The 288,358-nt window shown below is 36.5% G+C and overlaps 1 protein-coding gene across 6 annotated transcripts; it reads right to left on the minus strand.

The window, feature by feature from the left end:
• Window positions 1-22,961: 22,961 nt before the first annotated feature.
• On the minus strand, window positions 22,962-222,591 carry DIAPH2 (diaphanous related formin 2). 6 transcript variants are annotated; one of them, XM_051788455.1, is made up of 28 exons: window positions 222,408-222,590; window positions 204,651-204,683; window positions 202,052-202,228; window positions 200,498-200,602; window positions 196,352-196,372; window positions 192,902-193,041; window positions 192,426-192,500; window positions 192,275-192,344; window positions 191,131-191,267; window positions 189,900-190,011; window positions 187,377-187,487; window positions 185,472-185,599; window positions 184,456-184,563; window positions 183,782-183,900; window positions 183,411-183,475; window positions 181,899-182,003; window positions 179,638-180,294; window positions 177,541-177,655; window positions 155,461-155,562; window positions 153,816-153,910; window positions 149,947-150,048; window positions 144,207-144,446; window positions 137,071-137,200; window positions 123,399-123,524; window positions 104,538-104,701; window positions 92,058-92,193; window positions 81,336-81,431; window positions 22,962-27,526 (listed from the first exon to the last, which is right to left on the minus strand). In XM_051788455.1, the coding sequence occupies exons 1-28, from the start codon at window positions 222,531-222,533 to the stop codon at window positions 27,462-27,464; spliced, it is 3,660 nt and encodes a 1,219-aa protein (XP_051644415.1). In that variant the 5' UTR covers window positions 222,534-222,590; the 3' UTR covers window positions 22,962-27,461. The 6 variants fall into 6 exon arrangements, with proteins under 6 accessions (XP_051644415.1, XP_051644407.1, XP_051644432.1 ...); XM_051788447.1 differs by having other exon boundaries at window positions 184,456-184,572; window positions 185,481-185,599; window positions 222,408-222,589; XM_051788484.1 differs by lacking the exon at window positions 22,962-27,526 and adding an exon at window positions 72,999-80,229 and having other exon boundaries at window positions 184,456-184,572; window positions 185,481-185,599; window positions 222,408-222,591.
• Between the last annotated feature and the right edge of the window lie 65,767 nt (window positions 222,592-288,358).

A 288,358-nucleotide genomic window follows, 5' to 3' on the forward strand; every position in this document is an offset into this window, starting at 1 on the left:
TTGTATTGACAAGATGTCAGAATCTAAAGAAATTTTGGGTTTGTATTTGGTACTTACTGAACCAAATTTGTGGCAATCAGCTGAGATCACATATAAATCATTTTTTTTCAGTGATGATTAGAATTTTACAACTCGAATTTATATGTAAGAAGCCTCCAAGAAACCAAAGTCTCAATGTACTTGCACAAAAAAAAGTCCCCAACATTCCTGAACACAGAGAGTTTACTGCATACACAAAATTAAATTCTGAATGTGCTAATGAGGTTGTGTCACATATTAAGTTCCATGGCAAAATGAAAAAAATTCCAGTTAATATTTACTTTAGGTTAGAATGGAATTGAATATCAGTTTTGTATTTTTTAAAAATAGGTGGAAATCTGAGAGAAATCTCAATAATAATATTAATAATATTGAGCTATTAAAAGGTTCACATATTAATAATTATATTCAAATACATCACAGAACAAAAAAAAAAGATCAAAAGTCAAAGCAAACAGAAAGCTAGATGAACCAAAACACCTTCTAAAAAGTAAACATTTAAACATCAACATTCAAATAAAAATAAATATCTACAATTGATTTAGCTTAATTTAGTTATCAAAATGAACATTCCTGTTTTTAGTGAATCACTTTTTTTTACAGGAATTTGTTCTTCTAGAAAAAGTTCTTAACAGTTGTACGCATAAGATTGGTAGTTGTGTCTATACATTTGTAATGACAACTGTGATATATGTATATAAAATTGTGAATTATATAATCTTTGAGTCAACAAATTAATCTTATTGAAGGAACCTAAATTAATAAAAACCTAACTCCATCCCAAGGTGCCAATCTTTGGATAGCATTCCTATAGTTTCTGTGTAATATTATTTGTTTTGATGTGTCATAACTGGGTTATAAGTATGGCCTCCAAACACACTTCACTGTTAAAGCTTCACCAATGAAAAGAAACCTAGACCATATCAATTGATGAATGCTGAAAAGAAAGCTTGTTCTTTGTGATCTTTAAAACAAAAGATAAAATTCAAATGGCATATTCCAGCAACACATGTCCATTCCAGACTTTGGAAATCTTACTAGAAAACATGGATCATATCCTCATGCCCATTAAAAATAACATCCTATTTCTACAGGTTTCAGAAGCAGCAAAGTAATTTATTACAAGGGAAGCTAAATATAAAACTTGTGTTAAAATATATTCATTAAAAATTATATTCTGGAAGTAAAGCCTTCCAAACCTGGAACTGTGCTTGGGAAACAGCAAAGATTGAGAAGTACAAACCTTTCAGAAATATCACTGCTCTGGATGTCTGAAGGTATCAGAGTGAGCATTCAAGAAGACATTTGTTCCTTTGCGTCACGACACAATGATGAGCATTTCTTTTAGCACCTTCCTACATGGATATTTGAGAATCCAGGCATTTTAAAACAGATGGGAAGGGGGAGAGGCAAAAGTCTTAATGTGACCAAAATAGTAATTTTTCTTAAGAGCTTCAAGAGTTCTGAACAATCACTCTCCAGGTCTGACCTGATATGGGCTTGAAATGATACCCAGCACTAAGCTGGGAAATAAACATATTTTGGACTACATATTGTAATACACAGAGAGTAGCTGGGATGCTCTAAGAAGAAAAATTACTGCCAGAATGAGTTTGCATGTTAGGTTTTATTTATTTTAAATGTAACCTTTATGTATTACAAACCCTTCTGTAGGTGGTAAGCAGCTTGCTTAAGATTTATCTTTCACTTGAAAGAAAAAAATGTTAAACCAAATACCACCAAAGCGAATTCTTTGATTTACTGGTAATAATGTTCTAGCAGCAAAGAATGGGTGTAAAGAATGCACTGATTTTCACATCTCATAATATTTCACAATTTTTAAATATTGTTTAACAACAAGCAAATAAAAAAAACATTTAATATGAAAACATCATTTGGAACCCCAGACTCGCTGATGCTGCAGAATTGCAGAAGAAAGACATTGGAAAGAATCAGGCAAGGACAGTGTCCAGCTTTATACCCCAGTTCTGTCAGAGAGTGAGACCAGGATAAAATCAGAAGGCTGTTCCTTAGATTAAAGCCTTCTCTCCTGTGCACAAGCAGCATCTGCCTGGCTGGTTGACCACAGGGTCAGGGTACAAACAGCACAGTAACTGTCCACTATTCTCAAACACAGTCAGAAGCAGAAACTGCAACAGGCTCACTGTTGTCAAGCCTCATTATAGCAATAGTTGTTATGTGTCAGAGATAGAGCTGCTATCCAATGGCTTTGCAAACTTCCCTTCTAAATCTTAGGAACTGCACACATTAAACTGTCTTTCTCCAGTTCTTCTGAAAACATTGCCATAGAGCAATGCCCTTCTTCCCTGTCTTCACTGATCATTACAAGGAGGGAGAAATGAGCATGGGCTGCACAGTAAAACTATCACAACTACACACCAAACTACACACCCTTTCTGGCACTTTTTTTATTTTCACTTGGAATCCAGCAGAAGCATTGTATTAACCAGATCTTTGTATTTACCTCTGATTTTACTGATTGCCAAAGTGGAAATGGTAAAAGTTTGACACATCCCCCCAAACTGCTTAAACAGTCCCCTCAGCAATGTCTGAACACAGTTTCAGTGTCACTTACGCAGCTTTTGCAAAAAAAGAACCATGACAACGGAGTGTGTCTCACTCTTTCCTCCCAACTGTAATGACAGTCTATTAAGAAAATTACATCAGCATCCACCCTTAAAGTATCAGTCCCTGGCTTGATCTTTAATTTGATTAGTTTTAAATCCCAAAGGTTTAAACTGAATCCTGTACTTTTGCAAAAACAAAGTGATGCCTGACTGCTGTATTAAACACAGATGTTGCTGACTTGCACAAAGATCCTGAAATCATGGTTTTTCTTCCTTCTTCGAAAATTAGTGTGATCTTTTAACAGCTGCTTTGTTGAGTCCACAGATAGCTGCACTTTCTTTTGAGAGAAAAAATTCCTATTATAGCATTCATATATTTCTTTTCCTTCAAAGGCTTAGTGGAAATTAGGTAAACAAACAAATTAAACTGCAAAGGCCAGCCTCTGCTTCTGTAGAGATGCTAGAAAGGCTTCTATGAAGACCGTGTCAAGTCCAATAGTAGCATGAAGGTGGTAACTGGGGTCAAAAAGTCTCTCTATTTACTGCTGACCTTCAGTATTAAAATCAATAGTGTTTGCCTGTGTTTAATGCCTGGCACCTGAGCAAGCACTCTGCAATACTGGGGCCTTCATGTAGGAGTTCAGATTTCCAATGTGTTCTCAGATGAGCAGTGAAAAAGTAGTAATGGATTGAAATAAGATTTTTACCTCATTCACATCTGCATTACAAAAATAACAATAGCTCCCAGAGTGTGAACAACAACCATTTGAAGAAATGGGGTCAGGAATCTTATCATTCTGAGTTAGAGATTACCTCCTCTATTTTTCTCCAGTACATTGCCACACATACTGCGAGATAGTATTTATTTCATTCTTAGACAAGTACAAAAGAGGCTTCTATCAATTCCCTGCAGTTCAAGTTTTAGCTCCTACAGTATTTGATTTCATTTCTTGTATTACTTTTTTACAATTTTTCCTTGATTTGATTCTTATATTTGTGCCTTCTCAGAGTACCATAAAAAAATCTCTTTGGTTTATGATGTGGGCAAAAAAGAACTTTGATGTGCCTGATGTTCAATCCCAGCTTAATTTGTAAGTGATAAGTTAGAAGGTTTAATCTCAGTGCCCATATGTCACATCTCAGAACCAGATCACACTTTGGCATGAATGGCAGGCTCAGCTTAGCAAAGCCCTAGATTGACATATTGGAATGGGAGATGCTCCTGGGGAAAGCTTATTCATCTTTTATCACTGGTGAGAATATTCATGCTTCAGATAGCTCATATGGGAAAACAGCATTTTCAAATCAAAGGATTCTTATGGACAACGATGAAATCAGATTTTTCTTAGAGTCACTGATCTATGTGTAAGGATCCTTTTTACCTGAGCCAGTGCTCCACATAATAGGGACAGCATCCATCTAGGATTTTTGAGCCCCATAGGCATGAGAACAGAATACAGACGAGCAGGTAGAAACCTCCTTGTAATTATTCGTATAATAAAAACTATTCAATTAAATATATTCCTGTCTATACATGAGCCTTTTGTGAGGCTAAACACAGCATACAGCTACTTGAAGACCACATTTGAACCTCTCTATTCAGTAGTCAAAAAATTAGTAGTAAAAATTATCTCAAAAATTTAGAGGGAGAGGAATGTAACCCCTAAACCACAATGTAAGAGTAATAGAAAGACCAGTGTGTTTTAGGGGATGCATGTTACTATGGAATAAAATTAACCCATGCCCATATAGGCTATTTTAATTTCTGTGTATCGTGGTGCATCCTAAATCCCAAGGTTTCCACCCCAGTGTTCTGCAGCTTCGAAAGCTGAGCATGGCCAGCTATCTGTCACATCTTCAGCTCACCCCCAGCCAACTCTTACTAAAACAGCCATTGCTAAGGCTGGTGTCACAACAGGCAGTTCATCTGCTCCTCTCTCAACACCATCGTATGCCAGAGTGGAAACACCTTGTGCCCAGAAATGCCATCTTAAATAAAGTTTTGTGAGGACTCTCAACTCACTACTTGCAATCCCATTATAAAGAAATGCATTCCAAATGGTAGAAGTGGAAAGAGAGCACCTTTAATTCAGGGTTGTTTCCCCCAGCTAGGTGTGTCCTAACAACTTTACAAGGAATGGAAGAGTCACCGTGAGTAAAATACTGTGAAATATTATGGCCACAACATTAGTAATCTGATACATCATCACCATTAGAACATTGCACTGCAGATAAACTTGTCAGTGGTCTTTGTTGCCTTCATTAGGACGTTAAAAGAACAGAAGTTCTTTAATTCCAGCTTTTCTGACAAGAGGGTTTAAAGACAGGACAGCTGGAAAGGGAGACATTACAAGATCTGATTTGATGGATCAAGGTAAACTAGAACGTGACAACATGAAATACTTCTAAATTTAAAAGAAATTTATTTTAATAGAAACTTTTTCTCTGTCTTTTCTACAAATAACAAAGCGATGTAACAGAAAAGTTATGAAAATTCAAACCAGAACCCACGTGTCATATCTTACATGATTACTGGGTCAGATTCTGTTACTCAATGGTTGGGGGTTCCCGGGTCATGCAGCACTCCTGTGCACTGTGTGACCCTGCCAGGCAGAACTAATCACAGAGAACAAGAGGTATTCATACTCCATGGTGTATGACTGCCACCACTTCCATTACAGCACCTTTGCTTTGCTCTCATATGCACTGGGATTGAAACTGGGGCTAAGATTTGTACAATATTGCACATTCCAATTTTAACCTTTGCTCTAGTCCTGTGACATGTTCATCATTTCACAATGCTTTGCAGAGATTGAATTTTATCATTTTATTTGCTTTTTCTTATACCCTTTCCTTCTACTTCCTATTGAGTGAAATCTGATGTTGCCTTCTTGTTTCCTTAAACCTTATAAGGAACTGTGTCTAACTAATGCAGTGCTTTCAGAGATTCTGTTCCACTACAAAAACACTCACAGATGTAATTTTTCACTGCTTCTCACATGAGCTCAGCTGTATGGAAGGAGATGGGTAAAAGCTATTCCCATGGAACATGAAGCAGTGACTGGCCAGAAGCTGCCTATGTGGATAATGATCATCTCTGATATTTCTTTATCATTCCTGGAGAGCACAGCTATCAATCCGTGCCTAATCTAGACAATACATTTCTAACATAAAGTCCCCATATAGCGGGAAAATGACAACTGCGAAAGCTGATTTATCCAAGCTGCTCTGCTGGTTCCTATTCTATGGCAGAACAGCTCATATGCTGGCAGACAGACAGCTTAAGACTGAGCTCTTACTTGATCTCATTATTTGCCAGCTGATGGAAGTTAGCAACCAAAGTAGTACATTGTCGTGCAGCAAACAAAACTTTTGCAACAGCCAGCAGAAATAGTTTCAAGCTAAAGTAAATTAACTTTCATTCTTCTGTATTTTTGAAAAGTAGCATAGATGTTGACCTGTGATACTATAGCTGCTCTTGGAATAATTTAAATAAAAGCTGCTCTATCAGAGAAATATTTGGAAGAACAGCACTTTAATAGTTTTCATGTACACTTAAATTGAAAGTTATTAGTGATTGATTAGACCCAATTACAGGTAGGTCAAGATGGTAAATACAGATGTAGCCATTTGTCTGAAAAGTGCTTAGAGTGACATTTCTTATTGTTTCTTGTGCTGAAAACAAACAGGGTCTGACTTCATTCCCTTCTAGACAAAGCAAAGCAGAACTAGATTTTTGTGGGGAAGCATCAGCAGTAATACTGTAGCCTGTCAAAGTCTGGGAGATGATTTCACAGAGGCAGTGCTGTCTGACTTCATCCATAAAATAGTCAGTTCTATCTGCAACATGTAATCTGACAGAAGCAGAAAAGTAGAAGAGGTCTCTATTTGAATAATATGGGGGGTTGCCTAATTTTTAAGCTTTCTCAACATGATACAATTTTCCATAAAAATGTTTGGGTTTAGACTGAGCCTATTCTGCAGGACTGAATTAACAATAGCAAATAAAAAAATACGAAACCAAATTACTGTTAATCCCGGAGAACAAAAAAAAAAATATTTACCATTTTATTTTTCCTTGTACATTTCATTGACTTTGAAAGTCAATCCTTTTTACTGGCTTCATTTTGACACTTCCTTAACTGGTGGGTCATCACCTTTTGCTCCACTGAGTAGTGCTTATTTTTCATGCCAACACAGATAGAGGATTCAGACCTGATTTGTGTTGCAGGTAATAAATGGTAATTATCTGCACCTTTTTTTTTTTTATGGGATTTGCTGTCTCTATATTGGAGGAACTAAATCTTTGTAACTTTGATGACAGCGGATTAGAATGTAACCAGTCCTTCTCTGGTGTACTTACTGGGGCAAACACTTAGAGGTCATGCATTCAATTTTGTGTAATTACTGTCAGTGTAATGATGAAGATGAAAGAAGATAGTGTATACTTAATCAATCAGATAAGCATATGAAGCTTTTGCATGAAAGATTTAATGGAACAATAGACCCAGAATTGGAAATTGGACAGTGGGCAAACCCTGTCCCTTCTGTGACTGCTCTCCCTCACTTAGAACAGTCAGGAAAAACAGTAAATACTTCTTTTTCCTCCATCCTTTTTCTAGAGGTACTATAATGAAAATCAGGGAAATAGGAGGCCAAGTACAACTTCAGGAAATGTAGTTAAATTTCATATTTTTCCCTGTAGATGACAACTGTGAAAGGTGCCAGTGTAGACCAAAGTCTGAAATTCATAGAATGATAGGATGGTTTGGCTTGGAAAGGACCTTAAAGATCACCTAGTCCTGACTCCCCTTGCATGGACATGGACACCTTTCACTAGACCAGGCTGCTCAAAGCCCCATCCAACTTTGAACTCTTCCAAATTACCTATGGAACAGACACAGCATTGACACAATGGCATTAGTTTTGTTTTCTCTGACTGTAATAATATCATAAGCTGAAATAAAATCTGCCATAATTCACATTCATTCATATTTAAATTCACTACTTTTATTCTATTTATCTTCATAACACTGGTGGATCACTGGGGTGTCCACAGTGTGTAAAATCCTACATTTCCTTATAGTTGCAAGGAGCACACACTTAAGACTGCCTCTTTCTGGGCTGAGAGGCAGGCATCACATCCAAACCCAGACAGGCTGTCTGTCCCTTCTATGCAACACTTCCCAGTGGGCTTTTCCTGGCCATACTTTACATGCATTATCATGCTCTGCGGGAAGCTCAGCAAGCACAGCATCTCACCAGAGTAAAAGCAGTTAGTTAGGGCTTCTTGTAGTACAGCAGTTCAACAGCTGAAAGGATTGTCTCTACATTTTGCAGGAAGCAAAAAAAAAAACGGTGTTGAATAAACATATTCCATGGAGTAGGAAAAATGAGCATGAGCCTAGAGTACTCCAGAGGAATGCTAACACAAAGCTGGGATAACACTACCTCCTGCTTCTGGGAAGATTATTTCCCCAACCCAAAAAAAATGATAGGACCACAAAATTATAGGAAAGGAGATAGCAGGAAGCAGAAATACAACTTTCTTTAGATGTGTATTAAGAGAAAATAGTGATGACTATTGAGATATATGACATAGTTATTTAACTCCGACTAGGATTCTGATCTATGATATACAACTTCAAACCAGGATTAGACTCGTAAACTCACAAGGAATTTAAGTTTTAATATACATCCTTCTCTTCATGATTTCCTATTGACTAACGTGCATGATATCCCTTCTTTGTGCTGACTATTGTAAATTCCACTTCCTAAATCCTCTCACTGCACAGGAGGGTAGTTTCTTACCTCAGAGCTGTTGATCTCACACCACCGGGTTACAACACACCAAGACAGGCTGTCTATTCAGCTGTAAGGTCACAGCACTGCAGCAATCTGAGCCCAGGTCTCTTGAATCTCAGGCTCTGTCTGCTTAATGGCTTATTTATCCATCAGAAAGCAGCGCTGGCAAAGAGCAATGAGTCCAAATCTAGCTGGATCCTGAAGATTATTACATTTTCTAGTTTGTACAGACTAGACCACTAAAAGGGTGATGGCAATTCTCAACTGTATTTGAATATATGAAGTGGAAATGTAAAATTCTATCATTCATTTTACAAGCTCATGAAATTTTCCAGGGAATACAATTCTAATTACCTCTCATATCCAATTTGCCAAGATAAGTAATAATTTCTACCCTTCTATTAAATGCAGATGTAAGGAGCATGTCAAACAGCTCAAGAGTACAGTGCTCCCCAGATGTTACACCTGTTCCTCATATATCACTTTCCTCTGTTTCATCATTTGTGTTTACCAGAAGGTTATGAATAGCTCAGATCTGCCACCAGGGAAGGTCATCACTGAAAGATCCTTATTACTACGATTTAGTTACATTTTATTGATGGTCCACAGGCTCTACTCAGGGTGTAGCTTGGCTAAACTTTATGGAAACATATGGTGAACATCCTATACAGAGAAATCAATAACTGACTGGAAAATGCTATACTGGAATAATCACAAAAACTGGTTGGCATATTAGTTCCATTCTCTCTACCTATCTTTACTTCTAGACATTTGTCCACAAAACAAACTTCAGGTTTTACTTCTGCTGACATTCAGTCTAAAATGATGTTTGAAAAAAAAAAGAAAACTAGGATGATAGAAGAAAAGTTTGGTGAACAAGTGACATCAAGAGATAAACTACTTTAGACTTTTTGCATCCCTTGGGAAGAAGCTCCTACCATGGTTTTTGATGAAGTTACAAAAACTGTGTTGACATATTTATTTATACAGAAACAATGAGTCTCTTGTCTTATTACTAGAAACAAGTAAACTATAGTTTTTCTAAACCTCAAATAATTGTAAGATGGGCCTTAGTAAAATATCTTACTGTGTCACTTGTATTTCTGAATGCAATTCTTCACCTCCTGCCACGATGGCTCTGTTTACCAGCGCAGCAAAAATGGTTAAAAGTCTCCTGTCTGCAACATCTGTTTAGAACTGGAGGGGTTTCAGACTGTGAACTGTAAAACTCTGATAACAAGACAGTAAACTTGGCCCAGTGACCCAAAACAAAGGAAGCAATGGATGTAAAAGGGTAATGCTGGGAGAAAGAAGGAAAGTTCTGAATTAACCTGGAATGATTATGTGTTCTGACAGAATGAAGTAACTCCTACTCGCTATACGAAAGCTACATGGCAGCAGAATGGAACAAAAACAGATGTAGTCTTTGCATGCAGTAGATAATAGAGTCTCTTCTCTCATACATGAGTAAATAGAGCTGCTGGAATAAATTCTGTCAACAGCCACTAAAAATACGAGTAATTAGACACATATTTAATATGGTAGATTTAATACAAATTCCTATGAAAAGTCCATAAAGTTATAGCATAAAATCACAGAGGAGCATGCATGCTTTCTATAACATGTTTTGTTATGTTTATCTACGGGATATATTATCCCTATTACAGCAGCTCCTGGTACAGGTTTGCACCATCCACATATCATTTCCATTAAAAGCGGTGGAACAGCTGCATGAAGAAGGGTTTTGTTTGTTTTAATCTCCCAGGGTCTCTGTTGGCTCTTTCAGTTCACATCCCTTGTAGTCAGAGGAACCAATAGAAGCCATAACCCTCATATTACTGGGTTCCACTGAAGAGGGATCTCTTCCTTCTCCCAGAAAGATGATTACTTGTCTACCTCAGATTTCTCACTTTTCACTGGAGTCTCCTGGCACAGCTAAACAATTTTATGCTGCCTATGTAGCAGTAGCAGCAACACTATACTGTGCAAAGAGCACCCAGCTGTGCTCCCCAGCTCATGCACTCCCCTGGCCTCTGACCAACCTCTCCACGGTGAAATGGAGTGCAAACAAAAACCTCTGCAAGCAACATAAACACATCTCTAGCAATTGAGCACAGAACCCTTGCTGTTCTGACAGCAGGCATTCCTGTGCCACTGCTATGCAGAGAACAGCCTTGCCTGAAAGCAAGGCTTAGACATGATGTGGTTTAATGTCTGCAGGTTGATAGCCTTTTCTATACATTTAAAAGTGTATTACAGTCTTGGCTGGCCTGTCTATTGCTCGGCTAAACACTCTCAGCAAAGAAAAGGTCAGTAGGATTCAAAGAAACAGGTGTTTTCACTGGTCACTTAGGGAGTTCAAGAGCTTTGAGACAGATCTGGTCAAGACATATTGGCAGCAGTTTTCAGTGAAGATCAGTGAAGTGCCCTAAGGACAGTCAGTCAATAGTGCTGTGTCCTCAAGGAAACTTTTACTATTCACACCATTTTGTGATGACACCCAGTAAGGCTGATAGAACACTGTGCTTAGTGAGAGCTTCCACTCAGGGTAAGTCTCAGGTCAGGACATTACGGCCCATTTCTCAGCCTCAGAGTTAGCAGCAAATGCTAAAGGCACTCAGGGAAGGCTCATGCCAGGAAACCTAAAGCCATGCAGTGAAATACCAGACTCCTCCAGATATGCCTTTCTCTTTGTAAAGCCAAATACAGCCACTATGTTTGTACACAGCCTATGTGAACACACACACCTTCATGTCCTTAGACTTGGCTTCCTGGCTAATGGCTCCCTGCTGGCTTTGAGGATTAAACTTCACTGAAAGGCCTATGGAAACCCTCAGGAACTAACAGTTTTGTGTTATCCAGTGTTTGAGGACAGACAAAAAGAGCAGTGATACATTTCAAAGGTAACCTTCATTTGGGAAATAAGGAAAGCCTGATATAGTTACTGTTTTTAAACAAAAGTGTGTGAGCCTGCGGAAAAAATAAAAACAAAAACAGCCAGAGGAAACTAATCTTTTCAAGTGTGTACTGTCCTCCCAGATGACAATATTCTGTTCCCCCTTTCACTTTTTTTGTTAGTTTTGTTAGCCCCAGATAAACATGGTAGTAATAACTGTTCTTTTTCACAGGGAGAAAAAAAACTCTACACCTTGTAAGATTCTTTCTGTTCTATTCTGGAATTCATAAAAATTAATTTTGAACTATGAAAACCTTTTCTGGGTTCTAATTTGAGGCAAGCCTCTTTAAGGACAAGTCTCTTGTGCTTACTAGAGCTCCATAGTTTGGTTTGCACATTTGAGGAAAGGAAAGTGATGCTTGACTTGATATAACTGTCCTTTGTCTATATTCCAAGATAATGATGGTTGAAATTCTGGTCATCACTGGATCTCAGAGAAATGATGTCTGAAAATGTCATATCGACTGAAAATGTGGAGTGTAGCATCACATTTTGAAAGACACAGCAAGTGAAAGTAAAAATAGTAATTCCCCAAATGCCAGTGCAATAAATAATATTAGAGGAAACATTTGAAGATATTTGAATCTATCCTCTGAAAATTTCCTCTCATGACTTTCACTTCAAGACACAGAAATGGCCTTTTCTGGAATTATTTTTATAAATACTTCTACATAAATGTTCTCAACATATAATACCTTTCTTTTCTCACATCCCTTGAGTCAAACTATTTGCTATCACTCTGCTCCAGAACATTTTCTGTTACCAAGGAATTCCTGAAGCTTGCTGACTCTCTATAATGGAAATAACAACCAGGTTTGTGCCTGAAAGGATCCCAAGAAAGCTGTCATGCAGAGGAGAATTTATCAGTTGTCCCATTATCACTGTAATTACACTGATGTGTTAATGTGGGAAGAAAAACTGTGTTTACTTGTGTGAGGAGTTGCTTTGGTTCAGTAACTGTCCTCTCCCACTATTACTGCATTCCACCAATATCATATGGAAGAGCTGAGCCTTATTTTTCAATCCAAGTGCACTGTAGCAAGGTAAAGTGTTAAGTTAGGCATACATAAATGTTTCTTATGTGAATCTAGGGAAGGATGTTTGACTGACAGGCAGGCAGAGTAAAGTCTATTTATATAAAAACAAGCAATGTTGATGGAGGTTTCCTCCTCTTCTGCCATTTCTTTTTCAGTGCCTTGCCAGCAAATCTTATGTTCAATTTGCATGGCCTACAATGGCAGACAAAAAGTAGTTCAGTTTCAAGTCCATTCAGCCTTTAAGATCTCTTTCAAAATTGCAAATAAGTTTGCAGATGTCTCTGCAAACCATTGAGATTCTCGAATTCTTCACTGAATATTTTCCCCTGAGGCAGCCATGGTATATTTGACTGTTATGATTTGATCCCCTATCAGACAGTCAGATAGAGACCCTGTGTGCCAGTTAGGAGAAGGTAAAGATCAAGCCAAACGTCATCTGTCCAGCATTCAAGATTCTCTTCCTGCACCTTTATCCTTGAATAAAAGCAGTCACTTGCAAATGCCTCAGCCTAAGGATTGACATTATTGTACAAATGTTTTCCTTCCAGTGTTTGGACAATGCTTTCGGCACATGGTGGGATTCCTTTTGGGAGCCTTTCAACTCAGTTTATTCTATGATTCTATGATGGTTCTCCAGTTCACAGGACAAATTCAACACATAAGCCAATGAATCCATATACAGTGAAGGAGAACTACTCCTTCACTGACAGATCTTGGGATTCCAAAGCCTTATAAGACCAATTCAGAAGCCAGTTAAGAACAGAGGGAGTAACACTAAGAGTCTTACTTTAAATTTTATCCTCCCAGTTTCCTAAGCAAAGAAAGCGTAATAAGAAATGAGTTATGTGTTAAAAATGGATGTCCTTATGTGGAAAAGTTGTAAGAATAATATTACTGCCCAGTAAACCAGGAAATTATGAATCTAAATGACGTGGATTAAATCTCTGTATTCTCCTAAAATTAAAATATCTCTCAATATTATTATAACAAATATAGCTGAAACACTGCAAAAATTAGAAAGCTGGTTTCTTCTATTTTACAATTCTTAGAGGTCCTTTCTGCCATTAGCCTTAATGTCTGTTGTGATTATGTGGTGTTTCTGTATGTTGTACAAAATGTCTGGCTTGAAGCACAAATATTGCAGTATGTCAAATAAAACAAATTTAATACTGATCAGTTGCACTAATTGGAATGACAGTGACATTCTGCACTACACATAAGAGTGGAAATACCTTACAGACAAGATGCCCAACATTTGACTGAGATTCCCTATTCAGGCTAATGACATTGTTTAGAAATGAAGCCCCTAAAATCACAAGCACAGAATTCAAAATGTATTGACACAGTTATACTATTTCAAAATTTCTTAAACCTTTGACACAAGAAATTCTGCTTAGAGAAGGATATCAGCATAGTTCTCCCCTTATTCTGTGAAAGAAGGATCTCCTTTTAATTTAACAATGTCAGTGAAAAAAAAAGAAAAAAACCCACACTACTGACTTAAAAATTAACATGGTTCTTTTGATTCTGTGTTGAAATTCACTTTTATTGTATAATGACGGTTTAAAAAAATGATTTTTTTTCCTTCTTTTTTTTTCTTTTTTTGAGAACAAGCAAGAAATTCTTCATGTCAGCCAGTAAAGAAAACTGGTAATTATCTACCTGCATGGGGAGTTCTTGCCAGTTTACACACACCTATAACCTCCTCATCTCAGGGAGATGAGTTTGAGAATAGGTATAAAAACACTGTTTAGTTTGCATGGTACAGTCAGTCTTCCAGTAAGACTAAATGTGTGGAACTTTGATAATGTACTTTGATAATGTAGACACTTGTTCACTAAAAAAAAAAAAAATCAATCAGCACTAGCAAGGAGAATTGCATAAGAAAGAAATTATAAATTCAAAAGAATTAGCAGGTGATAATAACTATTAACTGGATTAAAAGCTGCTTTGGGATGAAGGTCACTCCCTTTTCCAGGTAGTATCCATCTCAGGAGAAGGATTTATGGGGACTCACAAATACTAGAAAACAGAACTCATTCTGGATAAAAGAATGTCAGGATAAAAGAAGTCAGAAATCTGGGATCAAAATACTGGAATTCTCAGTCAACTCTAGACAGCTACCACAGACCACATTTCCAAAGAAACCCCTAGAACAGACACATTAACAGTGGCACAACAGGCTTAGATTAACAACTGCAACACCTTTGGCTTTCAAGAGGGATCTTGTGTGCTGAATTTTCCCCAAGGTAATTCCCTAAGCATCTAAAACTGAGAACAAAAATCAACACACCTAAAATGAGGATGTTTAAAATTCAGATCTCAATCTTTCTGCACTTTTCCCAGCAATTAAATAGGATAAACGTTTAATTAAGAAATGTTAAAAAAAAAGCACACTCCACAGACAAGGACAAGAAAAACTTACAGTGATAAAGAAGCTCTGAGTACTTCTGTTGTATTAGTTCACTGATGATTAAATTTGTTTAAATATTAGCTATAGTTAGAGCTGTGCAAAATAGACTTTGTTTTTCAGAAATTACACAGAACTTTTCAATTTCATAGAATTCTGCACTGCCTCAGTTATGGGCTTCATTTGCAGTGCCGATTAAGTAGAGTTTTGCATCAAAAATGCAAATATATACACATTTTTGATGCAAAACACTCTTTGCTTGAACACTGTTACGTCTGCTGTGATACTGGCCTGTTTGTGCTCAACAAATTTTTCTGTTCCTGGAACTTCACAGTACATTATGGGCTCGAAACAGACCCACTTGGGGATAAAGAAAACATCCTTAAAGTTATGCAAAACATCCATAACAAAATGCAAATAGTGTTTACAGTTTTCAGCATCTCAGTATAGCAACTCATATTCTAAATTGCAACTAGCTACAAGCTATATGGAAAACTTTTTAATCAGTCTCTGTGCTGGATACTTGTATCATTGTCTTTTGCAAAAAATGCTGCAAAAAGGTTGGGCCCAGCTTTAGGAATAAAAGCACTAGTTTTGGATAAAGATGGTGGGTTTAGACACATTTAACACCGAAACATAGAGAATGAGATTCATTTTTACTGTGAAGATTTTCTGAGAAGGACATTTAGCCAAGACAGGGGGCTGTTTCCTCTGGGGGAGTGAAAACCGATAGTCAACAGATTGGATTTCAATTCCACCCATGTTAAAATGCACCAAAAATGAACTGGGGCCAAAATAATTATTCACATCACACACTGCTGGGCAGTTATAGATTGATGTATTTACATTTTGTCAGGACAAGCAATGCCTTCTGAGAAATACAAACCTCTGCTTCTTTTACCCTTGCCTCATTGATGGATGCAATACTTGTCATTGCTCACTGACAGAGCGAATACACATCCTCTCATCCCTCCATACATATTTACCTTGCTGTCTTCCTTGCACTAAGTAAAAAGTCCTCCACATTTAGGAGTCAATATTCCGTTTCCTAGCATGCTGCATCAATAAACTAATGACAGTTCTGTCAGTCTTTCTTGTGGTCAATGCTGCCTCCTCCAGAGATGTCCATAAAACAGACTGTTTCTCCCCACTGTACCGAACTCAAACTCTCTGGTTCACAAAATGATTCTAGAGAGTAAGAAAGAGAAAACAGTCATACTGCAAAAGACTTTCAGCTTGTAGAGAAAGAAATACAGGGAGCTACGTGGATGAGGACTACACCACAGTAAGAACCTTGTTCAGTCTTACCTCAGGGAACAGCCATTTTTCAGAGCAGAGATAAGTGAAGTGTGTTTTCAAAGTACATCCTGGCAAGCAGGGCTTCATTGGAGTGAAGTCTCCCTGCATGAATGAAGATGGCTGCTGCCATGAAAACTGTGAGGAACTCATCTCACTGCTGAATTTTGTTTCTTTAGGAAATTCTCCCACACATTCTGTTGGGCATTCCTTGCTTTTCTAGTCAGAAAATGCGTAGTGCAGATGTTTGCTGACAACTTCAATTTTCTGCTCTTCAAAGGGCAGCCACCACAGTGACAACTGAAATTACGTGGACACAACCTAATTGAAAGAATACTGGAGAAAACACACAGTGAAAGTAAAATTTGCTTTGCAGGTGAAAAGAATCTGAAATTAAACAGGAACTTTTTCGTTTAAATTAGATGATCTTTCACACCTGCTCCTTTCTAGACTCAGGCACTGCAAATGATCCTCCATTAAAGAAATCTGATTAAAATCAAAATGAAAGGAAATTATGACTGTGTTGGTACTGGGTTGTAATAAAATTGCAGGCTATGTGTTCATTAGGAGCCATGGTTATATTTATGTAAGGAAAATATCTTCATGATCAAAGATCTATGTTTTATATAATTTGCTTCCTTTATTATACAATGCACTAGAGTAAAAATATAGTTTTTCTGACAGAGCAGAATTTAATTTAAAGGCTTTTTCTGCTTATCTACATCAGTTCCTTCCTACCTTGATCAAGGACATGCACCTCTCCACACGTGCAATAATGTTCATCAGTCTGGCTCAAACTGAAAACCAATAACGGGGAAACTTGTGAGCAACAACAAAAACCTGGTTAGGTGAATAATGCTGGCAGTTTGCAACATCTAAGACTAAATCTGGCATAACTTTTATACCAGGTATTTTAGTAAAATGCATAAATAGGTTTTATTCAAAGCCCAAAATTTTCTAACAGTCCAACCAGAACAAGACTTCAGAGATAGTGTTCAGCAGACACATTTTTAGTACCCTACAAGTTCTCTTTACTTTACATTGATTGTTTCAAAATTTCCTTCATGGGAAGCTGTTTTTGACACTCAGATTGGAGTCTGTGTGGCTCACAGATAAGTAGCTGGAAGTCTGAGTCACTTGTTGGACCACACAAGGGAACAGATCAAGAGACCTTTTATCTGCTATGTCAGTTCTTTGCCAAATGCAGGAATCATGAACATTCAGATTTTACAGGGCAAAACACATTGTCAGCTCAAGGCAAAAACAGTAACTAAGTGAATGGCAAGAAAACACGTCCCTGATAGAGTTCACTGAAACCCATAAAAATGAAGTTTATCCTTTTTAAATTGTTCCTTTGTGTAAAAGGGATTATACCGCCTATGATTTAGCACTTCTTTAAATGGCTGCTGCTGTAAAAGTGAGATTACTGAAATGAAATGATTTAGGAAGCAAATACAAGGGCAAAAACCCTCAAAAGCACCTGAAATAGTTTCCGTTGAATTATTTAGCATAGTTATACTCTTGTCCCCTTTTGTAACTTTTGTCTACTCCAGTTTATGATTGTCATACTCTGGAAGAATTCCAGTTGAAAGAAGCACTAAGCCACCTCACTTCAGCATGCCCATGAGTCCTGCGGTACAGAAGTATTGCCATGGCAAAGCTACTTCTTCTGTTTCCACATTTCAGAAAGTTAGATATCTAATTCCATCTAACAGTAAAGAAACAGCCTTTAAACTAACTTTAGGTTTATAAATTATAAAGTCAAACATTGCATTAGAGAAACTTTGTTTTCTAAGCCATGGCTGTTTGCTTATGGCAGTTTTTAAGTGATCTCTTAAGAAACCACTCCTCTTTACAGAGACGGGGATTGAATTTTGTTAGTGAAGTGTTGTGGCAGTAATGCCTAAAGATGACCACCAAATCTCAGCAGGCAAGGAAAGAATGGTTACTATTTGAAAAATGCAATTTAGGCATTTGGAACCCAGTTCTGTCTGAGTGAGTGAATTAACCCCCACCCTTTGCCCTCCCCCACTGGCACCTCTCCCAGGCTGTGAAGCAGGACCAACCTTATGGACAAACATGCTGGTGCTTCCTCCTGCAAACTGAAGGATGAGAGCTGAGCAACACCTTGTGTTAGATGATAAAACTAACCATATGCTTTGAGCTTGCTCCTTTTCTTCCTTAATATAGCAGACTTTGCCTCTCTGTGCTACCAGTGCCCATGTTTTCTCTTTGAGGCATTTATGTATTTTAATTACTTTGTGAAACACCAGCTTTCATAAATCACTTTATGGCACTGTTTTATATGTATTTTGTTCTTCCTCATTATTTCTTTCTGTCCTTTATGGCATTATGTGCTATACCAAATGTTGCTTTCCCGTGTAAATCATGAAGTTGCTTGAGATATTTTTACCAGCATGATTGAGAACTCAGACTGACAGCTGATTATCACTGTTCTGCTTCCTCCTTTTGTCAATCCTTCGCTATTAAAAAGTTTGATGCTTGTCTCCTACTCACCTCAACTGGAGAGAGCTCTTTTCTACCAGTGTGTTCTTTAAATATCCATTTGGGTAGGAATGTTATAATAAAGTAATTATTAAGTTATGTTGTTGTGAATGACTGCAGATTACTCATTTTTGTTATGTGACCGTACCGTGCAAACATAATGATTCAGATAGCCCTTCTACTATGTTTAGTTGAATTCACAGGAACTAGATACTTGGAAATCTTTTCTCCCAAACAGAATCCATGCTCAGTTTTGGGATAAAGAATTTATAAAATAATTTTTAACCTGATACCACAATTAAGCTTACTTTTAAGTTTCAGATCATGAGTGTTTAAATGCAGGGAATCAGCTACTTTTAGGAATTAATAAGATGAAAAAAATTATGCCATAAACCAATAAATACTCTAATGGTATGTAAAGGGTATTAAAGAAGCAAATAAATTTTTAATATACCCATACAATTGATATTATCGATTTTTTAAAAGAAACATTTAATAATGCTTCCAGAATCAAAGCTTATATACAGTTAAACATTACTGTGGGGCCTTGCAGATGGTTTGGGGGAATTTTTTATATGAAAAGCCTTTGCTTTTGATGGAGAACTTATCTCATTAAAATTATAGGTATGGATAACTGTAATTCCATATACAGATGAGGGTTGATTCTCAAGTCCACAGAAAAGCTGCCATTTACTTCATTCACTTTCAGAGTATCAGCCCGCAATCAGCAAAGCCAGGTTTAATGTTCATAACCTGCACAGCAACATCCAGATGACTGACTACAGTACACATAAACATGATGATAATAAGTCAGGTAACTGCTTTAATAACACTAAACTGAAGTGCATTTTGGATGTCTGGCTTGGCATATTAACAAGACCTAAAGATCAAATATGAACTAATTAAGGCTCTATAAATTATACAAGCTACATTTTGTATATTATCATTAGTTAACAGAAATTGATATGCTTTTGTGTTTACTAGCTCTTGAAGTAGGGTTTTGTTTCTCCTAACACCTTATTTTAACTTCTGGTACCAGTAGGTCGTAAAAGGCTATAAATTACCCTCATTGCCTTAATAATCACAGGATTGCTGAATAAGCTCCATTCCATCATAACATAATCACATTCCAGCATCTGCACCAGGCTTCAAGACTCCCTGCTGCTTATGAGGAATAGTGGTCTGAGTCAATCAATACAGAAAGCATTAACATGGTGCAACATATTGTGTGTGTGACAGACACTTGCATATCATTACAGCACCAATAACTCAACAATAAACTTACGAATCTGAAGTGGATCATTTACAAATTTTAAAGTTAAATAACACGTGAAGATCATAACAACAAAACGTGTTCTCTGTATTTCATCAGTCCATTACTATTTACAGTATTTTTTTTCTTGCCACTGTAATTCACTGCTCAGAATTCTACAGGTGTTAGTGCTGAGGGAAATGGGTTTGCAGACTAACCACAGCAATCTGCTCATGTCTTACCCAGGAGAGGGAAGACAAAATTAATTTGGACCAATTTATCTAGTCAATGCAAAGAACAATTAAAAGATTAAAACTATAGCTTATTGGAAGAGATTTCAATTACTTTCAGGTAAAAATCTGTATTACATTTACACACACATTGCCTATGGTTAAATTAGATCTTTCGTGGCTTAACAGAATTTTGAAATATTTCTGGAAGCACAGTTTTCACTTGGTCATTCTATGTTACCACAGCTTTTAAAGTCCCACAACCTTCATTAAAGTATAACAGCTCAATTTCACAATCTATTCTGCACAGTGCCAAAGGCACGTAGGTAAATTTGCCTCTCTTGTTTTCCGTTTGGTTTTAGTACTCATTACGTAATGAGTAATGGAATGCAAAGGACTTTTTGCAGATTTGCCACTACTTTATGCCTTTGTAAGTAATCTCATTTCTCTTCCTGCCAGGAAATTCAGTCATTGAATTCTCATTAGGTTTTGTTTTTTTGTGTTTTTTTGTTTGTTTGTTTGTTTTGGTTTGGTTTGTTTGGGTTTTTTTTGTTTAGTCTGTTTTTAATCTGCAAATAACTGATGTCCTCTAAGTTGGCCTATCCCATACCACTTAAGTAAAAGAACTTCACTGAATAGGTATGCAATAAAGCTCTGGGGCAGTTAAAATGCCATTTCTTTAAACGTACAACTTTATTAATAGTTTATATTATATATACCTTTTGCTAGGTCTTGTTTTTATCTCTTCACAGTAGTAATAATTTTCCCTTTTTACTTCTCTAGAAGATAAATAATGTTTGGGAAACTGGGATCACTAACAATTTTTTCCACAAATGGAACAGTCTTCTGAGCCACTTCAGGGCACCTGCATCACCAAAGTGCTAAAACAGCAACAGCCTGAGATTAATCTCCAATGCCACTGAACTGCTGGTCTGGTAATTACTCAAGTCATCCTTGTACTCTCAAAGACTGTTAAAACACACACATTTGTGAATGTGGCAGGAGTAACTTCTCCAGGTCAGAGGCCTGGGCATGGAGGTTGGTATAATGGCAGTGGAGTATTAAAATTAGTTTATACCAGGCCTTATTTATTTTTTCTTCAGAACTTGTGCACTTTTAAAAGCAGATAAGCTCTCACAGATGTGTGAGAGTGCCTTGCAGATAATTTGCCCCTGGAGACTCACAGATCAATTATTTCACTGGAATAAAGTTGGGCACATTGTCCTCATAAAAGCTGTCCTGCAGACCTGGCTCCAGTGTGAGCTCACCTACAGCAGCATTCCCAGGCTGACAGAACCTGCTCAGCAAGAGCCAGGTAAAATCCAAGAGCTGTGTGATTTTGTTAGCATGGGGCCTGAGATAATATCCTTTGCCTCTCAGGTGGGTTTCTGAGGTTGGCCTCATTATTACAGTAACACAAATAAACACCTTTCAGCACCTTGTGAATTTAACTGGACTAAAATAGTGTTTGCTCACAGACTACAGGCAAAAAAACCCCAATCCTTTATTTGGATTTTATTTCTTAATCTTAGCTTCATATCTAATGAACAGGATTAATTAAGGTCATTAAGTATTCATCAAATAATTCAGAGAATTGAATGTTTTAATAATTTTACTACAGCCAGTAATACTGACTTCTCTACAAAAATGCAGAAAGGCTGATTTTGAGATGATGACTGGAGGAACTAAGAGAGGGGAGGAGTGCAGCTCAAATTTACAGAGAATATCCTAATGTAAATGGCAGAGCACCACAACCTGCCATCAATCTGAAGTTCACATACAGGATTTCTCAAGCATGTGTGGAAGCAACAGAAACAATTTCCATTGAGAGGGGTATTAAGTACCTGCTACTTTTTTCAGGACTAATTCTGCCTGCAAATCACCCAAAGGCAAAAATCTTTCAGAGGATGATGGGAATCCCTGGCTCCCACACTAGAAAGCCAAGAATATTTACCTAAAAATAAGGAACAAGAATATGGTATATGTAGGACACCATTACCACATTTTTTTAATCAGGACAATCAAAGCATTTACTTTTATAGCTGGCACTTAAAAGTTTTCACTTTTTTTCATGTTAATCCCACAAGAAAATAAACCCCTACTGCTTCATCATATATCAAATAGTGCATTCTAAGTGTAATTCAGTTAATTAAAAATAAAATGGTTCCTTTGACCATCCCTTGACACATCTTTTCCACATACAAAAAGTTACTTGAGAAAAGTTGTATCAATATGGCTGATCATATTAATTAGAATTATATTTATATAGAATTTTAAGTAAAATTCAATGCTTTCTACATATACTGTTATGTATTTCAGGTGCAATACATAGTTTTGAACATAAAGGTCTGTCAAGTTTCTATTCTGTTAATTCACCATTTTGTGACTGACTGAATCAAATAATTTGGAAAACATCCACATTAAGCTGTCTGACTTATTATGTGTATGTCTTAAAAGGTCTATACTGGAATCCAGTCATTTAAAATAAATATGGACCCATGGAATTTGTTTAGTGATTCCCTTTTATTGTTATTTTTGTAAAAATAAAATGGTATCACCATGATTTCATGTTGGGGATTTTAATTATATACTTGGGTTTTTTTATTATTTGTTTTTGAAAGTCCTCTTTCATTGGAAAAGGCACCTTTGTCCCCAAATTCAAGTCAAATATACTTGACACTTCAGAGAAAAAAACCCACCAGAAATCCATAAAATGTCAATAAGCTAAAATGAAATGTAATTTCAGTGTGACAATTTTATATAATAAAACCAGGCTTGAGGTGATGGTACTCAATAGGTAATAATAATGATAAACAAGTAAAACATTGGTGCACCTAGAAAAATCATGTTATGTATATCTTTATTACAGTTTTCAGAATACATGGATTAACAATGGCCAGGCTGTGATTTCATCAAATTCCTATTTTAAACATTACATACAAACACAGAGCTGTTTAAAAAATAGAAATGCATGAGTTTTGTCACCTTTTTTTTTAATCCTTTTTTGTTTTTGGCATCAGGAGTCCTGTGACTTCCAAAAGGGAAATCAAATGGTGCATGATAGCAGACTGCCTGAGCTGTAATAGGTTATTGTTCACATTCTGTGGCATATGTATCACCTCAAACAGTGCTAAAAGAAGCACTACAAGAACAAATCTTTCTCCTTTGCCATTCTCCTAATGACATCAGTGGGTGCCGAGTGACAGCTTGCAGGACTGCAGAATTCACAGGCTTACACAACTCCCTTCCTTGAGCACAAAAAGCAGCAATGTGTGATCTGAAACGGAGACACCTGAAGCTGAGGGATTTGGCTTTGTCTGCTTTGATTTTTGCTTTTTTTTATTATTTACACTTTGTGTGCATGCGTGGGCATGTGTGGAGACACCGCAGAAGAAGAGCTGTAGAGGTTTTCCTACAATACTTAATTAAAAATGAGTAACTTGCAAATACAGTATGGCACATCAGAGGTGGGCTTTACATTGCTGTATCACTTAGCACTTGTTATGCCTGACCTCGCAGCAATTTGAAGGCAAACAGTAAAGTATAACTCAGCCAAGCCTTTGTTTAATGGAAAAGAAGCAATTTACATACATAGGTAAGTTTGCTCCCACATAACTATTACCAGCTTTAAACATTTACTAGCTAGATCATTCTCAGTATAGGAAGTACTAAATTCACCCATCAAAGCAGGATTTGCCTGAGGGATGCAAAAGCTGAACGTTGCAAAGTTTCTTAAACGAAAGCTATAGGAGGATTTCCAGCCAAACCTAAAACTCAGCCAGATTCTCAGGGTTTTGCAAACCATTTGTATATTGTGGGATGAATTTAAAGTAGGTTACTAATGAATTGTGGCTTGGATAGAAACCATGAAAATATTACGTTTTTTACAGCATTTGTCTGAGGTAGTACATATACCACACACAAAAATGCAAAAATATACAGATATTCGTGACTATTTGCATATTACACAAGGGAACTATGGGAATGTTTGCATTTGTATCTGAATTTTCAAGAAGAACGGATAATTTTAGATAACGTTTTTCATATTGACCATGGTCAGCTAAAACCAGAACAAACGATGTAACAGTATTTCTGGGAATACTTCCTGGAGCTGTTTGTCAGTGCCCTCTGAGGCACCAATTTTGTTTTGGCTTTAGCATCAGCTCATAATATGATTAACACTCAAACCAAACATCACTTGTGTGCTGGGAAAGGATATTTGTTGAATCACAAACAAACATACATGACAAACCGTGTTGCACTTTTTTTCTCAGTAAACTGCATGAAACTTGAGCAAAAAAAGTCTATAGTGTCTTTACATTTCTGATCTGTACAGCCAGTAGTTAAGCAACAGAGATGTATATTTGTATATGATTTAAACATTTCATTCCCATGACATTTGCAAATTTAGTTCAATTCATTGCAAAGGTAAAATTATCTTCCTCTTAAATAAACTAAGAAATGTAAACAGTGTAACATCATTAAAAAAAACTCTCTTCAGTACTTGTAACTGGTAAAATGTGAATGCAAACAGATGTGCTGGTATATTGTTAACGTAATGTCTCAGAGGACATATAGTGAAACATAATTAGCAAGAAATTTATGTATGAACCCTCCAGCGATTTTCTTTCTGGGATTACTTTGAATACAAATATAATTTAACTGATATATTTCATTTTTTTTAAAATTAGAAAATAAGGCAAGTGCATTTCTGAAAAAGGTGCTACTCTTCTACACTTCTAGATAAACATGTGACACCTCTGAAAATTAGATCAATAATAAAAACATTAAAAATATCTGCAATTTAATATAGACTGAAAAACTATCAAAAGACAAAGTGACCAGCATCAATTTCAGAAAATATTTTAGACTTCATAAATACGAGCACCCTATATTTACATAAATTATCTTCTAAACTAGTTTTCCTTGGAAAGACACTTTTGCCCTAACAGATATGTCCATTAAATTATATAAATGTTTCAAATATGAAAAAAATAGTAGTAAAATAGAAGCATCAGATGATGTTATTTTGGATTTGCCTTTTTTTTTTTCATAAGATTTGGTTCTTGAAAATCTGTAGCCAGCTTTCACAGAGCTTTAAAAAAAAAAAAAACAAACCATGGATATGAAAAACTTGTGCTCTAATAATTACTGCTACCATATAAAGATTCTGTTCAGAGCTTTTGAGTTTTCATGTATAAAGATTACACCACTACTTGTAAATCCCAGTAAAATGTTACTTTCAAAATTTGAATTCTAATACACTATTGATTTATATAGACATTATGACCCTAATCCTTTAAACTGGCTTTGTACATTAAGCACATTTTTTTTTAACTGTGAATTTAATAGTTCCATTTAGAAAAAAGTTATGCTTCAATACAAGGCTGATGTTGACCTTGCACAAAACAGGATATAATTCTTTGTATCTCTTACTGATAGACAGGGAGACAGAATCCTGTTGCATGCTTTTTTATTTTTTCCTGAAGTACCATAAAACTCTTTAGTTTGTCACTAAAAACCCTGAACAGTTCAGGGAGAAAATTAGTTGACAGTACACATTTCACTAGGCTTCAGTTGTATTCCTATGTTCAGAGCTACGGGCAAACCCCTTGTATTCTTTGAAGAAAAGTTTTGAAAAAAAAAATAAAAAAAAAATAATCAATACTAGATTGAAAAGGAGCTGTATCTTTTCTTACAATAATTGGATATGTAGTTTGAAACTGTGAGAATTTATCCCAAACTAGTCAGATAGTCTTAAAGGGTATCTCACGAGAGAAGCAAAAAGAACCTACTGTACAAAGACGCTTGGCTCAAGCAGTAGTGCAAAGGTACTGCCCCAGGAGCGAATGTTCCTCTAGAGCTACCAGTTTGTGCACAGAAAATCATGTGACACCTCACCTTCCAAACACTCTATATAACATCAGAAAAAAGTTCCCCGTAACACCAGGCAATAAAAGTATTCATAATAATTTCTTCAATCAGTGAAAAGCATTAATAATTTGAGAACAAGTGCCATCTACGACATCCTGATTTTTAAAAAATATCATAGCTGAGAAGCATGTGAAGTAGTTCCACTGGAACTCCCACTTCAAGTCCTCCTTCTCATCAGATAAGCAACGAACCTTCAGTAAAAAGGATGGTGAAGGCTGACCCGAACACCAAACAGTCTGTACATTCAGCTGGAGTCTGGGGAGCAAAGGGAACTGTGGTTTCCCAGTGAGTGGCAGAACATACAGTGTCAGCTACTGAACTGACTGCTCACCTGAGGTACTGCAGTGCAAGGGGCCTGTATACAAAGTAGAATGGGAGGAGCCTCCCAAAAAATCAAACTGCTGCAATCATTGATCACTGCTAGAGAGTGCTCCAGGTAGGAAATTTGTTCTTAGCTGCTAAACTCTCAGCACTGAAATCCACCAGTAGAGATCCCGCTACATATTTTACCTGAGAAACAGAGGAAAAACTCAGAGGCAGTTTTGAATAACTTCGTAATGTAGCTTGTCTCTAAAAACCTACACAAAGGTATTTTTAGCATAATTAAAATAGGACAATCATATTTTCCCCCAAATATCTTTATAAAGAATATAGAAGTGCATAATTAGAAAAATTCTTCCTTAGATACAGTTAAAAACATATCCTGCCCTTGACATCATTTAATTTTGGTAAAATCCTATGCTCTGTTTTATTTTCTTTTTTTTTTTTTTTAGCAGTGATAAGTAACTATACATCATCATATCACCAAAAGTGTAGATATGTGGTATATCCTACTTGCAGCTAAAACAGCTGAATCCACCAAGCTTTACATTGAGATAAGGTTTTCAGCAACCTGATTGGGGCTATGTGTTGCTTTTTTTATGGTTACAAAAAAGATTCTGATAATGTAGACCAGCTCATCTCTGAATTTATTAACATACAATTTTATTATTTTTTCCTTTCATGTTCAAATCAGAACTGCAAATGGAATCCACAGCTGTACCCTTTCAACAGAACTGTATTTTCTTACCCATATAAAACAAAACCTAGAAATCCCCAACTCCTTTCATGTGAGTTGTCAGCTTAAAAAAAAAGGGGTGTAAAAACAAAAATAAAAGAAAGAACATAAGAAAATAAGATATATATCCTACTGTTTAACACTGTTTACAGATCTTGGTAGTTGGGGTAATAAGATACAGTATGTGGATTATTTAGCAACAGCTTTAAAATTACATATTTTTACACCATCTCATTTAATCAATACCAGTATTCCTTTATGATCGTTGCCAATTCATATGATAAACTCTTTCCAAAGTGTATCCATTTAATTGTAAATAAAACAATTCATTAATTCTTTGGCATCAGAAGAATCATACAGCTGCAATTGTTCCATTGTGGCGAGAACGAGACCTTTCCAAAGTTACTCGTTTGTTATCTGTAACACAAAGAGAGGAAAAAACAAATCACCATAAGATTTGCAACACGGATAATGCAATGTCAAGAGGTTTTCAAACAGCCCTGAAAATCATTTCGAATGATATGTAAATAAGTAACTAGGAGACTGGATCAGAGAAGTTTCATACTGCAGCTGCCAGACTGAGTTCAAGAGTTCTGCAATCAGCAATAAATTACTTTCTTGATCAGAGAAGCTGGGTGATAAAAGCATTAGGAGAATCCTGAAACACAGTCCCCTTGGAAACAGCACACGATAACTAAAATTGCTAGGTAAAAATCTGTAAAATTTTATAAACAATTTATGCACAGAAGCTCTGGAAAAATACATTTCAAGTTTCATGAGAATGCAGTGACCAGTGTGGTGGTGAGAAGCCACACAAGATGCTACAAGTACAAAAGCCTGAACACCATTCACTGTAATTTGGTGCAGAGTTAAAAATAGAACAGTTAAATCAGCCACTTCCTAAGCATTTCCTGATTGTGCAACGAGAACAACTTTTAGTATAAAATATTACACAGTAATTATTGCAATGAATAATAAATATGTCTCTATCACAGGAAAACAATCACCAAGTACCAGACACACTCCTAAATGCCTTTAAAATAAAATTTTAAAGCAATGAATATACACATGCACAGACACAACAAGGGGCAGAAGATTAACCCCCACTTAGTTTTCTGGAGGTTTGGATCTTTTTTTTTTAAATGTGGTCCTTCCATGTGAATTTTTTTTTTTTTTTTGGAGGGAGGGACTGTTTCTTTTGACATTGACTTTTCTATTCTCTTATGTCACATTCAGGTTGCTGCTTTGCATCAGTACAGTGTCTAGATTGCTACAGCATTAGGATGTCCCAATATATGGCTGGAACTTCTATGCAGGACTGGAGTATAACAAAACAAAAACTTCAGAAGCAAAAAGTCTGATACACACACTGCAGGCAAGCAGTTTTTCTCAGCTTTTTTCCAAAGGAGCTGATTTACTCTCTCTGCTTGCCCAGACTAGAACAGCCTGTGCCACTTGTGCTGTTGGAGGAGGCTGAGCTTGGGTCAAGCTGAGGGTTCAGCACAAAGCACAAAATCACAGCAATCTGGGATCCCAGCAGTGAATGTAAACACCTGCAGGGAGGGTGCCAAGAGGCTGGAGCCAGGCCCTTCCCAGTGCTGCCCAGCTGGAGGACCAAAGGCAATGGGCACAAACTGAAACGCAGGAGGTTCCTCTGAACTAGAAGAAACACTTTCTTATTGTGAAGGTGAGTAGGCACTGGAACAGATTGTCCCAGAAGGTTGTGGAGTCTCCATCCTTTAATTTTCAATCCTTGTCTAGACACGGTCCTGGACAATTGGCTGTAACCCTGCCTGAGTAGTGGGTGGCCAAGAAGACCTCCAGAGGTCCTTTCCAACCTCAACCATCCCATGATTCTGTTGCAAACTAACAAAGGCAGAGATGGCCCAAGTACATTAATAAGGATCTGGAGAAGAAAAAGAAAGTCATCTCTGTGATCTGTTTCTGGACAAAAAACAGAGGCTGCCCGTGGAGACTGAAAGGGCTCTGCAAAATCAGCCTTCCCTCTCCCTGTTCAGTGAAAGTGTCTCCAATGCTGTAGGGAATTAACGGCTCCTTTAGCAAGATTATTAGTTCTTTTTATAGTTCTGCCTTGCCTCCTTTTCCTAATGAATCTATCCATGCATAAACTATTCAAATTACCCTAAGTCAATCTGTTTTGCACGGGAATAAATCTCTACACTGGTTGCAGTGTCACTAGGCACTGGAAATTAAAGCACAAAAATGCTAAAACCCAAGAAGGAAAGTTATCAACTGAAATGTGCTGCTGCTCCTCCAAGACAGTGATTCATAAAGAGTCTAGTGATACTTGCTCTCAGTGGGGAGAAGTGCCTTCACCACTAGACTATTTCTTGATATAATTTCAACACTTTCAACTGTACAGGTAAAAAACAGATTAAGAGATTCTAAGAACTGTTGATTTGTTTTACTGTTTTTTTTAAGATTTTGTCTTTTCAGGTTTTTTTTTCATCATGGTAGAGACAAACATTTTCTGCAAGTGACAGTTCAAATTCTCCTGTAACTGCAAACCTTCCCCTAGATCAGGTTGCTCCAAGCACTGTCAAAACTGGCCTTCAATACTTCAAGGGATGGGGTATCCACAGCTTTTCTGGGCAACCTGTGCCAGTGCCTCATCACCCTCACAACAAAGAATTTCTTCCTAATATCTAATCAAAACCTGCTCTCTTCCAATTTAAATCCATTCCTGTAAGCATAAGAAATCACAACCAATAAAAACCACAGTAGTAGGGGAGAGGGAAATACTTTAGCAAAAACTATACTTTGAAAAATGTATTTTTCCTCTCCTTAATGCTCCATCCTTACTTCTGTTATTAAAAGAGAAGTCTCAATAGCTGCAATAGATTTATTAACTCAGTAGCTTGTTATCAACATAGAGCTCAGTTATATTAGGAGGAAAATAAATGGTACTTTGCAGAACTGCAATACTAAGATTAAGTGACTTTTTCATTTCATTTTCTCCTTATCCACTCTTCCAGGTAGTAACTTTATGCTCTCCTAATTATAAACCTTATTTTTTATGAGCAATCAATGCTAGTAATAATATAGATGTTGTGCAGTCAAATGGATTGGTCATGACACTGAGATATCTGATAATGGAAAAAGACAGAGTCTATAAAACCATACCTCAAAGGTACTTGATTGGAATTTGCATTATCTTGTAACAAAAAAGTTCTCTCATTGACAGCCCTTATAGTTAAATTATAATAAATTATAAACTGGTATCTTAGGCTTGGCACCTTAGTTGACTAAATCTCCTTTTTTCCCTTTCTGAATAACCTCCCCAAGGTGAAAGAACTGACCTTCCCACAGCTGACAATAATAAAAACTCAGAGAAAGAAGGTACCAGTTTGAGTTGCCTTGAAAATGATCATATGAAGAAGTTAGAACTTTTAGCAATGAATAAAATATTTAAAATTTCATCTTTTTGGAATGGTTTTGACTGTGCAAAAGATGCAGAAATGCATTCTGTAAGGGAATTTGTATGGCCTGTGCCTTTGGGAATCAATGAAAGCCTTTACATCAAACATTTATTTCTTCATTCATGTAAAATTTTGTTCACTAGGAAATCCTACTGAAACACATCTTGTTTTCATGAGCAACCAAAGGAAAAATACTCATGCAGTCCCAAGCACTTCACAAAGTACCACAAACATAACATGGAAAACAGTCAGAAAAGCAAGATAATTTCCTATAGGTACGGAATGATTACACAAAAAATGAGTAACCTGGTCACTTCAGTATGTTTTAAAAGGATAAACTGTCACAGCAAATGACAATTCCAAGGAGCAAACACTGCATCTGTGATAATGAGGACACTGACATTTATTCTTCAGAAAAAGGTGAAAATTTGATTGTCACTTTACAAGTAACATTTTTTTCTGATTGAAATAACTAAATATTTTCTACAGAGTGTCATTGATTAAAATTGTGACAAGTTAGGTTAAACTCAAATCACTTCAGCCTGGGCAGCCTCTGGTTTCCTCCTTGAGCCATCTAAGCACAGGGAAAACTGAAGCCAACTTACAATATCGTTTGATGTAACAGCCTATCATCAACTGCTTTAAGGAACAACCTATGACAAGAATTAACTTTATTATTTTCCTTCATGGACTGCGTGCACCTTCATCAGCTTTAGCTTAACAACGAAAGGTTCCATTTGGAAAATGGAATTTACAGAATGTAAGGCAGAAGCAGAACTGACACAGTGTAAAACAGCAGGGAAGTCCTTCCAGCTCAGCACCTCTTTAGCAGCCACAGCTGAGCACTGTTCCCTGCACTGCCTGGCCTGTCCCTCTGCCATTATTAGAGACACCAACTGAGAAATAAGCCAGGCAAGGAAATTAAGAGCTTCAAAACTGTCGTTGCTGTCCAGAGCAAAACCCTTTTGAGAAACAACGCCTTGTGAGAAAATGGCTCTCCTAACCTCAATTCTGTTGAGATTCAACCCATCTCCGTGAGATTTGATTTCAAATTGATCTTTCAAAATGTATGGCCTATATATAAAAAAATACAGCAATAAGGTAAAAATCAGTTATGGGAGAAATACAGCCAAAATAACACCTCAGAAAGGACTCTGAAATAGCACTTTTCAAAAGATCTTTATTGCAAAGAGATGAAACAAGCAAATAAAATAGTTTTCTGACAGTTCAGGGAAACGATACTGTTAATATGGTTTCTTTTAATCTTTTAGCATTTAAAACACTCTTATTTCAACCTCAACAGGCACCCTACACATGCCTTGCAAATTCTGAACTAGACCCTTTATAACAATCACATTGGGTTACCTTACATTCATTTTGATTTTATATTTTTGAAACCAAAAATGAGAACAGATCAAGTGATATCACATCCCTGTTCTCAGTTTTGTTTTTCCTAAACAGAATCTTGAATTCATGACAATCAAACTTAAATGACAGCTAAAAAGGTTATTTTAGCATCAATTTCAAAGAAAACATTGAGTTTTCAAGCAAACCTTGTAGCTGTGAGGTCAAATTCTATAAATCCTGTTTTATTTTGGTTTAGGTCCAACCCAAGACTTTCATGTCAAAGATGAGTGATAACCTGAGCTTATAAATGTTATGATGGAGAAAAAGAAACTTAACCTTAGGCCAAAAAATAAGCAGTTTTTTGGTATGTGTTTTTTATGTGTTTTTTTTTTAAGCTCCAAAATCAAGATAGTGCAGCTAAAACATTAATTATAAAGGCATCATGTGTTGATATAAGATGATGATGATGATGATGATGATGATAATAATAATATCCCTGATCTGGTTAGTGGGATGTTTACCAGTATATTGATCTGTAAGGTGTTGAAGGGTAAGAAAAGGTTTTAGAAGAAACAAGGAGGAAGAAAAAGCTTTAAGGAGAACTGTAAAACCTAGAAGGATCTCTCTAAAGACTGGATGGTTCCTCCTCAGAAAAAAGCAGAAACATGCATCTCCTGAGTTATTTCCACAAGTCTGGAGCGTGGTGTTCTGTTCAAAAATATTTGCTTCAAAGTTGTTTGTCATTTAGGTAACACAAAGCACCTTTATTTTAAGAAAGTTTCCGTACTATTCTTTGTGAACAGTTCCTCTTTGAAAGGATATGTGGCTGTGTGGATTCTCTTTAACTTGCCAAATAAATTTGTTAATATCCAGAAGCACTGCAGTACAGAGCCAGGTCTAAAATATGGAGAGTTAAAGAAGTTAAGCCCTGACACAAAGGAGTTTTACTCAGATTAAAAGGGAACAAAGACATGTCTAATCTTTCTGCTGCCACTCAGACCCAGCTTGCTGGGCACTGTTAATTGTAGCCTTTGAGACGTAGGAAAATGCAGAACATCAGTAGAAAACCCATTTATTTACGTTCTATGTGCTAGACATAAAAATGCTTTAAAAAGGAATAATGTGAGAAGTTATAATGCTAAATGGCATGTGTGATGACATTTACCAGCTCAGAGCAATCCAGCTGTGACCACAGTCTATACAGTGTGGGGACACAATAAAAGGAACACTTTTGCAATCAAAATTGAGGGTATTGGCCTTCTGTATCATAATTCCAAAAAATAAATAAATGCTTACCCTCTTTAGAGCTGAAGTTTGGTATTTATAGGATAAAAATGGATTTATAAACCCCATTTTCAAGTAATCAGTTTAAAATAAATTTTACTACTGCTTATTTCAGGCCTTAAAGATTTAAAAAAAAAAATTGGCCCAATAAGATAAGATTCCTTAAACCTTTAAGTGATCTATTTAATATTTTAATTTGACTTTGCTTTCTTTGTTAATAGTACCACTTGGGATATGCAGTGAAAGCTCTTCCACAAGAGTTGCAGCAGAAAAGCCTTAGCTGGAGACAACACATGCCTGCCTCAGGGGTTACAAGACAAATCAATCTATTTTTCTCCTTTGCTCCAAGGGTAATTGGCCTTTAAAATTACAGAGAAAAATAGGCCCTCATGTCAGTACAATGCAGGCACATATACAACCATTTTCCATTTCTTTTTCAGTTTGAATTCTCAGCTGAGAACTAAACTTATAAAGGTGGGAAAATAAAAAGAAGATGAAGAGGAACGATTGCATCAGTTCAAATCCCCTCCAATAACAAGCAGCACTGTGACCAGCATTTGAGTCTGGAATTTACTGAAACCTGCTATGAAAAGCTGCCAGTATATTTTTACTCTTGATTGTGATAAAATTTACTTGAATTTTTGTGACAGGCTGTACCACCGGCATTCATGGAGATTTGTCACAGAATTTAGTTATGCGAAGTTCTAATTATTGCTTCATTTCCCATAAAAATCTCGCAAAGTAATACTGATTTTTACCTCATTCTTATGAAATTGCCTTTTTCAAGGAGCAATCATGGCTATGAATATCGCTACAATCCTTCTAGTGTGCTACACACATAATCACGTATAAATACAGTTTCAGACTCTGAATACTGTTAAATTGTATAAAGTAAATTTTAACTTGCCTAATAAATTGTTTTATAGCAGTGAAACTCAGATGATAACCTTCATAGTTTTCTGACTGCCATGAAATCTGATTTGCAACACATTACTAATTTAATACTTTTAATAAGTAATTGTCATGTGAAAGTATTTCCCAGTGCATAAAGACGAGCAATCAGCTAAACTATAATTGATATATAAAAACAACAACAAAGTTGAAAATAGTCAAAACAACTTAGTATTTTAAAAACAGTACTAATATTCTCTTGAAACAGAGTCTTGAAACCACTAAACCTTTAATGTGAACTTGCTCACTGGGAGCATGTATACAGGTGTAAAGCAATTATTAGATTTGATATCTGAATGAACTCAGGTTCCCATTAGAGCCTGAATGCTTCAATGACCCTATTATTTTCCTTCCAATGCTCCCAGACCTGATCAACTTAATTATTCTGACTAGTGAAACATTTAGGACATGAACGTATGATTTGCTTTAAACCAAATGAGACAAATGAAAGTACTTTATAAAATAGCATAAAAAAGGAACAAGACACGTGATGTGATGTGTCAAATCCTAGAAGAAGGTCAGGACCAAGTAACAGTAACAAAGAAACAGACAAAAAGATCCACTGCAATAAAACCACATTTATTCACATATTTCCCCCTTGAAATTCTAATTTGTAACCTTTACTGTATCGCCTGTACAGTAAAAATCAGAGAGGTGAAACAGATTTCAGAGAGTAAATAACCTATGTCTGCTTCAGTACTTGAAAGTACTGAAAACACAGAGATTGTGTCTCTCCTTTCATGACTACATATACACTTTTAGCAGTTGTCCAAAAGTAAAATTAGAGCCTCTACTAAAAAACACTTCATGTCAGAGAGGATAGATTTGCTGACGTAAAAGAGGTTGTTTCCCTATTTTTATTGTACCTACTACTTCAGTGCTAAGGAAAAGTATGTGACATTGCAAAAAATATGTATTCACATTTTAAACAGACTTGGCCTGATGCTAATCCATGATGTTCTTCATAAATAATGGAATTTAAAATGGCTTCCAAAATGTCCTATTCCCAGCTCCCCTATTAACACTATCGCTCTCACAATTTGTATTTGCCTTGAAAGTAAGTTGACTGTAAGGTTACAAACAGGACAAAGAAATAAAGACAGTAATAGGTTCTGAACTCCAAGCACACAAGCAGCCATGAAGTTTACATCTTCTCATCCCACTGCATTTGTCCTTAAAAAGAATCAAACTGACATCCAAGTGGTCCCCTTGCCCCTCGCCTCCTCTCACTAATGATATGTAATGGCTGCTGAGCCTGCAATAAACGTGTTTATGTCCAGCCACATTGCCATCATTTTACAATCTAATCTGATACTTTTAGGAAAGAAGGAAGTCGCGAGAGACCAGCACCAGCTTGTGCTGAAGGCACTTCTTGACATCAGCCTTCACTTCGCACTTCAAATGGAAGGATTCGATTTGACAAAACGTACAGAAAGTCAAGAGAGAAGGCTCTTCACCTCTTCTCCGAAACTGCCTGATAGAAGTCAATACCAATCCCTTTACAAAGTTACAATCAAAAGCTGACAGATGAAAGTCAAAGGGGAAGCTTTCTAGCTATTCCTTACAATATTTTATTAAAGAGCGGCATAAGGACGTGTTTGCCTCGCCAGGATCACCCCACCTCCACTTCCCGTTTTTATCAGTTAGCAGTTCAAATACTGCAGTTACATCTCCCATGTACAGCTGCTTTATTCTCTGCATAGGACATGAAAGTAATGAACTCAAAGACAGTGGAAAATGAGAAAGCTCTCTTTTCTCCAAAGGAAATTCTTTCAAAACAGGAGTTGGGTAACACTCCTGAAAAGCCAAGTATTTCCTGGTGTTCCATGTAAACTGGCTACCATAGTTTTTCTCCATATCCAGATAACGTAGCCTGCAAAAGTCAGTCTCCTATATTTTTTATGCATTAGAAAAAAAATTCTCTTTATATATACATATATAAAAAAACCCCACTCTGCGATAACTTGTAGTCTACATGTAAAATGAAATATTTTAAATAATACACTAAAGGCAGAATATCCATAATTATTTTTTTGATTAAATAAAATATCAGCATTTTTTATTCATGGCTGAGTTAACATTTACAATTCAGCATTTTGCAATATTTAAATGGCATTGAATATGCTACGAGAAAACTTAAAACTACATCACTCCTGTATGACCGACTGGCACAGGCTATAGCCTTCTGTGCCCATCTGCACCTTCACTGCAGAAATTAAAGAAAAGCTCCTGTTTGAGCCTGGCAAGATGATCTCATCACTACCTGTTACTTCTTTACACACTCCAACTGACAATAACTAGATCCTGCATGTGACTTTTACTATAAATTATTTGCACCAAAGGCATGTGAATGTGAAACTGTTGCTTATTAAAATAATTCATACAAGGAAGTAATTGAGACTATATATGGCAGGCTCTGAAGTAAAATATAATAACTTTTAGGGACTTGGGAGTCTAATTTCTTTCTTGGCTGAGCACAGACAACTTCATTATGATTCAATGTGAGACCCTGGTGCTCACATAAAGCCGAATTTGACCCTTTATATTCATATAAAGAATAAAATTACAGAAGCAGTTAATGCTGGGAGAGGGCAACAAGTTTTCACTAAATAGCTCAAGATAGTTTCTATTTGTTAGTACTTGTATTTGAAGAATGCCTTTTTCTAAGGCTTCCTGTGCTATTTCAGCAACAAGTCTCTCAGATTAGTGGATCACAAAAATTAATACCAGATCACTCCAAAATCCTAATCTCTATTGCTTGAAAAACATCTTTCACTGTATCCCTTCCCCATCAAACAGCTCCTTCTGCCACACCAGCAAGGAGCTCAGAAGAGGAAGGGCGGGTGCCTCCAGATTTCACAAATGCAGCTGTTACTCAGACACTTCCTAAGAACCCACAAGTATTTTAGGGCTGCCTTAAGAGCCCTTTTGTAAAGACTAAGGGACGATGATGTTCAGGTGTACTATTGCTGTCTGCTTTTTAAAACTAGTTTAAAAACTCCAGGGCTTTTTATAAGCATACATCAAAATATTTCTTGCAAACGAGTGACTACATAAATGAATTCCTACTTAGAAAAAAAAATACAGTTATATAAATATGGACAAAACTTTTCAGAAGCAAAATACCTATATACACTGTAACTTCTTTCTGAGGTCAAACTTTTCTGCAGATGCATAACTACAAACCTTTCCTTTACTCAACAATGAGCTGTGACAGTGCTGATAGCCTGTATTATAAATAAACCCTAAAAAGTATTATCTGTATTAAAAGCAAGGCAAGGTCTAGTTTGATAGACATGAAAGAACACGGCCTGTTAGTGACAAAAAAAGTAGCAAGTTCTCAGTGTGAGTTCCAAAAGTTTTAAATAACAATTTCACTTTAATATAGAGCTAAAAAGACATTAAGCTTTTCTAACTGCCCAAAATTTCATCATCCCACTATTTGTACCAAAAATGCTCTTGAGGTCACCAATTAACTGATGATACATTATTACAACTCAAAAGTGTTGCACTCTGGACAAATGTCAAAACTAGAAAACTAATTGGACCATTTCAGCTGCTCAACACCAGAGTTATAAACTTTTATGAAATTGTCATTTGCAAAAGGAGCTCCAGGGTGAGCAAAGACAAGGTTGATTATCCCTGGTTTTGTCAGGTATGAGACAATCTTAATATTGCTTACACATTTGAAAAAATATTTTGTTAAAATACTTGCATGTTGACTTTTAAGCACTTTTGATTGAAATTAACTTAGACCACAACTCAAAGGTAGGTAACAGATGAATGAGTAGAAGTATTTTACATGAGTTTTTAATTATAATTAATTCAATAAGAATTCTATCCAAATGCTAATGCTGGTATTGTTAATAAGAATAAACATATTTTTACAAAGATGAATGCTAAGAAAGCAAAATGTGTTGGTTACACCAGAAAATTAGTTCTTCCTTCAGAACTTCAGGTATCACCTCCTCTTAAATAACATGCTCATCCAAAAAGTTTCTGGCAATATCCTATAGTCTTTTCTCCTGGAAATCTTAAATAAACAGATTCCTCTCTTCCCGTTTTGGTGTTAAACAAGTTTATCTAGCTACCTAATCTTAATAAAGATAACATAGGATGCTGCTTATGGACACTCACCTGTTTGCTGACTGTTGCCAGGGCAGTCTGGCTTCCCTGCAGCTTCACTGACCCTCTTGCTTGCTGAAGAACAACAGCTACACTGTGTTGGAAAAATATACTCCTACAGCTCTGCTGAGCAGTGAGAATGGCTCTTCCATGCTTTTAAGTCTCCCTTGGTCACTGCATTGTTTCTGAAAGTTAAACTACTGCATAATAATTGCCCACAACCCTCCTGTGTTTTCTGACCTCTTTGTCAGTTATTAATTTCCTTAGTACATTATCTATCAGTTATTCTTCCCAGACACACTAAACTTACACTACGCTAAAATTCTCTTTAAGATGACACTGATACCACATTCCAGCTTCCTCACTGATAATTGAAAATGAGCTGCATAAATAACTGTGAACAGGGGAACTGAGAATTATTGAGCAGATCCTACTCTGAGCAGGAATACAAAATCATCTGTATTTTCCCAACTCTTGTGCAAGCCAGATAACAAAAATTCTAAGTAAGAAAGACAGCCATAGGGAATCCTGTATTTCACCCTTTAGTTTAGCTAATAAACAGTCACTAGATGCTTTTGTCACTTATTTATGCTCCTGTCAGCAAGAACTTGAAGGACAACATACAGCAGAGGACTGGTTAAATACCTGATGAAGACAGAAAGGAAAAAAAAAAACCAACAAAAAAACCCCAAATGCTTTCCTTTAGTTCCTTAGTGGGAATAACAAGGTCAACTTCATTGCTCTTACTGTTTGTTTAAACCTCCTCTCCAGTTCTCAGTCTTTTTCGTTACAGAACATGAAACATAACTACTACACAGACCCTTCAAATATTTTTTGAGTCCTCCAACAACTTTTTCTCCACACTGAACCCAGTCTACTTATACACCTCGTTTTGCTTTGCTATGCAGGTGAATCAGCCTCATTTTTACCTGCTCTTCCCTCTCAGCATTTTCAGAAGATGGCTATAGAGCCTTTCTTCCAAAAGTTTGGTTGGGTATCCACAGCACTAGGTCAGCATCCCAACCTGCCCCGTGTGCTCCAAATCCTGGACAACAATGAGACAATCACTCTGTCTTTCTCTTTCCTGATGCACTGGGACTAAACCAGCCCACTTCAAGAAATATATTCACCTTCACTTGGGCTGGATAGGAAGCAGTAACAACACCTTACACAAAGAAGCTCAGGAAGATTTTGGAATTTAAATTCAGCTCTTCACCCTCCTTCAGACTGAAGCGACAGGGGGGAAGGATAAGGCAAGGGGAGCTTGGCTGTGTATGAGGGAGCAGAACAGGCTCAGAAAAGATCAATGCTGAGAGTGCAGAAAAATGAGCAAGTCATTTGAGGACAAATCTTGGCCTTAAGCATCTCCCAGACATGGAGGTCCTGATTTGCTAATAAGGATGAGGGTTGCTGGGTGATCTTTTTCACTGTTACATGGAAGAGACTTTAGAATCCCAAGTCACCTCTTAGATGTCTTTGGCCTTAAAAACAATGTTTTGTATTGCAAAATAAACATTATTTTTCTTTCTATTTTTTTTCCCTTTAGAAATCTAGTTTACAGTACCATTCCAAAACTAGATTTGCCATACAAACAAAGAAATTATGAATTTGGGTGAAAGAAAACAAAGTCAGGAGTTTCTCTCTGGGGTGGGAGAGAACTAGGAACTTACACAGATTTTGCTGCCAGATAAAATGATTAGGAAAATACATCCTTAGTGCCACTAAAATAACATTAATCCATCAGATATTTTTTGCCTAAAGCTGGCAATGTCCTTTAGAATTATGTTTTGCTGTGTGTAAACTGTTTCAACTACAAGCTCCTTCTATTTCATCTGAGGGAATATTTTTTCATGCTCGAACTAGTTCCATCTTCAGAAATAACTAAGTCAGTGTGTTAACAGTTTACACCCATTTGTGATTCACTGGGCACTGTGACCTTTTAACTATCACCCACCTTTTCCCTGTACTGTCTTATAACTCCCAAAGCCAAGGAATTCTGTTTGTTTTAAAGCCAAACAAAAGAAAATCATGACCAGTTTGTCCACTGTGCACCAGGAGCAGAGTGACTCAGATTTCAGAGCTCACAATGTTTTGTTGAATTAAACACTTGATCAAAGGATATTTATCCTTTTTGTTTGTATTCTCTTTAATTAGATTTTCTAGACAGAGTTTTCAATGAAACAGAACTGAGACTTTGCTGCACAGTGATGTTAATTCCTCCTGATGTCCAAGTACTTCCCTTGCCTTAGATACTCAAGAAAACGATGTAAACTTAGAGGAAAAAAACCAGACATTTTTGAGGCTATTTCATCAGCTGTTTGTCATGAATGTAAAAAACTCCCCCCCAAAACGCTATTAGCAATTTTCTCCAATATTCCAACCAAATAGTTCAATAGAAAATAGCAAAAAACCCCAACAAGTAAATAAAAGAGAGACTCTATTACAGCCTAACAACTTGACGTGCAAGTTTGCTGGGCTTTGGATACACAAAAACCTCTCTAGAGACTTTTTTTTTTGTGAGGATGGGGACTTTTTAAAGTAAATTTTTTTTAGAAGTATGAAATTCACATCTGTGATTTTGGAATTTCCTATTCAGCAGTAACAGAAAAGCAAACTGTAGATGAAAAATTTTCCAAAGCTTTACTACAAAGTTTGTTAAAGAGATCTTTTTTCATAAAGTATGCAAATCTTGCTACTTATATTCCAAGAGTTCTACTGACTCAGTTTAAGGCAAATAACTATTTCATAAAACAGCTTCTTGCAAAGGGCTGAAAATGATATCTACAGTACAGAAGGGAAAAAACCCAAGGAAGAGAAATACTCTGAAGTATGCAAAGTATTTTCATATGCCTTTTTAATTTTTTTTTTTTTTACAAGAATACAGTGAAATACTTTTGGAATGACAGATGCATGAGCAGTAAAAAAAGAGTCAAAGTGCTAACTGCCATTTGATTTATTGTATTTGTTTTGATTTATAGTTCAAAACCAAGCCTTATGTTCTTCAAGCCCAGCACAGCATGAGACAGCCATAATGTCTGCAAAGTCCAGTGGGAAGGATTAGCAAATGTCACGATACCTTTAGGGCACAGTAGATCCTTAAAATAGGTAATGATTCAAGAGTTTAAACAGGAAAAGTACAGCGGGGTGCCTTGCAAAAAAAAAATCTGCATCAGGCTGAAAGGTCTATAAACTTAAGCTTAATGATGAGCAAACTAAAAGGTCACTGTGCACTGGTGGGTGTTCAGTGGTAGTGGTTTGATGTGACTGATAAAATCATTTCTCTGTCCAGAAAAAGAACTATTAAAACAGTTTGAGTCACATGGCGCCTCTTTAAAAAGATCATCCCTTTTCTTCTACCTTATCACACACGTATGAACAAATCTGCTCATGGAAGGGACCTTCCAAAAATTAAATAAAAATGCCTTATAGGCTTAAAAATAAGTTTTCACGGTTATATATGTGTACATAAATGTATATTTTAGAGAAACAATCACTTATGCCTTTTAACATGCAAAGTTTCACTGGAAAAAAAAATGACACAGTAGTTTTTCTCAATAGCTGATATCCATGACTTCTGATTTTTATTTAACACAGGTAATGACTACCTGTATAATGTCTGGAAATTCATAAGCTTTGTAATAATCCAGTCAAAATGGTTACCATCTATCACGTGTGGTCCTTTGAACACTGATTAGAAACACAGAATCATAGAATCAACTGGGTTGGAAAAGACCTCCGAGATCATCAAGTCCAACCCTTGACCCAACGCTGCTGTGGTTACCAGACCATGGCACTGATGCCACATCTCAAACACCTCCAGGGACAGTGAATCCACCACTTCCCTGGGCAGCCCATTCCAATCTCTGACCACTCTCTCTGTAAAAAATTTCTTCCTAATATCCAACCTAAACCTCCCCTGGCAGAGCTTAAGACTGTGCCCTACTCGTCCTACTACTGGTTGCATCTGAAAACAATTATAATTTTGCAGTTTAAAGACATTACTAAACCTAAAGACATTACTAAATCTAGTAAATATTTAGGCTTCAAAGACAGTCTCAGAGCATTTAAAAAATCTTTGCCACCTGAAATCTGAATAAAAAGATAAAGGTCTAAAAATGTTCTCAAAAAGTCATAAAATTAATAATAAATGAAATTCTGATAAACTAAGTGAAGAAACAGAACCTTTCCCTTAAAAAATCCCACTGAAATGGAATATTGAACAATTTTCAACACTTTTCCCAAAATGTTTTTGAAACCTGCTTAGGGCACCTATAGATTTTTTGTAAGCAATACGGTTTCAGCAAATTCTAATTTGTCTTTAAATACATTACTACACAAAATAAAAATTCTTACTCCTTAAAAAGATTCTTAAGACCTAATATAATTTTCATTTTTTTCTTGGATGCTCCCCATTCAGGGGCATCCCTGTCAGCTTTGCAGATGAGGCAGGTGATAGCAGGAGAGTATTTTGTGCAACAGCTGCTGAGAACATGAGTTTCATTCTCATTTGCCTTCACTAGATCTCTCAACTTTAATGAAGGGGTTAACAGCATACTGCAATATTTTATTAGGAAATATCTATGTGCATTTGCATTAACTTTGTACACTCCTGTGTTATTTCTGAGTCTCTCCACAGAAGAGAGAGATTTTGCTTGCAAACAAAGTATTTTTTCAAATACTTTTACTTCTATTATTTTCTTTCTGCTTCATAAGACAAGGTACAGAAGGTTAAATCCGCTGCTAAACGTCCATCTCTCCACAGAATAATAAGGAGATGGGACAGTTTCAGAGTCTTTGCTGAAACCAAAACAAAGCAACAGTAACCTTGAGGGTTTCATGATTTTTGTGGGTAAATGAGGATACTTAAAAGGTAGATTTTAACTGCATTTTGCCAAGGGCTAATGCAGAGATAAGACTGTTTTGCATATTAAATTCTGTCACCAACAACCCCCCAGGTTTCTAAAAAAAAACAAAGAAAAGAGGGAGGATCTTCACACCAATTTATCACAGAGAAAGAAATTACACCCCACCGAATATTTCCTCCCAATATTACATTTTGAAGCCTCTAATGAATGCATAACATTCACACTTTTGAAAATGACACATTACTTAACTTGTAGAGCTGTAAAATACACATTTACAATATAATTTTACCAAAGCTGTTTAACAAGACAATCCAGCCACTCCGGAAAAGAAAGGTGATTTTATGGAAGAGTGATGAATGGGAGAAATAAATTGAGTTCTGTGCTATATGTAAGGCTGGTAGGAGTATAAAATAACAGCAGTGGGAAAATATTTGGGTCTATACTGCTGACAGTCTGAGTAAACAGAGTTGTGGCTGCAACAGGAGGAGGGGGCAGTCACAGAACAGAGCAGCAACAGAACAGCCTTCACCTCCCCCAGGTACATTGGGGAAATATCACGTTGGACTGTTACACAGACATCAATCTTGTCAACATTACTGGGGACCATCCCATGGAGCAGCCCAAAAGTGGAAAGACAACCTTTAGGCTGATCCACAACAGCTTTTAGAGGATCTATTTTACAGTCCACCACGTAACCACTTGGAACCATGACTTAACATCTCTGCAGGAGCAAAACCACATCAAATATTGACTGGTTCTGTTCGACTTGAAAAAAGAGGCCTATATTAAAACAAACAAAAAACTCACCTCCAAACAAAATAAAATAATAATAAAAAAGTTGTCTAAAAAGTTAAGGAATAGATTATTTACCTTTTACAGACGGTATGAGGAATGCTACAACACACCCTTATTTAGAAACACACAGCAAAGACATACCAAATAACAGTGATAGGTTTAAGAGGCAGGAAAAAAACCCCAAATGTGATTATGCAGTGGGATAGAGAAGGCTGTTCTAAACAAGCAGGCACCCTTCTAAAGGCTCAGATTGGATCTAAATTAATGAAACAAAGCAGCATGATCTTTGAATCCTGACTCTAGTATTAGGTCTTACTCGTGCAATAGGACAACAGCAAAAAATTTGTAAAGACAAACCAAATCCTGATAAGAAACAGTAGTGTTATTTCCATTACTATTCCCCCTATAGCATATGAGTATGGATAAGAGCATAAAGGTTTTTCACCACCACCTCCCCTCGCCCCCAACGATTGATGTTTAGTAGAATTATTTCCTATACATCTCAGTGGTGTTGAAAATCTCACTAAGTATCTTTAAAAAATCCAAGGTCAAATACAGAGTCAGCATTTAAGCAAACCACTTAGCCCTGGATATCCTGGGTCTAATCCTAGTAGTTTAGCCAGCAGTTAAGCTGCCTTTCCCTCTTTCTCTCTGAAAATGGCTTAATCATCCAGTCTGGCTTTATGTAATTAAAAAGCTCCCTGCCTGTAATTGACAACTGATGTAACTAAACATTAATTCTTATCCTACAGAATTTATATTTAATCTATAATACTAATATTGCCCATATTCAGATAATACACTAAACTCATTGATCCTGATGTCTCCAATCCCCTGCCTTTGCAAAATCTACTTGCTGCACCAAAAGCCCAAATTAATTCCTATCATACAGTTTTTATATTTCTGCTGTAAGAGAGGAAGAAAATTCAGTTTCTTAATATGTTTTGTTTTGCTTTTTCTTTCAGATGACCTATGAGATGACTGTTTCTGTGAACTACAAAGAGGTCAAAGGACTTGGGTTTGGCTCTTGTGAAGAGAAGGGCTGAGAAAGGATCTAGCAGCAACCTTCAGCTGCCTGGAGGTGAATCACAAAACCTTGAGTCAAGTGCTTCTTGGTCACAGCCAGAAGGTAAAACAAGCAATCCAAAACTGCAGCTTAAATGTTAGGAAAAGAAATGTTCTGCAGAAGGAATGCAGAAGAATGGGTTACCCAGGAGGCTGTGCAGGTTTTCAGGAGCTGGTTTGACAAATCCCAGCTGACTCCATCTAGTGTGGTGATAATCCCGCTTCAAGCAGGAGGTTGTACTAGATGAATTCCAAGAGCCCTTCCAAACATTTCTCACACCCTATCAATTCACCGATTCTTGGCAAGCACATGTCAGGGATTCAGAAATAATAAGTATTAACACTAGTTATTTTTGGCTTGTCATTAGTATTTACATCCATACTCTCAGCAGTTTTAAATGCCAAGGCTTCAGTTTCAGTGATATTTTTCAAATAGGAAAGGGGAGGAGGGGTTTGCCAATTTATCATTTCTAATCTGTTCAAAGCTTAAGCCAGAACTCTTCAGTGAGACTTCTTCATAAATAACTGTACAAAATTAAAATAAATTAACCATCTATTATTTAGCTTCATTCTTAAAATAGTTAACATATGCCCACAGGATAAGGCATATATTGAAAAAATAAACCAAAGTTAAAGATAACAGATCTTCACCCCTTTCTGGGGACTCAGAAGATATGGTAGAACTAGGATTGATAAATTCCTGATTGCCCAAAATTACCAGTAACAGTCCAGAATTTAACAGGTGTAAAATATTATTACTAATATATTCACAACTACAACAGCCACAGGTATGATAGAACCCATAACACAGGAATTTAAGAAGTGCTTCTATGGATATGGTGCAGGAGTTCTGTGGCTTTGGCTCTTTATATTCCAGTATGTTATAATCCTACACATGCTGACCATATCCTAGTTGTGGAGCAGGTGCATTCCTCAGTGAGGCACCCTACTCACTTTATTGGAGGTACCCAGTAGAATAAGCCAGGTCACTTGTGGTCTGTGTATCTGGATTTCCTTCCAAATTGCCCCGAGGAGCAATCAGGAATGCATCAGGATGCAGATGCAGTGAACACATGGGCCAAGACTCCTGAATACGCCATCAAACATCTGCCCATGCCACAGACACAGCCAAGGGGACTTTAGTAAGGACTGTGATGGGGAATGGCTTCCCTGGATCGTGCAGAAGCAAATAAATAATCACCTCTCAGGATCCTCTCCCATCATCTTCAGCAAAACTCCCAGAGAGGAAGTTGTGCAAGGATAATGAAGGAGCAGGGGGGAAAGTGGAAAACTGAGAAAACTTAGTTATCCTTCCTTAATTTGATTATGACTAGGTTGGTGATGGATCTCACCAAAGAACACAACGCTGACAGAATCTGCTCTCTAACAGCAAATAAGAACATTCCAAGAAAAGCAGCAAGTTTTGACAAATTCTTGAGATGTCACTGTGATTTGGGAATGTTGTGTACCGGAGGAAAACGACATGTAACTGAGAAAAAGTCAGCATGGAAAACAGAAGGAAATTAAGAAGCTAAAAGAAACTAAAGGGAAAAAAAAACAAACCACAGCACAGACTGTTTTGTGATGTGGTGGCTTTTTTTCTGTGTGTTACTTTTTGTGGCCTTATTATAGCAAAGATTCTGTCTGCAAGGACAGGAGTGATTGACAGATGTCTCTCCAGTGTGCACGGTCTGACAACGTGAAGCACAAGCAACTTCAGCTTCGCTTTTTATGACATTTGCTAAACTTGAAAAAATATAAATTACAGGCAACTTCAAGGAAATAGCAAATTAGTTGGTCTAAAACTGCCCTAATAATCTTTTTGCTTCTGCTTTGAGTTGTGGTATAACTTCCAGCCATCACTGAAAACTGCATCTGCCAAGAAAACCCTTGTTCAAGGTAGAATTACAGTCCAAACAGGACCTGAACAAAGAATTATGAAAAGGTACAAAAGAATAATACGTTGTCATTTTATATGACCACAAAAATTTTGAATACACATGGGTGCTGAAGTCAAAACTCTCCCGAGTCCTGTCTGGAATGCAAACAAACCCATTTCAGGTGAAAGTGCATCAAATTCTCCTGCTCCCACATATATAAATGTCTGCCTAGTGAGACTTTGTGCTCTTTGTCTTAAAGATATAATGGGGAAAAAGTCTCCAAACTACCAAAAATAGCTTTTATTCTAGAAAGTATAAACATTAATTTTTATAGAAAGACTAGGTATAATCAACAGGAAAGCAGAGTAAGATAAACTAACTTTCACAATAGCAAAACAGACCAATTTCAACCTTCTGACTAAATACTTTCCTGTAGCTTCTAGTAAACCTGCTTGTTATCCCAAAAAAGGTTAATAGCCACTGTCATTAGATCCAGAATTTAAAATACTTATTCAGATTCAATTCTGAACACACCTTTGCTTACAGTTCATGGCTTTTTGAAGCTGAACTACAGAAACTAAAACATGATTTAGATTTGGAAAACTCAGGATCACTGAGAGCTGAATATTGTATCCTCAAGCTCAGGCTAAACACAGAAGGAACAACAAAATACAGGCAAGTAATTTCATTTATTTTAAAAGGACAGACGGGATGACATATGGGTTCAAAATACTGTAAAGACTCCAAGCCTAAAGCTATGAACACACACATAATATGTAGCATATACATACATTTATGATGTATGCACTTTATGTACATATGTATACAAATATATATGGGATAAATATATGGGATTCAGAAAAGCTGTCACACTAGAAAAACTAGGTAGAGAAGCTATTTAATTGGAAATAATATAGCTCAGGAAAACATTTCCATAGAGCTTCAGAGAAGACATTAAATATTGTGCAGCAGCACGCACAAGTTAAATAAAGAAACAGAATAAAGAAAGCAGAGAATAAAACTATCGCCCATATCTTGTAAATATAAAGCCAATTATGTGGTGGATGAACATACTGTGTCCAGAAGAGCAGTCTGTCATGGGAGAATTTAGGGTGTGGGGACAATATGGCTCTACATTCACTGATGCCTCAGGCGTAAAAATACAGAAAGCAAGAAACAGACTACAAAAATCTTTTAGATGTTTACAGCTTAATTGATTTCTCTTTCAGAGGTCCTTGTGATTGAGGAGTGAAACTATAACTAATTAATAAAACCACAGCCATTTAAAGTAATACAAAATAGATATTAACCACAAAAACAGGCTCTCAAGTGGCAGTTTCTCCTAAGGTAGTAACATAATGTGAAAGTCTTGCCTTTAAATTAGGCTTTCCTTTGTCTTAAACTTGACCAATTCAACCAGAAACCAATTCTTATTTTATTCTACACAGTTTACTTTTAACTTTTAAGATGGCATTATACATGATCCATGCACATGGCAAAACAAGTTCTTTTGTAGAACTTGTATGAAGAGATGCTGTAAACACAGGACACCCAAGCAGCAACTCCCACCCAAAATCATGTACACTTCTAACCCAGCTGAGGGGGAAAAAAAGAAAACATTAGAATGCAAAGAAGGATTTATGAATTGAATTTATTTTTTATCTACCAGTAAGCCTAAGTTGGAACATGAATAACTGATTTAACACTGAAATGGTATTCAAATATTTGACTCCAATCCCCTATTGCTTCTAAATTCACTCAGAAGTCAAGATTATTAATTCTTCCTGACAGAAAATCAAGATTTAATGATCATCTGATAACCCTTAGGAATTACAAAGTAAACTTAGATGATAATTCAGAAAAAATAAAAAGATTTTATATATATAAGAAAAACATCATGCAGAATATCCATTTAGGCATTTCCTATGGGGCAGTGACTAATTTTTAAGAAAACATAGAGCAAAAAAGTATGTCTTGATATGTAAAAAGCTTAGAAGCAAAAAGTGGACCTTCAATAATATTTGCAGACCTTTAACCATGTTACCCTCTGGTTGGATAAAACAGACAAACTGAACCCCTCAAGCACACTTTCAAAAGAGCCTGGAATAGAGAAATGTATGGATGAATTTTAACTCAATGACCTTGTGGCAATAATGCTGCTCACTTTAAGACAACATTGCTCTCAAGATCAAGCTGTCTATTCACCAAGGCACATCAGGTCAAAATGGTTAAAATAATGTGCTTTGCACAATTTTATAGAGAAACTGATTTCAGCTTAGTAAAAATGATTTTGTAAATGATTTTTAGGTAAATTTTTAGCTTTCAGGTCATGTCTGCAGGGAAGCAACATTAGAACTAACAGTGGTGTGAAAAATGGGGATGCAGAAACTGTACAGTCTGTGCATTGATTTTTTTTTCCTTTTTTTGCCCCAGAGCTCTCTCTGCCAGCAGGAACACTGTAAAAGCAAGTACAAGCCAATGACAATCTATTTATATATAGAATCATACAATATTTCAAGTTGGAAGGGACCCACAAGCATCATTGAATCTGACTCCCTGCTCCTTGCAGGACTACTTAACACTAAACCATAGGACTGAGAGCATTGTCCAGATGCTCCTTGAGCTCTGTCAGGCTTGGGGCTGTGACCACTTCCCTGTGGAGCCTGTTCCACCCTCTGGATGAACAACCTTGCCTAATGTGCAATCTGACTGCTCATCTTTTATTTTGTATATTATTTAATTATATTTATATGTCAAAACAATTAAAATTGTCTCTCTCCCATGTATGTACATTGATAGGATGAACATACATAGGATGCAAAGTTACTATTTACACAAGGACACACACAACAAAAAAAAATCAACATTCTGTCTAGCACTGAGTAAAAGATCACACAAAAAAATTTAAAAGCCAAAGTAAGCTCCAAATGCAGTTCCAGGGCATTCTGGCTATAAAGGAAAATCCTGGCAGATGCTTCTCTGACATCCTGTAATTGTACAAACTTGAAACAGGATTTAGAGGTTCCTACTAATCTGACCTCCGAAAAAAATTCCTGTTGCCAAATGTATTTGTTTCACCACGACTATTTCAGCAATGCTCGTCCAAGGGAAGAAATAGGGGTGGGGACACGCCCTGCTCTGGAACACCTAGTTCTGTTTCAGGGAAGGAGACCAAAACGGCTGAGAAACCTCCCCTGATCTCAGGTACCAGCACATAAGGGGATAAGAAATGTTAATTGCTTGACCAAAAGCCACAGCAAAATCCCAAATTTTTGCCTTCCGTAAAGTCTCAAGACCTATCATTGTGGAATACAAAAAGAAACTTTTATAAAGCACAGTTTGACTTTTTTTTTTGTCTGCACAGCAATTGACAAAAGATCTGCAGACCTTTTTTAGATCTGCAGAAATGATGGTGAAGATGAAAGAAAAGAACAGCATTTCCTTTCTTACTGCAATTCTAACTCCTTCAGCATTTTTGCCCTGTCATCATGTATTTCACCTAAAAGTAGTTTTATTTTTAACAGTACACATCTGCCATTGGTGAAGGGGTTCCATATATTTCTATGAAATTCTCCACACATTTACATTATGCATTTAATCCATGTAATTTTTGGGTCTGTATGCAGTTCTTGAATTGTTTACATCACTACTATTATGTGGATTGGAGAATACACACTGAGTTAAGGGTGAAAACTTCTTTGATTTGCCAACTTTATATGACTTCTGGGTTTCCTAATGATGCCATTCTTAGCAAAGAAATAGATTTTATAGATATTTTCAACATAGAAGGTGCAGTGAAAAGTGCTGAATATCTTCAGTGCTATACAAGGAACTTGGGACTTGCAGGAAGTAATTAACTCTCTTTTGCCTTTAAACCCCTTCCTTACTCCATCTTCCCATTCTGCTTCATCAGTTTGAAAAAGTATTTTGAGATACCATCTTGCTATTAAAGAGAGTGGAAGAGGGAAGCTTTAAAAGCAGCCATAGTAATGATAAACCACACACAGTCACCCAGAACCTGCCCCAGAAGACAATGGCCAAAATAATTTATTGTTGAATGTGTCAGTGCCTTTTTTCTTCACTTAGTGGCTTGCAATAAAAGCAAGAAAAGCAACATAAAAGCTGTTTTTAAAACCCAATTGTTATTTTTCTTTTATTTAGGCTTTTTGGTAGGTTCCTCAATGAGTATGAATCTTAAGGATTCCGTGCACTTGATCTAATCCTAAAGGTTTCCCCTGAATCTTCCTCTTCCAGCCTCCATCCCCAAACGTTCAGACCTGGATGTCAATCCACTGAGCAGTGGATTGAAACACAAACAGAATTTGGGTAAGAAATTCTTATGAAAGCTCATATAACGAAATGTCAATCAGCACACTCCCAGCAGAAAATGTGTTAGACTGATAATCTGAACAAATTTGCATACTAATGAAGTACCCCTTCAACAATTACTACCAAAAAAGCATAGATTCACATATATTTATAATAAAGTTCCCTATTACTGTGTCTACTGTGTTAACAATGATTAAGGAGACAAATCCCATGAGACATGTTTTAGATAGAAAGGTGAACTTTTGAAAGGAGTGCAATTTTGCTCCAAAATAATACAAAAATAAGTTTCAGTGCCTGTGTCATAGGACAGCTTCCAGCAAAAACAATCACTTTGCATATCTGCATTTAGCTATGAATTTGCTCTGTCATTTCAGCAGTGAAGTTCTTGATATTTTTCTCTATTATTCCTCAGTCTCTCCAAAGTATTTTATTTGTTCAATAGATCAACAAAACGCAAGGTAATTATTTTACCTGAAAAACTTCCATCTAGGATACCTGAATTGAAATCCATATTCTATTAACCACTGTCTAGTCCAGATCTGAGACGCCCGTTGCACTAAATATGTGAAGTAGAAATAACAAGGAAGTACCTGGGAAGTTTAGGGAGGAATATAAAACCACAGGGAAGCTCAAACATGCAGTGAACTCAGCCTATAAAATCAACCAAATTTATAACCCTCTGCAGAGAGAAAACTTGATTTCAGCAATGCAACTGAATGGCAACCTGAGTTCCCAGGAAAACAACATCAGTTGTAAGATTTAAGATCTTTCTGACATTTTTCATACAGCTTCTTATGCCATCCCTGTGAGTGAGGGAAGACAAGTAAAAATATAAAGATGGGAAGTGGCAATGCATACAAAAAAAATCTGAAAATATAGGTCAGAGTGAATATGGAGAAAACAAATGAAATAAGCACAAGGATTTCTTTAAGAGAATGCAGTAACCCCTGCTACTTAACAGCAACACAGGCATCATTTTGTTATCAATGTGCTCCAAATAACTTGCTCAGGTGACATTTTCCCCTCAAAAAGGGTAAATAACTAACAGTTATAGAAGCAATTGGAGAAATTTAACCAAATATAGAAACTTAACAATTTAATATTTACTGAAAAGGAAAAGCAGACATTTTCTTCAAGTGTTTTCAAAAAATGCCATTTCCCCCCTAAACTGCTTCTATATGCAAATATCAATCTATATCAATTATGAAAAATATTTTTAGCTGGCGACACATGGTCATCTTCTATATTTTGAACTTTGAATAAGGCTCAAGTTTAGGCCAACCTTAAGTACTGAATGACGTTGTTTTGCCTGCAAGTTGTTTTCAGGTATTTATTTACTTTTTTTCTTAAATGTAGAAATATACAGAGTTCACATGTTGAAAACTTTATGTATTAAATCTAAGCTTTTATGCAGAAATTGTTCAGCATAGATTCATGAAACCTCTTACTCTGGTAAGTGTTTGGATCAGAAACATCAGATAAAAGATGCTCTAAAATTCTTTGCTACCACCTTTCCTGTTTCAGCATATAAATCTTTATGTGCTTTAACTTGAAATTGCTACCAGTTCATGTCAAGAGTACTAGAAAATGAGCAGGAAATAAGTTTTGATATTTATTGTGCAATTTGGCAGCTGCTCAGGAGAGCAGTGCTTAATCCACCCCTGTGCATCTCATGGGGTGATGACAGAACAATCTTTTTCCTGCATAAAGCACTAAGAGGACAAGCATTGCCACTTTTCTGGAGAAACAGCCTCCCTTAGAGCTCTTCCCAGGACAACCACAGTGCTGCTCCTCAGGAGCTTCACACTTTGCAGGCCCAGCACTTACTCCCCTCCCTCCCTCTGAAAAAGATGTTGTCTGGAAATTTAAATGGCAAAGTTGTAACATAAAAAATTACAGATGCTGGCATTTGTGGAATTGATGTAATTGCTGTCTTCCATGCAGTAAATAGAAGTGATAATGATAAATGATGCTAACAATTTGCTGTTATGGTTTTAAATGAACAACTTGCACAAAATTTCCCTTTAAATTAACACTCCCTAGAACTTTTTATATTTGACTGGTCAGAAAAATCCTAAGATCTTGCATATTTTAATTAAAATGCTTACTCTCCTATTTTAACTTCCTAGGAAAGGCACCTACTCCAAGGGCAAAGGCTGAGATCAACGTTTTCAAAACATATTTTTCCACATGATGAGAAAAAAATTTAACGTCTTTTCAAACCTCAGTAGAGTAGATAAAATTCTTTGTTTTGAAGACTGTCAATGAAAACTTTTCATTTTGAAGATTGTCAATTAAAACTAACTCATACGAAGTGTTACCTACAGTACTGTCCCTTAATATATTCCCTAGAATGTCTTCATTAAATTTAAATTCCTACCCACAGCTTCCCTTCTGTTCCTCTTGCCTTTCCCCTCACTTGTGCTGTGGTGGCTGTTTTGTGTGCTCACAGTTTATTCAGACCCTCACATCACTCTTTACTAAATACATCCACTCACACTCATAACATCACCCCAGATGTCAACGACCACCAGAGCAGGAATTGTACATTTTAAAAGCCATTAATATTTTATGAGAAGTACTAAATCTATTATTTCTAGAAGATCTATGACCAAACTGCAGATTCCTATACAGCCTTGTCTGCATGTGTACAAACACAAATCCATATGTGCAAAAGTAGGGTTGTGTGTATATATAAACTTCTTTTGTTCTGTCAGACATAATCCAATTGGTAAAAAGCTGATTTTAAATACACTCCACTATTGTATGTGATGCTGAAGTGGTTTTTTTCTCCTTCAGAATACAGGTATACCCTTTATGTTTCTAACAGTAAATTATATTTGACATTTAAAAACCAAGTTAGCCTAATCTAGAGCTCTGCTACAACAACACTGATAAAGCAATGAATCTTTCCATAGAACAAACCCAATTTTTTTTAAAATTCAAGATAATTTTAGTCACAAGTAATTGAAAATGCAATTCAGAACTCATTACTTTCTGTGGTTAATTACAGCAGAACAGTTCCAAAAGATAATGATGATCCAATAAAGTAATAATTCTTTTCTGAAACCAGAGTAAATAAAATAATAAAATGCAAATTAATATGAATATTTGAATTAGGTTGAAAACATTAAGTGCATACCAATGTGTAACCCAGTTTTGATGCTTAGGCATTACACCTACAATGATGTCTTAACAATTTATAAAACCAAACCACCCAGACAAGTCTACAAAACTTCCAACAGGCGGTTCTTAGATCCTTAATTCATCGTAAGATTTTATTCAATTATGACTGTGCAATTAGTCCACAACTCTTCTGAAGTTGAGGAGAACGTATTTATTTCCTGACCTCATCACCCACAGGCCACAATGAAGCCAAGGCTTTATCTCCATTCTACACAAACTCTGCACTTCTTTCTTCAAAAGGAAAATAGAGGTCATGTGTTTAACCAAAATACCTCATTTAAAAAGGTAAAGAAAATTCTTTTGCAGTGACTGTCTCCAATCCACCTGCAGCTATTTAGCAGCAGAAGAATCTGTGACCTCATTCCTTTTTCATAAAGGGCACTTAAGCTAAATGAACTGCTTGCCCATATTCCTGAAAACCAGAAGTCTTGATTTGACCTAAAAATTTCTGCAGCAGTCCCCAAAGTCTGTATCTTTTCTCTGTGTAGTTTCTGCAGATTGGAAGGTCAGGAGTAGGTACATGCCATTACAGCCTTCTGAACATTTTTGTATGAAGACCTTGAGAATAATTTAAGTGGTTTTACTATCAATGAGTAGAAAAGAATTGTCTGTTCTTTCATGAACCATATAAGAAATTTGCTGTGCTGAGGTCCGTGGCTAATTTTAAATTACTGGCATTGCACCTGAAGGTAAATTGTTTATTTTGGTAATGCAAGATGTCTTACTCTGGCCTAAAATATGGATTTTCCTAATAATTTTAATTCTCTAGGGAACAGATAATTTTAAACTCAGAATATCATCTTCCCAAGGATGTCTGTCCCTGTGGAAGATCTGTCTCTGTGTACACTCTAAAGGATTGGGCCATGATAGATTACACCTGACAGTACTTAGCAAGAATGTCACGTATCACAAATATTGGCCAATAATGCTCAGTGCCAAGGCTGCAAATGTCAGCATAATATCAGAGGTATCACAACACTCAGGCACAGTATCAGAAACATTTGTGGACACTGTCACCACAGCAGGACTAGCGCACAGCAGCGCTTTCAAGATCGGTTTATTAGGACGTCTTTAAATACTTCGCTTTATAAAACATAAATATCATGTTCCTGTCTATTTTCATTTGTACATAACCCAGTGAGGAGATGGGAAAGTCAGGCTGCCCATGGGTTTTGCTCTCATAAGTCACCTTGACTCTACCACCACATTTCTGCTGGAAGCAGGAGCAGGCACTGAGCAACACAACAGCCATATCGCCAGGGCTGTGTCTCTTCACAGTCAAATTGCTCCTTTTCACCTCTCTCTCTCTCTCTCTCTCTCTCTCTCCCAGAAGCCTTAAATACTTTTATTTCAGAGCTTCAATATGCCTTTCATTATGGTCATACAATACTTTGCTTTAAAATAACTATTTAAAGAATTAGACTATATTTGAAGCTGCATGAAAAATGTCAACTTAATGCATTTCAATTAACTATTTTAGAGGTTATGCCCTTGTTGCCCTTAACAAAATAGGAATTCTCTTAGAATAAAACGGCACATATCACAAGACCACTATAGCTTTATCTGCATGGAAGTCCCTTCCATACTGAACTTCCTCTAAAAGTGCCTAAAATCTAGACTAATTTGCTCTATATTTGGATTATGAATTATGCAACCAGCTGGGAAACTGGACACCACTTTATCAACATACCCTGCAGACCCAAGAAAAATGTAATTTCACATACTTTTCTTTGAAAACAACAAAAACTCTTAAGATGTGAGTATTTTTCTTTGGTTGCTATAATAAACTCCACTTTACTACTGCAAAGTATTATGTAAGGTATTTCTTCTTTACAGATTTACAGTCCAATGGAAATACAGTGTTCCAAAACACATTATCCAATACCACTGCACACACACTATTTCAGAACAAAACATATGAAAGGATGAAGCAGTATAATGTTATTTTGGCTATTTCTAAACTTTGAAGAAAGATGGAAAGTGACAAAGGTATCAGAAGAGTGAAGTCACTTAAAATGATCCTTTGTTATTTATAAAATCCCTGTCTTAGCTATGTTTGTAGGAGATAATAACAATTTAGGGATTAGAGATATGAGCAACTATTATTAATTATTCTCGACAAAAAAGCTTCTGACTTAAAGGGATAAAAATGTTTTTCAGGTACAAAAAGGTGACTGTAAACACCAGATAGTTAACAGCAAGTAAAAAATCTGCAAAAACTAACAAACAATACAAAGGGCCAACAGTTCTCTCCTGCCAACCTTGATAGTTGTACAGGAATTCAAGTAGCAGAATTAAAAGGAGCAGAGCTATGCTTGATAGATGTGGAAAAGTGTCTGGAACTGCAAAAATTGAAAGTTGTAAGGTTTATTTGCACCTGAGAAAAACTCATCCTTGGAATATACAGGGTTATGACAAGAAAAGTTTCTTTGAGCTATATCAGCACTAGAAACAAACACAAAATACAAAAGTGATTTTCTAACCATCTGTACTAAAAATTATCATTAGTTTCAAGTTGTCTAATTTGATTCCTTTTCATTAATTTACTTCTTCTTAGCATTTAATATGTGTATTATTCAGCAAAAAAATTTGACAACAAAGTATCAGAGGATATTAAAAAGTGAAAGCATTACAGACTGCAACTTCTGACCCTGAAAATAGGGAAAAGGAGGGCTTACTGCTGAGGAAACCCTATTCCACACATAAATACCGATTGTGTTTTGTGAACTCTCATATCCTTTACCTCATCAACAAAAAAACTGAAAATAAATTGAAATTTAGAATGCTCTGCCATCCTTAAACAAGTAGGCGTAACAAATTATTCAAGAAAGTTCAGTAATTAAAGCTGTGTGAAATAGAACCAAGCAATTTTCATGATAAAAGAATTTTGTTACTTCAGTGGTATTTGTTTTTCCCCATGCTGTAAAAATAAATAACCTCGTTACTTTCATATTCAACTGTTGTTTACCTGATCACACTCCTCTCAGCACAATCTCACCTATTTTAAAGCAGTTTGTCACCTGGAAGCTCATCATAGGAAAACTAAACCTAATCAATGAAAGGGTTGCTATCATTGCCAAAAGCCTTTCTTTAAAAACTTGCTTTAGAATTTGGAGCATGGAGTTTGATTGAGTAGCCCCAATAAAGATATGAATGGGTAATACAGCAAGTTTGGAAAAGAAGAAATAAATCTGGGAGGCAATCTGGCTAAACTAGTCACCTTATGTTTAAAAATTCTTTAGAAAAATAATGATAAACTTAGTGCAAAGTGGGAAAACAGCTCGCCAGTAATCACAGATTATTTGTGGCAATGGATTCTATAAATTACATAGAAACAAGTTATATTTTTACTTCAGTACTGGCTACTGTTACAGGAAAAAACTGATGTCATAAGGAATGAAAATGGTACAGTTAATGTACAGAACCTTAACAAGGACAAAGTGTATATATATACAACATTTCTGCTTAATAAATTTTACAGGAAAGAAAAAAAAGAAGTAGCAGCAAGACCCTTTTGTATAGAAAATGAGGGATAAAGGCAAATTGAACTAATAAAGACATAATGACAATTATTTTGTAATTTAAACATTTTCTTCAAAGCATGATGAGAATCAGAGATAAATGGTGAAGGGACACTAAACCTAAAGGCACCAAGAATTATCATAAGTCTTTAAGAGTAACTTTATAAATTGAAACTACATATCAGCTTTCTCACACAAATTATTTGACATTTTGGGTTATTTCTGCATGCATAGTCAGTTTTGAAGCACTGTCTGCTTCGAGCCAATATAAAATTTTATAGCTTCATGAAATATTTGTGCCAGCACAGATTCTTTTACACATGTATGTGTGTGTCTATGTAGAATCAAACATAGATTTACATATGTGCAACATGCAATAGTTTCACCCTTAAGACCTGCACATTCCCCTCATACAGCATCAAGAACTGAATGACAAAAAAGAGATGGTAGTTTTTGAATGATAAAATGTTTTTACTTTTACTTTACAAGTGTTTTATCTCTCACATCTGTAATTTGCACCACAGACAGGTTGTCTTAAATATATCAGTCCTGCTCATGGAGCATTTTACTCAGAGATTTGTCTGCTATGTTCAAACACTGTCTGAGCTACTCCTATGTGTAACATGACATGAAGCATTTCTTTAAAATTCCTGCTGAAAATTGTTAGAATCAGGGCAAGGGCACAGTGACAAACATCACAAGGATCATAGTCACTCTCTATGATTCTGAGGCAGATGTTACAAAAGAAAAGGCATCCAAAAAATCCTAAATAATGAAACTAAACTATAATACAGAAGTAACATGACATGCTCCACTAGCTTTCTTTTGGATTAACATAAACCTCACAACACTGAACAAATGAATAAATTATTTTAGGCTTGACACTATTTCTTTAATATACTGCAACCACAAACCATGAAGGTCTTCATTACATTCCAAGCATCATTTTAATTGATAAATCTATCTGCACAGTTATGGGGTTAAACTGGGCTGGCACTGTAGTTCTCATGGTGAACAAATTCTCACCCTTGAACTGTGGTGTTTGAGCAGAGATGAGATCACAGTTGTAACATGCCTTTTCAACAGCAACATTTAATACATGTTTGTGAAAATTACTCCAGTATAAGACCAATGGTTAATGCAAGAATTAAATTTTATAACGTTTTATAATGAACTTCAGGGTTGGGTTTTCTTGTTATTTGTTTCTGGATAATTCTGTTTATAAATTTCTACAGTGTCTAGAACAATGCATTTATAAAGAGTAAGATAAGTAAGTACTGATTTAGGAAGCAATCACTGTAACACTTCTAAATAATTCACCAATGGTGAGAGGTAAAACTTGATATGTCCACTTACACCTCATCCTCCTTTTCAGTGCTGACATGTGGGCTGGATTTCCTGATTCTGCACCAAGGGATTTAGAAGTCTCTTGAATTTTTTTGTAACTTGAAGTCTGGGAAGCTAAATGCTTCCCAAACGCTAAAATATGCTACTAAAATGTACTTAAATAATGACTTATAAAGAATGCCTTGTGAATGACAGAGTCCTACAAAATGTTATAACTTTCAAACATCTTGAACACATACATCCAGTGTGAAATCTTCAGTGTTCATTTGTGCCATTTGGCAATGTCTAAAACTATAAGATACTATCACTGTTCAGCCGAACCCAGGGATTGACAATCACCAAGTTTGTACAAAGAAACTCATAACCCTTTCTCACACACATAGCTATAGCTCATAAAAAGTCCATGTTTTGAGAGTACAGTGGGAAGAACAGTTTCTCAGAATGACTCCAAACTATGGTAATCCATTAGCAAACTATAGGCAATCTATTGGGTTTTGCCTTTTTTTGTTTGGTGGTTTTTTTGTTTGTTTGTTTTGTTTTGTTTTAAATAAAAGGTAGTAGGTGCTTGTTTTGTTTTGTTTTAAATAAAAGGTAGTAGGTGCTCCCCTCCCTCCCTGGAAGTGTTCATAACCAGGTTCAAAGAGGCTTTGAGCAAACTGGTCTACTGGAAGGTGGGGCAGGGAGATTGGAACTAGACAATATTTAAGGTTCCTTACAACCCAAACCATTCTATGATTCTCTGGCTGTACCTTGAAATACGCAGGTTGCTGTGTTCAATATATGGAATATATCACAGTATCCAGCTCAGGAAGAAACTCAGTTTATGACTCAAGAGCTACTGACTTTAGTATTTGCAATAGTGAATGCGCACAAAATCCTTGAAAAATATTATTTCCAGTTAAATTACCACTGTACTGTTAGCAGGCTAATAAATCTTTATGAAGATCAGACATTGAGGAGGATGGATGATTATATTTCTGATGGAAGGAAATGGCATGGTTAGGGAAGATGATTCTGTCTGCATCTTGAGAATGTGTAAAAAGAAAGTTTCTGCCTTAATTTATGCTGTTTGAAAGCCCTGAACTAGTTTTCAAAACTTTATCCTTCAAAGGCATTCTTAATATTCAAAAAGACCTTGCTAATTAACTCCTAAAACTACCTCAAGTCCAACCTGCTTTTCCTGCTCCTTAGAAAAGTTTTAATTACATAGATTAAGCAGTGGAATTCCAGCTGACACCTTCCAATAGCTTTCTTCCTTTTTAAATAAGATGCTTTTGTGCTGATCTCTCCTTCGCTTTGAGAAGAGCTTTGGACAGGTTGTTTTTATGATTTAGCAACTCCATATAACTATTAAAAATTATGTGACAGTATGGAAAGCACATCTAACCAGTTCTAGTTCTTTTCTGAAATGTTATGACATCTGGCAATCAGCTCAAGCTTTGCCCAACACTGATAAAGAATTATCTGAACACCTAAAGGGTGGTTACAGCACTATCACAAGGCTGCACAGGGGCAGCACAAGAGGCAAGAGTTCCTTCAGGGTCAATTCCTTCTTCATGAAAGGAAAAACAACCCAACTCTATGGTGCCAACAATTAAGTGTAACAGGCTTCCCAGAGAAGTACTGGGAACTTTTTTAAGAGCAATACTCAAGCCAGCTTGACAGAGGAACACACCCTAACTTGTGCGCCTTCTGTCAGCAGGTTGGATCAAATACTTTGATCTTTGGACTTCCTTCCAGACTAGACTTTTCCAAGATCCTGGGAACACAGGCATCTGGCTACATAAACTACCACCATTTGGAGGAATATGGCCAGAAGGAGAGTATTTAAAAAGACGATGGGAATTTTACCTACGTAATTCCAGCTACCCTGACTGCATGAATAAAGTTAGGGAGTAGCTCCATGGAAATGTACTGCTTTGTGAAAAGATCACTTATGCCAGTGTGCAGGGTTCCTCATTCCAAGGCTGGCATAAGCACATATGACACGAGTTAAGTAATGCAAGAGCTCCTACAATCTTTCATTTTCAGACAGTGTTCTCCAGCTGGAACACTGAGCATGGGCCATTTCATGGATTTCCTCTGGCCTTAGGCCTCGTGCAGGTCATGGGTTGACTAGATATGCCTGAGGTAGGCACATGCAATTAGTGAAGGGTTGTGATACTGAGCAATTTAAAAATAGAATAAAAATCCTTAGAAATGCCTACAAACCCTGGCCTAGAAATCATTACTAGTACAACAGCTCACACGGAATTTGCAGTAAAAAACTAAATTACTCAAATTATATTTCAATCAAGGTCTGCTAATATTTATTAGTGTGCTCAGCAGGAAGAACCTTCCTAGTTTCAGCTATAATAAACTGATCAAGATGTGTGTGCTTAGAAAATACAGTAATTCGCCACAAACATCTCCAAAAACCACTGAAAGTAAATACACACATTCCAACAAAAGTAAATACACACATTCCAACAAACAAGAAGGAGAATTTCCACATTTCAGAGTAACGCAAAATTCATCTGGGGGTCAGATCCAGACTAATTGAGCAGTGAGATACAAATCATCCAGAGTCAGGTTAATCCAGGCAATTCTCCTCACCACCATCCTTCCTGCCGTCACCTTCTGTATGAATTTTTCATCACTAAACCAAAACTCCTCAATTCCCACTCGTCCCACCTTTCTTGCTACATCACATGAACTCCCTGTGGACAAGACAAGCATCCCACCACCACTGAACTTCAGCATTACCTTCAAACTAAGATTTCTCAGAGAACTTTTCTTTTGATAATACACAAACAGCATTTCCTTTAAACATAAGCAAGCAGATGCCACATGTGATGTCTCTTATCCATAAATGTAACGGAGTGTTTTGATACTTAAAAAGAAATTTTACAGATAAGTACACAGAAAGCCAGAAGAATTCAGAGGAATAATGACATATGGGTTATCCCACTTTCAGATGTTTAATGGCTTATGAAACTTTGAGCTTCTGCTTCCAATATATAAAAGAGAAACTTAAAAAGTCATAACGAATAAACAAGAAAATTCGATATATTCTCCTAAAAAATTAGTATGTCTTTAACAGACTTTCTTTTATAAGTGTAGAATACATTGAATGCTTACACCAACTATTATCTCATTAAAGCAGGAAAGGTACTTCCAAAGCCTGAAAATTAGACATAGTAATATTCATGTATGACCTGGAAGAGCACACTTACAACCTCCTGCTACTTCATCAGGCTCCTCTTTTTTAATCTTTACTGGTAAATTTCAGTTGCTTCTGCTTTGCCACATACAAAAGATTTAAGACTATGAATACAAAGAGTTCAGCAAAGTTGAAGGACCACACTGGTTTTGCAAGTAAATAAGCATCACCCAAAAGACAAACCAGTCCTGATTACAGTTTTGTGTTTCAATAGTTCCCATCTTATCTGGTTTTGTTCGGGTCTTTAAATCGATGAAAAGCTGCTGGCAGTTGTGATTAAGAGGTCAAGCACTGAATTCAAAAGTTTTTTAATCTACTTTTTTCCTCGACTAGCACGTCAGTGTCCCAAGTAATTCATATCAGCAGGAGGCTAAGGGGGAACACTGCCCCGTGGTCAGAAACAGAGACCAAGCCTCATTATCACCTATTGTTTGAAGTAAATAAACTCGATAGGAGTTCACATAATCCAAGCACATAAATTGCCTTTCAAATTCAATAATTGCTTTCTTTTCCTTCTTCCAAACTATCAATTCCTCTTTGGAAAGCTTAAAAAAATTAAAACATTGTTTTTTGGGTGTTTTTTTTTTTTTTCTGTTTTTAGGAAAGGGAGCCTCTTTTGTTGTTACACAAAAAAAAGCAGCAAAAAAGGTACTCCCTTGGACAGAGTCCGTTAAAAATCAGATTATTTCCACAGCATTCTCCTATTATTCACCTGCCAGTAAAATATGTACACTCATTGTCTCTGTTTGAATGCCTATTTTTATCTGACTAAGGCTATATGGTCATTTTTGTACTTATTACTGAGTTACTAAGTTTTTTTCTTCCTTCTTCTAAAGCATGTTTTTCTGTTCTCAAAAACTGGGCCACATGCCTCTGAGGAGAAAGTAGTGCATTATTTCATTCCCACCTTTTCTTCTTTTTTGGCATCTCTGAGGCCTGCTATGCCCAGAAGTGCTTCCACTCAAGCTGGACCATCAAATCAATTATCACAGCAGTCTGCTTTCTAAATATGAATGGCAATGAATGACAACAGGCAAGGCGAACTTTCAGCTTTGATTTGTCGTTGGTAATGTAAATTTTTTTTGTTTTCTTTTATAGATGTTTGTTATAGTGGCAATTTGACCAAACTCTTCCCCCTGCTGTCTGCAGTTGCATTCTGTGGGTCCTGAGATTAAAAGCTTCACCTTTGCTAAGTCAAAGACACAACAGAAAATTAGCTATAGGGAACTATTGTGACTATAAAAGTTATTTTTTCTGCTAATCTTTTCCTACAATCGTTTCTGCCAATGAAACAAATGCACAAACTACCTGTTTCCATCAGTGGGTGTTTCACAATGTCAAGGTGCAATTATTTTTACTGCTCTTGCATCATTTCACAACAGATCCCCATTTACAGCAACGTGTCAGGTTTTTGCAGTTAGAGTGAGCACAGCCTTATGACAGCAGTAAAAGATTAATTACTTTATAAAAGGATTCGTGTATAAGAGCTACAATATAGGACAATGCAAGCAAATACAGTAATTTAGAAAAAAAGAGGGCTTATCCCTTACTCACAATCATAGTTTGAAATTAATGGTTTCTCTAATGAAGAACCATTTATTATTTTGCTAAGAAGAGAATTAAGCTATATAAATATAAAAAGTGATTTTGAAAACTGTATTTCTAGTGTTCTCCTTCACTGATACTACTGGTTCAAAAACATACAAAGCCTGCAATTTATATTAAAAGCCTGACTTACTCTTTGGAGAGCTGATGATTACATATTATGAAAGAGGATTTTAGACAGTTACTGGGACACATATCCCAGAACTTCTTAGTGAGAACACCCAAAATTTTGCATTATTGCCAGTATATATAATAACAGTGGTACTATAGAAAAGATTGCATTGCCTATTTTAGTCAAAACAATTTCAGCCAAGGAGGCAGCAATTTATTTCTTCACTGACAGACACACAAAAAATAATAACAAAAAAATTCTTTACTTAGATCCTTTTAAAACACTCTTCCGTTGTGAGTCAGTTTTAATATTCTCAAGAAGGGAGGTTTAATGGTACCACCTAGTGGTATCCATGGACACATGGAGACCAAGTGGGCATCATATGGACAAGAACTGGGAAAGTTTCCTGGGCCCTCCTGCCAAGGCCCAGAGCAGTTAATGACAAAACTGGAGTCCTGACCACAGAGGCCTTTGCTGCTTAGTACTTGGAAAGATTTTACCCAAGGATGGCAATCACGCCTTTTTCCTACAGAGTATTAAAATCTTACTAGGTAAAACAGACTTGAACAGGCTTGCAACAGGCAAATTCTATTTAGAAAGATTTATTTTTAATACACATGCCATTAGCTTGGCATTTTGAAGGCTGTGCTGTTAAAAGGCACGAGGCTACAGCAATATGAAACTTTACACTATTTCATTCACCTTGAAAGAACTTCACGGAAGACTAAGACCCTTCCAGGAGGACTCCCAGCAGGGGAGGCAAAAGCTGTATCAAGTGATTGCTATGACACCCCCCTGCCCCCAGGCATATTATTACTAAGCAGTTTGAGCTTTTCTATGTATAAAGACTGCACACCTGCAGGCACACCCAGAACTGTACAATGCCCCATCATAGTCAAACTAAACTGAACCAGAAGATTAGTTCTGGAAATAGGATTAGATTTTATCTCCTATATCAAAACACACTTAAAAAAAGAACACTTTATACTCTAATTAAGAGAACAGATAACTAAGAAGTAACTTCATCTGTACATGAATACCTGCAGTATCAGTCTCTCAGACTCAGTAAAACTACAAATATGGATAGTAGTTTAAAATATAGTTTAATACTTTTGTGACAAAAAATGGGATTATACAAGAATGGTCCACACTACCACTCACTTGTATACTCTACAGTTGTAAGAAAACTACTGGTTTGGAGACTTTTGAAAAGTGAGGTTAATTTTTTTTTTTTTTTTGTGTGCGTGATACCTTTCCTTTTATGTTTCTGGTATAAAACAGTGTTTTATTGTGACTGAGGTTTACATAAAAAGGTTTCCATTGCTCCTGCTTAGCCCATAGAAATGTAAACCCAAGGAGAATGCAATTGCAATTGAAAGCTTTTGTGTAGCTGGCAAAAAGACTGGTCATGAGTGGAACAGGAGACAGACAAATTCATGGTACATGCACTGGGAAAAGATGGGACTTCTTCAAGTGCACAGTAAATACAAACATGGATTAAAACATTTGCAGACAACAAAGAGGTATGTTCAATTTTGAAGCTCTCCATTATAGTGTTCATGTGGCTCCAGATCCATCAAATATTTAGGATATAAGCTTTGAATCAGTAGATTTTATTCAGCTTGGTTATTCACTTGCTTAACATTAATTTTCACTGTAAGCCAGAATTCAGACAGGGTCATTTTCTTCTTAAACCATAAAGGTCCTCCTCTTGTGTCACTTCCAATGTATTTCTTTGCTAAAATGTTAGAATTTCTACAATGAATTGTCAGAAAATTTTGTGTACAAGATAATATTTGTGGGTACCTCTGTCGGTTTCTTTTAAACACTTAGTTCTTGTCTACCGCCAAGGAGCAAGTTCTTTCTGGATCAAACTGCTTGAGCAGCTGAGTGAAAAAAGGGTTTGCTGCTGGGGGCTTTGATACTCTCTCAAGAAAGCTGCTTTTATCAAGTGACCATTCTGCACCCATCAGCACATGGATTTGAAGACCATGTACCATGGTTTTGCTGACTTACCTACCCACTGACAGGGACACAGTCTTTAGTAAATCACTGATTTAAACTCATCCTTCTGTACACCTGCAGCACCAACAGATATTTAAAAACAACTCATCATTTTCCTTCCAAAGAAAAAAAATCTACCTTAGATTACCAGCTGAATTAAATAATAAAAAAAAATTATTTAGCTAAAAAGTGCGAAGACATTTCTGAAATTTTCTTTTGGAATTATAAAATATCCTGAAAAGGCAAAATGTTAAAAAATGCTTGTAATAAAAATTTCTTGCAGAATATTTTTTATAACAGAGCATTCCTAAATATCCATATTTCAGGATACACAGGCCCAAGAGACAGTTTACAATAATGAAAAGATGCCATGCTTGGGTGGGTTTTGCCAGGGAAATGAAAAACCCAAAACACAGAAACGCGAGTTACAGCCACATCTACAAACCAATTCATGCTGCATGAGAGAAGGAAAGGAGGGTTTGAAACATTTCCTTTGGCCCTCCCCACTTCCCATATGCCAGTTGTGAATTATGCTTCATAAGATAAATAACTAGTCAAGAGTGAAGAGATGAGCTGCTCCCGAGCACATCCTCGGGCCTGATGGGCTGACTACCTGTCAGATAATGTTGGAAGTAGGATTATGTCTGAAAAGGTTGACAGACTACAGATTTATCTCTCTAAATCAAACACTGCATGTTTAGCTAAACTCAGTGAACTTTAACTAATTAGCCCATCATTACAGTAAATTCGTATTGAATAGTTTTCAAAAGACTAAATCCAGAGCCTTTAGTACTTACACTTAACTTGAAATACTGATAGTAAAAAGCTATTATGTGAGATTTCTTCTTAAAAAAATCCCTGAAAAATTAGAAAATGCAACCTCTTAATGCTCATTGTTCCAGATAAAACCTCTTCTAACAAACTCATTTTAAAAAATTAACCAAAAAATATACCTATGTACAAAAAAAAAGTGCTTACTCTGCTGGAGTTGGAAGTGGAAATTAAAAGGCTACACAGTCTTATGCACATCTTATTTTCCAGTACTTTTGTATTTTATATCACATTTTAAATTAATGAAAAATTACAGGGGAACAGGAATTTCACTAGAAGATAAGTACATTATAAAGATATTTATATCTGTAAGATAAATCTGGTTAAAAAATCCCAAAACATCTAAAATCGGAATCACAGAAAGACTATTGGAAAACAAAAAATAATTTTAAAGAAACAAAAACATGTTTATCTTTCAGTTTGCAGTGGTGTGGAAGTTTCTTGTTGGAATAGACTATACACAATAAATGCAAGGATGTTAAAGAAGAAGGAGAAATCTTCAGTGCTTGGAAAGTTGTGGATACAACTCTGCCTTGGACTTCTTGGAATGTTCTCCTTTCTTTGCACTGACTTAGGAAATGAGCTCTGAGAAAAGAACAGGAAATAAAATGCAGCAGAGGTGGAGCTGCTTTTTGCCAAACAGCTTCAAAAAGGTACTTGAAACAAAATATATGATGGGAGAGGATTTGTCCAGTTTTAGAGCTTTGTATCTGCCCCTTATTGATCAATATTTGTTTCTTCTGAAAGCTCACAGGAGGAGAAAGAATATACATCCTCCACTTCCCCCTGTACTTCAGAGAAAAACAAAACCAACCTATGGAGAATATTTCTCCTATTACCCACAACAACTCTAAATGTGAATTGTGGTTGGGAGTGTGAGGGTCAGGAGCACAAAGGATCATGATTTGCACACACATACCCATCCTCAACAGATAATGAGGCACTTGCTTGACAACACTCACTTGTCTCTCAAGTACCCAGTTCTAATCTCTAGTTCTGTTTCTATCGCTGAGTTCACATAACTTCACCACCTACATCAATACAACCACATTCCTGAGCCAATTTTTAGCAAGATGAACCAGAGCACTCTCTGCATTTCTATTTCTGATACAATCCAAACAGAACACCAGCTGTTAATTTGATTTGTAGATAAAAGATTAGTTTTTTTTTTGAAACAGAACTTCTGTTCAGATTCAGCCCCTATTTGTCACTTTTGTAATGAAATAATTGAGTTCAATCCTAAACATTCCTGCATGTGGTTCTTGTTTCTGTATTAAATGTAACTTATTAATAGCTGGAGCTGCAATTTCTTTCTTTCTTGTATTCAGATGGCTTCTATTCCTGTTTTACAAAGGAATACATCTTCATATTTTATAACTAGAATAATGGAACATTAAAAACATCCCTGAAGTAGAAGCAGACCTTTTTCCCAGTTTGCATCTGGATTCATGGCATTCCTTGGAATATCAGTGAAGCTATACACAAGAACCTGGTAGCATGTTGCGGCCTAAATTTTAAAAAAAACCTGTCTAAAAATGTTGTATAGTTGTGACTTCTGAAGAAGTCTAATTAGAAGTTTCTAATTCTGCTTTTTGATATTCATTCTACTGTATTCCTCCTTAATCCATGTTAAAAACAAACAAACAATCAAACAAAACCAACAAGACCTCCCCCACATTTTAAGGAAAGCTCATACTTTCAATTAAAACAAGCCATGTCATATTCCAAATCCAAAACCCTACAAAAGTCTTTTATGCTAGAAAGCACAAACTGTTCCAACAGTATTTTCCAAATGTACTCTACCTAATATCCTTGATAGGTTCATTTATAAGTAACTTTTTTAAAAGTCCTCAGCAATCTAAAGTTATGGTCAACTTATTTAAAGATGCCAATTTGCCATTAAAATCCACGGATACTTTTACAGAGATACACTTCTATGTATGTAATTCTCAGCATAACACTGCCTTATTATCACTGTTTTGCAGAAAATTTTCTCTTGGACTGACATTTTTAGTGATTCTTTTCAGAATCCTCTTGCACCTTGACGATGTCACTACTGACATGGAGGGCAGAACACACTCCAAAATCAGGCACCAGTTGGACTACAAGAAAGAGAAGAATTGTCTGGAAGTCAATACAAAAAATGTGGTGCTCTAAGAGGTTTCAAACAGAACAAGAGCAATTGCTTAGTAAGAAACACAAGGTGCTTTATGTTCTGTTAGTCATTTCCCCTGCCCTGTAATAACTGGTTTAATGTTAAGTCTTACTTTTATTTATGACAGCTTATTGTATTCATCCTGAAAGAAAATAATACTGCAGGTATGCAGCCAAAGCAAGTCTGAAACAACCACAGGAAATTACTGACTGTTATTGCTGAAGTTCCACAGGAGAACAAAACCTACAAAGGATGGCAAGTAATGACCTGTATCCAGAAAACCATCAGTGATAATTCAAAAACAATCTTGATATTACGTGAAGCTTCAGTGCGAAGGAGTTGTACAGACAATTTCAGAAAGCTGTCTGATCATTAAATGTTCCTGTGATATGCCAGCAAAGCAAAAACCCACATCATTTATGCTATTCTGGAAGACAAACAGAAAACCCAATAGACCACAGCGGATTGAAGCTGTTCAGGATATTTTCACCAGCAAATCTGAGTCTGTGCATGAGGCAGCTCTGCATTCCCATCAGTCCCTCCCTCCAGGCTCACCCAGACCTGCCCCGGGTTGGGCACCGTGGCTTCAATACCTGCCAAGTGATACTCAGTAAAGGACAAAAGGTATTTATGCTTTTCTCTCTCACAGTATGATTTTATCCTCCATTTTACTCTGTGTAGTTGGAATTACAGAAGTTTTTGCAGACCTTGGACTGCATCTCCATACACTGAAAAACAATTTCTCTTCAGGTTTTATGTTCCATTGCTTTGTCTTTGAATGTTTCATCCTTTCAACTACTTTTCTAACAATGAGAGATTTAGCATAAATGCAATTCCAGAAAACTGCTAAACCAGCTTTTTAAAAGCTCATACATACTCCTAAATTTTCTCCCCTCAGTGCTACAAAACTTTCCAATTCTTTAACGACAAATTTTAAAAGATTTTCCTAAGAAGTTTAAGCACAACTCAGAAATAGATTCAAACTCTGTTCACTTAGGTAATAAGCTGCTACTGCTTTAAAACAAAATCATTATTGCCTTCAGTGAAGAGATATCTTTTTTTGAGATGTATATTCCTTAGCAATAGTCTTCATATTATTTCAACAGTAAATAAATATTCAAAAGACTCCATAAACATAATTCTAGCTTCCTTCAGAGTGGTTATTCATTAGGAGGAAAGATGAAACTTCTGGTAAATCTCCCTTTAAGGTTTTCAGTCTAATAAAGAAGACTTAAAAATATGTTTTTGTCAAATTCATTTTGTAATGAACAGATTTTACAAGTAAAAAAATTGTAAAGCATATTTGGAATGCCTGACAAGTGATAAAATATTTTTCAGGAGTGAATCATCAGATCTAGGTTTGTTTTGGTTTGGTTTTTTGTAAGGAAATAATTCATTAATTTCCAAATTGTTGATCCAACATCTTGCTGGATTTTAATCACCCCCCAGTAATGATGAAATTTGGTTTCATTCTCAAACACAAATTATGCTCTAAGAAGTCATAAAGCCCTTTAAAATCCTCCAACCAATTCTATTTTGCCCATAATTCTTACAGAACTTAAAGCTACACAAGCTGACAATATAATTTGATCATGTAACAAAAAAATTCTGTATCCCCTCAATTATTTCTCCCTCTCTCTTTTACCAAGGAAACAAACAAGGCCAATCCATTCTCTTGGCAGCTCAGTGTGACTGACAGCTCCCACCACTGACCCAGGCAACTGCCAGCCCAGGAGCCTTCACATGTCCCCGGTAAGTGGGGAGCTGAAGTTTTACCTTGGGCATTGTCTTGTAAGCCAATGATCTCCCTGTAGTTCCAAGGCCTCCAAAAAAACCTCCCTGTAAACACCTGAGGGAGATTTAACTCCTGCAGGAATGCTGCCAATAACATACAGGGTTTTTTTCTATTACGTTATTTTAGAAATCTGTTCCCTTTAAAATGAAAAAAAAAACAACCAAAACATCCTCACAATAATTGAACATTTTCCCTATTTCAGTGTAATATGTCCATTTCAATTTGCAACTTAAATTTGTAGCAAAAAATGCAGGAAGGTTGACATCCCGCTCAAGTAATATATCCATGGAAATACAAGCACATAGACACTGTTGTACAACTTTATATACCCAACTTAAAATTACTTAAGTAGAACCCTCTTCAACAAGAGAAGAAATACCTAATGTAACAAAATATGGAAGAAAAAACACAGAAATCGCAGAGAAAATGAAAAGTGAATATAGTGTAGATCTAATGAAGAACCCCAGTATCTGTTATATTTAGACATCCATCTGGAAAACACTGTACAGCATGTATATGGGTTTTAAATAACAATATTATGATGTTATATACTTCCATGAGAGGGTAAAAGAGGATGAGCTAATGCACACACTGATAGATATATTAGTTATAATGTTGTCACAAAGTCTTACAGACTATGTTGCTTTTTCCTCAAAAAAAGAAATCAGGTGTGCAAAGTGCAGAGATCCACTGAGACAAACACAACAAATCCTATCACAGGTTAGCTTCTGCAGCATGTTTTGAAGACAACTAAATAAAACTAACTCTTTCAAGGTCCTTGTCTTGTTTTTACAGAATAAAGGTAATTCTAGGATTTGAAATTAGTTAATCAAAATTGATGACTATTAGAATTATTATTAACGTAGATGATAAATATCTCACATCTGCTTTTAGTCATCATGAAAAATAACTTCACCCTAATTGTAGCACTCTTTAAAATATAATAGCATTCAAACTGAAGCAATCTAGTAATACCAATGTCCTATAATTAACCAGCATGGGTAGTTTTTAGGATGTGAGAGCAATTTTGGAACTACATACATTACAAATGTAACAGCTCAGCTACATTACATTGAGGCAATAAGGTGCAATAATTAGATGAACCACCTGTGCTGCAATTTCAGGAATGTAATGGAGATACCAACATGAAATTGTGTTTAAAATGATGATTGACCAGGTCTCACTATGGTTCCTGAAATTGAAAATTGCCTGCAGCACGACAGTGGGAAATGTAACCTGACAAAGTGCATTGCCATGCAAAGTCAGACCTGCAGTCTTTTAAGGCCAATATATTATGAATAAGTGACCAGAGATCCTTCGCAGAAAGATGCAAAAAAACATAGTGTAAAACCAGCCAACAACCTGCCAATACACAAAATACCTTCCTAAAATTATCTCCTCCAAGATTCCTACAAGCATAAAAGTAATCGAACACAGGACGAGCTGATATTACAAAATCTATACCACAAAATTGGTAAAATTTTCCACTTGTAATAGGCTCTGAAGATCAAACTATGGTTTTGGGTAGCATGCCTCTAATGAACATCATAATAACAGCAGAAGTTTAAGCATAGAAAAAATAACACAGATCATATAAAATCTTATCTATAACTCTAATTAAGGCTAGTTTCCTTCCTCAGCTAAACTATTCTACTTTTCACAGGGAATTTTTATGTTTCATAATATTTTCTGTTGCTCATCATTGACTTCCATTCTTTGATCTTGTATTTGCAATCATTCACCACAGTATACTAAAAATACATTAGAAATTGCTCTTTTGCATGAAAATCTTAATAGGAATATTGAAATTTGACCAGTGTAAAACTTACAGTGTATTTCCATCAGAAATTACTCATGTTTGTCTAGAAACGTTCTTCTGTAAAAAATAAGCTAAATGAGAATTACAGGAGTTAGTGAATGGAATAAAATATTGACAGACAAGTGTTTATAACCCTGAATCCACCCTCTTTTAGTTTCAAACCATTACCCCTTGTCCTAGTTAAAAAAATCTGTCCCTCAACACGAGTCATAGTTTGAATGTTACCCTGGAGAGCTGAGAACAACACACTTCTATCTGGTTTGACTATTTCAACTTTTCTCTTTCCAGGTATTTCTGTATACAAAATGCATTAAACTAGGAATACTGCAGAGACATTTTTCTAGTCCCACTGTAATTACAATGCATCATTTCACACTAAGCTCTGAGAAGACTTATGAGCAAACTTCAGGATTCCTAGAAGAGAAATTAAAAAGGACACCACTGAATGCCCTTTTTTTTTTTTACTCCTTCAGAAAGGAAAATGAAATAAATTTCTATTGGGTCTTCTGCAGACAGATGGACTTGCTTTTGCTACACTGCAGGTCACTCAGAAGCCAACACAGTTAGTGGAGTGTTTCAGAGTCTCCAAAGATCCCCAGTGGGTTGGGATCAGCTGTGCCTCAGCCAGATCTGAAGAGTGTTCAGCAAACTCACTGGTCACTGCCTGGCCTCAGCCTGGCTGGCTGCTCACACACTCCTGCCTGCACTTACGCTGTCTGGACTTAGGTACAGCTTGGGGCATGAAGGACAGACCCTCTGGAGTCAAATAAAGGTTTGGGCCAGCCACAAAGCAAAACTGAATCACTGAATTTATTACAGTTGTAAAATAAAAAGAACTGCCAGGGCAAGATTGCCTTTTCAGCATCATTGTTGGTTCTGAAAGAGGGCAGAACTGTGGCACTGGTTTTCTCAGCTGTTAACGGGTGGAAGGGGGAGCAGTGCCCACTTCTGTACAGAGCTTTCAGATTTGCAGAAAGACAACACAATAAATACAGACTAATACCATCAATTTTCCCCCTTGTTCGACTGCAAAATAAAACATGGAGGGGTGGGGCAGGAATCCATTAGGCTGCTGTTAACAAACTCGCCCCCAGGCAAGAAATTTAAAACATTGAGATCCGACTGCAGTAGAAAAATAAGACTGATTTCAGGGCAAAAGCACTTCATATAAAGAACTGTAAAAGCACACAAACAAGTTGCTGCAGAAAGTGTTTAAGACAAAGATGGTAAAGCACCTGCAAGTCACCTTGACTTTTTAAGTTTTGTTTTTTTTTAGAATCATGAACTTAAAATGCAAAAGTAAATAGAAAGAAGAGTATTAAAAATAAAAATATAAAAAGTAATGTTAGCAGGTTACACTGTGCAGTGTCTTCTTAATTAATTTCTCATTGCAGAGCTTTTCTTTTACTTTTAGAAATTTTTTTAGCCACTTTCTCCAACAGGGAGTGCTGGCCTCTACCTGTCTTAGGTCTTTAATTTATCCTGTCACAGATTATTAAACTAAAAACATCAGGAAAGTAAAATGAGTTAATGCAACATACACCAACCAAGATTCTGGCTTCTCACAAACACATGAAATTACAGGCACATAACTGCCTTACCATTAATATGTATCTACTGCTAAGATGATATCAGTACTTTGTAACTAAACACTATTACTTTGGGTGTGTTGAACAGAGAATCTTATTTTCTCCTGCTAATGCAATAGGAAAATTAGAATTTTCATGATTTGCTCTGTTACATCATAACCCAGAGGGTAAATATTGTCTTTGCAGGAAGGAAACTAATTAAGTTCTTACAGTTCAGATGACAACCCTTCACAAGAACCCTGGGATGGTCTCTCCGTGCTGAGGTCAGAGGACTGTCAATTCTACACTGTGTGCCCAGAACACGATGGAAGAGAAAGCCTCCCTATCTACAAAATAACCATTTGGACCTAATGTCAGCTAAATTAATCCTCTGCCAAGTCATACACTGCAACAGTGATTTTCATCTCTTTCCTTTCCATTCATTATGTATATATATTAAAATATTAAAGCCAATGTGCTTTACCTCAGTAAACAGTACTGTGGGAGAAAATTTTTCCAATAGAAGTGTTTCTCAATAATTGCATGATAACAGTGTCAGCACTGACAAAGAAAATTCAAATGGCCAAATGCAAATTAAGTTAGCCTTGCATATCGTTCATTACTACTCATGTAGTTGGTAAATTAATGCATGAATATCCTTTCTCTGCGTGCAAAAGAAGTTTCTCTAACTTCAGCTACTGCATAAAGATGCAGCCCAAACTCAGCTATCAATCTCTGGAAAGGTAGGCCTTACCATCTAGCAGGACATACCTCATTAAAATAGAACAGTTTTCAGATTCAGTGTGAATTAAAAAATAAATAAATTCAGAATGGTGGGTGACTTCCAACTCATACAAAATTCTACCAGGTGTCCTTGGCAGCCTCCTCCTGGATTAGTCTTTTCCAGAGACTGATGAAGAATTCCCTGATTCTCAGAAAACCTTGGTTTTATTTCCAAAACTCCATTTCACAGCATAGGATATTCAAAAAGGTTTTTGGAATTCTAAGGCATTTTAGTAGGTTCAAAAGAAACTGTGCCAAGTCAACTCTTCTCAGAAAAAGAAACTCCATAATAGATAATCTGTATGACCTCTACAGCTGCCCTGGGTACCTGCAGGGTCCTGTGATGAAACAAAACCAACTCTAAATAAATAAATACAACACTCAGTTTCAAGGTCTGAAGCACCTGGCACATGGTCAGATGTTACACGATGTACCTTCCAAATGCCATGAGGCTGCAGAACAATCCTCAGTACTTCCATGTAATTCTTATCATCATTAATGGACAATGTACACAAAATGTGCACAAAATTTAGAACTTTCTATTTTTGGACATTAGGACAATTTGATGACCAAAGTAACACCAGGGTTGATTTTTTAAAATGCTAAAACTTGAAAAATGTTTTGATAATTTCAGTGTACAATTCTACATAACACTGTTCTGGAAGAACTTACAAGGAAAACTTTTCATACTACACTGAAATGCTAAAATGCATTTTGAAGCACTTGAGCTAATAAAAGCAAGGGGTACATAACTCTCTTTAGCTTATGTAAGTTATTAAAAGCTTTAGATGAATGACAAACTCAGAGGTAGATAGTCACATTTACCTAGCACCAACTTATTTTTTTTTCCAGAATGTGCATATGGTTTTGTCATTTAATGGCATATTTTCATTTAGTCAAGTAAAATTCTTGGAAAGTCTTGGAAAAAAAAATTAAATTGCAAATAAAAACTTAGAATTTGTCAGACAAAGCAGCAGCAATATATATAAAGTCCAGAGTTCTCAATCTCACTTATCTGTCTTGTTTACTAAACATTCATAAACACTTTACATGCTCTGTGTCAACATGTGAACAATCTCCAGCATACCAAGTTCAGAAAATCAATTTTAAAGACAACTAGTCAATCTTCAGCACTTGCTTCAGAGAAGGGCAACAAACCAATAGAGGTGAAAGCAATTATGCAAATGCATGGAATTCTTGAATTTCTGTCTTTATGTTCATCCTGTTATTGGCTCATGAGGTGTTTCCAGAGCCTCTTCATTCCTTGCATGCTCAGAGGTGTTGTCCATTGAAAAACCTGGAGAATCCAGTCTAAGCAGGTTGGAGGCTAAAGTTTATTTTAGTTCTTTTTTTACCACTTCTCCTTCATCCTGCCTGTAAGTGGAATTCCTCTGGAATGTCACAGAATCATAGAATGGTTTGGGTTGAAAGAGACCTTAAAAATCATCTAGTTCCAATCCCCCCTGTCATGGGGAGAGACACCTTCCAGTGTCAAGCAAAACCTCCACATTCTACAGCTGTTTCTTTCATGCTGAGCTACCAAAAATATATTATCTAACACTACTCCTTTAATTACAAAAACCATAAGCCAAAATGCATACACAGTAAAAATAGATTATACCACAAATACCTATTTTTAAATAGCTTTGGGACTGTTTATGGAGCTCTCTGGACCAAGGTAATTTGCTGAAACTTGATTTGAATGGTACCCATATTTATATTTAGAAATAAAAGCAAACTTAAATCTCACAATAATGCTGTGATGGCAAAATGAGTAAGTTTATTATTGGTGATCCTTGTTTAGCTCTTGCTATTAGAGATGTGGTAATTTTGAAGCACTTGGGATCACATGTGTAAGTCTCATTAGTCCACAATACTTGACTGTAAGCAAAACCCCTTCACTGCACAACTGAAGTAGCCAACATGCTTTTAAATACTCAGCTTCTCAAAGCAAAAATATCTGAAAAGATGAAGAAATACTTTAACATACATACTGATTTTTAAACTTGAGTCTAACATTTTTATAGTCCATTATGGATATTTCTAACTTCATAACAGATACTTAATGCTAAAGGTGATGACACTGTTAATCTGAAAGACAGCAAACAAGGTCACTCACACCATTTTAACTGAGCACAAATCAAGTGCACCTACCACATTTTTGCATTTTAACACTGATAATATTCTCATCAATTCAGAGGTAGTGTGAAAAATCAACTTATTTACACAACTGTCACAAAATGACTCACAATGCTTTCAGTAAAGCAGAAACTCTTTGAACATTTATATGTGAATGTGGTTTAGAAAACAAGGATTGTGCACTTAGAAACCTAACTAACTCTAAAGATTTTATTTAATATAACCAAGGCAAAGGTAAAATTAGTTTAGCAAGGTAGATGAGAAAGCCTTCATTTTAAGAATAGCCCTGTCTATAAAAATATAACCTTTTTATTAGAATTCTGATGAACTTCACTGTAATATGTATCTACTTTTTAAAAGCATTCTCAGTAATGAAAACCTGCAGAAATCATTGTACATGGTATCACTGTGGTTGTGATAGTTTGGATATATGGGAGAGGGCACTAGTTATTAACATTGCTTAAAGAAATTAAATTCCATGGCAAAAAACTTAGAAGCTTAACAGAAAGAACCCTAACAGAATAGTTAGCTCCATGCAGAAATTTGTTTAAACTAATTTAGAGAGAAAATATTCCTGAATTGGTCTTCTTTTAATAATTCCATATCCCAAGGCCAGAGAAAAGGGCAGGGATAATTGTGCAACAGTAATGCTGGATGCACATTTTAAAGAGATACCCTGTGATAAATGCCACCTAATACTGTTCTTTATTATGCCAATATTGGCAAACTTGCAAAACCCAAGTATATTTTTGGAAGAAAAGGAAACACTTCTAGAAATTTATTTCTAATTATTATTGTAGAGCCTCTATAAGCAAAGCAATCTACTGAAAGGACAATCTCTCTAGTAGCTAGAAATAATAAAGATACAGGAATAAGTTTAGGAGAGAGAAACCACACAAACTTTGAGCACATTGAAAAATCTACATGAGAAAGAATGCACAGGAGTACAATGAAATGAAAAACTGGGGGAGGGGGACAGGAATATTTTTATTTTTACTTCCACGACCTGATAACAAAACAACTTTTACTGGAAAAGTCCATGGTTGTAATGCAACTCAATAAAGTGTAGTTTTTCATTTACAGGCTTCGCAAACAAACATAATGCAGCTGAACATATTTCAGAGGAGATTTATTTTTCCAAATTAACCATTTCTTTTTTTTTTTACCCAGCAGGAAAACTGTAACATTGAGTAGTCCCCCCTGTGCAGTGTGGCCAGTCCACATGAACAGAGCACCACTCCCTGTCTCCACCTCTCACCCAGTCAGTCTCTGAATATTAAAACATTTTAAAGACATGGCACAAATATATTCTATAAGGTCCAGCACTGACCTCTGTAAAACAGGCTAATTGAGCAGGTGTCTGGTAGAATGACATTCTTCTGGACTAGTTGTCAATCTATAGTACTTGGAGCTCTGTTATTCAAATTAATTAATCCCTCCTAGGTCCAACCCACTCACCTAAAGCTAGCAGGGAAAATATGCCATTGCACAAGGAGTTTTTCTGGAAGGTCATGGTTTTTGACCTAAACTGATAAAAAATGCCATTAGGAGTGGTACTACAGTTTGCTCCTTGAAATCTACTTAGTGACAACACTGGAAGAAAACACAACAAAAGCCAAATTTTAATTTTTGGGGGTAGTTTTCTTGTTTGTGGGGTGTTTTTAGGGTTTTGGGGTTTGTTTGATTGGGATTTTTTGTCTTTCTGTGGGGGCCACCTGTTACCAAGTAATGAACAAAACTTCCAAATTAAGCAAGCAGAAGTTGTTTTTGATCATATCTAAACTACTAGCCATAGCTGACACAGAAAAATTAGATCAGTGTCCAAACAGGCAGAAAACAAGAATTTTTCTTCTCAGACTATGATGGCTAAACCAAGACAAGTTAAAGCTCAAAATATTACTGGACAAGTGTAACTTTGGAAACAGCAGCACCTTTCTTTTCTCTTATTTTCGCCCCCATGTGTGCTCTGAATTCAGGCTGACCACAGAGGGAGTGTTGAAAGCTCTCAATAACTTACAGAAAACTCCTACCTTGTGCACTACTTATAGTCAGTACCATACCATTTGCAACCATGTGACCCAGCAAGCCCAGAAATCCCCCATCCTCTTCTTTCCATAGCTTTTATTTGCTTTTTCTTTCTTCTATTGAACCCAAGGAGGTTTGGAGTGAGCTGTTTACTAAAATCTCACTGGATGAAACTCTGTTGAATATTCAGACTCTACTGATGGCACAATGAGGAAACTGTCATTGATCCTTCCATTTTGGAAGGAGAGATGTGGAAATTTGTAAAAATGGTCCCTGCTGTTTAATGCTATAGTTCGCTGCTTAGAAATCTGAAGAAAAGCCACATTTTCAAACATCTTCTGGTATGTAAACAAGTTACTGATTAGAAGTCATGTATGTGCCTAAAGCACATGAGAAGATTTATATAAAAATTTAAATCAGATACTTGACTAGGACACACATTTATTGCCTCTTTGCTAAATTTTAGGCTACTCTTGAAAATTTTACATAATGGTCTTCTTCACTTATAGGAGACTTACGGGTGGCCAGAGCTGGGAAATGGATGACCTCATCCTTCTCTCACAGTAAATTCCCCAAAGTCAATCAGCTCCTTAAAATTGAAAGTCAGACCCCACTGGAATATCAACTGAATATCAATGAAATTTCAAACACAGAAGTCAAAGTAACTACATAAACCAGAAGGGTAATGAAAGGGATTTTTAATTAGCTCTGTCCCCTATCCTTGCAGGAGTCAATAGTTTTGGACTCAGGTTCAATCATCTTCTTGGTTTTCTCAGCTGCAGCAGATTTTGTGCAATCTCCTCTGGTCCCTGGGAAGCTTTTCTCTTTCACCACTTGGTGACAAATCTCTCCTCACGTCCCAGCACAGACAAACCATCTCTCACAATGATATTTCTCAAGATATGGAAAAAACCATATTTTGATCGAGGAGTTGTTTCACGTCTGATCTGAGAGCAGAAACAAGCTCTGAATTAAGAATTATATTGGAACTGTAGCAGAATTCACTTCTTAGTATGAACAAATTAAGTAGCTTTTTTTTCCTTTTTTTTTTTTTCATAAGATCATGCATATGGCAAATTAAAAATAATTATGCACTATCTTGGCTACCTAAAGAGGGTAGGAGATTTTGCCTTTACTCTTCTGTTCCTCTAAAAAAAAAAAAAATCATCAGCCAACAGGAATCTAACCCCAGCTCACTCAGGATTAGATGGATAAACACAGCTTATTTATAAGATAACTCCCTTTTGCCAAACATTTGGAAACACATATACAACACAAGCTTTTGATTTTATGCCAAATAACTTCAAGTGTAGATTTTTAAGACTGTATTTTTTTACTGTAAGACATATTTTAAAAGAAAAATTGCAAAAGACTGTATACTACCATGAGCTTTGGTGAAAAGTAAGTGTAGACAAAATGCATTTCACAAACTGTGTGCCACTGGCATATCATAAGCAGAGAAGTGAACAGAGGAAATTCTGCAATTGCTTAACTTCCTCTCAAATTTTCTCAAAATCAACTTTGCAGGAAGAAGCAATTGCTCAGTAAACCAAACTAAATTCAGTACAATACAATTGTCTTCCACAGGAAAGTAAAGCTATCTTAATGTAATTTTACTTTTAAGACTAAAAATACTGTAACTTCCTACCAAACCAGAACATATCTAAGACCAGGGCTTGAAAATGATGATCAGCTAAACACCCGATTTTTTTAAGAATTCGTTAAGAAGCTGATATTTTTCATGGCACCACCAACAACAAATTAATTATACTTACAGTTTGAAAAATTAAGACAAACATACTTTGTGCAGTAGTATTTAATTACCATTTCAATCACAACAGGAGTGCTTGTCATACCTTAGAGCACACAGTTGCCTGAAGACAGAGCTACAAGTTAACAATCCACGATCACAAAGGGCACGCTGAGTTTTCACAGTAGCTCAATGCCCAACAGCAGCCCCATGGGTTTCAGTGAAAACTGTAGGTAAAACTTTGCAAAGCAACTTTAGCCCACTTGGTTTATAACTAAAAGTTTACAGAAAGCATCCTCTTACCTTGTGGTCTTGGCGTTCGTTTCCTGCGATCTCTGAACGCTGCTCCTGACTGCAAGGCCTCCAGCAGACTGTCCATCACTCCTGTCTCATCACCCTCTGAGAAGAGTAGAAAAATCATATTAATCTCAGTGCAACTGAAATCAGACACTTGAGAAAGAAAAAAAAAAGTAGAAATGTTGTCAAGTTTACATAACGCTTCCGAGTAAGAGACATACACATTTTAAGGTAATGGATGCTGTCAGTGCTTCAGGTATCACTGTCTAGTTGGTGTATGATGCTCTATTAAGCAAAATTGATGCCAATCCTACTGTTCTTTCAACTTGGAGATGTTATCTTCTGCATTATTGATGACATCTTCAGCTTGTAGATAGACAGCTGCTGGTGAATGACTGCTGCTTCACTGCTAAAATATTTTAAGACTTTTCTGAAGTGGAAACAGGTCATCTCTTTTTGATTTAATCAATGCACATGGAAAATCTGATGACACTGAATGGCAGGAAGTTCAATATCGTAGCACGGTGAATATTTTATATGCTGCCTCCCAACCTCATGATTCACTAAATCCTTGGAAAAAAAATTACCTATACAATGTATGCCATATACTACACATCTAACCTCAAACCATGGATGATGTTCAAGTAATATTCAAGAACAAAGAGGGAAGAATCATGCAGTGTAAAATTTCTTAAAAGCTGAATTTCACTTCTGCTAAATTTTTTCTTCTACTTTTTTTCATAGCCAAGCCAACCTGCAGCCTTTAAATTGCTGGACTTTATGGTGCATTACAGAAATCTGAGTAGAAAAATTACTTCTTTTTATATATTTCAGCCTTAAAATTCCTTTGCATTTCAATCTGCTAATAACAGTTGATAGCAGCATTCAGCAGCATGAGAAATAGAGGTCAAAGAACTGCAATGTTACAAAACTATTGATGAATGTCTCTTTCTGTTCTCGTATCTATGTTATAACCCAGAACTAAAATATAGGCTAGACTCAGCAGGTAGGTGGACATTTTATTCACATCTCTCAGACTTCAAGTTAATATAAATTTCCCCATCACAGAGTGGGAAGATCATTACTTTATGCAAAAAAATTACATTATGGTAGAAAACTTCTGACTCACACAAAGTGTAGGAGGTTAAATGCACATTCAAGCTCTCAAATGTTCAAGTTTAAAAGCAGCTTATTAATGAATAAGCTATTTTGTCCTGGTTCTCTATTACATTTAGGTTTATTAGACTAAATCCAGAGCTGATAAAAGAGCATGCCAATCCTAAAACAGCACTTGGTTCAAATTTCTACATGGTGATCATCAGTATAAGTACATGATGAACTTAAATTATACATCAATGTAACTTAAACCATTATATATACTATAGAACACATACATAAAATTCTCCCCAGAGTAAGATGAAAGGGAGCAGTGCAAGTGCAGTAACCAGCAAAAGACTCTGAAATACCAGTTTTAATTACATTCCATCTAAAAGTCTTGAACAACTATGCTCCTGCAAAATAAATAAGTAAATTAGCTTCTCTCGATTCACACTCACATACAAAGCCAAAATTTTGTTTAAACTGTACAATATAATTATTTTGCTTTGTGCTTCTTATCCTACACATGCTTATTCATTGATTTGCTGTTGTCCTTGTATTAAATTTATTTTCAAAATCAAAGGTCTGTGAATACACTTTGTCCAAACTAATACACATCAAGTTGGTCTGAAACATTTAATGAATGTGACTGCAAAGCACAGAACTAGTTAATATGTTCGAATATTTTATGTGTAGAAAAACAATATTGTTCGATCCTCATTAAAAGTTAAGAGTTGGCAGTTTATTAAAAAAGACAAAAATCCTTCAATACTTCATGAATGTTTATGCAGTCTTCCACTTCTTTTTTGCTGAGTCTGCTGCTCTACCTGCTAATTACTGCAACTGCCAAAACCCACCCTATTTTTGGGATACCAAAATACACATTATAAAGGCACATGTATTAAGGAAGCTGTAGAACACAGTGATGGGATTTTTAACTTCTCAAAGTAAAATTCACATTAGGTCTGATCACAGCACTGCGTCTTAATCAAAGTTGTCAGATGATTAAATGGGAACTGGACAAAGAACTGCATTTTCAGTGAGCCTTCATTAAAATTCATAAATAAAATTCAACAGAAATTTCAGTATTTCCCCCACAGTTCTTTCTGCTGTACTTTGCATATTACCATCTCCTATTTGCCTATTTTTATACTACCTGCTATACTACTTGTAGACACAAACCAGAAACAAAGATAAAAACTGCCAGAAGTTTCAAAATGAAAAAAAACTTATTTCCAACATTCCTGTCAGCAGAAATAAAATACATAATCATTATTCCTCTTTTAGATATCTTTCATTGTACACGAGGACAGGAGTTTCACCTGGAACAAGTAATTTTCTTCCTCCTTGTGTCTTTTCAAGTAAGCCCCAAGCAATTAAGAGAGAGCATATGTGTGCACACAAGCAAAAAAATTGGCAATTTGCTTTGATTAGCCTTAGCCAAGAGCCAGATTCACTATAGGTATTAAACAGGGTTGAAAAGGCAAAAGAATTCTTAATCATTAATTGACATGTTAACTACAAGCCCCATTTGTTTTAATTTGGATTTTACACTAATATTCTACTGCAGATTTGGTTTAGTCTGTTTTGAAAATGGGTGAGTTTTTGGGAGATTACAGAAATACTTGTCCTCTTGCAGGTCCCATAATTTAGACCAGTGTTAGTCAACAGGTTTTGGTCACTTTTAATGATAAAGACAAAAATATTTTTTCTTCTTCCAAAGAACATTATTATTGCTTCTTACACTGCTGGAGAGCCCCAAGCAAGCTGAGGCACAGACAAAAAAAAAATATGATGCAATGAACAAATAAAGGCTTATTTGAGATGAGCAGGGAACCTTAATATCAAGATACCTCAGCTTTTCATAATTTTTGACCAGTTGTAGGAAACAGAACAGAAGAAGGGAACAAGAAATAGGACTTAGTGTGCATTAAGGTGAAAGTGTATATGGAAAAAATTGGCATAAAGTCCATCTGCTTATAAATGCTGAGGAACAGTCATATAGTCAGTCTATAAACAAATTTGCTGTGCATAAGGGCAATACTCTGGATTTTACACTTGACTTTTATAAATAACAACAGACTTTAGATGAATTGGTCTTATTAAGTGTTTAGTATTTGTGGTCAGAGTTTTGTGTTAAATATGACTCTAAACATTAGTGCTCTAGAACTGGACTGCCAATTTTAAAAAAGAGACCCCTGATAAACCATAGGAAAATAAATCAGAAACTGAAGATCTGGATATGTAAAAGGGTGGGGAGTGATTACAAACAGAACAGTGACTACTGCTAGAGATGGATACTGGCTGAACTTTTCACTTCAACATTAATGCACGTCAGCAGCACAACCCCTTGGAACAAAGACAAGATAGATACATGACCACAGATGAGTAATGACAAATCAGCTTATATAAAGTCCTCTCAGCTGATGTGGAAGCAAATGGCAAATCTCTATTTTTAATTATAGAGATTAACAGGCCATTGAAATGACCAAATACCTACTGCTACTATTTGAGAACAGCAAATGTAGAATTTGTTTGTAAGAAAAATACCAAAACCTCAGCTGGAGAACAAATCAGTAAGATAGTCTTTGGCCAGTAGCATAAAAGACGCTTCAAACAAGTTTTGAATACAGCAGAACACAAGACTATGACACTATAGTTCTGCCACAGATACTAGACTAAATTTACAGTTTATAATTTCTGTTAACACAATATCCTGCACTTCATTTGGCAGAAAATTTCTAGAAAATTTCTCTCTCATTTATCTGGTGTTCAGTATTTGATATAATGGCTGCTTAATTTATTAGTGGAAGGTGAGAAGATGGTCATTAGCAAAATATCTGGCTAAGTAACAACAAAGGGCTGTTTATAGATACAAAGCTTGAACAACTGAGAGCTTATCAGATCTTTTTTCTGAAAACCTAATCAGTGCCTTGGCCATCACAACATAAAAATAGGAAATACTAACATTTTGGAGGATAAGATCAGAACATGCATAAGATTTGGAAGAACAAAATCAATTGAAATAATACAACAAATATGTGTAACTTAGGGGCAAGCCAGGAGCTCTTCAACAGGGAATGACCAAGAGCTCCAATATAAAGAGGTGACCAAAGAAACAAGGCTGAATTACCATCTGACTGGTGTGATCACTTGTATCCACTGTAGGAGAATTCACATAAAACCAACTCAGGCAGTTACCACAGTCCAGAGATAAAGCACATCAAGTCTTTTACCCAACACAAATAAGTATATAGAGTATATATTTAACCTGCCTCTGGAACACAGCAGAGGGATTGAAGTATCTCCATTTTTAAAAAATAATTATTTCAACAGCCTGCCCCTGGACTGCATCATGACTATACCTGACATAGATGTAGAACTAAGATTCTGCAGCAAAGGTAGGCAATTTATTTTAGCACAATCTGTACATTGCTAAATTAACCATGAGGACAGTGTTGTTAAAGGGAGAAAACAAACACCAGCAAATGATGAAGAATGTTTACTTTATCTTATTTTTCACAGAGCAAACACAATCTTTCACCTGCTTCTGTAGCCATTTTCTGTTTCAAGAGTTTCCCTGAAACAGAGGAACCATTTCAACATGGAGATGAAGATAAAATATTTCCCTTGGTTGTCACTGCTGGCTCCTTATGAAATATGACCCTTAAGTTAGATTTAGAATCCTTTTTTGTCAGTATTACATTCCTTTATCACTTTCTGACAAATCTCATCTAAACCTCAAAAAGAGGCCCCAACATTCCCACCTCCTGATATTAAATGCAAAATAATGTTCTGATCTATTTATAATCCATATGATTAAAATGAAAATTGAAGTTGACAAAAAATGCACAGGTAAAGGATCATTCTTTTGTTAACCTCAGGAGCAACAAAAGCTACAGCTGAGTCAAGACAAGTCTTAATTTTTTAAAAATAACTATTACAAAAAGTTCATGTTGAAAATGGAAATACATTCAGTCACTTGTAGTCTGTGAGGCTTTAAGAACCATTCCTGCAGTTAAAGGAGCAGCACTGACAGTTCACCCCAGAAAACATGTGCTGATGCTCTGATTAGGGACTAACCTGAACCATGGATGATAAATATTCATAGAATCAGAGCTCTCCCATAGACTTTACATAAAGATGGGAATACTGAACTTCTGGTTTAATTCAGTAAGAATTCTTGAACTTGCTTCTGTGGGAGTGGTCAACTGATGATTTCAATATCACAGGAGTTTCTCTCCTCTAAACAACTACATCAAATTGTCCTAAAAATAGGCCCTTAACCTTCTTCAACAGCACTCTAGAGAAGGGATTCAGAACCACAACTTTCTGATATAGATTGAAATTATAGAATTAGAAACTTGGAGAGATCAATTCCAGTTTTTTTGTGACCTCCATAGCACAAAGCTTTACCTCAGCCTTTAGCATATTATCTTCTCTAAAAACATAGGAAAAAAGGTCTTCTAGCAGACTTTCTCAGGACTGCTTTTTCAGTTTGCACTAGAAAGGAGATTAGAGGAAACTAGAACATTAAAAATTCCCAATAAATACTGTTCTTAAATGAAATATAAGGACTGGGGTAGCACTATTGATGGCAAAAGGAAATACTAAAAGAGCTTGGGTTTTTTAAGTTACTTGAATGACTTAGAAGTACAGAAATGGCACTTCACTTGAAGCCACAGAGCTCAGCCCATGCATCCAAAACATCATCCATCTCCTAGATATTTGGTTTCCTCAGTGCAGATTCCCAGCTATGTCAGGCCCTGGCAACATGCTCTTGTTTCTGGAGTGCTTTGCTGCCCTCCCTTTTTATTGTCTGCACTGATTACTATAGGAATACCCACATATTTTGCTGGTGCACTTTTATTTTCTAGTATTTTCCATATGCACTTGCAAAACATCATCTACTCATTATTACAGATATACTAATTGCAAACTAATCTAAGTTAATAGACAGTGTCAGTATTGCACAGCTATTTCATCAAAAGTTTACAGGAACTTTACAGGATATTTTTCATAAACTTGTGCCCTTACTGAAAGAGTCCAGTCAAACACCATTTTAAGTAACACGCACTGTCTGCCTGTTTCTCCAAAGGGTTTCAAATCTATTCACACCTTGCACTACCCTGTTTTGCTTTAAACTTTTAAGCACTTTTCAAAGTCCAATGTGTGTCCTGTAGAAACTTTTAAACAAGACTTTTTATTCATAACCAGCACCAGAATTTTTAATTGCAATATATTCACTTAAAAAGGTCAGCTTTCAGTGCCTTTCCAGAAAGCGTGTTTTTGTGTTCGCCTCATCTATTTGCATTTTATTCATTTGTTAAATTCATTTTGCATGCATAATAAATATCTCCAGGAAGCAGTCTTCCTCAGCAGTTTGCACTAGAGTGGTGTCTCATGACTCTTATTTACTTCTTAATTAAAGAAGAAGAAGTTAGGACAGGATGACTGATAAGTGAACCTCTATCTCACATTAGTTTGCAAAAACAAGGCAAATCCTTGCTTATGGACCAATTAAGCATATTGTTTATGATAACCTGATCTCAGGCTTACATAAAGTTAATAAAAGGAAAAAAACCTGCTTTGTTGCACTGGCAGGTTATTGAAAACAATTTTTGAAATGCATACACCTTTTCATTTTCAGAAAATATCAGGGTGGTCAAGGTCTGCTTTGGCAGGAACGGGCTTAATTGAAACTCCTCCGCATCGTCCCTGGCGCCTCATCCTGCCCAGGCTGCTGCCCCTCACAAGGATGACTTGTACTACACTTAAAAGAGGCTGCAACATGGATTACTGAGGAACAAATGGGAAGAGATTGCCTCTATGTGGGAAGGGAAAGATCGTGCAGCTCAAAAAAAAAAAAAAAAAAAAAAAAAAGAGAAAGAAAAATGGCCATATGATACCTAAGGACAAGGTACAATACCTGTAATCAAGTTCCACCCAAGGTCTTCTGTCAGCATTAGCTTTCAGGAAGTGTGCAGTGAATTCAAACAGACCATTGACATCAATATGAAAAACAATGACTTCCCAAAGGAATTGTAACACTTGCCTCATTGACATCCAGCACCATAAACTAATAATCTTTAAAAGGTACATAAGCCCCAGGTTGTACCACACCAGGTACCCCATGCAATCACCAGCCAATATGTAAATCCAAATGATCAAGGCTGAGACACTTGCAAAATGTTATGTAACTCATAATAAACTTAGTATGGATTTCTGTTTGTGCTAAAGGACTTGGAAGGAAAACAAACCAACCAGAAAAGCACAGAATCATTAGGAAAGTGTAGCAAAAGTAATCTCTGGAATTATATCCTGCACCAGTCAGTTCAAGTGGAACAACACTTGAAGGAAACCCAGCAGAATTACTGCTCATACTAGAACATACCAGTCTGAATAAATAGCATATGAATTCTTATATAAGGGCACTTGAAAAGGGAAAGTAGGAATATCCATCAACCACTAGCACAGAACTTCACTTCCATTATCTTCATCTCATTAGGAAAGAATGTTAATATGTCTTCAAAACAATTAATTCAATACTAATTGGGACTGAGGAAGCTCATTCTATCTTTTATCCTAATACTGGTAGTTAAAAGGTGATTTTAATTGGCATAGTAATCAGATATAATGAAGAGCAAAACTGTTTCTGATTAAATAACATTTGCATCAGAATTGCTGTTTGACACTTTTCAGCTCCCAGAAAGCTCTCCCCCGTTCTTCTTTTCTCTCTGTGGTTCAGATATGCACAGGGAAGCAATGCTGCAAGGATTTTGCAGATGTTTAATCAGGCAGAAGTCATAAAGGACTTTTCCTCAGAATTCATCTCCCACAATGAGAAAGAATAGTTCATGATTTGAACTGTGAAACTTAAGGAGTGTGGGTAAGGAACTTAAATCTTTCTATGCCTCCAATACTTCACCAGGAACCCTGGCACACAGAAATACTTTACCAGTCTGGGAAATATAACAAAGATGTGTCAATAAAAGCAGACTGAAAAGAACACCAAATGTTATATATATATAAATAAATAATTTAAAATTTAACAATTTACTTCTCGGCGAAACTCACCTAATGTTGACAATTTTGATAACTTTTCTGAACTGTGTTTTTTACAGAGTTTTTCAAGATTTTTACATTAATCTTTACATAATTTGGAATACTTATCAGTTTACATGTAGTATTCATGCGGCATCTCAGTTATACAAAACACAAAACCACCAAATTAAGTAAACCAGTCTTCAAAATGGTGGCAGCTCTGAGATTACTTCATCACTGGCTATTATTCAGGGCAATTCTTGATTCTGGCCACACTGAATTTCTTGCAGTTACATCAAGAAACTGGTATTAATTCTAACATTTAATTATAACTAATCTAACCGAATCTGGATTATCCAGTGGCCTCAAAATAAGTTGTCACTGAATGGCCAGGTAACAAAAAAACCACAAAAACTTATTACAGAACTACACACTAAAAGGCTGGAAAATGTAGGAACCCTAATGCTCTGACCTCAAAGGTTGTAGCAATATGTTAAAATGTTATTCTTGAAGACACAGCTAGAGAAATAGCCGAAAGAGGGTTAGGTTAAAACACCCCTTTGGGTGAAAATCACCTTGTCAAAATGACAGCTTGAGAGGACATCTGCCTCCTTCCTCTAAGTCTTCTGTGTCACATTCACTTACACAAATTTACAAACTATTTATATAAGGAGGAATGAGCACACAGAAGAAGATGCATTAAGAAAAAAATTAGTTACTTGGCAAAAAAGTCAGTTGAATATCAATGTCATAGAATCCAGTGGGGATGGACATATCTCCCTCCTACTACCATGGCACTAGAGTTGTAAGACGTGAAATGGATAATTCAATATATTTAGAAAGTGTAAAAAAAATTTAGAAGTATTAAACTAATTTACTAATTTGGTGTCCCAGGTTTAGAAACCACTCATTTAAATGGCAGTTTTGGTGCACTGGGCCTTGTACAGTTATTCACATATTTGCATTTTCAGTGAAAGAGGCTACAATGCGAAACTAAACTTTAGTTTTATCTGTTGATAAGAAAAGTCTTTCATGATGAAAAAAATGCTATCAAGTGTACTGAGGTATCTGTGCCACTGTCAGCTGTGGTCTGCTCCTCACCTGCTTAAAAAGTTAAGGGATGGAGACACGTATGTTCTAATCTACTGGGCTAAGGCAATTAAACAAGCTGTAATTTCAAAGGGAGAGCTACAGCCCTTAAACACAGACCAGTTCACTGACAACAGAATCTAAGTGAGCTTTTCACACTTTGTAACAGCTAATAAAACATATTGGCTCTCATTGTCTTAAGTGGTAGTTTAAATAGCCTCTCTCACTGTATCTTGAAGCACACTGGCAGAGGGAAGGGTGATGAGGGGACATTTAGGTGGTTCTTTCCCACTCACAGAAAAGGGTCTGTCCATATTACTATGGACTTTTTTTCCGGTGGGTGAGGTGAGAGATATTAAAGATTAGTCAAATGCCCGTAGAGTGCATTAGAAAAGTCTCATTAGAAATCTCCACAGACTTGACTTCACAAAAAAAAAAAAGACCATGTGTTTAAAAAAAGACAATGAGCATTTAAATTTTATATTTTCTTTATAGTTAAACTGAAATTGGACTAATCTTTATATGCTCTGATATTAAAGTTTGTCACCTATACAAAGCAACAGAGTAATTCACTAAAACTTATCCTGAAGTATATTCCATGCAGTGCCACTGTCAGTTCAAGCAAGGCCAAAAATAACAGGATTTGTGGTGCCATTGCAGAAACCCTCCAAAAACCAAACAGCATTTTTCCATGAGTATGGGCACGTTAAGCGAATAATAAAGATAAGTGTTTTACAGCTGGGTCAGATTAGCAAACTCACAGAAACTGAACAAAAAACTGCAAGGAATCTCTTGCACAAATGCAAGTTTTGCCACCTCTACTTGCCTTCTAGAGTCAGACAGGTAAAAAACAAAGCCTGTGTTCTACAACCTTCTGGAAATATGCACAACATCAATATCAAGCCCATTTCATTCCTTCTTTTTCACTTTCTCCTCTCTTAGGGTGGCCCCATGCGAAATACAATATTCTCACAGCTGACAAGTTTAAACACATTGCTTTTTATCATGCTGAAATGTCACTCTGAACTTAGACTCTAAGCTCAACCAGATTTTCCAGCTCCTAATAGGACTATTGGGAGAACATTCATTATAACACAGAGCCCCCAAGCCCAAAAAGAGAGACATTAGTTGCCACAATACCTTGATTACAGACTTGTTTACAGAATGAAATGAAAAACAAAGCAGTAAGATCCTCCTTCTTGGAAGTAAACCCATATGAAAAAAAAGTCAATTAACTGCTACAAATGAAAAAAAGCCAATAACTCACAACAAAACACCTTGAAAGGAACGTGACACATAATAAGTGACAGATATGGAATTACAGGATCAGGTAGGCTGAAACAAAACAGAATTTTCAATTTTGAAAAAATTAACCTTTTTTCAGCTTTCCAAACTTTCAGCAAGCATTTCTCACATTGATCAGAAAGCGCCTTCGGTTTGTTACTGCTGACTTTGTTTTTCTTTTAACAAACCTCTCTGTTAAAAAGGATGCCTCACCTTTGTTCATATCAATCAACTGCTGCTTCTTCTTCTGTCTCTCCAGCCTCTCTCGCTCAGCCTTCTCCTTTGCCAGTTTGGCTCTCTTTGTTTTCTCCTCCAATTCTCTTCTTTTGTTGTTCTCTTTTAATGCCTCCTGCATTAGGATAAAATGAACATGAGCATATATATACCGAGGAAAATAAAAATAACCTTGTTAGCACAGATTTACTGTGCTATTTATTGGATGTATTTACATCCAATGAGGGGAAAAAACCAGGGACTGGCAACCCAATACCTCAAGCATCTTCAGAAATCTTTGAGGTACCATATTATCTGTACACTTTAGCATTATTAATCAGAAAAAAAGAAAATTCAAATAGCTTTGCATTATGGTGAATGAAGAAATTTCAAGTTTTTCAGCACCAGCATGTCTGTACTTTTTTCCTATGAAGGCTGGAAGTCTAGCTTAAACCTGTATCCTGATGCTAGGAAAGATGAGTAGGGATTAAGCCAAGTTTCCACTGTATTGTACTTCAATTACAAGTAACTGAGACTCACTTGCTAGAATTTAAGTTACAATTCATCAAAAACTTTTGTTTAAATAGCCAGTCTGGATCACTTAAACATATAAAACACACCCAAAGAAATGGAAAACAGTTGAATTTGTAGATTACAACTCTAAAGTCTCTGAGTCAAAAGGTTATACAAACTAGAAAATTATAAACTACAATGTATAATGTTGCTAGATTGAAAAAAAAAAAAAAACCACCAAAACCAAAAACCAGAAAGCAACCAACTACTTCCCATGATCTTGCCTGCATCTGGTCTGGAAAATATCCTCCTTTTCCAAAGGAGGTCAACGTTTGCTTTGTTTCCTACACAATGTGATCATGCTCTAAAAACCATAAAAAACATATATGATCCCAAACACAAACAATGAAGATGATTTCCTTGGGGATGTTTTTGTAAATATCCAAGACAATATATAATTTATTATTTCACAAATAAAGTTTCCTTAAGTTTGGGGCAGGCATTAATTACATAGTTCTACTCAGTCTTCAGAAATGACATTTCAAGTATTTATAAATGAAACAGAATCATTTAGGTTTGAAAAGACCTCTAAGATCATTAGTCCAACTCTAAAATCAGCACTGTCCCACTCACCACTAAATCATGTCCTCAAGTGCCACATCTGCATGTTTTCTGAACACTTCCAGGGATGGTGATTCCACCACTTACCTGGACAACCTGTTCCAATGCCTGACCACCCTTTCAGTGAAGAAATTTTTCCTAATATCCAACCTAAACTTTCACCTTACTGTGCACACGCCAGGAAGAAATGATGGACAGCGACATCAATCATCAGTCCTACCTAAAGCACCTTTACATGTTATGACATACAAATTATATCAGCACTTGGTAATCCAAGACTCCCAAATGCTTCCAAATAAAGAATATTCATTCAAGCAAGGGACACCATGTTTTAGTGTGCATATGCCATTTCTAGAGTTTACTGAGGTAAAATCCTACATTTCACCCCTTCTTTCACAGCTGATACTGTTCTAAAGATGCTGGTACTACAGTTAGCAGTGATGGTACTCGTGGCCCAGCTTTAAAACTGGACTAAGAACTGCATTCACTGCACTATGAGAGAACCAACTGCATTGAGAAACACCTTTTCTTTCAGAAAAGAGAAAAGAGAATTAAAGGGTAAAATCAATGTTTTACCCCTTTTGATTTTGGACATTCTGTCTCTGGACATTCAATCACACTTGACAGAGATTTCATTTTACTGCAACTGCACAGGCTGTAATAGAAGTAAATGCCCACAATCTTATGAGAGAAAGCAAATATGAAATGTCATGGCTGCACTAGTAGCCCACTAGCCATTGACAGACTATGATTAGATCATAGATTCTGTCACATTTTTTAACAGGAAGACTACAGCAGGCTGAACTCAACAAGCTCTAAAGTTATTGTATCTGGAAATTCACTCTGAGCCAGGCTGTACAAGTTCCAGCTGAAGGGAGATTTTGAGGAAATTCAGACTGCAGTTCATAAAATACAATGGATACCAAGGATGATTAAAAAAAAAAAGTTATTCAAAATAAAGGTTCAATCTTGAAGAATAGTAAGATAACAACATACTGATAACTCTGTGTGAGAGTGCTTATCTTTATCTACATACACCCATCTACCACCTGGAATGTACTTGTTTGTTATTACTCTCCACCAAGCAGTTGGACTCTTGACCATTGCTTATTTCTTACATCATTTACTACTGTACAGAAAGTTGGAAAAAAATAATTGGCAAAAACATACTCCCACTGGTTTTCAAGTTATGTGCTGAAAGCAAAATAAAATCTATATTCATCTATATTTATAAACATACTTTATATCTGAATTAATATTGCTAACAGATTTGATCATAACTTCTCAAAGCTGATTGAAGATGACTGTAAATAAATGTGAAGAGAATTTTGACTCATATGTAGAGTGGTTTCTACAGCATTTGCTCTGCCTGGATTATACCACCAATCCTTTAAGTTTGATTTTCTACAGTTTCACTGCAAAGGGTTATTTTTCTCTCTCATGTGGCTTTGAATACTTTATTATTAAGTATTTCCTCTTTCTTTAGACCTCAGGACTGTGGATAAGTCAAACAATATTTAATACAAATGGGACATCATCCTGCAACTGCCTCACAACAGTGTTATTTGGGCCCCACCAATCTGAAGTTAAGCATTAAGTAAAGTCAAAAGAGATCTGGACATCATCTCATGCTTTCACCTGTTTTTCTTTTGGCATGGTTTTTTACTCCTCTATACCTTTTCTCTTCCAAACTCCTGAGTTTCAGTGGATTTCTTTTAATATAGAACATTGCCATTATCAGATTATTTTTTCAGTATCAAATGTCAGTGATACCCTTTTTGTGTAGGTTTGTAGGCTAAATTACCTCAAAAGATAGAGATCAGTTTGAATACCGAAAAAAATAGCTCTGTAACCCACATTGCTTTTAAAAGACTGGAAAAAAATCAGCAGTTTTGTTACTGCAATGTAGCTCAACAGTGACAAAGTACTTACTAGTGTTCATAGGTATTTACTACACAACTAGATTTATTCCCTAATTAAAGGATAAAACGAAACCAATCTAACAGTTACAAATCAGACAAATGTCACAGAGCAAGAGGCCATCCATGGGTAGAGAATAAAAGCCTTCCCAACAGCTTTGGAAAACATTTGAAAAGCATTCATCCAGATACTGTCTTTTCAAAACATGTAAGTGTATGCAAAAAATAATTTTCAAGTGAATCTCAACAGAGAGAAATATTTAAATGTATACAACTCCTTTTTTTTGATGTGCTGTTCACAACCCTCTGTTTTCTTAGCTGGTGCAGAAGGCCATGCAGTTTTGCTAATTCAATAGCAAATTAAAAGTTAAAGAAAGTTTGATTGTGGATTTGTTTTGTTATAATAAAAACAAAACCAAATTATTGTCTCTCCTAGCAGAAAAATAGATTCAGCAAGGAATATTATCTCTTTTTAAATGAGTTAGTTGAAGAGGCACATAGTTTGATGTTCCCCCTTGTGTTTATTAGGATTCACTGAAGTACAGCTCTTGCACTCAGGACTGCCAGTTTACAGCTTGGCTTCCTTAAGAAGCAAATAAAAAATTAATGCAACTCTTGCATTCTGTACATATCTTAAGTTTTGACAGACAAACATATTCACACATCGACATGGTTGTAAATAGACTCTCAAAGGTAAATTATTAAAAACAAGAAGAAAGAAAACAAACTGCAGTGCACAAATCTCCCCGGATATTAAAGATGCAGTTGGCTACAAAGCGGTCATGCACCAATAATGAAGGCTGCCTGTGATCCCTCAGGCCTTCCCTAAATTTGCCTTGCAACTGCAAAATATGTCAGCTGAAGTTCCAGGAAAATAATCTTTTTCAGCCGTAAGTCGTTAGAAACAACAAACTCAGATTAACTGGAAGTTAATCTACAGAAATAGAGAGAGTTAAAATACAGCAGATTGTGCAATCAGTTTACATGTAAAAGAAAGATCTTTTGGTATTCCTTGGAGGATAACACATCTAAATACATTGCTATCCTTATGAAAATAATGGAAAAGAGATGTAATGAGCTGGTATTAAAGAAGAGCAGACAAATTGAATTTCCTGATGGGTGGCCATGAAATGGTAAGTAGGAAAGATTACGTTTGGGACACTGCCCTGTGCTTTGTGCATCAGGGCCATCACATATGACAGGGAATGTCTTTGACATGCCAACACAGATTAAGGGCTTGGCAAGTGTAGCTCTGCTGTCTGCTCAGGTAGGGAGAAGGGGTTTGCTGCTGGCTCATCAGCTGGGTTGCAAAAGCACTTCAAACTGTCTAGTGATGTAAGGTAGAAGAGGTTTGCAGTGTTTACTGGTCCAAGTTTAAGACTTCCAAGGAAAAGCTGTATTGTATGACTTAATTACTCAACTGCATGTGTTTGAATGATTACTAAACAGCCCACAAGTGGACAGATTTGGGACTGTTTTACCAGCTCCTTTCAATCAATATTTGGATAGCAGAATAAACAGGAGTGCCTAATTCTGGTTATTCCTGAAAGAGACACAGAGCTGAAAAACAAACATTAACAAAACTGTATAACTGTCTTCATAAAAAAAAAAACAAAACAAACAACAACTTAAAATCACCAATGTTGGCTGTTTGGGTGCAATCTGAAAAGAGAAACCAAGGTCCAGAGCAGAGGAATTACCATTATGTTCCAAAGCAATCTTTCTGGATCAAGGAGGAGACAAATCAATATTTTGGTACATGAAGCCTTGCATCATCATGTGAGCACAGTCATTTAGACTGTTTAACAAAAACTCACTCTAAGGTAAATCTGCAAGAACTGTTCATACAAAAGCCTAAATCCAGTAGAAAAAGTCAATTATTCTTTTAAATAGCAGGACCTTGAATATGTGTGTAAGGTTTCCAAGTTGCTGGCTAGAAATTCTTGACAGATTTTAATAGAGGCTGTGAGAATTACATGCAATGTAGTGTATAAAGACAAAGTATTTAAACAAGAAAATAAAGCTGCCTGTGTTAGAAAGATATTGCAGGCTTCCTTACAGTCCTGGCTGGTGGACTACTGGAAGGAAGCATTGTAGTGGTTGTGTGGCATTACACTCCAAAGAAATAACAAATGTGAGAAAACCCAGCACTGAAGGGATGCACTTATACAGCTGCAATTTCTTTCTTGAGGTTTCTTACACCTTCCACTTTGTGCTTCACATTGTGCTTCGACAGGATTATCCAATTCTATTAGCTTGCTTTGGATTTCCCTAAACGTGATAAGCAAGCAAATATGAACTTAAGGAAGTGAATGAGCTATAATTTACCACAACATCAGCAAGCTAATTGAAGCTGCAATAATGCAGTGATCTATCTGAAATCACAATTAAGACAAAGATGGATTCCAATTATCAAATTATCTTAATAAAATACATGAACAAACAGAATGATAAGGTTAAGACTATATATGTGAAATGAAACTGTGGAGATTTTAGAGAGAAGTCAGACTCCTTCTAACACATGACAGCTTTTCAGAAATATGTGAGGTGCAGAGATATTGACATCTGTAGCCTGTAAATGTCTTCTATGGAAGGGTCTCTTCTGGACTTAAAGCCATGTCAAAGGGAGTCAGAGCAAATAAAAAAGTCACTGGTTTACAAGAGCTTTTCAACAGCTTAAGTATTACAACAGTCAAAATCCCAAACTATGCCTTGTTTTCAGAGTGAAATGAGGATTCAAAATCCTCATTTAAATACTATAAACTTCCAAGATAATGTCTGGAAATACTGATGTTACTCAGTTGAACTCACTGCTATCAGCTGAATATCAAACAAAAAATTCTGAAGGAAGGCTTTTAATCCTGTTCCTTTTCAAGATCAGGAAATTTAACTTCATGATTTTCTCTAGACTATGTTTTCCCATATAACTTTTGAAAATATTACTTAATCAGTGGCATCACTACCATGAAATATGACATCTAGTGGTTTTACCCGATCCTGAAAGGCACCCATATCACCAAATAAACAAATTAGACAGGCCAGAACAAAATCCCAAGCCCATCTATGCTGCCTGTTATTTCTACACGTGCCAATCTTAAAGTGCTTGCCAACTTGGTGTACTTTGATTCAGTTTAATTTCTTTTATTATTATTTATTTTTACATCTTTTAGAGAGCTTCCAAGAGAAATGTCATCCTTGTGTTTTATATCATGAACAGAGTAAGTGCTTATGCAGCAGCACTAACCTTTTGTAAATAAAGTTGAGTTACTGCTCCTACGTGAATCCTTTTGCTTCCCATTCCACTCCTTGTAAACTTTCATAGCCTACACCTAATTCCTGTTTTTTTTCAGTATAATGATTAAAAATAATTCTTCTCAGCACTAGCTGGATGTATACATTCAGATGAGAATTTAGAGAGCTTACAAAAAGGTTTGTGTTTCATTTTTTGGGACAGATGGGAGGAAGGGCTTGCTATATACTGCCTATTAATAAGGACAATGTTTCACTTTTGATACTACCTCTTGGGAAATTTCGCTGAAGAAAATACTTCTTGCTCATTATTCTTTATTTTTCCATAGCTTCCTGCTAGCTGGAAACTGTTATCTTTCAGACTGCATTAAAGAACTGTTACTTTTTAGGCAGAAGGGACAAACTGTATTCCCAGACAAATAACCAGGGAGAACAATGAATAAATAGAGCCTTTCTTTTAAACCACTCCTGAATTACAAACTCAGTTTACAAGTTTGAAAGCTGGGAATTTAGCCTGACTATGCATCGTATTTCATAGTAGATCAGATGTTTATTATGTATTTATTTATGTATTGTATATTCATTGATTTATATTACTGTAGCCAATGACCTGCTGTATTCAAGGGACATTTCAAACAAGCCACAGGAAAAAGACAAAAAACCATTCCTGAGTCATGCAGCTTGAAACTTACTTTGAAGTAACTTACAAGCAAACAAATATTAGAAAGAAGAAAAGGTCTTACAGGTACATTTATACTCAAGATGCTGAATCCTCTGTGGCGAAAGTTGTTTCTTATGAAGGCAACATAACAGATGTTTTGTTTCCTGGTTGGTACAGGGCATCAATCTTATAAAATCTTGAAAGACCAGAGTAGTGTTCACCAATAAAAATTGTTCAGTTTACTGATCATTTAATATATCTTATCATTTTGGGGAGATTTCCACTTTCTGGCTCCTGTGTTACAGGGTTACTGTAACAGATCCTGGCCACACAGTGCCCATCAATCAACAGTCAGTGTTGATACAAAAGGGCAGTTCATTTCACTGGTCTTTTACCAAAAACCCATCTCTCATGCTGCCACCTGATGAGTTACTCACATCTGCCTAAATATTTACTTATACTAGAATACAACCCTTTTGTTCCTAGTACATTTATAACGTAATTTAAAGATTTAATTCCTTATTCAAAGAGTTGAATTTACACAAATGTGAGGGAAGCAGCCACCACTGATAAAACTATCTACTAGATATAAGAAAAAAAAAAATCACTTCACTGAACAAAAATGCCTCTTACTGCTTCAAAAACAGCTTTAATTTTTAGACTCAAAATTCACCTTTAAAAACTGTATAACAAAAAAGAACTTTTCCTATCTAGTGCTAAAGTACGTATTTCATACAACTTCCATGAAGCACACAATCTGATTAAAAGAATGTTTATGTCCATTTGCAAATGTAGGCATGACAGATTTGGTGGATGTTTTTCAATATTCTACCACCAACAGAATCAAACATTCAGAAAGTGAGAGCTTAAAAATATTACAGGTCACTTGATATAAACTGTGAGACAGCAAGTTAAAGTAAAGAACCCAAACAGAAAAGAACAAACTGGCATCTTGCTTCAGGCAACTGATTAATCATTATTTGATAAGAGCCTGAAACGATATCAAGCCAAAATGTATCAGGTTGCAATTGTCCTCAAGGACAATCGAAATTTGTGTTTACTTTCAATGGCATAAAGGATTAAATCAGTAAAAATCTGAAAAATATTTCTTCTTTAGAAAGTCCTAAATATAAAAGAGATGATATTATCCAGTGGACTTACTATTTTAACTGCATGTTTTTTTCTTTTCCTCCTTCTGGGTTGAATTTTGACTCATGTTCCATTGGCAGAGGAAAGTCCTGCTGAAGTGCTTTACTTACAACCTGAGATTCACCTCCCTAATTATGGTGAGGTTATCAGGACATACTTCAGCACAAAATCAGAGAAGTAAATGAAGAGAGAGGTGACACAAGCACCAGGACAAATCTGTTTAAATGCTCACTTCAAAGTTTTAAATATTCTACCTAATCTTAAAACAAAATAAAAAAAAAGGGATTGAGCAAGGATCAGCACAGCCATGAGTGGCCTGTGAGGGACACGATGTCTGACTGGAAGAGGGGGAACGTGATGCACACTTTATTTCCTTGTCTCACTGCACCCCTGGCTCTAATTACATTTCCTGCAAAAATGGTTAGAGAAGCCTGGGGATAAAATGGGAGCAGATATAGAATAATAAATAAATAAACTCTGTTTCTTCTCTCTGCATCTCTAGGCCAATTCCCTGTATTGCAGCTCAGTGAACTGAACAGGCTCACAAGGAGTGTTTGGTCAGAGGTTTGGTCAGGGGGGCTCTAAGTTTATTTGGGAATTTGCAATTGTACAAAGGGCAGTTTCCATGGTGTCACTTAGACTGTCAACTCCCTACACAACACTTTCTTCCTGCTCCTGACATATCAGAACAGCCCAAAAAATTCTTATTCTCTCTCACACAAAGGTAGACAGATGTTGATAAAACCTAAGTACAAAAGACTGTACTTAATTTTGGTACTTGTTTCGAGACTTGGTACAGTTTTTAGAACAAAAAAAAGAACAACAAAATGCCCACAAAAGAATCAATCTTTTGGGGTAATTGTCTGTTGCTGGGAAAGCATAGGAAGTGTTCCAACCCTAATCGATATGTCTCATGAAGAAATTGAGAAAGGTCAGTTCCTGTAAGAGCCTACACTGCCTACTTAGAATTGCTTTTCCTCCCGTTGTTTAGGGATAACAGAACAACAAATTATTTGTGTGAAAAATTTTGTTGGAAAATAACTTGAGGAGAACCTACAGGGTCCAAAGGAATATCACTATATTGCTGTTACGTTTTGATCAGAAGAAGGAAGGATGAAAAACAACACTGACTTCCAGAAAATGTTTTTCTTGTAAACTCTACATCTTTTCGTTCAGCCCAACAACTGCTGAATGCTTAGACCTTGTGGAGGTGCATTTGCTAAATACTGGTTTTGTCCAACTTGCAAAAGGCAAGCAATCAGAAAAGATGATGCATGCATCTACTTTTACATTTCAAGTAATAAAATAAGCATTATTTTCCATTAAATATGGCATTTCCTTCAACAATTGTCAAAAGTCTCTAACATGAATTTTCAAAAGGGCAGCTGCTTTCTTACCATTAAAATAGCTTGATGTGAGTGTTATAAGACGAACATATATATATATACTTTTATATGTATCTGTACATACAAAACCACAGAGATAATTTTCTCTGTGACCTGGGAATGTATCATTCAGAATATATTTCTAATTTAATTTTTAGATTCATCTTTAGAAACATTTATATACATATTCCACCTTTCTAAATACACTACGTAAGTTGCATGATGCTATAACACATTTTTTAGTTGTAAATGAAACAAAGAAAAATTGACATTCCAATCAACCTATTTAGTCAGTATTCTTGCTTTTCCATAGCAAAATCATAGGTTAAGCAAAGGGAAACATCTGTTGTACAAATGTAACAGAAGCCAAGTGAAGCTTTTCTGAAGGGCTATGTTGAATTTAAGCGCTCACAAAGGCCAATTATCTCCAACTATATACACTGTGGTTTCAATTAAAATGCAATGTATATGTAAAGTGTTCATTATTCCCAACTAACCTTCAAGGAAAACATTCTTAAAGCACAAGCAACACCTGTCCTGCCATGTGGGAAGCTGAGCAGGTGGGACAGGGGCCATCTTGGCTGAACAAGGCATTCCTGATGGAGCTCTGACACGAGTCAGAAATATGGAGAAGTGGAAGACCAGTTATACTATCCAGGAGGAATACTGCCCAGGGAGGGAAGCAATTAAGCCAAAGCTCAGATGGAGATAAACTGTCAATGAGAAAAGCAACAAGAAAGGTTTTTATAGCTACGAGGACACTCAAAGGAGGATGAAGAAAAACAAAGGCCAGCAGTTGAATGGAGGATGGAACCCCACATCAAAGAAGAGGCTGAAATACTTGTGCCACCTCCATCTCAACCTTTGCCACCTGGCAGGCCAGGCAGCTGCCTGGTGTCATTGCAAGGCCTCTATTTCATCAAAGTTGTGGGACTCAAGGAATGCCATTAAAATGGCTAGTGGCAGAAGAAACAAGCTTTTATCAATAGTCAGCCACTAGCAAAAATATAGGAGAATGATAAACAGGAAGAAACCAGTCATCAATATTTCAAAAATATTTGAAATTATACTTAAGTCATTTACCAAAATACTAAAAGTTAATGGGACCACTTAGAGAAAGAATGCAGGCATTACATCAGTCTGAACTGGACAAATTTAATAACAATTCATGCTCTAGGGAACGTTTGGAGATGCTGTATACCCTCAGTCTTATCTGATTGCTCCTGAATTCTTATCAGTAGCTATTACTTTCTTACAGTAAATCCTACAGATTAAAGCAGTTTCTGTATCTTTTTCCTTTCTTTCAGGAAACCTTCTTGCAAACATCAAAATATTGCAGAAAATCTTAATTCTTTTCAGTAATTTTTTTCTTTATAGAAAAAAAAATAAATTGCTGTACTGTGAACTTCTAATGTTTGCCCTAGGCCTTGCTCAAGCGTCTGGAAAAAATTAAATCCCTAAACAACAATCTTTATGCCACTAAAGTCTACAAAGTTCTGCTCTAGTGGATAAAATAAGTCAAGAAATTCTCAAAAGACCTAATTACAATTACTACTACTACTGTATGTATCTGAACAAGTGAATTGACTGAAGCAGAAGTGATGCTGTGGAAAAGAAAGTGTCTCCTCGAGCTACATAGGCCTTGGATTTCACTATTTTATATTGGAACATTCCTATTTAAATTAGTATGCATCATACATATGGTCCAAGTTCATTTCATTAGTGAATAACTTTGTTAAAAATAGGCTTTGAAGATAAAAGGACAGATAAAATGTTAAAGACCATAGAATCAGATGGATATAATTAACTATTTAGACCAACATGAGCATTAGAATAGTATCCTAGAAAATTATTTTGTCCACTTTCTAAAATTATAAAACAATGCAAGAAATTAGCCCTACTTTTCAGGAAACTCAGAAAGACTATTTGGGGTATGTCTCTTCTATCTAGAAAAACCTTTGCCTACCAAAAGAGATCTTACACTTGATTTGTCCATTGCTAGTACATGTATCCAAATTTTAAAAAGAAAGACCATTAAAATTGATTCAGTATGCAACTGAAATACAAGAGTTGGGTTACTTTTGAAAAAAAAGCTGAAAATGTACAAAAGGTACTTGCTTCAAATCAAAGCTAGCAGAAGAAAAGGATTCAACTATAGAGGGTGGTTTAACTGCACCAAACCTTTCACAACAGCCTCTTCCACTAATGATGTTTAAAAGCAGTTATTCCTCCATCACACTGAAACTCTTATGACTGCATGATAAATTCATTGCAACAGGCAGAGCAGTGAGCCCCAGCTGTATGGCAAACAGTGGTATTTCCAAGTGATGTTTGTATTCTCCAGAGACACAATGTGACATTCCAGGCATCTGTTTTCCCTGTACACTTCCTATGGTGCAGCTAATTATGGTTTCCAGAAAGCCACTAGGAAAGATGACATTAAACCCATTAAAATCTTAACTGTTAAAAATTAAATTCTTGAATTTCTTAAAAAAAAAAAAAAAAAAAAAAGACATACCCTGATCACTGTGGATGACTGGAAATGGTGATACAAACACCTGAGTGAACTTGTGTCAGCAACACAGAGCTCATCTCCAAGGTTTCAGTATCACCAAGGCACCAGCCAGATTCTAACACAATATGAATGTAGGCACTTCCATTCAGGTCTGGATTTTAACATGCTTTTCAGATCATGTCTATTTCTTGTGTGTCAGCCAACAGGCAATTTTAGTTAAAAGAGGAAAAATATTTTCTAACTAACTATCCATATGTCTCAACCTTATTCACAGTTGAGTTGTCAACTGGAGGACAAGAGCTATCTGTGATCAAAACCTAAATAATTCTGGAAATATTCACCCAATTTCCTGCCACAGGATAAAACATAAAGCTAACTATGATAGCAAAAATAGAGAAATGAGGAAAGAATTAAAGTTGGGAAAAAAAGATAGCAGAAGATATGTAACATTTTGAAGACATTACTCACCAAAAATAGAGTTCTGAAGTTGCTCAGATCGCCAAAGAATTCTTCTATGCTTATTGCTTTGGGATCAAAGGTAAAGTATTCTCCCAAATTTTCATACAATTTAGTCATGTTGTTGTGCATGTTGGACAATTTTTCATATTGCTCTCGGGCACTCTCAGCAAAGCTGTAAGGTTTTGTTAAGGAAAACGATTCAAATGCAGTGCAATCTAACAGTAAATAAAGTAAACAAAGTAACAAAGTAAAGACAAGTGAGTACAAAGGTTAAAACTGGAAAACGTGCAAGTGCTGTTCTGCTTTCAAATATGACACTTTTACGTATTAACATGTCTGCAAGTTCATACTAACATTTCCATTAGATGACCCCTTTCCAATGGTGAAGATTTGACACTAACAGAACATACAACTTTATAAAATCTATAAATAACTTGGACGTTTCTCTTTGAAGTAATGACTAATTTTATAAAATATGTTCTATGAAATGACAGTAAAAATTAGTTGGCTGTGAGACTCTATGATCTCTCACTGTGTTCTGGTGATGTCATGTTCTTCCCCACATTATGGACATACATTTTATATGCTAAACATGCATAACTATCAATGGCAAAATTATATAGTACAACATCTAACTTCTTTGCCTTTTATTACAAAAGTCTTCTCTGTGGATTCTTTCCTGCCCAGCCACACGGCTCATGCCCCAGGCTTCCTGTCCCAGGTACACTTTTTTGAGCTGCTCTCAACTGTGTAATTTCACAGAACTTAAAAATGAAATATCCACCCACCCACCCCAGTAAACTGACAAACAGCTTTGAAAAATTATTAGTGAGAAAAACACCATGGAACAACACAAGCCTATTTTCTTTTCCTTAGGAAGTATGGAAGTCTAGAAATGAGACTGAGATTGACTTTCATCTCAGCAGTCATCATTAAAAGTTCTAATAATAATGCTTTTAAATGGAAAAATGTGGCTTTTTTCCCCCTATATTAAGAAAAATATTTTTGAACAATTATTTTGCAAATACAAGAAGGGTGCAATGCAACCTATTAAGAGAAATATTAGTTTGCCTCAAAGCAAGTACGTTTCACTCTGCTGTTTTGTTCTGTGTGGTTGTTTATATCCACAAAGTCACAAATCACTGGGAAAAACCACAGCTGGTACAGGATTAAACTAGTTCTGCTGATACCCAATTGTAGCTGATGAAAGTGTTGTGCTGCACATATCAAACCCCAAGAACAAAAGACAAGTTATTCCCTGAACTACAGAAATCATTCAGCCTGGCTCCCTGTGGCTTTTCCTTGTAACGACTCTCTTCCATGCGGATTCTGATCGTTAATAGAGCAGAGCTCATGCTTCAGCCTTTCCCCAGACCTGAGACTCTAATTTGAGAGGCTGCCTAGTATCACATTTCTAATTACACAACATTTTTGAGATCCCAGTCTCTGAAAAACAACAAAGAAACTGGAAACTAAACAGGGGACAGAGATATACAGAGAAATCATAAAAAAAATTTTCTTTTTGAGATTAGACTAAACCCAAAAGTGATCCTTCAGAAAATAGTCAACAAATTGTATAACAAGGAATGGAAATTCAGGTGGATATTCTATTAATAACATTTCTGTAGCATTTGGATACTGCTGAGTACCTAAAAAGGCTGTCACTGCACAAGCATGAAAGAAAGCTGAAAATACCTTCCACTGGAAAGAGGCCTAATATTCCATCCGGATTTTCCTGCCCTAACAAATGGGAGAGTAGGTAAACAGTAATTTAAAAATTGGTTCTTAAAAGTATGATCGAAAACTTTATCTAATATAAATTTCCCCCAGCAATTCTCTCCTCTCAATTAAAACCTCAGTAGCACAAGAGAAAAGCTGTTTACTTATAATGTTCATTTTGAAAGCGAAACCAACAATGTGATGGATATTAATATATAAATATCAAGATTTTGAAACTAACATCTGCCTATAAAGTCCACACCAGTGCAAGCACAGCAGCAATACTTGTATTCTCAGTGTATTGAAAAGAAGTTTAACCTCCTTGGTTAGAATTTCAAGCTTGGACTGTTGAATTGCTCATCTTAACACAAGACAAACCTGGTACAGTTCAGTCTTCAATGACATTTAACTGTACAAAAGCAAATGAAAGTTTAATGGCAAGAATACATTAAATAGGTAATAATGGCACATTACTGAATTATTGAGCACAGTCTAAAAATTGTAGAAAAACATGTATTGCCTTAGAGTCAGCAGACTGCTGCCATGAACAACTCACCAAAAATACTAGGAAAAAGAAATACAAAGGTATATAAATGTACAAATTGTATCTGTGGATCCTTTAAATACAATCTTATATAATAAAAAACTGAATTAGAAGAATACTTTGGCTATTCCAGATTTGCAATTAATTCTTGGAGACAAAGCTACCAGAGTCAAATTCTCCATTCCAGTTGCACATTCACATGAGAAATAACATAGTAAGCACTAAAAAACCCCCAATACTCTTACTGAAATTATGAGATGTTTTAAAGTAACCCTGCAGAAACATACACTGTAATCTCAACATTATTATTTTTTATCTATGAAGTACCAAACTGCAAATAAAAAATATCATTAACAGAGGGCTTGCAAGACAAAACAATATCAGTAAGAAAAATGAATAGGATAAGCAAAGAGAGAATAGTGTTTTAACTATGCTAAATTTTGAAGAAGACAAGTCAGAGCTGTGGAGACGATAGTTTCCAGTCATACACCATGTAATATTAAAAAAGTTACTGTCATACTCTATATGTTTCATATAATCTTCCCACTTATAAAATATTAGTAACTTAAAACATCACCTTGAAATGTAGTGACTTAGCCAGTGCAGTAATTCCAGGGAAGCAGAGCCATATGTGCCTACAGTATTTCAGGAAAACACATTAGTCAGTAATCTAAACTGTATAAAATTTGTGTAATAGGAATATTTAATTCCAACGGTTTTCCTTAATACAGATTGAAGCTTTAATGAGTGTTTACTTAAAAACTGTAAACAAGGTTTCATTCTCAATATTCTGAACCCAAGCAAAAATCAGAGATTTTTCCACTATTAAGTCTAAAGGGTGCTTGTTCCACTAAGAGAAATTACTTTATTCACAAGCTTGTTTTTTCCACATAACCACATCTTTTAGCTTTGAGGACCACTACCATTACGCTTCCATGATTTCTACTGGTATCTTCCACGCAAAGAGATGAAAAATATGATCAGAGAAATCAAGGTTGAAGATCTCAAATGAGCTGGAAGACAAGGCATTACTTCTACCATAACATCTGCTATGGATTTCAGACCAATATATCAATAACTCGAATAAAAGCTAATAAAGTACCAGAACACACCAAACACTCACTTGCCCCAAGGCAACACCTATTGCTGCCGGCACAGACAAAGCAAACCAAAGGCAGCACTTGGCATCAACAATATATGTGCCACAGCAGAAAGAACATCAGTCATTTCACATGATTATAAAGAATGCACCACTGTTCCAGCAGCTAAGGAGGCCCCTCTCCAGGGCCATAGTCACTATAAAAAAGGAGTTTAAGGGATGTTCACCACAGAATCTGCAACAGCAGACAAAAAACCAGGCCACTCAGTTGATGCCTTTGATACTTCCTGAAGATGAAAGATTGCAGAGCAAACACAAAGGAGAGACCTGCCAGAAGCTTCCTAACACTTTCCACAAGCCCTTCAAAGACTGACTACAAGTTCTTTTTGACATGTCCTTCCAGCTACTGGTTACAGGAAGCTGAAAACAGGAGAGAGCTACATTCCACTGGGAGAGTTTTTCATGTAATGCTTGATTCTCAAAAGTTTATGTTGACACAAAAAAGACCATTTAAGAAAGAGGCAGCTGGCATTGTGCTATGGATGGATTACCTCCTAATATAGAGCAAAAACACAAGGGCAAAAGAAAACAAAGGTCCACTGAGACTAGAGGTGTAAGATGTTCTCATTAATAAACCCAGTCAACCTAAAGAGAAGGAATCAAGGTATTTAGCATATTCTATAAATTGGCACTATAACAAAGGGGTAAAAAATAATCAGCCTAGGAGTCTGGAAAGCAAAACCACCTAAACTCCATTTATTTCAACATCTGATCTATTTAGTTTTCAGTTAACTTCAGTTTTACTGAATATATCAAGGTTTCTTATTCTACTATACACACTGGTGTTAATACTTGTTACAGACAGAAACAGTGTAAAAATACATAGATCTAGTAGATAAAGTACAGTTATCCTCAACCAGTATTAAAGCAATACACCTCAATGAGAACTCGAATACTTGCTGAATGATTTTTAATGACAACTACCAGTAAGTGTGAAAATTTACTACAAATATTTTGAGCATATCAGTTGCATCCTGTCATTTCAGAACTCTTACATACCATTTCAGAGCAGGATTCTGGATTGAGGTACCACCAAACTAGGCTTAAGATATTTTTTGTTTAGCTAGAAGGGAAAGTTTGATTCAATAGTGTCATCTTTAATGAAGGATGTACCAGTGCTCTTAGTTTCTAATCTCTAAGCTCATTCATAATAAAGCATTCTTTGAATTGAACTGGAGAAACACAAACAGAACTTATTAGCCGAAGACAGAAATTCAGCTTTAATAACAGTAAGTCATTTACACTGATAGCTTTATTTTCACCTGCTATCAGTATGTAAACAGATGGTAACAATTTTATCATTCACACTACATACATAATGGATCTCTGTGACTACACGGAAGACAAGACTTCTGGAGCGTACACAGATAATTATGAATCACAATTATATCCCTAAATCTTTTCTTCCTGTTGAAAGCCTTTGCAAAAAAGAAAAATTTGCAGAAATCTTCATTACAAGACACTTCGCTCTGCCCAAATTAGAACTCGAAGAAACCGAGACCCAGAGCAGGAGCCCCACTTTATCAGTGTATACAAAATCGTGTACTTCTGTAGAGCTTAAAGATTCCTTAATAAAATATCCATAAACAGTTCAGTGTGAGAATTTCTTTCTCATTACAAAGCAAATTACCTCATCATTCAGCATTTAACGGAATTGCTCAGGAAAAACAACCAAACCAAAACAAAACACAGAAGAACAGTTGCTTCTCAGCTATCTTAGAGCAAAGATGTCTGTTCCTCTCCCTTCATTCCATTAGTACCTGAAGTTATCCTTAACTATCAGAACTATTTAACACAACTGCGTTCACTGTGCACAGACAAGATTTCAGGTCTGTGTTCATGGAAATGAAGCACTAAAAGATCATATCCATCCAGGAACAACGCTGGTTGTGACCTGCCCCTTCTCCCAAAACTGCAGAATCATATTTAAGTTTGTGTTAATTAAGATGAGGCTTCTGACTTGTCCCTAAATGGCATAAAACTTTCATCTTGGTAAACACTAGAAAAATATGTCAATGTTTACTTAATCCCAGCTCTAAGCAATCGTAGCAATTCCCAACTTTTCTGCATTCAAACTCCTCAAAAATGAAAAGACAATTTCCATTGATTCTACCACGTCACTGTGCACAAGAGCAAGCTTATGTCAACATCATTTCAATACTGCTTTTTTATTTATACTTCTGTTAATGAGAACACAAAGATCAGTGCTCATTGCTTGAAAAGTCTCATAGAAACTCTCTAGGTAAAAACTGATAAACAAGGGTCTATTTTATACGATACTCGAACCAAGGAACAAAGCTCCAAAGGCTGTTTCCTGAACTGGTTTATACTGGAAAAGTCTGCTCAAAGACTTAGGATGCCAAATTGAGAATTTCCAGTGTTAGCACAAAGAAAAAAACTTTAAAAGTAAATAAGAGCACTTGACTCTTCAAAAAGAATACAAAAGGTGACATTTCTGTAGCCATAGGGTAGAGAGAAGGCAAGATCATGTCTATCTTAAATAAAAATACTTAAAGAAAAAATCTAAAAACTCCAAAAATACAGCTAGATATTAACCTAAATTAACCTAAAACACTTTTGGGGTTTCATTATTCAAAAAAAAAGAAAGTTGATGACCTCACAAGTTAAGATTTTTTTTCCCGTAATTGTAACAGGGGAATAATCCCCAAAGTCCATTTCCCCATTTTTAACAGAAGACAGAAAGATCAAAACAGTTTTTAAAAGCTCTAGTACCCCTGAAAGCAAACCAAACCTTTCATCCTGGTAAAAACAAAGCTTTATTTCCACTGATTAAGTCACCAGAATTTTGAAAGTCCTTTTGTAAAAACACGCTGAGAGGAACTGAGTTGCCTGACAGTTGAAAAACATCCTTTTAGGAGAACATCAAAATTCCGTTCAGGATAAAAAGAGGTCGATAATTTAGATTCATTTGTTCTGAATGGAAGCTGTGAGAGCTGTTAAAAATGAGGAATAAGAAGATTACACCAGAAGAAGAATGAAATAGATACAGGTGTAGAGATAACTTCACACCCAGCCTGTATTGGTTACGTATTTCACTATCTCACCCTCCCAATCCTAGACCTGCAGCAGGTACTTCAACATCCCCATGACCTGCAGAGCAGGTAACCTATGGAAGTACTACAACAATGGATGTGAGATGACAGGACAGAAGAAAGGCAAAGAATCTTTAAAATTACAAAAGAATATCAATAGTTCTCCAGTTTATTGTTCCAGCCTGTGAACGCTTTACAGGTCATCTTCCTATACTTGTACAAAACTCATAGATCTTTGCTCAGATCCTTCAAAGTCATGGATCACATTTCTGGCTGGAATCCCAGACTAAGAAGACTGCAAAGGAGTCACTCCCTGAGTACTTCTCGTAGGTGCTTTTCCAGCAGCTTTTACAACAGAAATCATCTAGTGCTTAACTCAATTCTCATTTATAATATTTTGATTTTCAAATAATTTGAAACAGTATGAAGAGTGGTACTGTAGCTTTTTGAAAAACAAATCTCTCATTTTTTGTGGTGACAAACAATCCCTATTTGTGTATTAATTAGAAAGCAACAACAAACACATGATAGTCAAGCACATATCAAACAGAAAACATTGCAAGAATAATGGATTTAGAGCATCTCTTCCCTGGAGAACAACTAGATAAAAATCTCTTTAGATGAATAAAAACAAGAAAGAAAACAACAAAAAAGCAGCAATTACAAACAAAATGATGCTGTAAAATTTGTTTTGCATATCATATTCAAATTAATTGTGACTGTTTCAAATAACACAAAACATTGACAAACATGTTCTAACAACAATTAAAAAAAAGTAGTTGTTGATACGTATTTCAGCAAAAGCCTGGTAAGGGAGCCACGCCCAGAAATATTATATTAGCTTTGTATCACACAATCAGATACCTGAAACAAGAATTACAGCTTTTGGTGCCCTAAATCTTTCATAGAAACTGCAACCACATTGCCTTTCTCTTTGATCATGCAGTTTCCCCTCACTTTATGTGGATTTAATTAAGCGAGGGATGTTTGAGCTGTCAGGTGCCTCCAGTTTTAACAAGCTTCAATCAGGAGATTGATGGGTACCTCATCTAGATAAAGTTTTGTTGGTGAAGTATGGGGAAGGAAAAGAGAAACGCCTCCCCATATTTCTTTAATGCTGCAATGTCAGAATCCTCAATTTCTTGTTTTGAGAAATCTGAAAAACTTCTGATTGTGTAATGTTTCAAGAGCCCGAATCAAGGAGGAAAGGGAATTATTCTGTGTCGCCTGAGACAAAAGCACAGAATAAATTTATTCAAATTGAGATTTGTTAAGCACAAACACAGCAAACACAAATTCAAGTAGAGGAGAAAATGAAAGACTACACTAAAAATGAGAGACTACTTTGCACCTAAGCAGTATTTTGAATACCAGTTGCCTATGTAAAACCCCACATCATAAATGATTTGAGTAAAATGGTGCATGTCTTTTCCCTTCTCTTTTCTGTTCAGAAATGGTTCCATATTTTTGGTATTAGTAAGTTATTGGGAAATTATTTGCTAGAAGCTCACCACTGCTTGCACACAATTAGAATTTTGAGGGATTACTTCACTTTCCTGACTTTTCTGTGTTTTACTCCCAGTTGTTTGGGGCAAAGCTATCTCGGACAGGAGACACTCTTTCTTAAACAACTGTTCTGGTCAGAGAGAAAAGCAAAGAGAATGATCACAAGGCAGCCAGGATCTGAAATCAAAGTTTCCTTTATTCACAGGCACCACTTATTTCTCGGTGACATTTTTCCCCTCCAAAAAACTTAGGTTTTTAAAAAATAATTTTTTTGGAGGAGTGGAGAAGTGTGGAGGGCAAAAAGCAGTTCCATGAACAGCAACAACATTTTTGCTAAAGCAGCATCTCACGACAGTTTGATTTTGATATCTAAAGCTGCAGCTCCAGGGATTTACAGAATGCACTCTCCCTTCAATTCCTGATTTTAAAATAAGCACACAACAATTAGAGAATGGATCTCTAATGGATTATCACCCTAATAGCGCACAATTCTTTACAAAAATATCTTTCAGTGATCTAGACAAGTTGGTTTAATATAAATTCAAGGATGAAGGTACAGTTTCCCTCAGGCAATTATTCACAATCAGGGAGCTGTTAGATTTCCATTAGATGTATAGAAGTAGAATTCTGTCCATGGAATTTTATTCTTTAGAATCTTGTAAATGAGCAGGCTTTTTTCTCCTAAATAATTTTTCTTGTGCCTGTGTAGATAACTGTCAAAAAGTTCCCTCTCATTAGCTAGCCAACGTAGACTCTTTTTATACTCTCTTCCTTTCTTGTATATGATCCTTTCTCAATCTTACTCAGTATCAGCTTTGAAGCCCAATTTTAGGTGCAGTCTTCCAGGTGCAAAACAGAATGGAGCTCCCTCATGTGGCAAATCCACATAATCTTAGGGATTAAACGAAAAATCCAACACCAATTTCTAATCAAACTTTTGCAGTTAAATGTACAAAAGTTCATACTACATAACTTACAGAATATATGTTTTCAATAAATAAAAATTAGAAGCTATTTGAAGTTCTTGATTGCCACTCAGTTATTGCTGCATATCACTGTCTCCCCATTTGTGACATTTACCAATTTCTTGCTTTATTTCTACTACAGTGGAATGTACAGATTATCTGTACACTCCTGTTCACAGGACTCATAGTATGACCCAATACAAAAGAAATCAGTATAATCTTCTGCCCCCTCACATCAGGCCTTTCCTTCTTAAAAGGAATGCAAATCTGAAGGCAGAAATAAACTGTCAAAGAAAATTGATAATCTGCTTTGTATAACACATTTTTCATTTATAATGCTCCATAGTTCTTGTATTTTAAACTATTCACTTCAGGAAAACTGCGCCTTAGTCCAGACCAGTAAAAATTCAAAGGATCATTTTCCAAAGGCATTTGTAATTTTTTTTTTTACTGACATCAGATAGTTCCAAGAGAAATGAACACTATGCACTAAAACATGACACATTATTAGGTGCTTTTCAAATTCAATCCAAGTAAAGATTATACCTATATAATCCTATAGTTGTCACCTGGAACACAGCAAGCATTTTCAGTTTGCTTTAAAAAAGATAAATCAAACAGGAAAAAAATAAAGAAAAGAAATAATGTATGATAATAAAGGAAGCGGAAAGCTCTTTAAAAAGCACCGTGTGTTGAATTTGGCAAGAAGACACATTTACAATTCTTTCTGTATACATCTGAATTGAGGGGAAAATAAGAAGGGAAGAAAAGAACCCTTTAAAAAGCAACATTAAAGTAACAAATAATGAGTGCCAGCTGACCCTGAAAATCCAGATGAACTGGGTAAGATCACCATCTGGGAAAGTTCTTTTAAAAAACTTCTATTAGACATAACTGAGAGTATATAAGTACAGAGTTTTAATTTAGTTCACAGATTCAATATTTCTATGAAAAATCATACAATTTTTCATGAAGATGAGTTACTGGCACTTTTCTTTCATATTTCTTTGTCTTTATGTACTTCTGCTCTAACTTTTCCTCCCCGCCAGGCCCAGTCACATGTATTTCTGTGAGAGCCCCCCTCAACCTGCCAGTCCTACTTTCAATTCTGTGTAAAACAATTTGCAAACTTACCTGATTTCTTTGGTATGGTATCTGTACAAACATAACAAAACCCCTGAAATCAAGACACTCACAAAGCCATCTCTACACAACAAAATAAAGAAGACACCCTTAGCAAAATTCAAATTAATTAATTTTCCTTTATGAGGAACATATTGTCTATACTGCACTTCCAACTGTGTTTGCTTCTCGGGTTTTTACCTCATAAAAAAGAGGAGATAGTGCACAATTTATCTTGCCAACAAACTATATCATCACAAAATGCACATGTCCATTACAGTTGTTCTCCATTATAGCATCCCACACCTCTCCAAAGTTATTCTCACACTATTAGGTCCTGATTCCTGATCCGAGACCCTTCAGTGCTTCCCTCCCTTGTAACTGCAGTATTTACTGACTTTTTTTTATCTGATAATTTAACTGATACACTGTTTGCCTTTTGTTACAGACTCTCTCTGAAGCAAGTATACAAAAATGGACTTTCCAGCAGTCCCTGAAGAACCTCAGCAATTCCTTATTCTACTAAACATATTGTTATTTCTCATCATCCTGTGTTTTTATGCACTTAAAGCCTGTAGTCTGAGGCTGATCTTGTCTCAAAGCAAATCAACAATTTTCACATAACTGGTCAAGCACTGAAACAATGATTTACTAATATCTCTCTGTTGTCTTATAACATGTTTTGCTCATAAAAGAATGGAATATCTCCTGACCAATTATGCAGGTCTTCGTAGAATTCCTTTCCCAACAATGAATATAAAGATATTAAAACAGAATAATATAAAAAAGGAATAAAGCCAGGTACTAAGCAAAAGCACAGCAAAGTACTGTAAAAAACTGATATTAGGATAAAAATAAACATCTGGAACCTTGCCAGATTAGACCTGACCAATTTTAAGTTTTCCAAATTCCATTTCACTGAGCAACACACAGACTGCATCAAATTAAACAATTAACATGAAATACCTGAACAGCATCTCTGTTACTTGATGGTTCGTAATAAAAACAGACTAACAATTCTTTTGATGCATAGTGTACCACAGAGGAAAATATAGAATTTCAGTACACCTTGAGGAAAATTCCATACTTTGGGTGATTAAAAAAACCACACACACAGAAAATCACCCACATTTATTCCAGAAATCTTCAGTATGCCTCATTAAAGCTGAGAACGAGAGGCAGTAAAACAGAAGAGATGGTTTGAGATTTGCAAATGATAGTGTGTTCTCTGGTTCAAGATAAACCTGCTACTCCACACACCCTACAAAAGCCCTTGTAATTCCACACTGGCTTTTAAAATTTACAGATTTAACGTGGAAGACAGACTGACAGTCTCCTCTATCTCTATTTCTCGCATATTTCTTAGTATTTACTCAGAAGGAACAAAGTAGAGGGGATAAAAATTAAGGCTAAAACTATGCTCAAGCTTTCATTCCTCAATCCTCTTCTGTCAAAGAGGCAGCTTAAGGAAAATGTATTTCATTTTATACTGTGTCTCAGTAGAAAAACTGGACTTGACCAAGCAGGAAGATATCAAAGTTGTTTTTCCACAAGGTTAAACTCATCTTAATTGGGAAATATCTAACTCTACAAGGGTTGCAGCTTAGTAACCATGGATGCTCAAAGCACAGGAGTGAATAAAGGAAAATAGTCTCCCTTTAAATGACCAGTGTAAAAACCTGCAAAGCAATTCTGAAATTAGGTTTGTAACAGGATCATGACAAACTGATTGATTTTTTCCTCACTAACTTAGAAAGAAGACATTTAGAAATTTAGAAAGAACATTGCCATTTACTGTATTAAATAACAAACCATAGGCAACTGTTTTCAGTCATGACTAGAAAAGGAGATTCATTCTATTAAGACAGTAAAAAATTTGCCTTTTTTCAGCAATAGAATTTTATAAGTTAACTTTGTCCTAAGATACACAGCATTCACCTGCTGCACATCACAGAAAACACAACTGGATAATGCACTGCAGGTCTAGAATATTTACAGGCAGCAGAAATGGTACCTTTAATCTTACATTAATTCAATTATGTCCATTAACCCTCATGACAAATATCCAGTCACAAAAAATGTGACATCAGTCATGCAAACATTTCAAAGCAACTTTAGTGGGAGGATTTTTTTTATTATTATTCCAGGGTGAAAAATTAGGTAAGCAAAACGATTAGTAAATGCCACAAGGCCATTGTGACATTTTTTACTGGAAATCAAATTGAATAGCAAGTTATATCATGGCTGTCAGTAAACAACAGGATCTCCTAAAAATAAATAAATAAACAAACAGATTACAGTTTCTGGGGCTGTGTGTGAGTGCTGCTGTGCTGCTCAGCACAAACATCTTCAGAACATGTTTCTGATGTTGTGCCTTCTATTTGCAATAGATCCTGGCCATATTTCTGATCTGTTGATTATCTTATTTTTAAACTGGTACCTACAAAATGGTAACTCTGCCCAAGCAGATCATTTCATATGCTGGGAAGACATACTCTCTAAAGACTACGTAAACAACTTTAGTACATTTGAGCTCAACAACATCAAATAGTGGAGGTTTTTTTTCCCCATAGCTTAATAATGCCAATTGAATATACAAAACTAAATATAGCCCAAATTGCTTGTAATCTGATTTTGAACTTGGCACGGTCAGTTGTTCAATAGGATTCAAAATGCTGAGATGCCATGAGCTTAAACAATTAGCAATGCAAAAATGGAAGAAGAAAAAAACACTTTATTCACCAATGCCCTGAATTTTCTAAAAAAGCCTCTAGTTTGGGAAAGTAAAGCAGATTATATGTACAAACTAATTCTTCCTATCTTCTATCACAGTGCTTTCAGAAGTGGGATTTTCTGCCAATGCTGATGAAACACGTCAGCCCCTCAGATGTACTTCTGAGAATTACAAGCACGATCAGTTTAATCAAGTGTGTCTTGGTTGCTTTAGCAAACCCATTTAAATATGAGGCGAGTGTTCAGAGATAAAAGGTTTTTAAATGTAACCTCTCAGAAAATGATACACTGTCAATTTCCTTTTCAAAAGTGCATTTTAGTGATTCTTTTCTCGCATTTGGGGCAACACAAAATAATGGAAATCTGGGGCATGCAGACATGCTGGCTGTCAAACAGCCAAGCAAATCGTTGAAATCTCAAATCTAATACTCAAATCACAAATTTAGCTGTCTTAGAGACACAAAAACTTAGAACAGAGAGTCCTAGATGCAAAATTAAATGTACACCAACCGCATGATATTTTTTCTTTACTCATGTTGATCAATTTGCATAAAAAAACCCTCTAGAACAGATAGTACAAGTTGGAAGTTCTTAGGAGCATTTTATTGTCTCATTACCAATAAGTTCAAATTGACACAAGTCTGTAGTGGGGGAAAAATGGTATTCCAGATATTTAAATACATGTTCTACTTCAGGAAATTCCTTGAAACATGAACAATTTATATACTAAAATTAACAGTAAAGCAGAAAATGTACAGCATTATAGGACTTGTAATTACTGCTTAAAGTATTTTCCATTTAAACATAAAATTCCTTAAACTAAAGATTCAACAGTAAATAAACGGTTACTTCTTTGTGCTGAACCTTCAGTAGGCAGAGCAAAGTCTTTTTCTTCTACTTACTATTTTACTTGAGCAAAAAATAGGATTTTTCTTGTATGCTGCTATTAAAAAGTTAAATTTATCACAAGTTTATTTTTGAAGAAATAATTTCTCATACTTAAATACAAACTACAAAATCTTAAATAATCCATAAAAGTCTCCTCCTACTGCTGGATGCTCATTGTAATTTACTGATATTTGCAAATCCTAAAGTTTCAACAAGTTCATCATTATTTCATGGATGGTAACAAAATAAACCATATGATGACCTCAGTTGATCTTCTTAAGAATTGAGTAAATTAAAGTTCAAAAGAGTTGAGTGAAGCTTAAAGTAGTCTATTTTTCCTCACTGGAATTAAAAAAAGGGTTTAAAGTTTCATTGTTTCTGACCTTTCTTCATTTACAAAGAGTACGAATAATACGAATTTAGTGGGTTTTGTTCTGTTTTCTCTACATTAGCAAGAAAAACTAACAATTAATGGTTGAAAAGAACAAAAAAAATTCCTTGGCTAAGCATTTAATGAAGTTTTAATTTTATTTCCTTTCCCTGTATACACTCAGTGATCTAAACCAAGCCTAGGTACACACCTAGGCTTTCTGCTCACTGCTCCTTAGAGTTTGTTTTGAACTGTAAGCAGAAAGATTAACTTGAAAGAAATGCTCAACACTAAGGCTAATGATTTGTATAATGTAACGGCAACTTAAAATATAAAAAATAAAAGCCATGCTCCATCTAGAAGCAGTAAGGTAGATTTCTATTACTACACACTATTTAGGAAAAGTATTTTATCTGGATAAATAATCATAATTTCTCCCAAATACCTACTTTAGTCAAGAGCTGCACTTGCAAATGAAAGTGTTTTCAAATGTCATATTTGTGGATAGCAAGAACATAAAACTTTATATAAATATTGTAAGAAAAGGCACATGTATAAAATTGTTTCAAAGATTATACATGACCTAGAATTTGAAAAACCATTGAATGGTTCTCCTTCCAGTTCCCAAAGTACTGAGAAATGCCTCTATATTTAAAAACACATTCAAATACATTCAGACAAAAGACAGTTCTTCAGATGTAGGGACACATACAAAAGCTCCTGGAAGTTTCTCCCTTCTGGGGTTATCTGTGAGAAGTCCCTATTTATGAACAAATTCAGATATTAATGTACATTTTCACGTAGAAATTAAGACACCAGTACATGTCAAGCTGTCTGAAAAACAAAAACAGGCTTTCCTAAAAATGACATCTCGAAACACTTTAAGTGAATTATTTTTCCATAACAAGCCAGGAGGAAATCCCAAGTGTTAGGAGATGACAAGAGTGTTAATGCCATTAACATCCTTTCAGCACTGCATGTCAGTGTGTAATTGATGTCCTGCTGCTCAGTCACTCAGAAAGGGGGAAAAAGGTTCCCAGCCATTTCCAGATGCTGAGATCCTGGTCTGGAGCACATTTGTTCCTTCCCCAGTGGCCTGCTCTAAGAGATGCTGCAGTGCAGCTCCTACAAGAGAATCATCAGTTGATGTTCAATGCACATTAAATATCTAAGATTCTCCCTGCATAAAAGTCCCCCCCACACAAAGCAGACTTCTCTCCAGATCATTTCTGTACAATTGAAGTACATCAAGTAAAGAAATAAACCCCCTCACATTCAGTTGTGAAGCAGTAATCATTATTAGATGGAACTGTGAGCATAAATACATATCAAGTGAGAATACATGCCTTTCAGGAAGGCAGCTTTTTTATTTCATAAAAAGGATTCTGTTTTAATGAATGGTGTTCCTTACAGAAAATTAAAATTAGTTCACAAATTGCTGCTGTTCCATTTAATGATAAGATGAATGCACAGTGCTTTGAATTTTTTTATCTGCATCAATTTTTGCTCTTTCATTCATCATTCCTCTAATTTTGAAATTCTTTAAAAATAAGCTTTTAATTCTTCACATGTATGCAATCAGTTAGAAGAAATGTTAGTTAGAAATGGCAGCATTTATTGCTCTGGTAGGCAAAAAGATTTTAATAAGATTAGGCATGTGAGTATCTCCTAATAGGGTAAATGATACAGTTGAAAACCAGAAAAGCCACATAAACTCTTCCTTTAAAGATAAACTAGTAGATCTAGGACACATTATATAAATAAATTAATGTAAGATTGTTTATAAAATATATAATGATCCAAAAGCAATACAGCCAAAATCATGCTCTCCAGGCAGTAGGATGACAAAAAGCATGACCTTAATGACCAAACACATGCCTTCCTGACTGCTGGATCTGCCTCTTTTCCCTTCTCCTTGGAACAATATTCAGAACTCCTGTCTATTTTCTAGAGGAATAAACTTTTGTCACTGAGTGTGTGTACATTGGAAGGAAGAAAGAAGTGGTATTTATTATTTATGTATTTATAGTTCTATGTCAAGATTAATTAAAAAGTTAACTCTGTACAACTTCCCATTTATTCCCTCTGAAATTGCTTTTCATTCTGTTGTCTTTAATCTTTGTTAATAACATTTACATTTAAACTCCATTAATCTGAATATCTTTCTCAATCTCCAACTAGAAACTTACATCACTAAAAAGAAAACAGTGTATACACCTACAGCAAGTAAAGCTAAAATTCAGAGCTCTGCAGTTTAAAAAAAAAAAACATCTTCAATTAGAGGCACAAACACTGAATTGAAATAAGAAGGGAAAGCCAGACCTGGCTTAGTCTGTAATTACTTTTCTAAACTGTTGAATCAGACTCCCCAGTGCTGCATGAGCAGGGCTAATTATAAAAGAAACCTCTCACAGTTAAAGTTGAATTATTTACAAACTGTTCTTCAAGTAAAGTACAGTTCCAGCCACGGATCATAAAAAAGTTGTCTCAGGAATCACACATAAGTTATTCAATATAGCAAGAAATTCACAGAGTATTTTAATCTCCCTTTTTTTTTTTTTTTGCTTAACCATACTACTTTCTACTTTGTGTTACAGTAGAGCTGTAACCCTGAAACACTCAAGCACCAGGAGAGATGCTCAGCCTGAAAGTCTTTAACCTTCTAATCTCAGTATGTGCCACCACCAACAAATCTTTAACCATCTGATGAAACAAAACAAAGACATACTGAAGACCAGGGTGTATTTTTTCACCCTTAAGAACTATTCTTCAACCTAATAAAAAACACAGGAGTGTAGAAAACTTTGAAATACTCGATGATAAGCAGAAACAAATTTGAACATTCGATATAAAGAGAGATGACTTTCTAAAAAAGAAACCCACCACTTATCAGGTCATCTATTAATTATGCAAACATAAATCCTCAGGTAGAATCAGTTCATTTCTTACAGGCTTATCTCTTTTGTCAAGCCACCAAATTCACTAGTTTGATAAAAGCTGTCAGGCACTCACAGTTCCAGGTGCCTATTTTAATTACCTAGTGTTGGTAATCTACCTGTGACATCAAGGTACATGCAGTGAAGTTAAGTTGCCCAGGAGACTTGCAACAATAATTTTTAGAAATTTCATAGGACCCTCCTATTTTTGCCAATACAAAGAAGCATTAGTACATTAGTTTTTTTTAAACTCTTTTGCTTTGTCAGACAATCTTCCTTCTATAAGAAATTCAGGTGATAAACTGCAAAAAGAAAAAAGTTAAATATTACCTCTTTGACTCTTTTTCTTCATTAAACTATTAGAGTGATGCCCATTGTTTTTATAAATAAATATACAGGTAGCAAAACAACAAATGGCAAAACATTTAATCAGCACAACTGAAAAATCATTTCTATAGCCTGTAAACCAGAGCCATCAAGCTTAACAAGAAAATACAACTGTGAAGGTGCATTTCAGAATGTTGATTTAATTTCTGAACAGAAGTGGGGCTGAGGTGACAGAGTGCAGCCCACACACGGGGTGACAAGGCAAAGGACAATTACGAGGCAACAATATAAGTTGTTCTGATGTGAATGTATCTCAGGGAAATGAGTTTTTTTTTCTAATAGCAGAGCTGATAACTGTGATTACTAGTAGCAAGTCTCTTAACCTTGCAAGTAAGACAAGGTGGAAGAGAATATGCAAGGAATAAGAAACAATTTCCCACTTAGTCAGGAGTTGTCTCCCCTAAGCTACTTTGCTGCAGTCTTGTCAGAAACTTAAAATAAATCCATACAGAGAAGATATTAAATAACTTCTAGTGAAATTCTGTCACAGAATCCATTCAGATGGTAAATCCTGCTAAAACTGACTTTTCAAATGCATGGGAGTTGGGAGAAGCTCTTCGATACATCCACCTGCTAAATGTGATGAGCAGCTGCAAATGGCTCCTTTTTTTTAACCTCCTTTGAAAAACCCACAAAACCAAGATTCTGTCTGGTTGCAGTAAGAAAGAAGAGATGTCAAAAGAACTATCTGAGCTTTTATAAATGCCCAAAATGCCTTGGACTTCACCACATTCCAAATGCTTCCATACACGTACACAGAAAGGTGCTTTGTGCAAAAAAAAAATAGCTATGAATTTTTCTTCTAAGAAAAAAAGGGCTTCTGTCTAGTCTTTGTTGCAGTTTGGTGAGCTTCTTGTAGCCATAGTACACTTTACTTGTTACTTTATACTTTGGAGCAAAACTAAAGCTGGTTATAGGAAAATTTTGGAGAGAAAGCAAGTTAGACCAACATCATATCGTATTCTCCCACAGACTTTAAAAAGGACAAAACACTTTTGAGTGCAAAAAATGTAAATATTTCTCTAAAATTATCTGTTAAAAATGACATTAGAACCATTAACAAAATTATATACATACTCTGCCCTTCAAAAAAACACATGTGAAGCTAAAATAATAAAAATATCAACTTTACTGCTGATATTTTTCTAAAAGTGTATAAATAAATATTATTAAAATGATTCCTTAAGGCAAAAAAAAAAAAAACAACCCATATTACTATCTCTGTGACTGGTCACTATAACCACTTTCTTCCAGAAAGTTCTCTGGTTTCCCCCTTGGAAGTGTGATTATAGATGCTTTAAGTTCTACTCAGTTCTTTCACTTTCCTTCTCACTTTTCTTACTTTCAGCACGTTCTCTGATGCTTTTTTTCTCTGCTCTAGAATAAAGGTTTGAAAGAAGACACTTAAAACATGTTTTCAAGTGCTGTAAATACTCAACCAGATGATCAGAATGTTCAGTTCACCAATGAGGACGTGCAAAAAGGATATGCTCATCTTCTCTACGAACTTATCGTGTTCATCTTGCGTCTTAGGGAAATTCTGAATATCATTTTCTAGCCGCTGGATCTGCTGGTTCATGGAATCAAGGTTGCTCTTCAGAGTCTGGGCTGAAACTAAGAAAAAAAAAAGAACAATGAGTAAAAAGTTTCCAGATTCCAGAAAGGGTATCAGAAGGGGAAAAAAACAATGTCAGTATAAATAGTCTTAAAGAGAATTATTCCATTAAGTAGACCCATATTTTCCTGAATTATTGCTCATAAAAATCCTACCCTTCATAAAAATTAAGTGAAAATATCTACTGTAATATACCAGATCATCATATTTAACGTTAAAATGTCACCATTTAATTCTACCATTAGTTCTAATTATTCAATTTCTATTTGAGTGTATGGTAAAAATTCTAATATTTCATTCTTTTAAATCTAATTCAAAGATTAAAAACTAACTAGAGTTCAAAGAGATTTTACCTTATTAATGCATGTACTTGGTTAAATTATTATTAATATGTATTTCTGTTACAGGAATGATTTAAGGAATAGACACGGACAAAAAATTATTATTTTTCTTACATTGAAATTAAACTGATTTCTAGAACCCAGAGCTGTGAAACCCTGTGTTAATAAGCAAAGGTATGTCTGAATAATAAAAGCTCCTGATAATCAAACAGAAGGACTCAGAGTGCAGCACACAAAAAAAAAAAAAAAAACCAAAGAGGTTACTCTAAAGAAACCCTGCTTACTATGTGACTAGCTGTTCTAATGTAAGCCATTAGTTCTGTGATTTGTAATAAACAACCACTAATTGAGACAGCATCTGAGAAATCACGGCAACACAATGTTGAAGGTAAAGCAATACCACGCACAAAGAAATTCCAGAACAGAAGCAAAAGTGACAGTCTCTGCAGAGAAGCTCCTGGTGTAATTTAGTTACAATTAAATTGTAATACTAAAATTAATTGAATGCCTAATATTGAGTTTTGTGCCATAATCCATGAGGTTCACTTATTCTCAGTTTTATCATAAAGAGCAATTTGACAAATGCTTCCTCTTAATTAAAAGACACGTTTCAAAACCAAAGTCTGTCTTCCCTTGTTTCCTCCTGCACAGTTTACAAATCCATGCTTTCCAGCACAAGCAGACAATCCCAACAGCCCTTTCCCCAAGAGCACTGTAACACTTGCACCATTTCACCTCCTTCCTCTAAATCGAATGCTTTCAAGTATCCTTTGCTTCAGAGAGAATTTATACTCCACAAACTACTCAATCTTTAGTGACAGCTCATATAATCAGGTCAATTCTTGCAAAGACAGTGTCACAAACAACTTTTGATGTGTGGCACCAGAGGTGAGAACATCCAGCACGTTCCCTGCTCCTCAGTAATGGCCCAGTCAATGCTTCGATCGACTGCAGGCACCTGCCCTCCAGAGCCAAAGCTGAAGGGCTGCATCCAGCTAACCCAGGCATTCTTAGTGCAGCCAAGATCAGCACATAACTTCATTTTTTAAGGGCTTTCTGCTTTTTACTATCTTTTTATGGCAAGTGATTTGTCCAGAAGTTCCACCAAGTGTTTTCTAAAGAACTGTTGATTTTTCTGCTTTCTTGTAGTTTAAAAAAAAAAAAAAAAAATTGTGCTGTGACTATGTGAGATTAAGCAGGAGGAGGAATTTGAGTCAAGATGGCTTGAAAAACAGTATGTAGGAAATAAAAATCTGGCAAATAAGGAAGCTGTTCCCAGAACAAAATCAATTCTCTATTCTTTGCAAGTAACGACTCGCATCAGCCATAACATCGATTTCATGAGCACATTCAAATCCATAAGGCACCAATACAGCTGCCTTTATCACAGCCATTATCTCAATTTTATTTTCAATTTTATCGGTTTTATACTGGGTACCAAAGGGACTATTAATCTTGTAATCCTGAAATTATAGTGAAACAGTTTTTAAGCTTAATTCAACCAGGGAGGGAGGGGTGCAACCTATACTGACCCCAGTATCCTTACAGTTATTAACTTCACATTCAAGAGTCAAACTGGAAATCAACCACTAAAACAGTCTGAATAATAATAATAAACATTAGCAAATATTTTAGGTTATGGTTGCATTAGTTTAATCATTTGATATTATGGTCAGAAAGGAGAACACATTTTTGCTTGAAATTAAGAACTTGAATTACTGTAATATTTCTATGAAGTTGGATGGGGACACAAACAACACTGAAGGAAATGCTAGAAGTGCAAAGTAAACGAGGAGAATGCAAATGGTCATTTTGTTCGTAAAAAGAAAAAAATGGTAAGAAAATAGGCAACATAACATGAAGTTTAACTGCTTTCAGCTATTTGAAAATAAAGTAGAAGTTATGTTTTGTCTGAAATTTAAAAGTGCAGTGAAATTCAGCACACAATGACAAATGAGAAGTCTTAACCTCTGTGATTAACATGGGTGGGAAAAGTTTTCAGTAACTCTGTTCTATAAAATTAAGTTCAGAAAACATTAGATTAGGTGCACACTGACTAGGAAAGTAGAAGGGAATTCTACCCAAGCAAGAGGGTTGCATCCTATAGCTGTGCTTCCCATAAGTAACTTCTATATTCACAATCAATTGCCAAAAAAGATGTAGAATATGCAATTTTGTTCACTTTTTTTTTTGCCTAGCCCAGGCAAATGTACAAGTTTCTGTTCAAACAATTTATGAAGTTGTTGTTCTGCAAGACAAACTTAACAAGATGACAGAACAGGAAACATATATATAGACTATAATAAAATATCTGCATTTCCTCCCATAAACCCTTTTATTAGAGATTTACTACTTCAGTAATGTGTAGAAGAGGCAACATGAATTCCTTTTACTTTCAGAGAAAATCATGTAAATTTCTTAAAACTCTTGCAAGGTTTTAATTTATGAAAGCATAAATTCTACTTGCAGCAAAAGCCATTCCTTTAAAATAATTTCAAAAAGTACATACTAAACAGCCTGTCCCACTGTAAGCTGGGTCTCACAAGAAAAAGGTTTGTTCAACTTCAATTTGCCCATCATTCCACATGAAAATTAGGTATCTTAGTAGAACTAGTCTAAAAAATCTACATGAAAGGTAGCATTTGGTCTTCAGTGGCACGCAAATACTGTGCAAGGACTATTACTGGGAAAGCCTCTCTCTAGCAGCCAATCCAATATTATTTCATTTAATGCTGCACCAGAAGAGAGCAACTAACTAAATCCAATACACAAATATCTGATTTCAAGGTAGGAACAATGAGGTGAACACAGAAGATGAGGAAAAAGAAGGAAAAAACCCAACCCAGCAGCAACAACCAGAAAAAAACCTGTCCATAACCCCCAGATACTCTGGGATAAGTACACCCAAAGAAAAGAAAGCAGCCTAGAGGATGCCTGGACGTTTATTTCCTTGTTTTAGAAGAAGAGATAAAATATTAGACACATTTTAAAAGTAAAAGAAACAAATAGCTGTGAACAACCCACCTCATCACCCTCACAATTTTGCAGGTAAATGAACACCCCCATCCACAGCGAAAAGGTCAGCATTTAAGAAATGGGAAAGTTTGAGAAGTCAAAAGACAGTCAAATTAGCTGACACAGGGAAGAGTGGAGAATGATGGTATAAGTGAGTTCAGAAAACGATTATTTGGATTCCTACACAACAGGTTCATAAACATATCCAAAGAAACAGGCAAGGATGTAACACTTAATATGTCTCTGAGAACATGTGCAGGAGGTAGGGGAAACAGTCTGGAGGAAATGCAGTGTTCTCCCCACACCACATGTCTAAAAAAAAAAACCTACATAAACCCCAAATCTATATATGGTCCATCTTCAGAGCCAAAGGGAGTTAAAAAAGGCAGCAAGATTTCTCAGTCTGTACCAAACTCTGCCAAACTGGCCCCTAGTTGAGCCCTGTGTAAAAGCTGACTTGCAGAGAGCACCTGCAGCTCTAAGGTGGAAAGAAATACAGCATCTTTAATGTGTGTACCTCAAACCACTGTGAAAAAAAGGATTTATGAGACAGAGAAAGAAATCCAATACCAGAAGTTACACATGTGTGTTTCAGCTTCACTCCTTGTCACACAGAATCACTATAACATACAGAACTAATAGGAATAAGGTGAAGATCAAGTGATGCGTATTAATATATTGTCCAGATTATTTTTCATGTCAGTGGAAGACTAATATAGGCACATAGATCTATCAATATTCTTTCTGCACAAGTACTGGATGAAACTCCGTTAATCATGCATCATTAAATCTGTGACTGATTAAAAGATTATTTTGTATATTATTATTTATTTATAACAGAAATCCACAGTCACTGAAGAGATGGCTCAATGTTATTTTGACAAGAAAGGTGATAATAATTTCCTTCACTTTATTATTTTCCCCATATTAATTCCTCCTCTACAAAAAAAACCAATCCTATCCACTTATTTTGGAGAAAGCAGTTGCACAGTCTGCACGCTAAGGAAGGCTTAGAGAGCGTCTGCTTTAGTCCTAGAAAAATGCTCCAAGCAGTTAATCTCCTGTTGATGTTGAACACTAGCTGGTCCCTGTAGTCAAGTTAAGCATTTTGTATTTACAATAATACAGCAACAGTACCAGAGGACAGACTAATCCTTTCTAAAATAAGATTGCATCAGACTAAGAGTCCTCCCCAAAAAAAAGAGCTGAAATGATACGTTTTGATTAGGTGCAGTATTTCTCGCATAAGAAATTTAGAGGGTCTCTGATCATGATGCAGAACTGGGATGGCCATGTCCATGGTTAGCAAAAACTCTAAAGTGAGAGCCAACAATATAAATTACTTCAGTAAGCAAAAGCAAGTCAGTACGAAGCAAATGAACTCGTGGATTTTTAAGTCTAGACAGTGTTTGTACCATAACTGCATTCTGAGCATACTAATGACTATTTATTTCTTACTGCCTGAGGGCAGATGGAAGTAGTCTTTCACAAAAGACTGAGAAGCAGTTTGAGGGGAAATGGGTGAGCAAGTACATAATCTTCAGGAATTACAATCATTGATTACTCAATTCATACTAAGTAAGTTTCTATTTATTAAGACAATAAATGTTCTGTTGGAGTTGGGTGAGCAGTGCTGCTGCAGCCTAATTGAGGACTGGAAGCAGCTCAGTGTATGTGCACCTCAGAGCATGCCTCTATATTATATGTGTGTGCAGATATATGTACATGTACTGGAATAAATACATCTCACAGGTATACATTTATATACATACTTTTGAGTGATACAGGTGGCCCGTGGTAACTCTGACATCTATGTGTAAGCACATACATTTATGTGTGTACACACACACACACACACACATCTGTGACAGATACTGTGATATACCTGTATCATGCAAAACAACTCATATTTGAAGCTTCATGGTTGAACAGCTTCCGGATTCAAAAGCAGTACAGCTTAGCATGTTATTTCTCAAGTAATTAGAATGGAAAAAAATAAATTGGAGATAGCACAAGCATTATTTCCTATATCAGAAAAAAAGTTTTTGCTACATGCTAGTGTGACAGACTTAAACAAATTTCAACAGTATTGAATTCTATATTGAAATGCTTTCACCAGGAAAGACACTGAACTTAATAATTAGAACTTCTAAAGAAGAAACTAGAGGAACAGTCAAGACAGGTGAGATCAAACCAAACTTATTACTAATAACAAGCAAACACTCCTATTTTGAGCTAAACATCTGTTTGTAAACAAAACTTAGGGCAGAAGTAAAGAAGTATTGAAAAGCACATAATTAGGCCAACAGTGTCTAAATTTCAAAGCAGAAAACCAACTATGGTAAAAGAAATTATTGTTAAGTTCATAAGCTGAAATGTTACAAATGGTTTTGGGGTGGAGGTTTAAACACCTCAGGGTCAAAGGGAAAAAACAAAGAGTAGCTTAACTAGCCTGGGCACCTGGCCATCCTTCTCTTTCAAAAAATGGGAAAGCTTTCTGACACCAGGTACCTCTGATTAACAATCAAAACATCATGCATAATAGGCTATTTTACCTTGTGCATCTTAAACAGAATTTTCCCTGCACCTTTTAAAGTTTAGGAATAAGAGCAGATCTGCCCAAATGACAATGTTTTGTTTATATATTATGACCATGTCCTGTAATGTAACTTGAAGAAGCTTCAAAATAGGATTTTTAACAGATAGATTTCCCACATAGATGTGCACCTGCACTTCATTTGCATGCTAAGATTTCCTTCCCCCGCAGTCTCTCTGCATTTTAGTTGCCTTCTCACAGCACTGCTATGGAGCAGTAAAGGAAGGCAAGACACCACCATGCTTCACTTTTTTAGACTGCAACAGTAACTTCATTACCTTAGTTAAACAAAGATAAAGCAATAGTACACTGATTTCATTGTCCTGTCCATTTGCAAGTAGAGGTGAACCACAATTTTAATGTAAAAGCACTTTGTAACAAGTCCAGCCCCAAGTAACTCTTGGTTTAAAGTTTAATGAGAGATTCAGTCTAGGGCATTAATTATCTCTCAGTCCAAGATAATGTTTAACGAGCCATGTATGTGCAGCAGCTCTACATTGCAATATTCTTCTCCATCTTTATAGAGGAGAGAAAGATACGTATCAATCCCTACCTAAAACAAAATCTCAACTGCAATCAAAACCTAAAATCATCACAGTTTGTAATGATCACAAACACACATTACAAATGTTTACAAAAGACATACAAATGACATTTTTGTATGTCTTATCACAGAAAAAAATACATATATCTGATACAATTCAAGAAAAGGATGGCACAGAGATTTTAAACACACATCTGGTGAAGAACTGCACCACACAAGCTAAAATGTTAAAACCCACATTTTGGGTATAAATGATCGACAGATTTTCAGCTTCCCAGAACAACGATACCAGCCATCTAAAGTGAGGAAATTTAATTTAAATATTACACACACTGAAGTGCAAATGCCACTAACAAGTTCGCCTTGGCAAGTGAGACAGTGGGATGATATACAAAAAAAAAAACCCAAACCCAAACCAACAACCAAAACCATTGCTTGTTAGGTCAAAAACCAGAAATGTCATAAGCAACATGTCTTCTCTCCTCTGCATCTGGGAAATCACAAACAGTGTTCATGATCCCAAAACACTCAATATATCCATAGAGCAAAAAGAAATTTCTGTGGGAAACTTATTTTAATATCAATGTAGGCACAGAACTGGGCTCTGGTTTAGAGAATCAATCGGCTTGTCTCAGCTCCAGCAATTGTGTGCCCGTGTATATTTTTTAAGAACAAAAAAGGAATTTTGATGAACTACTAGGGCTAAGAATCACCTATAAATGACAGGCAGCACACTAGGAGTGTCCAATGCATTGCCAGCATCATTATCAAAATAAGGCAGTTGTAAAACTTCCTTTCCAAAGCACAGCACAGAACAAAGCCATTGACCTACTGAGTGATCCATTAGAATATCAAATCCCCCTCTTGCTTTGGATAGGTCATATTACCCAATTCATTATTGACTCAAAATTGTTTTATTTAAAGTCAAATTTATTGTCATCAAAAGATCAGTTTTCTAAAAAGAAAAATATCTGAACCTGTAAGATTCCTTCTGTTTGAATCCTGACAACTGTTATACTCATTTTTGTGTCCTGCATAAATACTGTGTGTGCCAACCCCCTGCTTTCCCTTGTGAACAGCAGCCTTTCCCCCAACTTCCCACTTTTACCTCACTGAGTAAATTGTAAAAAATAGCATGTTGTAGAATATAAGTTTTTCAGTTGAACTGACTTTTCATATTACACATAAAAATCTTTTAGAAAACAGATGTCCCAATTCTAGAAAAAGAATCAGAAGCATTAGATCAGTTGGGTGAGAATAGCACTGCATTCAGCAGCATTCTCCTCACAATGTGGATATTACCTTCAGAGCATCAAGAAACTCTCTGTACTTTGATGTGAATTTAATTACAAATGTCTTTCAAGATCTTAAAAGTTAATTTTGAAAACAGAGCTTATAATCAGTATTTATTAATTGAGCATAAACTCCTGGCAATGGTATAAAGGAAATTGCAAGTGAGGCAAAGGGAACAAGTAAACAGAAAGCAAGGAATACAAAAAGGGGCAAAGCTGTTGTCACACAACCTGCTGTTGTTACTAAAATCTCAAAGAAGGAGTTGAGCAACTTCATCCAACAGATTTCCCTTTACATTCTCAATTTGTGTCAGGAGCTTGGCCTTTCACATTACCTGAACTGAACCACTTGCAGAGGTGCAACAGCTTTCCCCACAGCAATGGAAGTGCAAACTGAACAACAGATAAGGGGGAAAAGAAAGAAGAAAGTGGTATTTTATAGCTTTCACCTCTCTCTAGTGGCTTGTATTAAGACATTCTCAATGGACTGTAGAACTTAAGAAGACATTTAAAGCTATCTTCAATTTTGAATTGGTTTAACTACAGCCAGAAATTCTTAAATGCTTTCATTTCTTTAATAAGCAACAGCCCACGAGAGTCATTTGGACTATTCTTTCATTTTGCCCTTGATATTTACACTTCAGGGAGAGAAGCAGAGCCTTAAAATGCAAGCTATACAAAAAGTTGCTTAATGAAGAATCCAACTTGTAGCTTCAAAATGTAGCTTCAGAATTCAGAACTACCAGGACTCTGCACACCATTTATTACACTTCAGATGACAGCAACTAAAAAAATCCTCAAAACCTTCACAGACTGGGAAAACTCACTAAGCAATTCTGCAGCGTGTAAGCCAATCCAGAATCCCACTGAGTCTCCAACAAGTTATCTTTCCAAAATTGCTCCTTGGAACTACAACACGAGAACTCTCAGTGAAGTTTCTGCTTCCCTGTCTCTCTTCCCCAATGCCTGTCAGTGAAGGAGAACACGTCTGTCGGGTAAGTTTTAATGAGCTGATGCACAACTACCACCAATATGGTGATGCTCTATGCAAACACAGGAGTGTAACAAGAGGAAAGAGTCTTCAAGTATTTGATCCACCTGACTGCGTGGTTACTACAGTCAGAAAAACAGAGAGTTCCTGACAGTCCAATGTTGCAGTTTATGTGAATGAAAAGAGTGACAGAAGTCTCTGTACAGTGCAGGACTGACTTATGATTATGCTGTAAAATGCCAACTTCAGATTATTAGGGGGAGAAAAATCACAGATGCAGCATTAACTTTCTCATGCCAGAAGGCATTGTCTGTTTTATACCCACTAATGTGCCAGATTGGGCAAAATCTGTTTCAGCAATTTAAACTGTGCAAGGTGGAAAATGCTGCAGACCTCTTTGTTAAAACACTGTTTCTTCTACTGCAACAAGCTATAAAACTTTTGTCAGACAAAAAAAAAATAGCTACTACTTGTATGTTTTAAATTGCTACACCTCAAACTGACAATGGCACAGAAAGTGTTAAAATACTGCCCTCATTCTATTCTAAACTTGTGCCATTAAATCACAGTGAACTACCTGTATAAAATTTTAAAATTAATATTTTATTACATTATTTGTAATAATATATTCAGTACATACATATTTGCATTCCACAGTGCTTCTGATTGCTAATGTCCTTTCTAGAGAGATGCTTCAACCATCAGAACCATATGCTTGCAAATTAAAGAAATAAATTTCAGTGTCAACATGAGTGAGAAATCTGTGCTCCTGTTATCAGTACTTTTTAGTCCACTACACAGACCTAATTCATCCCCCCAAGGCATCTTTCACATGATTTTACTCAGAATGGCCTCTGTTGCTGCTAACAGCACTTAAAAAGAATTAAGAAGTGGAACGCTTACAGAATTTGGTATGTTAAGTGCTGAAAAAAAGACCTCATTATTTCTGAGAGAGACTATTATGTATTATATTATATATGTTATATATTATTATTAATAATATATTATATATCACATATTATATATATACCACATTCACAATTAAGCCCAACTTGACATTACTCTACACAGCCCAGTAATTCCCATTCTTGGCAACAAAGGTAAAAAGGACTTCAAGAACTATTAAATTTTGGAGGAGCTGGATATGATGTTCAATCAATGAAGACATAGTTACGTTTTATTTTTATGTTTTATTATTTACAGGCACCATGTTTAAACCATGAACTGTGATTTAAAACTGTAGCTCTTAAAATCTGAATTTGTTATTATAAAATACATGGCTAATTTATTTTAATCACCTTAAAACCCTTTGGAGTGTCAAGCCCCTCAGAAACCATAAAAATGAAATAGGTAACACACAAAATTAAGTCAAAATGTTTCTTTTCTAAGGAATTCCAAACTATACTTTTAACAACATGACTTTGTCTAGAAATCCCAGACATGTTATCTGACTTGTAAGGTACCTCCTAGTTTTGTTTGGAAATTTTGTTTTACTGAATCCCAAAAAGGGATGGGAATTTGTCAGGTATTTAATAAAAATCACAGATTATAAACTGGTAAGAGCAAAGACCATGAAAAGCAGCAACTGGAATAACAAGTGAAGAAGGTAGAGACATGAAAAAAAGGCTTTGCATAGTCTCAAAGGGAACAAGAAGAAAGCACTGAAGACTGGGGGAAGAGCACTGCCATCAAAGACTGCAGTTCCTCACAATGTTGTGATTTTTTATTGGTTTTCCTTTCACAGTCAGCTACAAGTAAGATAAAATGCTTTTCCAATGATCTCGATAGTTAATCAGTTTGACCTTTGCTTATACCTTCCACAATAAAACTGTTTCCTAATTTATTTTTCCTTTTCATAAACCTCTAGGCTGATCTTCCATCTTTAAAAAGATAAAATATTTTATCATACCTAATATCAGATTATTGAAGATTTTAGTACATGCATGGGCAGTTCATCTAATCCCATTGACCTTTTCATATTAAAAGCCAGTTTTATGCTTTATCTGCTCTTTGTTAAAAAAAAAAAATAAATCAGCTGTTGCTCAGATGCTGGTTCTTTATTCTTACATGAAATGAAAGCCAAAGAGGACTTACTTTTTATTTAAGTGGAACTGAGAATACGCATCCAAGATTTAAAAGAAGTTGAATGCGTTAAGTTTTGTATTTGGAATGTTAGGTACTGTTCAAACCACGAGGTTGCTTACTGACTAAAAAGTAAAAGCATACCTCTCAAGTTATCAGACTGCCACCTGCTTAGCTCATATTTCTTTATTTAAAATTCATGCAGAGCTAATATTTGCTGGTAGATTTCCTTCTATTTTACATATAACTAACTGATGCCAGTGCCCTCACATCCAGCCAGTTTATTCCAAAAGAGGCTTCCCACAGGAAAAATAAACCTAACTGTCCATCCCCGAAACCACTGGTTTATAAAACACCAAACAATAAATAGGAAGTGAAAATCTCTTCCACGCAAAGCACGTGAACTTCCAACACAGAAAAAACACCACATGTGAGAGAGCAGATGAACATTACAATTAACAAACCCCAAGAAGTACCATGGGGAACAGTTGAAGTGAGTTGCACAAATCACATTTATTCTGCCAAAAATCTGCTTTGCTACAGAAAGCAAAGAAGGGCTGAAAGGGAAGTTTTGGTCATTAAAATTGAACAGTAATTTATGCTCTGCTAGAAGTCAGTGCTGTTTATAGGAAATGTAATGAGCTTTTATCTTAGGGAATGAAACAAATCTAACTGCAATAAAATCTTTTTCATATGTATTCTAAGCATCAGGATTATTAGCAAATTTGCTCCCATTAATATGCTTTCTCTGTTTAGGATGCTACAGCTTAACCTAACTTTACTGACTCTTCTGGTTTAATTCCTGAAGTCAACTTACAGAACATCAGAGGCTTTGAATCAAACTATAAAAATCTCAAAGCTGCAAGGTCAAGTGTCAGCCGCAGAAGAAAATTCATGAAAGATCATCAAAAGTGGCTGGTAAACCATAAGACTTTATAAAGAAAGGGAGAAAAAGATTAAACTTTAAAAAGTCACCTCCAGAGAAGAACTATCAAGTACTAGAAAATATTTTTGGAATTTAGATAAGATGCCTAACTGCTACTTGCATAAATACAATTAATGAATATGTAACTCCACGATAGAACAATAGATTATTCTGAGTTGGAAGTGACCCACAAGGATTATTGAGTCCAACTCCTATTTCTGCACAGAACAACCCCAAGAACCACACCATGTGTCTGAGAGTGTTCTCCAAATGCTTCTTGGACAATGTCAGGCTTGGTGCTGTGACCACTGCCCTGGGGAGGGAGCCTGTTCAGTGCCCAACCACCCTCTGGGGGAAGAACTTTTGCCTAATATCCAACCAAAACCCCCCTGACAGCTTCATGCCTTCAAGGCCAGGTCCAACACTGTCCCCACAACAGTGCTCAGGCAGAAGCAGCCAGCTGGGTGCTGTTTAAACATGCACCTTTACTCATATACATGATACATTCAGGGCTGTGATGTACAAGTTCTCTGTTCAGTCTCTATCCTGCATTAAAACACAAAACCATCCTCAACCCTGTACAGGAAGATCAGTTCCATTTTGTCCATGCCAATGAAGAATTCAGCAGCAAAGAAAAAAGCGAGGCATGGAGACAATTAATCAATAGGAATAAAATTCGGTTTATATGCAGGAAAAAAAACAACCTGGAAAAGGACACAAAAAGTCTGAGAAACAGTAAAAAAATGGTATGATAAAGACACTCACTCAAAACTGTGAAGAAGCCTGAGATGAAACAACAGCAAAGTTTGGTTGATTGATGAACTATTCCCCAAGTCCTTGGGGAAACAAGAGTTCTGCTCTCAGTAAGCAGAAGTTTGAGGTAGAAGAACACAAACTGAAAGCAAATGATGGGCTAATTAGAAGAGTGTCTATCTAACAGCTAATCACTGCACTGAAGAGACACTGACTGATAACACTGAAAAAAAGAGACAAAAATTTGCAAACCTGGATAGAGCTAGTGGAAATGTGTATCCAACTTCTCCCTTTTCCTTCATATTCTTGTGCTCCCCCAAGTATTTATCTTCTGATGAATCATTAATGCCCAGTCAAAATAGAAGTTTGTGTTACCTTAATCAAGCACTATTGCCTACCTTCACCTTTGACAACTCAGCAACAAGTGTGCAAGGCAACACAGTCTATTCCACATGAAAAATCGCCAAAAAATGAATTGAGCTTTCTATCACATTCACCAGCCTATGCTGCTGACTGACCAAAAATAGTCAGTATTAAATACTGACTGTGTAGTACAATTAAACTACATGAATTTCATATAAAGCCTGGGATTCTGACAAAGCATATTTGTTATTCTCTATCAAGTGTTAAAACAAGAACCATGCTCTGTGTGAATGCACATGCACACACATGGTGTTCATTCTCAAGCAACGAGACTTCAAAGGCTTAAGAGTAAACTAAACATCATGATTATACTGCTGACAAAACTTCTGACGTGATTTTTCTAAGTACCCCACTGAAATGCACTCTATTATTTTCACAACCTACTTCAGAAGAAGAGTTGTTTTATTACTGGTTTTTTCCCTCTTCACTACTTCTCAGGTCAATAAAAAGCAGAAAGGCACAATGCACATGGATTATCGATGCTTACAGGTTACATAATCCAACAATCTCAAATGAAATGTTGGAAGCATTTAATGTCAAAGCAAACAGCTATTACCTTTAGGTGCTTTATCTATTTGCTTACCTTTACTTGCACTCTCAACATGCTGCAATTCATCCGGAAATTTTAAGATGTCCCTGTAATTCTCCTCACAGATTTCTGCCAGAAAATGCAACAGGGTTGTTTTCTGATCTGATGATTTAGTATCTCGAATCTAAGAAGTAAACACAGGAGAAAGGAAAGAGAAAAAAATATAGATTTTTTTTTAATAAAATGTTTAAATAAAGTGAATACTGAAGATGTAACTTATTAGCAAAACTAATGAGTTACCTACACTGGTCGCCTGTAAATTAAACAAATTATTTCAAAAAGAAATTTCTTGAAATCTTCATAATTTAAGGCTATAAAAGGAATCTACCCTATGGAGTACTTTTTAAAAGAATAATTAATTTTGATGAGAACAAAACCTGAAGATAGTCCATAAAGTTCAGAGATTTTAGCATTGCCAGTTCAGAATGCTCCCTTTGATAAAAAATAGCTGTGAACAAAGATTAAAGAGAACAGAATTTAGTTCATTCCTTCAGTGCCACAACTGCCAAATCTCTAAAGGAATCCTTCTGAAATGCTGCATAGCTGGACATCATGCTAATAGTCAGAATTTGCACTTTGACCAGTCAAGTTAAAGTAATTCCTTGTTGTAAATCCACAATTCCTTCTTGAAGCAAAATCTAAAACATGCTGCTTTAGCCTAAAGATTTTGAGACAAATTCTATACAGACACATGAATTAAAAGCACCTCGCCTTACTGAAATATAGAATGACAATAAAAAAGCAAAGATAATCCCAACTGCAGGTAAAAGGAACTTAATACATCCAGGTTTATTTATGAAAAGCTGCAGGAAAACTGTGCACAAGGCGAAGTAACAGGTAACTGCATATTTTCACTGTCCCCTCAACTGCAGAGACACTTCTTAGTGGTCTAAAATAAAACATTATTCTTGCAAGTGATAGGCTAATGGAGAACAGAGAGTCTTGAGAGTATTAACTGCTGGAATCAGTTTCTTATCCATAAAAAAATATGTCTTAAACAATTGTTAAAATATAGGGCCAGTGGCAAGTTTCCAAGTAAACATATGGCTAAATCCCATGGCAGAGCGCAGGTGTCTACACAGTGGAACATCATGAACTTCAGAGAATGAGAAAACAAATTTAAAATCAAATTTCTTAGTTTGCCCATTTTTATGCAGATATAAAGAATGAATATATGAGTTAATTGAAGATTTAGTGGAAGTCGAGACTTCCTCTTATTCACAACGGCAATGGAGTAGGTGTATGTAAGAGTTTGAGATGAGTTTATTTCACTTGACATAAAGAATTAAGTAATACAAGTGTATCTGTAAAGAGTTGTTTTAACTGCATTTCACTAACTCATCTAGTGCAGTTCTCATACAGAAGTAAGCTACAACATACACAACGAATGAAATAAAGGATTTATTTAAGAAGAATACACAAATGCGTGTGTAAAATCTCCTATTTGTTTTCTCATTCTCTAAATCACTTGAAGTTCTAATTCTATAATCCTCATGACAGGCTTGCCATCGATGTTCAATTTAATAGAGGCCTTTCAGCTTTAAGGATTACCCTGTTAAGAATAAATGAGTGCAGTGGAAAAACAGGCTTTTAAAAATATAAGGTATTTAGGCAATTAAGAAAGCAATTTAATTCATACCAATTCAGCGATTAGAGAGTAAACAATGCTCAGTAATGGTATGCAGTTAAAGGGCTTTAATGTGTTACATACACAGAAGTTCTTCTGACTTGGAAAAAAAAAAATCATAGATTTAGTGGCTAAACATCTGCATGGAAAAAAAAAATTGCATTTCAATTTGTCTGTGAACAACAGTAGTGGGATTTGCAGCCTTTGATCTCTCTGACATCATCAAGTGGATAAAGCACTTTTTTTTCTAAATGGACAAAATTATTTTGCTTTCAAATTGCAACAGAAACATGTTTTGTCACCAACAGCAACATGGTATCAACAAGAGTCAGTATTAGCACCCGCTGTGTTGTTAAAACCTGGAGTAAACATTCACTCAGATCTTAAACACCTCTGTCAAATTCACTTCTTTGGCCTAATCATAAACACATCTCTGCTAGTTCATCCTTATTTTCACCACAATGGATACAGATAGCTCTGTTTGATCTTGAGAATCAAATATATAATTTAAAAAGCAAGTTCTAAGCCCACCAGTATAATGACAAAGGAAGAAAGGTGGGGCTTAAGTGTAGTTTAGCATATACTATTTAAATATTAAAAATAGAAATTAAAGGTAGGAACCGGTATGTTAACAACAGCAAGGTTGTGTCTTTACAGTCTCTGTATTCACGCACTATACTTGTATTCAGTATATATATATACTTGTATTCAATAACACACTATTTTATTTCTTTTCATATAAATGCAATAGTTTTTATATTCAACTTATTTACTTACAGCAATTTTGCTTAATAAACATAATATTTCTTGACTTGTAAGCACTTAATGATTAAGCCTAATTTCTGCTGTTCTAGACATCATCCAAGTGGACAAAAGAAAAAAAAAAAAGAGCCTATTAAGTTCTGCTTACAAGACCAGGAGGTGGACTTTGATGATACTCATGGGTCCCTTCCAACTTAGGATACTCTATAATGTTATAATTCAGGGTAAATTTTTAACACTGTCGTGTTAAAATTTAAAAATAGAGGTTTTGAATCTATGGCCTTTCTTTACCTGAGAGACAGAATTTGGGAATAACACATTTCATTTAAAAATAAAATAAATTGTTATATCAGTGGCAACTACAGAAAGCAGCTCCAGCTGAATGTTGAAGCATCACTTGGAGGGTCAATACTCACAGATTCATTGTTTGGGAAAGGATTAAAGACTAATGTACACAGAGGGTAATACTCGGTGCTCCCGTTCAAACCAAGTAATGCACAGAGCACGATGTCCTGTAACCCAGAAAAAAACATCAGCCTAACAAAAACCTCCCTTGACATATAGTCCCTAAGTAAAGCATTCAAACCATGCCAATCATACCATAACCCACTTTCAGAATGGGTTTGGTCTTTTTACAGATGCTTCTGGATGCAGCTTTCAGGTGTGAGGGTTGAACGTGACAGCCAATGTGAGGAAAAATTTATGTATGAGCCATCACTAGAGTGACACTTTATTATAGCTATAAAAAAGCTTTCCATTGATTTTTTATGAGATTATATACCTTTTCATAACCCAGAAATCTTTCCCACCTTAAGAGAACAAGGGCTGGTACACAATAAATGTACACTCATCAGTAATACTCAGACCAGATAAACAGTTTGTCTTGTACTATTTGCACTATGAACAAAAAGTAACATGATATTACTTATCACATAAAATAGACACTGATGCACCTAGAATGCTACAAGAGCTTTATTAAAACTGAAGGAGGTTTGCTGTTAGTCTTCACATTAAGTCACCACCACAGGAACAGAAGGTGTACCTGCACATGCCTAAAGCAAACCTCTTTTCTTCCTGTTCCATTTCCATGAGGGTTCTCCTGCTGCAGCTGGGGTTCAGGAGAGCAGCTGGTTCCTTCTTACAAATTAAACAAACACAGCAACAGGTTGAAAGATATGCCTTGAGTGAATTACTACAGCAGCCTCCTTCAACTTCAGCACTTTTTCTGCCGTATTTGTATTTTTAGAGGGCACTTCATACTTAGGCAATCAAGATGCTCTGGTGCATACATGGGAATAGCTGCTCTCGCTTGCCAGTCTGGATGCAGCACCTGAATTCTGATGCTGATATCTTATTTGAACAAAATTAAGTTCTCTGCTTTCTGCCAAAGGTTGTTTACAAATCATTTCTACCTTCAATAACATAATACACTGTAATATAACATCCAGAAAGATAATCTGTTTTTAAGGATTTGCAATTACTATACAGGTATTAGTTTTTTAGCTCAGACCAGATAGGTTGGAATTTGTGCTTTCTTTTATTTTCTTTATCATGTTTTAATAAAAGTTGCTGCACAAGAACGTATTTCTGTGTATGAAATAACCAGCTCTGTTGTAAAAACATTTATTTTCCAAAACCAAACATTGGTCCCAGATCAATACTTGCCTTTTTTCCTTTTTTTTTTTTTCAGATAATATAATGTAAGTACCACATCTACTAAATGGACAAGTAATTTAAGATTGTTCGAGAAACAAAAACAAAAACAACAACAACAAAAAAAAATCAATAAAAAAATCAGATTTTATTGAAAAGTGAATTCATCACTTTAGGATTCTGCATCCTAAGTGTGTGTATTCTGCACATAGAAATGTGTACACAGACATATCCTACCTTGCTGACAGCTAGCTCAAAAAAAATAAAAATTAAAAAGTTCCCTTATCATGGGCAGAAAGTCCACTGAATAATAGTATAAACCACTAGCCTAAAAAAAAGGAGGTATTATAACAAAATACAGAATAAAGACTCCCAAATTCCTCTGGATAAGCTTGAATGATGAAATTCCCCAGGAGCAGAAATGAAGACACCTTGAAATTACTCAAGGAAAACCTCTAACATAGTAGCAGTGCCTTCTCAAATTGAGACCACACATAACAAAAAAAAATAATTAAAAAATGAGGAAAAACCTTCCCATGTTCACACAGCCTTCAAAATTCAGTAGCACCCAGATGCCCCAGGAAGCACACACATTTAAGGCACAGGACACTGCCAAACAGCCCTTGCTCCTGCTGATAGGTGTCACTTATTTCTATTACTGTCTTCTTCAGCCAAGAAATATAAATTAGAAATTTAATTTCACAGCAAGATTTCACTAAACAGGATGACACACCCCCCCTGCCATACTCACACATACACAAGTTTTCATTTCCTCAGTGAAGACCAATTATTGACCAACAATAAAACTTTGAGACTGTTTGAATAATGTAATAAAGCTGGTAGGTGGCTGTAGGCAGATACTAAAGCTGGTGCCTGTAAAAGATATGCCCAGTTGATATATTTTATACTGTTCACAACAGTTAAAACCTGTAGTCTTAGTTCATAAACAAAGCCAATAAAGTCATCTTACTATTTTGGGTGGAAAATGGGAGGGTGGAATTTGAAAGCTACTAAACAAAGGAACCAATTGCAATTATCATTTGAAAATATTCAATGCACAAACAAAGTCATTACCCAAATAAAAATCTGGATACTTAAAAATAATTAAGAAAAAAAATCTGTTGAAAATACTATGTAAACAACTCTTATTTCTAATATTAAACACCAATGAAGTGGAAGGCTACCTCTCTCAAAATGATATTAAAGCATGAGAACAGGAGCAAAACCATTTGAGGAAAAAATTAGTCTTGCAAAAGCACATTACTGTACAAATCTAATTCAAATTAGAATGGCAAATATATAAACCAATGAAAATGGGAGCTTTAAAAAGCAAAAAACTATCTATTAACATAAGTAATAAACAATAAATTTCAATTGCAGACAATGCATATGTCACACTGTCCAGGAACACTGATCTACATTTCCATTAACTTCAGTGACTTGTTCTGAGTTTGGAACTTGTGAGTGATAATTCATAATGTTCAATCAATACGTAGAGATATTAATGATATAATTTCACGTTTGGATCTTGGCAAGATCTTCTTCTATATTTCAACCACCATCACTGTCTGTGATTATTTTTAGCCATGACCTTATCACAAAATATACCTGGTACCTAAACACAACAGCACAGTCAACATTTTATTATATTACACAGAATATTTAAGTATTTTCTCTAAATCTCGGGGGGGGGGGAAGAACAGAAAAGAACACTTCCCTCAAAAATATCTACTTTGAAAACAAATTTTAAAAGGTTAGCAAATGGATTTTGTTTCTGAGGGCAATACTGAATTAAGTGAATTAAATAGTCATAGATTTCTGTCTCCGTTATTTTCAGAAGAATTTAGTTGTAAGCACAGGTAGCTGTGCTTCAGCAATTATTCAGTTCAGCAGAGAACAATTTGCAGGATTAGTCAATCTACATTAGCTGTGTCAACACATGAGATTTGCATTGACAGCAATTCATAAATCTATCACCTGGAGTGCAAGAACTTCTCAGACCTCCACTCTGCTGCAGTACCATTCCTGCAAAGTCATTTCCCTGCCTCCTTGGTAACAACTATTTTTCCACTTAAGACATTAATTTCCCTTTAGATTCCACTACAACCAGAAAGAAAATGCAGCATGAGATCTCAAGAAGATCCTTTACCTTGGCTTCTCTTTTAATAGTTATTAAAGAATAGAAATAAGCTTCTCCTCAGATGATGATTTTTATTTTATCAGAAGTTGGCAACATCTTTGCATTAAACCACAGCAAGCAGAGTCTTTCCCTGTTGAAATATGTCAGATGACACTTGCTGGGTACATGAAGTATGATTTTGTCCCAGGGTTAAACCTCCTTGAGATATATGTCAGGTCTCCTCATAATGCCCAAAAAAGGGACCTGAAATCTGGATCCTCTGATTAGACAAAAAAAAAAAATCTGCAAGTTTTGCACTAATTTTTTTTAATCTGCTTAAAAACCTGCATGTCTTTAAAATAAAGATACTTTCAAAGGTACTTTTCAAACTGAGTCAAGTTTGGATCAATGCCTTACACACATTTTACCACATAAACAAGCAAGCGGTGCACATGAAATTCCAACTACTTTAGATCCTGGAGTTCTTGATGCATCCCATATTTTGTCACCACAACTGAAGTTAAACTTTGGTTAAAGGTTAACAACGTCCATCTTAAATCCAAATACTTATTTCTATGACAGTGCTTGAGGGACAGCTGGGTAGAAGATGTGAAGATGATTAACCAGAGCTACTCTTAACACACTCAGAGCTCTGTGTATATTCTATTGATAAAACAAGTAAACAAATTCAGATTGAAAAAAATTTGTTCCACTTGTGTACTGCAGAAAACTCAGAACAGACTTACAATTAAAGTGCCTTAAATCCTCATTGCACCAAGCCAGCTATAGCAGGGACCATCCTGGAAATGCTTACTCTGTATTTCCTCTGTATTTTCTTAATCCATTATGAACCACAGAGGTGCAGTTGGTAAATTACATTGACAGAATGTTTTTCCCTGCTTAGGATACCTTCTCATGTGTCCTGAGTTTCATGAATTTGCACTTCAAAGTTTTACAGCTTCAGCCTACCTTGCAAAGAAAACTGATGTTGAAGCCGAGGGACTGTGCGTTTCTGGAGCCAGAGTTCATGTAGTTTCCAAGGAACAGCACCAACTCCAACAGCTTACTGAAGCTTTCACTCTTCTTCAGCTCCTCACAAGCCATTGTCACTGCCATGATGTCAGGTTTGATGTTGTTCACGTGCTCCTCAAACATGAGCCGGAACAGGATCCCGTTGAGACGTGGCCGCAGCATCTTCACTGAGCTCATCTGCAAAAGACAAAACATTGCAGCAGAACATAAAAAAGCAGAAGCTTATTTAAGCAAAATAGTTTGCACTAAAAAAAAAAAAAACCATCATGCAGCCAGGAAGTCTGTGTGTTTTCATTGCCTATCTGGCATTTCCAGGAATCTGTAAACTGCTCACAGGTATCTTTCCCCAAACCATACACTTTGCCTGAAAAAAATCAGTAAAAACAAGAAAGTGCTTTGTGATTCCAAACCATTTAACTTGTCAATTCCAAGCTCACTGGTAATAAATGCCCACTGCCAAACCCCTTGTTCCCAGCAAAGACAATGTAAGGCAGTTCTACCAGTTCACAAGAACCAAAGATCAGCCTGAAAGTACAGGCTGCAAATATTCTGGAGGTGGATAAAGAGCTTTGGGCTGAAATTCATAACAACTTTTATATAAAAAACAGTATACCTAGAGATACTAAAGTAAGGACATACTAATGGCATACTCTCAGTTCTGATCCCATGGCATCAGACTTCACAGGTAACATACAGCCTGCTTTACTACCTTTTAAGTAAATTTTGTAAAACTACTGCCCAGGACCCAACCACCTTTGTGTTTCAGACATTTGGCAAAAGGTAATACAGGACTAATTCCTTCCTGATCTGATAAAAAGGTGGGAGGTCATAAATCATGGTGTGGTAGCCATGTAATGACAGTGATACTGAAAAGTATCTACAATATTCATTAGTTTAAATCCCCAATACCAAATTCACTAGCCTAGCTACCAAAATATGGTGGTCTGTCATATTTTGCACAAGTGATCAGTTATTTCCTCCTACTTAGAACACTATAATTCACAAGGCATATTTAAATTAAGAGAAAAATATGTATTGAGCTCATTTAAGCCACTTAAAAACTTTCATTTAATTGCAAGAATGATTATCTTCCAAATCTAACTCCTCATTTTACTTAGCAGAATACAGGAAGATTTCTCCCCCTGTGCATTCACTATCAGTGGTGTTCCTGAAGCACTTAGAAAGAAAAGCTTTGTTATGTGACAAATCACAGATCCTGACCATGAAAACAAAGATTTTGGTGTGCCTCTGTCTCTGCTGTCCAAAGTTTTACTCTGGTTCTTGGAGGAACCAGGATTTTTCCACTGGTATTATCTACCAGACACAGCAGCAATAACTTGCACAGGAAAGACTTGAGTGGCCTGAATAAAAATTAATTCATTCTAAAATAAGCATAAATATGAAGGCGCTCCAGATGGTTTCCAACAATTCCTATGATCAGACTGGAACAAGGAAAAGGAAAGGATCAAAAAAGAAGCATTTCAGCATAACCAGAGATCTTTTTTTATAAGTCTCCATTGTCACAAATTTCTCTGTGAGCCTCTATAAGCCCAAATCATTGAAAGTCTTGCAACATTATTCTTCTAATCATTCTGTATTTCAGAAATATCATACTGAAAACATCTGCCTTAAAAGGATCTACTTACACTAATCTGCAGTAGATAGAAATTAAAATTAATCACATAATTTGCTTTAAGTTTTGTAGAACAATCTCCAATTACTGTTTTTACTCAAAATGACACAGAAAAAAAGTTGTCAAAAGCTTTAGATCCTGAAAACAAAATGCAGCAAAACATGTATAAGCCAATAGAACAGTGTGACAAAGATTTGTGAAGAATAATCCTTGACAATACTTCAGCCAACTGTACTTTCTTCTTTTAATATTGTGTTTGAAGTGCCATGGAACACTGAGCATATATTTGCCTTGCAAGGTAGTTTGACCACCAAACCAGCAGTAAGTTTTAATTTCATTTGCTGACTTGCATTATCTTTTAAAAGTATCTTCACAATTTCCCAAGAGCTGTTTCAGGTGGGTTGTTTCCTTAAAATTCAGAAGGTTTTTATACACATATATATCAGATGATGACCACAAATGCCATTTTAGTTCCTCCCTCCCCACACTTCCCTTGTTTCCCTTTCATATTCCTGTTTCTAAATCCAGGTGTTCAGTGCCTGACAAACATACTGAACTTGGAGGGATCTGCTGGAATAGGTAAGGTGTAAAGACTACATTCACTTAGAAAAAAGTCTAATTCTTTATGGTTTCACAAAATTAGTGTCCAAGGCATATAAGAAATAAGACATGGAACAGCAAACATTGGCTTCCACCACAAATAGTTAAAGAAGCAAGAAAATGGGTATTTCTTTTCCAGCTCACTGTCAGTGCTGGGCTGCATGTCATTATTTCCCCTTCTGGGCTTTCATAAAGGTCTTGACTGAACTCTCTACCTAATCAAGTTCTTTATTCAGTTCTTTATGCTTTATTATCATCATTCAATTCTCAAGTCCTGTATTAAAACTAGGATCAAAGGCTATTGGAGAAAGGCAAAAAGCACAATTAAATTTGCCTCACTTACTAAGAAAAAGCTGACATTCCTCTAATACAAATTTGTCAACTTACTAAGACAACTTACCCTCTTACCTATATTATATTAAAGTTGTCTTTTTTTTTTCTCTAGCCATGTCCTAGGAAGATTAATTCTTCAGCAGCTCCAGAAATTACAATGAGGCCAAACAAGTGGCAAATAAATTCAATTAAAAAAAAAAAAAGAAAGACTCAACCAATGCAGATACAATAAACTTGTATAGTTCTCCCCACTTAGTCCACCTTGCAGTCAGGACTGTTCAGGACAGCTAATCCTGGTCAAACAGGAAAAAAGGCCACAAAATACGCAATCACTATACAACTACGTTGTGAAACTTTTGCTTTTAAAATAATAAAAATGTTCAACTGGCACTGAAATGGAATTGCATTTCCTCACTAAGCTGCAGCAGTTCTCATATCATAAAAAACTTAACTCTTGAACAGAAGTTTTACATTTAAAAATCAGATAACATTCTGCCTAGCTTATTTCATGTTACACAACTGATTCAGTTAATCTATTTTTCTTGCTCTACTTCAACATCAATGCAAACTTTCTTTTATATGAAGTTGTGTTGCCTTTTTTGATCCCAGTATATAACTTCAAAAAGTTCCAATAACTAATTAGAATACATAATTGATTTTAACATTTAATCTAAATGAAAATGCAGTTCTAATTTTCATTTACATATCAGCTGAATATTAAGTTAATCGGTCTCTTCTAATAAGTTAATAATTTACTAAGTATGGGTTTTCTACACAAATTTTAAGCAACTTATTCCAATCTTTATTAAATTTGATGGGCAAAGTGATTATTCAATTAACATATCTTAATAATTAACATGCCTAAATTTACATACAAATAAGGGTACACATTTTAAATATTATTTAAGATAGGAATAAAAGAAGACAGACAGACTAACGTCAAGGTTACAATTATTATTAATGCAAAACTCCAAACTTAATTGGACACATAGGAAAAAAGAAGTTCAGTCAGGTAAAGAGTTTACGTTCAGTTGTATTTCTTCCACTTCAATGGATAGTTCAATTAAACCAAAATCAGAAACAAAATCAGCATTTTAGTACTAGTAATACAGTTAGAGGCCTCTGAAAATAAGACAGAAGCACTACCCATAAAGAAAATACTGGTTTTTATTAAACCAGATGGTAAAGCTGAATAAGCAAACAAGCTTCAGGAAACTTAGTTCCTTCATAAGGCAAACATCACCATTTGGAGATGTTTGACTAAGCAGCTTTTGTTAATTAATGTTGCATTAAATGGTTGAAAACTCTCTCAACTTTCCATAGGCAGTCATTCCTCAAAAATATAAATCAATGAAACAGTGATCTTGACTATATATTGGTGCTGTTGGGAAATAAGGATACTTTCATGGCTATTTCAATACAATCAAGTGAAAAAACAAGGACCACCTAGTTTCAATCCAGCAGTAATCCTAACTCAGATAAAGGCGAGATCTCCAGGTATATAAGTAGTATCCTAATCCAGAAATATCTCTATATAAAAGCTATAGAGAGCAATGCAGTAGAGACAGGCTGAAGTAGAACAGACAAGACAGTGATGATGTTTATAAAACGGAATGTGTGGCAGAAGGAGGGGTTTTAAATTGCTACTGATCAATTAATAGATCATAATGTTTTACTCTGGCTCTTGCCATAAGACTAACTAATGTATCAGACTTCTACCAAAATTCCTCATCTTTGTTTTGAAATAAAAGATTTTTGGAACTTTATGCCATTTATTGGGAAAAAAAAAAAAAATCAGTAGGCTAAAGTTTTTCAAAAGAAGTCATTGATATCCTTCATTTTCTAAATCCTCTACAAAAATCTCATTAGATCATATTCCGTTACTTCCCCAACCAAAAAATAATGTAAAAAAAGAAGAAAAAAAAAAAATCACTCAAAAGGCACTTCTGAAGCCAAATTATGCTCAAATCGGAGCTTTTTAGTAAAAAGCTGATTTTACTCTTCCCTTTTAGGAGGTCTCTATTCCTGTTTTAATGCATTTTAATGCACATAATGCCTTAAAAATCCAGCAAGAGCAAACCTGGCTCCTGTGGAGCTGGGGATAAATCCTGAGCACATTACAGAGGCATCATCAGCATCCTAATCTTTTGGACTGGTAAAGTGAAGTGAAAACAGGAACTAATTTGCCTAAGGCCTTATCAAGTCCTTGGAAGACCTAAAGTGATTTCCAAGTCCTGGGTAGTCCTCGGTATCACACCATCACCCCCAGCCTGGATTAAAGCAATTTATGCAAATTCCATAATTTCCTTCAGAGACAGGTTCCAGCCATTACAACACTCAATATCCCTACTTTTGCATTACAAGTATGTATTAAATGCTAGTAAAAGAAACAGAACACAATCTAAAATTTCAGTCTCGATATGAATCCATATGAATCCACCTCTTCTAGAACCGTTTTGCAAGTCTGTGTGTTTGTACATATGCACAAATATTTTACATGTATATGCACACTTACATATATATGTATATATACACATAATAAATATATGTACACAAACACAAGACACTTATGGGTATATTAACTCTTCCAGCTGTTTACAGTTTTTGATACAAAACAAAAAATTTATTGGAGTTGTCAATGCCATGGAGTAAATGGGTCTTTTATGGACTCTTGGAAATTTAAATACTTGAAGCTCCAGTGTTCTTCATAACTGTTTAATAAACATTCAGGACAAAACAGACAAAAGACTTGGTCTAGCACAGGAGTGCTTGTTGCTTTTAATGGCATACTATAATTCCTTCCAGGAAAACACCTAGAATCATGGAATCATAGAACACCTTGGGTTGGAAGGGACCTTACAGATCATCTGGTTTCACCCCTCCTGCCATGGGCAAGGATACCACCCACTAGATCAGGTTGTTCAGGGCCCCACCCAAACTGGCCTGATATGTATTCAGAGATGTTTTGATTGTTACTCAATAGGAAATAGATAGTAACTTTTTCCTGCTGCAGGTCTTGCAAAAACACTAACCAAAATATTTTATCCCTAAAATTTTTCTTTTTATGTGACAAAATGGAATTCTGCAGTTGATCATTGCATCAATACATACCACAACTCCAAACTGTTCTGGCTCAGCAAGATCATTATATTCATCCTTTAATTCAGCTAAGGCATTGAGTTCCTTCTGCTCAGGAAGATTCTTCACTAGGTTCTAAAACAAACAAGGTATTATATCAAATTTGTTATATTAAACTATATTAAAAATAACATGCTTAAAATACCACAACATGGAAATGCATGAGGAAATTATGGGAAGCTTATTTTATTTACGCAGCTTTAACACTGTATAAACATCAAATCAAATCAGTAATTATTTAATACAGACATCAACTCCTCTGTTACAGTCTCTGATTTGAAGAATACCTTCTCAGTATTAAAAGGTTAGAGTATAATTTTTCAGGGCCTGACAGGATCAAGGAGTTTCGTCTATCTACATTCTTTTTTGCCCTAGTGATTTCATCTTGCTCATTAAATATTAATCAAGAAATAACTGGTCTGTGTAAAACAAGACATAACTAGAAAAAAAAAATTACAATTTTTAGACATTCAAAGTAGCTGTGCACAAAATACACTTCAAAATACCTTACACAAAAAAAGGTCACCATCTCAAAATTGTACAGATCTTTTGGATGGCAAAAATACTGGAACTCAGTAAAAAGCTGAAGTTGTTTGCAATCCTATCCATGTCCCCAAAGAAATTTGTATTAGTTAGTATATGATCTTAAGATCTCAATACTGATATGCTAAATGTATTAAGTATTTATATTAAGACTGAAGAACACTTTGTTTTAAGAGATACTCAGCAGAAGTTTAGTTTGTATTTAAACTTTCATATATAGACCAATTGAAATCAAAACAATGTAATTCTTTAATTAAAAGAAAACCATTTCAATTCAAGCAAGCATCAATAGGAAAAGAATTATGAGACTGTTAAAAAAGCAACCAACACTGCAGAAGCATATTTTTTTCAGATATAAAAATCCTAATTGGAGAAAATCTGCACTATTAGAGGTACAGATGTCTTATTTTTAGAACAGACCAATCTTGCCATCACTCTTGCAATATCCTTATTCATGTTGAGAATTTGATTACTGATCACTCTGCCAGGCTTGAAGGAGAAATCAAGGTACAACTTGGAGAAGCATCAGTCTAATTTGTCAAATTTGCAAGTGATAGCAAATGTAATTCTCCAAGCTGAAAGAGTCAAACATTCATCCACCTCCATAAAGAAAACTAAAGATGACAAGCAGTCTCATACAAAACATCCCTGTTACAGAGACATTTTTATACTCACACTAAGAAGCTGCTGAATGTCTCAGGAAGCAGAGTTCAATATACATGGCAGAGAGATTCACCTCCATGTCACACAATTGAGCTGTAGCTTTGTGCTTAAACCTAAGTATGTTTCCTTTCCTATTAACCCAAACTCATGTCCCACTCTACTACCACTGCATCTCCTTTTTTAGATACATATATAGATACACACACACACACATATATATATATACTTTCATTAAATGTGTTGAATAACTGAAAAAAAAGATAAAGCCTTCAGTGACCACATATTCAAATCCTTGTCAGCACTTCAGGAAACAATTTCATAACGTATTCATGATGATATGGGTTTACATAAAAATAAGGTAAATAACAATGGTTAACATAAACATGAAAAGGAATCTAAGGCTGACATTAAAAGGCTGAAACTATCAGTCACTACTTACTGTCCCAATGCCCTGAATTGCACTAAACATGGTGTTTGACAACTGTATGGTTACAAAAACTTACTCCCTCAAAGACAATTCCTCAAAGCAATTGAAAACATTTTTCCGTAGAGCATTGTCCTCAAGGAAGAGGTACAACAGTATAGAGTCTACCAGCTACTTAAACTCATGAATCCAATTTATTTTACTAAGTATTACACCGTAACTTAGAAAAGTGGCAAGAAACAAGGGCTTGAGAAGCAAAATTGAAAAAACACTTTGCTATTTGCTCAATTACGCCATACCCATTTAACTTCCACCACTTTGATACTTAAAACAAAGCAGTTTCTACACATGCATTTTTAGCACGTGGGAGTTTTGCTAAGCATGGGAGAAAGCGAGGTTTGCTTTGTACAGTTTTTCCAATCAGTACTATTGAAAACTGTTAAACTGGTAAATTAGTTAATAGCTCAGTTGAAGATTAAAATACAAATAAACCAGAATAGACAGAACATGAAATAGATGATACAGCCCATTTACCCCAATATATTTCTAAGAATATCCCTTGAAACACAGAGGAATCTCTTCCAGGTTATCAGTTGCATCTCCCTGCTATTGAAAGTGGCTCTGCCACACCATTCCCCTCAGAAAGGGACCAATCTCCAAAGCCTTCATTTTCTGAAGATTATGGGCTGCTGAGTTTCTAGACAGTTGCATTCATGATGAACTCACATACATTTATTCTGGTGATAACATTACCTTTTACTTATGCAACTTCATTTTTCTCCCCAGTGCTTACATACATCACTCCTCTCCCCATACAGTTATAACATAGTCACATCCCTCACAGCTATTTATATTGCTGATCTAATCAAGCCAATCTTTCCTGCTTCCTTCTGCAGACTGTTTCTCTATCCCTCAATCATCTTAAGTAGTTTTTAAGTTCAGCTTCTCTATTTTAAATTCATTTTTGAGAAATGTACCAAGTATTTTAGATAAGGTCTCAGAAGTACCCTATTCAAAAGCATAAAAATTATCCTCTCGACTGGAAATCCTTGACCTGATACACCTTGCAATCACATTTGCCATTTTTATAGTGTATGAGGTTGGGCTGGGACCAAGTTAATTTACTTCATAGCAGCCCATATGGTGTCACTGTGACTTGTGACCAAAACAGCACTGACTTACCACTGGTTTAGCTACTTTATTGAGTTGCATTTGCCATAGAGATAACCAAGCTGAATCGCCTCTCTACTTCAGCTATCCAAGGTGGGGTTGTTTTCTCACCCTTGATTTTTGATTTTCCTAAACCTGTAGGCTTCTTAATCACATAACCTGACATTCCTGATTAATAAAAGAGTCCTAAATAAAATTAGGACTCTGTACTGAGACAACTCAGTTTAGACTCGTGTCCCTGGAATAACAAATTTACACATTCAAGAAAGAAAGAAAAAAATTAATGGAAAAAAAACCTCGGGGGCAATGGGACAAAGGTGCAAAAAGGAGATAGGGAAGGATGAAAGGATAAACTGAAGCTCAGTATGTTAGCTAGAATCTGAATCTGTGTATGATATTAAATAAAACAATTCAACACCAGTATTACTGGTGTGCTAAATCTTTACAACTTCTAAGCTTTACGTGCTTCTCTGTTGTACTGTTGTTCCCCAGAGATCATGAAGGGCTGTGACCCTCCTACAGTGAGCAAATCAGAGAGTGATGTAAAGAAGCTGTATTCCACACTTGCTTGTCTCCAGCTGAGAGACTTAAGAGCTCACAATGATACCAAACAAGCTTGAGAGAAGGTTTCATTTGCAGATGGTTTTTGAGTTGCAGCAGTATCCTGAAACATTCAGGTAATTTCATCTCTCACTAGAGACAAGCAGAGTTGTTGCAGAGCTGTTTCCACAAGAAGCCTAAATCTTCTTCAGCTTGTCTTCAAAGATGAAAAAACAGAATTCTCAGAGATTTCCTTCTGAAAGGGAAGCTTCATCAAGTGGGAGATTGCAAGGTGCTTCTGTTAATGGTATTTTAAAGACAGTTTTACAGCTACATGTGACCATATTCAACAGTAGAAGTGAAATAAATGAAGCAGTAATCACAACTGATACACCTGTAGCTGATAACCTTCTACATTACTCTTACTCTTGAATTCCTATACCTTCACACATTTTTATGTAAAAAACAAGCTATGAACAAAACCAGACATATTTTCACATACCTGAATCAAGGATTCACTCAGCTTCTCTTCATCAACCTCTAAAATGATATTTTTTATTTCTTCATAAGGCAAACGGAAAGAACCCAAAAATATTGCTGAAATTCAGTAATACATAATTAGAATCAAAAAGGTCAAAAAGATTGATATAAAACAGCAAACTTAATTTCTAGCAATTCAAAAATCATATCTTCATCTAAATTAGGTTTCACAATTAAGAAGTGTCCTATATCAAACAAATGCTAGATGAAGCACACTGCACACTGCAATTTGACTTATAATGAATTTCTTCTCTAAGAAATGAGAGTATGACAACACTTGTAACTTTTTAATCAGCCTCAATAGCTCACTAGCAGTCTTACTTAGCAATAAAGTCTGATCTTTATTAATGACATTACTACTGAAACACACCTATTCAGCCACTAGAGGACTTGATTTATTATTATTTTTGCTTTCATAACCATGTATGAATAGCTGTACTATATTTACAATTGGATAAATGATATTTATGATATTCTACAAAAAATGCCACATCAAAAGGCTGATGAAGAGCTGGACAAAGAAAGAAAAAATGCCCTAACTCTACCACTTTTTAGGATAGCTCAACTTATACAAGAGACAACATAGAATCATAGAATCAGCAGGGTTGGAAGGGACCTCTGAGATCAAGTCCACCCCTTGATCCACTACCACTGTGGTTACTAGACCATGGCACTAAGTGCCACATCCAGTCTCATATAGTGCAAAGCCTTCAGAAGGGGAGTTCTCAAAGCAATTTGAACTCAGAATGTTATGAAATCTCAAAAGAGCCCCATTCAAAGAACTACAAAGTATTAAACACAGATAGATTAGCTTAACACTTTAATAAAGTGCTCTACATTCAGCCTAACTGCTATGGCTAATTATCCTGCATCCATGTTTTGAAAACTTGAAGTTTTATATCAGTTGTGTCATAGTTGATTTTCTGTTCAAGAAAATGTGCTCATGGGTTTGGTAATAAAAAAATGCACAGATTTGGTTTTACACACTTATTTGCCACGGGCATAGTTGGACTAGTGACATGTTACGGTATTTCTAATTCCAACAAAAAGAATCTACTACTCTAAAATGATTGATTTCCTTCCATAATTAAAGAGAGAAGAAGTAAGTTAAATGAAAGAGGTGGGGCTCTTTTCCTTACAATTTATAGTAGTAGTATTTGCACCTAAGTTAGCCTATTTGGTAATATTTTTCTCTTTAAAATTCTAACCTCCACCAAGCTCTATTTCTCCATTACTCTAACCAGAAAGGACATAGGAATGGCCTCTCCACCCCAACCAAAAAAACCTATCAACACTGTGCCTTTCCCAAACTAGTGATCATCATTTAATTACACTTTTAGTCCAAAACAATTAACGAAAAAATCAATTTATAAAAACAATACAGTTCATTACCATTTAAGTCTAAATCATTTTTCCATTTTACTTTTTTTAATTTTTCCCCAAGTTGTACAGTGAATTCAAAACAGATGTGTTTAAACATTTCTGAATTTAAGACTCACTTTAAATCAGTAGTTTTTAGAAAAAAACAATGGCACAAGAAAAATTAGGAACAATCATGTGTGTATGTGCTAATTAGATATTGACCTAATGCATTTCGCATCACTTACATAAATTTTGTGCGGATTTTCCATCCAAAACTCTTAATTCTTTGATCTTTTTCTTTGACTGAGCTGCTTTCTTTTCTTCCGATTCTTCTACTGGCTTTTTGGCTGGAAAAAAAGTATTTATTAAATTCTGATTCATTATTACAACTGTTCAATCTTAGCTAATAGAAACTCCATTAGAAAGCCATAATAAAGCATCTTTTAGAATCAGTTCAAGGCAAACTGACTGTACTCCCTCAACCTACTGTAAAACACCAAAAGACACAAAGCAAATTTCCAAAAGTAGAAGGAGCATGAAATAAAAATATGACAATGACCAATTTTCTCAAGCACTATCAAATAATATATAAATACTTTAACCCACAAAATTTCACTTCAGCTCCAATTTATTCCAAGCACTTTTAAAAATGCAGGGACTTGGTGTCACTTCAAAGCACACGAGTGCCCTCTGTTGATATATTAATAATATTAATAAGTTCTCCATCCCAAACCAACAACATTAATAATTTGATATTTATCACACCAAACAAAGGTATGTTTTGACTAATTATTTATACTGTCAGTGGTAAAGAGCAAAACCAACTAAGACAATAGCATACCTTTCAATTGATTTCTTTTAAATTAGCAATGATCACTAGCCTTATATTCAGCACTTAAAATTACATAGAAATGTGGAACTGAAGTACCTGAAATATAAGCTGATTTTTTGCATAATTTAAATTAGTCAATTTTCACAGAATTTTCTTAAGCATTAATTAAGTAAACCCATTTACAAGGATTTATATCCTTTTCAATATCACGTAACATATTTGGCACTGAAGGAATAGAATCTAAATGCGCTTAACAGTAATTGAACTTAATGAATATTTTAAGTCATTCAAAAGTAACTAAAAATTGGAAAGTCAAATTAAAATGAAGTTTCAAGCAGACTAAACACAGTTTTCTTCTCTGAGTACTGTTTTCTGTTGTACTGTAATGAGTTATCATGTGTTTCATTACAGGGATCTCCTAAGAAAAGATGTTCATTTTTAGAGTGAAGAATAACATAAAACCTGTTTCATCCTCTTTAATAATAAAAAAAAAAGTAGAACTTCGAAAACAGATATTTGTCTCCTTACACACGTTACTACTTGTAAAGCATCTGGCACAAAGCAATTCTATTGGGTTTATACCACTGAACAATTTACCTTGGGCATTTTCATACCAGAGATAACTAGGCCAGTACCAGATAGTTCCCTCATTCCCAGCTACCACTGAAGAGTTTAAAGCAGGGAAAGCTAAACAGAAAAGATGATTCAACAAGAAAACAACACTTGCTCTCCTCTTGCCCTGCCATTTCTCTGCAATCCTAACATGACCAGCTGGTTTGGTATTTGTAAAAGCAGAGCTACAAATCACCAGATAATCCTTGAAATTCCCACCTGCACTGACCCTTTAACTATAATGAGCTGCCATTTAAAATCCTAAAGTGACACTACATCAAGTAATCAGACCCTTATCACTAATTGTTCTCAATTAAACAAGGAAATAAGACCAGGTACTCAACAACACAAACAAAAAACCACCCGAGAGTGAAAAATTAGTTGTCCCATGAGAAGGCAACAAACATTATGAGCTGTGTTATATCAACAGGAGGTACTGCAAAGCCTGGATTTGTGTCTGCTGAGACAGGTGAGAGAAATGATACAAGATCAATGACCTATTCCAAACTCGATCCATTTAAGAATTAAACCCTCCAGATCTCCATATATGACTGAGTCTTTAAAGTGCTGAGCAACGCACACCCCCACAGCCCACTCAAAAAGCACTGGACTTGTCACAGTAGTTGGGAACCTCAAAGACAAACCTGCTGTGTAAACCAGCTATGACAATAAACACACACATTTCAGTGTGTAATCACCTCAGTCTTGTGGCTTGCAAAACTGCAGAGGTAAAAAAATTAACAAGAGAACAAGAGGAACAAATGTTTTCGTTACCAAATGTCAACCTCACACAAAGGAAACCTTCTTCCTACTGTGGTAAATCATGTAACCTGATTAGAAACAGCGAGAGAAACACCTCTGTGAGCAAGAGTTCAAGGGCAAAGGTGTTACACGAGCCCAACCTAAAACAGGCTTTAAATTATTCAGTTACTACAGTATCAAAAGAGGAAAAGTGGTTTGGGGTTTAAGCACATGATATTTCATACACACACAGAGGACGGGCTGAGTCACAATTCACAACAGGAACTCTGCCTGTACACGGCAAAGAACCAGTTGTCCTTATTACCTCTCCTCACCTGTATCCAAGTGCACTCCCCTAGCGGATGTAAAACTAGGAATCACACTCAGAACACAGACCATCCTGTCCAGAAGTTTTATAATAAACTACAGCTACTCTTACCTACTTAAGCCTGAAGGGCTATAACATCATCAGTTATAAATAATTCATTTTCTAAATATTAAATGTCTGGATTAAAATTTTTTTATATTTGAAAAAGCTCAGAGAAGATGTTCCTTCCAAAGGTTCCTATCTTTCCATGCATGAGATTTCAAAGTTAACTTCATGCCTATTCACAAAAAGCATAGAAACACTAGAACCAGGTGCTTATGTGACTGCATTAAGTCACAATATAGCATGAACACCAATCTTACCAACCCAAAACCCATAGACAGAAAGAGACATTATTAAAATTTCTAGATTAGACAACTACTAGAATTTCCCCACCACTGACCCACACTTGAGCTGACATGAAGCATCAGAGCTATACAAAGCCACGCTCCTCCCTCTACTATCAGAGGCTCTCTCCCTCTGATCACACAGTTCATTTCAGCAGTGACTCAACTGTGACAGAGCTATGGATTACAGAATTATGGAAAATAATTAAATCAATTAAAAAGATACTTGATACTTTTCAGAATCAATAGACTATTGCTGACCAACATCCTGACCCTTGTCAGGTTCTCCATTCACAATCTCCTGCTTAAAGATGAGACACATTTTGGTTTGATAGCACAGAACCAGAGGGAGAGATGAAAGAAGGATTTTACAGCAAACAACACAAGGTAGCTTGGGAAAGCAAGTTGAAAAATCAATCTGGAAGCTCAAGCAGTTCTATTACTTCATACAGACCTTGAGTTTAGTGCTGTCATTATTCATCACAGCACTTTGATAATGGTACTGGTTTAGATCTTCATTCTAAATCAGCTTTTTTTTTTTTAAACCAAGTTTTTACAGGCAGCACCTAGACCTGGTGACTATCATACCCAAGTTTCCATAACAAAAATGGTCATATTTATAAACAAAGGTGTAGCAGAGGAGAAACTTCCTTACTTTCTGACCCTAAGTGACTAAGCAATAAAACACTGAAAGAAAGAATTTAGCTCTCCAGCTCTGAAGCCTTATTCCACAGAGTCCAGTTCCTCCCCAACTCCCTGCTGAGCCATTCACATCCAACTGCCCTGATGAAGTTTGCTTTTCTTCTTTCAGAACATGACAAGCTTTTTCCCCACCTTGGGTAAGGCTTGATCCAAATTCAGCCTTCCATAGTCAACTGTTTAACCTCCCAGAACATACTAATCAAGTCTCTATCAGTCCTCCCATGTATTAACAGACCTGGAAGGATGGCAGAATCCTGCAAGAAGGGGCCAGGTTCTCTAGCAAGTCATGCTTTGCAACAGTGACAAATATCTCCTTCCAAATTCTCAGTAGAGAATTCCAGAAGTCCAAGTGTTTCATCCCCACAGGAAAGCAGCATGTGTATCAGAAGAGTTCAGACTCCAAAGAGCTTCTCAGGTTGTCCTCAGATCACCATGTCTGGGATAACAGACAGAGCTCATGCACATCTGCTGTGTTTATGCAAAGCATTTTTAAATCCCCTACCCTACATTTCTGTGTTTCTCCAGGATGGCTAATCCCATTTCATACAAAGTTATGTAGATGAATATTTGGACTCACATATGTATTTGGAATACATATGTACACACACACAAACAGGTACACATACATGTGTGGATTTTTTGTTTCCGAGACATGGAGGAAATTCTTCTCTTGGTTGTTTAAAGTGATTTTCCTGTTCAGTTGGGATGAAATAAGAATCAGGAGAGCATTAAAAAAAATCCCAAACAACAATTAGCAGTCATCGAAATGGCAAAATAGCCAGTAACATGTAATTATCTCACACCAGTTAGGCCTGTAGAAGGTTTTGGCTGGGTTTACTTTTCTTTATAATTTACCTCAAGCAGACAAAAGAGGGAAAAGGCAGGAGAGCCAGCATGATAAAGCCAAAGGAGAGCATGTGCCAGCTTTAGCATACACAGAAGTCTTCCTAAAGACCAGAAAAGACAGATCTAAACGCCTACATTACATAACTTTTTTTCTAACTTAGAGTTCTATTTTGTTAGTAATAACATATTTGTTTATCGGTGTTGGAGGAAATAGCTGATGCAATGTGCTGCAAGGGATTGTTTGCTGTTCATCTGACATTATCCAGCACATGTGTAGCTTGAGGGTGTCCCTTCAGTGAGAACCTTCAGCTGGGAACTCATTTAATCCCAGTGAACGTGCTCACCTTGAAACCCTCAGAACCCATTTAGGGTTCAAAACAAAACATTATAGAAGTTTAAAACACATTAAGCAAGACTAATGATAATCATGGCATAGAACATAGGAAAACATGTTGAAATACTTTAGAGACTTAATTAAGAAAAATATTCTACCATCAGTACTTTTGTACTTCTGCAGCAAAAAGAGTAAGGATACATGGTTCTTGAAAATTATCATTTCCCACCTGTTCATTAATTCAGCTCCTGAATGGCATTAAAAGTGGTCATGACAAATTTTTAGAAATATACATTATTTTATTTAATGGTATTGAAGCTGTTAAAGCATTTTACTATGAGCTGAAATGTCCGGTTCACATAAAATACCTTTTTTTTTTTAATAATTTTAATAAGAATTAATAGCAAAAACTGTCAGTCATGAATCCGACAAGAATGAAAATTAAAGGGAGATAAAAAGGAGAACACCGAATTACAGTGTGAAGAAAGGAGAGATTTAGGTGAACTTGAGCTTTAACCTGCCTTCACCTTAGCCTTAATCCCCAATTTCTGTCAACCCTCTACACACAGTGAACAAAAACATCCTTATATTGTCATGGGAAATGAATGAATAATTTCATCTTATTTCCATCTGGCAAAGGGTTTCCAAATTGCATTTACTAGTATTTGGTAGCAAAAGTAAATATACAAAGGAAATTAATTGCTTAGTTATTCCCTTTACCTGAGAAAAGAACTATAGCCAGTACAGAAGTACAGGATAAAAAAATTAAGTGTACATATGGTTGCAAGGGATGTAAACTACACCCATAAGAGTGGAGCTGAACAGCTGAAAGTAATAATTACACTGAATTTACTCAAAAAAACCCTATGTGATAGAACTTAGTAGAAAAATGGAATAATGGTCTACGAATGCCATTGAAGGTTTAGAAAGTAATTTGTAGCACAAAAATTCAGTAAATTCTGTTGCAACATAATCAAACTTCTTGAAGCCTGGCTAAATGGATGATGTTGGGATGCTACTGATCGTTTTTTATTTCCGTGTTATTTCTAGAGGCACTCAAAAATGGAAATTAAATTCAAACAAAGGGGGAAGAGGGAGAAAAGTAAAACAAAGTAGTGTCTAATCTGCACTTGTTCTCTTTCCTCCCCAATACACCATCACTGAGTGTTTCCCTCTCCCTGACACATCATTTCCACTCACATGGAGAGCTGTAGCAGTGCCCAAGGTCTGGGCAGGGAGCACAGCTCTCAGGTTTAGCCTGGGAGCTTCCACTAAGCACTTGTTTCCATGAAGAAGATGAAACACGTCCAAGCTCTTGTTCCAGGCAGCAGAACGAACTCTGACAAAGTTCTGTGTGCTCAAGCCAAACTATGCAAATGACCTGTTGATTGTCAAAAAGTGCAGAAGTGCTCATACAATCACAGAATTTTTAAAAACCCTCTAAGATCATCAAATCCAATCATCAATCCAGCACCACCACCATGTTCACCACTAAACCACGTGCTCAAGTGCTATATCCACATGTTTTTTTGAACACTTCCAGGGATGGTGATTCCACTACTTTCTGGAGCAGCTTGTTCCAATCCTTGACTACCCTTTTTGTGAAGTAAATTTTCCTAATGTCTAATCCAACCCTCCCCGGTGCATCCTGAGGCCATTTCCTCTAGTCCTGTCACTTGTTACCTGGAAGAAACATCCTGAACAAGCAGAAACCTGACACCAGCAGCAAGTCAGAAGACAGCAGTGCAGGTTAAACAGAGTAGGGACCAAGCAGGTGTTCTCTATGAAGTCCTGTATCCAATGAAACCAGAAAATATCCAATGCACCCCGGAGGGGGGGCTCTGGGAGGTGCCACAGTTCACACAGCTGAAGCCACTCTCTCCTCAATCACATCACCTTTCCTGCAGTACACATGGGTCATGCAATTGATGAACTGCATAAACTGAGATTAAAGTGGTTTAGTATCCAAATTCATTTATAGCCTCCACACTGTCATTTGGTGTCTAACTTTGACAATGAGCAAAGCATTTCCCCAAATATGCCGAGATAAATGCAAGAGCATTAACAGATGCCAGACACGCCTCTTGTCAATTGAGGCAGCAGCTGTGGGATCTCATGTTTATTCCCAGTGCCACCTGGCATTTTTCAGTTCACCTAAAATCACTCAGTTACCAATTCCTGAAGTAAAATTAATTAAGCACTCCTGCTGTCACTCTGTCCTTTCTGCAATCAGAAGAGCTAAATATCTGGTACAGCATTAAAAAAAAATTATTACAAAGCAAGCAAGGAATTGATCTGAATCTTAGTTTGAGCTCTTAAGATAAAAAAAATAAAACTAACAGGGAGGAAAAAACATGGAACCTCTTGCAATCTTGTATGTTTTTTGCCTAATTAATGTAATCAAGCTGAAGGAAGTGGCATCAACCCAACAGATTATGCTCTGTGGAAGAAGAAAAAAGATCATAACTTAGTTTTACAAATTAGGGATTTTTTTTAAAATAGTAGAGGATCTACACTCCTATTATTTATTCTTATAATTGATTGCTATTATATTTGACCACCACAATTAATGACTTCTATGAATTTAACATGAAATATTTCTGTTCTATTAAAATTGCCCTAAAATTGTTGTAACTAGTGTAATTTTCAAGCACACTCTGAAGATCTACAGCAAGAACTCGTGCAGCAGTTGTAAAGTTAAAGTGGACTTAATTAACTGTATTGTGGTGGCTTTCAGTTTTCTATCAACAGCTTGAAACTAAGTCATGTCTGGGCCACAAATGCTTTATTTAAAAAAAAAAACAAACAAGAGTCCAAACACACAAACAAACTAAAAAGGCACAAAAAAAATCCAAAAGACAACCACAACTACCCTTCTACTTATTGCTAAAGACCAATCCAAAAGATGTTGCTTTTGCTGTAAGACAGTGCAAATATTAACAATTCATCACATGCAAACGGCCACAGAAACACAGATGAACATGAGAAATCAAACAACAGCAGGCAAACAAGGATTAAACTGAAAATATCCTCCATGGGCCTAATTTACTGTGTTGTAGATGTGCTGTAAGAAGCTGGAGTAAAAGCCAGTAGCCTTTTCCATGAGCTCTTCTCTCCCATTTTCTCCATGAATACTGATATGGAAGAAAGCCTCAGGATTGTGCAATCCCATTCCTCCCTTGGCCATTGCCACCGCTTCAACACATGTGACCCTCCACATGAAGGGGCTGGGATCAGCTCCCAAGAGATGCTGGTTGGTGGGTTTGGTGGGCATTGAGACATCACAGGTCATTCCAGCCCATATATTAGTGCTTGACTAATGAGACCGGTCAATGCATTTTAGAACGAATACACTAAGTTTTTATGTGGGTCAGAGAAGACATTTGCCTATGAAAATAAAATGCTGCCTGTAATAGCACTTCTAATTTAAACAGCCACATGTCCCAGTTACATTTTTTCCTCTGACATCAGGCCACCATCACCATGGAACTGTGAGACAGGACAGCTGTCATGATTTCCCAGATTCTAACTGATACACCTTTTATCCATACAACTTCCAAAGGTAAAAAAAAAAAAACCTCAGAAAAAAAAATAACAAATCAAACTACAAGTCATTAAACTGCTATCATATTTTATCAAGATTCCCACAAACTCATTTTCTGCTGTTACTATGAAAAGTCTAACAAATAAATATCTTTTAAATGAAGAGTTCGCCTATTTGCCTTAATTAGGCCTGTAAAAGGCTCATCTTCCCCAATAAAGACATCTATGGGAATCACATTTTCCAAAGGAACTTTGCAAATAATGAAACTAAAAAAAGATCAAAAAATCCCTTTACACAGTCAAGTTAAATAGATATCAGTGTTTAATGGAGCAGACTAAAATGTTACTAAAAATGACATGATAAATTGATTTTGTCTATCACTGTGATATTTGACATTTAAAACTCCTGACAAAATATTTAAACTTAAACACACATCTCCAAATGCATATTTCAGTATCCTCTTCCTTCTTAAAGCATTTCTCTATCATCAAGGTTTTAAATATACATACATGAAAAATTCTTTCACTTGGACATATCTAATTCCCAAACTCCTCATTTACCATCATCAAGATCTACTGTAGTTTTTCGAGTGTTATGTGGCACATCCTACCCATACACTCTGACCTACAGTAAAATACACAATGTTAAATTTCCGTTGACTTAGTACGTAGAAATTTGATTTACTGTTTAGTAAAAAGAATTCTATACTCCTACTGATTTAGAGTATGAAAAAAAATATTGGTAATTAGCTTGTATTTATTGTTTTATTAAGCCAGGAGGATTGAAAAGGATGCCTTCCTAGGCATCAGGTCCAAAGCAGAACTTCACAGGGTAAAAGGATCTTATTAAAAATAATTGGGAAATTATGTGTCCTAATAGATTTCCATTAATTTCTACAACCGGTATGCAGTGCCCTGTGAAGCTGATGGTAATGACCGTTTTGATAGTAGATAAATATAAATAAGGATGAAAGTTCCTATTTGTAAAACATTGAGAAATAAGTCTTCCACAAACAAATGTTCAAAACTGTGGCCTTGTGGTAGATGGTATCAAATCTAATTAGTTGCATGTAATCTATACTAAGCAGCCTTTTCAACCTAACCGTACACCAACACAAGTGTTTTAATTCTATGTTGGTGACAAGGCTACTGCAGCCTTTAGAGCAGAATTACTTGGTTTTAACCAGACCCATCAGAGGGCAGTGGTTTGTTTGGAACAGCACAGCCCACGCTGTCACAGGGAAGACTCATTGCCCATTGTCACCATCGTTCTGACTAATGATCACTCTATCTAAGGTCATCCCAATAGTTTCAATAGTCTGTGACAGTGAAACCTTTCTGGAATACTAATGTAACTCTCTGAAAAACAAACAGTAATGGGGACATTTGGTGACAACCAAAACTCTGAGGTTTCACTCAGTAACTGGTGTAGATCCACTGACACTTATTGGATAATGGCCAGCATTGATGTCTTACTGTGTGTCTTCTGTGTATCATGTACAGTTTTGGTCTGCCCCTCTGTGGTCTCTGAAGATACAGAGAAAGTATATATAAATTAATGAGACTTGTAAGGACAGAAAAAGGAAACAACAAACCAGGAAGATGAGAAGCAGTAGGGTTAAAACACTGGAAACCAACACAATTGTTTGAAATACAAGGGAAGAGCAACGGCACAGGTTATGAATGCTGAGAGATCATGAGTTCACTGAAGACAAAATACAACGAAGACTTGACTACGTGTAAAGATGTGACCTCTGCATAAAAAGCAAAACGTCAGCTGCTGGAAGCTTGGAAATATCACTGTTTAATTGATTTTACGTACATCAAGAGACAGACTTTTAACACGTGTAAACATGTAAACACCCTTTTTACTAAGTATCTGTTCTCAGTCACCTGCTGAAGATAAAACACAGGGCTCAGCCAGCCTCAAGACAGCCCTACATAGCTGTGTATGTTACTATCACCTTTAAGAGATTTACCTTGAAAAAGCTTACTTGGGGTCCAAGTATCCTAAAGTGTTTTGCAAACACCCAGGTGCCCATGGAACACATGGGCAATGATTATCTGCCTTTAAGACATACAAGATAAATTACTTCCACATTACAGGATTAGTCTTAGGGGACCTACCAGAGTACTACTAAATTAAGCCTCTTGCATTGCAGCAACTAAAAATAGTGCAGAAACAGCGACCAGTCTCTCACCTTCACCAACACTGTCAGGTTCCACTGTTCACCTCAGCACATTCTGAGAATATACGGAGACAGAATCCACACTGTATTCTAAAGTTAGCAGGTGTAACCTGCTTACCTTTATGTTACCAACATAAGCAAAATTTGGCTAAAATGATTGACCAAAAAGGCAGCATCTCTGTGCTAATGATCCAAGTGTCTTAAATGCAACAATGAAAATACCAAAAGGAAAACCTCAAAACTTATTCTTTTACTACCACTCAGAATATCCAACTTAATGATAATTCCACACTGACTTTGATCATGGGGATTTTTTACTTTTAGAAAGCCTTTAAGCCATAAATTTCTTGTCACCTGCCTTTTCACTGTGGGAAATTATTCTGCAGTACTAATCTAAAATAATTATATTCCCACATTGGAGAACAAAAAAAGGTATCTGAAAGAATAAAGTTTCAGAGAAGTTTCAGTTTCTCACAATTGCACAAGACACGTAACAGTCACACAATATTGAGAGATGAAATTACAACTTTACATCCTTTAAAGTTATTAACAAGTAATTCAATAACTCAACAAAATTATCAGCTTTTATCTGTGCTAATGCCTGTGTACCTATTATTTGTAATTTCTCAATGAATTCAGTAACTTAATAGCATGATTGTTAACTTTTAATCCTTTAGATAGCTTTAAAATGTCTCTTTCTTCAAAGAACCTTTATCCATTTAGGTAACAAAATTATCCTTACTCTATGTACATATGGCAGAAATTATTGCAGTGGCAGAGTATTCTGTTCAAAGCATTATAAGAGCACTATAGTTGAAACAATTATCATCTCACATAAAGGTTCCATGTAAAAAGTAGATGACATTTTTTAGTTTTTTTTGGTCAGCAACAAGGAAAGAAAAAACAGTTTTGCACATAAAACATAAAACCCATGGAGGGGGACCATTTTTTGTAAATACAGAATCATTGCAAGTCAGCACAGTGTACAACTGGAACTAGACCACAACTCCGACACATTTTGTCAGTTTTACAAGAGGAAAAAATTCCACATTCTAGTTCATTTGATAGAAAGTAAATTTAGGAAGAAGTGTAGTATGTGCTAACTATGGTTCTGTTGCAAGATGCAGAGAACATGCCTTTAATACAGACTTAGAAGAACTATTTAACAAGTAAGATCATAAATTTTGCTTATAACTACATCTTTCTTTATGGTGGTGTTTTATTTATTTAAACAAATACACTGTTATTCCTAGAACTCTGCTGGAAGCTCTCAGGATAGTGAAATACAGGTGCATAGTCTATTTAATAACGAGTACAAACTCTCCTGGCAAGGAACTGATCTGTTCTCCATCCTTTCCTCTAGCCTTTTTTATTTTTCCCCTTCTTCACTTGGGTCACAAATTCATGGCCAACTTCAGCTGAAGAACCTGCACTACCACACTCAGCTTTCCAGTAGTAACCACATATGGAATTTCCTTTACCAATATTGAGCAAGTTTCCAGAAAACATATTTACAGCTACAAACAACACAGGAAAAGGTAAAAGACATTGTTTTAAAACCATCTTGCACAGAACTATAGAACACAGGCCTAGAAGTGACAAGTGATTCGCCTCCAACTCATCATCAGTGTACTTTATGTACATATAAAGATATAAATTCTTCCATGTGAAACAGAAGCCACAGTTTAGGAAAACTGCCAAAATTTAACAGTTCAGATAACAAAAATTACTGTAAAAACCATGGAATGGAACCATAGAATGGTTTGGGTTGGAAAGGACACTAAATATCCCCTGGCTCCAACCTGCTGCCATGGGCAGGGACACCTTTTACTGGACCAGGCTGGTCCAAGCCCTATTCAACCTGGTTTGGAACATTTCATGTTGTGATCTTGAAATTAAATATATTTTTATAGTATCTAACTGAAATTAATATTGAAAAATGCAGTTGCAAAAAGAAAAAAAAATACTTGAAGTAGAGTACCTTTTATGGGTTATTTTTTTCTGACAATAGAGAAAGCATTCTTCTCAGTCTAATATTTTTATTTATTCATACAGAAGGGATTTTATTCCAGGAATATAGATCTTTATTTGTTTAAAAACAAACAAAACCCGCTTCTTTTTTCAGTTCAACTTCTGAATTTCTTTTTTATCCAATTCGTAGAAAAAATACACTCTGTAAGAGCATTATAGATCAAGACTCCTTCATGAATGTATTCATATTTCATGCTAATTAGTCTTTGTACACAATCCCTTTCCCTGGTATGCCGAGTACATGTGTCTCTGTCCTCAGCTCCTCGTTAAATGTTCTGTAGTTTATTTGAGCACTGCATCACTGAGACTCAAAGAGACATTTCGGAATACGAAACTGCCTTTCTTCCTCTGCTGTATTTTATCAAGCTGATACCAACAAAAGCTCCATCTCTCTTAGAGAAACAAGGCAAGCAGCAGGTACAGAATTTACTAAGTACTAACAGAGTTATCACACTGAATTCCAAACTTCTGGAGTGTGTGTATGTGGGTGACACACATTTGTGTGTGTATGACATGCAGTGATTCTTACTCTTCTTTAATGGGAATCTGTGAGACACCAAATGTAGGAAAAAAAACCCAAAACAATGCACCAATTTCCTTTGTAGGAAAGACTGGAAAAACCCAGTGCCTTTGAGAGTTCACCTCCCCATGACTTTTCTTTATAGCCACAACTAACTCTTCCACCTTTCCTCCTCAAGATTTTCCTTTTCAAGTTCTGAGAAGTCAGTTATAACAAATTAATACATGAATTCTGTAAGTTACCACCTAAAATATAAGACATTATAACTAAGGTAGCTCAATCACAACATTGTGACTCTTAAAAGAGCCCTTTTAAGCCTTTACGTGGCTGTTCTCACTCCAAATCTACTTAAATTCTCTTTAAATTCTACTGCTGAAGCTTTTTGACAAAATGACTTATTTAAACTTGCAGAAAAGTTGATCAGCAGGGGTTTCATTATTAATATTTTTCAGAAACACTTTTGGTTCCAGAGATGTCTTAAACAAACAATGGTTTTGCAGCAGCAAACACACACAAACTTGGAAGAGCCTTTACAAACTCAGCACTGAAAGTGGCACTAAAGGCAGGTGGATAATCAGTGTGTCTCTGCAGAACCACTACAGTCACTAAGTAACCCACAGGATTTATTTCATATCCTTGCTCCTCCAGTGGGGAAGACTAACTTGTCCTAGTGAAGTTCCAAAAGGGTTAAGCACTGCCAATTAAACTAAAACTGAAGCAATCACCTCCACACTAGAGCATTTGACCTGGATGCAGAACAGACAAAACGCTGATTCTGAAAATGAACTCCATTTCTACAGGAATTGTGTGCAATACATTATGCTATTCCTCAAAGCAATCAATGAATAAAGACAGCAGCTTTCAAATATCTCAGACCTCAAACTATTTCCCATCTGTCTCTTAATCTGAATATAATTTAATTTCCATACAGACTGTTTGTATTTGATTTTCTGACGCTGCAACTATTGCAGTTCTCTACGTAATGCTGACTAAGACAATATCCAAATTTCTCAATCCAAACCCTCTGGTAGAACAACAACGCCCTGAAAAAATACTAACTCTGCTGCACACATAGAGAGAGCAAACTCCAGGAATAACAAATTGGAGATCTAGGAGAATTGTCCCTCATTTTTTTTCCCACTTATAAATATACCACAAAGCTTTGAAAAGCAAAGTCCTAAGAAACATAATGAAAGTGTAATGTGGACTGAGATCTCCAGTGATATTCCTGTATCTGTCCAACCCTATGGCACAATCACTCTGAAAGCATATAAGATTTGAGAGTATAACAAGACAGTAAAAAGTCAAAACTTGCACAACTGAGACTAAGCCTAACTTCTGAGAAAGTCTAAATAGATTTAATTTGTTTTAATGTGGGATATTCTTTATTCTCTGTCACATGATGAAAACAACTCTATAGTCTCAAACCAGCAAGTGTCAAACTTGAAAAAAGAAGTTTCATCCTTCTGGTATGTTTCAAAAGGCAAATCTTCACAAAGTATCACTGTTCCCTCACATCAGACCTCCAGAAACAAAACTTGTGGTCTAAATATCAGCATCATCAGAATAATTTATGAAAAGAAAGTCTTCATTTGTTCTCAGTAATATTTACAACAATGCCATCTGCCCATTTCATCATACAACACCGTGCTTTATCACACAGAATTAGTGTCAAATGCAATCAACACAGAACTCTCAGACACTCCCAAGCAAAGCAAGTAAAAGACTTTGTTGTTACAGTGGTTTTTAAACACAAATTTGGGGGTGAATAATTAGCTTCTGATGTCCTTGTAGCAAATAAGTAGTATGATCACTAGTAGGTCATACCAACAGGACATCTATTGTACACAGTATGTTTTTTCAAAATAAAATACATATTCTTTGTAACTCAGTGTTACAAACTGCCTTTGATATAGAAAAGGAATTGAGTTAGTGAAAAGTGAGTGTGCCAAAATGTTATTTGAAATAAAATATTAAGAACTAAAATTTACAAATTTTGCCTCCCAATTGGAAATCTTCCTTTGTTTTGTCCCCTTTGGAATGCCATTTCATTCCTATTGTGATGTGGTGAATGAAATGGGCACTGATGATCCTCAGATAAAAGACACACACTCCCTTCAACAGGAGCAGGTGCCGTGAACAACCACCAGTTGCACAGAGGCTTCCTCATATGAAAAAAAATGACACAGGAACATACATGCAACGAATTCTTGGGAGGCCTCATTTGCCATTCTCCTGAACAATAGCCCAGCTGCAGCCGAACAACATGAATCCTTCCCGGGATCAGTTTGGGAACTCTGCTGCTCTGCATCACTACTGAAAGTTTATTTATAAAGTTTAACTCTTAAAGAGTCAACTGGTGTAGTTAAACATCACTACCTGATGCAAAACCGAACACAAAGAACACGTGGCCTTTCTTCCCCCTCCTCTTTTTTTTTTCTTCTTCACACTTTCAACATATCAAGGCTGGGTATCATTATCAGGTCCAAATTGCCCCTGACACTTCTGGGCAGAAAAGCTTTTCTTTAGTTGGTAATAATATACAAATTTTTTTTTCATTAATCAAGAAATATATTCTTACTTAAATTCTTTGTTTAAATAACTCTAAGATCATTTAAAAAATGCATACGAAATATATCAAAATACAGAGACACATATATAAATCTATACTGGATGGTAATAATTGTGGGCATCAGTTCATTTAAACCATGCAAAGTTTTTTCCATCCCCGAGTTTGACAATTTACATATTGGATAAACACAAAGAACAAGGAAAGGAAAGAGTGAAAAATGGCAAACTAACAACTCACTCTTTCTTCTTTATGATACTTGAATTTATTCCATTGTTGAAAAACAACAATTTCAAAAACACTGAAAGATGAAAACAAACCAATCTGCTGCACGCCTGTGTCAAACAGATCTGAAGACTGATGACCTAAGTGTGTGAGTGAAATTCCTGTAAGACACACAAAAACTTCGAGAGCCTAAACTGCAAAGCTGTATCTTCATCTGCTTTGGATTCCCACATGTTTGCAAAGGAGAGGGAGAGGAGGGAAAGCAAACAAACACACACTGCCTGAATTAATCAGAAGACCAAGGGAGCCACCTGCAGTTTGCAATCCAGAAGCAAATACATAATGAGCTCATAGGTTTTTCTGTCTTTTTTTTGTTGGCAAAGCAGTGTAGGTAGTTGAAGTAGTGCAATATATCTGTGCTTAACAGTAGAGATTTCTGTAATTAAACTGAATCTTGGTGCCTTACACCTACAAATAGAGCTGTGGTAAAGGAAATTTGGCCAATTCTGAGACCTTTAAAAGCCTGCTAACATTTAAGTTCTCTGATGAATTTGATCTGGGCTTCTCAGCATACCAAATTAGAGCCATTTTTTAAAAGTACTAATTGCTGATCTTTTTGTTAAAAAGTAACAAATGGAAGTGAATGCAAAGAGTTTTCCTTCAAGTTTAATGGTGCACTGACCTCATTCTTTGGCTGCTACTTATGTGATTACTTTGAAATACCTGAAAAGTAAGTGAAACAGAACTTCTCTCCATGCTAAAAATGTTATTATGCCAAGCTAGAAAGAAGGGTTGATGAAGAATGATGCATCTTTTGTAATGTCATTTGTCAGTCAGGAATAACAGTGAATATAAGCTTTGTAATATCCACAGAGAAACGCTGCACAGACGTAGAATCAATCTTGAAATATTGCATCACTGCAATGGTAGAATAAAAACTTGAAAGCTGCACTTAATGCATGCAAACTTAATTATTTCAATAAGATGTTTGAAGATAAAACCTTCATTCTGATCACAGGAAGAGGATTATCTGCTTCAGCAGATTAACCGGTCACAGAGGGGGTTAAAAATAAAATTCATGCCAGAAAGACATACCTGTTAATTAGGAAGGGCAAGGGAAGGAACAGAAAGAAACTGCATCACCACTTTAAAACCAGCCTGTCTAACTCTGTGCACTCCTCATTATCTGGTAGAGGCATAGATTAAAATAGTATAAGTGTTAAACCACAACACATTACTCTAGAAATTTAAAAAAAACCCAACACTAAACTAACCACAAAATAAAACACTATCCTTTAAGAATGGGTGTTTTCACGGAGGAACAAATTTATACACTATTTTCTTCAGGAGTTCAAAAAATCATCCTGCTTTATATCAAACATAGGACACAAGACACTGCTGTAAAATGCCCTTCCTAGCCAGGTTCTACATTCCCTTCTTATATAAAGGTCCCTTGCACAATTAAAATAAGAAGGCACAATAAGGTTCAAAGACAAACTGCAGTGAACATTTAGTGGCTCAATGAGGAACAGCAACAGGGCCTCAAAGAAAACACGCTGAAGGTGAGTATTCCACATGTGAATGTAACACTAACATCTGCATGATGCTAATGAGTAAGATTACACTATCAACTTGCACATGGATATTACAGAATTAACATGTTATTAGTATCAACGAAGTGTGTTCAAACCAGAAGGGTTGTTTTAATTAAACCCTAACAAAAATACACGGATTTGTTCAACACATGTGAAGAAACTAAAATATACACAATTATGCCTTTCATTTTGCTGTACTATAGAAGGTTTTGGGGAAGAAGAATAATTTCAAATACTGAACAGGTAAGTTGTTCAAACTTTCTGGCATGTTTTCTTAACAATGGAAAATATAAGGTATAATAAGGTGTTCCTGTGGATGCTGCAAGCAAGGGCAAATAAAAGCTGGAAGTGGGTGGGAATAGCAGCCCACCTACACACCAGCCTTTAATTCACTGCTCCAAGAAAGCTGGCATTTAGACCTCAAATGCCATGTACCCACAGAAAGTAGGTGGCAATCAAAAGACTACTGCAGCTTGAGTCTTAATGATTCACTTTAATTAGAATGTAGACATCCAAGCATTTTGAGGCAGGAAAGGAAAACATGTAGAAATTTCACCAGAACCGAAGGAAGTCTTGATAAGATACCCCAATCAACAGATGCAAACAGAAGTTTCTAGTCAATGATCTACTAGCAGAAATAAACTGTCAAAACCTTTTAAAAAATATTTTGTTCATGTTTAGTTCAATTATAGCTTACATAAAAGTTTGTATTTTTCTATTATCCTTTCTCACTCAGACTCCCATAATGTGAAAAACACAACTCAGCTATTAAGACCTTACTTCAATTTGGAAAACATATCAAAATTATTGTTGAATTGTATTTTAAAAGTCTAATCATAAAGAGGCAAGAGAATCCTGATCGAGAAGTTTTCCCTTGAGGCAAGTTGGATGGATAATGAATTCTGTACTGGAACAATCCCAGTAGTTACAGACTATTATGTACTAATTACTACCTTTACAGATCTACTGTACACATAATTAATTTCTTCAGAGCACTACTATCATTCTTGACTGGCAAAATACACAACCTAAATTACAAGAGCCAGAAATTAACATGATCCTTTAGGGAGAAGGCATTAACTTGCTTTGCAGTGTTCTGCAATTAGACTATCAATCAAACAGTGAGAAGTGATTTTGATTGCAGCAGGCCCCATACATTAAGTATTGTCACATCTCTGCGAAGTTATCTCAGGCCCCAAGCATATGATGTGTCACAAGTTGTCTACAGAGTCATAACATTTCAGTCCTTTAGTTTTACCTATTACCAAACACTTCACCACACAACTCTACTTGTATTTAATATTCCAAAAATTAAACAGCAACATAGGGAGCTTTTTGACACCTTATTCCACAAAGCATCGCAGACACGACACTGCTGCTGCTGTTCTTATCCCTCACAGTGGTGACCAGAGATAAAATTTTAAGTCAATTAAGGGACAAAAGGAAAGTCTGATAAAAGGATGCTTCAGCTGCACAACATAACATGACCTGCTTAAATTATTTTAAAGACTTGCTTTAAATAGGTTCTTGCCAAGAACAATGATGTTTTCAACAGTTAATTTTAGTTGATGGGGTTTTTAAGTTATTCTACAGAACTGCAAGCATACACACCCCAACTCCACCAGAAAGCAGTAGCCCAAGCTTCCTGAGATGTATAACCACATAGGATTAAGATACTAAGTATAAATTCTTGTTCAACTTCGTTAGAATATTTCTCTCCAAAAGTACCATTTCCCTACAGCTCTGGCTGCATTCCTTGAACACAGGCAGCACTCAAACAGCAAGACAGTTCACAGTGTAGAGATAACCAACATTAAGTTATTTCTGGAGTATCTTAAAACAGTACTATTTACATGAGAAAAAACCACAAAGTTTTGTTCTCATTGTGCCAAAGAATCATTAATAGAAGCCAGAGTTTTAATCAAATTTCAGTGCTGCAATGTACCTGAAATTACCAATTTTTAATAAGTGTGTCTGCTATTCCTTTTAGTTCAGTGACTATTCCCACTGGTATTCCAAAATGCCATGAAATACAAGAGAGTAAACACTAAGTCATCACAATTGCTTTTGGCAATTGTCAGTTTTCTTCCACTCATTCATTTATTTGTTTTACATGCTGACTGTGCTCTTGAGAATATAAAATGCATTTCTAGTTGTCTTTCTATCCTTCTCCTGTAATGTATTAGGAGAGCACACCAAAAAATAGGATTAAGCAGAAGAGAAATTTGATCCTGGATCATGCTTGAAATAGGTATCTGGGGGATTACTGAGCTGCCTGTGACTCTTAAGGCAAAAGGTGAAGAAGAATGGTGAACAGTATCCCATATTTCCCTTTGCAGACAGCAGTTGCAGGAAAAAAGTTGCTTCTGGAATGCAATTTTTTGGGCCTGCACTGCAACTGAACACTCTCGAGATTCTTTTTGACTTCTAGCAGGTTTTCAAGTTTCAAGAAAAACTTGAACTCAAAGACAGACAACACTGTCTGTCTCTATGAGTCAGCCCAGTAAGATTTTCATATCGTGGGTAACATGCAGTAACATTTTTAATTTGCAGGTTTTTTTATGTAATCTTATTTCCTACAACCATTAACTGCGAACAACACAAGGAAGAACAGGAAAAATATCTGCAAGGCTATCACTACAGCAAGCTATTTAGAGAATTTCTGTTGTTCCTGGTTTCAGAACTGTGTAACTATGTCAACAAGAATTTCTTCTCACAAGAAAATGACAACTATGTCAAAATTTCAAGAAGGTTTTTTCAGTATTTTTAACAAAGAAGCTTTTCAGGAATTCAGAAACATTGCTTCCAATTTCTGATGAAGAAATTCAGCTCAAGGCAGAAGTTTGTAATTTTCCTTAAGCAGGGGCTCATGCCGTTGTGAGTGACATCTGCTGCCAGGCATTGTTTCTCTTAAAGGTCTTCCTGACATACTAAAACCAGTGACCAACTCCACATCATTTTAACTGCAGCACTATAAGTCAAGAATTGATCAAACTCTGATACGGAAGAAAGTGTTAAATTACTGCAGATGATGCTTTTGTATTACTGCATGAAATATCTGAACATTTACACCAGAAAGTGGCCTAAAGTGCATTGTAAAAGCAGAATGCTAATGGCTCAAATTCAGTGACTACTGAAAAGCATGTGAGCCACGAGTGGAGGGACTGTGTATCTGTGTTATGAAAAACACAGCTATGATCAACTCTTCGGAGGGATTTTAACAGAACATGGAATAAGACATAGTCAGAAATAACTCAAGGAATCTACTCAAAAAAAAAAAAAACAACCAAACAAACTAACAACAGCAGTAACACCCCCCCAGACAAAGCAGCATATTCAAAACTGTGTGTTTGCTTATTTGGCCCATGACCACTTGATACATCTGATTCCATCCACCTTTAAGAATTACACAACCCCGAAGTATCGTAACTGTTTTATGAATGGACAAGAGATTTGTTGCTAAATCAGGAATTCATTCTTTCACTATTCACCACTTCTTGGACTCTAATTTGTTGGGCTTCCCCATGAGCTCCTGAGTAAGTTATTACTGAATTATATATACATATATTTTATCTACATATATAGATAAAATACATACTGAATTACTTCAGCAGTGTTTTCTTGTTTTCTTTGCCTGAAGCAAATGACTTGTAAATGGCCACATATGAAATACTGATCAATTGACCATCAACCACAGATAGTAATGAAAAGACTTTTTGAAAAAACTATGTGCAGTCTCAGACATCTGAAAGACCATTTGAGGAGCTGAGAATGGTATTAAAGTATCAAAATCATAACCAATATTCAGTTGTTAGTAAATGCACTCCCAACTCAAAACACAAATATTAGCATTGTATTTCCTATTGAAGGAATCAAGTGCTTGAGAAATTAATTTGGTTTTTATATGAAACCAGTAGCAGAAGTGGTATTTGCATGACATTCTAATCAGCCTCAGTTACACCTGACAAAGCTCCAGCATAGTTTTTATTCTCATTGTGGTGTTCTCTGCAGTATTCAAACAGACCTGTTTCACACTGTTCCAACAAAAAATCCATAGATTATCTGATGCTTTTCCACGGTATTATGCAAACACTTTAAAAGGTGTGCACTCACATGTTCAACCCTTTGAAAACTAACTTACATCATTCACTAATGACAGCAGCAATGCAGTTTGACTACAGAGAACTTGGGGTTGGGGGAAATGCTTCCTAGACTACACAATAGAAATTTAAACACTAACTAACAGAGTATATTTAAAAACTTTTTCCTTAAAAGACAGCTACATATAATATTTAAAAAAAAGTGAAAGCAAATACTAAGGACATAAACACAATAAGTTTGAAAAGCATGATAGTTTCAACCACATATTCCAGAATCATGACAAGAAGGCACAGCATAGTTGTGATTTTGTGATTCAACTGCATGTTGTAATTGCTACATCTCAAGGCTTACTTGTACTTGTAGAGGATTCTGATTTAGCAGAGTCATACAAGCAAGTAAATTTCTGTTACACAACAAACCCTCCCCATCTGGAATATCTGCAAGAACCTGGCAACTTACAGTTCCTGCAGCTAGGAATATTAATGCAAATAAAGCATGATTTTAGGATCAGAATTAGCATCTGTCTGCAATAAACCCCACACTTTTCAGAAATATTATTGCAAAAAGATTCCTTTCCTCATGTTGCAATGTGAGGGAGGAGCAATTCTTGTAACAGACTCTTATGCTTAATAAAAACAAAGGTTTTACATCATCTCCCTGCTATAAAACCATCGTAAGAATTCCATGGTATTGCACAAAGTATAAAAGAGATTGTCATTGCACGGTTTTAAACATAATAGAAGCATAATAAAAAGTAAAATAAGACTGTACCTTTCATTTGGGTTCCAAAGGTAAGCGCCAATTTCGCAAACAGCTCCGGGTTTTCGAATTTGTCTTCTTCAGCTTTTACCCAAAAGCTGTTTTCTCCTATCTCTTGAGGCTCAATCTGAAAGGAAATGGCATCTCCAAAGTCAATAACTAGTTTTTTCAACACCAAGTTAAAACAAATGCCACTGAACTTTTGTGATTATTGGACTGAATGAAGTTTATCCACATTTCGAGTATGTTCTCATAATGATGCTTCCTGCACAAACACAATGGCATGAACCACCCTCTAACCACAAATGGGTTTTATTGTGTTTCTCCCATTTGACAAGTTCTCCAAGCAGGCCTGATAACATATTAGCATCTGGGTTTGCAAGTCTTCCAGCTTTCTCTGGATTACTTCATAGAGAGTTCCCAAATTCTTCACCATTGCTATGCACCCCTGCCACTTGAGAACTGTAGGAGGAGCTCTTTCTTACACTGTCAGAGTATGGAATAGTTTATCTGTAAATGGACTGTCAATGTGGACCCTTCAGTGACTCAGTATTTAGTCTGTACTGGCTATATTAAAAAAAGAAAGTGCTCTGAAATATAGAAGCTGAAAGACAACTATACTCTTCATGTATGACTCAGAACTGCTATTTTGCTTTCAAAATATGTTCCTCTAACAGCTTTTAACGTATTATCAATTCTTGTTTACAAGTTTGTTTAAATGCCAAGTAATTTTCAAGGGCTATTTAATTTCAAGATGACATGCAGGAAATTCAGCAATACTGTATTTGTCAGTCTCACTTCATTTTCACTGCAACACACTGGTCCTCCACCTTTTACCGCTGCTTTACCACCAGCTCCAGGTAAGATATTTTTAAAAAAACTACCTTAATCCAACACTAATGGGGAAGACAGTTACAGCAAAAGAGACTGAATTAAAGACTAAGAATTTTATTCCTCAAATGGTGGCTCCTTAAAAGTGATGAACAAATAGACTTTCCACTTTCTCAGCAGGCAGGAGATCTTTGGCGCTGTTCCCAGAGCTCTTAAGCAAAGCGTCCATCTGCAGTTACTTCCCATTGTCATATCCAGTGTTCAGATGTACACTTTGTCAATTATTTCTATAAACTCACAAATCTAAATGACTACAATGAAATTGGCTGCAATTACCAATATGTCTTATAAACTAAAGAGCTTATTTTTCTGTGTGTTTACTGGACAGCACTCTGAGTGTGCTTCACAGTTACAAAGCTCCTGCAATTATCTCTCAAAATCAGATATTACTTAGCAAGAACAACTGAGTTTAGTAAACATAAGTTATTTATGTCTGGCAGAAATTCTTTCCTGCTTAAGTGAGATGCCTAAATAAATGTATCTAATCTAAACCAACCCTCTTTTAGCTGAAACTCCTTAGCCCATGTACCCATAGCAACAGGCCCTGCTAAACAATTTGTCCCTAGTTTTCTTACAGGCTCCTTCAAATATTGAAAGGCTACAATAAGGTCTCTCCAGATAATGCAATGAGGCTACCCAAAACAGGCCATTTTTTCTTCTAAAAAAATGTGATTAAGTTTAACCACATTATGATACTGGAAGCTCATGGTGCCCAAACCTTTCCCTTGAGCAGTCCCATGGCTCCTCCCTGTGGTCACAGCCCTACTCCAGCATATCACTGATTGAGAACAGCCAATAAGCATCTCAGACAAATAACCTAAAAGTACCATTACAGGCCTGACACCAGCATTCCCTGACCTTACAACTACACTAAACATCATGAACTTAGAACGTTTCTGCTCGAAATAGCATGCTGCTAGGTATGTGTGAGAACTGGTTTAAAACATTTTGGAGATAGACAGATAGATAGATGGATAGATAGAGAGAGAGAAAGAGAGAGAGAAAGAGAGAGAGTGATACACAACAATGCAAAACTGCAATTCATGTTCACTGCACCTGATATAACATATTGGAACTGCACTGGCTTCCTGGGATACTTGGTCAAACACCAAGTTTGTCAATATGAATCTCACTGAAAAATTCCTCGTAATATACAGTCTTAACTATATCTGTAAAGTAAGGAGGGGAGGAATATAACCTTCACAGTTCTTGTCGTACCTTTGACCAGTTGATTCTCTTCATGGAAACTTCCAGCTGATACTTCTTCTTCTCCTTCATCCCATGTGGTAACGCTGGTGCGACCGAAAAAGGAGCAAAGGGAACACCTCCAAGAGGTGGGGGCATCGGAGGCCCACCAAAAGGCGGTGGAGGAGGAGGAGGGACTCCTCCACCAGGGAGCGGAGGTGGCGGAGGTGGTCCTGCTCCACCAGGCAGAGGAGGAGGTGGTGGTACTGCTCCACCAGGTAGAGGAGGAGGTGGAGGTACTGCTCCACCAGGCAGAGGAGGAGGTGGTGGTATTGCTCCACCGGGCAAAGGAGGAGGTGGAGGAATTACTGTTCCACCAGGTAGAGGAGGAGGAGGAGGAATTGCTGCTCCCCCAGGAAGTGGAGGAGGAGGAGGAATTGCTGCTCCCCCAGGCAGTGGAGGAGGAGGAGGAATTGCTGCTCCCCCAGGCAGAGGAGGAGGAGGAGGAATTACTACTCCCCCAGGAAGTGGAGGAGGAGGAGGAGGAATTACTGCTCCCCCAGGCAGCGGAGGAGGAGGTGGGATTGCTCCACCAGGTAGTGGAGGCGCTGGAGGTGGTGCTGCATTCTCACTTGGCAGGGTGGGAGGTAATGTTGGTCCTTCTGTCAGTTGACCTGTCAGGACTGGACCCTGGAATACAAAAGAGGAATTCTTTTCATGGGGGACAGGAGGTGCTTTCATATGAAGCTGAACCAGCTAGGGTGCCTTTTAGTCACCCGCACCTCAAGAGAGTGAGAAATGCAACTGTTCTCCTATTTAAATGAGAAATAATAACAATACATTGTACCATGTACCATAAAACTGCCAAGTAAACTGAATAACCCAGCATTTTTATAAAAACAAATTGTTTCAATTTTAAAGAAAATTTAATAGTAGCAGTAACATTTAAGTGAACAGAACAACATTTTATTTCTTAGCAATGCACAAAACATTTATCCCACTTAGAATACCCTGGCAAGCTGGGGTATCAGAGATGAGAACAACCATGCTGAATTTTAACAGCACTAATGTGGTGGTGGAGAATTTTCCACAGCAATCACTGGAGCAGCTATTGCAGTGCAAGAGGTTACAAGGACATAGTTGTTCATAACTATCCTGACATCCTGTAGGACTGGAGGACGTGCAACAACCCATCCTGATTGCTTTTAAATCTGCCTGCAGATGTTTCTTTGGTAATAGAAAGAAAGAGCAATTGCAATATCAATTCTAATAAGTTGCAAAAGCAACAAGGAAGAGAAACAGCAGCATGTTAAACCATCTAAAACAAGTACCATCGCATATTGTATGGGAAGCATAACACTAGAGAAGAGAAAGGCATAGATACTAGAAATGTTAATTATACCATTACTGTGAGTGAGCTGTAACATCTAGATAATCTGAATTGTGTTAGAATCAATAAAACAGGATTAATAATTAATTAGACTAAAAAAAAAATTTTGACTTTGTGTGAAGCATGTATTTCTTTGGCCCAAAACTAATATGCAAGCTATAGTGCAGCAATTGGTGGAGAACTCATTAAAACAGACTGTCCAATTTTAGTGTAACATTATCTTGTAGAAATTTCTAACAAACATGAGATTTGGTAAGAATGAAGTGGCAACAGGAGTTGCCACTCCACCTTACAATCCAAATAGGAAGTGAGTTCATAAGCATTAAAAAGACAACAGCCAGACCTTATCTAGCATTGAAGGAACAGCAAAAAAGCCAAGCTGAGGCAAAAGCACCAAACTATAACATCATTTAGTTCCTAAAGGGTATAAACAACAAATCAAAAACCCAAAGGTGGTGTAAAAAAATAAAAGGAAAAAAAGTTTTATATAAAAATATGAGTAAAAGATAAATATAACAATAAAAGGCTTTAAAAATAAAGCCTTCCAAAAGAAAAACTTTCTGCAAAACATACATAAGTAGCAGTGTTAAAGCACAGAAAAAATACTTGGAGGGAAAAAAAAAATCAGGCTGAATTCAAAATTTTTATAGCCTAAGGAAAATTTTTTCTTCAATAAAGCAAGTACCTGTGACATGTGTTGAATATACTGGTATTTGAGAAATGTTACCTCCATTAACCATCCTTAGTAACTTATGCTGGCTGAAAACCAAATCACTACAAGAACATTCTAAACTCCACAGAGACAAGATACTCCAGGGCAATTTCTTCTCAATTCCTTAAAGAAAAACAAAAAAAAACCCAAACCAACTCAGCTGTGAAACTTAATGTGATATAGTTTTATTACCTGGGTTCGTAGCTGTTTGATTTCTGTTTCAAGTTCTTTGATTTTCTCTTCTCGTTTCTGAAGCTCCACTTGTGCCTCTTGTCGAGCTGTGAACTCTTCATCAAACTGTAACGATTAACCAGAAGTGTTTGTCCATTTATGTCCACACTAAATACTATATTTTCAGGAATTCTTTGAGCAATATCACAACTAGAGCAATAGATGCACTTCTAACCTCTGTTAGAAGCATTTTTCTAGTATGTCCTCCTTTAGTACATCATTTCTTCCATCAGTAATAAGTCAGTGACACAGAAACATTCAGATCCAGCTGCTTAGTACAGGTTTTCCAGCCCTACCAGAACATTGCAGACTTCTCAAACTAAACTTGAGTTTACATCTCATGCAGTTACCTTAAATTCATTAGAAATGAAATCTGCAGTTACCGTGTTCAAGAACATGTACTGCCTCTTGGCTGGCAAAAGTCTTCTAAGACCAGACCAACAAAAATCAAAACTTTGAATGCTTTTAATACATGACACCAAAGTACATGAACTTCAGTATTATTGCTGCTAATATAGTACATTCAGCACTTCATATGCTTAGACAGGATGTGATGAGAGGAGACTAACAAATACATCAACACAATCTAGGAAATAAGAATTTAAGTAGCTTGAGAAAACGTGTTGTATCAAAATATTCTCAGCACAAACACCGATAGTGATAAAGCAGAAGGTCCTGTCAATTTATTTAAAAATATATAAAAAAAATGTTTATTACAAGAAATATACTGAGCTGCAATTCCTCCTACAGAAATAATTTTAAATGTCTCTCCTGCATCTAGTAATAAATCTAAACTGCCCAATACTGAAATGAGATTTAGTTATCAAGTTCCTAATAAAATAGAACTGGACCAGAAGATTAAAATTGTTAGAAAAAACAACTTCCTAGAGGAACTATAAGATTGCTAAATATGGCTAATAGGGGAATAAATTACTGTCCCTCATAAGATAATAATTTACCATGAGCATTTTAAGGAAATAATGCAGTATTTCAAAGTTAGCATCTCTGTGCTGAAGGGGTCAATGCTTTTTCAAACAGTGAATGACACCACTTTTCAGTAAGTTTCTTCAGGTTCTAAAACAAAGCTAGATAAACAGTTATGAACATTTTCCCCTCAATGTGTTTTTTAAAAACATGTACCTACACTTTAGGTATTTAATTGTGACTAAATATTTAAGGACAAGAGAGCAACAAGTGGAATTTTTCCATCAGTTATGTACAGCAGAGGAATACAACTGAAGATATGTACAGATAATACTATTCAGCTGCTTTTGAATTCAGACTCAACTGAATCTAAGCCTAGTACATACACACACACATACAGAAAACCCAAAAACCCATTGAGCTTTAAATATGAAAGCATATCGTGCCTGTGAGATACCCTATTTCCCAGTTCTCACTGTGAAATAAGCCTACTGTGTTCCTGTCAGCCTTCTGTTCCATACTTTAAACAGAGCAATGAGTGGGACTTACCTTTCTGGAAAATTCTGCTGCTTTCTTTTCACTCTCTTCTACTTTAGCTTTGTCCACACATGCATCTAGAATTTAAATAAAATACCACACAGAAGTCACATAAAACCTATCACAGCTCTGAGCTGCCTCCCAACCATAATGACCCTCTGAGCCCATGACACAAAAGCAACAGACAAGTTTTCTTTTCACACTCTCATTTCATTAAAGGCTGCAGTATTTGATCTGGCCTTCTCCACAAGTGCACCAGTAGCTTACAGGAATATTTCCAGAAAACTGAAAAAATTCACAGTCAATGAAAGTCTAGACAGAAGGACACAAAGAAACACATGCACTTGGGTAGAACAAGGGAAAATTGCTTAAAGGGTACAAACCAACAAGATGTGTAAAATTCACATCCAACCGTCCTCGATATTTAAAATCTGGGTCCATGCCACTGCAGTGCAACACTATCTGTGACACACATTCTTCTATGATCTTGTAATACTGAGGTCTAAAACAGGAAACATTGTACAAGACAATGAGAACATGAACAAGCATTTATTGAAGGGGGGTCAACTGTAACTCCTAATATATGAATTATACAATTATCAGTTAAAGTATCAGGTTAAAAGTCTTTTTTGTACTCTTATTTGCAAAGATTTTGCATGTGATGCCTTGGACCTGCAAAGACACTTAGATGCACATAAGAGGAGTTCACATTAAAAAGAAAAGATACAAGGAGCTGTGGAAGTATTTTCAATTATTGGTTATACAACTAAATGTCAAGTTCCTTGAAGTCATGAAGCTAACAAAGAAAGAAGAAGTGCTCAATAAGTTAAGAGATTCTTCGGATGAGGGTGTTAGACTAAGGTTAAAGTCTTTGAAATCAACATTGTTATATTTAATAAGATCTTTTCAATACTAACATTGAGCAGAAAGACAAAAAACACATCAGTCTCAGAGTGAATTTTCAGGCACAATTATGAGCTACTCAGTTTACCAGGGTCTTAATTTCTATTCTTGTCCCTATTCCCTCCAAAAATCCAACCTGAGACCTGACACTTACCTGATAAAGTAATCATTCCTGATGAGAAGGAAGTGTTGGAGGATTGACAAGAAGTAATTTTCAGAAGAAGTATCTTTCACCAAGTTATACAGCAGATGAAATACTTCGCTCACATCGGTGCAAACATTGTTAAGAAAATAAAACAACCAAACAAAATACAGAAGAAAACCACTACACAACAAAACACCCACCCTACTCAAATACAGCTCCCTGGACATTTTCCATATTGTTCAAGTAAAACCTTTCCACACTCTGAGCTACTATCCTTATCAGTCAATATTATTTTTCCATTAAGATTATCCCCAGAAACTTTGTCCCCTGTTTAACAACTAGGACACTTCCATTATTAGTGAAATTCTAGGACACATACTAAGTGTCCTAGAACCCCACAGAAATATTTCAAAGTTTTATCTCCATCCTGAAGTGAGCCAGGCTATTGGCAAACATACCCTAGTCAATCATTTTGATTTCTTAAATATGACCAATCACTGTAATTACCTGTTGTGCAAAGCAACAGCATTACATGGGATTTTATAATCCTCACATTGACTCTATCTACCACCTTCTGCTTCCTCCTAGAAACTGCAAGCAGTCATTCTGAACTTAGTTAACTTTAAAATTACTGCTCCTTCACAGCTGGAGAAGGCACATATCTGAAGTGTTTCAGAACCTACTAGAAATTTTGTTCCAGTCTAGTTCTCAAAACTCATTTTTCTTCAAAGTTATGCTCTTCCACAGGTGTAATTTTATATCTTGATATATTATGAGACAGAGTTTAGCTTAATAAATGTTATTTATGAAAAATTAATTCAGTTCCAAATAACTTACATTTCACATGCAAATTGAAGCCCTAATTTTCTAAATATTTACTAAATACTTATTTAACAAAAAAGGCAATTGGAAAGAAGTCCCTGCGACAGATAAACAACTGCAACAAATAAACCACATGTAGAGCACTATAACTTACATTTAATATAGTTCTTAAATGGTGCAACAAGTTCTAACACCATTTCCACAAAGGATATTCCATTTCAGCTTTGATATCACTGAGACGGTGTGACAGTTCAAAGTGGTCTTCATCTTTGTTCTCATCAAACACTCTCAGCTGAATGTCAAGCTCATCATTTTCCTTATCTTTCAAGGCCTGTTTTTCAAGGCAAAGTATATCTTAATTTTTCCTTTTTTAAACCAAGAACTCCCCCCTCTTGAAGGGCTCTATCATGGCAAAATACAAGACATTAACCTTTGGAACAGGAGTGAGCTGTAACTCAATGCCTTTTATTAGAATGATACAGCTGAGAAAAACTAAAGGCAAAATATCAGCAAATAGAGCAGGTCTGGGCTGCAGAACAAACAAGAAGGCTTCTAACTGAATCAAGTTCTCCTAATGGGACAGAGTCAGCAGTTTCTGCTTGTAAATGTCAGAGTTCATAAAAAAAAACAGTTTAAGGATATTTCAAAACATCAATTAAAGCGAACTTAAGAAGTCTAAAGTAGTGTAAAGAAGATATGTTTACAATTTCTTTTTTTAAAATTAATCTAAATCATAGCCTTAAAACATACATAGTACATTGAGAAACACAGAGAAGCAAAAAACCAAAACAAAACAGCATTTGGAGCAGGGGAAAATGTGTTTTTCTTTGAAGAAATACAAGCAATTGTTCTAACATACATAAGAATAAAGTTAGCTTCCTACCAGGGAAATCACAAAGAGAAATTACTTCCCAAGCCATGCTTTAAATGGAAATTGGTCTGGATTTGTCATAACTGGATGCAACCATGTGTATTCTCCAATAAAGCAGAAATTCATGCCAATTCTAATGTTTATAAGCAGAGAAGGCTACTCTGAATCTGGACAGACTAAGAGAGAGAAATATGGATCCTCCTCCTGACTCTTTTTAAACAGATTACCTGTTCATGATTTTTAGAAAAGATTATCACCAAATATTAATTGCTTTTACACTCATATCTGTATGTCAGAACACTCTACAAAGTTTTCTATCATGATTTATTACAACTCAGTTTATTTTCTATCTAATCCACCTCTAGTTCTTCAAGTTTTTAAGCATTTATTGATTCTCTAACTTTGAAGAGATTGAAAAAAACAAACAACCTAAGGACTTCTTCGGGATTTCACATGTTCTATAGCAAATAAAGCCACATCAATGATCACATTAATGTATCTGTATGATATAAAACCTAAATACATACCCTAAGGAAAAAAAAAAATAATCACAATTTCAAGGCTGAATGTGCTAAAAAGTGAAGGTTTTTGTTCCTGAAAAATGTTCTTGACAAAACTTCATATCTTAAAAGTCACAGCAGCATAAATTCCATTTCGGATAAATATAAGCAGGTACTCTTTCATTCCTCTAATCTGATGAATATCTTAATTGAACATATTTTTGATGTAAGCATTAGAAAGATTCCTTGGTCAAGAGCTACAAATCTACCAAGTCACAAATATTCATACGTCTGTGCATATGACTGCAAGAAGACATGCAGTCTCAAAGAAAACAAAGGTGTAAATTTGATTTTTCCTTATAAACTCCCAATGCATTTTCAGCAGCAGATTAAAGAAAACCAGATTTCACAGAAAACAACAGGAACTGAACATACAAAGAAAGTTAATCCAAGATTGGTTCCACAGTCAGATTCATATTTATTGCATGTGCTTTGGGCACATTATGCTAGATTTGACTATCCAAATTTAATTTTTAATACATTGACTTGTTTCAAGCTACTATTCTGGTTCACACAGCTAAATTTGTAACTATGCAGACAAAAAGCAGATTTGGATTGATAGTCTGACCTTCCCCACCCCCAGTCCTTCACCTCATCTGCTGTCCTGAGTAAAACAGTTTGGTTATCTTGAACATTCCCAGTGGATTGCGATCAATTCCTATATATAAATAACTTACAGGTAATATTTTCTTCAGGCCACAACGTAAAAACTCATTTCTCAAGTGTATCCTGAAATCCAGATCGTCTGGAGATGTAACAAGGGCATTGATGAGCTGCATACAAGCTATCTGTTATGAGAAATAAAGGCAGAAAGCTTTAGTAAGTATGGAATGAAAATCAATACTGCATTTCACTATTTAAGTTTAATTATAAAAGTAAATACCAAGAGATGGATACTATTTATCATGTGGTACACATGCAGCACTTGGGTTCATTTTAGCAACATCAAATTTTGCTCTGTTTCCATATTGTGATGCTTCTGCTATGTCAAAATCAGATCACATAAAGGATCATCACAGAATTACATCAGAGAATAGCTTGTGTTGGAAGGGACCTTAAAGATCATCTCATTCCAACCCCCTGTCACGGCCAGGGACACCTTCCACTAGACCAGGTTGCTCCAAGCCCCATCCAGTCTGGCCTTGAGCATCTCCAGGGATGGGGCAGCCACACTTTCTCCGTGGAACCTCTGCCAGTGCCTCACCACCCTCAGAGGGAAGACTTTCTTCCTAATATCTAATCTAAATCGTACTAGTTATTCCCAAACTACAGTGGCACATCCCAGCTCCTTCTCTGTCTCCTCAGTATTCACCAGTTTGAAAACAGTTTCTACAGGAATTAAAAACTTTGAAAGAAAACAAGAGAACCACCCAAAAAACACCCATACCCAAAATAAGTCACATCACCAGGTGTGTGTGGTCTGTTCTTGCACCAGACTTTTGCAAAATGCCTGAAGTCTCAGGATAGTGGCTAAAGCTTTAATTGAACAGCTGTGCACTTAAATTGATTTACTTGAACACAGGTAGACAATAGCATAATGCTAAAAGTGCTGATTCACATGAAAAGAGTAAAATGGGACTCCAGGGGAATACCAAGTTTGGTAAAAGATGTTAACTGCAAATAGAAGTAGCATTAGGGTAGGACAGAAAAAAAAAAATCAATAACTGCAGTGGAAAAAAAGTCAGATAAAAAGCACCCTTCCTGTTATAATTACATTCACTATTTAGGTTTAATGGAACACCTTATGGAGTGTCAAATTTCTATTAAAACACCCTTTCAAAGGCAATCCCTTTATATAGCTGCATCTTCAGATAATGCAGTATCATCAGGCTTGCTTGAATGATTCTTGTTATTTTACTACTATGACATGACTTAACAAGCCAAAGTACATGTCCAATCTGAAATTAATAGAGAGAAGAGGTGCCATCTGCTATGATTGCTTCTGCCAGGAGAGACTCTGGCTTAATGGCTTGTGCTAATACATTACAAGTAAAGAACGATTTTGTCAGAAACAAGTTAATGAGTCTTGCAATTGTACCTTTACTGAGGTATCAGTGAGGTTTTGGGAGGGGGAAGTTGGCAGGAATGGTGTCTAGTTGCTTTTGTTCAGTTTAAATCAACAAGGTCATAAAGTAGGAGACAACTTCAGAATGAATTCTTTGGTGATAGGCTATTAAGATTAGAATGTCATTTACAGAAACTTATTGAACATCATTAACTCATCAGCTCTGAAAAAAGAACTACTGATAGTAAACATAGCATTAAGACAACTAAAGTTGACACATATTTGATCCAATACTGCAAAAAGGCATCCCTTCCAGGTAGGGTACCTGCCCTGCCTGCATTGTACTTTTCCCTGTCTTTCAGCCATGGTAGCTGAAATACAGATTTTAGCAATGCAAAATGTGTATTAATACTGTATTATGAGAAGGACATAAGTCAAAGCCATCCTTTAATAAGGTATTCAGCCATGTGGTCTCTATGCTTGTATTTTAAGAGTAACCAAAATTTGGGCTATTCAGGTGCTCACAGAGAATAAAAACTATCCACTGACACATAAGCAGCAACATATGTGATGTAGGACATGACTTAGCAAAGACCACTGGTATAGAATGTTTATTTCATTGTTTTATAAAAATAAATTAAACTCGCTAGATTACCCTTAGAGATGCACTAATGGCTGATGGAAGGCACATGTTGAACACGCACTAAGGAATGCAGAGTTCTTGTTGACAAAAGCACCACTGATATCCTGCTGCACAGTACTCATCTCAAAAGGTACCCTGCCAAAAATGGGCACACCCAATTCCACATCTGTCATAATTAGCATGTATCTGAATATGTAAAAGGCACACATATACTGCTGCCAAAAGTCCCAGCACTACTAACAGGTTTATTACCTGAACATTACATCTGGCATCCAAGAAAAGGAATATCATTAATTACTGTCTTTTTCTAAGATCAAGACTTTAGGGACAAGGGACAAGGAAGTGAGTTCCTTGGTTTCACACCATTAGCAATTAGAAAATCTAATACCAGCAGGCATTTGCATGTATTTCTCCTCTTTTATTGCACACTGGAGTAATAGCACTAATAGATTTTGCTTGTAACTAATTTAAAAATCATGAAGTAATACACAGAGTTCTAGTATTTTAGATGATTTTTCAAGTGTTGCTAAGTACTCAGAAAAGTAAACTCACCTGCAGCTGTATGAATTCATGGTTCTCCAGTCCTTCAACAATCTGAGAAAAACGTTCTTCCCTATTGTTCCTTTCAGCAGCAGTTGTTATAGCAGTTAAAAGCTTGTCCAGACTAAAAGAAAGATAAACTGTCAAAAAGCACAGCACAGCCAGCTTTCTCATTTTGAACATACTCAGCTCACTATTTCTACAACTCAAGTGCACTGACAGAGTTTGAACACATTTATCTACATAAAGTTGAAAACAAACCAAGAACCAAGTGTTAAAACTATCTAAAAAAATTAATGTTGAATTAAGGAAAAAAAGGTGAATAAATCTCTAAATTATTGTGACATTCAGCTAAGAAACAACCAATGAGGGGGGAAAAATTACTACCTTTGCAAGACCATGCACTAGATACCGGCTGACATGTTTAACATCCCAAAATTCCAATAAATTGTCTTTTCAGAAATCAAAATGTTTTAATCTATTTATTGAATAGAAGTTTGGAGTTTGTCCATTTTAACCTTCAGTAAATAAATACACTGATGAATTTAAAAGAAATGTTTGCCAACTGATTATATTTATTTTAAAAATCTCTTGGGCAAGTGCTAAAATACTCCATAACTTGAACTGTTTCCAACTCCAGCTATAAATGTAAACTTCTTGTCCCTGTGATAAAGAGGTGATATTTTAATAAAAAAAACCAAAATATATTTATTTCCATATTATTCTTCTAAACTAAATAAAAATCTTAAGGTGTGGTGCCATTTTTCGACACAGGCAGTTCCTCTCCCCTCCTCAGGGGAGATGTCCCAGTCTCAATTACAATCCTCCCTACACTAATAAGCTCAGTAGTGCCCCATGCACATTGTTCTAAAGAGTCTTTATGTCTGGCAGCTTTTCTTGTGATGATTAAAGTTCACAATTGCTGATTACTCTCAGAGAAATATGAAATAACTTATATTTATGAATAGTTATGGCTCATTAAGTCTTCTCTTTAGTAAGCAACCTTCATCCTTTCAGACCTTCGCTTCAGCCACGGTTTGTGGATCTCTGCTCATTTGCTTTTGTTTGATTTCATCTTGGATTAAAGCACCAGAACAGGTGCAAGTCTCTTTTCATTTGAACTACATTAATAACGACTTAATAGGTTACATTTGTTTCACTGACAAGTTTTCTCACCTGTGTCCAAACTGACAACTCATGAGCATTTAAAAAGAAAAAAAAATTGCTTCAATATCTTACTCACATGCTTTCCTCTCCAACAATGCAGATGGCAGAGAGTATTTTCACCGTTTCAGTCATCATGTGTGGCTGCTTTGGATCAATTGCTCTTGATAGCAGTAAGAGACCTCTTTGATCTCCTATAATCCTTTGCAAACCGTACTTAAGGAAACAGAAAGCTTACAGTGAAAAGATTTTATTTGCCTGGGATACTCATCACCATCTTTGGGCTTCAGATCCTTAGGAACTCTCTCAAACCCTCCCTCCCTTATGAAGTTTGGCAACATTCTACTAAAACCTCCTGCTTATCACTGCTTGGGGAAAAAAGTCAGTCTCCCCAGTCTTAAATTTGAGGCTTTCTCCTGAGAGAGAGAGAGAGAGAGTGTCAGTTCCTCAGGAAGACACTTATCTTATAAAATCAGATATCCACCAAAGAAAAATTAGGGGGTTTTTCTATCTATATCTGAAACACCTCAACAGTATGAAAATTTTATTCATTTTTCCCACTTCGTTAAACAGACTATCCTGTAACATTTTTCTAAACTGAGTAAATGTAGTTAAAAGTAATTTTTATGAAGTTTTATTTGCTGGGGAAAATAAATACAAGACTTCAGATTTTGCTATGCATAAATCAGAATTACAAGTCTAACATACCTAGAAACAGTTTTCATAGTTTGTGAACATGAGTAACACATGTTAGAAACAATTTAGATACAATTTAACCTAATCCTTTACACACTGCCTACCAACTTAAAACTGCATCTAAAAAGATATTAAATCATACTCAATTTAAAAATCAGGCAAAAAGTACACTATACTATCAAAGACAATCATATACTCAAGTCTGAATTTGGAAATATATATTTTTCTTTCAATTTCCTAGCAATGAATTTCCAAATTCAATTACCTTAAATTTATATTACCATCCTCTGTCAAATATTTTACTTCCAATAATCAATAGTACTTAACAAAACTAAGAAAAATGCATATTCAGTACAGTTCACGGAAAAGATTCTCAACAGAAGTTGCACTAAGTTTTTAGACCTGCATTTCCAAAGAGTTAACTAACCCTGGATATACAAACTTTCCTTCCTTCTCCAAGATTCAACATGCTACACAGATCTTGAACTCAGCAAAAGTCAGTCACTTGAATTTAAAATAATCCTTACTTTATTGTTCATAAATGCTCTGAGGCACTGGATAAGTTTATGTTGATTCTTCTTATCAATGCTTTCTTGCCTTGAAAGGAATGAGGAAAATAACATAAGTAAAATCTTCACAACCTCCCCACACTTCCCTTCAAATAGTCCAAGTCCTTACTGTTTCTTGTCCAGAAGCTTTTCCAATGCATCCAACAGAAGCCCAAGACCTTCATGTCCAAAATTGTTAACCCAGCTGGAAAAAAAAAAGGAAAAGAAATGCTCTTAAATATTTCTTAATCTAATGTAAACCTTGCAAAGGTGTGTCTCCCTTACTGCCTGTACATCCCTTCATAGGCTCCGCTTCAAACCATATCACTCACTTCCCAGAAGACCCGACCAACCACCAAGACAAACACTCAGTTCCAACAACTACAAGTTGTTGAGAAGCGCTGTGAGAGGTGAGGGGATATTGCAGACAGTTGCAAACATTTCACTCATCCTTTTCCAGTGTGCTGAGAAAACTGCTCTCATGTCAACAAGTATTTGCATAATTTCTCTGGCTCCAAAAAAAAAAACCAAAAACACAAACCCCACAACTCTTTCTTGCTTAGCAAAAACAGCATGATGAAAACTAGTGCAGGAATTGCTACTCACCTGACTGGATTGCTGGTTAGAGACACTCTCAAAGACTCCAGGCAATTAAGAAGTTTTTCATCTGAAATTCCAGACCGCAGTTCATGGATATATTCTTGTGAGGACAGTGTGCATTCATGCTTGCTGTTTTTCAGTCCACCCTATCACAGGAGGTAGAATGCTGCTTATTGTTCTATCCGTCACAGTAGTGTTTAGACGATAAAACACAAGACTAATATTTCCACATGAATTTTTAAATCACACTACAAGTATTAAAGACACCTGACTTGACTTGGATTTGTCATCAATGTTTAATACTTTCAGATTTGCATCATAAGGGTAAATATTTTTTCTGGAATCTTTTTCACTTCTTTGAGTAAAAGTGCATGCACTACAAATTGAATATAAAAATTTAATTCCATCATTCAATTGCATTAACATGTTAAATGAGTGTGCAGCAGTCAAACATCTATTTCACAAAACTGCATTAGAAACAATTATAAACAGAGACACACAAAAAAGCCCACAGTTCATGCAACTGCATGACTCAATTTCTTGCTGTGCCACAATTCCGTGTTTGGCCCCTAATAGAGATCTCCAGAGGATCTTGTTTGCTACAAAAAAAATCATATGGGAGATTTGACAAAGAGCTCATCTCCCTGCTGAACTGCCACTACAGAAGAATAACTACTTACAAAGTATTTCAGTATTAAAATAACTGATTATCAGTTTTTAGAGCTGTCACATTCAAAACCATGACCAATACACAATATTTCACCAAAGGGTGCAACTAATCTTTTGTACAGCTCTGACAAGTTGCAGTGGGCTTATCTCAGAAGAGTGGTTGTGATTCATACGCAGTTCTTAAAGCTCCTTAGCTCAGAAGGGTCTGTTGAAGAGAACCTGATAAGGATGTCATGGGTGTAAAGGCAACATGAGACAAGTCTGGCCTAGAAGAGGATTTATATGTATGTGGTTTCAATTGTATCAGGAACTCCCACTACTAATATTCTATTTGTCTCTCTTTCACAAAGCTCCACTTCTTATGAAGTTTCCGGTTTGCTCTAATAAAATTCTTATCATCCATTTTCCAAAAGTGACACTAAGTATGGCTGATGACAAAAAGACTTGTCTAAATTTAAGTTAATGACTTTGACCTATATATTCCTGTTATGTGCATTGAATGTAAGTTCACAACATATTTTCAAATTCAGAATAAAATCATGACAGACTGTGAATGTATTGAGACAGAAGCACCCTCTGGACTGTGTCAACTCTGAAGATATTTCTTGCTGACATGCACAGCACCTTTAGCTGGACGTGTCAGCTATACATCAAAGGACCAAGACAGACAAAGATGAGTAAGTAGGATATAAAGGAGGTACAATCAGTCACCATCAGCCTCCTAAACCGAGACATGGTCTTCTGCCAAAAGACAAAGAAATAAACAGGTGGGGATTATCTTTACAAGAGGAGGGACTGACTGTAAATCAGGTAAATATATCAAAAATCATCATAGTTCAGAAAAACCATCATTCTGAGAGATCAGAATGTAAAGAACTAGAAAAGACCAGAATGTAAAGAACAGGAAGAGCTTTATGCTGCTCATTGAATGGATGGAAGCCAGAAGAGAGATTTTATGTATAACTAAAGTACAGCATCTACACAATGTGGATCTACACTGGACAGAATTTTTGTCATTTTGGCCATTTTCCAAACTATAAAAGAACTACTGCTGTAAGCCACAAAATGTATAGAGAGAAGAGATAATGGCAACTTCAATCAAGCTAGACCCTAAAAAGCACTCTAGAATGCAAGAATCCAATACATAATTGATTTTTCAAAGAGATTATTTCTTGTCATTACTGCCCTTCCACTGCAGTGCTTGGGATCCCATGGAAAACTCAAATAAGTCAAAGCTCCAAAGTTCCCATGAACAGGCAAACCTCTTCTCTGCAATTGTCGCTACAACCCAATAGCATCAACCTCCCAAAATTCTTTTCCACAACCACAGTAAATCTGTAAATCTTCAGGAAAATAGCTACATATGCTGGCAGATCAAAGAACTCCTGAAGGATGACTCCTGTGAAAACATACCCTGTGAAGCAGCACACCAAGTGCAAGCATTCTTGAAGCAATCATATGTAAAAGCCATACCCAGCACTTCTTATTTTACTGTTTAGCAAGTTATTCGTACAAAACATTTTAATGCACTTTTAATGCAGAACTATTCTCAATCTCCATCAGGCCCTGAATTAAAAGGCATGGGGACATAAACAGATATTAGAGTTCCTCCCCTACCCATTCTGCAAATATCAGCTTCCCTTATAAAATAATCTCTTCATAAAACAGCTGTTCAGGCTAATTCATATCATAAGGAAACTACATGGCAGCAGGGATTATTTGAAACTGGTTTTAACACAGTGAGCTGGAAAATTAATAATTTGTCCCCTCGAAAATCAAATACCTTTACATACACAAGCACAAGGAAGGTATTTTCCTCTATCGGGGAAGAACCAGTACTCTGTACAAAACTGAAAAGTACTGGTGAACCCAAACAAAGAGTGTACTTAAAGACCACTCTGAATAAAACAAAGCCAACAGGAAGTTCTTTGTCCTATACACTATATTTTATATATAACTAAATCTGAGGTGATGATTAGACAGTTTTAATTCATAAGCTATTCTCTATTATTTTTACTACAGAAAATAATTACTGAATATGACCTTAGTAGAAAGCCTTGCAATACCTGAAAAAGCCTGTTTTGGCTGAAATAAAAAATAATGTCCATCTGTAACTAAAAAGAACATCTTTGCTTTCAGCCCCTATTTTAAATGTATTTGTAATTATTTCCCCAAAATTCCTTTTTTCCAGGAAACAAATTAATTCCCAAATATTTGTTTATATTATTTTCATTCAATCATGACAACATAAAATGTAGATGAGTCCTTAATAAGAGGACTAATACGCTGTCAGTGATTTCATCTTATGCTTATTAACTGACCTTTTGAATCCTCTAAATTAATCTTTTTCTCACACTGATATGCAGTAGTTGGCATTTCCAAGACCAACTATGAATAATAACAATTAGGACATAGAAAAACTCCATATCTAAACAGAAGGAAGTAAGCCAAATACCATCAATTTAAAGCTTCGAGTGCCTGCCTTCAATAAAAAGCAAGAAAAGCCTGAATTATAATTGTTGCTCACAATGAAGGGATGAGTTCAGTGAGTTCGAAGTATTTGGAAATAAACTCCTGAAAATTTAAAAGCAAATCCCTCAAAAGTGCAAGCAATGATCTTATGGTGGTAAGATAAACATGACTGAGGTGGTTGATAATTAAAATAAGGATTCAGTTATGCCCATTGAACTTTTAAATCCCAGAAAAAAGTCCAAAATATTCCAGCCTAATCTTCAAAAATGGAAGTTGATTCATAAGGAAAAACAAAACCATTACGTTCGTACTCACCGGAACTTTACTTCCGACTATCTGCATGCAGTGGTCAGCCAAGAGAGGTTATTGTGTGAAAAAGATAATAATAATACATAAATAAACACAGCAAAGTACTTAGTAGGATGCAGTATCACACACATTTTTCAGTGCTTAATCATTAGTAGTAGTTGCATTCTTTGATTACTTTATCAAACTGTCTAAGAGTTAGAGCTTCTCAATAGGAAAACAGTAGTTCTACTGCAGGAGAAACAATTTCAAATTCTTATGTTCCACTGCTGAATCATCAGTATTTGACACATTTACCAACAGATAACTAAATACCTGGCTTGACAGCTACATCTTGAAAGATTAAGTATGCCATTTGGTTAAAATTATCAGGTCAGAAATTTTATATATGACACTGAGAAACTACAGAACACACTAATGGCATACTCACTTCCTTGGATGTATAACAACTTTACATATTATGGAGCTTTTGATCTATTTAGATGATGTCACCACTGAATTTAATTAAGTTTTCATAATCAAAAACATAGCCTACAGTTATAACTCTAACTTGCATTTCAGAAAAACCCTGTATGGCATTTTTATTTAACTGCTCGGTATGGATGCTTTTAATTACATGGATAATTAAACAGTGATTTTCAGAATGCCATCTTCTCTTTTTGCCACTGAACAGCATCTCTGCCTATTCCTGAACAAAAGGTTGACTTTCCACATAGGAAACTCCACAGGAAGGCAGCACATCTGTGCCCTGTTCTCTCACTTTGCACAAATGGCCATGTTCCTGGGAGCACCAGGACTATGGACTTCTGCTCAAACATCGTTGGCCTTTCCTCGTCAGTTGTTTGCTGCAATCTCATGGCAGCAGTCCCTTTACTGAATAACCACTTCTGTCTGATTAAGAGCCTGATTTTGTCCTGAGATCTGAATTTGACTGTATCTGTTCAGCCTCTACCTGCTTCATTTTCTACTCTTATCTCTTCTATTATTACTTTAGGAAGTCTTTCAGAAGCAGAAGTCCCTGCAAGGCTTTCACAATCACCTCTTCTCTCCTCTTCCTGATGAAGCTTCCTCTAGAAGTACAAGATGAACTGTCATCACCAGACAATCTTTTTTCCTAATTTACTACCTTCTTCTCTCACCAACATTCAACTATTCAACATGGAATGAAATGTCACCAAGTTCAGCTCTGAAACAGAATTTCATTCCTTCACCAGTGTAATTTCCCTGGTCAACAATCTTTCTCTTCAAGCAAGAGAAGGAATCAGAAAATCACTTCAAATGAAAGCATCCAGCTCATCAGCTTCTACATGTCCTCCACCCCCAAGAAAAAGGAAAGCTTTCTTCATCCATGAAACCCAAGTTTCCTTTCTCACTCAGAACTCCGAAGACAGAAGTGTTTCAGAAAAGCATGGTCAACATGCTGCAGATGGCACACAGGCAGAGGAAACAAGCACCAAATTCAAAACCAATTTGGTCAAGACAACAACAGAAATGAAAGTGATACTTTCACATCAGTTGAGAGAACTCAAAAGCCTAATTAAAACAAACATGAAATGAACCACGAGAAAAGCTGTATCAACTGTTAAGTGTGTTTCGTGAGCTCTAAGCAGAAGAAAAAGTCCAAGTATTTTCAATGTAAAAAAGGAACATCTGTGATCAAAGAAAAAGGTAGAAATTTTAAGACATTTTAAGATCACTTTGAATGCAACCAGCATTTTCATGGATGACAATCCTGAAGAAAAGAAAGTTTGACAGTTCATGATGTAATAAAGATTAATTAGGGCTTGAATTCATTTGAGCAGAATTGTAGTTTCACTAAACAGAAGATGAATTAAAAAGTGAAAATGAGCTTTGCTCCATTGTAAGAGTCCAATCATCATTTTAAAATTAAGGCCTATATTTCTTTTTTTTTTAATCAATTAAGATGCTAGTTATTTGAAAATTAAACTGAGGTAACATGCTACGGAAAGGTAGTTTATATTTCTGCACAATTCCATTCAAATGCTGTGATTCAATTGCAAGAAGGACACACCAAAGCACACAAACTTCAATACGAGACGTTTTTCCAGTAGGAAAAACATTTTCTATATGTGTAAAACATCCATAGTGGTGCTGACTTAAGCTCTGAGTGCACATTCACATACAAGGACCTTTTAGGATTATTTTTTTTCAATTGTTAGTACATTTTGACAAACATATTCCCAGTTCTGTTAAGTTTCCCATGCTGCAGCACATATGGTGGCAGGAATGCAATCTGTTAAAGTTCCAGCAGTTAGCCATGCAATGGGAGCCATGCTTTCCTTGCTCAGCCACAAAATTATGGTACATTTCAGCATCAGTATAAACGAGAGAGATCACCATTGTTCAACCACTTGTTGGAAAAAACTGGAAGTACTTTCACTTCTATTTTGTGCTTTCCCTTTCTACTGCTTCGATAAAATATTCTTACTTACCAAGAAAAATTTAGCATTGATCACTAAGTGAAGTCAAAAACCTTACACAGCATAATTAATAGTTCCCAAAGATAGTCTAGGCAAAGTACATTAACAGGCAAGCTCATACTATTTACTGCATAAGCTTGAATAATTCTCCAATAACTTGTATGTTTAGTCAGACTATGCTTTAAGCACTGGATTCCTTCCAGCACAGACTTAAGGACTGTGGATTTTGTTTAAAATGAACTCAAGCAGGAACATCACTCCTCTCAGAAACTAAATCACCATTTTCATTACCATTTCATCACCATTATAATGCAAGATTTGCCTCACCAAAGTTTATGTTTCATGAAAGGCATTTGCATAATAATTGCATGTCATCGTAGTCTCAATTTTTTGAAATTTAACTCTGCAGAGCTGATTGTCAAGGTTAAAAAGAGGCAAGTCAGCTGTACTGCTTGCAGTCCATGCTTGTAGATTCATTAGGCAGACACCAACATAATCTTATTTGTCAGTTTATTTCCCCACAAAACAGATTGTTTAATGCTGTCTATATTTAGCACTCAGACTCAGCTCCGCAGAAGTGCTGCCGCTACGTTTGAACAATTACTCCACAAGTGGTCTTCATTTCCAGTAAGCTTTTACTGCACACAGCAACTTAAGTATGACAAAAAGACGAGATTCATTAGATTCATTCTCATTTCCAAAGAAAATCATATGCGTTACCTAATTTTATTGAAGAACTACACTGATAGCAAATTTTGTCACTTGAAGCACACTAGTGCCCCTTGGAAACACAGAGCTTCCCCTCAGCACCACTTCTTCCCAACACTTCAATTCACCCGGTCCCTTAAAATACAAGGACTTAGAATACCACTAGGAACTTCCTTAAAATTCTTGATACAACAAAAAGGGGCACAAATCAGGACAAAATCTGTTTCTAAGAAATCACAAGATCCAACATTTGCAAGTTTTTGCGGCATATTCTCCTTTTACATGATAAGAACTATATATGCCATGGTCAATTTTTAACACACAAAAAGCACTGCTGTTGTATGTTATAACCAATTGGGACTAATATTCCAACTGCAGAAAATAAATAGTAGCTCTTCACTATTTAAAATTGTATTTCTGCAGCCCAAAAAATGTTTGGGCATCCTGTCATTTCCTTAAAATTTTGGCACCTTGAAGAAGATAGATTTCAAAAATTCCACATGAAGGATCAACCAACAAAGGGTTAATCATTCAATTAAAGAACAGAAAATAACCAACACAAATGGAAGGTCCAAATATATTTTTCCTATTCAAATGTAATTTGAAACTCCTTTTCACTAAAGGAATCCAGTATGCACGTCACTGCTGAAACCACGAAGTTCTGCTATCCCTTCCAAAAACTTTTGGTACTAAAAATTCCTAAGATGAATTCCACAGAAATATGCTCAGCTTTTATCCATGACTCTACATCATTCGATTTGCAATTTCCTCTATTTTTTTTTACAAGAAAGGATCAAGTTTTTACATTGCCCAGCAACTGAAACACAAACTAACCCTTCAGATGCAGCTGCAAGCATTTCAAAATATATTAGTAAGTACAGACTTATTTATTTGTTCCTACCACTCTTAGATAAATTCAGACAAAACAAAAATTTAAAGTTTCAAGCTTGAAAAGCATAACACTCATAAAGCTTCTTTCCTCTGTCTTGGAGAGGTGAGTACTTACGGATTTGGCAGTTGCAGAAATGTATTGGACAACCATCTCCCGTTTTGTGCTCAAGTCTTTATCTCTTAAAGGAGCTTTACGTTCCTCATTTAGGTTCATGTCTTCCTGTAAAGAAACAGCCCACACAACAATCTATTTCATGTTTTTTACTAGTCTTTGTTTTTTTTACACTACTTTTGTTAAACGAACAAGAAGTAACTTTTTCCAGTTTATCTGCAGATTTTTTTAAATTTAATTTAATTTTTAATTAAACTAATTTAAATAAAAAGTAGTTTATTTACTTAATTAAAATAAAGGGTAGTTTACGTTGGTGAAATTTGGCTCAAGAAATAGAACTAGAGGACAAACAAAAATCCTACACCTCAAGTTGATACATAAGTGTTAACTCCCATGAAGTTTCCTGTGTTTTTAATACAATCTTATCACCACAGACACCATTCCTGCATTATCTAATCAGAAGGCTGTTATTACATGGATTATTAGCTTGTAGAAGTGGCAGATGTGAAAGTGTTCCAACTGATGTATTTAAAACAAGCCTAGAAGTCAAAACATTCTGCTAGATTAAACCCAAAGATGCCTGTTTTAACTTAATAACTCATTAAATGCAATGTAATCATTACTAGTCATGCCATTAAAAGTCAAAGTCACTTCAGATTAACAACTAAAGCCAGTAAATGCTACTGTAATAACTTACTAGTGAACAGCTTTGTCAGAGAATTGTGAGTCTCTGAAAGACAGACCTATTGTCTGCTTCAATTAACATTACCTGGAAAAGTTAAAAACTAATCCCTTTACCTAACAAGTAAATCAAGGAAGTGTTAATTAACACTTATCCAATCCTTCAAAAGAGATTCACAGCTTCATTGACCAGAGCAGAACCACACAGTGGAACAGGACAGTTCCTGACTGCATGGAAGTTCACAACAATTTTGAAGAATGATACAGAGAAGCGTATTTCTAAAAATACTCAAAAAACCTCATTTCTTGATACTTCACGTACCAATACCAGTGTGCATGGCAGGACACACCTACTTCAGTTAGTTCCTGTGTTATGAACAGAAAAGCTGCCTTGTGAGTAGAATCAGAAGCCTTAATAAATGATCCTATGAGAGTGGATATTTAAGACTATGCAAAAATTCAGGTTTCTAGGCATTAATATTTTATTAATAGAACATACTATTTTCCAACAGTATTTATTAACTTCAGTTCATTAAAAACAGTCCTTCAACAGCAGTATCTAACTACTGCAACTAAGATCTATAGGGGTTGTTTTAACGAAGCAATCAACAGTTATATTTTTTTAAATTTAGGCTTTTTGCCTTTGTTTTGCCTGTAGAAGTAGATCATTTAAACATCTCTAATACTGGCATTCTCTGAGTTACTCAGTTGTTTATGTGCCAGTTTAGACTGGTCTATTAGGCCTGTATTACCCCATACCCTCACAAGGCATGGGATACTCCCCAAAATTACAATATTTGAAAATAACTGCTATACAATAAATACTAACTTGGAATCAAATTAAAACTTGTAAAACTATGTGGAATATCACCTTACCATCATTTTTTCAAAGAGATCCATCACTTCTTTTTCTGATAAGTTCATGCAACGCTCATCAACAAGCGCCTGGGCATGTGGGATCTCACTAATGGAAGGTTGTGAGTCAATAGGGTGCTGAATAAGAGGCTTCTCTTTTTTCACTGCAGATCTCCTGAAGCTTGTAATCCTGTCACGCTGCAAAGACATCCATTCAAAAATAAGCAGAAATCGAAATATAGGAAAGCAGCCAATACACACATTTTTAGTTAATTCAAGCAGCAGAGTTAAAACTCAAACTGAACTGTAAGTAAAAATACTCTTAATATTCAGAGATTACTTTTCACAGAAAGACAATAACATATAAGGTAAACTCATGACAGGTCACATGCAAAAGCAATATAAATATTTCTCACAGCTTCAAAACTATACCATTTAGGTTAAAGTTTTAGCATTTCAAAATCTTCAACTCATCTTCTCACATTTTTCCCTAATTATCCTGATAGTGAATAAATATGGTACCACAAAGGTAATGTCCAAGCGTTCCTTCACCTGAAGAGCTATAAGTCTTTGGAGGACAACTGAAAAAGCCAGCGTTGGGAGGGAGGTACTCACAAGTTCATCAGGCTTATAAAAAAATCCTGCTAAAGTAAAATAAAGTTTGTAGAGGAATTAATGCTCCAAGCATAGTTCACAATTCCTTGAAGCGTTTTTCAGTACAGACTCCTGAAATTAGTGCAAAATTTTAAAAAGCCAGGTAATGGATTACTGACACAGAAGCAGCCACCCATAGTTAAATACACATAACAGACATTAGTGAAAGCATGTCATACAGTCTGCCACTGACTTGCTTTAGCCCTTACACCAAACCCCCAGCTTTGTTTTTTAAGCATGCTTACTCAGTTACTTTGTTAATACTGGAAACAACCAATAAGGGCACCTTCCTCATAAGGCCATTTATTACTTTATTTTTTAAAAAAATAATTCTATTCTGAATAGATTCCAATTTTTTTGACTTAATAACTGCTATAATGATATGTATATATATATAAATATGTGTGTATATATATATATATATATATATATGCTCATTTCGAGAATGTTATGCCTATAGCAATTTTTCTCAATTAACTGTTTGCATCAACAAATACTCCTATATTTGTTTCAGGCACTGAACAGCCTTATGAAGATGTGCTTTCATCTAATAGCAGCTTATGTAGGGTTACCAGGATCATTCATGGCAGTTTTCACCTCCATGAAAACACAGAAACCAAAATTTATATTTGCTACACTTATACAACCTCTGTGAGGTGTGAAAAGCTTAATGGAATATTTCAATTGCAAAAATTTTGATTCATTTTAGATTAGTGAGTCCAGAGTGGAGAAATTTGAACAAGTGCTGTGGAGTACAGGGAAGAAGGATTTTTTTTTTTCTGTCACTGTTTTGTTTCTTTTTCTTGTTTTTTGTTGTTCATTTTTTTTGTTTTTATTTTTTGAGATTCTAGAAGACTACCTTAAAGCTTTGAAGTAAAGTATCCCTAGATAAGCTGCATTCCCTTTGAATTTCTTTTGAGCTTTTCTGGGGGGGTTTTATGTTTTCTGAATGGGGGTAGGTAGGTTTTCTTCTTCCTTAGAAATCTTACATTTGTGGACAGAAACACAATACCTACAAGGATATAGCTGATGTCTTTAACAAGGCAAAAATATTACTGTAATCCTTTTTTTTTTTACCTTATTAGAATAGCTTAAATTACGTTTTTGGAAAGTAAAATTAGGGCATAGCCCAGTAAAAAGGCCAAGGATAGGACACAATGCCTGAAAAGGCAGTATCCAAATTTAGCCAGTACACACTAAATGCAGTGCAACTGTTCACTTATTTTAAAAAGTCCATTCAGCAGTCACAAAAAGCTATTTAAGATCCAATTACACCATACTGTGATCTGTTTCAAATATAACTTATTAACAACAAATTTGTTTAATGAGATTGCAATAGTGAGATTGCTTTGAAGCCACAAATAAATCTTCTACATGATTACTAGGTACAATCTCCTCATTTCAGACATGTAGCATATCAGGAACTAAACAGCCAGCGTGGCTTAACTATTATATATATAATGCAAATTTTTAATTTTCATGAAATCAATTTCGATACAACTTTCTGCAAAAACACTTTGTGACAGGTTTCAAAGTATTCAGTGCCATAAAGTTAGTGCTACTGAATACAAACTTGTTGTTTGGAATTCAGTACACACTTATTACCCAATATGGTTTTATTTGAATCATGTGGCAACTAACTTTGAAGAACCACTGCAAATCCTTTTCTGTTAAAGAGAAGGTCAAGAAAAATAACACTTGAACTGTTGAGTAACAGTTTCAACGCATCCATGGTATTACTGAAGTATTTAGAATGTGGTCAAGGAAGTTTCTTCAAATAGAAATCACAATTAATCTTCTTCAACAGAAATTACAACTTAAGATCTTTAGGAATAGTCACTCAATTTTCTGAAATCTATTGCTTAATATCCTTATAAGAACATGTTATTTTGTCCACAACATTTGATGTAAAGTAGCATGCAGCGTGGAGTTACCATTGCAAATTAAGATGCTACAAAGACCTTACCACATCATCTGCCAAAGTTTTTATTTGAATATTCTATTAAAAAAAAAAAACAACACACACAAATCAAAGAAAAAAAGACAGCGTTACCTACTGTTTTAGAATAAAGAAGTCTGTATTTCATGTATTTGAACATTTAAGAGCATTTGAAATTTCACTATGTGTTCTAACAAAGCTAAATGAACATGGAATATACTGCATTTTCTATGAAAAAGCAAGCTTGTATCCCATTGCACCTTGTCTTTTGACTACTTAAATCATGAATCTAAAACCTGCATTGCTCTAGTACCCCCAGTATTGCATAAAAATGCAGCAAGATCTCTTAGAAGGCTTTCCAAAACAAACATGGACTCCTGGACTTCAAACTGCGTCAGCAGAGAGTTATGTGACATTCTCAGCTCGGACCATTTTTGAGACTCAGAGCCGAGAATTTCCTGTGCCCAAGCTTCTGGAGCCTTCTGCCAACTTCTACACTGAGTAATGTCCATTAGTAGATGAACTGGTGATTCACAAACCACTCACTATCATCTCTCCCTCCCTTTTACCCGTTCACTTTCCCCTTAAGAGCAGGAAAATCCTGCTGACAAAAATCACCGATATTACATTTCTATTCATGGCCAAAACTACTTATATTGCACACCAATATCAATAACGGTTATCAAGGAAGCATTCAGTTCATGAACTTTGCTCAATTTACATGAAGTCATGAATAGGAAATAAGGTCTAGAACTTATGGGGGACAGAATTGGAGAAGCTTTCAGAAGTACGTGGGACAGTGTGGTGGACTGACCCTGGCTGAGAGGTCAGTCCCCACAAAGCCACTTGCTCATTCCCTCTCAGCAAGATTATGTAGACCATCAGAAGTAAAAAAGCAAGACAAACTTAATGGTTCAGATACAAAAAAAAAAAAAAAAAAAAAAAAAAAAATGAAACCAATTATGCAAAACCATCAGGGAACACCAGTAGACCAATGCCTACCCAGCTTCTGAGCAACTGCTAATTTGGAAAAACATCCTCCCCCCCACTCCACAGCCCTGGATTTATTTCTTAACATGGTGTCATATGGTTGGAATATCTCTTTCATCACTGTGGATGAGCTGTGCTGTCTGTATCCCCCTCCCAACCTCCAGACCACCCACCCTGTTCCCAGGTGGGAAGCAGTAAGCCTTGACACTGGAAAGGCATGTTCAGCAAAAGCTGAAGCACTGGTGTTCTATCAACACTGCTTTGATCACAAATCTCGGACACAGCACTATATGGGCTGCTGTGAACAAACCACCTCAGCCTGACCCAGTACAGACATCTGTACATCCAGATGTTGACACCTTCAGCTTCCAAACTGCCACATCTCCATGCCCTTCCTTATGCCTCTCCTGTATTTTCATTACCTGGACTTAGAATGGAGCTTATAGTCTTGAAATCAAAACTAAGATGTCCATACTCTGGTAAATAGATCTTTTCTTTTTAATTGAGATTACTGAGCAAAATGAAGTAAAGCCTAAGCATGATTTCAACAAAGAGACAACTGCAAGCAAGAAGTTCTAAAACTGCCTGTTCTAGCAGTTACTTGTACCAGAATTTTTTTTCCCCTTCTCATTTAAGCACTGTCAATCTCTCCCTGAACCTGGAACAGGATAATCTACCCCATCTCTACACTTATATTGCATTTGTCACTCAAACTCCTCTGGGCAAAATACGGAATACTAAAACAAGATACCACACACCATTTTTTCAGACACCTCAAGCACTCTTCCCAGATATCCTTATGGTGTGTAAGGTACACTGCTGCCAGCAGCTACTCAAGATACGCAACACATTTAACAGGTAGGAGAGAAACTGAAAGCAGCTGGAGGTAAAGCTGAGGCAGTTATGTACCTACAGATTCTCACACTATTTTGACGATCTCTTATACTAACAAAGAAACTACACTTCCAGTCTGATTTCAGAACATAAACCAAAAGTAGTTTACCTCCCTAAAAAGAAGTTTAAGATATCGTGGATTTTGTAGTCCTCTAGCATTATTCTTTCAGCCATCTATAAGACAGCAGAGCAACACAAGACAAAAAGAAATCAACCCTTTCCTAGCTTGTTAAAGACACTAATTCCTTGTGTTAAGAAGCAGCCCAAAGGAAAAGGTTTTGCAAAATCTCCATGATTAAGCATTTGCAGGTAAGAGGTATCAAATTAATATTTGTATGTATAATTATACACACAATTTAAGACAGCAGCCTATAATCTCTGTCTTTAATATCAACACAAACCCCGGAATTTCTTCAGCATCTATACCAAAGAACTATTTCCTGCTGATTTATTCAGTTCTTTACTTAGAAGATTTAAGTGACAGAGCTTCTCCCTTTCAAACACTGTATTTCCAGTTTATCAATCGTTAATATAATTTTCTATTTACTGTTCCTGATTTTAGTTTATTTATCTGGCTACTTGCATTAGTACAGACATATTATGTCAGTAAGGCACACAAAAATCACACCATATACTAATGTAACTGCACCAGACAATTCTTTCATCTTAAAATGTGGGTCTCAGCCAGGAAATCATGCACATGAAAGCAGTAGAAAGATATTCATAGTTCATACATTTCTTGGTAGAGAAACCACTATTTCCTCATGCAAGCTCAGTTCAGGCTACAGCAGCAATAATGTCACATCCACAGAATTTAATGACTTGAGACGATTACATCAACTTTTAATTCAAAACTCACAGCAAGCCTGCTTTTCTTTACATCTTTCTCAAACTTATGTATTAATAAAACCTTCCAAATCACTTGAGCTGGACACAAGTTTTGAAATGAAGTGAATTTACTTGTGTGGATTGGTCTTACCCTTATATTTAAGTATTACTTTGCCATGTTCTTAATTGTTACACTAAAGACTCACTTCCACCACAAAAATAAAATCAGAAGTAACTTTCAGTTCACCACATGTACAGTGAAACAATGATCACCTGGATAACTTCTAAACTTAACAGCAATTTTAACTCCAGTGCCCACTGCCCAAGCAAACTGTGGTGTGCTGCAACAGGGGCTCCAAGCTCAGGAAGCAGCTCCACCTGCTCCAAGCAATGCTCATTTTCTAGAGGTAGCAAACAGAAACTTGATCTTCTCTTAACTCTTTTTTTTTTCTTTTTTTTTTTTCCTAAACTGAGATGATATGACTGTTTTCTAAAATTTAGCTTGACTTCAGCTCCTCCAAAAGCCATGGTAAAGCTTCCCTCAAGGACAAGTGATTTTTAACAGCCTGCAAAGACATTTGCATACAAACCAGGAAGGGAATAACTTCCCACATGAGTACCTGAACCAAGGGAGTTTAAAGGGACAAAACCCAAAGCTGCTTAATATCTGAAGTACAAAAAGTTGTCTGCAACTTGAAATTAGGTCTTAGAGTCACAAAATATAATTCACTCCTACAACCTCTGTTCTGCAGTTCAGAGAATGAATAATGTTCCCATTAGACAATTTAACTGCCTGTTAACATATTCAATTTTGTAATTAAATCTAAAAAAGTACCTAGGAAATTACTAAAAGATACCCGACTCATAGAAGTTGATGTGCAAAAACCAGAACTACACACTCATTTAGGCCTTTCAAGATCTTCATCCATGAGAGAGAGTATCTGACATTACTAATAAAATTAGTAAAAAACATAATTCACAACATGTTTGTTTTAGTGTAGTATTTTTCCCACATCAAGGACAATTCAGCATTCCTTAAAAACAAACAAACAAACACAACTTGAAATGACTGTCGTAATCCATACGCTGTCTCAAAGATACTTGAAGCAAGCAATACTGATGGTTCTGTTACTATTGCTGTACATTTGCATTTGGCCTATATGACACCATATGGAAAAATATTGTTTGCTTCACAAACTCCTTAAATATGTATTATTTAAATGTTTAAACTAAGGTTTTATCTCAAACCTGAACATGTTCCCTGGGGTTGTACAAGGAGCATGTGAAACCCTTACATCAGGCTGCCAAAAGGCAGCTGGAAAATTGTTCATGTTGGCAGCACTGAGTCAGTGCTGTTCAACTGGAGGGTGGCAGCCACCTCCCAACCAGGAAGCTGCCTGCTTTTACCAGTTCATCTACTTTTTCCCCTCCAGGAGACTGACTATCCAGAAAATGTTCTGAAAATAAGTTAGACAATTCCTCGTACTAAATAAAGCCCAAGGGTCAGCCCGGCTGGTAAATCATTAACAGCAGAGGGCACCAGTTCTTTAATCGCAGTGCTGGAGATGCCTCAGCACTGCTCCCAAACAGGAGGGAGGGGGGAACATGTCAGAGGAACAGGAATCATACTGGACACTCGCCATTGTCTGATCTTCAGTCAATGAGAAAAAGGCCACCTCCACACCGTGTCTCAGTGCAAGGGGGACAGAGAGACCCTAAGCAGCAATCTGGTCTCGTCTGAAAATGGAGGTTGCGGGAAACTGAACCAGCTTCCTCATTTTTGTCTGACTGGCAGATCACTGTCACACTCCAAAAACAAAGGGACTGCTCAAAAAACTGTATCCTCCCAGATTACTTCAAAGAAGCCTTTACCAAAAAGTAAATCAATTCAGAAGTTGGAAAAAAAAATAAAAATCACTGTAAAAAAAAATTAGCCTTAATTTCATCACATTTGTAACTGAAGATACAAAGGAGTTGACGAAGACAAATCAACTAACATTGTTTGTTTATTTGTATCTCAGGTGGCCATTAGTATTTTGAAAAGTTTCTTTCAGAAAATAATTTATTGGTATTCATTGATAAGCTTTAAAAATCAGAGTAAAATTAAAAGCTTCTTTCAAAAGCTGCAGATCCATGCCAGTCTAAGCCAACAGAATTGCTGGTTATGAGACACAGGGTAAGGATGTCACCAGGACAGTGAGATCAGGTCAGACAGCTGCAGAAACATTTTCAAGAAGCCTATTAGAAGAAGCAGTTTCACATTAGCCAGTGCAGAGGAAAATAAAGTACATTCTGGCATTTCCCAGAGCTACTGCTGGAGTCCAAACATTTTCCATCAAGTCTCTGTCCCAAGCAGATCAGAGAAGTTACCAGTAACGCAGCCCAGAATCAGCAGGTTTTGTATTTATAACAGTTGTGCTACAGAACTGGTGAGTCCTTCATACAGTACTGGGTACAGTCAGGAACTGGTTCCTATTTTGATATCTAGTGATCCTGCAAGACAGGTTTTTCTTTGAGCATCTTGAAACAATGTCTTGTGACAGTACAGCACGCTTTTCATTATAAACAAATGCACTGTCTCTCTTCAGGACACTCTACAGCTTTTAAATACCTCACTTAAAAGTATCCAGCAACGGTTTGTTAGTTAAAACTTTTACAAATTTGACTTTTGAAAGAGACAAGTCACAACTCCATTCATAAATTTCACAACAAACAGTCTGCAATACTGCTTTGATGATGTGCCTACCAGCTTATTAATCTCAATGTGCAGGTTTAATGATCTGAGACATTTAACTAATCGAGTTCTTTACAAGCTTAAGAGCCATGGCAAACCTTGCCCTTTGAAGAAAGATTTAAACCCCTTTTAGTTTGATGCTGCCGTTTCCATTGAGAAATTCTACCTGTGGATTTTAGTACTTAACTCAGAAGTGTGTGTGGCATTGCATAGGCATTAACCAACACAAGGTTTTACAGGACCTATCTTCAAAATAAACCAAAACAAACAAGACTCTGCACCCTCCCTTCAAAAAAAACCAAAATCAAAACAACCCCACCAACCACAACTCACAAAAATAAGTAAGTACAAAACTCCACAGCAGCCTAAACGAGTCTTATTAAGAAACTTCCACTTTAAACATTCTAGCAAATCTCTATAAAATAAGTGTAGCAATAAAAATGGATACAGTTTCTCCATAAGAACAACATGTACCTCCACGGAGACCTCACGTGTTACAGGCTCTGTCTCAGCTGCACTAGAACAGGTAAGGATTTGCATAAAGACACAAGAAAAAGAAAATTATATTTGACAGTAGGAAGACAGCATATGGGACTGCACCAGCTGTCAGTGTAAATGGGGAAATAAGGACAGCAACTACACTTCCTCATGTACTTGAAACATCAGGTTAAGCATATACACTGTTGGCATACACATTTTGGGTCATCTGCAGACTAGCATTGCATTTACTTTGAGCTTAAATAATTTCACTCTTAAACCTCATAATCTTAGTAATGGAGCCCTTAATGGTCTTTCTTGAAGAACACTGTATTTAAAAAAAACCCATAGGATTCAGATAGTTGAGTGCCAATTACGTTTTATGCTTCATTTGATAAGAAAGCTTATTTCAAAAGCTGCACCTCCTAAGCTTCCTTTAGTAAAATGCTAGATTAGGAGTGCATTGGAATAATTTCAAAAATCCTTTGTAGCTTTCTGTGCATATATTTGGTGCCTTTAAAAAGTGTCAGATATACTTTATCAGAGAAGGAGCCATCTGTCCAAGTGGCTGCTACTGCACTGGCACTGGGCAGGACTGCTTGGCAGTGTCAGCATATTCTGTTTCCTGCACCTAAAGCAAGCAAATCAGTGGGTTTGGAAGAAAATTAGAAAGTGGTTTTCCTAGGAAAATAGACTGAGACCACTTGCTAGTCAGTTGAACAGTCATTGGATCAACTTTTGGGACTTAATTAAAAATGAAGTCTGAGCAGCTCCCAGGGCAGTCAGTGGAAGTGTTGGACGCTGACTGTTCCCTCCATGCCCGGTGCTCTTTAGCCAAGTGTGCTTGTCAGTGCCACATTCAGCCCTATACCTCTGCTGCTTATTTTTCAAAAATCCAATTGTTTAACTTCTGAGCATTTTTTTTTTTTGTATAATACTATTGAGAAGTACATTTGAAACATTCTGGAACAGTTAAACTGGAAAAACGATGTCAAAACAATTCTTAACATAGTAAGTGAAGACTTTATCTCAATTTTATGCTCAGATACAAGCAGTGGGTTTGAGCTCTTTGCTTTCATTGTAGCAGCAGCACAAAGCCAGTTTGGCTGGATGGCAATACTTGATGTGCACCAAATTGCTGTTCATGCCTCCCTTGTTCTGGGCTCTCCTGAGTGCAAGTGGCTGATCTTTTCATTCAGACACATTGTGGAGTTGCTGAGACTAAGAGACAGCTGTTCCAAAGCTCCTGAGTTTGGTCAATTAAGAGTAGTGAGAATAGGCCTCCTCCTTTTATACCTCACTTCCTCAAGAGACACTTTTTTTACTGTGATAAGATTCACCTTCATTCTTACTCAAGTGCAATCTTAGTTTTTACCCTTTTAACTACAATTATACGCTTTCAATCTGGGATTAATCTTTTATTGGAACCTAAATTTTTTTTCCTTTCGAGAGAAGCAATGACCAGTTGACTTGAGAGTGAGAGAGATGGTTTGAAATCATTCTGATAAAATGAAGCACAAACTGCTTTGAGGAATTTCTTCACTTTAATACTTGTGCACAATATGTTTTTATTCCTGCTTTACTTGCTTCCCCTATGACAATGCAAGTATAACCTAATATCCCTGCCCAGGGACAGGCTCAGTTGCTGTACACTTTTCCTGCTGTTATTTGAGGAGATAGCTTTGGGAAGATTCTTAACTACATGCTGATAGTTCTGTAGAACACCTCTTGATCTTGTGGGTACAGTAAACACTGAAATAAGTGTCACATTTGAACTCTCCTCTGCTACCATTTGAGAAGTTAAAACTGGCAGAACATATCTGTTGGGAGAGACCTGATATACCTGAAGATAAAGCAGGACACCCACAGCAAGTTGCCACAGAGCTTCATTGGACACTGGGCAGTTCCTCGAAAATAGAGTATTTTACTTCTGATAGAGTTGGAGAAAGTGAGAACGTGTATTTGCTTTGTTTGGGTTGTTTTGCAAGTAGTAAGAAAACCCCCACAAAAATCCAACCAACCAAAACACAGCACACAAACAAACTGGCAGCAGAAGGGATGCAGGGAGCCAAAGGAGCTGGAATTACTTGTGAAGACTATTCATTTTGTCTGTACCCAGCAGACTTGGAACATGGTCACAGGGATCATGTCAACAACCTCTTAGAATAATATTGTCTGTCTTCCAAGACACAGACTTACAAGCAAAGAGCAAGTACTTTATCAGAGCAGTATTTAATCCCTACATTACAAAAAGTTGATGATAAAGTCACTTTTTTGTCCCTTAATAATAAGAGATGTGAAACTAAAACTTGGAAAAATGAGCAGTGCAGCTATCATAGTGGGAAACTTTGGCTTCTTCTCGAAGAAGAGAAACTAAAGATTAAATAATTTCCACAGGCATGGACCATAATGTAACTCAACAGTCAAAGAATACTGGGTTAAACTGAATTTATAGCTACTGTGTTACATACAAAGGCTTTTTGTTCCTTTCCTATTCTTTCCTGTTTATAACAGATTCCTGAAAAGATTATTTGTCCTTCAGAGAAGTAGGAAATGAAGCAGCAAGTGAATAGAGAGGAACTATATTGTACATAATACTGAGGAAGTCCATGGTATCATTTGACTTCAGTACAGGTGAGATTCCCTGTTAAGAAGTAAGATGAATTCGGGACGATTACAGAATCTTGTAATAGGTTATGGAGAATCTCTTATATTCTGCTAAAGGAGATAAGAAAAAAAAATGGTTTATCTTAAGTGTCATATGTGCTTTGATTACAGCAGAACACACACATGAATTTTATAAAGGTTTTCCCATAAATTCCCAAAACAATTGTTTTGAAATATCAAATGTTAACTGATGGGATTATTGCTTATCTTAGAAGTCATTCAGGAATTAGTGTTCTGTGATTCAAACTATAAACTAACCTTAATGGATTTAGGAAGCCCGTCCTATCCACCCAACCTTTGTCTGAAGTAAAATGTGAATGAATATTTGTAAGATATGAAAACTGCTTATCTGGTTTACAGGCAGAAATTTTACCAAAGCCTTCTCCTGTACTCTTTACCTTTCTAATTTGGTAATGTCTCCAGCAAGTTGAAGAATGAAAATAAAAATTCACTACTGTGAATTCATTACTATATGTAATTTTTATTTCAGTGTATACAAAATCAGATAGCAATGCTACTGTGCAGCTTACAAATAGGGACAGGCACAGACTGAGGGATCTCAGTTAATGTTCATGTGCCAGCTTTGGAATTGGGCCATCTAGCATAGGTTTACCCTCCGAATTTCAGGTTTTGCACTCAAGCATTTTCTTCTTAATTTACCCTTTAAATGTGGCTGGTACAATAAACGAAATGTATATGGTATTTGTGTACATGCTTAGCCTGGTATGCTGTCATCTTTTTTCTTCTTTATGTAAATATTTTCCTGTTCTAATGCAACTGGAACATGTAACCACTTCAACAACTAATAACTGTCAAGTTCTCATCTACTCATGCACTCACACAATTACAAATGCAAACACCCTGCACAATTCCATTATGAAACTGAAGTATTTCAGAAGTTACTTATATTTAATAGATATAAAAATAATTCACAGCAAGAGAAGGAACAAGAAGAACCAAAATGCAGATGGGAAAGTAGGATCTATACTGTATAAGAACTACCTACTTCTGTTATTCTGTTATTAGGAGTCTATAATGAATCTCATGTTGGCTTCACGTTTCTTCCTCACAAAGCCACACTCATTAAAAAACATAAGCCCACAGGTATCTTAAAGGTCATTACAACAACCATCATTTGCTCTTACCATAGTAAGAAATAATAATGAACTGCAGAACTAACATTTTTCCTGACCAAAGTACTTATTTTATCTTGTTCAACCATCCCTGAGACCCACACGAACTGATACAGAGTCACTGGTGAACGTGCAACCAACCAGTTGCAACAAAGAGGTGTCTGCAAGAACATTGAAGGTCTCTGGTTACTTCCTCTCTTCATGCCTAAACACACAGTTGGGTGCAGTTTTGTTGATGTGATTCCATCCAGGACAAAGTTTTTAATGTTTGACTCGCTAATCCCTGAGCTAAGAAAGAGGAGAGAACAGGCCTGGGCACCTCCAAGCCAACCTGCACCAAGCAGTGCTGCAGTTCCCTGGGCCTACAAACCTAAAACTACTGCTGCAGCTTTACTGCCTGCAGAGCTGCAGTCCCACAGCTCCAGGTGTTGGGATTCTACAGCACTATTCCCAGCTGACTGAAACTGCTTTATTTAGAAATTTGTCCTAAACTACAAGGTAGTGCTCAAAGTTTCACATTCCTCAAGCAAGTCCTCCTGTATTTATTCTCACATAAAAGGACAAACTAAATATTTTAATGGGGTCTTGCTATAAAAGGAAAACTTAATATCTCCACTATAAGCAGCAGAGAAGTAAGAGTATGTGTGATAATATCTATCTATCTGTCCACATACATAAATCACTGAAGAATAGAAGGCAGGATTCTTTCCAATTACATCTTTTTAATCAGTGTCTTTTATATGTTCAAAACAAGTTTAAATGCACTTAACTGTTATAAAGCAGAAACTGAAAATATTTTCAGTAACACCATGCAAAGAACACTGGCAGTCAGCAAACATGCACCACACATTCACCACACCTAATACTTTCTCCAATACCATCTTGTCTCCAATGCTTTACTCTGAGGATCACTTAAAGGGCCAAGAAGGGAACCTCACAAAAATGCTACCTGCCACATGCATCACCTTGAAATTCCTCTTCTCACAACTCTCCCCAGGAGACTGTTTTCTGTTTAACCATATCTATTAGAAACTGTTGAGAATATTTTTGTCTTATATAACAGAGAAGGTGTGGTGACATTACAGAATGCAGTACACCTTAAGGCCAAATATTACCACACCCAGCTGGACTGAAGACCTTCAGGAGCTGTATCAAACCATAAAATTCCTATGTGTGACCTGTTCCAGAATTGAACTTCCAAGGGATTTCTCAGTTTCTATAAATCAGATGAGTCCATGATTTGTATCACTATGTATGTTACAATATCATTTAATTGCCACAGCAGATCCTTTCACACCATGTCCAGCTAAACAGCTGTCATGAGAAGAAGGCTGAAAAGTAGACATAATTTCATAGTAGTGGTGGATGAACTTTAGACAAATCAATACAAAAGGAGGATTTTTAATGTGCCACAACTCTGGTCTTATTAGTTCTAGCAAGTAACCGAGGAAGAGCAAATAGTAGTGGTTTTGACTCGTTCATTTTCATGATCGTGTCTGTCCCACTGCTACACAAAACTTTTGTCAGTGGAGCACCAAGGAGGGTATGGAGAGTCCTTAAACCCACATTGCTCCATCAAAAAAGCCAATTCTTTAACTGTCACCCCTTTCTCCCATACAATTAATTAACAGTTAACAAGTGTAATATATGTGCCTTTCAGATTGTGTTAGTACTACTTTTGTCATGAAACATTTCATTTATCTACTTGTTAGGAAATTCCACTTGAAAGTGGGAATCCTTGAGGTGCTCACTCCACTAATACTGTAGCAAAAAAGTCACTTGATTCACAAGACCTGAAGTAAAAGATTGGTTTGATACAAAAATAATACACAAGTTTAAGACAAGTCAGCTTTGTCTACCTGGAACTTTATCAACTGTTACACAAATACTAAAGAAAGTCTTTCAACTGTTAATCTCCAAAAATTATCTGCTCTACCAACATAGCCCTTTCCAACAAAAAAATTATTTCCTCCAAAACAAAGTTACTAAATTATTAAAAAAACTCCAAAACCTGAATTGAAAGGAATTGTTGTAAGGAACTCTGTAAAAACATTCATTTTAGTAATTTTCTAACTTCTTGTGGTTTTAAGGTTGAACAAGTAAACTGATGAATAACCAACTGAAATTGCCAGTTGCTTCAGCAGCAACCACCACCGCTTGTTCTACCCTAAATTTGGACAGGGATGAAAAGAATTAGAGGGAAGTTATTAGCCATTATTGATTACCTCAAAGAACTGCAACTGATGCAGGAAATATGAAGTCTTGTAACCCACACAAAGTTTTTAAACCTTGCTTTTCCTTCTACCGTGTCATCAGGAATCCCAGTGCCATAGGCAAGCTTTACAGGCTATTTTGTGATACAAAAACAAAAGTTCATCCTCCAAAACTTGGATATTCAGCACCACACTGCTTAAATATCTCAGAAATCATCACTTCCATTTGATATGCACACTGTCAGTTCTCACAATTGCCTCTCAGCCTAGGTGGGATCTGCTTTGTTTGCAAAGCTTCCTGTATTGTACAGAAGAGCTCTACAGTTTTGTTTTACAAGTAGTAGTTCAGGAAGTTTAATTACCACAGGCAGATAGGCTTATCACTGTCTCTATCACCTTATTTAAACAGTGTCAATATCAATTCTCATTAAAATCTAAAGCATTCACCTAAATATCAGCACCAAGCATGCCCTACTCTACCATGTCAGAACACTTCTCAGCAAGAGTTTCCCAAGACACTAATTTATTTTTCAGTAATGTTTGCACCTTAACTAACTTCATTTGCTGAGATATCTTGACTTTGATATAATGAGACCAAGAGTCTTCTCAAACACAAGCATTTCAGTGCACTTTTTCTTCAAACATACACTTGAAGCAAGAATCCTCTGCAGGCATGTACTGATTTCACTCAGAGACACTGTGACCTCAAACATTATACATGTGACTTGTTTGCCAAAAATCTCTGCTCAACCTGACTCATAGGTCATATATGCAGTGTGAAGATATCTGAGTCATGTGTAAAAAGCACACAGCTTTCTTTGCAGGACCTGCAGCACCCAGTCTGACAGGGACTGATACACACAAATCACTCCTTAACTCCTGCACTCATATGGGTGGAGCAACACAGATAGAAAATCTCTTCTCAAGCTAAATTCTGTTTAGAAGCTAATTCATAAAAGCTTTTATTACAGTTTTTGACACCAGGTTATGGCACATTAGTCAGAATCTTCATAGCTTTTGATTAATCTCAAAGCTCACAGGGTTTAAAAGACTTCAGTATTAAGCACAAACAAGTTTTGCTTTTAAAACAAAATATGAGTTGCTCCTTGTTGGGTGAATCACCAAATCCACTTGCTCTGCAATTAAACAAGCTCTTTTTTCCCCCTAACAATTTGTTTTTCATGTTACACAACATCTTTCTCCTAATCTACTTTTAAAGACAGGATCACAATATCTCATAAAGAGAGCTCCCTTCAGATATTTAAGTTGTAGCTAAGTGGAGTATCTATCACTGAACAGATACCACATAGACCTGAAGGGAACTTGGGGGTAATGGAGCTTTAGCATGGCACTTGGTACTACATGTACTTCTGCTGATAATAAACTGACACAATATATTATTAACTTTAATTAAAATACACCACCAAAAACCATTGGCCATGTAATTTCTAGTTAGACAGTGTTCTAATGCTCCTGAAGCACCACAAATCCTGTTATAACACCTCTGTTCAAGTGCTGACTCAGAGAATCACAGATGTTTGAAAGGATCTCATTCTTTTCTCAGCATAGGCCAAAGTCCTGCCTAAAACACAGGGTCAACACTGAATTCAAACCAGCCTGCTAAAGACTTTCAGGACTTGCAAACCTCCAAGAACAGCAATTCCAACATCTCTGGCCAACAAATACATAACCATCCTTCAAATTATTTTTTCCCCCTTATACTTGGTTTCCTCTCCAGTGACCTCTCCTGCTCCTTTTTATCGTCTCTGTCTCCCATTCTCCCAGGAACTTCTGGAAAACTCTGACTTCAACTCCTCAACCAAAAAAACAATCAACTTGCCAAGCCCTTGGTCTTGGTGAGCTATGGCAGCTACGTCACATCAGAACTGATGCTTTCAAACACTTCCCGTTTCCCAGGTCCCCAACAGAATTAGTGAAACACCTGACAGTGAAACACTGAGGCAAGCAAACAACATCTAAGTTAAGCATTAACAAACACAGGAATCCCAGCAATCTCCCTGACAACCTTAATTTAGTCTGTTTCCCCTCACAGAACAAGCATACTTTTAAACAAGCAAAACAAGCATATTGCCAAACCCATGTAACTGCTCACTGCCACCTCATGCCAGCCTATTCCCAGGGCTGGCACGAGACCAGATGACTGTTTGCCAAAACAATTTACATATTTTCTGCCCATTTCATTGTAAACAAAGATAATGACAAAATAACCCAGGCTCTCATTCCCACCTCCAGACCTTGAGCCAGCTAAAAATGAGGGAAAAAAACAAAAACCCCACAACATTAGACAGAGATTAAACTTTGGTTAAAATACTCCAGTTTACACACTGCTAGGATAAAAACTGGAACTAAATTCTCATGGTGCAGTTCTGTCACAAATTTTATGAAACCTGAATACCTGTACAAGTTCAACAAATTGTATGAAACCTCAGTGTCCCTCCCGACATAAAGCAGCAAATAACTGAATTAGTAGTTCTGATTTAGCTCATCTTTAATTACTTGCATATGTGTATAACCATCAATTATCTTACAGAGAAATACGTGAAATTATTATTTTCTTCTCTAGCACAGATCTTCCCCTGTACTCAGTGCTGGTGAGGCCACACCTCGAGTGCTGTGTCCAGTTCTGGGGCCCTCAGTTCAGGAAGGACATTGAGGGGCTGAATCAGGTCCAGAGAAGAGGAATGAGGATGATGAAGGGACTTGAACACAAGTCCTGTGAGGAGAGGTTGACGGAGCTGAAGTTTTTCAGCCTGGAGAAGAGGAGGCTCAGGGGAGACCTCATCACTCTCTACAACTCCCTGAAAGGAGATTGTAGCCAGGTGGAGGTTGTTCTCTTCTCCCAGGCAATTATCAGTAAGACAAGAGGGCATGGTCTTAAGCTGTGCCAGGGGAGGTTTAGGTTAGATATTAGGAAGAAATTCTTTACAGAGAGGGCAATCAGGCATTGGAATGGGCTGCCCAGGGAAGTGGTGGATTCTCCATCCCTGGAGGTTTTTAAGATGAGACTGGATGTGGCACTTAGTGCCATGGTCTAGTAACCACGGTGGTAGTGGATCAAGGGTTGGACTTGATGATCTCAGAGGTCCCTTCCAACCCAGCTGATTCTAGGATTCTATGATCTTCTCTTGATAGCCCAGCCTTACTTCCTGTCAATCAGGAATAAATGCCATCGATCAGGCTTCAGTCCTTAAAAACACCCAACCAAACAAATCACTACATTTTTGCAGGCCAAGCACCACTGCCCACCTCTTAGTTTCTTATGAAGATCAGGGGAACACAAAAAACTTCCACCTTTCTAGTTTAGTTTCCCTTCCCTCAGCATAATGCCTTCAGCTTCCTAGCTCCCTGTCAACCAGAGCCATTTTTAGTCTATCATGTAAAAATCATTTCCCTAGACTTCTTCCCAATGCTTTACCTAATTTCAGCTCCTATGCCAGGAACCAAAAATATATGTATATGTACAGCTATATGTAGCTGCACACCCTCTCCCACCAAGCCCCTGTTCAGCACTCCCCTGGATGTGTGAAATAAGTTCTGGGAAGGAGACCTGCTCCTGTCAGCACACTTGGAGCTCCTTGAATTACACACAACACATGACAGAGTGCAGGTTGATTCATCTCTATAACTCTACTGAAACTTGATGAATTGTAAGTTACGAAGATGAACCAAGAAAATGTCCACACCCACCTCTGAGAACTTTGTATATGAAGCCAATAACACTCAGCACTTGCACAGTGTGGCTTCTCTACCAAAAGTCCCAAATACACCTTCTTATTTGCTCAGTGAAGAGAACAGAGATGAGGTACCAGTAAGGCTGCTCTCTGAGTACTTGAAGTTATCACCAGCCTCAGTAGAACCAATTCCTCATCCAAAATTAAAGCCAGCAAAATATGGTAAGATTATTCTCCTATATAGTCTATGAAGCCTTTCCCTGACTACAGTCCTATTCTTCCCTTGCAAACCCATGGCAATAATTGCTATATCTGGCTGTCCACTCACACCTGCTCCATTTAAAACACGCTCCATCCCACCCCTTCCCTTCCTCAGGAGTGAATGACTCTTCACATCAGCTTCATGCCCCATTTGTGCACATCTTGTCCAGAGTGACAAAAATCTACTTTCCCATTCAACCCACTCACTCATTTATCTCATCAGAGGCCAGTCACTTATCTCAGGGCTAAACTATCTTTCAGAATGATCTGATTTAAGCAACATATCACTGCTCTGATCCATGGGCTGCTGGACTGCAATAATCTACCCCCTCAAGAAACAAAATCATATACTGCGAATGAAGTCAAATATTAACATAATGTTCCTTTTTCCCCTAAGTGTAATAATAAAAGTCTACTATAATGACTCTAGAATAACTGAACAGAGCATGCAATGGAAATACTTGCCCTGTTCAGTCCAATTTTGAGCTCATTTTACCTCGATTTTTCAAATCATATAATTTTTTCAGAACAGAGTGTTCTCTTCTGCTACAGCAAAATTCAAATTCATGTCCACAGCTTCCAAAAGAAACACTTTCCTGTGCGATTTTTAAATCAGTTCCCTGCAGGAACCTTCAAGAAGCCTTCTTAGCTGCTCTAGCCAGGAACTAGTAAAGGTTTGTTTATATGAATAGAAACAAAAATGAATGTTTATATGAAATTGACTTACGTTTACCCTATGCAAGGAAACACGAGTTTGTTTCCAATAACACCGTGGAACAAAACAAGACACCACATTAAGGTATCTTATGCCAAAATATTTATTGTCACTTTCAATCGAAGCCCACTTCAATTGGAGTTCCTCTGAAACGATTGTAACTTTCAGTAACTTTTCTATGCCTCATTCGTTACAAATTTAACAACTTTCCCACACAGTTTCTAACTTCGTTTTCAGCGGCAAAAAATATCCCACACCGCAGTTGCCAGGCTGATCAGCGCAAAGCTCTACACTCGACGGAAGGAACACAAGATGAGAGCACTTTGATACTTAAGTTTTACCAGTAGCTGTAAAAACGCTTGCAACAGATTAAATAAAGTTTGTAACTAGTACTCTAGTCAGGACAAAGGGGAAGCAAAGTTTTAAGTGTCTGCTACACTGTTGCAATTGGAAACGTAATAGAGAACTGAGCTAAAATGGGCTGGTTCGGTGTTAGAAGAAGTAACAGAAGTAAACAATCGAAGGTAACACTTTCACATTAACTATCTTTGCTGCTGGGGAATTTATAAAGCGTGATATAATCCACTGCTGTTGGCTTTGAAATCTACCTGTGCTTAAACTTATTGTGTCTGTAGGTAAAAATATCTTCTTAAAAATTAAAAAGCATAGGCATAACCCACAAACTCTACAGTCCTAAAGAGGGTTTGTGCTCCAACCTGCGTAAGATCTTCCCAAAAATAGGCTGGGAAACACACGAATCCTTACATTACGCTCGCGTTAGCCGATAAGTTCCACTGGGAAGCACGTGGTTGGCATCCCGATCAGAAGCGTTCTGGATTGTTCACACAGAGCCAACCCCACCCTGTGATCTTTCACTGGGGCAGAGCAGAGGTTACGCCGGGCAGCGCAGGGCTGTCGCCCGTCTCCGCCATCGCCGGGAACACGGGAATTCCCGGCTCCAGCCGCCGCCCCTCCCGGGGGCTGTCACCTGCCTCCACAAAGAGCCCCCCCGAACGCCCGCGGAACATCGGCGGGGTTTCGGTCAGAGCGGGCACCTCCATCCCTCCGCGCGCCCCGCATTCCCCACGGGGAAGCACCGCGGCGGCACCGAGCGGTGTCCGAGCCTCCTCCTCCTCCCCGCGCCCGGGCCGTTCCCCGCCGGTCTCCCGGCCGCGCTCACCAGCTTGGGCTTGTTCCGGCTCTCCTCTTCCGCGGCGCGCCCGCCCCGCTTCGGGTTCATCCTGCCGGAGCCCAGCGGCTCCTCGCCGCCACCGCCGCCCGCGCCCGGAGCCGCCTGCCCGTCCATGGTGCCGCCGCTCCGCTCCGCCGCTGCCCCCGGGCCGCGCTCTCACGGCCCCATGTCCCCCCCGCCCGCTCCGCTCCCCCGCCCGGGGCGGCTCCCGGCGCCTCCCCCGGACCCGCCGCCCGGGCGCTGTGACGCGCACGCGCGAGGGGCCGCCCGGCGCCACCGCGCGTGAGCGGGCGCGTGCGCGGTGCGGAGCAACTGGGAGGGCGGGGGGGGGGGAGTGAGGAGGGGCAGGAAATGGCGGAGGCTCCGCGGGGCGGGGGGGTCCCACCTAAATACCACCCCCGGGAAGGCGGAGCGAGAGGGAGAGCTGGGCAGGGCCTGGGGCGGCGTGTGGGTGGGTTTGTCATGGAATGATAGAGTGGGTTTGAGTAGGATAATTGGAACCTTGCAGATCGTCTCGTTTCACTCCGCTGCCGCGGGCAGGGACACCTTGCGCTAGGCGAGGTTGCTCCAACCTGGTCTTGGACACTTCAGGGACGGGGCAGCCACAGCTTCTCTGGGCAACCTGTGCCAGGGCCTCACCACTCTCACAGGGAAGAATTTTTTGCTAATATCCAAACCACTGTCAGTTTGAAGCCATTCCACTTGTGCTGCCACTCCAGGCCCTTGTAAATAGTCTCTGTCCACCTTTCTTGTCAGCTCCTTCAGGTACTGGAAGGCCACAATTCAGTCAGCCTGTGGAAGCCTTCTCCTCTCCAGGATGAAAAATCCCAACTCTCCCAGCCTTTCCTCCCAGCAGAGCTGCTCCAGCTCTCTGATCACCGTGGTGCCTCCTCTGGACTCGCTCCAGCAGCTCCATGTCCTCCCTGTGCTGGGACCCTGGAGCTGGAGGCAGCTCTGCAGGTGGGGTCTCACCTGGGCAGAATTCCCCCCCTCTCCTGCTGCCCAGGCTGTGGGATCAGCCCAGACAGGGGGTTTCAGGGCTGGGACATGTCCAGCCTCTTACTCACCAGCACCCCCAAGTCCTTCTGGGCAGGGCTGCTTCCAGCCTGTTCCTTCCCAGGGCTCCTCCCAGCCTCACCTAGACCAGGTTCTCAGGGCCCCATCCAGCCTAGCCTTGGTTAGATAACATGGTATTTTAACTAAATTTCTACTATTGTTACCACAAAAAAAAAAAAAAAAAAAAAAAGTTAGTTATTTTTTCCTCTCAAAATTGAGAACTCCAGTCCCTGATGTCTGAGTCATGTACATGTGCTCATGGTTCACAACAATGAAAAATTGCTTAAACTGTTTCTGTGGATTCCAGAATCCCTTTGGCTGAGTCTCACTAGGTAAACTGAAGGTCTATCAGGATGGCCTATGTCAGAGCAGGAAGTGGAAACATGGATCACAAGTCTGGTTATTCAAGGCATCATGTTGACAGATGTCCTCATGTTAATATAATTGTCATTTTTAAAAGCAAAATACACAAATTTTGTTGGTATAACTGAATCTGTGCTTGCTAAATTATACTGAGAAAACAGTAAACAGAAACAGAAAACTGGAAACGGTCATGGTTTGTTTTTTCAGTGGGACAAGGGCAATCCACAGCTTGAGAGTTCACATTTAGATACAAATGTATTAGTTGATTGCCCTCTAGAAGAGGGTCCTGACTCAGCACTGCTTCCACAGTGGGCTTGTTCTGTTAAAAAGGCAAGTGAGACCAGCACAATGAATTTTCAAATCTCTGTGTAATACACATGAAGTTAAATAAGGCCTGGGATTCAAGTAGCTTTCTGCATTTCTTGGGACTGTCTGAGGCTTACCTGAGTACTGGATGAAATATTTCTCTTTTAAATCCAGCAATGAAAACCAGCTGATAAAATCTGACAATACCAGCTTTCAAATAAAATGACAGCTCTTAAACTTGCAGAGGTCTTAAAATCAAAGTACAGTTTTCACAGCAGAAGTTAGTAGGTTATAAAATAGGCCAACCCTGCCTGACTGTTCTGTTCTAAACTTTCCTTTGGGATGCACTTCTTGTTTTTAGTACTAGTTTTCATTTGTTTCATTTTGTTGACTTTAACCGTAAATATTTGGGCATAGTTTATGATACCATCATAGCCATATACAACTTGGAATTATGAAATTAATTAATTAATCACAAAATTGATCACTTGTTTGCAGTGTCAGTCAATGTAACGTTATTTTCAACTGCATCCATTTGTAATTTACAGGGCATCATTCTGCAGCAACAGTTTAGCAATGGCTTCCCAGTTTCAATAAAAAAGAAATGCTCAAATCTGTTTTTTTCCCTTCTCTTTAGTCAGCCTTAGTGAACATCTTGGAGTTTTTTTCTGTGCTGCCCCTATCTGTCTGTATGAAGCAACATCTATAACTGGAGCACAAACCTCAGTCATTCCAGAGTCAGAGAAAATAGAGAATAATTTCCAATTGCCTGACGTCTCTGTGCACAAATGTGAGAGTTTTTAATCCAAACCCTGTAGCACAGGTTATTCAACATAACTCTTAAATGCTCAAGAACTTTTTATCCTCAAATTTTCTGAATTTGCCACAATACCACTCATACTGCTGGACATTGGACTGACATCTAAGACTGACCTCCAAGATTCAAGAGCAGCAAGCACAACATAACAAAAATACTTTGTGGCATGAGTGAAAACAAGTTCACGTGGCAGAAATCAAGAAAATTGAGGCCTTGAGTTAATTTAGTTTTTTATGGAGTAAAACTCAGATCACGTTCATGATCTTAAAAGGAAAAGCACTTAAACACAGAAGTCAGGTGGAGGGACTATGCATATCTTTAGTGCTGGCATACAGTAAAAACTCTGTCTAAGTGATGGAGAAAAGATGTGAAACCATGAGGCTGTAGCTGCACCATGTGATGAAAGAGCCACCCCACAGCTGCTCTTAGTTCCTCTTCTTGCTGTTTGCCTGCTCTCCTGGGTCCGATGGCTGCTTGGTTAAGCATAGTTGTGCCATTTTTTTAAACTCTTATTTACAAATACTTTGCAAGTCTCCACACAGAGTTTTCACCTGTGGCTTAAAATTGTTGTTTGAATTGTACAGAGCATTGCTACAGGATTTGCTGGAGACCAGCTTTTGAAAAGCTTGCTATAAATCAAGTGTCATTAGATCTACTTCACACCCTCCTCAGCAGAACTTAAAGCCTCCTGCGTTCTTTTTGAAAATGTTTTTTGTCATACTCCTCTATTTCAGTATTTTGTTTCCTCCACCCCTACCCAGTTTTCAGGACCAAGAAACAAATATTTTGTGTCTGAATCAAGGACCTATGTGAGCACATAAACTCTGCAGGCAATTTTAAGCAAAAGGAGTGAGGGGAAATAATGTAGCTATCACACTTAGGAAAATTTAAACGGAAAAGCCCCTAACACCAAAAGAAAACAAACAAACAAAAAAAAAAACAACAGAAAACCACAACTCTGCTTAAGGCAACCAAACAAATCTCAGATCATTCTGGCAGACACTTTGCTGTGTAGTATTTTGGCTCAACTCCGAAAGAAACATAGTGTGGCCTGAGGGTGGAAACGAGTAGTTGTACAAACTGTTCTTAACTTGGCTTCATCTCTGAAGCAAATGGATTTTAAAACTATGCCTTTTACAAATATCATTTCACAACATTGAAAACATGTAACTGCAAAAGGCCACTGCTGTGGAGATGCTGACATTTCTCCTTGTGGTTTTGTGTCTAATCTCAGTCCCGTTTAGTCACACAGCCACAGCAGCTCACAGAGACAGAGGTCACACAATTATCTTAAAGAAAAATGATCATAGACTGATAAACATATGATATTTTGAGCCTCTCCAAAACGTATTATTTTATATCTGACTTGGAACAAAATAGGCCTTTGAAGATGACTGACTGACCCAGCAATATAAGACCTCACAGTTGTAACATCCTTTCTCTAAACAGATCAAAAGTACAATCATGCAAGGTTGCAGGAGACATGCACTCCAAATGTATCTAAAAAGGAAAAGGATTCTGGGTTTATGAGAATTTATAAATTCAGTGATAGAATTTCCATTTACCAGAGAAAGCGTAGGCTTCTACTTAGTAACTGCTGTTCAACCAGCTGTAGCTGACAGGTCACCAAACAGCTATTCAGATTTCAGTCCTGGGGAAATGTTCAAATCTCCAGGTTTCTAGAATTAAAGAAGAAAGTTAACATTGTCCATGTCTTTGTCCTAACTGCACTGGAGGGAAAAAAATGGAAAAGTAATTGCTCTGTATACTACCACAAGAGAAAACACACGGTATTTAACTTAACCACAAGCAGGAAAAATGTTCTAAGTCAACCAGTAGTACATTCCCCAGCTTTTCATCCAAAAATTCTATGTCATTAGCAAAACCATTCTACCACAGAAAACATACCACAATCCTTCCACTACTCCTGTTGAGTCATAAACTTTCCTCAAGCTCTTGTCCCTCTTCCTGATCAGTGTCATCACTGCAGTCAATTTTTACTCTCCTGCTTCCTCCTCCTTTCTGCAGTTTTAGTTGGAATCTATTTACATTTAGGAATTTTTAAAAAAATTCCCATATTTATCTTTAGAAAGAAGTTAGTTTAAAATGGTTTAGAGTGCATGAGAATGTGATAAATAACAAAATCACCGGGCCTATATCTTACTGTAACACATAGAAAATAGGATTAGAGGTATTAACTACTAAGCAATTAAAAAATGAAGTGCATTATATATATATGAATAGATAGTCCCTTTTGACAAAATAACCTCACTTTCTAAAAAATACTGACTACTTAATAAATATTATTTATTTGCAAATCTAAATCCAAAAAAAAAAAAATCCACTCACCAACAAGATAATTCTAAGAAATACTTGTTTGCTAAAGCTTTATTTAATCTAAAACAATCATTTCCTGGTCTGCCAGAGGCAATAATTGAACATCTTATAGTGTTTCTGTAAATTAAGTCACAAGAAGTTACCACCATATTTATATAAAATGTATTAGTGATTTGAAGGTACATTAAAACATCCTGTATTAACCACTAAAACAAAGAGATGTTTCACATTACAATCATGAACAGTATCACAAATGTTAATTAAAACCACATCTGATTCTGAACATGGGTAAGGATTACAGCTACAGCTCCAGTTTGTTTTTAAGCAGCTGTGAGATGGCTGCACAACCGTTCCTTTATTGGGCTATAAACTTTTCAGTTCCAAGTTAACTTACACATTTTGCCTGTACTCGTCAATAGGAAGAGGAAGTTTCCAGCTTCCCACCTATTGTTTAGAAAAGTTTTCATGCTGCATATGTTACCAAGGTCGTTATCTCTGTGGTCGCAGCAGACCTGCAGTTCAGCTGTACTTACTAAGTCTAGCTCTAATTTAAAACATAAAGTACTGAAGCTGGATGAGTTATACTACTATTAAATGATACGCTAAAAGTATGAAATTTACTTGTGTCAAGACACTTCCTTTATTAAAGTGACTTATATAATCCAGAAATAAACTGAATAATTGTTTAAATCTGAACAAATCTTTAGTGATTTTAATTCACTCCAGTCTAGGCTCCCCTAGTACTTAGGAAGCAAAACATTAATATGCTTTTTATGTTTATATTTTCCTAAGTATTACTTCTTTGTTACAAGCATTTCCCCTTCTTGAAGCAATTAACTAATTTAGTGGAACTCTGTTGTCAGTGTTTTTTTCTATTTTGACCACTTAGTCTGTAATTCTAGATCACAACTATGTTTATATTCTCCAAAAGATTTTCTGCTTTCAGGTTTTAACATGAAAGCAGAACATAATTCTTGCCACATTCATGTTTTCTAGAAACAAGGCATGCATGAAAAATTTGCACAGAATTACTTCGGAGGACAATGTAAAAAAATAAGTAGAAATTATTTTCCTTGATGTTGGGGTTTCCCATAGGAAAAACTAACCAAAACAAACAGCTGATATAGGAAGTAATGGCAATTAGTTAATAATTGCTGCTCTTCAGCTACTCTATGTGAATAAAAGAGTTACATCTCATAATACAGGTTTACTTCCCAGCGAAAGAACTGAAGATAATCTATACTGAGAGAGAAAAAAAGGTTTATATTGCCACTAAATACCATGTCTCTGTTTTCAAACATACAATTATTATTACTCATATGTGCTAACCTACCTTACAATTTTTAACAACACAGTACATCTTTCTTTATTTAAAGTCACTCCCTATAGTTATTGTGGATTTAAATAGAGTATTCAAGGTGCCAGCAAAAGCTACTAATTTTTTACACTTTTTCTGTCATCTCTAGTGTTTTAGACATCAAGCACCTCTGTATTATCTGTACTTGATGTAATTCAGAGAGCATGTTCTGTGGTACTGCAGAAGTCAACAGAAAAGATATTTCTTCAGAATGTGCCATTTTTTCCCATCTAAGGCTACTGGTGTTTTTCTGTGTGTCCTGCACATCTCCCTATAGCCCCATGGCTGAGTTGCATAGCTTATCACGCTGTGGTTTCTTCCCCAAATTGATTAGGAAATGTCTTTTGATGTTCCTGTCTCATAGTACAATTCGCTTTTCAAACATAATTAAGTAGTTCAATATAAGGTCCTTGTATTTACCGCATGGGTTCCCTTGACCACATTCCGCACTAGAGACTTTTCTATCTTGTTTTTCTACATCTTCACAGCTTTTCACAAAACTAAATACCACAAGCATTCTCTGAACAAACCACTCACACCGGCCTGTAAATGCCCAGGGCTGGTTGGAGCAGGACACAACAGAACTGGGTGTGTAATGGCCACATCGCTCTACATGGGAACTTTCCTACTTTGTTTATTTTGACTACAATTAAATCTGTATCATGGGCAAATAGTGTTTATAATTTCTGTGCTTGATACAAAGCCCAGCAAATAAGAATTCTACCGTGCAGAGAATGAATACTTAGTGGAGTAGTTTTAAATGTATCTCACCACAGCCCATACTTCAACAAGCAGATTTCTGGGTGGAAATAAAGTTCATTTTGATGGAAATAATACACATAGTTTAAGGCATTAGTAATGCTAATGAAGAGCTTCCAGACAGATGGACATAAAAAGGCCTGATTAAAGCTAAAGATCATGTTAAGAAATCCTTGTTCAAATTGTTAGTAGAGTTTTCACCCGTGGTAATTGCCTGTCCAGTATATTAATAATAGTTTCCCTTGCTAGAAAGAGATGGATTGTTTTTTAACTGTTCTTGTCCTTGTGTGCAGCACATATCATTTATTGGTGGTGTATGGAGGGACTCCCATCACCAGGTCTACATCAAGGTTTTTTCCATAGTTAAGTTCACTCCACTAAAGCCCATTTTTGGGGAGAATGGTGTGACACATTTTACAATTGTGTCCTTTTACATGAACTAACAGTACAATTCTTTTAACAGCTTCTTTAAAGCTGCTAATTTAACAGCTAGTTATATGATGCATTTATTTAATATGCAAACTACGTTTCTTATATAATTTCTTCTTGTTATTTAAAGGATTGACTTGGTTAAATATCTTGAAAAGCAGGCATTGCAACTTTGAGGAATGAGAAAAATTACCCTGAACAGGAATGTATTTGGTGTACTCCCTATTTCACTTTTGGTTCACTTGGTATTTGTGTTTAACTTAAAAGAATGTATAATAACTACCACTGAAATAAACTGTATGTCTAGCTTTACTGAGAGAAAAACATAGGCTAATATGCAGCCTTGTCATCTAGCACAGTTCCAGTAGGAAGGTGGCTAATAGCACAAGAAAGGTCAGGGTTTCCTAGTTTGGTTAGAAGGTCATTCCAGACTTCACTGAGAGCAGTTTTACTGCAGTCTAAGGGAGGGGTGGGACTGGCATGAGGCTCTGTGGTGTCTGTCTGCTGAAATTTGGGGTTCTGTGGTCTAAATCATGTTGATTGCTTGGGGGGATTTGTCTCTTTAAATTCTTCCAAGGGCATTTGAACCTCCCACCCCCTCATTAAGGAAGCAGTTTAAGCAACCTGAGGGCACTGGGAGTTCCCCTGGGGAAGCAGTTGAGGGATTGCTTGTGTGCAGGTAACAATTCAGTTAGTTCTGAAGTCTTTGCTGCAAAGTTCCTGTTTTCCTTTTCTATGTATAATTCTTCTAGTTTGACTAGTGGAAAGTTGTAAGTGGGAAGTTGCTTCTAAATTTATTTGAACTTTGGTATTACTTCAAAACATTAGGGCTGCTGTAAAAGGAATATTTTTTTTGTTTCTGCCTGTTACTCTTACTTGGTACACCACAAGTTCTTGTGACTGGTGTTAGGTGGATTGTAAAAGTGATCTGGCTTCAAATTTACCTTATTTTTTTAAATGGCTGATTTTAGCTCAGTTCCTTGATTTTGCCTATCATGTGGTCTCAGAAATGCTTGCACTGGTACAAGAGGGAAGGTAGGTAAGAGAGCAGTGCAAGGCCCCTTTATCATTCAACAATCCTTTTCAGGAATCCAAGTCCCTGCTCTGATCTGGCCCAGCTGTGTCATCTTGGCTCAGGCTGCTGAGGAAATTGCCAAATTTTGAGGAACAGCTGTGAGAGAGCCTGTAAAACAGAGCTGTGTGGGGTGAAAAAACAAATTTACAGGCTGAGATAGGCTTTTTGGTAGTTTAAGGATTAAAAAGGGAAAATATTAACACGGAAACATGAAATCCTAAATGAAAATATTAGGAAGTTAATGAAAGATATCCACCCAGGAGTTGTAATGTTGTATAGCTCTAGCCAGGGAAAGCTCATTTTTATCTCCCAGGAGTTTGCTTGTGTGGCTAGCGAGGATTTTTCGTGTATTTTATTAGCCTGGTGAGTGTGCTGTTCTTAATGAAATAACTTGTTAAACCCAAGTTATGCTTTATGAGTGTTACCTTTTCAGTTACTGTTTTATGTTTTCTAGGTGCTTACATATCTTGTTTGTGCAGTGTGTCCTCAAAGCTGAAGATATCTAAAAATATGACGCAAGCAGTGGGTGTATTTTAGTATTATTATTGGTTTGAACTATTTAATTATAGAGAGGGATGTGTTTTGACTCCTTTGACTTGATACTGGAAGTATCAAGATGCAGTTTTTCTAGTTTCATGACAAGAGAAGAGCTTTTCTGGATTAGTTCCTTTTAGCCAAATCAGTTTAAATAAAGAGAAATGTATTTGTTTGTTTCTGGTCCTTTTTGCATCCTAATGTAATACTTTAAATATTTACTTAATAGTATTCTGATGTTTTCAGGTCATCCTGTGAGTTCAAAATGGCTTTTGTGGTTTTGTCAGTTATTTTTTTTACCCTTGTTTAATGAACCTAATGCAGCTGTTAGATGCTTAATTTTTTGAAACTTTTAAGTAATTCATAAAATATTACAGTCTTAATATGAATCAAATTTTCCTTTTCATCCTTTGTGCTCTACTAATTTAATCTTAGTATGATTTCAACCTGTTAAATTGACTCTTGAAATTACTTTTCCAAAGTAAATCTGCCCTTTAACAGAGCTCTATCTCTAATAAACAAATGCCTGTCCCAAGACAGTATCTATAGTTAAAAATCTACTTAAAGCTTATTCTGTAGGTGGATCCTAGAACATCATGGCTTTTCTAGGTTGTGTAAATGACAATGTTCCTTGGATTTTTTCCTAACAGCACAAAACTATATTTATTTCTATTTGGAAGCTGGTTAAACAAGCACTGGCTGTAATGTGCTCAAACAGGCTAAGGCAGAATAAGCGTCTTGCTGCAGAGCAGCGTCCAGTGTTACCTTTGTGTTAACTGAGGAAAGCATTAATCAGCACATGACACTGTGTGGCTCAGGCTCTGAACTGATTAGTCTGAGTTTTCATGGCTCTCCTTGGTATCCAGGCACACCTAAACAACCAAACACGGCCCTGGTTCAGTGTAGGGCCTTTTGCAATGCTGCCTTTGGAGGACTTCTTCTACTACATAATTTATTTATTTATTTTTAAAGCTTGTTGTCTAGATTAGCTTCATGACCGAAAAACAATTCGGTAAAACTGGTCTTCACAGTTCAGTTCCTGGTTTTTGAGTAGTGTTTGAGAGACCAGTCATTTAAGTGAGGTAAGTCACTTAATCACTTAATGTAATTACATGGTCACTTCATTGTGGTTGTGTAGACTGGAAAATATTTTGATCATAAGAATGTTTAGATAAGGGAGATGACGTCATTGTGAACAACTCCCAGTTTTTAACAACTGAGACATTATTTCAGTTTTCATAATGATTATGGTTAATTGGTTAATTAGGGGTCTTGGGCTTTACATTCATTATGTCACACTCTTAAATCCTCAGCAATACGTCCACAGACTTCAATAATATTTATTGTTATAGGAGAGGTAATCAAGTGTACATTCCTCTGTTGCTAAATATAGCAACAAGCTGTTTATGAGTCAGGACTGGCAGATAATTCTACTGCATATCAGTGAAAACTTAACTGGCTAGCAGCTTGTTAGAATTTCCTAAATTTAATACCAGCTTTGAAAGACAAGTAATTGCTCAAGTATGTCCAATGCTTACACTTATTTCTGTATAAATAGTTTTATATTTAAAATAAGGTAGCATAATAAGAAGTTTATCTCAGATTAGCAGACCAAGAGTACTCAGTGACTAAGCAGCTGGACACTTGACTGAGATGAGGAAACAATCTTTGCTCGTTCTTGACCGGTTACTTGAACCTCTGCTTTTACAATGTGACTGCCCTGGCAGATGGGTTATATTAACCAAATCTTTTCACAGAAACAACCAGAAAATCAGAAGTGATTTGGATATTTCAAAAAATAAAAAATTTCTAGTGCAGAGCACTATGTGAGAGAGTGAATGCCCAGTTCAGTTCCAGTAAGCAGAATTCCAGAACAGGCCTTTCAGCACAAGATGCTCCTATCACAGGGGTGGCAGGTACTAGATGCCTCATTCTGAAGATGGGGAAGGTTTTTCTGACACTGAGACATCCTCTCCAGAGCATGTCAGCCCTTGCTCACATCCCCTGCTGCTCCAGGCTGTGTGTGTGGCTGAGCTGTGGCTGCAGCTCTTCCCAGTTCAGGCTACTGTTGACACTCTGTCAGCACCCCTGATTAGACCCTGGCACAAAGACACGAGCACTCAGCAGAGCACTTCCTGCACTCTGCCCTGCTCCAGCTACAGACAGTTCAGTGTGTCCACACTTCTTTCCACTGTAAAGCGATAAAGCAGGATGTAAATAATCTTGTTCGTTGATCATTCATTATTTGCTCTGTTTAGTTCCACATCTGTAGTTCAAATGCAGAACTCAATGCATTTTGCTGTCGGTTCCTGAATATTTATTTACTAATTAGATGTAGGAAACATAATTAAATAACTATGGGAACTAGTAGAATGCAGTAATTTAACATTAGGTCCCGGGCTAATATACTTATTTAGAACTGAAGCTAATTTAGTGTTAAAGTGATACACAGCAACCGAGATTATGCTAATCTGGTTTTAGGGATGTGAACAGGAGAATTTTGAGCTTCTTTTTAAAATTCAAGTATCCTGTTCCAACAACTGAACAAAGGAATAGAGGAGTTTGATTCTCTAAAATGAAATATATGAAGAGCAGTAGTAGTTGCCTATAACACATTACTATATGGCAGTTCCTTTTTTTCATAACAAGATTGTTTAGAAAATATATGCATTGCTTGAAATGAAACATCTGCTTCTATAACATAGACATTACTAAAAATGTAAAAGCTTTTTGATTATGGAATCATTTTGAAGAAAAAATTGGTCCAGACAGTTAGCACACATAGCATCTTTGGACTTTTTTTTTTCCTTTTCCTATAGAAGTGTCTTCATAAACAACTATATTGTATTTGTATGTTGTCCTCTTTGAAAGTTAAGGTGTGATTCCAAAGCAATAACAGTTGTTGGGAAGTTGGTATCATATGTTGCAGATGTTGAGGTTGTTTTGAATCCACTTCATTATGCTGTGTACCTTGTGGCAAAGTAAGTCATACCCTCAGGAATTTTACTTTTGTGACAGTAACTGCTTGTAGATTGCAGAAAGAAAATCAGTGGAGTTGCTGAGTTCATTAAGTGTTCAAAAACCAGGTGGATGTGGCATTTTGAAATGTGATTTAGTGAGCATGGTGGTATTCAGTGGAAGGTTGGACTTCATGGTCTTGGAGGTCTTTTCCAACCTTAATGATTCTATGTATTTTGAGTAGAAGAGACAATGCTTTATTTATGTGAGATGCATCTGATTATGTACTACAATATACCATTTAATGAAACTCTCAATCAGATGCCCAAACTGTATTGGAGTTTTTTTTGTTTAATATTTATAAGTAGTTGCATTTTAATAAATAAATTATTATAAATGTCAATATTTAGGTATTGAATTTGCAGTATCATTTGTCTGCATCAGCTTACTTTTGTAGCTCTGTAGGTTTTGTTAATGAATTTGAGAGGTCTAAAGAATGACAACTTTTTGTTTAAAAATGCAATTTAAGATGTCCTGAGTAATTCATTTAGGAATCTCTTAAGTAATGGTGCATTGCTGCTAAATCCTCAGATTATGTTGGAACTATAAGGAGTTGCTAGGGCAGAGACACTTCTAAGGATAAACTTAGTGGTTCTTGACTTTAACATACTATTGCAACACTGACTGTTCTAGTGAATGTTCTAGTGCTTATTTTTCCTGTGTACTACGTGGCCAGTAGCCATGAATAAGCTGAATTTAGCCTGAGTCATAAGTGATAACAAACATTTTACCATCCTGTTGGTATGTTGTTTCAGAGGTGGGTTTATGCTGGAATTTGCACCTGTCTGACACAGACTGACCTGTTTCTTTCAAGGGCTATTTCTATTTCTCCAGTGTGAAGTAAAAGCTTATTTCACATCAGAAGTAGGTGTGTGCTGACTCATCGTGGGACAGCACTGCTTTGCCCTTTAGATCTGTTCTACCATGTGCCTGGTTCCCAGTGGCTGCATAGCTTTGGGAACAGTGATGAAAGATGAGAGAAGGGATAACAGGAGAAAGGGAAAAACCTAATCTTTGGAGAATTCGGGATCCTGGGAACATGTGCACTTCCCACCCACTCCTACACTTTACAACCTGGCTGCAGTTCAGTTTTACTGCCTCAGAGCTTCTTCAGTTTTTGGCTGCTCCTACCTTTCCCCATGCACAGTTAATTAAGAATTCACTGTTTTCTGTCTTTCATGAGACCAGTTTTTTCATGAAATGGCAACGGTGGTTTGGAGACTTCATACAACTGTCACACCAGTTCCTCTGAGTAGTGTCACAATAATAACATCACTTTTAGGGGAGTTATCTTGGAAAAAAAATACCTTGAATGACAAATGTCATCAGCATAGGAGAGACCTATGGGAACAGTAATGAACAAGTGTTTGTAGAAAGAGAAGGCATATGGATTTTACATAAGTTTTTGTGGTTTTGTTTTTTTTTTTGTTTTTTTTTTTTTTTTTTTGGTGGGATATGTCAGTATATACCCCAGGGAAATATCAGTATGTGGAAACAAATACTTTGTCTGTAGACAAAGTTAAGCTGTTGTTAGTTACAGGATGACTAATGTGACCACACAGTGAGCAGAAACCAGGAAACAGCTTCTTGTCATACTTCCTTTGGGCGATGCTTCATCACGGCGCTGCTCAGAAGGGAACGGTAATTTGGCAGCTCTGGGACACGCCCAGTGTTGTACCCTGGAGAAAGGGGGTACATGTTAGGGTTGTTAAAATAACAAATAATGCTTTTTGACCAATTATTCAGTTTCTCCTTGTGCATGTACAGGAGCTAAAAGGAAGGTTTTGGTGGTGCCAGTGATCTTTCCACAGACATTAAGAGTTGCTATGTGGCTGATCTTTGAATAATGATGTCTCATAACCAAAGCTCAAGTGCTCCATTTGCTGCAGGATCAGTGAAGAGGTTATTGATTTAATGAAAAAGTAAATATAAATAAAACACACGTTTTAAAAATGTGGGCTTCTAAGCAGCAAAACAGGCATAAACTTTATTTAAAGCATTGAAATGACTCTTAAACTCTGCTTAAAGCAGTGTTTTCCTGTTGACAGACAAAAGTTCATGGAATGCTTCTTAAAAGAAATGCAGGTTTCTGCACTCAGTCAACACATTTTTTGCTGTGTAGGGTCTGTGCTTCAAATTGAAATGTTTTAAGTAGCAAATACTTGTGGCTGAGGTCCTTTGACTCAGCACTTGTGTTTGAGTCATGCTGCAGACAGAGGATGAGAAGCAGTCTGTGTGATCTCAATAGTAATTTTTAATTACTATTTGATCCAATTTGAGCATCTCTAAAGTGATGGATCTTGTTTTAAGCCGCGTTGGCAGCGGTGGCACAGCCGTGATTAACTGTAACAGGTTTGTTTTGTGAGTCTTGCATGTAGCTACAAAGGGGTGTGAGTGAAAGGGGAAGTACCCAGCATTTACTGACAGTATCCTTTAAACATTTAATGATGGCTAGTATGTTAGTTAAAACCTGAGTGAATGCAGCTAATGATGTCCCTCTCTGTGTTTCTGAAGCTGAAACACAGACCAGTTAAAGGGAGCTGCACTAGACCTGTTGCTGCATGGAATTCCTGGAGAACTTGTTTGGTGGGGATGAGGGAGAGATTTGGAAAGCCTAATGGTGTTTATAAAGGCAAAATTCTCACAAAACACTATTCAATGAATGGGAAAAAGCATTGCTTTCATTCTTAGAAAATACTACTTATATCTATTTAATTTTTTATTTAATTTCCATTTTTCTGAATGCTCTCCTTAATCTAATTCCTTTTCACATTAAGTCTGAACAAATACTTTGCTTTGGAGTAAGGACTGCGTGCATGCTTCCTTCTACACTGTTTTTTTTGCAGATAAGGTTTTTACTTTCCAGACCTCATTAAGCAGTCAGTTGAGCAGGCTAAATGAGTGTTCCAAGTGGTAATGGATACTTACTCCATGTAAGTACAACAAGATTATGAGATACTGGAATGCTGAGTACTTAACTGCACAGTATTATTTATATTACAACTGAATGCATTAAATAACTCAGATGTTTATGATAGCGATGTGATATCCTACCTGTTAATGGAGTTGATCTGGGTTATTAGATAAGGGGTTTTGTTTTCTACTTTGGGTTTTGTATCTTCCATTCCCCCCATCGAAGTGGATCTGAGCCTTTTGTGAAAATAAGTGCCCCATTTCAAGATATTTAACCCTCAATAGAATATGAGTAGGCAGAAAGCTTCCAGCAAAATGTGTTTGTGAAAATCAGGTTGTGTTATGTCAATCTAATTTACACACATTCTAAGTTCTTATTTTGATTTCCATTCCATGCCATTCCAGGTTGTTGTTACAATGCTTAGATAATATTGCAAAACTTACCTTGAGTTCTCCAATCTTGGACTGCAGGTATCCAAATATAAGGAAGTTCAGATTCAAATAGTTCATGGTTTATGAATTATGAAAGATCATAAAAATAAAAACAAAACTGAGGCTGTAAAAGGGTAATTAATCTGATGAGCAGCAGAGTTCATGAAGCCTGACTTCCTTAACTGTCTTGCTCAAATTCTCATATCTAAAGTATAATCTCTGATATTTTTCCAGCAGATGAGGCACTTACCTCTTTCCCACACAGGTGTATAAGGGATGAATATATGTTGTTGCTTTTTCCTTTCAATACATAATGTACTACACATCTCTTCTCTGTATTGCTACCTGTCTTCAAACATGTTTTAAAGACTGTCTTTTGAGATCTGTTTGTGAAACTGAGTTAGAATGGGGATGGAAAAAGAAATAACAGAAGTTCTTTATTTATAACACTGGTAGTTCAGAAACTTTGGGAAGAATGTTCTGATAGTAATCTGAAGGCTTTCTGATTTGTCAGAAACAGCAAAGGGTTTGTAACATGACTCAGATAAGGTTTTAACTGTCCTCTGTCATCTGCTTATATCCATGTTGTCTAAATAATTAAGGATAACTTTGCCAAGTGTCTGGTGAACCAGCAAATGAGCAGTGGGAACAGTGTAGCTCATGTCACAATGAGTGATGAAAGTCATCTGATCTTCTTCGTTCTCCATGCTGCTCTTGGAAGCAGATTTTCTACATAAAATTATTTTTCTTGTAGTGATCCAAGAACTCTGTTTTCTCTGGTTATCTTTCATGAACATGACTGAATGCACCAAGTCATCAGTAAGAGTTGTTTTGAATCTCTTTTCCAAACTTTGGAGTATCTTTCCTTTCCTGCCTCCTGCCCTTTGCTTATGATTTGGAAGGGAAAAGTTAGGGATAGAGTCCCAAAATAACTTGGTACCTTTTCAGAGAATTTATATGGCAGGGTCCTAAACCATATCACCCAAAGAAAAAGGGAACCAACTCTGTTTGCCCTCAAGTACAACAGTGTTGCCATGAGGTACTGTCCCACTGGGTGCAGTGCGCTGCTTTTTAAAAAGGAGAAAAGAGGGAACTGCATGGGTCTAATACATAGACATGAGAATTGCTACACTGAATAAATCCCTGAACAATATTGATCACATCCTTTTTATTTAGAATAACTAATTTGCCTGGCAATAAAAATATCGGTAATTATGCCTGAAAATAATAGAGGTATTTCTTATTTGCTCTGGGTCTGAATACAAATCACCAGTGGACTATATCTAGTTCTTTTAAACTGCCAAGTAGTCACATGATAAAAACTAAAATCTGCTTACTGAAAGCAAGTTATACAGATAAGAACATAATTATGTTCTGAAGAGCAAGGTTGGTTTGTGATGCCTTTTATACTGCACCCCAAAATAAGATTGCTCATCCATTGCCTGTTAGAATGAGATGTAAAGAAACAAGGATAGATCTTGCTACTAAAAAATAGTGTATACCTAGACAGTTAATTCTGGGGAAAAATATATTTTGCAGGCCAGATGCTGTGTGTAGATCCTTCCTTTATGTTGTAAGTGGTGAATGCCCAACTCATCCAGTTATTGCAGGGTTCCTCATGTGATTTCTGTAGCAGTGATTAATATCTCACTTGTGGGTAGTAGTTTCTGAGGTGTTTCAAGGCACACTGGATGCAGTTGCTTTCTCAGTTGGCTACTCCAAGTGTGAGTCTTTCCCAGTGGCAGTACCTGGGTAATGTGATTCTGCTTAAATGATTTGTTGCACTTGTGGCCTCACTCATTTTGTTTGGAACAATTTCTCTTCCTCGCCTGCTGATTAAATAATTTCTACTGCTAGGTGGTATTTGCATGTAGATTTATAGAATAAAATTACTTTAATGACATGGACAGAGGGGAAAATTGAAAAAAAAAATAACATTACGATTGTACTCACTCATTGGCTCAGTACCTTGAAGAAGATAAAGTGGATGATTTATATTTATGTATCATGCATTTAGAATCTGCACAGGAAAAAAGAGTCTCGGGTGCTGTAATTTTCCAAGACAGATCTCTCAGACATATGGAAATGTGAATTGCATATTCAGTGCCCAGCCAAGTAATCCCCTGGTACAGAGCAACCAATTACATTGAGCAACCACGATTAAATATGCTTAAATTTCTGACCAAACAGCTTTATAACTAACTTCAAGTAAAAACAATTCTGCATTTATGAACTGTGGATTACTGACCAGCTTGTTGATATACACAGGTTTTTGTTATGTTTCCCTAGGACAATGACGATGTGAGATAACATCCATGGCTGTTGCCAGGGGAAGACAACCAGGACTCAGAAACAGTGTTAGTCAACATAATCATTATCTTAGATATAAACCAACTTTGCTTCTAAGCTTTTTTTTGGCTGATATGGGGAAAGAAACACTTCCCCACCCATTCCAGGCTGGAACAAGGGCCACAGTTGTGACCACTGCATACAGGGTAATCCTTCAGGAATGGAAGGAGAAAACAGTGCAGAAAGCTCATTTTAGCACAGAAAAAGGCTGACTTCTAAAAAGGCCACTCAAGTGGCTCCTGAAAAGCAAACCAAATAATGTTCTTAAGCTTTCAAATACCTCAGTTTCTCTGCTCTCTAAAGTTACCTGTTGCTACCTGAAGATTTAACAGGAGTTAGAGGCTACAGCCCTGTCATTATAATTTTATTCTATTCACAGTTTAGTGTTTGCTAATTATTTCCATTCAGCGTTGTTGCATGCCAGAATTTTCAGTTGTGTTTAGTATTGTTACTTGTTGCTCTGGAAATAATCGTTAAAACGAAATGTTCTGTACATTAGTAATTCTGTGAAATACAATTTTAAATAAACTTGCCTTTTCAAAACCATGCCGAAAAGTACCAAATGCTTCCAGACTCTTACAGTACTTTGCACTAGAAATAAGGAAATTACCTAAATATTAAATGTGATAAACACTATTTTGTCATCAGTTTAAGTAGTCTGTTGCTTTATCATGTCAAACTCTTGCTAGTGATGGAAGATCATTTTGGTCCTCAGTTTTTTACACAGAAGCTCCAAAATCTCTGATCTACACTTAGATGTGGACTTCAATGGGTAATGTTTTACAAATTTGCTCTTCTACTTGAATGCTCTTGTACTAATTGTATTTTGGGCTCTATTTTGTTCTGTGAGACTTCACTTTGAAGCTCTACTAGAAACTGCTGTAGTGAGGAAATCCTGTCTTCCAGCCTGTAATAGAGCCATAATGTAATTAGGTGAAGACACTTTTTTTTTCTTGAAGGCCATGGTAGAAAGGAGTCACAAATTAATAGTATGGGACAATATTGCTTCTTTAGGTATTTGAAAAGTCAACTGCAGGTAAGTCCAAGGTAACTGAAGATGGAGCTGAGACTGCAATAAAAGCTTTCTATAGGTTATTTTTTGGCACTTGAAGACCATCAAGTCATTACAGGTAACATATATGTCACTAACCTTCAGTAAACACAGAATGTACAATTTTGGAGAGTCTGTGTGTCTCTGAAGGGAGGTACATATGGATAATCAAAACATCTTTGTATTGAAGAAACAGGAGTGTGTTCATGGTTTATCCACATACATTTGTCCTCTACACAGAGAAATTTCTTCTGCTGAAGAAATTCAGGTTTTGACTTTTATCAGTACAAAGCTGCAGTCCAGTTTCTACACACTGCTAAGTAGCAGGTTTTGGAAATAGGCACAGTGAGTAGGAAGAATGTCTGTGGTGCTGAAATCAGCTGGCAGTACAGACTATGTGGATTCAGTACTATACACTCTAACAGCTTTTCCAAGTGACAGAGGCAGACAGTTTTATAGTCATCAGCTGAACTTCTTTTCATACAGTTCCTCTTCCTTTGTGTTACAAGTTCTTTACAAACTCTGCCACAGCATAGAGCTGTTGATGTGTTTGAAAGTATAATTTAGGCTGGGAGTAGAAGCAAGACTGCTGAGGCCAAACTTGGAATTGGAAGTAGATCTGTTGAGTCCATCCTAGTTGCATGATTCCATAATTCCTCTTAATTATGGATGCTTCTTCAAGTTGTGGAGTGCCTAGAGGACAAAATAAAGGTCTTGGTGTGTGCTTAGACAGTCTGTTCTGAAAAGGTCTCAAATGGGAGTGCATGAAAGAAGGTCTTAGCAGAGGTAACTTAGACTAAGATCATAGAAATGCTGGTTATCAGGGTGACAGTGAATCCTAGATAGGGAAACACCATGGTCAGAACAGTGGATAGTGTCATGACCATGGTAAAAGTCTGGCTTAGAACCAGACTTGTGAAAGTGATACTGGTGTTCCTGCAAGGCAGCTGAGCCCTCTGTAGCACAGAACTGCATAAAGAAAGAGAGAACAGCAGGAATTAGGAATTTTGCATAAAATGATGTATTTTATGATCATTTCATGTCTGACCTTAAGTTTTCCACAGTTTTAAAAACTGTCCAGACTTTCCAGGAATATAAAATTATACAACAAACGGGATGGTTGTTTTTACTTCTACATGTGTAAATCCAGCGTATATTTTTGCAAGTCTCCATGTTCTATAATGGATGTTAGTAGGATCAAACTACCCCTCTGTTTCCTGAATCTACAGAGAGGACGTTGGTGTTAACAGTGATTCACAGGTTGCATTGTGATCTATGTCCCCTAGAGCTTTGTTGGATAGGAAGTGATGGTGAAACAGGAAACCAGGCATTGTATAAAAACATCCATAAGTATGTAACTAAAGGAAAAGGCTGCAAAAATAATTTATGGAAGATATTGCTTTATGTTCTGTATAAAATTATATTTATTATTGTGCACAGCTGGATATTGTAATTGTTGATATTTATGCAAGAAACTAGATGTAAACCTGACTTTTTAATTGAACCTAGGGACTCAGGGGAGGAAGAAAATGAATTTGCAAATACTGACAAATAGCAATGTTTTGGTGTAATCAGGGCCAAAGAAAGAGGGGGGGGGAAGAATTGAAAAGTTATTGTTTAAATGAGATCACTGGGACATAGTAAGTCCTCAGGTATGTATATCCACTTCGATTTTTGATATATAGCTTTTTCTTCCTTGGGAAATTAGGCAGAAAAAATACACCAAGAAAACTTTTGCAATGAGAAATAGTGGTTAGACCTTACCAAAAATCATTAAGGCTGTCTGAAAATAAATGTTTGCTTTACAGACTGAAAGGGTTAAAGAACAGGTACAATGAACTAAAAGTAAGTGAGCACTACAGCAATCCTTATTTAATAGATAAACGGATAGATGTGGAGGGAAGAGTCCAGGAACTTGTTTGAGCAGCTTCAGAGAAAGAACTTTTAGGGCTTTCTCTGTCTTACTGCCTCTTGGAACTTCTGTTAAGGAAAGTTTTCTGAAGAATACTTTTGAGATTAACTCAGATATACTATTTTATAAACTAGTAATAAATTCTTCATATTGAAGAGTAGGGCTTTATTAATTTAAACCCATTTTTTTCTTTCTGTCTGATATAAGCTAACAAATGACTGTGGACTGTCAGCAGTAACTGTAGGAGGAGAAATCACTGGGACAAAGCATTTCAAAAGATATAGGGAGCAATTAATAACCATTTAAGCTTCCACATATACCAGAAGCAATTCAAGCTTGAGTGGTCATGCTCAGCAGAGAATGCCTGTCACAGAATTGCATTTGAACTTGTAATGTCACTGAAATGTGATTAACTTATCCAGGTCGTGTTTGTTATTGAAGGTTTGCAGCAAGTTGTTGGCACTATGACCCCTAAAGATACTGTTTGTAGACTGTCTATTAGCAGAGTAATAAAGAAGTAATAAAGAAGGACTCACCTGTCTGATGGGTGAAGTTTGTGAGAAATAAGGTTAGAGAAAATTGCAGATAACTTGGTCTCCCTTTGGTGTTTTTGAGCCCTGATAAAGGAGGGTACATAAGTGTTTATTCCAAATGGTAGATTGTGCAGGCACTGTTTTATTTGAAGGGAAAAGAACTGGAACAGAGGAGTAGGTTGAAGAGAAGAAAGGTTATTGCTAAAACTGGCACAACTTTTTCCAGTGTTCCCAAACAAGACACTGCAGAGTGTACTGATGTTAGTGAGAGGAACGAATACAAAACAAAAATTTCAAGTTGAGATGGCTGAAATCTGGTTTGGTGTGGGGGTTTTTTTTTTGATTGATTTGTTTGGGTGTTTTGGTTTGGGTTTTTGTTTTGGTTTTTTTTTGTTTGTTTGGTTGGTTGTTTTTTTTTTTTTCCTGTGGGGACCCACCCTTAAAAGTTTGGCCTCATGAAGGAGCTAAAAATCAGTATGCCCAGAACAGATAGGATTTTCACAAATCTGAGAAAAGTACTATCATAGTAGTCAATTCAGTGTTAAATATCAGGTGTTGTTATGAAAACAAGTGTGTCACTAGGGCACGTTCTAGTAGTTCTTACCGTTATGTGTTTTCTGAACAGAATTCCCTACTTACGTTTAATGTAAAAAGAATTTAGATATCTTCAACTTGGAATAAAATTAAGATGAAAGCAGGGAAGCATGGAATAGTTATAGATTTTCTTCACTGAGGGTTTCTAACTGCCACTACGATCAAGGAAGAACTAAGTTTTATAACATCTTAAAAGAAAAACAACAAAAAACCCACAAACCAACCTGAGTCCCAATAGAATAGTCACGCCAGAATTAAACTGCCCCTCACAGAATGTTGCCTAATATGTGTCCTTCCTCACATGGCTGTACTTGAAATGTCATCTGATGAGAGAACTGCAGCTTGCTTTGTAGTTTCAGCGCCTCTGCTGTCCTGTGCAAGTCAGTTAGAGCTTTGCAAAGCTTTTTGGTGGAAAGTGCTTGTTTTGAGCTTAAACACGAAACCTTCAGACTTGTGCTGGTGCGTTGCGGTACCGTCATGCTGTGTTAGCTTTGGGAATGTGATGCTTCCCTCTGCTGGTCGACCACAGACAGGAAATTTTATAGTCTCGTGAAACAAGCAACAAAAATATTTTACAAAGAGCAGCCTGTGCTTAGGACTGAGGTAAGAGGATTGTCATTGAAGTCTCTTACACATAGCAAATTAAATCCCTTACCTGCTACAAAACAGCTTTATGTTGTAAAGTGACTAACATCTGTCAGTTTGGGGAAAGAATAAGCGCACTAATATTTTAAGCCACTTCATGTCTACTAGTAACACTAACACTAAGTCTTTGCAGTACATTACAAAGAGCATGCAATTAAGTATTTGAGTGTTACAAGACTTTTCTCTAGAATGGAACCCATGAATGATATAGCCTCTGACTGATATTTAAAATGGGCTTATCTTTGACTTTAATTTCAAGAGTTTAAATGCTCCTTTAATTTCAGATGAGAATTTGTGCATAAATCTCAGTCTGTGAGTTGATGCAAAACCCATACAGATTTCATGGTCAATCACAGTTTCTAAGATAACAAGAAGAAAAGCTTAGCTTGTGATGGTAGTGTATTGTCCGTGAAATGAGTTGCCAGTGATGGTAATTTTCTAATTAACATGAGCATTCAAAACACTTTGTTCAGTGTATTGAGAGTTCATAGTATGAGGCACTGCCAAAGCACTTGCATCTCAAAGGGCACCCTTTTTAGTGATCAAGAGACTTCTATGTCTGTACCACAATTTCTGACTTCCTTAAATGATGCCATTTTACCTCTATACTGTGTAATGTTTCAGATTCTTCCCCTTTGTAGCTAGAGATGAACTGAGAGACCTTTACTTCCCTTTAAAATGTAAGTTCTTTATGTTAAATTGGCTGTAGCTACTGAGGGGCTGCTCAGGTTGGCTTTCCTGAGACACAGATGCTGCACATCTTCACTCAGGACTGTGTGGTGGGTTTTGACTTGTTTTTAAGTGCATGGAATTGCACTTTGTTACTAGCTGGGACAAGGTATAGGCAAAGATATACATTGTCTTCTGAAGACACTGGTTTTGCCACTCCCAACAGCAAATTGACAGACTAAACAGCTGAGTTTAAATTCCTCATGTTGGTTTTCACATGGAAGATCTGAATGATATTTCCTGCTGAGTTAGATTTTTAACAATTGATGATTAAATGAACTTCTGATTTGATTGTCTGCTGAATGTTCTGGGACTCGATAACCCAGTTCTATATGGCTGCAAAATAGATATAGGTGTTTCCCTGGTGTGTTATTTTGGGTACTGGGCATTAGCCATGCAACTCTTCTTGAATCTAGACCTGAGGCTCTACTCTGGCAACTGCTAAGAAACAAATATTTTTAAGAAGTCTGATTCAACAGGTTTTTTTGCTATTTAAACTCTTTCCCATAAAAAGTTGCATATATATAAAAGGTGCTAGTAACATTCAGATTAAAAAATTTGGAGCAGGAGGCTGGTAATACTGAATTTGAAATTTGTGATGATGCAGAAACTTTGCACTTGAATGATAATTAGAGAAACTTTGGAATAATCCGTGCTAAGGCCTAAACAGGAATGAAAATGATGCTGCATTGAGGTGGTTTTGTTGCCCAGAATTAGCAGGCTAGTTTGGGGGTTTTTTTTGCTCTTATGTGAGAGTGCTGCACTGATGACTCCTCGAACCTTTCAAGGCATGAAGGAGAAGATGGATCAGTTTCAGAAGTAATATGTTAAAAAAAAGAAAAATGTGGATGTTTGTGAAGGTTCGGTTGATATTATGTGTGGATATTATCTGAAAGTACTGATTTTTTTTCTGAGTTCCATGTGGAAAACATGGTTGGCTGTGATGTTTTTTTAGAAGCAGTTCATAAGAGGTTAAAGCTATTTCATAATACATGTTATAGTCCTGCTTGATACAAATCAATCTTGGGACTACCAAGACATGTCAAACTACAGAAAACAGGATGTGCACAGATTGAAATATGGGAAAGAAACTGTCCTGGTTCTAATGAACTGCTGAAACTTGGTGGGCTGGAAACACACGCAAGGGCAGTTACAGAAGGTGTGCTCCTGAACTGTGACATAGAATTCCTGCAGTAGTAAATTTAAGTTCTGAATTGCAAATATGTGTTTGAAATTCTTCAACAAGTTTTAACCCTTTGGTATTTTTTTTCCTCCCTTTGTAACATGATAGTTTTAATCTTTTTGATGGATGAATTTGAGCTGAATTCCACTTTTGGTAAGTGGTGCTTTTTAAATTGTTTCCCCCCTTTCCCATTTTCCTTCTTTTGCTTTAAAGATGAGAGTGGGAAGAAGAGTGAATCCATAGGACTCATATCAAGCTTCAGAGCTTTTTGAATGGGAATAGTCTATTATTTCATAGAAATATAGTGAAATCCATTATTTAAAAAAAGACCAAAAAAACCCCAAAAAACAAGGGGGGACACCTACCTCCCCTCAGTGTTGGGTCTCCATATAAATTTTTTATCACTACAATTGCAACAATTCATTACCTTTAGTTTTCTTTAAAGTTCTGTGCTTTTAGAAGTGTAACCTAGTTAATTGATGTTTCCTCCTGAGAGCTGGCAGTTTTAGTAAGAGAGGTAACAGCTGCACCATGGTGATGGGGAGTGACAACACTTGTGTTAGAGTGGTAGTTTTGCCTGGTCAGATACAACAGTTGATAGCATTGAGGGATACAATGAGCTTTCACAGCTGTATCCCTGAACTCAGACAAAGCCAGAATTTTAACGGGAGCAGCCTTTGGCCAGGCACATATGGACTTTACCAGCCTGAATTCGAGTGACACTCGAATTTCATTTCCAGGTAAGTTTTGACTTGCGACAAGTCATTCAGAGCCTTTGTGCTGCAGCTTCCCTGTCCATGTAATAGAAACAGAATTTGAGTCTCAGGAGTGTTGGTATATAATTTTCATAGTACTCCACAATAGCAGGATGAAAGGGGGTGTGTAGGTGCAATTAGCACTAGATGAGGCTGAATTGCACTCTCAACAAAGAGAAGTCTTTCAATTAGTCTACAATGAAATCATAATTATATACCTAGTATCCTTGGCAACAGATTAAGGTCCCAAAAGGTGATTTTACAGTTCGGTATTAATTACTGATACAGAGATCAAAAAGAAAGAAGAACATAATCACTTAAACAGTTTGTGGGGTGTAAATAAGCATTATGTAAGAAAGATTAAATGCGTCATCCTGAATGTATAGAGGTGTGCTCCCTAAAGAAACAAATAATTTCTGTAGTTAGGACATGAACTTGGAAAAATTGTGTGCTTGATGATTTAAATTCATACAAAGGGATGGCATTTGTTGGATATGGATCAGTCTCTCGACAGGGAATTGTATCAAATTTTCATTTTAAGAAAGCCAGCCCATGAGACACAAGGATAATCAGTTGATGCACTGAAGATAACTTGCCCTATCAGAACTGTTTATACAGAGGAATTACCTGATTATAAATCCTTTTATGTGGATATATTTTAAACTCTCTGTAGATTTTTTTCAATAAAGATTCCTCCTTCTTCTGAGCTTGAGTTTTAAAGCCATAGAGGAAACATTCACTGTCCTCACCCACACTCTCAAAATAGGTTAATGTTGTAAAAGATGGTTGTTGTACAGGTGCCTCTTTTTAAATAGCCTGTCTCAATTTACCTTCTACTCAGTACATTTTAATGCTATAGCTCTCACCAGCACATGGTGATTTTTCTTTACCTTCCCCTTTTCTGCCGATTTTCTCTGAAATAAGATCCAATAAAAGTAATAACCTTAGAAGGCGGAGTTCTTTTGTTTATTTTTGAAGAAATGATTCTGTCATCATCTGGATGACAAGCTCTATGCATCAATTCCTAGCTGTGCCATCAGTAAGGAAGATGGAAATGGGGGGCAAGTCAGCAAGGTGTGTGAAGAATAGTTATGGAAATAAGATCTTGGGAATAGGACAATAATGAATAGAAGGAAAGAGTAATGTAGGCATGTGAATTTTAAATGCTTTCCAACCTGAAAAAGCATTGGCTGTTGGGAATATATTTTAACTGATGTTTATATCACTACTGAGGCAACGAGTAAGGCACAGTATAACATTATTGGTGGTGTGACATAGTTGAGTTTGAAAATGATGCTGGTGACCGCTTCGAAGTGACTTGTGCAATGGAAATTCCCCCCAACCCCCTGAATTTTGAGTCTAAAAATGAGTGATAAGAGCTCTGTGAGTTCGTGTGTAATGATACATCTTATTTCTAACAGTTTTGGTTATGAAATTTTACTAAAGTGCACTTGGTTTTAAATATTGAGACTTGATTATGCTTTAATTTTAAATAAAGATCTCCATAAGAGAGGGAAGGCATTAGAGGAAAAGATACTTTTGTGATTATTTATTTACTTATAATTGCATGGCTTGGAGCAAGACTTTGCTTTCTACATTTATATGGCTGCTTGATGCAGTAGCAGCCTTACACTAGGACTGATTTTTGCAGCAAAATGTGATGATTTGGAAGGAACTATATGAGTATGTACTGCTAGAGCTCACATGTATGTGTGTATATGTGTGTCTGTTTACTGCATTCCAAGCTGTCCTTTTTAATTTTCTGGAACTTCTGAGGTAAACACTCTTTTGTCTTGCAGATGGGGTTATGGTGTGGTGTTCTGGTGTTCAGCTACCGTAAATCTGGAAAATAATTAGGCTTCAAACTGTGTACTTGAACTAATGAAGTGAAGTTTAGGGAAACAAATGTTAACAAAAACTATTATGTGAATAAATGTTGAAAGTAATTTATTCAGTCTAACTCTATTGTATTTTCTCTTTCTAATGCAGAACAGAACATCCCAGCCTAAATTTACTCTAGATATTTCTGCCGATTTTTTATAGACTAGATTTAGTTCCTTACTGCAAGACAATCCATGGAGGTGTAACTCTGCATTGCAGACTCATTCTGCTCAGTGTGCTGAGGAATTGCTGAAATGCCTGTCATAAGGGTAGGGATAACTGTTCTCATCAAAAGATCAAGAGTTTAATGTAGTAGCACCTGTGAGGCAGGAAAACCCGCATCTATAATAGCTGTTACACTTTTATAAGGAAACTGGAATTTCTGTTTCTACTTTACTCTTTGTCCATACAGGGTTGCTTCTGGGACTCCTCACAAGTGCCTGTTTAACCATTCTTCAGAATTCCTCTTTGTCTGAGTTTAAAAGTGCTGAATACTACTTTTTCCTGTCTCTTTAATCAATTTTATGACTGCCTGTAAGATTGCACATAGTCCCTGCACTTTCTAAATTAATGCTGAACTTCTCTGTATAAATTTCCAGTAAAAAAGTGAAATTACCATGTCCAAAAGGAAGTTTGGCCTGTGTTTAGCAATAATCAAAAGAAGAAAAAATTACTTCCAGTTGTGAAAATACAGATCATTAATTGGCCTTTTTAATGGTGGGGGAAATATTTTTTTTTTTTGTCCAAGTTCTTGTCAGATTTGTCCAGCTATAAATAATCATGAGATGTGCCTGTAAGTAAAATGTCAGTGAGACATAATTTTAAGGTCTGTAACTCTTCTGCTTGGTACCAACAAGCCCATATTCAATGTCAGTGTAGTCTACTAGAATTCTGCGGGACTGGGGGTCTCGTGGTTTTTCAGAGAAATATCCAGAATTTCATGAAAAAGAACAGTGAAACAATATATTAGAGCTAAAGACCGTGGGGACTTGAGCTGGCATTGTGTTTACATTCTGTTCATGGGAAAGGGTCCAAAAAGGGGAATTGTATTGATCAGTTCAGTTCTAGTAACTGAATGAGTTGCTGCACAAATTTATTTGGTAGTATCAGGTAACCTAAAGATTTTTCTTCTATTTGGGTAAATTTTTAGTACAGTAATTTGCTTTTACTCTGACTGTACTGAAGTTTTTCTGGTTTGATGTAACTCTTCCCTGGTTACCTGCATTAAATAGCAGTTAGTGCAGAATGTGGTTAGTGAATGAATAAATCCATATCAATAATACACTGTATTTTCTAATACAGTTTTTGCTGAGGCTGGGAAAGCATCTGTTCAAACACAAAACATTGGCTACAATTAGTGTGTGTGTGAAGATACAGCTCAAGTCATCTTTAAACTTTCCTCTCCTTTTTGGAGGACTCTGAGGATAGGAGGCTGGATGGTGCAAAAAGTGTCTGACCCTTCACTGACATCCCTTACTGAGATCCCCAGAAAGGCATTGGAATAAGAATAGCTGGAAAACTTGGTTTTTGCTGAAAGTCTATTACTCACTTTACACATTAGCATTGGATAGCATGGGAAGAACAGTGAGAGGAAAGTAAAAAATAGCTTGACTCTGAAGAACTGCAGGATGTTACTATAGATAGGCTGTGAGATTAAAGAGCTGCCTTGGCATGTTACAATTCAAAGACCAGCAGCCTCAACTGCCTTTCTGTCATAAAGATTTTTTTCTAGGGAGTTTTATACCTTAGATATCACACTATAATGTGGGTTAAATGACTGTATTTTGTCTTGATTTTCTTCAGTGCTTTCCTTTTATCCTTTTGTTCTATCATTATCCCTTTTCTATCTCTTGGCTTGGCTCTAAATTCTCATGTATGTGGTTATTGGAGTAATTTGAGAAGCATATCCCCAAATTGGTTGTTTGGGTGCTTTTGTACAAATTAGCATGCGCAACAGCATACTCAACAGCAGATTTCAAAATTCAGATGGTAAAGTGTCTGGAGTAGGTAATTTCTAATGCTGGGCTGACCAACATTGCACTGCAACTCTCTGTTGATTGTAGGACATCTGCAAGTCATGTTTGCTATCACAAAGCTTTGTAAGGCTTCAGGAAAGAAGGATGTAATGTCTAGTGTGATGAAAACACAGTGGCTGTAATATTTTGCATTTGGGGAAAAAAAACCCCAAACATTGCAAGATGAATTTATCAGTTTATTGCTTAGATGTATTAGGTAAAGTAAAACCAAAGTCAACTCAACCCCCTAACTTGACTGACTTCATTTAGTAGCCCTGTAATACTTATGAGAACCTGTTTTCATAAAGATAGAAGAGGAAAATCACTTGTTGTGTTCCTCTGAAGTAGAGGGGCACTCAGTGGCTGGTGGTGAACTAGCAATTCCATTAGGGAAGGGAGTTTTTGTTTTATTTCCTACTACGGTTAGAAAATTTCTTTGTTTAGTGTGTGATGAGAGTTCAGCAAAGGTTTAGTTCTCTTCACAGTTTTGCTTGAAAATCTCTAATAAGGCTTGTCTTCAAAATGTCGTGTTCTCTTTTGTTCAGTGACATTTTGGTGTTTGCAATGCTGAATCTTTTTAGAAAATAAAGCATTATGGTTTACTTTCACTTCCCCCTGTCCAGTATTCAGAAATCTACCAGTATTGACCATATACAGGTTGTCTAATGCTCTATGCTGTGGAACTATTAAATTGAGGGATTATTTGTTGTACAATTGGTAATTCCTGCTAAAAACTTCAGTTCCTTTAGAGCTCTTTTTAAGATTAAATCATTGTCTACTGTCCTTTTCCCCTCCCAAGTAAAAATACATGCCAACAGATGATATTATATTGGAGACTTAATTGTTCTGTTCAGACACCTTTGGTCCAGGCCATCCAGTTCTCTTGGTTTTCTGGAGCTTTATTTTTCATCCCATCCCAAAACATCAGAAGTGGAATCCTAACTTTGCTACTTCTAGCAAAAATCTGCAAAACAGTTACTCCCTTCTTCCTGTGCAATGTGAAAACCAGATATGCATTTCTTGAAGTCCCATTGGTTTTTCTGGGCTTTTTATAGGCCTGGGCAGTGGAAGCAGCAATGAGACTGTGCTCTGGGCAGAATTTTTGAAATAAATAATGAGAGTTTTGGAGTAGCCTGCAGTCGTGAATACACTCACCAGTGTTGCTCAAGTAAACGTGCCCTTAAATTTTGAAGCTGGTAAATCAGTTCCTTCGCTTCTAACCTACCCTAATTTCTCTCCTGTATCATGAATGCTACAATCTCCTAGGTCATTAGTCCCATTTAACATTAAGCTGTGCACAGAGTTCTACCAACTGCCTAAGTGTAAAATTATCAGTTTCACGCAGCTTGTGCTGTGATGCTTGACACTCTCTCTAAGGAGAGCAGAGCAACTGTGGAAAAGTAACATTGATTTTAATTTAATACTTGATCTCTGTTAGCATTTGGAGGGCAGAAAATTCCTTAGTAAGAAGTAAGGGATACCTAAAAGTAACATAGGAAAGTGGCTGTTCAACTGTTAACACAGAACAGATCCTTTGAGAGCACGTTTTTTGCCTTGAGAGTAGCTGGAAGAGTTTATAAATATTGGAGCTTGAGTGCTAAAGCTGCTGAACTTGCTGGTGGTTACTTGCAATCTTTCAAAGGACTGTTGTAATGTAAAAAAATTGAAACCTTCTGGTTTACGTTGTGTTGTGTGTGGGCTCTGAGCCTGCTGACACAGAAAGGCATATCACACCTTGGTTAAGATTAACTGGATAAAATTTGTGTTGCATGAAAGTGTTAGTTTATTGGATAAGCTTGGAAATGTGCTGTTGTGCTGCTTCACAATGAGGACAGCCATCCCAGTGTTATGCAGCTGCATTATATTAAAGAAGTAGAAAAATCTCCCTGGAGGATGAAAAAATAAATCATGTGCTTAACCACGTAAATGAGAATAGTGTATTAGAGTCATTCCATAGAACGATGAGAAAGTGGGACAGTCAGTATGAGGAACACAAACAGCGTGACTGTCCAACAGCTTCTATTTTTGAAGCTATTGATAACATTCCAGTTCCTGTTTACTGTAGGTTTTAAGCCAAAGCAGCCTTTATATGCACAAAATTTTAGTACTTTCTGTGAATGTTGACAGGGAGTTTGCAAGTGTTGGTTAAAATGTGTCTGCCCAGTGCATTTTCTCAGGACTCTTCTGCAAGTCTGTGCTCAGCAAGGAGTAAAGCTGATGGCAAAAACCCCCCTCTGTGACATAGTTGAGCTCCTGAACACCTTTCTATATTCCAGGTCAATACTCTTGCATATGTGTATCTCTTTAGAAAGACTGTTGTATGTAACCAGCATGTAACTCTGGTTCTCGTTTTTATTAGTGAAAATTTACACCATAAACAAATGTCATGTGGTGGAATTCTGCTTCTTTAGTGCTGCTTTCAATTGCTACCTAGCACAATAATTACTCTACCCGTGGGAAGATGTAGATATTATGAATTCTTTTATTTTAGAGAAGCTGGGTGGGATTTATTAGACTCATTCTCTTAAAAGATTTACAGCTAATCATAGATTTTTCTTGGTTGGTTTTTTTTAAATCATAGAATAATAAAATGGTTTGGGTTGGAAGGGACCTTAAAGACCATTCAGTTCCAACCCACTACCATGGGCAGGGACACCTTCCACTATCCCAGGTTGCTCCAAGCCCCATCCAACCTGGCCTTGGACACTTCCAGGGATGGGGCAGCCACAGCTTCTCTGGGTAACCTGTGCCAGGGCCTCACCACCCTCACAGTAAAGCATTGCTTATTAATCTCTAATATAAACCTGCCCTTTTTCAATTTAAAATTGTTGCCCTTAGCCCAGTCACTGTCTGTGTAAGTGGTTTCTCCTTCCTTTCTTATGAGCTTATAAGGTCTCTCTGAAGCCTTCTCTTCTCCAGGCTGAGCAACCCCAACTCTCTCAGCCTGTCTTTGTAGGGAGAGCTGTGCTTACCTGTTGTCTATTCTGGAATCTCTATGCCCTTTTATGCTAGATATTTTTACCAGATTATTGTTTTTAAATGTCTGTTACTTAATTTTTTTTATTTTATCTATTTCAATTAATTTATTATTCTGTTTTCAGACTATAGTATAGCCTCTTCCCTTTTTTTTTAACGTGTATGGAAAAGAAAACTCTGATATGTTTTTTCAAAATATAAGTAGCTGAACTTCTCTGGTTTATGAATCAGATAATTACAAGCATGACTTTTATCAGACCTTACTGCTTGTTTTCGTTTCCATAGCCTTAAAAGCCTCAGTTAATCATTCTCAATAGACTGAAAAACAGTTTCAATGAAAGCTAATAAATCTGAAGCATATCTTCTAAATTCTTTAACTGATCCTGCGAACAGATGTTTAGGATAAATATTGCTCATTGAAAAGCAGATATTGCTAATGAATAATAAGAACTGCATAAAGCTGATGGAAACTCTTGTTTGCATCTTGAGAGAATCAGTGTTAATAAGTCAGATCAGTCATTTTTATTTAGGCAATACAAAAAAGCATATGTCTTCTTGCTTTGCCAGCTGTCATAAACTTTTGGAGAAAAAGGTTGCTTCTAAGCTTTCCAAAGGGAATATTTCTCAGAAGTATTTTGACCTTTATAGCTTACAAAACCAATTGACTTTCCTCTCCCATAAACTATTTTTTGGCTGAGATTGTTAACAGCAGAGCTTCAATTGTGAGGAAAAATACCAGCTCTGGAGAAAATAACTGGGCTGCCTTCTAGTGGTTTTAGTTATCATTCCTGTTACTTCAAAAAAAGCCCTTGTCTCTTGAAGGGAATCATATCGTTCCAAATTCAATATATCCCCCAAGATATTTCTTAATATTCAACAATTATATGTGCACTTCTATGGTAGTTCCATTTTAAGAACCACAGGGCAGACTGTACCATTCACATATGTTTTTCATTGTTTGTTTTTAATCTTAAGAAAAGACATGTAAACTAAGACCTTGGCCAGTAGCCCACATGACTAGCAGCCCAGTTGTTTAGGGACTTTTTATAAAGTTTTATACATCTTTATGAGCATATAAGGAAAATGGGAAATGGAAAAAAAAAAGTCAGTTCTGCTCCAAGGGAAATTTGTATGTTTCTGAAACGATGTTTTTCTTTCTCATGTGTGATTGTGGGTTTCATGCTTGAGAAACATCATTAATTAATTAAATTAAACCCATTACATAGTTTGCCTTCCTATTCTTACTTTCTTAAGTTAAACATGGGACACAGAATTTAAGAATAACTTCCTTCTTAAATTCCGTGTCCCATGTCCATCCTAATTTTCAGTTGGATGTCATCTATAGTAGCCCTAGGGAGGTTCAAAATTTCTTGGGGGTCAGATCAATTTAAAGCTGGTTTTTATCATCCTACTTTAGCATTTGCAATCCTTGTCCTTACTTCTGTAATAAAACTGCATATGCTGTTCATGTTCTCAGTGTAGTTTCCTGACAGAGAAACACACAAATGGGAGTTGGTGTTTGTCGTGTAATTTCAGCATTCACCTTTATTCAGTTTGATTCTAGACTTCTGCTGTGAAAGATGGAGTAGGTTCCTTGCATGTTTTTATTTCTTATTGGTATCTGAAGAAATTTGAGATGTGCTGCACTGAATGTCTACGGACAAACAAGGTTAAAACCTTTCCTCCTTAGTAGTGTTCAGCTACCTGACAATAATAAACTAAATGCACAGACTGGAGGTAGGATTAAACTAACCAAAAAGTTAGTTTAAAAAATAAGCTTGAAAGGACTGAAATCATTATTGACTAGAAATCCTTCAGGGACATTAACAATGTATTTGATAGTTGCCATGGAAACGTAGCCTTCCCAGTGACAGTATGCATTGCACATAATAAGTAACTGAAGTAATTCTGACAATGACTGATCCACTTCAGTGTACCTGTTCCTCCTGCCTCTGCGAGAATTGCAAATGCCTTTGCATCCAACTGCATTAATATTCACTACACAAGCTGGACCATTAGCACTTCACGTTTGATTTTGCCAGTAGATTGAAAACAAAAGCAGGATATCAGGTTTTCCTGATTTGAATAAGTGTTGTTTCTCAGTGAAGCAGACAGTGAGTGTGTGCTTGGCTGGCCAGGCTGGATTAACCATGGGAGAACGTAGAGGTTAATACAGATTCAAAAATAGGATTATGCTTATGGTACAAATTGATGTAATACAGAAACACTGTATTCTACCTAGAATAGCAGTAGAAAACTTTGCAGTGCTCAGTGTCCTTTAGCTTAGGCAGACAGAACTCTCTGAAGTCCTGCAGCAAATGCTACGCTTGTTTATTTATTTTTCCTGCCGTAGGTGAAATGGAATTGTTGAGAGGAAGGAATTCCCTGTTCAGATATAGCACAAGTCTAGTGATCAACTTGGGGAATAACCACAATCCATTTGAAATATAAAGAATTTATACGTTATAAACGGTAGCCAAGGTGATAATGGAAGATTTAAGAGCTGTCTAAGCATAGCTGCCAAAATAAGTGACCTGGGTCCTAGAAATGCTTAAGTAAGGTCTAAAAGAAGGGGAAAAAATAATATCAGAAAGACAAGAATTCCCAACAATACATCTTTTTTAGTACTGTAAATGATTAAAGGTGATCTCATCTGCTCATAAATCTGTTAGACAAAATGAATGCTTTAGACTCAGACTGATATTAGAAACTTTTATAAATAGTCACAACATACTTGAATCTTCTTTAAGGAGACTCATGTTGAGACAATGAACAGTTTGGAACACAGGTTACAGTTAAGGAAGACTTGTCTTCGAAAACTTGAATTTCACAGTGAAGCTGCTGTAATTTTAACTCTAAAAGAAGTGAAAGATAGAAAAATTCTCATTGATATGGTGTGAAATTCATTGTTTGAAGTGCTTGAGTGGAGCATTTGCACAGGATCTTGGGATCTGTGAGGGTGAGCCCTTGTTGCTACTTCTAAGTAGGAAAGACACTCTTAACTGCTAAGCAGGTGTTATCAATCTATGTGTAGTCCACTGCTATAGAAGTCACTTGTCTGCAGGCTGAATTACATGAATTCAAGTAGATATATAAATTTAAGCTCTCCTGAGAAATATTTAAAAGACTATTTCTTGCCAAATAGGCATTTGCACAAATTTCACCTTGCCTGCAGAATTGATTTTTCTACATTAAGGAGATTGTTTTATAATTTAGCAGTACATAATTCTTATTTCATTCTGATGTTGGCATTTTGATGATTTTTCAATGGGTCTTACTAAGAAATGAAAGCTAATTACTTAATTGAACAGTGGCTGAAATAACCCCCAAAAATGTCTTTCTACAATGTAAATGAATGTGTGTTGTTGTAATTATCTTATAGATGATTGCGGGCTGTTGCCCCACTTTCTAAGCTTATCTCTGTTTTACAAAATAAATCATAGTGATAGTTCAGTGAAGACCTCCCTGTTCTGTAATCTGCATGAATATGCCTGCATCCATTATCCAAGCACAATTTGGCAATTGATCCCAGCTCTTGCTCACTGCCATGTTACTGAGATATTTGGCAGCCACAATGTCTTCTCTAAGATGGAGAAGGAAGTGACTGAGAAAAGCTTGAATTAAATATAAACCTCATCTTTATGGAGGAGGAGTCAGGAAGAGATTGGAATAGTCTGAAGCCTTTCCTGAGGCACACAATCCATCTAGAATTAAATTATTTGGAAAGCTCTGACTTGTCTGAGGTTATGGAATGCAAGTGGGTTTAACTTCAGTCAAGCAACAATATGGGGTTTGATGTTGTTTTTATACTGGCATATAAAATATACTATAATTTGGGACTTTTAACTGAGGGGTTTAAGATGCTTCATAATAACATTTTACTTTTAACCATTGCTTATGGTCTGGGCATTGATATCTTGGTGATGGAAACATTAAAAAACATGATAGCTATGCAGATAAATGATTACAAGTCAGTCCTTGAATAATTGTCATAAATTCTTTAGCACCAGCATCTTCATTTATGTTTGTGTGGAGTGAGCAGAAAGCTCAGACTTCTTGTTTTATTTTCTATTGTTCATACTTAAAGAAATTTCCAATACAAGCAGCTGGATGAGGAAGGATAAGACAAGCACATCATCGTGTGTAGAATTAAAATCTATCATCATTTTTGGCTTTTTATTTAAGCGCTAATTAATAGGGAAAGTAATATGAAGAGTCCAAGTGAAACATACAATAGTATTAAGCCATATATTATTGTTGTGAAAGGTATTTTATATGATTTGTGGATAAACAACAAACTCAAATAACCTCAAAGAGTTTGGAAAAAAGCCATTCATGGAAAATGTGATTATTGGCATTCCTGTACTTGGGGTTTTTTTGGTTGGTTTTGTTTTGTTTTTCTTGCATTTACTGTCAGGTGTAACTGAGATGAACATTCACAATCATGACTTACCCAACACAGAGCTCAAAATGCAGGTGTTTTAAAAGACAATCTCAGTTAGTGGTCCTTCAGTCAGACACATGCACAGAAACATAATGGAGAAGTGCAGCAAAATTAACACGTTGAATAATGTTAAAATTAAATAGTTTAAATATGTGGATAAGTTTTGAAAACTATGTGTAACAAACCTAACTGGATTTTTTAAAAAACTGTGTTATTAAAAAATGGCAACTGAACTTTTTATATGCTAAAAAGAGAAGTTGTGTCCTTGGCAATGGAGAGAAGAAGAATGACAGGATGAAAAGTCACCGAAGCTCTGTACACATTCACATACATGGAGTTTTCTCTGGCAGAAGAACAACTGTACAAAAATCTTCAGGCTGACTTACGTATTTATCTCATCCCTATCACTTTTGCAGCTCGTTTTTGGGTCTGCCCCTGGCCCTGCTCTAAGTCAGTCCCTGGCTCCTCTCTGGAATCTCCTCCTTTCCTTCCCTAGCAGTGAGTCTGTTCAGCCAAGCGGAGCTGCTGCAATGTGGAGGAGTGGGAAGGAGGAGGAACAGCAATTGGGAAGCTGCAGTGTATGAGCAATCTCCTCCTTCGCCACTGCTCCTGAGCTTGAAGACAGCAAGCTGCAAGGAAAGGACAACAGAAATGGGCAGCTGTCAGTTTTACTGTTTAGCCACAGTGATTTTGTCAGAAGACAGAAAACAGTACATCAAAAGTAAACAGAAAACAAATAGCTGCACCATCTGCTGTGGTGGGAGTAGCCATATGGAATGAAGTTCAAAGGGTGTTGTGTTATGGTTGTTAACTCTTTGACTACACCCATGTTGTACTCCAACAAGAAGCTGAAATGAGAGCTGCTGATTATCAATGGCTGTCTCTGAGTGGGATGGAGCTTATTCTCCCATTTCATCAATAATGTCAAAGAAAATTTTAATATACTGCATGATATCTGAGGGTCCAGCTTTTCTCAATCCAATGGAAATCAGGAGTGGCAAGGAGGTAAAAATGTGTTCTAAGGATAAATGGCAAGTGTTGCAGTGGTGCTTCATTTCACTACCAGCCATGGCTTCAGAATACAGTGTATGTGCTAATCCAAACTAGGAAGAGAGGCAGTAAGCACTGAAGTGACTTTCTGAACTAGTAACAGAACATGTGGAATACACAAAAGACAAGATGATAACATAGAGGTGGACTTTTAACTTATTAATTGTTTATTTTATGCTTTGCTCTCTTTTTCTATGTAGCTGTATTTTCCCTAACTGAAGGGAACACTGGTTTTTAAGATAACCTCCTGCTTTGGCTATCTCTACACTGAAGTTGCTTCAAATTTAACACTTCCTTTTGACAGGAATTAGGCTATGCTAAAAAGAACTGATATGCTATATGGTGCTGTAGTTCCTTACTTGCACATTATTGTTATCAAGGAACTTATTCAGTTTTGAAAGAGGTAAAAATAAAGGATCTTGTAAATTTATCAAGATTTCATTGAAGCATCTTGTGGTTTCCCATTTGTTGTAGAATTGAATAGCAAAAGGTTCTTACTCTTATTATTCTCTGAATTGGTAATAAATAGGAAAATGTGTATTATTGCATATTGATAGTCTATGTAACAAAGCTGGTTAAAATGCTGTGCTTTTTTGCCTTTTTTTTTCTTTTTATTTTTTCCCCTTTGACACCTGGGACCAATCTTATATTTTTAGATTTCTAATACCTACATGCTGTGGACAATGACCTTGTTATGGATATAATGCTTACTGTTAATCTGGGTGTACACTGATAAGGATCTAAAGCATAGTCAGATGGCCTTGTAGCTCAGATTTTAATCATATTACTGCCTCACTGTTGCAGTTACTCATCCAGCAATCCCAAGGCACTTGAGAAATTTATAGAGGGTTGGTTACTTTATTTACCATTGCTCAATGATTGTTTGGGGCCATTTGCTGTGAGATGGCAAGTGCAGCCTTTGTGCTGGTGACAGTGCCAGTCTGGGAGAAATGGGAACCCACTGATTGTAGAAAAACTAAAATGATTACTTAGTTTGTCCTAGAATGCCCCAGTGACAGTTGGCACTGTCAGTCAGGTTTCACAGATGTTAAGACTGATCTTTTCTTAATAACAATTAATGAGGGATAATTAAAGGGGGGGGTATGTGGTTCTCTTTGGAGAATCGGAAATAATTCTAAATATTTTACATAATGTAGCCAAGAGAATGTTTCTTTGCAATGAGGACCTAAAAAATTCCAAAGCACTCTCACTGGAATTCAAAATGTTACACAATTATCTCTCAGAAAAGCTCCCCTGTAGGCAAAGAGATGGGACTAAACTTTCCCCTTAGGGTGCCTTCCACATCTGTGATCTCTGAAAACCTGACTGATCTCTGTTGGGTAGCAGCTACCAGAATAGCTACTGAACTTTTCTGGAAATCCAGCATAACAGATACTTTGATATTGCAGATTAAGATGGCAAAGACTTTTAGAAATTTGAATTAATTATGTTCTATGCTCTTAAGTATGGGTTTCCAATTGGTTGAAATTATTTGCAATCACAAGCTGTTCACATTTATGGCTTAATGATGCAATTATTAGTTAGCCAAGTAAACTTCATCTGAGTGTTAGTCCTTATTGAGCTACAGTAAATCAAAATTAAAGTTTTACCTTTAAAGGTTGACTTACCTTATGTTTATAAATTAATTTGGACAGGGACTTAACTTCTCTTGGTTGACCCATATTAGAAAAAAGAGATTAAGGCCATCAATGTATGGATGTGAGAAATCTGATGGCTTTAGCCAAGAAAAAGTGATTCATAACATCAAAGTGACAGCTGTGTTCAAGATCCTCCCTCCCCAAAAAATGACTTTTCAATGGGGAGGTAATGTAGCTTATCAGTAGTCAGGGAACTCTAAGTCCTTCATATGCTTAGTTGTTACTCAAATCTGTCCCCAGGTCCTGAAAGAGAATGGTATTCCAACTTCCACTTTTACTGTTTTTTCTATTCATAATGCTAATGTTTGGAAATAGCAGGTACATAAGCTGGAAAATGCCACTGAGGTTTGGGGTTTTTTTTTCTTTTTTTTTTTTTTTTACTGTCAGTGCAACTCCCAAGACTAAACTAACTGGGCTGTGTTTCTAACATACAGGCTGTTTACTTCTGCTTGTAACAATTCATTATTTACTTTGTTAAATATATTTAAATTTAACATTTCATGTTAGAAAAACTTAAAAGAGAATGTCCAAGGAGTTAACCTCTTTAGTGTGTTGGGTTTTTATCTAATTTCTTGAACTGGAAAACTCTGGCTTCAAAACTGGATCAGAAATTAAGATAAATTTGGATGAAATTTGATCCATAAGTGCAAGTCTTGCCTGCAAGAGACCAAGTGGTAAGTTTTATTGTTACATGTTTTGAGGTTGTTGGGAGTTGAGCTAATGAAGAAGAGATGCATATATCCAAGAAATGTGGAGGCAGTGTTAGTCCAGTAAGTGACATCATGGGCATGCCAAGGACTAGGTCTGATGTGCAACAAGGAGAACATCCTTATGCTGACAGGTTTCTTTAACTGCTCAAAGTTATAATTTGTAACCAGATAGGAGTGTAAATACTCAAACTTGCATGTCAGAGCAGTGCATCTCACTGCAGAACATGATCTGCTTAACTCACTGGCAGCATCCACGTTGTCATGGTAGCCTTTTGTATATGTAGGAGTTGGCTGAATGTTGCAAATATATATTTTGAATATGTGGGATGGAATTTCTTTTAGATCAGAAAGGTAATTTGTGAGCAGGAGAATAACTGAGTGCTGAGGACAGGTCTTGGACTGTGAGAAACTCAGCTGTAATTCACTTGAATGCTTTAGCCAGGGTATTTTTAAAGAGGTTTGAATTTTAGGATTTTTAGGACTTCTGTTGGGTTCTGGGTTTCTGGGGCATTTTCTTGTTTCTCTGTTTTAAACACTAATGGACAACAAGACTTTTCTTTTTTTCTGTTCATTATAGAACAGAACTGATTTACTGAAATCTTTGTTTCAGGATTGTATTTTTCTTGGCAGCTCTAACCCAACTGGTTTGCCTATGAAATATAGACTTATTAGCTCCAGCTTTTAATTATAAAAATATCAGGTTTTTGTATCTAATGGTTTTAGAACAGACAGCTTCTCTGTCTGCTTCTCTTCCTGCTTTTCTCATGGAAAACACAACAAAATTAGTTTTAAAGGCTTGTAATGAAATGCCATTCTGAAATAGTTAATATCCTTGTGCAGAAAAACTTCAAGTCAAATATCTTTGTAATGAACTCGAAATATCAAGGGACTGTTAGGCAAAAGGTAATCAAATTGTGCATCAGGACTGTTTTGCTAACTGATGGTAATTAAAACTTTCTCCTTTGCTTGCTTCCCTATGTTCAAAACATAATTGATTGTATTAAAGTTTCTCAGAACTAAATACTTCAACCCTGGGGTTAACCATTTTTCTAGATACTTAATCATATCCAAAGAAACAAGGGAAGCAAAACAAGACAGGAATGCCAAGGTCTTCATGAAATAACAAATAATATCTTCATGAAATAACAAATAATTGTGCAACAATTAATTTTGCATCTAGGGATGCCTCCAAAATGATCAAAGACTGCAGATAAATGGAACTAAATAAACTAAAAAAAAAATTGTGTATGGTAAACAAAATGTGGTCCAGGTAAAAAATAAATAGTTTTTTTAAACACCAAATTAATTTCTCAGCTTTTCACTGGCTGATATGTGGTCCATGCTATTAGAGCTAATACTGAACCAGAGGTGATGGATCTACTAAGCTGAGGCAAAGAAACCTATGGATTTAGAACTGGTGAAGAATAACTGCATTTTTTTTGGGATGATGTAAGAAGTTCTACCATAATGAGAACAGTTAAAACTTCAAATTATAAGTTGTTACTCCTTGCTTTCCCCAGCTTTGCTTAATGAGGCTGATGCATGTAATGTAAAAAACAATCTACTTGTAAACTCAGAGCTATAGCCCAGCAATCCATTTCCCATACTCATGATTACCTGGTTGCCTTTGGTATTTATCAACCCTGATTTTATTTTAATTCTGTGCTCCTGGCTAATGATGCCAGACCTCAATTTATGCGTTTCCAGTAAGTTTCTGGCAATTTTGTTCATCCTCTTTGTAAAACTGCTCAAAGTTATAAGCTATATAACAACAAGTTGTATTGAATCCATGTGTATAATATATATGTACTCCTATATTATTCCTTGCTCAGAAAAATTCTCTGTGGTAATTGCCTTTTGTAAATTTTTGCTTGGTCACTTGAATGTATCTGATGGACTTGGCAACCTCTTGTTTTTCTGTAAAAATTAGGAATGCCCAGCAATAAATGACTTTCCTTATTACATTTACTAGAGCATCAGACGAAGTGGCTGCAAAAATATCCTAATAATTAAACATTTTTAACTGCGTTTCAATATGATGAAAAACTCTATGGGGAGCTAGAAACAATATCCTCTGGAACCTATGGTGGAACAAATTTGCTGTTGTATTTCCAATAGATATCAAAGAAGAAATTATTTGATCTAACATATGACACATTTCACTATTTCTTTGTTTTCAGTCTTTTACCTTCTTATAATATGAGAAGGTGTCTGTTTATTATTAATGTATTATGTTGATATGTTGTGCTCATATTTGAAAAGCTGAGTTAGTTTTTGCATAGTTGGAATTGTAGTGATTCTGCTTCCAATCTTGTTCCTTCCCAATATAAGAACTTTGTGATACACCTTCTGTTACTGCAGTTAGAGATGTTTTTAGATACACCCCTTCCTGTAGAAACTTATCTTGTAATAATATGACTCCTTGTATCTCTGGCTTCCAGAGAACATCAGAAGCATCAAACAAGCAAGTGCTTAAATATGAGGTAAATCTGAAAACACTGATTACTGAAAAACAGAACTGTGAAACTCTACTGAATCCTTACCTTCTGCATTTATCTATGGCTGCATTTTTTCCAAGGTACTTAATGGAATCAGGTTCCTCTGATGTAACGTGTGGAATATCATTTATATGTTTATTTTGGGACCAATGGAATCGCACAAATTACAAGGGCAGAAAAATAAATTTTCAGGGTGAGTACTTTACTGAAATTTCCTGTTATCTGACTGTTTTTTTGATAACATCACGTATCATGGGGACTGTGCTGTAGCTCAACATTTTCTTTAAATAGTATGTTTTGAGGCTGTAAGTGGAAACAAATGTTGATTCATCAGCAGTGATACTTATCTGAGTTTAGACAGCTGATGTTACAAGTCCCATAATTCAAACAATGTTGATGACTCATTTTGTTAATCACTCACTCTCTGACAAAATATATTGGAATTAGTTTCTTTGTTTAACAGTATATATTGCCTTGAGGAATGAAAGCCTTAAGAATTGAAAACGACTTTCTCATCTGAATGGTAAAATTCCTTGTATGGAAACCTAAATCAAATTTCTGCCATGTTGAGAACTAAATGTTGTCCTAAGATATAGAGCAGGCGTCTTGGCATTTAAATAAAGAATTGAGGTCAAATGAATGACATCAATACTCAACCTCATGATTTTGATAGAATTTGGAATAATTGTTGCAGCACCCAGCATGTGCAGGAACAGTCAGGGATTTTTGGGATGTAGTTATTAAGGTGCAAAAATCATCCTGGATAAAAAACAAAGGCCTTTGGTTAGACAGCCTCTGGTTGATATTAACCAGCAAGCAAAAGAAATGTGTTCATCTACTAATTTACTTGAAGTCCAAACCCATATACCACTGATAATATTTAAGCTGATACAGATGAGGGACAATGAATACAGATTGCATAAAGCTAAATTCCAGTAGGATGCTAAGAAAAGAAATTTTGCAATGAAGGCTATCGGTAACGGAACAGGGGTCCACAATGTGAATTCTCTGTGTTTGGGGATAGTCAGAACCTGGCTGACTTTTTCTGATTAACCTGAAATTAAAGTCAGAGAAGTTTTGAGGCATGCTGTAGGAAGGGGCTGGAAATCAGCCGGTGACTTTCTGAGGTCATCTTCCAAAAGAAACAATTCTGTGATTTTTTTTGTAGGGAGAGGCAAAAAAAATACCTCAGTGGTATCTGGGACACCTGGAATGTTGCTTTCTTTTCTTCATTAGAGGCATAATTCAACCTAAATCCCTAAAACCTTAAAGGCTTAACGTAGTTTTTAAAAAAGAGTATACAAGTACATAGGATGGCAGGTATTTTTTTTTAAGATAGGTCTGCTAAACTCATTATTTGAAGTAGTTGTGATAAAAGGTGGAGTTGAGTAGGTATTTTCTTTCATCTTTAAAGCAGTTTTGATTAATATTTATTGGTAGACTTCTCATGGAATGATAGAATTGTTTGGGTTGGAAAGGACCTTCAAGACGATGTCATTCCGCCCCCCTGCCATAGGCAGGGGCATCTTTTACTAGACCAGGTTGCTCAGGGCCCCATCCAACCTTGAACACTCTAAGGGGTTAAACCACGACAGTCCTTTCTGTTGGCCAAGTTTTTAATAAGCATTCATTGTATTAATTTATTAGTCACTGCTCAGCCTCCTCAGAGGTGCGGTATGTAACACCTCACAGTTCGCGTTCCCTGTTGTGCTGCTGATCGTCACCGGGGGCTGGGTGGAGGTTATGGTTTTGCTGTACTTTGTACCCTGGACTGTGAGATGATATAATCTCCGGTCCCGAGGCTCGCCCGCTCTCGGCGGTGCCCGGGCTGCGGGAGCCATCTACGGGCAGCTCTCGGGAACTGCGCCTTTGCCTTCCCCGCCGAGCCGCTCCGGGGGGACACACACCCTCCTCCGCCTGCCTCCCCTCCTCTAGGCTGACTGCGACAGCTCCTGAGAATGTTCAATATCCTCTGGGTGTTCGAACCAGCATCTCACTCTTGCTATGATTCCTGAATGTGTTTTGGTTCTTTTTTTTTTTAGGGCGAAGCAGCTATTTAGGGATACCACCCAAAGATCTGCCCAAGGCTGGATAGTTATGAGAGGCAGGGTGTGGGGGATAGTATGGGCAAGTGTCTAGGACAGTGATCACCTCCAACGTTTTGGAATTTCAGCCCTGAACAAGTGAAGAATCCCGAAAACCTGGTAAAATATTTTGAAAAATATGCTCTTGCTCTGACAATTCCAGGGAGAGACAAATGATGACTGCAGTGTGCTGGGGCTTGTCCTGTGGCTACTGAGCCTTGTTCAACACTATTCAGTACTCCAAAAGGGGAGAGAAGTGCTCTGAGTCTGCCAACAAAATGACAGGCACAGTGGCTTCTCCAGCCCTGGCAACAGGCACTGCAGCTGACCAAAGAGACGACTCGTGCCAGTATCAGTCACCCCTATACACAAGGAAAAAATGTTCATGAGAACAGGAGGAATTTGGATCGAAGTCTACACCAATCCTGGGGGCATGGTTATGTGAGTTGCAAGCAAAGACAATCAAAATAGGGAGTTCTATGAAAACTGCTGCTCCAGTGGCAGTTCCGCAGATGGAGTAGAAGGGCTAGTTTTGTTATTGATGAAGGAACTTCTGGTTTCTATTTACAAGGAGTGAGTAGAGAGTATCGTGATGAGGACTAGAGGGGCCCTGGCTCTCGCCAGGTCAAGGAAAAGGGGACAACTGGGTCTCCTGAACTGTGTGGATTCAACAGTGCACACTAATGCCATCAAGCTAGAGAGGGGCAGAACCCACCTGGACTTCTGGAGTGACAGAGTTATCCCAGCAGGTAACAACACTGGAGGCTGGAGTGAGCCTGACTGGGAATGAGTATTGATAAGCTGTATTTACACTAAGTCAAGGACTTTTCAGCTTCTCCCCCCACTCCACCAGCAAGTGGGCTGGGGGTGCACAAGAGACACAGCTGGAACATCTGATCCACAGTGGCCAGAGGGATATTCCATACCCTGTGGCATCATGCTCAGTGTATTAACTGGGGGGAGAACTGGCTGGGGAATGCTGCTGGGGAACTGGCTGGGCATTGCCAGTGCATGTTGTGCAATTGAAGGGTGCATCACTTGTTTTGTAATTATTTTATCGTTGTTATTATTATTATTTTCCCTTCTGTTTCTGTCATATTAAACTGTCTTTGTCTCAGCCCACGAATTCTGCTTTTTCTCCCCCAAGTCTGTCCCCTCTCTCTGTGGGAGGGGTGTGAGTGAGCGAGTGGCTCTGTGATGTTTAGATCCCTGCCGGGTTAAACCACCACAATCACAAAGTAAATTTGTTTCTTGACAGTAGGTAGATGCACAGTATGACACATCAAAATAGCAAGTTCTTAAAAATTCATTCTCTTTCATTTTCAAACTTTAGTGGGTGTTAGAGAAGGTGGGAGCTGTTATTCTGCACAGTATGAACCTCTGGGAAATGCAGACAATGTGGAACAATTTAGGACTGGCTAGGTTAGCTGCAAACCCCCAGTTAGGTGGTAATGTACTCTTGCCTCTGGTACCTCCTACTTTTTTTTTTTTATTTCTTTCCTGTTTTCCCACCTCTGCTTCCAATGTATACACTGGTGAAACAAATATTTCCTCCCAGTTGACCTGAATGAAGGGACACATAATGTTTTGGATCCAGTCTCTGAATGTGACTTCTGTTAAATGAAAAGACTCTGTAATTCTGTCACAGATCATGCCCTGTAGCTAAATGGCAAGGTGTTCAACAGAAAAGGGAATTTAAATTAAGGAATAATGGTGCTTATCCTGTTAAATGTACAAGTGTTTAATCAGTGAGAAGTTGATCACTTTAAAGGGAGCAGTTGAGGAAAAGTCACAGCGAGTGTGCAGAGAATGAGGTGAATGACTTGTGGAAAGGTGTAGAACGGGATCAATTCTTTGAAAACTTCCAAGTGAAATGGTTTAAAGTTATGCTTAGTGAAAAGTGTAGTTAATGAACATCAACCACTCTTATAATACTGTTGTGGTTTTTAAAATGTGTTGGATTGTCATACAATTAAGGAAATTCTGGAGGTAGTAGTTGTATTTATAATTGTGTTGAAGTTTTTATGGCAGTTCAAGTGAGTGTTAGATCTGTTGTAATAGATTTTCAGATACTTTTAAGCCTACTGCCTAAGGAACAAACTTGATCAAATGATTAGTCTTTCTTTGATTGGTTTAATTTTTTTTTTTAATTTTTTTTTCCTCCCTACAAAAACTGGAATTTTGCCACAAGTAAAATTTTCCATATTGCTGTATGGCAAAAGAGATGAGCAGGGAACTTCAATGTCTCTTTGTGTCAGTTGTTAGAATGTAGTGGCTTAAATTTGTCAGCTTGTGAAGATTTTAAGTCTTCATCATGATTATTCTGATGATCCAAAAGTGTTTGCTGCGTTCTCCTATTGAAAGAACCTCACAAAATGCTGCCAGTAAGTGTGTTATTTAATTTTATTTTGCATAATGTTTGCTTTGAAGATCTGCTGTTTAATATATTTGTTTTAGTGCTCTTGTACATGGAAGAATTCCAGGTCTCAAAAGCTGAACGTTTTGCAAAAAAATACATTAAAGCAAGTGTGGATTTTTTAGTATTTTTTGTATTGGTACATATTGTCACTGTCACAGCTGTCCTTCTAAAGCTAATGAAGTTGAAACTCAGATATTGCTCAGATTACTCATCAAAGCTCCTTGTAAGGACATTTGCAATGGTTTGTTCCTAAACTTTGGGTGAAACTGCTGTAAATTAGGTTATTTGTGACAGAATGACATAATCATGATGATGAACTGACCTGAATGCCTTCTCTGATGGAGCTCTTGTCCTCACCTGTTGCCAAGGTCCTGATGTACCTTGTGTCTTTGGACTGCTGTGGACTTCTTGTTTTCTCTCAAAGCACAAAACCTCTCTTGGTTTTGTGTGTTCTCTGAGTATGAACGTAGCCCCTTTTCTGGCTGCTCTTGTAGCACCCAACCCCATCCTCGCTCTGCAGGCACAAGGGTAGTTTGGTGAATCCCACTTAGTCTTCCAATAACTTCTCTAATAAAGGAAAAGGAAAAAAACCCCAAATTTCACTTGGATTTTTCTTCTCTGTGGATATCAATTTAGGCAAGAACTAATAAGATGAACTTGTATGACTCATCAACATTAGATTTTTCAGATTTATTCTTCAAATTGGGGACTGTAAAAGAATTTTCAAGGCCGGCTGTAAAAACTTAAATGTTCTACCTTCAAAACGAAGAAAGTGTCTCCATTACCTTTTTGCATTTGAATCTGCTGAGTTAGGTGCCAATTAGTGCTACAGATGGTACAAGCAACTAAACTGAGCCCACCAAAGGGTTCTGTGTAGATCAGTGAAATATCCTGACTTTGCAGTGACCTCCTGTCACTTGTAGTGATGGTGTGACTGTACAACTGGTTTTATAGAAGTAGGAAGCCCTGTGATTCTGGTATCTTCTTGAATTTTCCAGCTCTTTTGTTCCTTGGAGTTAATAGGTTCGTAAGTATCTCTAGAAAAGGAAAAGTTTCAGAAAGTTTGCAGATGACTCATTAGAACATTATTATAATGACCCCTGACCAAGTTTGAATCAAAAAGACTTCTACTGTCTGAAGATCATCAAGATCTGGGCACTTAAAACAGTGTTTAATAATCAATGACATGCCTCTAAATATGTAAAACTGTAATTTTCCACTTGTTTTTTTTTTTAACAGGTCTTCAAATGATTGTACATTTTCCTCAGCCTTTTCTGCAAAGATTTAAAATGGAAAATCTTTTCCTTATTCAATATATAGTCTTATTTTTTTCCTCTCTTTTAATAATTTTGCTGAGAGACTGTCCCTGAGAGCTACCATTGTCTCTTATACCTCTGTTGGGAGACCTAGCATACCTTTCCAGGCTTTTTAACTTAGTGAGAAGTCTATTTCTTATTCAACCAATTCACCCTTTGTGGCTGGCAGTGATCAGATCGTTCTGTGTGTCCAGTTAAGGTTGTGTTTGATGTTGGCCCTGTCACAGCTTTCCTGTAGTGGTGTTGAAGCAACACAGTTCTGTGTTTTGTGAGTGAGCAGCTGCTCAAACCCCTGTCCAAGACCAACCCTCTGTCATTTACTGTGACTTAGATCTTGCTGAGGCACACAACACAAGTTAGATGGTGGCTTTATTTCAGTATTTTTGAGGAGCCTCATGATATCATGTAGAAAACCTGCAGTCACCCAGTACATCTAAACCCAGGATTGTGTTTTATAATGCTGTATCTTTTTTGTTAAGATGTTTCCTCCTGTTTAATTGGTATTCCTGTTCAGTGCAAGCCCTGAAGTGGATTTGTATTTCAGTGATAGAATGGGGGCAGCAGTAGAAAACTACCCAGACTTGTTTTTTCCTCTGTGGACTTTTAATAAACCACCACGTACTTGATAGGGAAGCTGGTTTTGTCTAGAATTTAAAATCATCTGACAAGAACCTGTAGAGCTGCATTTAATTTAAACTGTTAAATGGAAATCTGAACATGGGGAGTGTCTGTGGAAGAGGCATTAAATGAAACACTTAGCAGCAGAGTACCTACAAATTTGGGAGCTAATAGATTGTTATCTGCTACAATTTAAAATCCTGAGACCAAATAAAATTCTAAATGTGGATTCTTATTCCTGTGTGCAGCTTGAGCAGTCTTTGCTAAATTGTTCTGTGCATAATTGAATAAGCCTTTTAACTTAGAAGGCTTATTGCCAAAGAATTACTCATACAGTTAAAGAAAAAAAATAAAAGTCAGTGAGTGTAGCCAATAAATAAGCTACAGAATCTCACCCCCCTTTCCAGTTTTTTCAACAAATTATGAAATGTATACTCTTCAAAATGCATTTGCCAAAAAGAAGCTTTTCAAATGATTTCCCAGGCATACAGCTCTGGATGTTAATGACTTCCAGTGAGCTTGGGAAATTGCCTTCACTCTATCTTAAGTGCATTTTTACCTAAGTGTTCTTACTGTAAATTCCATTGGTGCCTTTGGTCCTGATTGGTGGCACTTAGTGTTTTTGGTGGGAATAAAGCGTCAGAGTTAGAAAGCAAGTTTAGTAAAGTGAGAACCATCATGAGTGGTGTTTATTATAATTAATGTGATTTGAGAGTATACATGACAAGCAAGATATCATAATTAAACCATTCCTTGCAAATTACTGAAGCTGTTTACTCAGGAAACAGTGCTTTTCTTAATGATGAAGGACTCATAACTGGACAACCAGTTGTGCTTGGATTGAAAGTTAATTGGTATTCTCGTTTTTATTATTATACTGAGATGAGGTATTTACACCATTACACCTTTTTTTTCTTTTTTTTTTTTTTTTTACTGTGTCTTACATTTTTCTATTCCTCTAAAAATAAATTTCCATTGCTGATTATGGGCTCAGGGCTAATTTTTGGGCTGCTGTTCCTAGAACCATGTTAAATATATCCAAAAGTGAATTTCAATGAACAATCCCCCAAATGTCAGCCTTTCTCTTTAGGGGCTAAGCAGACATCTGATGCAAGTTTCATGCTTGTAGGACTATTCTAAGGATAATCCTTAAGGATTATCCTTAGCCTTGGAAGCTATTTCCCAGTGTCTCCAGAGAACATCCCCTGCTGCTGTTTAACCCAGTGCTCTCTATAATGTCAAAAATTCACGTTTCCTTTTTGCAGAAAGTTATGTAGTTAGGCAGGTTATCATATACTTCCTTTTATTAATCTCTCTCTCTGTCAGGAAATAATCCAAATTACAAATCAGTGGTTAGATTTGTCTTCTCAGCATTTTTGCAGGAGAAATGCTCAAGAATAGTTCACATGTTGCTTGATGCTTGTCTGGCTGCAGTGGTGTTTGGTAAACTAGAGACTTGTTCTAGCATGTACTGAAAGATTCAATACATTTAAAATGCTTACAGCCTCCTTGAGGCACCTCTTGTGTGATTATGAAAGTAGGATTAAGAGATTTTTAAGCGGCTACTTGCATAAGAGTATTGAATGTCAAAATGGAACAAGGTAGTACTAAGTTTGTGGGGCACATCAGGAGAGAGGAACAGCCCCTTTGAGTTGGAGATTAACTGAACAAAAACGAGAGAAGGCAACATCAGTGGGAGCCTGCTGAGGATATTGTTAAGGGGGAACAGTGTAAGAGGTCAGCATATTTGGGTAGGTTTGTTTAATGGTTTTATTCATTATATGCATGAGATTGAATTAAAAAGTTCTGCAGTCTGGGCATTTTTTCATGTATTATAGGGGATACAAAGCTGCACCAATGTGAGAAGAGAAAAAATGCTTGGAATCAGTCTGATTATTTAAATTCAGCAAACATAGATCAGAAAGCAACTGATGCTAGAAGTATTATAAAAATAACATGTGAATAATGAGTATTACTGTCTTCCTTGAGTTTAATTTAGGTGTAAAGGAGATCTTAAATACAATAATAAAAATACTTATTTTATGCTGGGAAAACCAGCAAAATAAAGGAAATGGTTTCTCTGTTTTTCTCTGCTAAAGACATCGAAAGGATTTAAGATTAGTGCAAAGAGAGAGTGATTCAGAAACACAAAACTTTAAACATTCTTAAAGCCTACACATTTCTTGAGTTTTGTCGTAATTTTTTCTAAACCACAAAATAGAAGTTGACAGAGGCAAGATACTAAACTACCTTGAAAAATACTAAGCAATGCTCCACATAGAGAAGAATGAAATAAAACTGCAGTACAAAAGTTCTGTATTGGCTGAGATTGGATGTTGTTTTCAAAAGCTGTGTAAAATAGAAACCATTAACTTATATCTGCATTTAAGCAGTGGAGTTGTAAAACTAGAAAGATATAAAATTATACATTATCATCAGGCAGGTAATGTTAGACTTTATAGGAAGATGCTTCAGTTTGAATACAATGTTTGAGGAAACTTTTTTAAAAAGTACTAAGAGCCAGAGTAATAAAGTATTGGACTGTTGAGACATAAAGACATTTATGTCAGTGTACAGAGATTTATTTTTTTTTTTACCACTGGAAGCAGACTTCCCCCCCAAAAAAAATTTACCATCAGGAGCATTAGAACATGTTAGTTCCACTAAGACATTGCCACTTCTTTCTTCTTCATAGAAACTCATAGTTCCTGTCATTTGTTTGGAGGTATTTTTCAGTGCTTGCTATTATTGGGAAATCAAGAGGAATCAAAATTATACACAAATGGTTATTAATACAGGCTCAGTTGACAAGTCTCTTTGTTTTTCTTACCCTGTAGAAGTTTCCTTCTGAGAAAATGAAACTTCAAGCATTTGCTTCTTCTAACATAATGGGGCTTTTAAGTTATCATCTGAATGACAGGAGCTGCTGGAGGACTGCTCCTGGGGAATAGCAGAGCGTCACTCCCGGTGACAACAGCGCTTCCAGCAGTCGGAAGGAGTGAGGCGGGAGAGGTGGGTGGCAGGAGAGGTGTGGGATGAAATATTTTTGAAGTAGGGTATGGTTTTTTCTGATTCTAATCCTGTGCAGTGGGGTTTGGGGAGGGGAGAGTTTGTGTTTAGATAAGCGCTGTCTAAGAATGCTGTAGGTGTAGACCTCTGTCACGATCAAGTAAAAAAATATGTAAATATGTATGTATATATTTAAAAGAAATGATGTGTACGATTGTGTGCACAGTACTTCAGATTTATCAAGCAAATGGAGAGAGTTGGGGCTGTTCAGCTGGAGAGGGACTTGTGACAAGGGCACGTAGTGATAGGACAAGGGGGAATGGCCTTAAGCTGAAGGAGGATAGATTTAGATTACATATTAGGAAGAAATTCTTTACTGTAAGGGTGACGAGGCACTGGAACAGGTTGCCCAGAGAGGCTGTAGGCTCCCCATCCCTGGAAGTGTTCAAGGACGGATAGGATGGCACTTTGAACAATGTGATATAGTGGAATTTGTCCATGTCCATGGCAGGAGGGTGGAACATGATGATTTTTTAGGCCCCTTCCAAACCAAATTTTTCTACGATTCAATATCCAGACCTGCAAATACAGTGATATTTTGCAGTTATCTTTCTTTTCCTTATAGGCAGGTGAGCAAGAACAGGCTGAGGGGACGAGAACTAACTCAAGGAGAGAGAAAACCAATTTGTCAGGTAGGAGTAGGGGGGGAATGGGGACACAGGCATTCAAGCTGTGTGCAGTAGTCTACAACATGAATGGTAATCATGTAGATTACTGCACTCACAATTCCAGTTATAGTCTAGTTTCCCTCTAAGTTCTGGTGTCAAAAAATCTTGATTAAATTCTTTTTTAAAACTATCTTCAACAGGACTGACAGTGAAACTTTCGTATGTGACCAGAGTCAAGTGGAAAATCATTTTGCCCATGAGTAAAGTAATATTACCCAAGATAATAAATGAGGTTAGGGTAAAAGAGAGGTATATTATTCACACTGAAAAAACCCCAGTGTTACAGTCCCATTCATTTTATTTCATTTTCATATTTTACAAGTGTATTCTGAATACACAATCCATGATTTAAATATCACACTTGCTTTTAAGCTGTACAATCCTACGCAAAGCCAATAAGTAGTAAAATATGAATCTTAAAATTATATTCTGATATTTGTTACAAACTTGAGAACTGATAGACCTGTTAAACTGAAATATCAGCCTTTCAACAGCAAGCACTAGTAATAAACTGAACTATTTCAGCAACTGTAAACATAATAAAAATCCTTATGATGAATCTCTGAAAAGTTCATTTGATGAAACTCATAACAAATACACTGAATCCAGAGGAATGAATAATCCTGCATTACTGATAAGAGATAGCTAACTTTTTTTTTCAAGTGACAAGAAGCAGCCATGTTTTGCTAAGGAAGTAACAGTGCAAAATAAAGGTCCAGAAAAATATCAAGAACTCTGTAACTAAAGTTCACTGAACTGATAAAAATGCTTTCAAATTGAAAGCATTTTTTAAGACTGTGCATTTTTTCTTATGGCAATATAAGGGTTGCTTAATTGTTGTCTATTTGGATGAAAGGGTCAGTTGATAACTGTGAATTTTCAGGATTTGTACTTTAGTCAACTGTAAACCCCAAATTGTTTACTTGTTGATCTGCTCAGTCTCAGATGAAATAAAGGACTAGTTTCAAATTTGGTTAAAACTTAAATGTTGAATTGTTTTAGTCACAATGGACAAGAAACTTACTCTGCTTATTTAACCTAATTAAAGTCAAGAAAATGATGTAATCAACTGAAAGCACTGGGACAAGTCAGTGGCTACTTGTTTCAGAAATACCAAAGGTGTGTTTGTCATTCCAAGGCCTGAATTTTCATGATATTGTGAGACAGTTAAATGTGAAAAGGTGCAGCTGTAAAGGCAATCTATATTAGCACCAAAGTGCAAACCAGTTCCTCTTCTTGGGATGACCTTTCATCCAAGTGCCATTTTTATGCAGTAGGTGTTGAACAATGCAGTAACAATTGAACAATACAGTCATCTTAGCAACACAAGATTAGTGAGTGAAGCAGAATAATCACAAGTATTTTCATTACTTTAAACTGTATTAGCATCTATTGTCAATATACTGATGAAGTCCATCCAGATGGCTGAAGCCTGTGCTTAGTGCCTGCTGAAACAGGCTTGCTTTTTTTGCAGAAATTGTGCCAAGATCAATTCTGGAGATGTTCCAGAAGACAATCAAACTTTGACTGTGACCATTAGCAGCTATTGTGGTGAAGTAGGAGCAGCTCTGTGCAGAAAGACACTGCAGATGACATCTCTGCATTTAGGGTGGGAAGGCAACACCGACTTAAAATAGTTTTAGTTTGGTCCCCTAGGTTCAAAAACAGTATAGTAATTAGGATATGTCAAGTGTGTTACTTGAGCACACCCCCTGCTTTAATTTCATCCAAAATGAATCCAGAGTAGTGTACTTTAATTATTTTAAGATGTGAAACAGTGTGTGTCCACTGGTGGAAACGGTCAGGAGGTACAGTTGTCACTCCTGTGAACTTGATATATTAGACACCTTTTTCCATGGAGAGAGTCATGGGTGGTAAATGCAGTTGTTCAGGTTGTACTAGTTTGAATCTGACAATAACATGAGTAACTTAACACTGCATGTTGTCTATTTGGATTTCTTAGATACAGCACCTGCTGCCTCAACAGTTCAAGTAAAAGCATCACCTAATAGGGGTACATAACGTTTTGATAAAAGTGTTACAGGCAAAGTCTCTTCCTGAAGTGATCTTGCTTAACCAAGCAGTGTTTCATCAGCCCTGCAGTGTGGTTTTGTCCACATGATCACATTTCAGGAATCACTCCAATGAATCAACTTCATGTAATTACTAGTTGTTTTGTTGGTGTTTGGCTTGGTATGTGGTGACTTACTTTTTCTGTTGAAAGAATGTTTCTTAATGGATCATGTGGAGATATATGAAAGTGAGTTGGTCATAAATGCAGCTTAATACTACTTTAATACAGACATTTAAATCTTCTGCTGAGAACATGTCCTTTGGTTTATGTCCTTACTATATATCTAGATAATTTCCTCGGATTTAAAGGAACAAAACATACCAATAAGCACATTCCTCTTTATCTATGCTTCTATTTACTTTCCTAGTTATGCTCAGGGTACCCAATCCCAGGTCTGTGGTCTTGACCTGCCTTGGAAACTGAGAGCTAAGATGCCACTCTGTATTTGCTAATAAGGTAACATCTGCCCCCTGATGATAGCTCCATCAACCATTTTTGTACCTGTTTTCTTCAGTTAGGCAAGTTAAGAATTATCAGCAATGGAATGTTCTTGTTTGTCTTCTTTTTAGTCCTCCGTAGTAAATACTAAATGTGCTTCTTTCTCCCTGGGAAGCATGTTGTTCTCCGTTAATGAGATTTCACACGTTAAACCATACTGGTAAGAGCACAGTGGAGCTAAGATTACATATTTAAAGTTGCTTCTGTTGCTAGGTAGTGATGAACTTGCTATCCAACATATTAATTTCCCTTCTGAATCTATCTAATGTATCCTGTAAAAATTTCTCTTCATTTAAGCCATAAAATCAGTTTCTCACTTGTTAGAGCCAAAATCTGGAGCCCATTGATACTTCGAGTGAGCTTAAAACCATACTTTTATAATTGAACATAAAAAGGTAAATATGTTCATTTTTCTATAGTTCATACAAGGTAGTTCCCCCCTGCTGTAGTATTGTGTCTTTTAAATTATGTTACAGATAGCTCTGTTTGCTTTGTTGATTTTCCTTAAATGACAGATGACTGTGGGCAAGTTCTCAATTTTTCTTCCCAATTCTCCAACTTGAGGATTGTCATCCCAAGTCTTATTGTGTTTGCAATGAAATTTTTCCTTGGGAGGTACTATTTTGAGCACAGATTTTCTGTAACAGTGGGAATTATTATCTGTGACTAATAACAATCTCTATGGAGCTTGTTATACAATGAAGACTGGTCATGTGAGTATATTCCTGTGATTGCTTGCAGATACAAGTAGCTTAAATTTCTGTAAGTTGCTTTCTTATCAATTTTTTTTTCTCTCTACTGAAATAAGGTAAATTATTTAAACTACTGTTTTAACTCAAGTTCAATAACACTTAGGTGAACTCTCATGCAACAATCTAGAAAGATGTGCAAATTAACAGCAGTTAAGCTGGTCCCTAAACTGTTCTAACAGAAATTTTAATTGTCATTTGAATGACAATTAGCTTAGCTAGCCTATTTCTAAAATACCACTTCTTCAGAAGTGTCCCATTGGTGTGCAAAAAATCAAGATACCAGTAGTGAAAATCTTACTTGGAATCCATTTTCTTCCTAATTATTTATTTTTAAACAACTCTTGTTTGGTACAAACCTTCTGAGAATTAGGTATATAAAATAAAACCCAGCAATCAAAACATGAAATCAACCAGGGAAACAAACCTGAAATCCCCAGCCTGTGGGTGGCATGGTCCATTCTATCTGTCATATAAATCATCCTGTGTTAATTGTATTGGAAACATAAATTGAAATGATCATCTCTTGAAAATAGCTTTCCTGTCCTGTAGTGATGCTAACTGATTTATTAACAAATCAGTTATGCAAAATATAGCCATAGCTTGATCAAGGTTTGGTTATTGCCCAGGGAATGTTGTCTAATGGAACTGAGTGTTGGATTTTATAGCAATCTGACTAAACAATAACTGTCAGGTTGCTCGTGACATTCGTTGATACTTCAAACACTAAAACTGGCTTTCATTGCAGAACTACCATGAAGTGTCTCCTGCAGTGATGTCATTACACAGGTCTGTCTTCAGAATAATTCTAAACTTTGGCTACTGTTGAAGGAGATGCTGGGTGTTGTTGCGATGGGCCACCAACGTGAGGTAAGAGAACATACACAGTTTTTGTAGTCAGAGTTCCTCTGAGAGATTAGGTTGTCCAGAGAAACTGTGGTTGCCCCATCCCTGGAAGTATTCAAGGCCAGGTTGGATGGGTCTGTGAGCAACTGGGTCCAGTGGAAGGTCTCCATGCCTGTCACAGGCTGTTGGAATGAGATTATCCTTAAGGTCCCTTCCAAGCCAAGCCATTCTATGATTCCATTACAGCAGACAAATTTGCACAGAATGTAGCAACTGCTACTTTTCATTTGCTTCTATCAATTCAATACTGAGGATGTAAAATAAAAGTGTAAATATGCAAGAGCTTGTTACTCAGGATAAATACCACAGGTGAGATTGCAAACCAGGTGTCATTAGTGAGAGCCACAAAGAACTTCTGTGCTAGGTAAGTCCAAGTAAAAACGAGGATGCAGGAGGCTGTTCCTGGGGCCATGTTGGTTTTCTGCAGTAATTACGCATGTGATGGATTTGATTTATTTTGGAGGACCAGGAATAATGAAGTGTTTGCTTACTTGTTCAGTAACACTTATGATCTTGTTGACAACATGTTAGGGGAGGAAAATTGGCTGAGCACTGGCCCTGCCACCTCATTGGGTACCTAATGTTGTCCTGGGAAATGGGGTCACAACAATTAGTGTGCTGCTGCGGAGGGGTGGTAACGGATGGGAACTGCAAGCAAAGCAGGGAAGGTAATTAGGAAATGAGAAGTAGTTTCAGAAACTCTGTAAGGATTTGATTGCCATTTATGTACATTTGAGTTCTGTCACTTTAGAATATGAACACAGCAGGATTATTGGGAATTAAAGTGTGTTCCTACTGTGGAACACGAAGCAAGGTCAAAAAGCAGAGTGATTTGAATTGTGCAAATTGGACAATGATTTTGAGAAATACACCAGGATATAAAGCTATCAAAAAATGGTAATTGAAGAAAAGAGACCAGAGAAAAGGCTGTAACTGTATATTCTTAACAGTATGAAGTTGTCAAACAGTAGAATAACTTACTTTTAATGAAGTACTAAGACTCCACAAAAGGTCATGAACAGTCAAGTAAATAATGTCAGTTTAATAAAGGTTTTAAAGGTTTCAGGCCTCGTTGTAATGCTGGATTTTGCTCATCTCTGTATAACATGATGGTATCTTAGGAGCAATATCATTCTGTCCTGGAGGACTTTAATGTTGCAGTGAAATTGCAGAATAGAAATCCAGTGCTACACAAAAGTATGGTCTAAATTTTGTAGCTTTCACCTACAGTGAGGTTCAAAAAAAAAGAAAAAAGAAAAAAAGGTAAAACTTTGGAGCAATAAGCTGTAGGGGAATAAACAACACATAGCTGGTCTCTACTTGGAGGTGGAAATGTCTTCCTTTTCCTACGCTCTGGTTCTGTCATGCTGGTTCTGTGTCTCAAGTGAAGAAACCTCTTCAAGCCTTGAAATTTTATTCCAAAGTCGGATGATGATGATGATATGAAAGAAAAATTCTAGTGTTGCATAACACACTAGAAACAGCTTCATCCAATAAGGCAGTCAAAATCCGTGGTGCTAAACAAAGTAGCTGTTAAGTGTGTGCTCATTATGTAAGACTTTTGCCATGAAATTAATCCAGGCAGAAATTCAGGTTTATGTGACCCCTGTGTCTTGTCAGTGGGACCTCAAGCAGAAGAGCAAGGGAAGAAATCAAGTGAACTATCTCCAGTTACCTTTTGGCCATAAATCCTAGTAGACTGAAATAGAGAATTCAAAGGAAAGAGCAGAGAGCAAAAAGTTTCAGCAAAATTGGTTTTCAGCACTTTTTGAATATGTGTTGCTACGATGCAACTACGAAGAAGGAATGATGATCTGTAATTCACTGGAGTTCCAGAATTAAAGTCTCAAAACATTTAAGTTACTGCTATGTGAAGAGAACTCTTTCCAGACTGTGTGTAGTACGTAACTGAGGAGGCATTTATTTACCAGGATGGCAAGCTCTGCTTATTGCAGTTAGTGTTTCTCCAGTAAAAAAAAGAAAATAGAAATGTCAATAATTTTGCCATCTATATTGATTCATAGTTTCTAAGGTTGTGATTTCTGACTGAAAGACATAATATTACTACCAAATCTCTACAGTTTTGTCTCATAGCTATAACCAAATAATTCAGTCAACTTAAAAGTGCTTGAAGTTGACTTCTCCCTTTTTTCTGTTAGTTTTTGTTTCTTAATTTTTGTTCATCAACTTTGGGCTTTGCCTCAGAATTTTATTTTTTTTTTCAGAATAGCCTCTATTTCCAGAGGTTATTCTGAAACATTTGTGATCATATAGCAAAAGATTGCTGAAGTCCATTTTTTTTTTAAAAAAATATATAATCTTTTAAGAAATGAAGATAGGGAACAAATTCCTTAAAAAAATTGTGTGTTTGTGTGATATTTTGAGAAAATAGGTATTTATCAAGTATTGTTCTTGGGGAGTCCAGTCTAATCCCTTCTATCTGTGTGTAGGTGGATGAGAACATAAAAAGCAAAAAACACTGGAAATGCATTTCTTCATCCTGTTCCCAGCACCACCCTCCCCCCCCTCAAAGGAAAATATAATACTGTTTCCATGGAAAAATCAACATGATAGAGGACTGCTGGATAGCCAATACCATTTTTTAAATCCAATGGGTTGCAGCTGTACTGAGAGGGAACAAATGTTTTGCTGCCTTTGCTGCCAAATAATAGATTATATTTGGAAGCATAAGACTAATGAAAAAATACAGTTCAGAAACACAGTGATTGCAAAGCTTCAGGCATAAGAAAGGAAACTGTTAGCTTGCTTTGTAAAGCAGACGGGGCTCTAAAAAATTTAGTTTTTTGTTTTTTTTTTTTAGATGCAGTGTTAAGTTTATATATAATGTTGTTTCCTGAGGATCCAGTTTTTCACCATGGCAGTGATCCTAAACTTCCTGCTTTCTGCTGGCTATAATTTATCTACTTACCAGCAGCAGCCATCTGCTTGGGAAATCATTAACTCAGACTTGGGTGGAGGAAGGCGGGGGCAGTGACTGGGAGATGGGATTGTCCTGTGAAGGGATAGCAGGCATGGTGTTCCTGATTCTCTGGCTGTGTTCCATGCTGGTGGACAGCCACCTTCTTTGTAGACACAGAAAAGTGACATTTCCCTGAGATACTACCATGCAACAAACTCCAGTGAAATGTGAGAACCTGAATCACATCAGGGTTTTGGTGTCTGGAAGACTGTGTTGTTCAGTAAGGGCCTCCCCACCACAGCTTGCAGGATTTTTAACAAGCTTACTGGGTTGAACTTGTAGGTTTGGGCAAATTCCAAGACCAAACTTACTGAAGCTGACTATTGCTAGATAGAGTTATTGGTGTTTGGCTTTCGTGGGAGTGTAAAATGATGTGACATCAGCCCAAAGGGACCTGATCTGTAGGTTCACAAGTTGCTGCTCACCGGCTGAGGTTACCTGTGTCCCTGCAGGGTGACTGCAGCCAGTGCTTTCTATTTTGCACATGGAACATGCCTGGCACTGGTTTAAGGTTTAGCAGAGGACCAGCAACTCTTTTAACTGGGGTGATTTTACCACAGGTGACCAATATTAGGTCACTCTAATGGTTTTATTCAGTTGTGTAGAATCTATAGTTTCATTACTGAAAACTATTAGATATAAGAATGAAAAAAGAAAAAGTTGTTCTGTTAAGCTCTTTATAATGAGACAAAAGTTAAGTGTATGCCATTAAATCCTGTTAAAGCAAAAAACAGGTTATCTGCTTTTCAGTCATCTGTTCATTGTCATGACAGAAACATTGATTTGTATCTTTAAGAGATCAATAACTGCAGAACTGGAGCTCAGTTTGGTGCAGGTGGATGGAAACACTTCTTCAGTGCTTCTGTAAGAAACTAGTAAACTGAATCAATAATGCCACATGACATAAAGGAAAGAAGAAATATCTTTACAACATCAAGCAGAGGTTTAGTAATCTGATCCACGTTCAGGGTATTGAGCAACTCATCAAATATGTGTGCAACAAGCAGTAATTGATTTTCCAGTCTCTGACCACCTGACGTGAATATGTGTGTGTAATATCACTGAGTAGCTCATGCAAACTTTTGTCTATTGAATTGCTGGGAAGATTTTGCTAAAACATGCTCTGGTTCATGATTTTTTTTTTTTTTTCCAGTTTGTTGGTGATGAATGATGTAGGAATTTAAACCCTCACCTTTAGAAACCAGCATCTGTTATAAAATAGATCACTGATGTCTCCCTTAGCAGCTTAAGGCAATGTGATTCAAATTGCTGTTGCCTCTGACAAAGAGGGAACTGAAGAACTTTGTGTTACTACACCTGTAGTATCCTTAAAAAGCTGTGGTTTGTTTTCTGTTGGGAGTATATGGATCAGGCATTTTTAGAGTGATGTGCACAGCAGTGAAAAGCAGTGAGAAATTCACGTCAGAGATCTGCAGCACCTGGGAGTTGGGGATCACAATTGCAGCTTTCTGTTGGTTGTAAACAAAGAAGGAATTAGCACCTTGCTGGTCAGCATCTGTGGTCAAGCTGAAGCCTATTTGGTAACATGATTTTAGGTGGGTTAATTGCAAAAACATGTGCTTTTTCCTCCATTATAATGAAGCATATTTTATACCAGATGTTGGATATCATGAAATGCTTGTTTATATAAATAAAAAAATTATCTTAATGGAAAAATGTACTACTTGTACACTTTTAAATGCTGGTGTTACCTGAATTCTACAGTTTCTATTGCTCCTAATATGTATAGAATCACTGTAAATTATATAAAATAGAAACGTTTTAAAAAAGCAGACTGATAAACAGAATTCAAAAACTTATTTTTCCCCCCTTTTCTTTTAATTGAACACCTATGCATATGGACATTGTGCTGGACTTTTCACTTTGGACACAATAACTCCTGAAAGAAAATTCAGATGATGAAAGCTTGCCTGCTCCAAATACTTGATGTTTTTTATCAACTATTAATAGTATATTTGGGAATCAATTAAATTCTAATTAGTATTGTTCACATGAATTTGAATTCATTTCATGATATTTTAATTTCTCAAATATATCCTTTGCCCTGCTACTGCAAGGCCTTCAGGCAAACAGAGTCATAACCATGCAGGTGTGTTTAGCAGATATAATAAAACTACGATAAAAGTGCAGGTGTGCATAGCAGGTTTATAAAGTGAGGCTTCCATGGACTGCAACAACCTCTGTCTTAAGATGAGTTAGGAGGTAATCACTGCTACTGTGACTTTCTGATTGCCCTTCCTCCACTGTTTTCCCTCCAGCTCCAGTGGCTGTGCCATTTTGTCAGGGGATGCAATGACTCACTTCCCCATTTTATTTTCTCTCACAGATGGCATAATTTGATCTCATGCTCTCAAAGTGACAAGTGACACCGTGGCACTGACTCTATTGTATTGGGCTGTGCTGGCTGTGATGATTACATAGTATTTGGTACAACTTTCTTTGTCTCTGCCTTACGCAGCAGTGGGGGAAGTAGGAAAACACAGGGAAGGTAATGTGAGGCTTCATGTGCCTCTGCTGTGACTGTGCACAGAGGCAGGATCAGTAACACCGTTATTGGTCCCCGTGTACTGCACGGATAATGGTTGTTTTTCTGTGTGCCAGGAGCACAGAGGCGTTCAGTGACTCACTGACTGACGTTGTCCTTTTGGCACACTAACAGTTTGTACAGTGCTGCCAGTTCTGTCTTGCTGGGTTGGATCTATTTGCCCAGAGCTTTTAAATTCCTTTCCAGTATTGGCAGTTTCAGTGGAACTGTAACCTGTGCATCCCACAGCACTCAACTTTTTGGGACTGTGAGATGTGGAAGTGTTTGAGGTGTTGTCTAAGTGCAAGATATTCCAAAACCTTGTGCTAAAGGTTTGTTCTTTTCATTTTTATGCTGGTGTTATGATAGGCAGGCACTGAATTTTGTTGAGGATGAAAACATGTGCTGTGAAAGACTTTGCCACCACCATCACCCTACATGCTGTATTTTATCTTTCCTCAGGATTTTCTGTAGCCAGCTGATTTAGAAATAGTTTGATGGGTGATGAAACAGATCTATATTTGTGCTTGGTAACTAGGGAAATCCATTTCAGTGTCTCCACATGACTGTAACTAATCTTGACGGCGTAGTAGAAGGGTTATAGATGGAAAGGGATCTCAAATAAAACGCACACGGATCATTTGGACTGAAATCTGGGCACCATTTTTTGATGATGTACCTGCAGGTGTTACTGTCCAAAAGTCTGGTCTTCAGCTTTAGAACAGTTTTCTGTGTTGTGCTGTTCTTTCTACCACTATCCCTGTTGTGAAAGTCCCAAGAATATTGTCCCTTGGAGCCACATGAGAAATGTTGAAAGTGTTCACAGAAAAAACATTACTGGCATCAAAATTATTTCTTTTATGCTTCCCCTTCAGTAAAGACTTGAAAAAGTCAATTTTCCTGCCCACACTGTGTTATTTTTCTGAGCTTGCTTTCAGTTGAAAGGGACATTCTGTAGGAATTCCACTTCCATTTGTGTGTCTGCTCTCTGCAGTGACTTTATTGACCACATAAAGAATGATTTTTCTTCAGTAGCTCATTCAAGAGACTCTTCTGAAGCTTGGTTTTATTTGGAGAGGGAAAAGGGTTCAAGATAACACCAAAAAGCTTCCAGGTAAATAAACGTATGTTCTTGCCTGCAATAACATTTCTTTACCAATTTCCCTGCATAGTGATCTAATAAAGACTCAGAGTATGGTTTTTGTACCTAATGGTTTAATAGATATTTTCAGGCTTTCACTGCTTTATAGTGGTGATTAATTTATTAAGCAGATCAGAGAGCTTAAATTGGGAGCCGATTTCCCTGGTAGAATGTAGGGAAATGGGGCACTTTTAGTGTTCTGTGGTAAACTGGAAATTCACCTTAGAGGTCAAGGACTTGAATCTAAGGTGAGATGTGGGCATTTTTTACCACTGCCAGTTGATGTTCCCCTTTCTCTCAAGCTCTCCAGTTAAGCTTGTCAAAATAATATTTGCTGGGACAGAACAAAAACTACTCAGGAATTTGAAATGGTTATGGCAACTGGAAATGTCACCTTTTTTTTTTTTTTTAATTTTAACAATATTTTTTTCCTCTCCAATGTTCTCAAATACTGCTGCTCAAAGGTCCTTGTCCAAATATATAATGGAAGCAAGTTACCAGAGCATGGAACACAGAATTAACCAGATTTCTTTTCCAGGGGACTCTACCAGGGATGAGTGTTCAGCCTCCTGAGAACAAATGCCTGTCTCGATTAGCAAGCAGTACGAGTAAATATGTAGACTGGAACATGATGCTGAGGACTATGTGTTGCCAACCAGCTCTAGTCTGATTGGGAGATTTGCTTCCAAAGTGTTCTCCTTATACAAATGAAAATGGTAATGTGAACACACCCTTGATATGAAGAATGTGTATTTTAAGTAACCGTTTTAAGAATTTTTTTTTTTTTGTCTGTCTTTAAATTTTTGGTCTACAAGTCTGTTACCAGTAGCTTCTGGAGATGATTACAGATACTGAACAGCAGATGAATCTGTTCTCTTGAATTTTTCAGGCAGACAGGAATGCCTGCCAGGCCAGCACTGAGCCAGCCAGAAGCTGTGGCAATATGGGCAATATGAAACAGAATTTGATTTCACGTTAGCATGCCTTTCTGTGGGTTTATTGACTTGATTTCTCTATTGTGCTAACTTAATCCATGCAGCTTCCAGTTGATTTGGAGTGATGACTGCTTTTGTCTGCAAAATGCTTTCCAAACATATTCCTAAACCTGCCAATAAACAGAACTACAGGTGAGAAGTGTGACTACTGAATGAAAACAGTGGGTGAAAAGGTAATTGTTAGAGGGTAGAGCCTTAGAGAAAAGATAAAAAGAACCCTAAAAGAGATTAAAACCATAATTAGACCAACACTGTGAGAAGATAACCAAGTCCACTTTCCAAAAGGAGTGCTTTTACACTTGCTTAGCAAGAGGACTTGTCTCATGAAAGTTCTGGAAGCAGAATAGTCCATTGTTTATAAGATTGATTTGCTATTCAAATTAGTGTATGTAGAGCATTTTACATCTTATACAAGGCTGAAAAATATTTGCATGCGTTAATTATGAAATAAATCTTATTACAATGTTATAAACAGTCTTCAATACTATCATCATCTCTAAGCAGAGACCCCAGAAACAGTCCTGTGTGCTTCAATTTGCCATGTTAATAGAATTAAAATTTACTGTACCCAAAACGAGGTCATATATAAATCTTTTTTGAGCAGGGATCTGTGGTGTTTGTTTAGGTGATGCCACCTCTGTAACCTTTACCAGTTCCACCGTTTAGGAGAAATATTAATGTAATAAACGGGAATGCCTCCCTCCCTCCCTGCCCCCATCCAGCAGTTAATAGTGAATTGGATAGGAACTTTAAAGTATGTCATTACTAGAAAATATGAGCTACTTCTGACCCTTAGATTCACCCTAATATTTCAGGAAACATCCAGAATTAACAGCATTATTGGTGTAAAGATCTGGCTGGAAAAGGGTTATTTGTTGTGTAGAAAAAGTGCATGTAGAAAATGTCTCTTATGGCCTTGTTTCTTAATATACATATAAAAAAATTCCATTTCACTGCTTTAATTGCTATGAGCACCATGAGTAAACTAGTATTTTGCATAGCTTAGTCCAGTGAATTAAGTGTAAGTATTATTAAAACTGCATTTGTTACAATATTTGGAGGGAAGGGGAGAAAAATGTGCAAGTCAAACCTTTCTGCCTTGGAGGACAGAGGCCAAATAGATATAACAGAAGTCATTGATAAATTGGGCTGTTCAATTGGGTTAGTGACAAATGACAGCTGAGTAGGAGTCACTGCAATGAGTCTAGAGGGCCAGTATTCAAAATACCATCCTTTACTGCAAACACTTTATCAATTTCTCCATAGTTAGAGAGAAAGATGGAAATAAACCCAATCTATATTTTTAACTTTAGATTAGAAGCATAAAGATAGTGCTGTTGTCACCATTTAATCCTTCTAATGCCCCCATAGTCAGAATCTGATGTGGCCAGAACTTTGAGATTAGTCTGTTCTGCTCTTTCTGTATAGGAAGTTTTTCAAAAGATTTTTAAAATGAAAAATTCAGATTTATTAGAGTAAAATTTGATTTCTTGAACTC

This window comes from Manacus candei, unplaced genomic scaffold (assembly GCF_025592945.1).
Source record: "Manacus candei isolate 608988 ecotype Guabito, Panama unplaced genomic scaffold, ASM2559294v1 h1tg000003l, whole genome shotgun sequence".
Lineage (NCBI taxonomy): Eukaryota > Metazoa > Chordata > Aves > Passeriformes > Pipridae > Manacus > Manacus candei.

Excerpts from the sequence above, each read along its gene's own strand:
- DIAPH2 (XM_051788455.1), bottom strand. The coding sequence starts at position 222,533 with ATGGACGGGCAGGCGGCTCCGGGCGCGGGCGGCGGTGGCGGCGAGGAG. Across the intron at positions 153,911-155,460 it reads AAAATCCGCACAAAATTTAT|CAATATTTTTGGGTTCTTTC; the intron begins GTAAGTGATGCG and ends ACTGAATTTCAG. Across the intron at positions 104,702-123,398 it reads GTTCGTAGAGAAGATGAGCA|GCTTTGCTGAGAGTGCCCGA; the intron begins TATCCTTTTTGC and ends CAAAACCTTACA.